Here is a 233,068-nt window from a genome sequence, read left to right on the forward strand (position 1 = left end):
AATTAAAAAAAAAAGTCACACAAGTTCAGGAAGCACAGAAAGACCCAATCAAGATCAACCTCAAAAGGTCCACACCAAGATACATCATAATTAAAAAGCCAAACATTAAAGGCAAAGAAAGAATCATAACAACTGAAAGAGAAAAGTAGTTAATTCCTACAAAGGAGCCCCCATAAGACTGTCATCTGAGTCTCAATAGAAACAATTCAAGCCAGAGGGATTGGCAGGAAATATTCAAAGTGATGAAAAATTGACCGACAACCAAGAGTTCTCTATCCAACAAAGCTATCATTTAAAATTGAAGGAGACATAGAGTTTCCCAGACAAAAAAGTAAAAAATAAAGGAAAAAAAGAAAAGATACAGGAGTTCATTACTACCAAATAAGAATTGCAAAAAAATGTTAAAGAACCTGCTATAAGAAGAGAAAGGATTCCCGGCCAGGGCACACAGGAGAAGCGCCCATTTGCTTCTCCACCCCTCCACCGCGCTTTCCTCTCTGTCTCTCTCTTCCCCTCCCGCAGCCAAGGCTCCATTGGAGCAAAGATGGCCCGGGCGCTGCGGATGGCTCTGTGGCCTCTGCCTCAGGCGCTAGAGTGGCTCTGGTCGCAACATGGCGACGCCCAGGATGGGCAGAGCATCGCCCCCTGGTGGGCAGAGCGTCGCCCCTGGTGGGCATGCCGGGTGGATCCCGGTCGGGCGCATGCGGGAGTCTGTCTGACTGTCTCTCCCTGTTTCCAGCTTCAGAAAAATGAAAGAAAAAAAAAAAAAAAAAAAGAAAAAAAAAAGAAGAGAAAGGGCCTGATCTGTGGTGGCGCAGTGAATAAAAAAGTGTCAACCTGGAAATGCTGAGGTCGCCGGTTCAAAACCCTGGGCTTGCCTGGTCAAGGCACATATGGGAGTTGATGCTTCCAGCTCCTCCCCCTTCTCTCTCTCTGTCTCTCTGTCTCTCTCTCCTCTCTCTCTCCCTCTCTTTCCCCCTCTCTCTCTCCTCTCTAAAAATGAATAAATAAAATTTAAAAAAAAAAGAAGAAGAGAAAGGGAAAAAAGAAATTGAGAGAAAGAGGGCTTTGGTTTAAAGAATAAAATGACAATTAAATGTACATATCAATAATAACCTTAAGTATAAAAAAATTAAGTGCTTCAATCAAAAGACATAGCATAGGAGAATGAATAAGAAAACATGACCCATATATATGCTGTGTACAAGAGACCCACCTCAAAACAAAAGATACACATAGACTGAAAATATTCCATGCAAATGGAAATGAAAAGAGTAGCAATGAATGGAGTAGCAAAACCTATATCTAACAAAATAGTCTTTTAAAAAGGCTATAAAGATGTCTTCAGATTATGATAGTCTCGACATATAATATTCCAAGTTCACAATATTCATTCCCATAAAAACTTTAAAAAATTGAGACAAGTGTTTTGACTGATGCCATTAGCGTTGTACTTAGGGACTACATAGGAAAACTAGTTTGGTTGCGCATGTCAGAAGAAAATGCACAGGGTATGAGTGAGGGAGTTGGTGTCCCCCAGTATGCTTACCTACGCCATTTTGGACTGTTAAAAGCTCAAGTGATCCATTTGTGCTTTGCTTTGGCAATTTTTGGCCCTTATCATGACTCCTAAAAGTCAGAGTCTTCAAATGGTAGTGCTTCAAGGAAGAGGAAAGCCACCACCATGAAAGTGAAACTAAGATACTATAAAGAGATCAGAAAAAGGAAAATTATTGACGAACATCGCCACATGCTAGGCCTTAACTACTCTACTGTAGCAACAATTATCAAGAATGAAACTGTCTATCCCCGTTTCCAGCTTCAGAAAAATGAAAAAAAAAAAAAAAAAAAAAAAAAAGAATGAAGACCTGGAGAAACAGCTGATTGAAGATGAAGAGATAGAAACCCAAGAGATTTACTACCAAGGGTTTGGCAAAAGGTTTTTCTACGGTAGAGGATAGGTTGGCAAAATTTCAAGCTGAAGACCCCAGTGATGACAGGTTCAGTAAGGTCTGCAGAGCTGTTATGGGTGCCTTGCAATGCTATAGGCAATTTTGGAAGAGAAGTCATTAACCTTCCAGACTAGCCTGGAACAATTCTTTAAGAAGGTAGAGAGGCCTGCAACAGACCCTGTACCCCCCACATCAGCTGCTTCTCGAGATGAAACACCTGTAGTCAGGTAGAATCATCTCCAGCATCTCCTGCATGTCCCTTAGGCGATCCTGATTCGCCTGACCCAGTATCTCCAGCACCTTCTGCAAGTTCTCCTGCCTCTCCAGCTTCCTCCTTCCAATAGGCCACTCTCTCCCACCTTGCAATGCCCTTTCCAGGGTGCAATCCAACCACAGGAATAAAGTTAAGGAATTTCCTGTATACTCATTTTTGTCATTTTCTCTGTTACTACAGTACAGGGTACAGTACAGTATATTTATGTCCTTTTCCTTTTTCTGTGGCTTAGTTGTGTTTTTATGTTCTAGATTATGATTTTTATGATTTTACAACTGTGTTAGGATAGGTATGCTATGGTGTGTTTTGACTTACACCAAAATTTGGGTTACGTCATAGTCGTAGAAATGGAACTGTGTCGTGACCTGATGACCCCCGGGTACTTATGAACACTAAAACTTGAATTTCATATAATTTTCATGTGTCATGAATACTCTTCCTTTGAGTTTTTCTAATCACTTTTTAAAAATGTAAAACCACTCTTAGCTCATAAACCACATAACAAAATATGTCTATCTAATATACAATTTCTGGTCATTGATGATGACCATATATCCAAATTTCAATAGAGATAGCCAATAGAGGCAATTTAGATAGAAAATTAGAGATAAGTTTTGTTGACCCAGAGAAGAATATACCTGCTGAAAAGCAGCCCACATGGTTAATTGAACTCAAATGCATAACTGGAGTCTAACACCAGACAGGCCTCTCCTGCATACTTCATATCAAAGAAAAGCTGCGGACAAAGCTATGCTCCTGGCCTATTAGAGAACTCCTAGGATGAAAATTTGAACAAATGTACTGAGATTTTCCCAATCCAATCAAGCTGCACAGCTATCTCACTTGCATCTTTTTTCTTCTTTTTCTTTAAGTATTTTTTCCTTTTAGATTTTATTTATTCATTTTTATTGAAGAGAGAGAGAGAAAGAGGGCAGGGAAAGAGAGAGAGAGAACAGAGGGAGGAGCAGGAAGCATCAACTCCCATGTGTACCTTGACCAGGCAACCTTAGCATTCCAGGTCGATGCTTTATCCACTGCGCCACCACAGGTCAGGCTTCATTTGCATCTTTACTGAACAACCAGTACAATGCTTTTTAGACCAAACTGTGAGGATTTGTATCACTCATTTGCATGAGAAAGGAACAATCAGTGACTGGGGGTAAGTACTCTTCTCTATATAAGCCAGCTTCATCTCTGCATCTATGGAGTGCACTTTTATTTCCTTTGAGGATTGTATTTCCCTGGCAGACACTGTTATGCTGGGGCTGTAGCACCACTAAGAGCTGGAGCTATAACACCTAAGGCGATTCCCCAGGGATGCTTCACCTGAGCTGTCTCACAGCCGGGTCTTCCACAATTATGCAGTTTCACAACTGAGCTGTTTTCACTGAATAAATTCTCCCCCTTCACTACACCCTACCTAAATCAGGAACTCCTATTGGGGTCGAACTGGCAGTGTCAACCTTCAGTTAACAATTTAGGATTCTTTTTTTTTTTTTTTAATGTGCCTTGACCATGGGTCTGCAGATGGAGTAACCCCTAGCTTGAGCCAGTGACGTTGGGCTCAAGCTGGTGAGCTTTGCTCAAACCAGATGAGCCCTTGCTCAAGCTGGTGACCTCAGGGTCTCGAACCTGGGTCTTCTGCATCCCAGTCCAGCGCTCTATCCACTGTGCCACCACCTGGTCAGGCTTCAGTTAACAATTTAAAGATCTTTGTTACTAACAGTAGAAGGAAGTAGTTGTATTGCCCTTCTAGAGTATTAATAGACCATCCAGATCACTCAGCCTCTTGCTATACCTGAAAATCATACAATTAGAAGGTACCGATACCTGGAAATACAAGGCTTTGGGAAAAACAATCAAGATGAACAAAACATCAGGCAGACATAACAGAGCCAGCTATCTTTAGAGCAAGGGTCTCAAACTTGCGGCCCGTGGACCGCATGCGGCCCGCCAAACAATTTTGTGCGGCCCGCAAACTAATCCACGAAGTTCAAAATATTTTGGATAAAATTAAGTAAGCCTAGGGGCCTACTTGTATTTTTCATTTCTCTAGCATCCTAGCTAGATATTAGCTTAGTTAACAGCAGTTGTGATGCGAACTACAGTTTCTGGTCGTTTTGTGACACTGAGTAAACTGCATGTACGATTGTGCTTGTTGTACTGATTTTTTTTGTTTTCAACTGCAGTAAGAAAAGTGTTGCATAACAGTTGCCTTTTGTAGACCTAGTGGGCCTGCCGAAGGGCTGTGATCTTGCTCTGCGGCCCACATGCTGAGTTGAGTTTGAGACCCCTGCTTTAGAGCCTTCAAATGAGGGCTCTAAAAAATTCAGGTTACACCTTTTTAAAATGTACTGGAAAGGAGGGCTCCAGTTCTAACATGGCTACCATAGCACAGTAGTATGAACACGGTAAGACCCAGATAGGAAGTTTCCGAGCTTGGAAAATAAAGTGTATGTGATAAGCTATAAAGTAAGATTTTTTTTTTTTTTTTTTTTTTTTCATTTTTCTGAAGCTGGAAACAGGGAAAGACAGTCAGACAGACTCCCGCATGCGCCCGACCGGGATCCACCCGGCACGCCCACCAGGGGGCGATGCTCTGCCCATCCTGGGCGTCGCCATATTGCGACCAGAGCCACTCTAGCGCCTGAGGCAGAGGCCACAGAGCCATCCCCAGCGCCCAGGCCATCTTTGCTCCAATGGAGCCTCGGCTGCGGGAGGGGAAGAGAGACAGAGAGGAAAGCGCGGCGGAGGGGTGGAGAAGCAAATGGGCGCTTCTCCTATGTGCCCTGGCCGAGAATCGAACCCGGGTCCTCCGCATGCTAGGCCAACGCTCTACCGCTGAGCCAGCTGGCCAGGGCTAAAGTAAGATTTTTAAAACACCGGCTATGCCATCTGTGGATGGAAAAGGGGCCATACACTAAACTTCACAATCTCAAGGAAGGCCTGTATAGTGGGCCATATAAACTCAGAGACCAAAATTAACCACACAGGATGGTCTATAGTGACCCCTGTGTTTCAACTGCCAGTCCACAGACCAGCCCACCAGAATTTTTTTGCCGGTCTGCGAAACAGTTAACCACCCTGATGTTGAACGAAGATTATAACCCCAATGATATTAGTCCAATCTGCTTATGCTCAGGGTGATTTCTGCCTTAGCGGTCTCTGAAATCTATTTCCACCAGTTCCCAAGTGTAAAAAGTTTGAAAACCACTGGTCTTCACAAAAATTTCTAACTAAAAGAGCATCATGGTGGGTAGTCATGTCCTTGCCATAGGGCAATCTTTACCTTAAGTGAACTTATTCACTTTTGCATCTAAGATAACATACCTTTGAAATGTCAGAATAATAATCTTCTTTTCCAGATCCCTCAAGGCACAACTTTGGCATCAGAACAGGAGACCACAGACCCCCCTCATTATCTTGTTGCTTGCATATCATCTCTACATACTGTAAATGTTCATTTAACTACCTTGTACCCACCAATGTAAAAGTAGTATATTTCTCCATTTTGCTTTTTATCCAATCCCAGAGATTCCCGTCTTGCTTTCTCCCACCCCCTTTAATCTACCACAGTGGATTTCATGTAACCATCCTTACATCTCCCCATTATTCTAATATATAAAGTGAGCTGCAAAACTGCCGTTCTCCAGAGAGAGCATTTTCTTAATCTATTGAGATTCTGCTCCCCCACAACTGTTGTCAACTTGGCTCAAATAAACATAAAAATTCTCCATAGGTTTCCATATTTCTATGCTCCTGTTGCTAACAGCGACCTTTCCCACAGCTGCAGACTTAGGAAATTAGACACAGACACACACACAAACACACTTATATCCTGACTTACGGTAAACACAGGACCAGTGACACTTCAGCGTGCCAGCAGCTCCCTGTGCAATAGCTAGCCTGCCACCGCCCCCGCCACCCTCCGCACCCTCTCCCCAGATACATCTTCCTGGCATGGACAGCAAAAGGAAAAAGATAAGCAGAAAGCAGCTACAAAGGAGGAAAACCACTTCTTATTGCTGTTCCAACAACCCCTCCGCGGTAACAAAGCCATCCACCTCTGACACACACGGAATACCACAATTCCGAGCCTGGAGTGCCCGGGGCTCTCGCTGTTGAGGGGCGGTGCACGGAAGGGTCAGGTGACCCTCACAGCTCCGCCCACGTGTCCCCTTCCCGCCGGCCTGCATCACGCATGCGCCGCTCTGGTGAGGCATTGGAGTGTCTTGCCGGCGGCTGGAATGGGGCTGAGCGTGCGGGCCGTTTTCTTTGATCTGGACAACACGCTCATCGACACGGCGGGGGCGAGTAGAAAAGGCATGTTGGAGGTAACTTCCAGGTTCCGCAACCATCCTGCGGGTGTAGTGTGCGAGTCCCACCCGGTACCGCGCGCTTTCCCTTCCGTTGGTGTCCTCCCCTCCACTTACTCCGCGTCGGGTTGGTGATCCCGCAGCCCCCCCCCCCCCCCCCGGAAGTACCGGCCTCTCGGCCTTTGAGACTCCGGTGCGGGAGGAAAGACGGGCGAGTGGGCAGGGGAGGCTACCTTCCCTCAAACCTGGCGGATTAGGTTACCTGCCTGTCTGCCCGCAGGCTCTGGGAAGCTGGGGTCTTGAAGTTCATTTCTGCGCCTTGGAACCTGGAAAGCTGCCACGATGGCAGAGTTGCCCCAAAACGTCTATTGTCACACCACACCGAGTCACCTGGCTTTTTGCCCAGTCAGGTCTGAATCAGCCAAGACGCGTGCACGCAGTAGCCTCTCTGTGATTGACCTCGGGGGAGGGTTGTCCGCCCACAGCGTGTTCCTCGGGTGGATCTTTGAGGAGACCCAGGAACTTACACAACTATCAGTGGTGAGCCGGGACATAATCGATTCTAGAGGATTTTCTCCGCAGAAACTCCCCTCCCGTCACCTTTACTAGATTTCTGAAGTGAAACTCAAAAGTCCCACCTACACAGGGCATTTCTTTCATGAAATATTGCTCAGCAGCATTTTCTCCTTCCTATACCCACAGATACTGCATCAGACCTTTCCTGGTTTCTTCAGGCAACCTAATCCAATCCTGTTTTCCTCCCTCTGCCTTCAGCTTTAAGGAGAAACAAGGATTATCAGATGTGAAAAACTCACTTGCAAAAGCTAATCCTTCTAAACCTGAGTGTCCCTTCCTCTTCGTGCTTCATTAGTTAGATTTTGTCCCCTGGATCTTCATCCTTTTTCTTGGTGCATACCACCCCTGCATATTCGGGTCCGCCCCATACCTAAAAAAAACCAAACCGCTTCTGTTGGACCGTTCTTTCTCCACTAGATGATATCTCTCTCTCTTGACAGCCCATGTTTTTTCAAGAGAGCTCTATACCTATTATCTCTGTGTTTCTATCTCTTATTTATTTGTAAATCCATTGCAATATAGCTTCCTGTTTGCCACTAGAATAAAAATTGGCTTGACAGGTCATCAGGTATCCTCCAAATTGCCAGAATCAGTAGGCATTTTAAATTTATCTTAATGACCTACCTGAGCATTCCACACTATTGACTATCCCTTCCATCTTCATACCCTTGACTTTGACCTCAGGGGCTATAGTGCCTCCAATATCTCGAAGGGGTTGATAGTACATATTTACCTGTGTGTTCTTGGTAGACCAAGCACAGTGTGTTACAATTAGGCCAAATCATGCTGTAAGCCAAAAGAGTTCAGGCTTTAAATTGGGCATTTGAGTTTAAATCACAGCTCTCCTAGTGCCTAAACATGTTACCTACTTAACCACTCTAAGCTTCAAATCCTCACTATAATATTTGAATAATGACATTAGTTCTCAAAACCCTATCAGGTAGGCTTAATATAATACAGGGGAGGTACATTAGAATCCAGGGTTCACTTAATGAATTATACCACCATCTAGCCTGTCACCCAGTTCATCATTTCCTGCACATACTCCTGGCTGTTATCTTAGTTAAAACTAGACTTGTCTCTCGTCTAGACTGTTGGTGTGGTCTTGTCCACATTCCTTTCATGGTAAAATTTCTTGGGTTTTTTGTTTTGTTTTGTTTTGTTTTTGCGAGAAAGAGAGAGGGACAGACAGACAGGAAAGAGATGAGAAGCATCAATTCTTCATTGCGGCCTCCATTATTTTAGTTGTTCATTGATTGCTTTCTCATATGTGCCTTGACCAAGCGAGTGACCCCTTGCTCAAACCAGCAACCCCACACTCAAGCTGGCGACCTCGGGTTTTCAAATCTGGTTCCTCTGCATCCCAGACTGACCACTGCAACACCACCTGTTCGGGCAAAAATTTCTGAAACAGATTTTATTCCTCCCTGGTCTTTACACCCTCCTTTATACCAGCACAGTATTTTGTTCACATATCTCTTAATGCACTTGGAAAAGGATATTACAATTAGTTTTTGCAATTCAGATGCCCACAACTAAATAGTGAGCTTCTTAAGAATGAGCAAACTGTCAGTCATCTTCACTTGACACATGGTGAATGTTAAATGAATGCTGGATAGATGGATGAAAATCCAGGCCTCCCCACACTTGGTTCTGTTGTTGCCTCCTTTGAATTATATGCTTTTGACTATACAAGTACCCTTTGTTACATTAGAATATAGCAACACCCATAAATGTTGTCTTATTTAAAAGTAACACGCCAGATTTCATAAATCATTCTGAATGAGTTATGAAAAGGGGAGGGGGGAAGGTTCTAGCCATTGCCTTGGGTTTGGGGAGAAGGAGTCATATATTAACTGTATTAGATAAGCTTTAATTTTCTTTTAATCTTCTGGGAAAGTTATTTCCACCTTCTTCAGGCCAGTCTCAGTGTCATTACTGAAGAGGAAGCCTTCTACAGAAATGTAGGGTTTCTCAGTGAACAAAGTAGAAAATATTTCTGCATGTGAGTTTACTTTCTAGTGAGGATGACAGTGAACATAATATAACAAGTGTATTTATAAGGATGTTAGGCAAAGTGGAGAGAGGAACAAATCACAATTTTAAATAGGTTGGTCAGATTAGTCCATATTGAGTGAATTATATTTGAGCAAAGACTTGAACTAAAAATAACGAGTGCTGCTTGAATTGTTAGGCTGTATACAGGCAGTCATATTTTGTAAGCATGTATTTTTTTTTTTTTTTTGTATTTTTCCAAAGTGAGAAGCGAGGGGCAGCAGACAGACAGACTCCTGCATGCGCCTGACCGGGATCCACCCAGCATGCCCACCAGGGGATGATGCTCAGCCCATCTGGGGTGTTGCTTCGCTGCAACTGGAGCCATTCTAGCACCTGAGGCAGAGGCCATGGAGCCATCCTCAGCGTCCGGTCCAACTTTGCTCCCCGTGGAGCCTTGGCTGCGGGAGGGGAAGAGAGAGACAGAGAGGAAGGAGAGGGGGAGGGGTGGAGAAGCAGATGGGCGCTTCTCCTGTGTGCCCTGGCTGGGAATCGAACCCCAGACTTCCATAAGCTGGGCGACACTCTACCACTGAGCCAACTGGCCAGGGCCTGTGAGCATGTATTTTTAACTTAGTTTTATTTGGGATTCAGCCACTTCATATCTTAACCATAGTATTATAAAGTATTATATGGTTCTAGTCCTCAAAAAGTCTTCTTATATCACAATTAATGAAACACTAGAACTGATGATATTAATTTTAATTCTGGGTCCACAAAACAGGAGGTAGAGAATAGTTTACTCTTTGTATGTTACAAGATACAGCCTTTAATAGAGTTTTCATGTTGATAAAGTTTGAATTTATATTATGTCTACAAATTGATTCCTGTACGCCCACTATTTTAAAAACTTTTTCTTTAGGCTTATTGGTACCTGGTGGGCTCATTCTACTTAGAATTTTTTTTCAAGCCTGTCTTACCCTCCAAGTTAGAGATCTTTTCCTCCACCTTCAATTCAATCAAAACTCCCATTCTCTCAATGCAAATGTTAGGAGACTTAATACTAATAATAGCATGTACTAATTCAACTTGGGAATTTTTTGTTTTACATAATATTAATGTGTGATAAACACTTGTGATAAACTGATAAACTTTTTTCCCAAAGATGTTAATATTATTAAAATGCTACTTGTTATCCCAAATGAATCTGTAATTAGTTGCTGTGTGACAAATGGGCAAGTTAATTCAGGGAATATAATGGGAAGAAATTGTGAAGCTTGTGATGGTATACTATACCTTTACAAGAATCTCCCCTTTAAGGTGAGCTAATTCTGCTTTTTAAGAGATCCAGTGAATTGCAAATTGCAGTAACTGAAAATTAGATCTTTATTGGGAGCTCTCTGTTTTTTTAACTATGAGTCAGATCAAGCACTGTGGAGTCCCTAGACGCCTATTTCTTTTTATTGTGTAGCAATGGCGTTGTTAAAATTTAGAATGAGCTTCAATCATAGATCAAGAATAATTTAGTTGACATTGTTATAAAAGATGGTGACATAACCGTGAAAGTTGAAAAGGCTTGATTTTTGATTTGTTCATTGAAATTTAACTTTATAAGGCAAAATTTATCAGTGTTTTGCCTTCACCTATAATTCTTAGGGCTGGCATATTTTTCTTGGTATAATAAAAATTTTCTTAACTATTGCATTTTTTTTCTGAAGACAGCCTGAAAAATATTTCCTTTACTATTGGTGGAAGTTATTCTTATACTCTGAAGGAAGAATGTGTCTATTCATCTCTTTTTTTTATTTGCAGTAGTGAATTGAGTGTCTGGTGAGAGTAGCATTCCACTATTCCCTGTATAGTTTGGGGCAGCAAATTTTGTTTGACCTCTTTGCTTGAACAACAAACAATTTTTAGTCCCAGCGATATGCATTGCCCTCATCCTCAAAGATCCAAAACTGTCTTGGTATGGTTGACTTTCCCCAGATGTCCCTAAGACAGGAAAAATTCAAGTGCAGGTAGTTTGCTTGGGAGGTGATCACAGGAGGCACTGTAGGTGAGTGGTAGAGTAAGAAGGAAGGTAGGCGAAGGTATCAAATACAGGTTACATAAATGAGCAAGTCACTGTGTGAACAGTTGAGGAACTCTGGGAAATAGTATACAGAACATCTTTACTTGTTCCTCCAAAGGGGCCAGAAAGCTGTGATATTTATTCACCAATTTCTGTTCCTCATTTGTTTAGGCCTGCTCTGGGCAATGGTTTGGCCCCAGCCTATGTTCATGGGTGCCCCTGTGGCCAACTAAAGCCCTCAGGCAGAGAAGCCCAACTACTTATCGTATGAAGCCATTGACAGGTATGGGAATAGTTTGTGCCAAGGTGATTTAGGTAGCATCTGCTAGAGCCTGGGACTCAAGGCCCATTATGGACTGCTTCTAAATAGCCTCTGGTCTTCTCTCTTAGCATCTTACTTCACATGACTTCCATTTTGGCAGAACTAAGCTTCTTGTCTTTCCCAATTTATAAAATTTCAAGCTCTGTGTCTTTGTTCATGCTGTTCTTTCAGTTTAGAATGATTTTCTCATTTTTCCATCCCCACCTTAGGGGCTTGGTAACTCTTTGGTTTAAATATTACTTTCTCTGACAAGCCAGCAATCTGTGGAATGACTTGCTCCATTTCATTTTCACAGTTGATGTTTATAAGGCTATCATGGCACTTAACCTGGGACTTGTGATCGCATACCTGCACATTTTCCCCACCAGATAATGTCATGAAGACAAGACAAGGGGCCCAGTCTCCAAGTGCCTAATCCAACAGTTTAAAGGCAAGCATGTGGACTTTGAAAATAGGAAAATGTGTGTTTAAGTCTCAGCTCCGTTGAGTTACTTAACAATTCTGAGATTTTATTTCTTCATCTCAAAAAGGGAATTCTTGTAGAGGTAGAAAAGTAGAAGTAATGTATGTGGGCCTTGGGCATAATGCTTGCCACACTAGTGTCTTAGTAAATGTTAGAAGTCAGGCCAAATGATTAAGAACCTTATGTAGGCCCTGGCCAGTTAGCTTGTTGCAGGAGAATGACCCTGATGGAGGAGACACTCAGACAACTTAATTAATAGAGGAAGGAGGATTTATTAGTAGCTGCTGGAGCACATGGGACTAGTAGCACCAAAATACGAGCTCCCTGAATTAGATTTTCTTACAGGTTATATACCTTTACAGTATCCAAGCAATGGGCACAGATTTCTTTAAGTTTTCCCAGGACTCAAGGAGAGGGGAGGGGGAGTTTAGGTAGGGTCAGCAAGGGGGAAGGAGTTTTCTGATCACTAGTAGTAGCTATGTACAGATCCTGCTTTTCTTGCTTTGTGTTGCAAGTGGCTCCAAGCAACCATGTAGAGAACTATGGGATGTAGTTAATTTATAACTGGCTGACTCAGTTATCCCTACTGGCTCCTTTCCCTTGTATTCTTCTGGTTTCTCCCCTCTCCAGGGAGAAGGGAGGCTTGCCATCTCCTCAAGCTCAGTAGGTTAAGAGCACCATTCTGAAACCATAGTGTTGTGGATCCCTGGTCAGGGCACACTCAGGAAGCAACCAATGAATCCACCACTGAGTGGAACACAAATGAATTCTTCCTTTTCCCCTACCCCCTCTACTTTCCATTCTCTGTCTCTAAAAGGGGGGTGGGGGGAGCCCTGGCCAGATATCCTCTCTCTCCCTGCCTCTCTCTCTCAAAAAAGCAAAACCAAAAAACCCTAATGTAATAAAAGCAAAGGTAAAGAATTGTGGGAACGTGAGAAGGTGTGCTTAATTCTGAAGAAGAAATCAGAACCAGGGTAACAAAGAGAATGGCTCAAAATTACTTGAAGTTTTTTTAATCTGCAAAGCTAGGTTTGGAAGAAGCACTGAGTCATTCAACTGCTGAAATCACAGAACATGCTTCATTCCATTAGAGCTGTATACACATTTTTAAAAGTATAGAATTGGGTCCTGGCCGGTTGGCTCAGTGGTAGAGCATCAGCCTGGCGTGCGGGAGTCCCGGGTTTGATTCCTGGCCAGGGCACACAGGAGAAGCGCCCATCTGCTTCTCCACCCCTCCCCCTCTTCTTCCTCTCTGTCTCTCTCTTCCCCTCCCGCAGCCGAGGCTCCATTGGAGCAAAGTTTGCCCGAGTGCTGAGGATGGCTCTGTGGCCTTTGCCCCAGGCGCTATAATGGCTCTGATTGTGGCAGAGCGACACCCCAGATGGGCAGAGCATCGCCTCTTGGTGGGCATGCTGGGTGGATCCCGGTCGGGCACATGCGGGAGTCTGTCTGACTGCCTCCCCGTTTCCAACCTCAGAAAAATACAAAAAAATAAAAATAAAAAAATAAATAAAATAAAAGTATAGAATTGGCCTGACCAGGCAGTGGCGCAGTGGATAGAGCGTCGGACTGTGATGCAGAAGACCCAGGTTCGAGACCCCAAGATTGCCAGCTTGAGCGCAGGCTCATTTGGCTTGAGGAAAAAGCTCACCAGCTTGGACCCAAGGTTGCCGGCTCAAGCAAGCGGTTACTCAGTCTGCTGAAAGCCTGCAGTCAAGGCACATATGAGAAAGCAATCAACGAACAACTAAGGTGTTGCAACAAAAACTGATGATTGATGCTTTTCATCTCTCTCCATTCCTGTCTGTCTGTCCCTATTTATCCCTCTCTCTGACTCTCTCTCTGTCCCTGTAAAAGTATAGAATTGGATCCCATTTTATATGGTGGTCAGTTTATGTCTTTAAAAACATAAAATGTGTATAGATAAGAAAAGGTGAGATGAACTAGTGTTATTTCCGGAAAGAGTCTAAATAATAGTTGTTAGAAATATAAAATACTTTACTAACTGTAAGCACAAGTTTCATTTTCATGTCTTCATGACCAGAAAGAAAGGTGGTGAGCTTAAACTGCTAAAAGAAGAATAAAAAAGGTTTTCTATTAGCTACATGTGAAGAATGTTTTTAGAATAAAAATTGGTTAAAAAAAATACTAATGAGTTGTCTAGACACTAGAGTAGTGGTTTTTAACCTTTTTACACTTGAGGACCAGTGAAAATAGGACAGTTATTTCAGGGACCACTAAGGCAGAAATCATCCTGAGCATAAGTGAATTTGACTAAGATCATTGGGTCTATACTCTTCATACAACATCAGAGGGGTTAACTGTTCCACAGACTGGCAAAAATTTTCCGGCAGAGCAGTCCATGGACTAACAGTTGAAACACTGGTCTAGAGTTTGGGAGATCTTTACTCTTGGGTTCTTTAAAAAATAAGACCAATTTCTGAGCCTGACCTGTGGTGGCACAGTGGATTAAGCGTCGACCTGGAATGCTGAGGTCGCCGGTTCAAAACCCTAGACTTGCCTGGTCAAGGCACATATGGGAGTTGATGCTTCCTGCTCCTCCCCCCATTCTCTCTCTATCTCTCTCTCTGTGTCTCTCTTCTCTAAAATGAATAAATAAAAATAATTATAAAATAAGACCAATTTCCAATGGAAATAGTATGATAATAGAGGTGCCTTAACATGAAGTGGAGTTAGAATCTCTGTGCTCTGGGTTTATAGGATCACGTCTTCTCACGGCATGACTATTAAAAGAATTGAAATGTGTTAATGGAGTTATTTTCCTTTATTTAGGTAATAAAACTTTTACAATCAAAATATCATTACAAAGAAGAGGCTGAAATAATTTGTGACAAAGTTCAAGTTAAACTCAGCAAAGAATGTTTTCATCCTTCCAATATATGCATTACTGATCTAAGGACTTCACACTGGGAAGAAGCAATACAGGAAACAAAGGGCGGTGCAGCCAATCGGAAATTGGCTAAAGAATGTTATTTTCTGTGGAAATCTACACGTTTACAGCATATGACATTAGCAGAAGATGTCAAAGCCATGCTCACTGAACTTCGAAAGGAGGTCTGCCTACTTTTATTAACAAATGGAGACAGACAGACCCAGAGGGAAAAGATTGAGGCTTGTGCCTGTCAGTCCTATTTTGATGCTGTTGTTATAGGTGGAGAACAGAAAGAAGAAAAACCAGCACCTTCCATATTCCATTACTGCTGTGATCTCCTTGGTGTACGGCCTGAAGACTGTGTCATGGTTGGTGACACACTAGAAACCGATATACAAGGAGGCCTCAATGCAGGGCTGAGAGCAACAGTCTGGATAAATAAACATGGAGTAGTGCCACTGAAGTCATCACCCATGCCACATTATATAATTTCTTCTGTGCTGGAGTTACCTGCTCTCTTACAGAGTATGGACTGCTAAGTCAGTATGTCAGCTTAAAGCAAATAAAATGGCATGGTTATATATTTTAGAGGATTTGAACTAAGAGAAGTTAAGGCATTCCATATACTCTGACCGAGTTGTAAGAATTAACTTTACAAGCCCTAGCTGGATAGCTCAGTTGGCTGGAGTGTCATCTGGAGATGGAGGTGGTCAGTTCAGTTCTCTGGTCAGGGCACATACAGGAGCTTCTCAGTGTTCCTGTCTCTCTCTCTCCCTGACTCTCAAGAAAAAAAAACAATTTATGATTTAATAGCCAATCAATCATTGATTGGTATTTATATCTGGAAATCTTAGAATAAATTAATACAAGTTACTCTTAGTAATGTGATTGAGAAAACTTGAAGAAATATATTGTCTGTTGATCTGTAACTTGAAGTTTTGAAAAAATTGTTTCATTAATCTTTTAGCATCCTGGATCCAAGAAGATAAGGAGGATAACTTATATGTGGTTGCACAAATATTGGTTTTATGTATTGGCTTAAAAATAGATATTTTTAAAACTAGACATTCTAAAAAAAAAAAAAAAAACCCCAAAAACTAGACATTCTATAATAAAACATATGTAATAGAGGTTTACCAGAGCAGCTGGATCTGGTTCATATGAAATAAGCACTAAGTCACATGCAAATCAAGGCATTTTATAGTGCGATTATTTTGTGTACTTTTGAAAATATACCATTATTTGCCTACTTTAAATGTATACTTTCTTTTAAAAGTCTAATTTTTTTTACATTGCTTCTTTTGGGGAGCTTCTAATTTTCCTATGATGTAACATGACAAATAAAATCTGTTAAAATCAATATGTGGTGCTCCTTTTCCATGACATCACATCTTTCCTGAGTAAGTTTGTAGTTTTCTGTCAGTCTTTACCTCTTACGTAAGTATTTTTACTATCATTTCTCAGGCACACAGTGGAATTGTGGGGAATAGACTGTCTGGCTATAAGTACAAGCCGCAAAAAAAGTCATTTTTCTTTTATGGATACAGCAGAGGGTAATTGTCTTAGTACAGCCTGACCAGGCACCCCCACCGCCCCCCATCTAGTCTCTACTGACTGGTTTTACCCATGTGATGAAAACAAGTAGAAAATTAGGTATTTCTATGAATCATCCTCAGGGTGCCATTTTAATATTTGGCTCTTGGTGTTACCATCTGCCTTAAGTCTACTGTTTTCATATTTTGGGAAATACTGATATATTACTGTTTCACAAATTTGTGTCCAAAGCAAGGTTCACTTTAAACTTACTAATTAGCCTGACCTGTGGTGGCGCAGTGGGATAAGGCGTAGACCTGGAACACTGAGGTTGCTGGTTCAAAACCCTGGGCTTGCCTGGTCAAGGCACATATGGGAGTTGATGCTTCCAGCTCCTCCCCCTTCTCTCTCTCTCTCTCTCCTCTCTAAAAATCAATAAATAAAATATTTTTTAAAAACTTACTAATTAATGACTCCGTTGCCAGGCATTTTGCAACTAGAAAAATTTCTCTAGTCTCACAATTTCACCAACTTAGTGTAAAATGGTTAATTAAAGATACAAGAAATATTGACAGGTTGTATTTTAAAAAAAACTTTTGTATACAGCCTGACCAGGCGGTTGCGCAGTGGACAGAGCGTCGGACTGGGATGCGGAGGACCCAGGTTCGAGACCCTGAGGTTGCCAGCTTGAGCGTGGGCTCATCTGGTTTGAGCAAAAGCTCACCAGCTTGGACTCAAGGTCACTGGCTTGAGCAAGGGGTTACTCGGTCTGCTGTAGCCCCCCAGTCAAGGCACATATGAGAAAGCAATCAATGAACAACTAAAGTGTCACAACAAAAAACTGATTGCGTCCCTGGCCAATTGGCTCAGTGGTAGAGCATCAGCCTGGCCTGCGGAAGTCCCGGGTTCGATTCCCGGCCAGGGCACACAGGAGAGGCGCCCATCTGCTTCTCCACCCCTCCCCCTCTCCTTCCTCTCTGTCTCTCTCTTCCCCTCCCGCAGCCAGGGCTCCATTGGAGCAAAGATGGCCTGGCGCTGGGGATGGCTCCATGGCCTCTGCCTCAGGCGCTAGACTGGCTCTGGTCGCAACAGAGCAACGTCCCAAATGGGCAGAGCATCACCCCCTGGTGGGCATGCAGGGTGGATCCTGGTCGGGGCATGTGGGAGTCTGTCTGACTGCCTCCCCGTTTCCAACTTCAGAAGAAAAAAAATACAAAAAAAGAAAAAGAAACGCTCTCAGCTTGACCTCTGGGATCTCCGAACCAGAGCCAGAAGGAATCTGTATAAAAAGCAGGAGCTAGGAGGGATCACTAAAGACGCACAGTCTGTGGCACCAGACATCCCCTTCCTCAAGGACCGGGAGGCAAAGACTGACTTGATGGCGGGAGGCGGTTCCCACCTGCCCGGCACCTCCCCTGCTGCGCCTGACCCCCAAGGCCCCAAATTTGCGGTGGACACGGGGGCTTCTCTGATCCAGGCTGATGCCGACGGCCTGGCCTGGGCCTCTGCCTCTCCGGACAGAATTCCCAGCTTGCACCAGGACACTGCTGATCAGGAGCCCAAGGACCAGAAGAGGAAGTCCTTTGAGGAGGCAGCCTCTGCGTCCTTTCCCAAAAAGAAGCCCCAGGTTGAAGATAGTCCTTTCGTAACACAATTGAAAGTGTTCACTCCGGAAAGCCACAGCCCACCAAAGAAGAGCCCAAAGTCCCGCCCATCCGGATACAACTTTCACGTTATCAAACCCCCCTGGGTGGTCAAAGGCCAGCCCACCTACCAGATATGCCCCCACATTGTCCCCATCACAGAGCCCTCCTGTCGGGGCTGGACTGGTGCCAGGACCCTCGCAGACATTAAAGCCCGTGCTCTGCAGGTCCGAGGGGCGAAAGGCCACCACTGCCATCGGAGGGGGGGCGGGGTGGCCCGGGTGGAGATGGCAGCAGGGTCACCGATGAGGGAGGTGGCAAAACCAGCGCCAGTAGTGATGGTGGTGAGGCCCGTGGCCACGCTGAGCCCAGGGGAGCCCCGAGCACCCCTGGAGACTGTGCGTCAGATCTACAGCGAGCACAACTACTGCCGCCTTGTCCTCTGAACCGGAGCGTGGCCGGCTGGAAGCACCTCGCGCCCGGAGTCGGCAGGGAGCACCAGGCATCTCGCGGAAAGGAGGAGAGTTGCCTGCTGCAGAGTGCGCCAGACACAAGTGGGCTAGAAGAAGCATCCCAGCTCCCCATTGCTCCCACTGGGGACCAGCTATGCCAGGCTCTGCCCCCGCTGTCCTCCAGAGCCCCGGCGCCTGAGAGGTTGGATTGCCAGTGACAGGTAGAGATAACAAGAATTGTTAACAGATTGGAGCAGGCTGACTCAAATGGAGGTTTTTCAGCCCCAGCAACTAGGCAAATGGCAGTGTCCCTCATGTTTTTAGGGCAGGCCTGACCAGTGGAGTTGGTATGTATGCAGGAGGCACCTCAGTTAGCAGTAGTGGTTGGAGTGGAGTGACGATGACAGGCGGACTAACGTGGGCTAAGGAGAGAGTGGGAGATGAGAAGCAGCGTGAGGGCACTTAACTGAGCAAGGAGAGAGGAAGCATCCTGGGAGTTGTGAAGGGTGTGGTGGCAACAACATAAACAGTCACATTGGGGAAAATATCTGGCAGATGGAGGATTCTTCATAAAGGTAATTGTGGGAGCAGTGTTCTGTGGAAGTAGAATGAGATTAATTTGGTGATAGATGAGTTAGCTTCAGTGAGAAGAGAAATCTCAATCCCACTGACACAGCAGGCCAAATGGTAGAAATGAATGCGTAACGGCACATACCAAGTCTGCCATAAAGACGACAGAAAGTTGAAAGAAAGCCAATGTTGTATAAGTGCCTTAATTATTTCTATAGACAGTTGAACCATATAAGGAGTTTGTTCTTAGGATACCTGAGAGCACTGTGTTTCAGGGAATGGGTGCAGAATTTCACTAAGAACATATCATGTTCAGTAATCATTTGGTTTTTTTGTTTTGTTTTGTTTTGTATCTTTCTGAAGTTGGAAACGGGGAGACAGTCAAACAGACTCCCGCATGCCCCTGACCAGGATCCACTCGGCATGCCCACCAGGGGGCGTTGCTCTGCCGTGACCAGAGCCATTCTAGCGCCTGAGGCAGAGGCCACAGGGCCATCCTCAGCGCCCGGGCCAACTTTGCTCCAATGGAGCCTCGGCTGCAGGAGGGGAAGAGAGAGACAGAGAGGAAGGAGAGGGGGAGGGGTGGAGAAGCAGATGGGTGCCTCTCCTGTGTGCCCTGGTCGGGAATCAAACCCGGGACTCCTGCACGCCAGGCTGACGCTCTACCACTGAGCCAACCGGCCAGGGCCTAATCATTTGTTTTTTTTGTTTGTTTTGTTTTTTAGAGAGGAGAGGGAGAGAGAGAGAGAGAGAGAGAGAGAAGGTGGGGAGGAGCTGGAAAGCATCAACTCCCATATGTGCCTTGACCAGGCAAGCCCAGGGTTTCGAACCGGCGACCTCAGCATTTCCAGGTCGACGCTTTATCCACTGCACCACCACAGGTCAGGCTAATCATTTGTTTTGAAATCACAGTTGAGTTTGGAGAACATTGACAAATCTGAGCTGTCAATCTGATGACCTTCAGACAGTAAACATACTCTAAAACTGAACTTTTTTCTGTTTCTCAAATGGCATATATACTCTTCTGCAAAGCACCTTTTGAGGTAACAACCAATCAAAACTTACCTCTATAATCTTTACTCAGCTGTTAACTTTGCCTAGTTCTTTGTAGAATAGACATTTAGTACATGTAAAAAAAGTCATGAAATCTCACAAGTTACCGGCAGGTGTAGAGGAGTGTCAGGGACACAGACTGGCAGTTCCGTTACCACCTGAAACCAACAGAATTGACTAACGCTGCAGATTATGTAAGACAGAGATGCATTTCATAAAATGATAATGGAGGTGTGAACATTAAGGAGTATGAGAAAGACTGTCCTTTGTATGCATGTGTGTTCCTCACAAAGGCACCCAGACAAGAACACTATCTATTGCCCAGCTGTTTGTATTGCTGTCCTGCTGTACCTCACAATAGCCACTGGGAGGCTCTGTTGACCACCAGTTTTTATCTTTAGCTTGTGCCACAAAAGGACTGATTATTATGAAAAGAAGATCTAAATGTAATGTGTTCAGGATTTACATATGCAAGTATTATGTAAAATCCGCATATAACTACCAGCCAGGTATGAAACACTGCATGTGATAGTATTTATTGAACAACTTGAATCTACACTGAGCCTGTATATGCTGCCCATTACAAGTGGAAAGGTAATAACACAATACACTTCTTCAGCATGACCTTTGCTAAGATGTACATTCATTCCTGTGTCCAAAAGTTGGGCTAACTGTGACTTAGCCTCTGGCTTTGACTGGCCAAGCAGCCTCTGTAGAAACTAGAAATAAAGGGCATGTTTAAAAAAAAAATAGATGAAATCTGCCATTCCTAACAGTTCTTATCACAGCACTTAAACTGAACTAAAATCAAAGACCGGTGCTCTACTTTTGCAGGTTTATCTAAAAAGACTTATAACTTCTGCTGAAATTGACATCTGCCCCAAGAACTGGAGGAGGCTTGTTGTGGCAGCCGCTTACCTTGCCTGCAAGGTTTCGGGTGATCATGATATGTTGGATATGGACTACGTCCAGGAAACCGTAGGCGTTGCAATTAAGGACATGTGAGTTTGTTAAGGTTTTGGTGAGATTTTTAACCATTTACCAGTACCTCATGTGCCCCCATAAAGCTTATATGTTAAGAAATATTTGTAAAGGTAACGTTGTGCAGAGAAATAGGCATAAAATTATATACTGATTTTGTGACCTAACAATTCATATTCCTCAGCATTTAATAGGTCTTGATGTATTATTGTTGTAATAATCTGTTAGATAATTGTTTCTCTGCTGGTTTTGGCAGACATTTTACAAGCTCACGACCAGAACAGCAGTACAATAAATATCTTTTTTTTTCTCTCTCTCTGCATTTTTCTGAAGCTGGAATCAGGGAGAGACAGTCAGACAGACTTCCGCATGCGCCCGACCGGGATCCACCCGGCACGCCCACCAGGGGCGACGCTTTGCCCACCAGGGGGTGATGCTCTGCCCCTCTGGGGCGTCGCTCTGCCACGACCAGAGCCACTCCAGCACCTGGGGCAGAGGCCAAGGAGCCATCCCCAGCACCCAGGCCATCCTTGCTCCAATGGAGCCTCGGTTGCGGGAGGGGAAGAGAGAGACAGAGGAAGGAGGGGGAGGGGTGGAGAAGCAAATGGGCGCTTCTCCTATGTGCCCTGGCCGGGAACCGAACCCGGGTCCCCCGCATGCCAGGCCGACGCTCCACCGCTGAGCCAACCGGCCAGGGCCGCAATAAATATCTTCATGCTTTCTTAAAGCCATCTACCAATTCCCGTCCACTTTTAAGGGGCCTACATTTGGCCCTTGAAATAACTGTTTGGTCACTGTTGCATAGGTCTTAGGGCCACAAGACTATTGAAAGGTTATAGCTTAAACCTTTGTATATTTGCTTTTACTGGTCACATATTGTATATTTGCTTTTACTGGTCTTTCCCTCCTTTCTATCTGAAGTTCTGTTGTTAAACCCACCATAATAGAAAATTAGCCATATATAAAGGTTTCATCCCTGTGCTCTCTCCTGTCCCTTTAAGAGAATTGCATGTGTTTAAAAACAGGTCTCCTGGGTTAGAAAGCTCCTCCCTGCCAGGCAGTCGGGGGAAACATCACTGGCCTTCACTAGGGCTCATCTCATTTGAGAGTTTCCGGGCTCTTGGCAACCACAGCAGTGCACTGTGGGGGCTGTAGGTCAACCCTGAGGGCACTCTGCAGAGCTGGCACACGTGAGAGAAGCACTAAACAAGGGCATTTGATCTACTGTGAGGGCTGACAGTGGCAGGCAGGATGAGCCAAAGAGGTATTTCCAGAAGACATTCAAACTGCCCACGTGACAGGGAAAATGTCTTTGTGGTGGCATTTAGGAAAGTGTGAAAGAACACATCTTGATAATACTGAACAGCATAGGAAGAGCAGGATCCTGGCAGCAGTGCCAAGAGTTTGTTTCCTTTGTTACTCTATGTCAGACTCATTCCAAAGTACCAAGGTGCATCTGTACACTTCCAAAAGTAAGTTGCAGAAGCTAACATGACTGATCATCACTGTTGTGAGTCTTCAAATGGGTCCCTGAAAGAAGGAAAATTTGTAATCATGAATACTAGCCCTGCCATGGTGGCAGCTGACATTTCCTCAAAACCTTCAGCTGATTGCCTGACTGCGCAGTGGATAGAGCATCGGACTGGGATGCAGAATGACCCAGCTTCCAGACCCGAGGGTTGCCAGCTTGAGTGCGGGCTCATCTGGCTTGAGTGCAGGCTCATCTGGCTTGAGCAAAAAGCTCACTAGCATGGACTCAAGGTCACTGGCTTGAGCGGGGGGTTACTCAGTCTGCTGAAGGCCCGCGGTCATGGCACATATGAGAAAGCAATCAATGAACAACTAAGGTGTCACAACAAAAAACTGATGATTGATGCTTCTCATCTCTCTCTTTGTTCCTGTCTGTCTGTCCCTATCTATCCCTCTCTCTGACTCTCTCTCTGTCCCTGTAAAAAAAAAAAAAAATTAAAAAACAAACAAACAAACAAAAAGCCCTGCAGCTGAGCTGGCTGGGCTCTGGCTCTAGTTATAACATCAGAGAACATGCAGGGAAATGTGTGGGTTTTCACAGGTGTGAGCTCCAGGGCAGTGGGGGCCGTGTCTAATATAGGAAGACTGGTTGTAAACAATGCCTTTTGCGTATGAACAGAAAAACACCAGGAGCGATGTTTATCATAGGCTGCTTTTGTTTATGACCTTTGGACATTGGAAGGGATTACAACGTTTAGTGTACACTGGTCTCATCTCTCTGCTGTTGACGATTTGTCATGATCTCATTTTGAGTCTAAATTGAAAAATTGGTGTTTGCTTTTTCTTAAAACTTTCCAACATTAGAATATATTTCCCTTCAAAAGAGTAAGTTAAACTGAGCAGCTGCTATTCAGAAAATTTGCTGTACCTGTAAATGGTATGCTATTCAGCCATCTAGCCATTGAAAAAAAACAAAAAAAAAGAGACCTGAAGATGGCAGCGGAGTAGGCAGACGCATAGACTCCCAGCTCACACCACCGAACTGGATTATAAACTAATTTATGAACAATCAGCGTGAAAAACCAAATCTGGACTACAAGAACAGCTTTCAAAAATCAAGGAGCAAAGAAGAAACCACAACAAACCTGGTAGGGAGCGCCTGAATCTCCCCTGCTTACAGAAACGGGGGGGGGGGGGGTGAGGCTGGGCTCTCAATTCCAAGGAGAAGAGCAGTAAGTACTGCTCACAACCACTTACCTGGTGTTGGGCAGATAGAGTATATTATGCTCACTTTGTTAAATATGACGCTGCCCATGAGGAGGCCGTTGCCCAGGTGATATTAATGTGTATTGGGGGTGGGCTAAAGGCAGGCAGAATCCTTGTAGCCTGGGGCTTGGTTTTGGGATTAAGCCTTTCCCACCCTTTTTGATGTGGGGTGGTACAATCCAATCATGCCTCAGAGAAGTGACTTTGTATTAGAGACTTCCCTATTTTGTATATTGGATTAAGAGTTTGGATTTCTACACTATAAAATGGGGACGGAGCGGGAGCTTGCTCTCTTGGTTCCTGGGATGATTAGCATGAGAGAGTAGAGGAGAGAGCAGAGCAGAGAGCAGAAGGAGGCCACGTGGAGGAGGCCAGGAGAAGCAGCCAAGATGGCAGAGTGTTGAGTGAGAGGCCACTTTGTGCAGTTTGACACTGGAGAAGGAAGGAGATGGAGAACAGAGGTGAATAAGTCTGGTGAGCTAGAAACCTTTGATTCTAGGAAACTCGGATAAGTCAGTGGCTTTGTGAGCACTGAATGTGAGTGGGTTTTGGAGCCCAGTGTGTATTTTTACTTGCCCGCCGGGTGCAAGCTAGAATTAAAGACTATGGCCCATCAGTTTTTGGCTCCATTGTTTCTTTACTGACTGTCCAAATCCAATGCGAACCTGCATGGGCCAGGAGGCTGCTTTGATAGTGGCAGCCGTGCCTACTGGCTTTACACCTGGTGACCAGGGAACGAGGTGTGTTGAGGGAAAGGGCCCGCTTGTCTTCCAAAAAGAGGAGAAAGAGAGAGACGGATGGTGAGGGGGAGAGGAATATAGGTGATGACATAAAAAGCTGACTCATTCAGTGCTGGAGGCGGCCATAACTGGAGGAGGGGCTGATCCTTCCACAAAGCAAAATACAAAAGTACTTCCAGGTCAGAGAGATACAGACATCTCTCCAGCTCCAATCAGCGCAACAAGACACAGCTGAAAACAAGAAGTGGGGAGGAGGGGCAGTAACTCAGGTCTCCTTGGAGATCTGAGATACACCTCCCCCTACTGAACCTGAGAAAGCAACCCGCCCCCAGAGAGATTAACTGGCAGAAGAGGATTTCAGAGCCTCAGGTCACACCCACAGCATTCCTGGATACAGTTTCAAATAAGCCCCCTGTTGAGATCAGCAAACAAGACAATCACCTGTTAAGAAAACAAACAAATCAAGACTTCAAAGCGGCCCAAATCCTAAAGTGGATTACAAATAATAGCTGATGCCAACCCAAGAAGACTTAGAAACAACACAAGTAAAAACTAGAGGCAGACAACACCAAGCCTAGACTCAACCAGCTCTACAAAGAAAACACCCTGGGTAGGCACAATGAGAAGACAAAGAAGTGCAATCCAAATGAAACCACAAGAGAGACCTTCAGGAGATGAACTGAGTGATATGGAAATAATCAAACTTCCGGATGCAGAGTTTAAAATAATGATTGTAAGGATGCTTAGGATCTTAGAACAACAATGGATGGTCATCACAAACACCTAAATAAAAAAATAGCAAGTATAAAAAAGGATATTGAAATAGAAAAAAACAAAAAACCCAGAAGGTGCATATTCTGCAGACATAAAGATTTTCTTCCATGATTAAACCTCTATTAATAGACATGTTAATCCCATGAAGTACTATATTTCTACACAATTAAAATGTATTAGTGGAGAAAATATAAAAGGGATAGTGAAGTGCAATTATCCCTGTAGTGAATTGAGTCCTGATTAGCTGATTATCAAAACATTATCTGATTTACATTTCTATAGACTTATGGCCATATGAATAGGAAATTAATTTTGGAAGTAGGTTCAGTTGGGATTAAAGTTTAACAAATGGAAAAGAAATTTCTTTTCCGCTCATATTCTGACTGCTATCCAGACAGGAGAACATTGAGCCTTTGTTGACCTATCCAATGGATAAAATATTAAAACTAAAAAACCAAATATGTGGCCTGACCTGTGGTGGCGCAGTGGATAAAGTGTCGACCTGGAAATGCTGAGGTTGCCGGTTCAAAACCCTGGGCTAGCCTGGTCAAGGCACATATGGGAGTTGATGCTTCCTGCTCCTCCTCCTTCTCTCTCTCTGTCTCTCTCTCTTTCTTCTCTCTCTCTTTCTCCTTTCTAAAATGAATAAATAAAATAAATTAATTAATTAAAAAATTTTAAAAAAATTAAAAACCAAATATGTTAGGAAATAAGCCTCTTCTGTTTGTTCAGGTATGTATCATTTTTATATAATTCACTCTATCAAGGGATTAATGTGAAAGTAATGTGCTTTACTCTAATTTATATGTAAATACTTGGCAGGTGACAGCAGTAGGGTCACATAGCAAAGGCCTGCTCCCAGCTTTCCTTTCCCACTTTATTGAACTCACCCCCACTGGCTATGTTCCTGTTCTGTCTGTCAAGGGGTGGTGGGTGTGAGCATCTCAGGATTGCATTCCCAGCATGAGAGAAACACTGTTGGATTTTGAGTCCAGTGCTGTATCAGAGGTTGTATCATAAAGTGGTGTTAGTCCGGCCGAGACATCTATCATTAATCTTTTTGCCTTCTGTTACATCCCAGGAGACAGGCCACAGCAAACCCAAAGTGAATTTTATAAGTTTTATTGCAAACCTGTGCAGGGACTGCAGGCAACCCATGCAAGGGAACACTGCAGCCCCGAGCTTCTAAAATGGCTCCTTTTTATAGGGTGGCTATCTAGGCTGAGCAAGCAAGCAGCGTTTACAAGGGCGGGAGGGGTGCGGTTAGCTGACCTCATTCTTGGCTAAGTCTCTAGGGTAGGGGTTTCCTTGATCTGGGTACATAGAGTTCAGTGGAAAATATTGCTACATTTCTAATGGTTGTTTATCTTTTGCCTCCTAGCCATGTACTGGATGTACTCAGTTTTCATGGCTGGTGACCTGCACTGCTTGTCCTAAGATGTCACACCTTCCAGTTTAAAAAGTATATCCTTTCCTGTCATAGTGACAGTTTCCCACCCCAATAAGATGAAGATGAACAGAAACTAGTATATGCCCTCTGCCGTGAGCCCCGTGCACTGGGGCAGGAGGTAGGGTTCCCTTTCCCATTGAATGTGGCTTGTTTATTTACTTATTTGAGCTGAATCCTTGCTGCCTCAAGAGTTTTCTCCCTCAGGGATAATAGCCATGGCTCTTGATACATCCACTTGTTGCTGTGGTGATGTGCCTACTCCTTTTGTTGGTGTGTCTCTACTTCAATAAGCCCCTTCCTGTTATTGGCCTGCTGAAAATGTCTGCAAGTTCTTCAGAGCTGATAAACAGCATACATCATTCCTTTCATCTGATCACTATAGTGGGGCCTTGCAAGCGAGTGGGGAGCGTGAATTGTACAACTGCACTAATGGAAGTCTGGAGAATGTGCCCGAGTCAGCAGCACAGTGCACAAGAAGGCCATAGCCTCTTGCCCTCATCCCAAACTCAGAGTGCTGGGATGCAGACAAGACCACGAACAGCTGTACCTTGTTTGAACATTAGCATTATTGACACAACTGAGTAGCCTTTGTTTCAGAACAAAATTTAGAGCCATCCTCGTAGCTTAGAGTGGTATTTTTGAAGATAGCCTGGTTGACTAAAATTGTCCTGTGTTGGTTTTCTCTCCTCTATCTTCCCCAGGAAGGAGATGGTAGAAGAATTAGAGGACCTTCTTCACTTTGATATTAAGATTTCTAACAAAATTTATTTTGGGTGCTACTTTGAGCTCTGTTTGAGAGTATATAAAGACCTAAAATTTGAATTTCATCCTCTCAACCAAAAAAGAGCACAGGAGCTAAAAGTAAGGCTGTGAACTCACTAAGTGGGGTTTCTGTCAGTCAGCAAAGCCAACATCTGGGGATAAGTCATACCAAGCAGTGATTATAAAAATGGAAAGTTTTTTAAAATTAACACATTGAAGAAGAGTTTATTAACCCTTCTGCATCATATATATGGGGTCTTTAATGGTTTCTACAAAGATACCACATTATTAAAAAAATTATAGATTTCTTTTGTGACCATAACTCAAAATATTCTCAAGATTTCATTTATTGATTTTAGAGAGAGGAGAGAGAGAAAGGATGGGGGAGGGGGAGGGGGGCGGGAAGCATCAACTTGCTTCCCACATGTGCCTTGACTGCTGGACAAGCCCAGGGTCTTGAACCGGTGACCTCACCATTCCAGGTCAGCACTGTATCCACTGTGCCACCACAGGTCAAGCTAACTCAGAATAGTTTAAATCAGATTTAATCTGTGAATGGTTTTCCATTTGAACCTCTTCCCTTCTTTTAACCATGCATGAATAATTTTTACAAATGTATCACTAAAGATATTATGTACATAATGTACTTGCCACTCTTAATTCAGTTTGAAAATTCATATCTTTTCTATATATCAGAGTTCAGTCCCATGAGTTTACCAGACAAAGCATTAGTGACTAACCTGAGAGACAGAAAATATGTGCTGTGTTTCAAATACTGGGTGTAGAAAGTGCAGCGGTTTTTAATGGAGATGGTAAAGGACACAGGACAAAGTAATGTTTATGGTTTTGACTTCCAGTGAGTATACAGCAAAATCTTCACAACTGAAATAGACACTTGTAAAATGGACACTGTCTCTGGTACCTTGGTAGTTCTTTAGAATCAGGTGTTTTTCTACCATAATTAATGTGCAAGTGAATAGTTCCTTATGGCGCTTCAGTCACTGGAGCTTTCGGGCCTCCCGATAAATTACAGCACGTGGATGCCTCATTAAAACATGCTTAGAACCTGACCAGGTGGTGGTGCAGTGGATAGAGCATTTGACTGGGATGTGGAGGACCCAGGTTCGAGACCCCGAGGTCGCCAGCTTGGGCGCAGGTTCATCTAGTTTGAGCAAGGCTCACCAGCTTGGACTCATGGTCGCTGGCTTGAGCTGAAGGCCCACGGTCAGGGCACATATGGGGGGGCGATCATGAACAGCTAAAGTGTCGCAACGAGGGGCTGATGATTGATGCTTCTCATCTCTCTCCATTCCTGTCTGTCTGTCCCTATCTATCCCTCTCTCTGACTCTCTATCTCTGTAAAAAACAAACAAACAACAACAACAAAAAAACATGCTTAGAGTGCATAACAACTAATGAAGGTTGGGTAGAATTTGAATAGCTGAGTAAACACTGATTTTGCCCAAGTGTATGTTCATTATGTTTAAGGAACAAGCAGCAGGTGATATTACTTTTGGGAGCCTGTCATGACCTTGACATCTTGAACCCAATTTTAAGATAGTTCTAGTTCCCTTTGGCTCTGGCAATCTAATCGTAGCCCCTAAAGGACTCACCTTAGTGAATTAGCAGAAAGTAGCATCACCATAACCTGGCAGTGTCAGCTACCGAGGGTGGGAGTAACTATCAACCATGTAAAGGAGTGTGATTGTGTGTACTATCAGAGACACTTTTTTTAAAGGTTGGAACCCTGTATTTTTTTATTGTACCTTTGTTCTGTTGATTGCCCTTCCTAGGCCTTTTCCAGATTGTGTGGCGATGAAGACTGGCACAGAAATGTTCTGAGAAGTTATGTCAGCACTGATAACTTTACTGGTATTCAGCGCTCTCGAGCTGTCCTCTCTTAAGGAAGAAATGAGGGGCTGAAACATCACGTGCCCCTCATCTCTAAGAACTGAAGAAATACCATCTCACAAACCAGCCAAATTAGCATATCAGCTATGAGTGTACACTGCATATCTGAAGAACTATAATAGGATGTTAAAAACAAACGATAATGATGCCATCTTCAAGAGAGGAAACAAAACAAAACTAAAAACAAAGTTTAATATTTAAGATTTTAAATTAGTTAACTTTAATTTAAAAATTTTTAAATTTAATTAGCTCTAAGAAAAATAATTTTAAATTTAATTAACTTTAATTTTAAATATTTAATTTAATTTTTTTTTTTTTTGTATTTTTCTGAAGTTGGAAACGGGGAGGCAGTCAGACATACTCCCGCATGCGCCCGACCAGGATCCACCCGGCACGCCCACCAGGGGGCGATGCTCTGCCCATCTGGAGCATCACTCTGTTGCAACCAGAGCCATTCTAGTGCCTGAGGCAGAGGCCACAGAGCCATCCTCAGTGCCCGGGCCATCTTTGCTCCAATGGAGCCTTGGCTGCGGGAGGGGAAGAGAGAGACAGAGAGGAAGGAGAGGGAGAGGGGTGGAGAAGCAGATGGGTGCTTCTCCTGTGTGCCCTGGCCGGGAATCGAACTCGGGACTCCTGCACACCAGGCCGACTCTCTACCACTGAGCCAACCAGCCAGCGCCGTTAAATATATCTTTTTCTTTTTGTATTTTTCCAAAGTTGGAAACGGGGAGGCAGTCAAACAGACTCCCGCATGCGCCTGACTGGGATCCACCCAGCACGCCCACCCAGGGGCGACGCTCTGCCCATCTTGGGGCATCGCTCTGCCGCAATCAGAGCCATTCTAGTGCCTGAGGCAGAGGCCACAGAGCCATCCTCAGTGCCCAGGCAAACTTTGCTCCAATGGAGCCTTGGCTGCGGGAGAGGAAGAGAGAGACAGAGAGGAAGGAGAGGGTGAGGGGTGGAGAAGCAGATGGGTGCTTCTCCTGTGTGCCCTGGTTGGGAATTGATCCTGGGACTCCTGCACGCCAGGCCGACTCTCTACCACTGAGCCAACCAGCCAGGGCCAAATATTTCATTTTAACTGTAATTAACTTTACTTTTAAATAGTAAACTACTTTTTGCTGTTTCAGCCAATCTTTTCCATCTTTAAGAGAGAAATGAGCCTGACCTGCGATGGCGCAGTGGGTAAAAGCATTGACCTGGAACACTGAGGTCGCCGGTTCAAAACCCTGGGCTTCCCTGGTCAAGGCACATATGGGAGTTGATGCTTCCTGCTCTTCCCCTCTTCTCTCTCTCTCTCTCTGTCTCCTCTCTCTAAAATGAATAAATAAAAAATCTAAAAATAAATAAATAAATAAATAAAAATAATTAAAAGAGAGAGAAATGAAACAAAACAATTAAAAGTTTAATATTTAAAATATTCAAAACTAAGTTTAAGAGAGTTTTAAACTTTCAAATGTTTTATAAGTCTGTAGTATTTACACTTCTACAAGAGCCAAAGCTTAAAATTGCACTAGGATTTTAGGGGGACAACCTGTATCTTCACAGAAATGCCCCCTTTTAAAAATAGTTCTTTGTAGGGCTGAACGGTATACCTGCTTTGATCACCAAAGCTACTTTTCCTACATTTTGGTAAAGGAAGATTATGAGGAGCAGTGTGAATTCACATGTAATAAATTGAAAGAAACTGGATCCCAAAAGTATTATGAAAGTAGGTAATATGAAAGAGCTTTTCTATTTTTCATGTTTACCTGGCTACAGGTGTCTCATTTAAGTTTTTCTATTCAAGAGGAAACATACAAATCTTAGGAATGGTAACCTCAGGCCTTAAAGGTCAGGTCAACTGTTTAGGAAATTGGTAAAGTCACCTAAACTTGAAATGTTTTTTTAAAATAAATGTTCTTGACTATGTGAAATTTTTCTCCTACCTTCTGAAATGTAGTCCTAGAAATTCTGCCTATAAACAAAGTATTTCTGGGCCAAGGGATATTTTCAATATAGCAAGGCTTCACATTATGAGTACTGCAGATTCCATCATTTTTAAAAGACAGAAAATATAACGATAAGTAAAATATTAAAATCTACCACCTCAAAAAACATTGTTTATGGAATTCAGAGCTTGGAGATTCAAGTATTGACTTCACTTTTATTTGAAATGAATGCTACAACTTATGTGGTTTTTCTTACTCATGATTATATTAAAAGCTAATAAAGTCTATTTTAATTAAAACATGGCTAGAGTGTTTTGTAATGCTTCTCTTCACATAGCATTTATGTCTCCCTAACTTTAGATGTTTTCAACCAACTCTGATAGTGGGGTCTTGAAGAATTATTAACCTGACCATTAAGCTGGTTTGACCTTTGCCTCTCAGATGCACTCGTTTGTCTTAATCTCTTTTCAACCTAAAGATAATTTATTACACTTAACATCAATGGCCACAGTACTCAGTGGCATGATGCATTAGATATCATCTTTGAATAAATAGTTCATTATTGTGACTAGAGGGGGAAAAACACATTGGAAGAAAAAAGTAGGTAAAACATATCAGAGAGAAAGGAGATACAGGAAAACTAGATCAGAATGTAAGTTATTTGAGGATTTCAAGCAATTAAACAGGTCAGAAAATGGAAGCATAGGAACTGTTTAAAGCTGACTTTAAAATGGTATTTTCAGACTCAGGTTACACTTAGAAATATACCAAATTCTGTCTACAGCCATACCACCCAGAATGTGCCCAATCTCATCTGATGTTAGAAGCTAAGCAGGGTTAGGCCTGGTTAGTACTTGGATGGGAGAAATATACCGAATTCTCTAAGATTTCTTTATAACTAAGACCCTAGCCACTCAGCTTGAGTATATTCAGTAAATCCTGAAAGTTTTACTATATTTTCATGTACCTTATTTCACTAAGGTCAAATCTTATCACTTGTTCTTGATAAATTGCTGATTAGGAAAAATGATCTGGTTTAGTTTAGAAGGACAAAAAAACTACCACGTGTCACTGTCTGCAAGATAGTTTGCACCCCATAGTAATATGCCAGCTACTAAGCAGAAATGCTGACATTTATGAGTGGTCAAAAGGATAAAAGAGTTTGGAAAAGGGACATTGGACATGAATCTGGTTTCAAGAATAAATTGGTGGAATAACTAGAATCACTAAAAATTGCTCTTTCCTGTGGACAAGTCCTGCCAAGGGTGAGGATGATGGAGATGCAGAGACCCGCCTCTGGGGACCAGGTTCAGTGATGCAGATCCATTTTATTCAGGAAGTAAACTAGTTTTTATACACAGGTTCAGCCTATAGGTTGTTACAGCATGTTCCTCAAAGCCAATGGTTGAAAAGATCAGGGAGCTGTGTGGTTGGCGCTAAGTCACTTCCTTAAAGTGGGTGAGCTCCCTTCCTGGGTATGCCCAGGAGGGTTCTGGGAGCTGGAGTATTCTCACAGCATTGCATCAGCCACAGCTGCTAGAAATGTGCTCTGCGCTCCACCCACATCTCCCCCTTCTCTTTTAATTAAGGCCAGTTGGACTTGATGAATGACAGCTTGCTGTTGTTGTAGCTTCTGAATGCTACGCATTATGCAACAGAACCCTAGTAGAACTAAAACAACTATAATACCTATTATACTATATGCTAATAGATTAGCTGGATTAAACAATGAGGCAAGCTTCTATGTTTGACTAGTTAGGAAATAGAATGAGGGTCTTAAACAGGGGATTCCTCCTAGGGGTTGGGATGTCATTTCCCTCCCATTGTGCTACAGAAACCTTCTAGGTGCCATTAAACACAGTTCCATTTTGATTGTAAAAAATGGACGTAGGTCCATGCACGCCCCTTTCCCACAAAGGTCTCAGTGTCCAAACATGGAACGGATGGCTTGCTGCAGGCTGCATACTGCATATGGTTGCATTCCGTCTCTCAGCTTCTGATGCCAAACTCCGAGATTGATGGTCTGCACATCTGGGCCAGAGGCAATGCAGCAGTCTCTCCAGGGAATTCCTTCTCTTGGGAGTGTACAGGAACGGGCAAAGAGGCGACCCTGGGAAGGCAAGGTTAGCGGGGCAGGTTCAGCTGTTGGTAGCTAGGGGGAGGAGGGCTTGTAGGCCAAGTACTGAGCCTTGGTTTGTAGTATCATTTTCAGCAAAGTCCCCTGTAGTATGATTTCAAAGAAAGACCCACTCCTCCGAGGGGACAGTGTTATTAAACTTAAGTAGCATTGGGTCACTGAGGTTACCCCATATAGTGCTGTTCCACTGTTGGGATTCCTGGCCACTACTGTCACAAGGGAGACTAAGGGAGCAGTTACTGGAACATACTGGTAGAAACTGTGGGCTATTAACTTCAACAGGCATAATTATGCCAGGGTAGGGAAAAGCAGCCCAGACGTGGGGGTCCGCCCACCTCTGGGAGTCAGTGGTCACTATAGCACACACAAGCAAGAACAGAGCACCAGGGCCTGGGTGCCCATCAGGGACCATTCTCTGGGCCCGCCCCACCAAAGCCTCCACATCCCCCCAGGTGATAGGGCATGCATGCCTGCCACAGGGTATTCTTCTGGAGAGCTGAGGACCTCCTCCCTTCAGGCATAGTCGGTGTGGAGAAGGCCAGGGCTGTGGCTTTGGATGAGTGAAGACGGAACCATTCAATGGGTGCCCAAGAAACCCTGTCAAGCAGGTTGGGGGGTTCCTGGGATCCAAATTGGCTGAAAAACACAAGCAAAACCTCTCCCTTGTGTTAGAAGAGGGTGTGATCCCCACCACTGTGCCATGGCTGGGTCCTTCCAGCGTCATTTCAGAGAGAGGAGCTGGGGAGAGAGAGAGCGAGAGATACAGAAAAATAGACAAGACAGACAGACAGAAAAAAAGACACATGGGGGTGTATAGGCTGCCCCATGGGTCTGCAGCAGGAACACATGTTGGAGTTAAAGCTGGGGTAGAAAATGGCATCTGAGAGGCTGGGTTGGGGCATTGAACCCCAGCAGGGAATGTGGAAGTAGCGACTTCTGCTTTTTCTGTTGGCAGAGCTGATGGCAGTTAGCAATTTGGTTGGTTTTGTTTCTGCGCGCTTAGCCGCGATTTTGTCAAACTCGGAGGCTAAACTACTTTCCTCCTCAGTGGAGGGGGGTGAATAGGAAGGTAGGGGCTTCTCAGAGATATCAGTGGCACTGGCAGAGGGTCCCCAGCAGGAGCACTGGTCAGGCAGACATGTATCACTAGCAAGGCCGAAATGAGGCCGAGAGGAAAGGTTTGTCCCTCATGTGCTTCGGCCGAACAGACGCTCTGGAAAGCTCAGGCCCAAGTATCAGGGTCCCAAAGAGGAGCGTCCCGGAGCCAAAGGTTGAAACCTGTCCCTTGAATGCCGCTTAGGTCCCTGCCCTACGTTGGGCGCCAGTTGTGGACAAGTCCCGCTGGGGGTGAGGACGACAGAGACGCAGAGACCCGACTCCAGGGACCAGGTTCAGTGAGGCAGATCCACTTTATTCGGGAAGTAAGCAAGCTTATATAGATGGGTTCAGCCTATAGGATATTACAGCATGTTCCTCAAAGCCAATGACTGAAAAGAACAGGGAGCTGTGTGGTTGGCACTAAGTCACTTCCTTAAAGCGAGCGAGCTCCCTTCCTGGGTATGCCCAGGAGGCTTCTGGGAGCTGGAGTATTCTCACAGCACTGCATCAGCTGCAGCTGCTAGGAATGCGCTCTGTGCTCCACCCACACTTTCCCCTTTGGCTTTTTTTTTTTTAAGATTTTTATTTATTTATTCATTCTAGAGAAGAGAGAGAGTGAGAGAGAGAAGGGGGGAGGAGCAGGAAGCATCAACTCCCATATGTGCCTTGACCAGACAAGTGCAGGATTTCGAACAGGTGACCTCAGCGTTCCAGGTCGACGCTTTATCCACTGCACCACCACAGGTCAGGCCTGGCTTTAATTCTAGAAGGTGATACGGCCATTTTGAGAAATTTAATCAACTTCGGGTAGGACCATAAACATCTCTGAAAGTCAGTAGGTTCTCTGACAGATGTTATGGAGCATGGAAACTAGTTACTAGTAGGGTGGTAACTGGCAGTTTTCTCAGGGTTTTATACTTGGGAGATGTTTGTGCCCTACAGTGATAAGACTAAAAGAATACCTATTACCTTGACTCCAATTTATTTTCTTTCAGTTCCCAACCGCCATTGGAATACTGACCTCAATGAAATTTTATTATTTTTTTTAAAGCTTAGTTTTTTTTTAATTTATTTACTTTTTTATATTTTATTTATTCATTTTTATTAGAGAGAGAGAGAGAGGGAGAGATAGAGAGAGAACAGGGGAAGGAGCAGGAAGCATCAACTCCCATATGTGCCTTGACCAGGCAAGCCCAGGGTTTTGAACTGGCGACCTCAGCATTCCAGGTCGATATTTTATCCACTGCGCCACCACAGGTCAGGCGACCTCAATGAAATTTTAACACTGGTATATTGTGACCAGAACCCTTAAGTCTTTATTACAAGGAAAAGACAAAGTGTCTAAAATGTCTGAACAAAATAAAATTGCCAGTTTTGTATGTCAAAATGGTTGCCTATCAGCAGTTTTATATAGTTCATTTTAAAACAATGAGAAAGTTCTTCCACACTGTATCAGAGTCCAGCATGGCTGTTGGTCAAATAAGTTTGTAAATAATGATATATATGTTTACTCACTGATAGTTTGCATTGGATGTAGGGGGACAGGCTGGGGGCAGGCGAGATCCTTGTAGCCCGGGGCTTGGTTTTGGACCTGAGCCTTTCCCACCCTTTTTGATGTGGGGTGGTACAATCCCATCATGCCTCAAATAAGTGACTTTGTATTAGAGACTTCCCTATTTTGTATATTGAATTAAAAGTTTAAATCTACCCTATAAAATGGGGGCCGAGGCCTGACCTGTGGTGGCGCAGTGGGATAAAGCATCAACTTGGAACACTGAGGTTGCTGGTTCGAAACCTTGGGCTTACCTGGTCAAGGCACATATGGGAGTTGATGCTTCCTGCTCCTCCCCCTTCTCTCTCTCTCTAAAAAAAAGGGGGGGGGCGACTGGGAGCTTTCTCTCTCTCTCTCTCTCTCTCTCTCTCTCTCTCTGTTCCTGAGATTAGAATTAGAGAGGAAAGCAGAGAGAGGCCACGTGGAGGAGGCCAGGAGAAGCAGCCAAGATGGCAGAGTGCTGAAGGAAAAGCCAGTTTGTGAAGAGTTTGTGCAGGGAGAAAAAAGAAGATGGGGAACAGAGGTGAATAAGTCTGGTGAGCTAGAAACCTTTAATTCTAGGAAACTCAGATAAGTCAGTAGCTTTGTGAGCACTGATGAGTGGGTTTTGGAGCCCAGTGTGTGTTTTTACTTGCCCGCCGGGAGCAAGCTAGGATTAAAAATGATGGCCCATCAGCTTTTGGCTCCATTGTTTCTTTTTTTTATTTTTATTCATTTTTAGAGAGGAGAGAGATACAGAGAGGGAGAGGAGAGAGAGACAGAGAGAGAGAAGGGGGGAGGAGCTGGAAGCATCAACTCCCATATGTGCCTTAACCAGGCAAGCCCAGGGTTTCGAACCGAGGACCTCAGCATTTCCAGGTCGACGCTTTATCCACTGTGCCACCACAGGTCAGGCCTGTTTCTTTACTGATTGTCCAAATCCAATGTGAACCTGCAGGAGTAAGGGGCTGTGATGATGGCCGTGGATACTGTCTTTACACACATATTAGGAATTTTTGTTCTACTTCTGTGAAAAATGTCTTTGTGGTTTTGATTGCATTGAACTTATAGATTCCCTTAGGCATGCAATTACTTCTTAATGGTCTCCTTACTTCTGCCTTTGCCTTCTTTCTCCTGTCAACAGATGGTGTAAATCCAGGAGCCGTGGCCACGGCTACCATCAGAGCAGCCCGGCTCATGCAGGTTCGCATAGGATTCGGACAGTAGGTAAAGAAACAACGGAGCCAAAAACTGATGGGCCATAGTCTTTAATTCTAGCTTGCACCCGGCAGGCAAGTAAAACATACACACTAGGCTCCAAAACCCAGTCACATTCAGTGCTCACAAAGCCACTGACTTATCTGAGTTTCCTAGAATCAAAGGTTTCTAGCTCACCAGCCTTATTCTCCTCAGTTCCCCATCTCCTTCCTTCTCCAGCGTCAAACTGCACAAACTGGCCTCTCACTCAACACTCTGCCATCTTGGCTGCTTCTCCTGGCCACATGGCCTCTTTCTGCTCTCTGCTCTGCTCCCTCTGCTCTCTCATGCTAATCATCCAAGGAACCAAGAGAGCAAACTCTCGTTCTGCCCCCATTTTATATTGTAGCTTCACAACCTCTAATCCAATATACAAAATAGGAAAGTCTCTAATACAAAGTCACTTCTCTGAGGCATGATTGGATTGTACCACCCCACATCAAAAAGGGTGGGAAAGGCTTAATCCCAAAACCAAGCCCCAGGCTACAAGGATTCTCAACACACATTAATATCACCTGGGCGACGGCCTCACGTGGGCAGTGCCATTTTTAACAAAGTGAGCATAATACATTTTATCTGCCCAACAGATGGTCTTAGGTGCCAATTCAATGCCAATAGGAATCCCCAGTTTGGAGTATGGCAAAGAAGGAAATTTTTTTTTCCAGTGCAAATAGCTCAATTGTGATACAGCACAGCTATTGCGGTAAGGTACCAAAGAATTGCAAAAATCAATATTAGTATTTTAAGAGAAAAAGTCAGGCTTCTTGCACCATCCTTTCTTTAGAGAATGGAGGGAGAAAGATATGGAAGTTTCCTGACTTACAAGGACGACTGGGTCATTTAGTTTAACTATAGTTCTCTGAAAGGATAAAGGTTATCTGAAGAACTTCCTTTACCTTTCAATAAGAGACAACATTTACATACCCTACACTGATTTTAACTCTCCCTTTCTTCCTGGAATCCTGAGAGTAACATATACCTCTAGGAGGGGAGATAGACACTAAAAGATTTGTGAATGTTTTTGATATGTAAAATGACATCACTATTGTGTTACCTTGAAGGTTTTAATGTCTTTTATAGATCCTCTAGACCAGTGGTAGTCAACCTGGTCCCACTAGTGGGCATTCCAGCTTTCATGGTGGGCGGTAACGGAGCAACCAAAGTATAAATAAAAAGATAGATTTAACTATAGTAAGTTGTTTTATAAAGATTTATTCTGCCAAACTTAGCGAAAATCCAACATAAAGTACTTGGTAAGTAATTATTATTATATGCTTTAACTTTCTGTAACTCTGCTTTATAAATTTTATAAAGTAAAGTTACTTCCCTACTTTATAAATCACCATTACTGTGGAACCGGTGGGTGGTTACAAAATTTTACTACTAACAGAGATACAAAAGTGGGCGGTAGGTATAAAAACGTTGACTATTCCTGCTCTAAACAAATGTTATAAGCTTGTTAATGATTGTGTCATGCTTTGCCCAACATGTATGTGGTCAAGGGTATATAACCAACCTCAGAGTTATATTCGACACTGCATGATTTGGGTCAGCTATACCCCGTGTTAGTCATATGCAGCCGGCTTAATAAATAAAACTCCTCAAAAATTCACTTGGACTTGGTTTCTCTATGTAAACCCACGGAAGTAAGGTACAGTACTTTACAACACTATGAGAATAGCACAGCTGTGGAACAGCTCAGTAGTGTTACAGCTCAATATTGAAGCACCATGGCTGTGGAATAGCACTGCTGTGAGGCAGCTTTGTCACAAGGTGGCCCTGGGGCAAGGCCCCTTTTTTGGTCAGCCAGCTCTGCTCTGCCTTCTTGGCTCTACTCCAGCCTGCTCCACTGTGTTCTGCTCTGCTCTGTGTGCTCTTCTCTGCTCTGGCTCATTAAGATTTCTCAGCTCCAGCCAGAAATAGTCTTTCATCTTTGGTAGAAAGGAAAAGTGAAGTCTCTGAGCCAGAGGGGGAGCTGAATTATATAGAGAGAAGTTGTAGGAATATGCTACTAAAATGTGCAGCATTAGGATGACAATTAGAGCCAGTGAGGCACCGTAGGGCAAAATCCCTGAGCGGACAAGAATGTGGGGGCCTCTCTGAGCCATACTGGAAACAGTGCTTGCTGGAAACAGCAAAACAGCAGGATACGATTCAGCAACAAGAAATGCTTAGGCTCTCAGAACAGAGATTAGAAGTCAGCATGTTCCGCCTGACCAGGTGGTGGCGCAGTGGATCGATCATCAGACTGGGATGCAGAGGACCCAGGTTCAAGACCCCGAGGTAGCCAGCTTGAGCAAGGGCTCATCTGGTTTGAGCAAAAGCTCACCAGCTTCAACCCAAGGTCGCTGGCTCAAGCAAGGGGTTACTCAGTCTGCTGAAGGCCCACAGTCAAGGCACATATGAGAAAGCAATCAATGAAAAACTAAGGTGTTGCAATGCATAAAGAAAAACTAATGATTGATGCTTCTCATCTCTTCATTCCTGTCTGTCTGTCCCTGTCTATCCCTCTCTCTGACTCTGTCTCTGTAAAAAAAAGAAAAGAAAAAAAAAGAAGTCAGCATGTTCCTTGTTCTTTACTTCACCCCCTGAAAACTTCTGCTGTCTGCTTCCTTGAGTTATTTGTACTTGCTAATAAATATCTGAGTAAGGCTGGGGATGAGGCTTCAGTTCTTTGGCCTGCTGACTAGGGCTGTTGGTTTCCCTCGGCCCCTTGGAGCCTTTCATCTGGTCTCCTAATAGTTCATTGTTGCGACAAGTGGTGCCCCATGTGAGGTACCAGAAGTATAATAAGGAGACAAGTGATAGATACGTGAATTCCAAACTGCCCTCTTGATGTTCTGCTTATCTGTCAGACCTCACCCTTCCTGGACTATGGCCCCTGAGACAGAGGAATTCCAAGAAGCTGGTCTACCTGCCCCAAGAAGGAGCATTCCAGAAAGCTGAAATCCTAAAACCGTAAAAGGGAACATACCAGGACTTTTGCCTCAGTATCCCCTCAGGCTCTCCCAAACGCTATATAATTCGCCCCTAGTCTGTAACTGGTGCTCTTCTTTCCAAGAGAAGTGCCTGGCAGGGTTCCTTTCTTCCTTTCAATAAAGCCTGTTACTCTGGTCTTTCGGACTCCCATGGATTCCAACACCAAGGAACTGCAAAAATTGGTAGCAATGCCATTTTAAAGAGGAAAAGTCAGGCTTCTTACCCCTCTTTTCTTTAGAGAATGCAGGAGCTTCCTGGCTTATAAGGACAATTGGGTCATCTAGTCATAGTTTAACTATAGTTCTCTGGAAGGACTGAGGCCACTACTTGCTAGACAACAAAGAAGATAAAACTTATCTGAAAACTTCCTTTTCCCCTTCCTTAAGATCCTTTAGGACAGTGGTCCCCAACCCCCGGGCCGCAGACCAGTACCGGTCGGTCCGTGGGCCATTTGATACCGGTCCGCAGAGAAAGAAGAAACAACTTACATTATTTCCATTTTATTTATATTTAAGTCTGAACGATGTTTTATTTTTTAAAAAGGACCAGATTCCCTCTGTTACATCCATCTAAGACTCACTCTTGAGGCTTGTCTCAGTCATGTGATACATTTATCCATTCCCACCCTAAAGGCCGGTTCGTGAAAATATTTTCTGACATAAAATCAGTCTGTGGGCCCTGGCCGGTTGGCTCAGCAGTAGAGCGTCGGCCTGGCGTGTAGGAGTCCTGGGTTCGATTCCCGGCCAGAGCACATAGGAGAAGTGCCCATCTGCTTCTCCACCCCCCCCCTCCTTCCTCTCTGTCTCTCTATTCCCCTCCCGCAGCCGAGGCTCCATTGGAGCAAAGATGGCCCAGGCGCTGGGGATGGCTCTGTGGCCTCTGCCCCAGGCGCTAGAATGGTTCTGGATGCAACAGAGCAACGCCCCAGAGGGGTGAAGTGTCGCCCCCTGGTGGGCATGCTGGGTGGATCTCGGTCAGGCGCATGCGGGAGTCTGTTTGACTGCCTCCCCGTTTCCAGCTTCGGGAAAATGAAAAAAAAAAAAAGAAAGAAAATCTAAAATCAGTCTGTGGCCCAAAAAAGGTTGGGGACCACTGCTTTAGGAGACAATGTTTACATATCTTACTTAAAAATTCCTATACTGATTCTAACTCTTCCTCCCCTCCTGGAGCCCTGAGAGTGACATATACCTCTAGACAGAGGGATCACAAGCCCACTCCCCTTGCTTGAAATACCTGCATATGCTTTCTAATAATCATCCCTTTTAAAATCCTTTATATGTATAAGACTTGTAAACTAAACAAGTGGGGTCTAGCTTATTAGGTTTCCTAATAAGCGAGCCCCAACTCTCTCTCTCTTTTTTTTTTTTTTTTTGTATTTTTCCGAAGCTGGAAACGGGGAGAGACAGCCAGACAGACCCCCGCATGCACCCGACCGGGATCCACCCGGCATGCCCACCAGGGGGCGACGCTCTGCCCCTCCGGGGCATCGCTCCGCTGCGAGCAGAGCCACTCCAGCGCCTGGGGCAGAGGCCAAGGAGCCATCCCCAGCGCCCGGGCCATCTCCGCTCCAATGGAGCCTCGCTGCGGGAGGGGAAGAGAGAGACAGAGAGGAAGGAGAGGGGGAGGAGTGGAGAAGCAGACGGGTGCCTCCCCTGTGTGCCCTGGCCGGAAATCGAACCCGGGACCCCTTGCACGCCAGGCTGAAGCTCCACCACTGAGCCAACCGGCCAGGACCTGAGCCCCAACTCTTTTAGCAAAGGTAATTTCATTCAGCTTCTTTCCTTATCTTAAGCTAATCATTTCGCTGTAGCGACAGGGATGGGGTGTAGACACTAGAAGATTTGGGAATGTCTTTGCCAGGTATGTAAAACAATTATCACTACCGTGTTATTTTATGGTCTTGATGTGTGGGAATGTTTTTTCCTTTTAATAGATCTTACAGATAAATGTTTTAAGCTTGTTATTAACTGACTATTGTACCTGCTTCCCCTCCTTACCCATCCCAACTGGTACTTGATTTTGTATAAAAGAAGGCTCAGAACTGTATGAGAACCTACATGATTTGGGACCATGCCCCATGTAGCTAGCTAGCCGGCTAATTAATAAACTCCTCAAATTTCTTCTGTAACCTGTCTGGTGTCTCTATGTAACCCACAGATTACAGTACTTTACAACAGAAGAAATGACCTCCCAAAGTCTGGCAAAGGAAAAGATGTCCACTTATCCTGTTTGGTAAGGGATATAAGCAGTAGGGGAGTGTAAAGCCAGTATCCAAGGCCACCATCACAGCAGCCTGGCCCATGCAGGTCCGCATTGGATTCGGACAGTTGGTAAAGAAACAATGGAGCCAAAAACTGGTGGGCCATCATCTTTAATCGTAGTTTGCACCCAGCGGGCAAGTAAAACACACAATAGGCTCCAAAACCCGCTCATTCAGTACTCACAAAGCTACTGGCTTATCCGAGTTTCCTAGAATCAAAGGTTTCTAGCTCACCAGCCTTAGTCACCTCTGTTCCCCATCTTCTTCCTTCTCCGTGCACAAACTCTGCACAAACTGGCTTCTCCCTCAGCATTCCACCATCTTGGCTGCTTCTCCTGGCCTCCTCCACGTGGCCTTTCTCTGCTCTGCTCTCTAATGCTAATCTCAGGAACTGAGAGCACAAGCTCTGGGTTTGTCCCACTTTATAGTGTAGAAATCAAAACCTTTAATTCAATATACAAACAAGGAAGTCTCTGATACAGTCACTTATCTGAGGCATGATGGGATTGTACCACCCCACATCAAAAAGGGTGGGAAAGGCTTAGTCCTAAAATCAAGCCCCAGGCTACAAGGATTCTGCCTGCCCACAGCCCGCCCCAACACACATTAATATCACCTGGGTGAAGGGCTTCCATGTGGGCAGCAGCATTTTTAACAAAGTGAGCATAATATATTTTATCTGCCCAACAGCAAGAATCCCTTGAATGCTTGCAGGAGGTCTCTTTTAGGAATCAGGCCAGGGGATTTCCCTTTCCCTTCATCTCGCCTTCATCATGGGGAATTCCCTTTCCCCTGAGCTGTGGAGTCTCATATTACAGCCATGGGTACTCCTCTGAGCTGCAGCATGTCAGTGGGAATTTAACTGCCCTCTTGCTCACAATCTGATCTGACAACAATGCCCTTGGTATCCAAAGGAGGGAAGTTCAGACTTAGAAGATTGGGAAATGGCCTTGGCCGGTTGGCTCAGTGGTAGAGCGTCGGCCTGGCGTGCAGAAGTCCCGGGTTTGATTCCCGGCCAGGGCACACAGGGGAAGCGCCCATCTGCTTCTCCACCCCTCCCCCTCTCCTTCCTCTCTGTCTCTCTCTTCCCCTCCCGCAGCCGAGGCTCCACTGGAGCAAAGATGGCCCGGGCGCTGGGGATGGCTCCTCAGCCTCTGCCCCAGGCGCTAGAGTGGCTCTGGTCGCAACAGAGCGTCGCCCCCTGGTGGGCGTGCCTGGTGGATCCCGGTCGGGTGCATGTGGGAGTCTGTCTGACTGTCTCTCCCGTTTCTGGCTTCAGAAAAATACAGAAAAAAAAAAAAAAAAGATTGGGAAAGCACTTTTACCAAGGGGATGTTTAAAGCAATCGGGATGGGATATGAAATGACCCCTTGGGATTGAAAAGGACTTATAAAACTGTTCTCACCACCTAGCCTGAACCTCAGCCCAGCCCTTCTGTCTAGATTTCACCAACCCTAACAAGCAGGAAGTAGCTACAGAAGAAGATACCTTTGCCCCTTTTACTTAAACAACAAAAGGCTGGAATGTTAGGTTTGGTTCCAGGGCTTCTTTAAATCCAGAGCCCCTTTAAAAACTCAAATTCCCCTCATCCTACCCTCCTGTAAAGCCAGTAGCCACGGCCAGGGCCAGCATCAGAGCAGCCCAGCCCTTGCAGGTTCGCATTGGATTCGGACAGTCGGTAAAGAAACAGCGGAGCCAAAAACTGATGGGCCATAGTCTTTAATTCTAGCTTGCACCCAGTGGGCAAGTAAAAATACACACTGGGCTCCAAAACCCAGTCACATTCAGTGCTCACAAAGCTACTGACTTATCCGAGTTTCCTAGAATCAAAGGTTTCTAGCTCACCAGACTTATTCACCTCTGTTCCCCATCTCCTTCCTTGTCCCAGATACAAACTCTGCAAAAACTGGCATCTCACTCAGCACTCCGCCATCTTGGCTGCTTTTCCTGGCCTCCTCCACGTGGCCTCCTTCTGCTGCTGGCTCTACTCTCTCTCCTCTCTCATGCTAACCTCAGGAACCAAGAGTGCAAGCTCCCGCTCCGTCCCTATTTTATAGTGTAGAAATCCAAACCCTTAATCCAATATACAAAATAGGGAAGTCTCCAATACAAAGTCACTTCTCCAAGGCATGATTGGATTGTACCACCCCACATCAAAAAGGGTGGGAAAGGCTTAATCCCAAAACCAAGCCCCAGGCTACAATGATCCTGCCTGCCCCCCAACACACATTAATATCATCTGGGCAACGGCCTCACGTGGGCAGCGCCGTCTTTAACAAAGTGAGCATGATATATTTTATCTGCTCAACACCTCCCCTCCCCTGAGGCAACTCCCCCAGCCTGGGAAGGTTCTGGGAGGTGTCCTTGGGACAAGGCCTTCAGGAGGGACCTGAGTATTGGGAAATGGAGACAGTGTGTGACCAAGGCCACAAGCTTGTTACAACTGTGGGAAAGAAGGACATTTTCAGAAAGATTACAGGCAGAGCCTAATAGCAACTATGTAGCTTGGGTTTTGTGTGTGCCCTGAGAGGCTAATTAAAATTCAATCTAAAAATTCCTTATAAAGTTCCAGCAAAGCAGATTATAAAAAGCCAATATGATCAATTACTGTACTATTTTTGTTGTGTTTATACAAATTACCAGATCAAGTTAAAACTAGACTTAATACTGCATCTAGGATAATCTTAATTTGACTCTTTAAAAAAATTACTAAGGGTAATTTTAGGAAGAAAAAAAAGAGAAACCAGTTCATTTAAATAATTTAATTAATGTCTTTTAAAGTTCTTAACAAAAAATATGTTTGTTTTCCCTGGGTTTACAAAAGGTTCCTGTTATCTGTATAATATCTTTGAAAATATGTTTGTTTGCCAATAAAATTGTAAGGTATTTTTCCCTGCCGAGAAGGAAGGAATGGGGCTCGGAGCCACCAAGTGTGGAATAGCAAAAGGCTTTATTGAGTACGTGCATCCCGCCTGGCAAGGTTCCCTAGCCCCGAGGTAAGATGGAGGCCAGGGAAGTTGCACGGATTAAACTGCATGGGAGATTTTTAAAGGAGTCCCTTTAGGGAAGTAGAGCTACTATGATGTGGTGAAATCCCACTGGCTGGCAGACAATCGCTTTTTTCCAAACGGTTCCTGTGAAGCCTCCTTTGGTGCGCTTGGTTGTGGGCGGTCCTAGCCAAAGTTCACAGGTCTGAGTTCCCCAAGTGACCATCCCCCATTATCCACCGACCTTACATTCTGACCTTTTGTGTTAAATAGAAAAAGGGGCGCCGTTTATTTGTCTGGCTACTTCCTGCTGAATAGGGGCGTCGTGGGGAGGGGGAGATCGGAAGGTGGTGGCTTTGAGGGGTGTCTGGAGGAACATTTGTGTGGCCTTGAGTTGAGAAACTTTGCGGATGCGGTCCTGTAAGGATTTAAAAAAAGGAGGAGTAATAGGGGGATTTGCAGGGTCCAGCCTTTTGGTGAGCTGGAGATGGATGGAGGCCAGTGGTCCTGTAAGGAGGCAAGCTTAAGGCAAAACTGCATGTCAGGAGTGGCGTAAAAAGGGGAAAGGTAGGGGGTCCCATCCATTCCCATAACCGAGACCTGTGAGGGAACTAGAGGTCCAGAGTGTGATGGCAAAACAGAGAAGGTAGTCCCCGTGTCCACAAGAAATGTGATGGACTTACCCACTCGTTGCAGCATACCCTGGGTTCTCCGAGTCCAGGCCGTGTTCTAGGAGTTCGAGCGATGCGCCCACCTGGTTGGATTGGCCTTCCCATTCGGGTGGCTTGTCCTCCATTTAGAGGCGCTGAGGAAAAACCTGTTGCCCCAAATGGGCAATCACTCTGCTAGTGACTGGGCTGCTTGCAGGCAGGACTCAGTGGGCAGCCACCAGCAGGGTCCCTGCCGGGACCAGTGGTCCTGCTTGCCACACTTAAAGCAAACTGCTGGTGGCTCTGCTGGTCTCAGGGTTGCCACAAGAGTTGGGGTTTAGAGTGTTACCTTCTGCTGCATGCGGGTCTGGCGAACAGCCTTGGCCTGTTTCTACTAATTGGGACCATTAAAAACTTTAAATGCCGTGTTCACAGGTTCCGGATAGGGGTTTGGGAATAAGAGGAGGGGGGCTCGTGGGGAGCCTGGCACCCAGATCCCACAGGAAATGCTAGAGCCAAAGGCAGGACAGGGCCAGAACTTCCTGCAAGAAAATTGGGGTTGGACGTCCTGAAAACCAGTGTAAGAGCCAATGCCAGGCTGAGAAAGGCCTGACCGAGGAGGGACTTAAGAACACAGTGAAGGGAGGGGCCCCTGGCCAGCAGGGGAGGATAAAGAGATGGTAGTGGTGAATAAGAAACAGGTTTTTGTGAAGGGAGGGGAGGGGGCTCTCAGAGGGAAGAGACCCAAGCACAAAAGAGGTCCACAGACGGACCAGAGAAAAGTCCCAAGAGAGGGGCGCCCATGGGGGTCAGACAGGAGGGAAAGAGAGTTTGGAGTCCACGGAGAAGGAAAGATCAGGAGTGGAGATTTTAGGTGAGGTTTCTCTGGCCAGAAAAAGGCCTGCACTGTGGAACAGGTGGCACAGATATTAAGGACAGGTGCGCGAATAATTAGAAGCTGTGTATGTAAGAGATCTCCAATCAGTTCCCAGCTTTTTTGGTGATAGTTAAATTGGTGAGGGTGTTAAAACCGAAAGTCCCTTCAGGATGCTAGTTCAATGGGTTCTGTGGCCTGGCCACAGTGGAGAAAAGAATAGTTTCTTCTTCTTTAGGGAGGGAGATTCCTATGCCCCCACAGCTGCCCTCAGTCCTCGGAGTGGTCAGTATTGAGTATTAGCGTCCTAAAAACTCAAGGTCTGGCCACGGACGGAAAAGGTAAAGTGGATGTGCTTGGGGACAAGCACATGCACTCGGACGAATGGAAAAGACTTCCCTGACGTAGCTACGGTTTCGGACAGGGAGTCTCGGAGGAAAGAACTGAGAGGAAGGCGGAGGCAGGGGACTTACCGCACCGTGCGCCGAAGTGGGTGGAAGGTCGGAGATCCTGGTTCTTTCTCAGAGGGGATGAGGAAGAGGAGCAGTCCTTGCGGACTTCTACTCCTCCTGGGTTTCAGCACCAAAATGTAAGGTATTTTTCCCCGCTGAGAAGGAAGGAACGGGGCTCGGAGCCACCAAGTGTGGAAGAGCAAAAGGCTTTATTGAGTACAGAGCGCGCATCCCGCCTGGCAAGGTTCCCTAGCCCCGAGGTAAGATGGAGGCCAGGGAAGTTGCATGGATTAAACTGTGTGGGAGATATTTAAAGGGGTCCCTTTAGGGAAGTAGAGCTACTATGACGTGGTGAAATCCCACTGGCTGGCAGACGATCGCTTTTTTCCAAACGGTTCCTGTGAAGCCTCCTTTGGCGCGCTTGGTTGTGGGCGGTCCTAGACAAAGTTCGCGGGTCTGAGTTCCCCAAGTGACCATCCCCCATTATCCACTGACCTTACAAAAATAATCTATTTCTTTTTAAAAAATTAATTTTAATGGGGTGACATTGATAAATCGGGGTACATATGTTCAGAGCAAACATCTCTAAGTTATTTTTTTTTCTTTTTTGCATTTTTCCGAAGCTGGAAATGGGGAGGCGGTCAGACAGACTCCTGCATGCGCCCAACCGGGAATCTACCCGGCATGCCCACCAGGGGGCGATGCTCTGCCCATCTGGGGCATCACTCTGTTGCATCCAGAGCCATTCTAGCGCCTGAAGCAGAGGCCACAGAGCCATCCCCAGCACCTGGGCCAACTTTGCTCCAATAGAGCCTCGGCTGCAGGAGGGGAAGAGAGAAACAGAGAGGAAGGAGAGGGGGAGGCGTGGAGAAGCAGATGGGCGCCTCTCCTGTGTGCCCTGGCCGGGAATTGAACCCAGGACTCCTGTACGCCAGGCCGACACTCTACCACTGAGCCAACCGGCCAGGGCCTCTCTAGGTTATTTTGACATTTGATTATGCTGCATTCCCATCACCCAAAGTCCAACTGTCTTCCGTCACCTTCTAACTGGTTTTCTTTGTGGGCCTCCCTCCCCCAACCCCCTCTCTCTCCTCCCTCCCACCCCGTAACCCCCACACTCTTGTCCATGTCTCTGAGTCTCATTTTTATGTCCCATCTATGTATGGAATCATATAGTTCTTAGTTTTTTCTGATTTACTTATTTCACTCAGTATAATGTTAACAAGGTCCATCCATGTTGTTGTAAATGATCCAATGTCATCATTTCTTACGGCTGAGTAGTATTCCATAGTATATATGTACCAAAGCTTTTTAATCCACTCGTCCACTGATGGACACTTGGGCTGTTTCCAGATCTTCGCTATTGTGAACAATGCTTCCATAAACAGGGGGGTGCATTTCTTCTTTTGAAACAGTGCTATGGTGTTCTTGGGGTATATTCCTAAAAGTGGTATAGCTGGGTCAAAAGGCAGTTCGATTTTTAATTTTTTGAGGAAACTCCATACTGTTTTCCACAGTGGCTGCACCAGTCTGCATTAAAATAATCTATTTATAAAGGTCATAAAATATGTTCATATAAGTATCAACCTAGCCTGACTGTGGTGGTACAGTGGATAAAACATTGACCTGCCTGACCTGTGGTGGCGCAGTGGATAAGGTGTCGACCTGGAAATGCTGAGGTTGCCAGTTCGAAACCCTGGGCTTGCCTGGTCAAGGCACATATGGGAGTTGATGCTTACAGCTCCTCCTCAACTTCTCTCTCTGTCTCTCTCTCCTCTCTCTTTCCCCCTCTGTCTCTCTCTCTCCCTTTCTCTCTCCTCTCTAAAATGAATAAATAAAATTAAAAAAATTAAAAAAAAAACAAACATTGACCTGGAATGCTCATGTTGCCTGTGCAAAATCCTGGGCTTGCCTGGTCAAGGCTTGTACAGGAAGCAACTACTGAGTTGATACTTCCTGCTCTTCCCCATCTTTATCTCTCCTCTCTCTAAAAATCAATAAATAAAAATAAATTTTAAAAAAGATAAAATATCAATCTAAAATTACTAATTACTAACTTAGTTCTCATTGAAAGTTAAGGTTCTTAGAAGTTAACAATTGTAAAGCCAGTGTCCGCGGCCGCCATCATAGCCACCCGGCCCATGCAGGTTCGCATTGGATTTGGACAGTTGGTAAAGAAACAATGGAGCCAAAAACTGGTGGGCCATCATCTTTAATCCTAGCTTGCACCCGGCGGGCAAGTAAAAACACACACTGGGCTCCAAAACCCACTCACATTCAGTGCTCACAAAGCTACTTACTTATCCAAGTTTCCTAGAATCAAAGTTTCCTAGCTCACCAGCCTTATCACCTCTGTTCCCCATCCCCTTACTTCTCCCTGCACAAACTCTGCACAAACTGGCTTTTCCTTCAGTACTCTGCCCTCTTGGCTGCTCCTCCTGGCCTCCTCCATGTGGCCTTTCTCTGCTCTCTCCTCTCTGCTGTCTCCTCTAATGCTAATCTCAGGAACCAAGAGAGCTAGCTCCCGTTCTGCCCCCATTTTATAGTGTAGAAATCAAAAACCCTTAATCCAATATACAAAATAGGGAAGTCTCTAATACAGGGGTCCCCAAACTGCGGCCCATGGGCCGCATGCGGCCCCCTGAGGCCATTTATCCGGCCCCCGCCGCACTTCCAGAAGGGGCACCTCTTTCATTGGTGGTCAGTGAGAGAGCGACGCAAAGCGTGGCATTGCTCACATACAGTACTACTTCTGGTGACGTGGGACACACGTGTCACGGCTCTGGAAGCGCGTCATATCACTTGTTATGGCTAGCAGTGACAAATATGGAACCGGACATTGACCATCTCATTAGCCAAAAGTAGGCCCATAGTTCCCATTGAAATACTCGTCAGTTTGTTGATTTAAATTTACTTGTTCTTTATTTTAAATATTGTATTTGTTCCCATTTTGTTTACTTTAAAATAAGATATGTGCAGTGTGCATAGGGATTTGTTCCTAGTGTTTTTTATAGTCTGGCCCTCCAACAGTCTGAGGGACAGTGAACTGGCCCCCTGTGTAAAAAGTTTGGGGACCCCTGCTCTAATACAAAGTCACTTATCTGAGGCATGATGGGATTGTACCACCCCACATCAAAAAGGGTGGGAAAGGCTTAGTCCTAAAATCAAGCCCAGGCTACAAGGATCCTGCCTGCCCACAGCCCGCCCCCAACACACATTAATATCACCTGGGTGATGGGCCTCCACGTGGGCAGCACCATCTTTAACAAAGTGAGCATAATATATTTTATCTGCCCAACAACAATTCTGATTAATTAGAAAGAAATTATATGGTATTTATTTATTTATTTATTTTTTACAGAGACTGAGAGTGAGTCAGAGAGAGGGATAGACAGGGACTGTCAGACAGGAATGGAGAGAGATGAGAAGCATCAATCATTAGTTTTTCATTGCGTATTGCAACACATTAGTTGTTCATTGATTGCTTTCTCATATGTGCCTTGATTGCGGGCCTTCAGCAGACCGAGTAACCCCTTGCTGGAGCCAGCAACCTTGGGTTTTTAAGCTGGTGGGCTTTTGCTCAAACCAGATGAGCCCGCGCTCAAGCTGGCGACCTCGGGGTCTTGAACCTGGGTCCTCTGCATCCCAGTCCGACGCTCTATTCACTGCGCCACCGCTTGGTCAGGCGAAATTATATGGTTTTAATGATAAAATTTATAAGGTAATGGAGGTACTTTTGAAGGAAAAGGAAGAAAGTAAATTGTTCTGAAAGTTGGTTATTTCTGAATAGCTTCGACAGGTCTGTGTAAATTGCAGAAAGTTTGTTCAGGTTGTAGAAGGTTTCTGCAGAGGGAAGAAACAAAAATAGAAGCAACTAAGAAAGTAGACAGCCTGACCTGTGGTGGCGCAGTGGATAAAAGCGTCGACCTGGAAATGCTGAGGTCGCCGGTTCGAAACCCTGGGCTTGCCTGGTCAAGGCACATTATGGGAGTTGATGCTTCCAGCTCCTCCCCCCCCTTCTCTCTCTCTCTCTCTCTGTCTCTCCCTCTCCTCTCTAAAATGAATAAAAAAAAAAAAAAGAAAGAAAGTAGACAAAGGTGAGAAAGAAATAAAAAAGGAAGGATTTTAGAAAAAAGATTGTCCTGAAAGGAAAATAAAAAGGAATATTATGAAATTCTCAGGTGCCTCAGGAACTTAAGAAATTTACCCAAACTTATAAGTATTGCAGAAGGAGCCATAGCCTTCTTCTTCTTCTTCTTTTTTTTTACAGGGATAGAGAGAGAGAGAGAGAGAGTCAGAGAGTGGGTTAGACAGGGACAGACAGACAGGAGCAGAAAGAGATGAGAAGCATCAATCATCAGTTTCTCCTTGCAACACCTTAGTTGTTCATTGATTGCTTTCTCATATGTGCCTTGACCATGGGCCTTCAGCAGACCGAGTGACCCCTTGCTCAAGCCAGCGACCTTGGGTCCAAGATGGTGAGCTTTTTTTTTTTTTTTTTTTTTTTTTGTATTTTTATTTAGGTGGAAACGGGAGAGACAGTCAGACAGACTCCCGCATGCGCCCGACCGGGATCCACCTGGCACGCCCACCAGGGGCGACGCTCTATCCCACCAGGGGGCGATGCTCTGCCCCTCCAGGGTGTCGCTCTGCTGAGACCAGAGCCACTCTAGCGCCTGGGGCAGAGGCCAAGGAGCCATCCCCAGCGCCCCAGCCATCTTTGCTCCAATGGAGCCTTGGCTGCGGGAGGGGAAGAGAGAGACAGAGAGGAAGGGGGGGTGGAGAAGCGAATGGGTGCTTCTCCTATGTGCCCTGGTCGGGAATCGAACCTGGGTCCCCCGCACGCCAGGCCGACGCTCTACCGCTGAGCCAACAGGCCAGGGCCGATGGTGAGCTTTTTGGTCAAGCCAGATGAGCCTGCGCTCAAGCTGGCAACCTCGGGGTCTCGAACCTGGGTTCTCCGCATCCCAGTCCGACGCTCTATCCACTGTGCCACCGCCTGGTCAGGCGCCAATAGCTTTCTCAAGCCCCAATACAGAAACAAAAAGGGGGGAGTCAGGAGGAGAGACTCACCCTACAAGAACAATTGTATATGGCTCTTTTTACTCTGACTTTTTTGAACATTTCCTCATCTAGACTTAATGCAGCTGAGAGCCATTTTATACCAGCCAAACAACAGCCTAAGCCTCTCATGTTGTACTAGGATATACAATATTACCTGGCCCTGAGTGGAAGAATCCTGTCAAATTACTAACCTGGGGGTGAGGGTTTGTTGCAATCTTTTTTTTTTTTTTTTTACAGAGACAGAGAGAGAGTCAGAGAGAGGGATAGACAGGGACAGACAGACAGGAACGGAGAGATGAGAGGCATCAATCATTAGTTTTTCGTTGTGCATTGCGACACCTTAATTGTTCATTGATTGCTCTCCCATACATGCCTTTACTGTGGGCCTTCAGTAGACCGAGTAACCCCTTGCTGGAGCCAGCAACCTTGGGCTCAAGCTGGTGACCTCAGGGTCTCGAACCTGGGTCCTCTGCATCCCAGTTCGACGCTCTATCCACTGCGCCACCTCCCTGTCAGGCCATTTGTTGCAATCTTGTCATCAACAGGTAATATATAATAAATGGAATGTCCCACCATCTTCTGGCTCCACAGTTCTTTTACCGTCTGTTCAAATTCAATGTGAACGTGCATGGCCTTGGCATCTGACCACATGTCTGGCACAGACAGCAGGATTTGGATCAGATTGGTATGGAGTCACCAACACCCTTGAGGAGTGGTGTAAAGTCAGGAGCCAGGGCCACCATCATAGCCATCTGGCCCATGCAGGTTCACATTGGATTTGGACAGTCGGTAAAGAAACAATGGAGCCAAAAGCTGGTGGGCCATCATCTTTAATCCTAGCTTGCACCTGGTGGGCAAGTAAAAACACACACTGGGCTCCAAAACCTACTTGTCAGTGCTCACAAAGCTACTTACTTATCTGAGTTTCCTAGAATCAAAGGTGTCTACCTCACCAGCCTCATTCTCCTTTGTTTTCCATCTCCTTCTCTCTCTTTGCACAAACTCTGCACAAACTGGCTTCTCATTCAACACTCCGCCATCTTGGCTGCTTCTCCTGGTCTCCTCCGCATAGCCTTTCTCTGCTCCCTCCCCTAATACTAATCTCAGGAACCAAGAGAGAGCAAGCTCCCGGTCTGCCCCACTTTATAGTGCAGAAATCAAAACTTTTAATACAATATACAAAATAAGAAAGTCTCTGATACAAACTCCACCCCACATCAAAAAGGGTGGGAAAGGCTTAGTCCTAAAACAAAACCCCAGGCTACAATCCTGCCTGCCCACAGCCCGCCCACAACACACATTAATACAATCACGCCCATCCCAAGCAATCACCTGGGTGACGGGCTTCCACCTGGGCAGTGCCATCTTTAACAAAGTGAGCATAATATATTTTATCTCCCCAACAAGAAGGGTAGAGGAGTGGTTATTGTTCTTCAGTATATAGTTCTCCATGGCTCTTCTTTGATGGGCCATGGGCTGGGTTTTTTGCAACCCTGCAAGAGGAAACCAGTTCTGTGCTAGAAGCTGCTCAAGGTCAAATGCTCCAGGGTAAGCTGCAGACCAAGCGGCAATAATGGTGTGAACTGGAATGGTCACTGGAGAAAGTGCTACATATCCAAGAACTGCAGGTCAGGCAATAAGCTGAGAACCAGTGATGGCTTGAACTGGAGTAAGTGCTGGAGAAGGAGTGTCAGGTTTGTGAGCTCCAGTTTGCCCAGGAAGTAAAATACTGGCACCGACAGTTAGTGGAGAAACAACTACAGATTCAAGAACTTGAGTCTCAGCCTCAGGCTGAGAGCTGGCAGCCTCAGGGTCTGAAATGGTCACTGAAGAAGGAGCACCTGTGCCAGGTGGAGTGGCTCTTAGTTGACAGGAGCAGAAGTTTCCAACTCCTTCTCTTCTGAAGATGAGGCTTGGGTTGCAGCTGATGTCTGCAGACTCAGAGCTCAGCCGGTGGTTGCCCAGAAGGTAAAAACCCAGCAGCCAAGCATTCCTCAGGGGCAGGTGCAACCCCCTACACAGATGGTAGCAGATTTGGGGGAGCTAGAGGCAGCTCAAGATCATAAAGCAGTGAGGGCTGCTGCCTGTGCTGTCCCCCTAACTGACAAATAAAACAGGCCTGTAAAGGCGACCCGAATACAGATGTGGGCAGATTTGATTGCAGCCAGGGCAAATAGAAATTGGATGGCAGGTCTAGAAAAGTCCTGTTAGAGCTTTGGCAGCAGCTTGAGCCAGAGCAGAGGTTCCAACTGCTGAAAACGTGGGGAAGCGAGTGACCCCGGCAGCTGCCAAGAAAATGATTGACATTCGAGTTGCATGGTTGCAAGATTACGTGGAGACAGTTGTAGGAAAGGAGGATCCTCCCCAAGACCCATTGTTCCAGTTTGAATAGGGAGAAGGCTGAGGGACCCACCTAACGGGGATGGGCCTGAAGCCTCATGTGAAATTGGCAGTCCACGGGTTCCCTTCTAATGTGCAGCAGGTGTTGGCATTAGAAGGTAATAGGTGCTTTTTGGCAGCAGCAGTAAAAAAACTATCAGAGTGGCATAGGCCTTGAACGTGTTTGACCCCGCCAAGCTGTGTAAACTTGCTGAGGGGTTTGGATGCAGCTTGTGGAAATGGACAGAGTGCTTATGGAAAGGCACTGAGGCCTGTTAATAAAGCGCTGTATACCTAGTTGCCCGTAATGGACCTTTATCTTGGTGATTTGTACAGAGAGCTGGGCTATCGTGGACTGATCATTGAGCAATGTAGTGGACTCCTGGACTGCAACCAGAGAGGGGCACCAGCTCCTTTGTTGGATGGACATGCCACTTTTGGATAGTATGAGACATCTTAATGGGGGTGGCCCAGCTCCAGTGTAGGCCCTTCTGCACTGGGAAGCTGCTTTCATCATGGACACAGCCCTGGATTATACAGGCCCTCCCACCTACCATGGGGTAGGGAGCTAGAGATAGGCCTCCAGTTAGCAGAGTGCTCATTTAAGTAAACAAAATTTTATTATGTAATTTGTTTATGAATAAATGTGAGTGAAAAAATATTTTAATATACAATATTATTTTAATAAAAATATACTTTAATAAAAATATAATTACATACCATATAAATATCCAAACTGTGTCGCAATCAATTGGAAAAATATTTATTTTTATTTTTATTTATTGATTTTTAGAGGGTGGGGAGAAAGAGAGAGAGAGAGAGATGTTAGGTTCGGGGAGATATGCTGTGGCTGCCAGAGTTTAATTCTTGAAGGAGAAGGAACAGGGAAGGGCTGATAGGGTCCCTGTGAGGCTGAGAACAAAGAGATCAGCACAAAGCTGGGAAAACATCCTGCATTCTATTGGTTAGAGACCCTTATCAGAAGTTTATGTTTGAAATTCTACACTAAGCTAAACCCTTCCTCTGTTGCTATGCTGCACACGACCTCCCTAGTGAATAGCTAACTGCCACATAATGCTTGCTCACTTAGGATATATAGGGACCTAGTTGTAAGCGCCAGGCACGACTCTCATTTGCAGCCCCTTGAGGGTACGGTGTCTCCGGACACCTTGAGAGTTCGTCCCTGCGCAGGTTAAACTTGGCCAATAAAGTAAGATCTAAACCCCTGAAAGTCTCCCACGTTTGTTCTTGCGCTTGGTGAATGCAACAAGAGAGAAAGGGGAGGAGCAGGAAGCATCAACTCTCATACGTGCCTTGACCAGGCAAGCCCAAGGTTTCCAACCGGCAACCTCAGCGTTCCAGGTAGATGCTTTATCCCACTGCGCCACCACAGGTCAGGCAATCAGAACAATATTTAATTAATAGAATGAAGGGGTTATATTAGCTTGAAGGTGTTATATCGCAACTAAAACAATTATTTCATTTTACAAACAGCCTGGACACGTTTTCAGTTATCAACTGCAGCTATTGTCTATGCTACAATGCCACTTGATTCAGCACACTTGACCACAAAAATAATGAATTGTTTGACCTTGGGTGCACACTGGCAAACTCTGCCTAAAGGACTGTGGGTTTCACATCGCCGCTAAATGTCAAACAGTTCATATCAAGTGCAGACGAGTACAAAAGTTGTAAATCTTTATAATAAAATTTTTTTAAAAAATAAAGAAGTATAGGCCCTGGCCAGTTGGCTCAGTGGTAGAGCGTCGGCCTGGCGTGCAGGGGTCCCGGGTTTGATTCCCGGCCAGGGCACACAGGAGAAGCGCCCATCTGCTTCTCCACCCCTCCCCCTCTCCTTCCTCTCTGTCTCTCTCTTCCCCTCCCGCAGCAAGGTCCACTGGAGCAAAGATGGCCCCGGCGCTGGGGATGGCTCCTTGGCCTCTGCCCCAGGCGCTAGAGTGGCTCTGGTCGTGGCAGAGCGACGCCCCAGAGGGGCAGAGCATCGCCCCCTGGTGGGCAGAGCATCGCCCCTGGTGGGCGTGCCGGGTGGATCCCGGTCGGGCGCATGCGGGAGTCTGTCTGACTGTCTCTCCCCGTTTCCAGCTTCAGAAAAATACCAATAAATAAATAAATAAATAAATAAATAAATAAATAAATAAATAAAAGAAGTATTGCGAATCCATTCGACCAATTATTGGAAGTTAACCCTAGATTAGTCACATGTGGAATTTTCTGCGTACCACTATCTTCTTTCTTAAACATCTCGTTTTCCAATAATCAAAGATGCTTCTGCTTCTGAGTAGCTGAGGTTTTAAAGTAGCGGAGAATATTAAAAATTTAATCGCGGGCCACATAAACTCATTATGCAGGCTGTAGGTTGGCCATGCCTGCTCTAGTCTCAGGGCTTTAGTCAGTTGCTACCACACATGTCTTTTCTCACTTCCTGTCTGGCCTTCACTTAAAATGTTACCTTCTCACTTACCTTCCCTGGTCAACCTCCTGCACTCCTTATCCCCATCTCCTAGTTAGTCCTCTTTAGCATTTAAAACTATCTTATATTTTTGTATATTTTATTTAAGTTTTTAAATTGTTTTCCAGATGTAAATTCTAAAGGGGCTCCCGCCTCCTTAACCCGTCCTTCTCCCGCATTGTAACTTCTGTAACCTCAGACCCTAGCAGAATTACTAGCATGAGTAGGTGATTAATAAATATTTATTGAATGTATATATTGATATGACGGAAAGATAATAATCAGTTTTACATCTCCCGGTTTCCTCAACTATGAATCTGGAGTCAGTCTCCTCTGGTTGTTTCTAGCATAGGATGCTAGACCAAGAACTAAACCCCACAGAGAACACATCGCTTACTGGGGCTATCGAGATCAGGATTCTACGCTCCAGAAATACCCCAGAGGTTGTCGGTTATTTCCCACATTCGTCCACCTGGTACAGCTCGGATCACTCCAGGTGCCCTGTCTGCCCCTGTCCCGCCCCCTCGCTCTCGCGTACTTCCGGTCCCGCCCCACGGCTGGCTCGCTCCCGGCACCGCCTCCTCCGCGTTTGGCCGGCTGCCCCAGTGTAGGGAGGTGAAGGGGCGGCACCGGTGGCCGGGATGAGCGCGGCATCTGGACATTCCGACACAAAGAGCTGAGGCTGACGCGGGGTCAGAACCACGGGCCTGCTCAGGTCCCTTGGCCCGGGTCTCTGTGATCTGCACGCGGGCGAAGAGGGTGGAACCCCCCACACTGCCCAGGTGAGCGGGGTCGGGGCTGGCCTGCGGGACGGCAGGGACGGCAGGGCCGGGCGGCGGCACGCGCCTCCGGTGGGGCCGCCTTGCTAGGAAGTCGGCTGGTAGGACAACAGTGCTCTGGGCGGAGCACGAACAGGGATGAAAACCTGTGGAACCCCACTCCCTGCCGCTCGCCTCGGCGCCCGGACCCTGGCCACTGCATGGGGTGCGCGCTTCCCCTTGGCTCCGGTTATAGGGGCTGCAGGTTAGGTAAGTGTGAGGTGATGTCCGGCTTTTCCTGTCATCCTGGAGGGCTAGGGGTGGGGTCGCTTTAAAATAAGGTTTTCTCCGGGAACCCGGCTGCTTAACCAAGCCTTTAAAAACCAGGTCTTACAATTCGGCCATTTCTCAAGTGTCGGTGCCCGTTTGAACAGTTTGCGTTGTTCCGGCCCCTTTACTGAAGTGTAAGTTCAGCTCCTGGTGTGCGATGCGGGATGGGGCGAACCAGTGGTTCCTTTGGGAAAGTGACGGTTGGGGAGAGTCGTGGTCTCGGTGGGCCGATGCAGCCTCTTTGCTTCCCAGATGCGCCGCAGCCGGTGGCCAGGCGCCTTTGCCATCCCTGGCGTCCTCTATGTCCTCTGCAAAACGCGAAGGCCCCATCCCTCTAAGTCGAATTATTCCACAGAATCATCTCATGTAAATAAGATTGCAACTTTTTAGGATGTACCCGTTTCCTTTTGTTGTATTATGAGTTTGCACGTGGAAAACTATTTGAAATAAGATGCCAGTCTCTGGAGCAGAAAAGCCTGTTGTTTCCTCTGTTGTACTAGTTTGGCAGAGTAGCCTCTTGACTCTACAAATGCCATGTAGGAGTCTTTCCGATCTCTTTGGGTGTTTCACTCTCATAAATCATGCCCTGGTGCGCTGTTAGGAGCTCTGTGTAGGTCTGTGTTTGCACGAGATGGAAGTGAGAAGGGTCACTTGGTTCCTTTTTGCTCTAGGAGACCCAGATCAAGCTTTGGAATGGGGAGATGATGGGGTGAGTGAGGGTGAGGGTGGAGGGGAGGAGAACTATACTGCTCACAAAAATTAGGGGATATTTTTTTCACTTCATATTCATATTGAAATGTCCCCTAATTTTTGTGGGCAGTATATGAAGCTTGATGTCTTGGAGAAGGTCAGACCTTAAGATCCCACCACCAACACTGTTAATAGGAGGAAGGGATTATCAGTGATGGCAGCTTTCTTCTTAGAGGCCTTTGCTGTGGTTTCCAGGTTTTTTACATTGGATTTTGAATACTTTTAAAAGAAAATGTTAAAAAATTAATGATAGTTAAAAATGGCCTATTAAAGAGAACATTATCAGCAGTCTTGCAATTTTAATAGCTTTGTGCAAGAATATGTAATATGTTAAAAAAGAAATACTAAGGCAGTTAGAGAAGCAGGCTACCACTGTGGTGCCCTTGTTGTTTGATTTTTTTTTTTTGTACTTTTCTGAAGCTGGAAACGGGGAGAGACAGTCAGACAGACTCCCGCATGCGCCCGACTGGGATCCACCCGGCACGCCCACCAGGGGGCGACGCTCTGCCCACCAGGGGGCGATGCTCTGACCCTCCAGGGTGTCGCTCTGTTGCGACCAGAGCCACTCTAGCGCCTGGGGCAGAGGCCAAGGAGCCATCCCCAGTGCCCGGGCCATCCTTGCTCCAATGGAGCCTTGGCTGCGGGAGGGGAAGAGAGAGACAGAGAGGAAGGAGAGGGGGAGGGGTGGAGCAGCAGATGGGCGCTTCTCCTATGTGCCCTGGCCGGGAATCGAACCCGGGACTTCCGCACGCCAGGCTGACGCTCTACCACTGAGCCAACCGGCCAGGGCCTTGTTTGATTTTTTTTTAAATATTTTTTTATTTATTCATTTTTAGAGAGAGAGGAGAGAGAGAAGGGGGAAGGAGCAGGAAGCATCAACTCCCATATGTGCCTTGACCAGGCAAGCCTGGAGTTTTGAACCGGTGACCTCAACGTTCCAGGTCAACATTTTATCCACTGCGCCACCACAGATCAGGCTTGTTGTTTGATTTATACATCGTCTAGTGATTTAAACTAATACAAATTTAATTGGTTTATATTGGCAAATAAAAGCTGCATTTCCACGTTTTAGTATAGTTCCTAGTCAATAAAAATTAGAGGATAATCAGCTTTGCAGAATGGGAAAATAACCTTTTCCAAAGACCTTGAACTTCAGATAACATTAACTACCATCAAATTAGAAAGAGAGCACTTTATGGAGGGAAAGTTAGGGTGTACAATGTTTTTAATTGAGGAGTTTATATAAACTTTGATGGAAAATTGTTTTTTCCTAAATTGTATTCCTTGGAAGTTGTAAACTCAGTGTTAGTGCTTCCTTTGTTTTGAATCCTTATGCATGTTTGGTGGTGGATAATAAAGTAACAAAAAAGTTGCAAAGTTCTAACTATTAAGTATTCAAGGTATTCAGATCCTGCCCTTTTATGGTGATTGACTTTATATGCCAGTTAAAGGGATGGTTCCTTTTTCTTTTTTCTTTTTAGATGAAACATGTGGCATTTGAGACTTGGGGCATGTGAGAGGAGGTCCTTCTTTCTACATTGGACACTTAGGTTTAGATTTGCCATAAATAGGTGGCTACTAGATCTCTCTCCTTCCCTGGCTCAGGAAAGGTTTAGAAAAAGGAGCCAAAACACAGTGTCCTGGCCTCACTCTTGACTAGAAGGAATGCCCTCCTCCAGCCTAAAAGGGCATTTCCAGTGCCATGGCCACTTGCCTCTCTAATTCCATGGTCTTTCTGTAAAGGTTGAGTTGGCAGCAGTCATAACAGGGCTGTAGATTTGGCTTTAGCTTAGTCCTTGGTTTCAAGTACAAATTAGGAATTCAGGCTCAAGGCCAGAAATTTTGTTAATCACAAGCAAGAGGCCACAAGTTTGGGTCAGACTACCTGGAGCTATTTGGAGGGGGTTGGTAGCAGGTTTTCCTTCCCCATCCTGGAATAATCTTGAGCCGCCTTGTGAGAGTTCTTTACCAAAGGATTCTAAATGTCTGAACCATGAGACGGAGACATCTTATGGAGGATGCTCTCTATGTTTATCCTTGTAAGGCCGGGCCGCCGCCATCATGGCCGTTCACGTGCAGGTTCTCATTGAATTGTGACACATGGTAAAGAAACAGTAGAGTCAGAGGATGGTGGGCCATTCTGTTTATCCGTGTCTCACCAAGACAGGCAAGGCACAAGAAAAGCCAAGGGGCCTGACCAGGCGGTGGCACAGTGGATAGAGCGTCGGACTGGGATGCCGAGGACCCAGGTTCGAGACCCCAAGGTCGCCAGCTAGAGCATGGGCTCATCTGGTTTGAGCAAATCTCACCAGCTTGGACCCAAGGTCGCTGGCTTGAGCAAGGGGTTACTTGGTCTGCTGAAGGCCCATGGTGGTCAAGGCACATATGAGAAAGCAATTAATGAACAACTAAGGTGTCACAATGCACAACGAAAAACTAATGATTGATGCTTCTCATCTCTCTCCGTTCCTGTCTGTCTGCCCCTGTCTATCCCTCTCTCTGACTCACTCCCTGTCTCTGTAAAAAAAAAGAAAAGAAAAAGAAAAGCCAAGGGAAAAGTGGAAAACCTGAGAATGAGAAGTGGGGAGGTAGAGTGACAGACTCCTGCAGGTGCCCCAACTGAATTCCACCCAGGAGATGTTCCACCCATCTGGGGCTGTTGCTCGGCAACTAAACTATTGCAGAGCCTGAGGCTAGGCCATTGGAGGCATCCTCAGCGTCCCAGGTCAATTTGCTCCAGCCTTGGTTGTGGGAGGGGAAGATGGTCTCTTCTCCTGTGTGCCCTGGGGAATCAAGTCCCAGACATCCATAAGCCCGCCCAGTGCTCTACCACTGAGCCAACCAGCCAGGGTGTATTTTTATCCTCTTTTGACAAAAGTTGGAGCATGCCTGTGGTGCTGCCTGGTTGCACTTTTTTTTATTTCCCTCAATCCTGGATTGTCGTTCTCTAGACTTTAAGGAATAAAATAGCTTCTAGTTTCTCAGTCTGGTTCGCAGTCTGCCCTCAACTGAAATCATTTGTCAAATGAACCAAAGCCCTCCAGGTAATTCTGTTGCACTTAAATTTGAGGATCTTTGATATATGCCAGTTTTTGTGCGTTTCACCATTTTGTATTTCATTAGATGAAACTGACAAATCTTTGTGTTATGAGAAATACCCTTTTATTTTATTTTATTTTTATTTATTTATTTTTTTTGTATTTTTTCGAAGTTGGAAACGGGGAGGCAGTCAGACTCCCGCATGCGCCCGACCGGGATCCACCCGGCACGCCCACCAGGGGGCGATGCTCTGCTGCAATCAGAGCCATTCTAGCGCTTGAGGCAGAGGCCACAGAGCCATCCTCAGCGCCCGGGCAAACGCTGCTCCAATGGAGCCTCGGCTGCGGGAGGGGAAGAGAGAGACAGAGAGGAAGGAGGGGTGGAGGGGTGGAGAAGCAGGTGGGCGCTTCTCCTGTGTGCCCTGGCTGGGAATTGAACCCAGGACTCCTGCACGCCAGGCCGACGCTCTACCTCTGAGCCAACCGGCCAGGGCCAAGAAATACCCTTTTAATCTAGTTACTTTTTTGGGGGATCTGCTTTGTCTATTAAGTAAAGATTTGGTGTGTTGGAGTTTCTCAAAATGATCCTCATTTATTGTTATTCTTAAAGATCTGAAGGGAAGTCATTCTCCACAATTTCTAGATTTTCAAGGTTCTAGGAAGGAATTTTACATCTGTAGAAATCCATCAGTATGTTTTTAGCTGCCAATGATGGAACACTCAGTCTGGGATTAAACAAATAGGAAGGACTAGGAAGGAAAATCAGGGATTCACAATGGGTTAATTTATCTTGGCTGAACCAGCCTTTGGTGGCCCTAGTTCTTCTGCGTAGTGTCACATTGGTGGTGGGCGTCTCACTCACAGGTGGAGGGAAAGTGAGGTTTGGCTTTTGTAGCTCTCTCTCTTTTTTTCTTCAAGGTTTCCTTCTTTTTGATTCTCAATCAAAGATCCCTGAGATCTCAATCAGCTTCTTCCAATGGCTAATAATTCTACCCGGAAGTTCCAGAAAAAAGTTTTTATTTTTATTGAATTTATTAGGGTGACACTATTTACCATAATTATACAGGTTTCAGGTGACAAATTCTACAACATTTTTGTACGTTTTGTGTGTTCACTCCCCCAAGTCAAGTCTTTGTCCACCTGCCTCAGCTCCCTTCCTCTCAGCAATTACCACACTGTTATCCATGTCCATGAAGTTTTCTTTTTTTTTTTGCTTTATCCCTTCACTTCCCTTGCCCAGGCCCCCCATATCCCTCCGCCACCCCTGACAGCTGTCAGCATTCTCTTGATGTATGAGTCTGTCTCTACTTTGCTTGTTAGTTCATTTTGTCTCCAGATTCTACATGTGAGTGAAATCATATTGTACTTGTCTTTTAATGACTGGCTTATTTCAGTTAACATAATGGTCTCCTTGTCCATCTATGCTGTTGTGAAGGGTAACATTTCCTTCTTTTTTTCTGGCTGCATAGGATTCTATCATTCCATATACCACAGCTTTTTTTATCTACTCATCTACCTGTGGGCACTTGGGCTGCTTCCAGATCTTGGCTATTGTAAATAATGCTGCAATGAACATATAGGTGCAGATATTCCTTTTCTTTTTTTCTCTTTTTAATTTTATTTAGAAAAGTAAATTTCAGGTAAACATTTCTACAGCATTTGAACTGTTGATTATATTGTATACCTATCACCCAAAGTCAAATTATTTTTCTTCACCTTATATTTGTCCCTCTTTATACCCTTCCTCCCACCTACTCCCCTATGTCCCCCTCCTACTGGTAACTACTTATATCTATGTCCATGAATCTCATTTTTATATCCTACCTGTGTGAAATCATATATTTCTTAGCTTTTTCTGATTTACTTATTTTATTTAGTATAATGTTCTCAAGGTCCATCCATGTTGTAAATGTCACTGTGTCATTTTTTTTTTCTTTTTTTTGGTGACAGAGACAGAGAGAGGGGACAGATAGGGACAGACAGACAGGAAAGGAGAGAGATGAGAAGCATCAATTCTTCGTTATTGCACCTTAGTTGTTTAGTGACTGCTTTCTCATATGTGTCTGGACTGGGGGAGACTACAGCAGACCGAGTGACCTCTTGTTCAAGACAGCGACCTTGGGCTCAAGCTAGTGAGCCTTGCTCAAACCAGATGAGCCTGGGCTCAACCCAGTGACCTCAGAGTTTCGAACCTGGGTCCTCTGCGTCCCAGTCTGACGCTCTATTCACTGCGCCACTGCCTGGTCAGGCTGTGTCATCATTTCTTATGTCTGAGTTGTATTCCATTGTATATATGTACCACACCTTCTTTATCTAGTCTTCTATCAAGGGACACTGGTTGTTTTCATGTCTTGGCCATGTGAATAACGCTGTGATGAATTATGGGGGTGCATGTTTCTTTATGTACCAATGTTTTTGAGCTTTTGGGGTATATACCCAGTAGAGGGATTGCTGGGTCATATGGTAGTTCTTTTTTTTTTTTTTTAATTTTGGACGGAGAGAGAGTCAGAGAGAGGGATAGACAGGGACAGACAGACAAGAACGGAGAGAGAAGCATCAATTATCAGTTTTTCTTTGCGAGACCTTAGTTGTTCATTGATTGGTTTCTCATATGTGCCTTGACCGCGGGCCTTCAGCAGACCAAGTAACCCCTTGCTCAAGCCAGCGAGCTTGGGTCCAAGCTGGTGGGTTTTTGCTCAAACCAGATGAGCCCGCACTCAAGCTGGCGACCTCGGGGTCTCGAACCTGGGTCCTCCGCATCCTAGTCCGACACTTTATCCACTGCGCTACCACCACATGGTCAGGCTCTGTTCTTAATTTTTTGAGGAACCACCATACTTTCTTCCATAATGGTTGTACTAATTGGCATTCCAAACAGCAGTGAATGAGGGTTCCGTTTTCTCCACAGCCCCTCCAACACTTGTTATAACCTGTCTTGTTGATAATAGCTAATCTAACAGGTGTGAGGTGGTATCTCATTTTAGTTTTTATTTGCATTTCTTGAATAGCTAGTGAAAATGAGCATCTTTTCATCAGATATTCCTTTTTGAATTAGCATATTGGGTTTCTTTGGATAAATTCCCAGAAGAGGAATTTCAGGGTCATTAGGCAGTTCCATTTTCAATTTTTTGTGGTAACACCATACTGCTTTCCATGGTAGCTGTACCAATCTGCATTCCCATCAACAGTGTACAAGGGTTCCCCCTTTTTTAGATGTTATTTATTGATTTTAGACAAAGAGAGAGGGAATGAGATCATAGTTGCTTCATTTTAGTTGTTCATTGATTGCTTCTTCTGTGTACCTTGACAGGGCAAGGCCGGGGTTTCAAACCAGTAACCTCAGCATTCCAGGTCAAGGCTCTATCCACTGTGCCACCACAGGTCCGTTAAGGATTCCCTTTTCTTCACTTAACTAGCCAACACTTGTTTGTTGATTTATGATAATAGCCATTCCGACAGGTGTGAGTTAATGTCTCATTGTTATTGTTTTTTACAGAGACAGAGAGAGAGTCAGAGAGAGGGATAGTCAGGGACAGACAGACAGGAATGGAGAGATGAGAAGCATCAATCATTAGTTTTTCGTTGCGCATTGCAACACCTTAATTGTTCATTGATTGCCTTCTCATACATGCCTTGACCGCTGGCCTTCAGCAGACCGAGTAACCCCTTGCTCAAGCCAGCGACCTTGGGCTCAAGCTGGTGAGCTTTTGCTCAAACCAGATGAGCCCTTGCTCAAGCTGGCAACCTTGGGGTCTCGAACCTGGGTCTTCCGCATCCCAGTCCGACGCTCTATCCACTGCACCACCTCCTGGTCAGGCTCATTGTTTTGTTAATTTGCATTTCTCTGATGATTAGTGAAGCTTAGCTCTTTTTTTTGTGACAGAGACAGTGAGAGAGACAGAGAGAGAGGTACAGTTAGGGACAGACAGACAAGAAGGGAGAGAGATGAGAAGCATCAATTCTTTGTTGTGGCTCCTTAGTTGTTCATTGATTACTTTCTCATTTGTACCTTGGGGGGGGGGGTGCTCCAGCAGAGTGAGTGACCCCTTGCTCAAGCCAGTGACCTTGGGCTTCAAGCCAGTTAGTGACCTTTGGGCTCCAGCCAGCGACCATGGGATCATGTCTATGACCCCATGTTCAAGTTAGTGAGTCCATGCTCAAGCTGGATGAGCCTGTGCTCAAGCTGATGACCTTGGGGTTTCAAACTTGGGTCCTTTGCATCCCAGTCTGTTGCTTTATCCACTGTGCCACCGCCTGGTCAGGTGAGCTCTTTTCATATGTGTATTTGCCATCTGTGTGTCTTCTTTGGAGAAGTGTCTATTCAGGTCTTTTTCCCATTCTTAATTGGACTGTTTTCTTGGTGTTCAGTTTTATAAAATCCTCGTGAATTTTGGATATTAAGCCATTATCAGATATATCGGTGAATATGTTCTCCCATTCAGAGGGTTGTCTTTCATTTGATTGATGGTTTACTTTACTGTGCAAAAAGTTTTAGTTTGATATAAGAAGATATATCAGAAAAAATACTGCAATGGAAAATGTTCAAGATTTTCTTGCCTATGTTTTCTTCTTGGATTTTTATAGTTTTATGTCTGATATTTAAGTCTTTAATCCATTTTGAGTTTACTTTTGTCTATGGTGTAGTAAGGTGATCTAGTTTCAATTTTTTTGCATTTATCTGTTCAATTTTCCCAACACCATTTATTGACTAGACTGTCTCTACTCCATTGTATATTCTTGCCTCTTTTGCCAAATATTAATTGACCATATAGGCGTGGGTTGATTTCAGTGCTTTCTAATTCAGTTCCATTGATCTATATGATTTTTATTACACCAGTACAATGCTTTTTTGATGACTGTGACCTTGTACTATAGTTTTTAGGTAGTGTGATTCCTCTAACTTTGTTCTTTATTCTCAAGATTACCATGATTTTGGGGGGGATCTTTTGTGGTTCCATATACATTTTTGAAATATTTGTTCTAGTTCTGTGAAATACACCATTGGTATCTTGATAGAAATTATATATGTTCAATATATAGATTGCTTTGGGTATTGCATTGAAGCTATAGATTGCTTTGGGTATTATCAGCCTTTTAATTATGTTAATTCTTCCTCTCCATGAGCATGGTATATATTTCCACTTATAACTTCTTCAGTTTCTTCCTTCAGTGATTAATAATTTTCTGAGTTCAGGTCTTTTACATCCTTGGCCAAATTTATTCTCAGGTGTTTTATTCTTTTTGAAGCAATTGTGAATAGTATTTTTTTTCTTTTATTTTATTTATTCATTTTAGAGAGGAGAGAGAGAGGGAGAGAGAAAGAGAGAGGAGAGAGAGACGGGGGGAGGAGCTGGAAGTATCAACTCCCATATGTGCCTTGACCAGGTAAGCCCAGGGTTTTGAACCGGTGACCTCAGCATTTCCAGGTTGACACTTTATCCACTGCGCCACCACAGGTCAGGCCGTGAATAGTATTTTTTTTTTTTTAATAAATTTTTATTAATGATAATGGGATGACATTAATAAATCAGGGTACATATATTCAAAGAAAACATGTCTAGGTTATTTTGTCATTAAATTATGTTGCATGAATAGTATTTTTTAAGATCATTTAATAGAGGGGAGTGAAAGAGAAGGGGGGAGCGGCAGGAAGCATCAACTCCTATCCAGGCAATCCGTTTTTTTTTTTATTTTTTTATTTTTCTGAAGCTAGAAATGGGGAGAGACAGTCAGACAGACTCCCGCATGCGCCCAACCGGGATCCACCCAGCACGCCCACCAGGGGGCGACGCTCTGCCCACCAGGGGGCGATGCTCTGCCCCTCTGGGGCGTTGCTCTGTTGCGACCAGAGCCACTCTAGCGCCTGGGTCAGAGGCCAAGGAGCCATCCCCAGCACCTGGGCCATCTTTGCTCCAATGGAGCCTCGGCTGCGGGAGGGGAAGAGAGAGACAGAGAGGAAGGAGAGGGGGAGGAGTGCAGAAGCAGATGGGCGCTTCTCCTGTGTGCTCTGGCGGGGAATCGAACCCGGGACTTCAGCACGCCAGGCCGACGCTCTACCACTGAGCCAACCGGCCAGGGCCAATCCGGGGTTTTGAACCTGCTAACTCAGTGTTCCAGGTCGACGCTTTATCCGCTATGCTACTATAGTTCAGGCAGTATTGTCTGAGTTTTCTTTCTGATGGATCATTATTGGTGTATAAATATGCAACTGATTTCTGGATACAAGGATTCCTCGGGTTATGACAGTCTCGATATAGGACATTTTGAGTTTACAGTACTCAAGCCCATAGAAGTTAAAAAAATAGAGATGTGAATGTTTCAGCCTACGCCATTAGCATCATAAACATGGACTATGTGGGTGAACTAGTTTGGTCACTGCGATGGAAGAATACACAATACTCTTTTTCTGTGGCATAGTTGTGTTTTTATGTTCTAGATTACGATTTTACAACTGTGTTAGGATAGCTAAGTGACTTAGGCTAGGGTGTGTTTTGGTCTAAACACCAAAATTTGGGAACGGAACTGTGTATTGGTTGTATCCTTTTTCAACCCTTTCTATTATTTATTGATTGGTTTTAGACAGACAGAGAGAGGAAGGGGGAGGGAGAAAGAATGAGAGAGAGAGAGAGAGAGAAAGAATGGATTCATTTGCTGTTTCACTTAGTTGAGTACTCATTGGTTTTTTCCTGTTTGTGCCCTGCCTGAGTTTTTTTTTTTTTTTTCTTTCTTTTTTTATAGAGACAGAGAGAGAGTCAGAGAGAGGGATAGATAGGGACAGACAGACAGGAACAGAGAGAGATGAGAAACATCAATCATTAGTTCTTTGTGTTGTGGCACTTTAGTTGTTCATTGATTGCTTTCTTATATGTGCCTTGACTGTGGGGCTACTATAGACCGAGTAACCCCTTGCTCAAGCCAGTGACCCTGGATCCAAGCTGGTGAGCTTTGCTCAAACCAGATGAACCCGCACTCAAGCTGGTGACCTCAGGGTCTCGAACCTGGGTCCTCCGCATCCCAGTTTGATGCTCTATCCACTGCGCCACTGCCTGGTCAGGCCTGACTGGGTATTGAACTTGCAACTTTCATCTTTCCAGATGAGGCTCTGACTGACTAAATTAACTGGCAAGGGCTGGTCCTTGATTTTCATCACTTTTTATCACTTTTTTTTTCAGGCCAATCTCTTCTGGTATGAAATGTTTCTTTTCAGAAATCAGCTGACAGTCTTATGGGAATCGTCTTATAGGCAAATATCTGCTTTTCTCTTTCTGCTTTTAGATTTTGTTTTTCTTTAACCTTTGCTATTTTAATTATAATTTTTTTTGTGTGTGTGTGTACCTCTTTGGGGCCATTTGGGTCTCTATGTGCCACCTGGACTTGTGTTTTTTTTTTTTCCTTTACCAGGTTATGGAAATTTTTCAGTCATTATTTCTTTAATAGGTTTTGTTTGTTTGTTTGTTTGTTTTTACAGAGACAGAGAGTCAGGGAGAGGGATAGACAGGGACAGACAGAGATGAGAAGCATCAATCATTAGTTTTTCGTTGAGCGTTGCAACACCTTAGTTGTTCATTGATTGCTTTCTCATATATGCCTTGACCGTGGGCCTTCAGCAGACCAAGTAACCCCTTGCTCGAGCCAGTGACCTTGGTCTCAAGCCAGTGAGCTTTTGCTCCAACCAGATAAGCCTGCGCTCAAGTTGGAGACCTTGGGGTCTCGAACCTGGGTCTTCCTCATCCCAGTCTGATGCTCTATCCACTGCGCCAGCGCCTGGTCAGGCCATTATTTCTTTAAATAAGTTCTCAATACCCTTGCTATCTCTCTTCTCTGGTACCACTATGATATAGATGTTGTTGTGCTTCATGTTGTTCAAAAGGTCCCTTAAACTTTTCCTCATTCTTTTAAATTCTTTTATTTTTGATGCTCTGATTGGGATTTTTCCTACCTTGTCTTCCAAATTTCTGATTTGATCCTCTGCTTCATTCCAGTGTATTCCTTTTTTTTGAGAGAGACAGTAGAGAGAGAAACAGAGAGGGACAGACGTCTAGACAGGAAGGGAGAGAGATGAGAAGCATCAATTCTTTATTGCAGCACCTTAGTTGTTCATTGATTGCTTTCTCATATATGCCTTGACTGGGAGGCTGTAGCCTGAGCCAGTGACCCCTTGCTCAAGCCAGCAACCTTGGAGTCATGTCTATGATCCAATGCTCAAGCCGGTGACTCCACACTCAAGCTAGTGAGCCCAAGCTGAAGCTGGCAACCTCGGGACTTCGAACCTGGGTTCTTTTCTTTTTTTTATTTTTTTATTTTTTTATTTTTTTATTTATTCATCTTAGAGAGGAGAGAGAGAGAGAGAGAGAGAGAGAGAGAGAGAGAGAGAGAGGAAAGACAGAGAGAGAGGAGGGGGGAGGAGCTGGAAGCATCAACTCCCATATGTGCCTTGACCAGGCAAGCCCAGGGTTTCGAACCGGCGACCTCAGCATTTCCAGGTCGACGCTTTATCCACTGCGCCACCACAGGTCAGGCCTCTATGTCCTTTTTTATGCTTGCTATCTCTGTTGAAATTCTCACTTTGTTCCTTGATCATCCATATAACCATTGCTTTGAACTCTATATCTGATAAATAAGTTATACCACTTCATTTAACTCCTTTTCTGGAGATTTCTCCTGTTCTGTCATTTGAGGCCTGTTTCATTTTCTTCCTATTTTCTCTGCCTCTTTGTTTTTGTTTCTGTGTTAGATAGATCTGCTGTGATTCCCAGTCTTTGTGAAGTAGCCTTATGTAATAAGTGTTCTGTGGAGTCCAGTGGTGCAGTCTTCTTGACTTGGGTGCTTCAGCAATGTCCATTTTGTGGGTTCTGTGGACCCTGTTGTTGAAATTGAGTCTTGCTTGTTATTAGCGCATTGTATGTAGGATCAACCCTCAGGCTGTCTGCCTGAGTGGCTCTACCTTGACCGAAGTGGGCAAGCTGCTATTCCAGTGCTGACCACAGGAAGCAGAATTCACCTCAGCCTGGTTTGGTGCTGGACAAAATCTCTCTTTGGTTATGCTGCTGGTAAAGCTAATTGGATACTGCTCTGATTTTGTCTGAAGCTGGCTACTGGGTGTTTGGTTCTGGGCCAAGTGGAGGGAATCTAGTGCAGGCCAATGTAAGATGCTGCCTGTGACTCGCCCTCAGCAACCTGTTTGGAGCTACAAGTGATCCACAGTATGTGGCTGCCTCTGCTGGGCTTAGGTGCATGCAGGAAGGACCAAGCTGCACAAGCCTAACTTCTGCCAGCACCTGGTTCAGTGCAGGTCATCAAAAGTCCCAAGACACCCTGAAATCTTTCAGGCTGCCTTCACTTGCTGTCTGCCTGTTAGACTCAGTCACTGAAAGTGCCTCTAGTGGAGTTGTGATGATGGGGTATGGACCTCCTTTGAGGGGGAGAGGGAGATGCTAGTTAGACTTTCAAGAATGAGGTCAGTGCAGCCCCTCCCCACAGCCACATGTCTTGATCTGTCCTGGATTTTGCCTCAGCCTCTACAGGGCAGAGCCACAAGGAGTCGAGTAGGTGGGCCTCTTGGGCAAGAGGGTGGATCTGCCAATAGCCAGGGGAGTGGTTCTCTTGACTCTCAGGTGCGATTCACAGGAAAATGAGGTGAATTTCACTGCTTCAGGGCCAGGCCACTGAGTCACTATCACCCCTGTTTATACCTCCACTCCTTCACCAAGGCCACTGACTCCTCAGCAGGGCCTAATCTCTGCAGGCTAGGGTGAGAGGGGGTTTTGAGGGTGGAGCAGTTGCCTTCTCCCAGGCTGATACTGTATGCAGGGGAGTATTCCACCCAAGAAAGATAGCAACTGTAGTATTGGAGAGTGATTCAGCAAAGGGATTCTGGTGGTTGTTTCCTCCCATGTCTCTCCCCAGAACCACAAATGTCCAGCTCTACTCATGCAACTCGAGTTCACTCAGCCCTCCCTCTGACAGGCTCCAGGTTAAGTGCTATAAACGAGATTTTGTGCATTGGCTCTTTCAGAGGGTGCCGGCGGCTCTGGAAACTCCCGTCTCTTTCTGGCAGACAGAAACCCTGCTGCTTTTCACAGTCTCATACTAACCTGGAACAATTAAAACACAGAAAAACCTCTGGCTCTGGTGCTCTGTGCCAGGGAGCCCAGGTTTGGGTTTCAGGCCCTGCCTTCTCAAGGGGAATCCCCCTGCAGCTGAGATATCTCCAGAACCTCAGCTTCCACTGTGGAAGCAGGGCCAGGCCTTTTCTCATCTCTGCCCTACTTTCCAGTCTTGCTTTGGTTTCTTCTGTGGATCTTTGGTTATGACTCCTCTTCATTTAGTCTTGAGTTGGTTATTCAGTATGATCATTCTTAAATTTAATGTAACTCCATTTTAGTTCTGGGAGGAGGTGAGAATAACATCCACCTACTCTGCCACCATCTTGGATCATCACATTTTAGTCTTTTATCCACTTTGAGTTTATTTTTGTACAGGAGGTCCTCCAGTTACGATACAGTTCCATTTCTATGACAGTGATGTAACCCAAATTTTGGTGTAAGTCGAAACACACCTAGCCTAAGTCACTTACCTATCCTAATACAGTTGTAAAGTCATAATCTAGAACATAAAAACACAACTAAGCCACAGAAAAGGGAAAAGGACATAAGTATACTGTACACTGTACTGTAGTAACAGAAAAAATGACAAGATATGAGTGTAAAAAAAAATTCTTACCTTTATTCCTGTGATTGGCCTACATCCTGGAAAGGGCATTGCAAGGTGGGAGAGAGTGACCTATTGGGAGGAGGAAGCTGGAGAGGCAGGAGAACCTGCAGAAGGTGCTGGAGATACTGGGTCAGGTGAATCAGGATTGCCTAAGGGACATGCAGGAGATGCTGAGGATGATTCTACCTGACTACAGGTGTTTCATCTCAAGAAGCAGCTGACGTAGAGGGTATAGGATCTGTTGCAGGCCTCTCTACCTTCTTAAAGAATTGTTCCAGGTTAGTCTAAAAGGTTGATGACTTCTTCTCTTCCAAAACCTGCCTATAGCATTGCAAGGCATCCGTAACAGCTCTGTAGATCTTACTGAATCTGTCATTGCTGGAGTCTTCAGCCTGAGTTTTGCCAACCCATCCTCTACCACAGAAAAACCTCTGTCAAACCCTTGGTAGTGAGTCTCTTGGGTTCTGGGGTTTCTATCTTCCTTACTCATATACTGCATTATTGCATATTCTTCTGCGTGCGCAACCAAAGTAGTTTGCCCACATAGTTCATAATTATGACGCTAATGGCATAAGCTGGAACACTCACGTCTCAATTTTTTAAAGTTTTTATGGATATGAGAGTTGTAAACTCAAAACATCATATGTCGAGACTGTTGTAACCTGAGGACCCCCTGTATTTACAATGGAATATTACTTGGCTATAAGAAAAAAAGATTTAATCATTTGCGACAGCATGAAAATACTTAGAGGGTATGATGCTAAGTGAAATAAGCCAGTCAGAAGTCAGAGAAAGGCCCTGGCCGGTTGGCTCAGTGGTAGAGCGTCGGCCTGGTGTGCGGAAGTCCCGGGTTCAATTCCCGGCCAGGGCATACAGGAGAAGCGCCCATCTGCTTCTCCACCCCTCCCCCTCTCCTTCCTGTCTGTCTCTCTCTTCCCCTCCCACAGCCAAGGCTCCATTGGAGCAAAGATGGCCCGGGCGCTGAGGATGGCTCTATGGCCTCTGCCTCAGGTGCTAGAGTGGCTCTGGTCGCAACAGAGCGACGCCCCGGATGAGCAGAGCATCGCCCCCTGGTGGGCATGCCAGTTGGATCCCGTTCGGGCGCATTGGGAGTCTGTCTGACTGCCTCCCCGTTTCCAGCTTCAGAAAAATACAAAAAAAAAATTAAAAAAAAAAAGTCAGAGAAAGACAAATGTTATATGATTTTACTTTTAGAGAAATCTAATGAATAAAATGAAATATCAAGCAAAATAGAGATGGACTCATAGAGTACATATGGCAGTACATAGTACTATGTCAGTACATAGGCTGACAGCTGTCAGACAGTTGGCTGAGTGAGAGGGCTGGAGGGATTGAGCAATAAAGGACAAATATACAGAGGAAATACTCATGGACATGGACAACAGGGTACTGATTGCTTGCGGGGAGGCTGTTTGGGGGTTGGTGGCAGAGGATATAGGTAGGGAAAAATGTTGATGCAGATGCTTGACTTGGGGCGGTAAACACACATTCCATTGTATAGAATATCTGTTGTAGAATTGTGTATCTGAAATCTGTATAATTTTAACCAGGGTCATCCCAATAAATTCAATTTTTAAAATTACAGCTAAATTATAGAACAACTTCTCTTGAGAACCACCTAAAGACCAGTTAGAATTCCTGTGACTAAGGATAAAAAGAAGCCATATTGAGCCTGGTTGGCAGGGCACAGATGCAAAACGGGCTGATCCCACGTGGTAGTGAGGAGGTATGTTTTGGCTGCAGAGGTTCTTCTCTGAGGAATGAAAGGGTCCTGTCCCCACACCATGCTTCCCAGTTCAGGACTCCTGTGTTAAGAGAAGGAATCCCAAAACAGCTGACTATGAAAACCAGCAGGAACTCAGTCCTGGTGAGGTGGAGAGCTACTAAAGCAGGGGTCCCCAAACTATGGCGCCGCACTTCCGGAAGGGGCACCTCTTTCATTGGTGGTCAGTGAGAGGAGCACATTGACCATCTCAATAGCCAAAGGCAGGTCTATAGTTCCTATTGAAATACTGGTCAGTTTGTTGATTTAAATTTACTTGTTCTTTATTTTAAATATTGTATTTGTTCCTGTTTTGTTTTTTTACTTTAAAATAAGATATGTGCAGTGTGCATAGGGATTTGTTCATAGTTTATTTATTTATTTATAGGTTTTTTTTTTATAATCCAGCTCTCCAATGGTCTGAGGGACAGTGAACTGGCCCCTGTGTAAAAAGTTTGGGGACCCCTGTACTAAAGACTCAGGTGTCCTCTTAAAAGGCTGGATTATGGACCCACTTGTTTATAAAAGGGACACAAGGTTCAGAAATGGGACAGGAGGTAGAAAAGCACAGGGGACACACAAGAAGGAACTGAATTGTCTGTCTTCGAGATGAGGGCTGGAGGGTCAGCTGTTTCTTGAACTAAAGTGTTGGCAGATACCACTGTTCTTTTGTTGAACTCTCCTCTCACCCAGCCTGGAAGTGCAGGTGGGCTCTAAGTTTGTAAGTTTCCATTAAACTGACTAATATTGCTCCCCGAACCCTGATGATTCCTTGAGACCCCACCCCATTCAATTTACCAGTAGCCCAAACCTCTTTAAGCAGCTGTTCCTCACATGTGACTGACCTCACTTCATGTTGCAGACTTAACTAAAATCTCTTAAATGACCACAAACCCCAAACAAGCTACAGATAGCCTCAGCATGCGCTGTACCACTTGCTAAGTCACCCTAAGTCCAACACAACTAGCTACCAACCATAGGTCACTTTGTATTTCCTGCCAGATGGCCCCAAGCCAGACGTAGGTGGTGGCTCATTTTGGCCTGCAGGGAGCCTACTCCAGAGCCCCTACCTAGAGGTTCCAGAATCAGAATCAGAACACCTAGTAGACCCCTTCAGAACACACCAGAGCACCACCCAATTAGTACCACAAATGACACACCCAAAGGGTAGACTGGGCAGGTACTAGAATCTACTAAGGCAAATCCCACATTATGGAGTCAGCCCCCAAACATCAGCTTGTCCTGCTGTAGTCATGACTGGCCCTCAGAGCCAGTCAGCCTGAGAGTCAGTTCCACTCACTGATAGCAATCGAGGCTCAACTACAACAGGAGAACATACAGCCCACACAAGGGACAGCGCTGGAGCACCTGGCTCAGGTGAACACAGACAGCAACACTAGAACCTATAGGATACCTTCTACTACATAAGGCCAGTGTGCCAAGACTGGGGAACATACTAGATCTGCCTAATACATTAGAAGCACAGGAAGGCAGCCAAAGTGAGACAAAGAAACTCCCCAAATGAAAGAATGAGACAGAACTCCAGAAAAAGAACTAAAGAAATTAGAGGCATGCAATCCACCAGGTGCAGAATTCAAAACACTGGTTATAAGGGTGATCAGTGAGAGTTTGAAGAGATAGGAAACATTAAAAAGGAGGTAGAAAACATAAAGAAACAATCAGAAATGAAAGATGCAATAACTGAAATGAAGAATACATTAGATGAGCCCTGGCCAGTTGGCTCGGTGATGGAGCGTCGGCCTGACGTGCAGGAGTCCCGGGTTCAATTCCCGGCCAGGGCACACAGGAGAAGCGCCCATCTGCTTCTCCACCCCTCCCCCTCTCCTTCCTCTTTGTCTCTCTCTTCCCCTCCTGCAGCTGGGGCTCCATTGGAGCGGGGTTGGCCTGCACGCTGAGGATGGCTCTATGGCCTCTGCCTCAGGCGCTAGAATGGCTCTGGTTGCAGCAAAGCAATGCCCCAGATGGGCAGAGCATCGCCTCCTGGTGGGCACGCCGGGTGGATCCCGGTCGGGCACATGCGGGAGTCTGTCTGGCTGCCTCCGTTTCCAACTTCAGAAAAATACCAAAAAATAAATAAATAAATAAATAAAAAATATATATATATACACACACACACACATACACACACATTAGATGAAATCAATAACAGATAAAGCAAAACTGATGTGAAGTTGACCTGTGGCCACACAGGGAAAGTGGTTGGTTCAGGGTGGGCTCCCCTCAGAGGTAAAGTCACTCATTTACTGGGTTCTTCATGTTCATGGAGCATCAGAATGGCATGGTTATAAGGTGTTCATTCCACACTTGCCATCAAAGCTGCGAGGATTGACCACATTCATTTGAATTTCTCTTCTGTGTCTCCTTTCTTTGCCTATAGCCTGCTTATTCCCTCTCTGGTTCTTTTCTCCCAGGCACAGTGTTAGAGTGTGACTTTTTCTAAGGAGACATCTTCCCCCTCATCAGAGCCTCCCAGCCTCCCTAGGTGGTATTTTTAGACATGGCTGAGTTGTCTCAATCTGAAGGCCTTGATGTCTACCATGATTCTCACAGAATAATGAGAGTAGGGTATGCTTTTATTGTGACAGCCTGGCTTGGAACAAAAGCTCTTGAATCTATTCTAGGGTTTGATTAGTAGGATAAAGTTGCAGTGGACCTTACCCAGAAATTATGTACTGTATTACATTTCTTTCAGTAGATATTTGTTTTGTTTTGTTTTTACAAGGACAGAGAGAGAGTCAGAGAGAGGGATAGATAGGGACAGACAGACAGGAATGGAGAGATGAGAAGCATCAATCATCAGTTTTTTGTTGCGACACCTTAGTTGTTCATTGATTGCTTTCTCATATGTGCCTTGACCGCGGGCCTTCAGCAGACTGAGTAACCCCTTGCTTGAGCCAGCGAAGCTGGTGAGCTTTTCTTTTTGCTCAAACCAGATGAGCCCACACTCAAGCTGGCGACCTCGGGTTCTCGAACCTGAGTCCTTCCGCATCCCAGTCCGACGCTCTACCCACTGTGCCATCGCCTGGTCAGGCTCTTTCAGTAGATATTTAACTTGAGTGGAGGAAAGGAGAAAATGAAAAAAGATCTAAGGGAAATAGCTTCTTTCTACATTCATGTTTCTACACTGCTAGGGGCAGGTTCCTTTTTTCTTTTAAGTAGAAATGATATGAGCCAAAGTGTTTGCAAAAGAGGTGAATGCCACCTGACCTGTGGTGGCACAGTGGATAAAGCATCAACCTGGAAATACTAAGGTCGCTGGTTTGAAACCCTGGGCTTGCCTGGTCAAGGCACATATGGGAGTTGATGCTTCCAGCTCCTCCCCCCTTCTCTTTCTCTGTCTCTCTCTCCTCTCTCTCCCTCTCTGTCTCTCTCCTCTCTAAAAAATGAAGAAATAAAATAAAAAATAAAAATAAAATAGAATGTTTAAAAAAAAAAAAAGTGAATGCCCTTTGTTTTATATATATATATATTTTATATATATATATAAATGTTTTATATATATAAAATGTTTATATGTTCTTTACACTGTCCTATCAGCTTTGAATTAATTTCTGATATTATTTCAATCTTTCACTCTAAAAGTTTAAGAATGTTTGCTTGACCAGGCGGTGGTGCAGTGGATAGAGCATCAGACTGGGATGCGGAGGACCCAGGTTCAAGACCCTGAGGTCGCCAGCTTGAGCGCAGGCTCATCTGGTTTGAGCAAAGCTCACCAGCTTGGACCCAAGGTCGCTGGCTCGAGCAAGGGGTTACTTGGTCGGCTGAAGGCCTGCGGTCAAGGCACATATGAGAAAGCAATCAATGAACAACTAATGTGTTGCAACGCGCAATGAAAAACTAATGATTGATGCTTCTCATCTCCCTATTCCTGTCTGTCTGTCTCTGACTCTCTCTCTGTCTCTGTAAAAAAAAAAAAAAAAGGAAGTTTAAGAATGTTTGCAGACAGACGTGTATAGCGGGCTTATCTAGAGTCTTTTTTCAAAATTTTTTTAATTTTTACAGAGACAGAGAGAGAGTCAGAGAGAGGGATAGATAGGGACAGACAGACGGGAAGGGAGAGAGATGAGAAACATCAATTCTTCATTGTGGCTCCTTAGTTGTTCATTGATTGATTTCTCATATGTGCCTTGACTGGGGGGCTACAGCAGACCGAGTGACTCCTTATTCATGTCAGCGACCTTGGGCTCAAGCTGGTGAGCCTTGCTCAAACCAGATGAGCCCATGCTGAAGCTGGCGACTTCGGGGTCTCGAACCTGGGTCCTCCGCGTCCCAATCTGACACTCTATCCACTGCACCACTGCCTAGTCAGGCTTAAGTCAAATATTAAAGAAAAAAAATATAAAGTCCAAGCGTGCTTTTATGGTAAACGAAATAAATATGACAAAACCAAATTTATCCTGACTTTAAAAACCATTTTTATGTTACATTATTTGAGTTAATGCTTTTTAGAATTTGTAAAAAAGAGGGGTTAAAAATAAAAAACCCGACAAAAATGTTATCCTTTTATAGATATAGATACATTCTTAGTAAGATTCAGTAAATTCGGCAGGTTCCAGTGCAAATGTGTTAAGCTTTTTCATTCTTGTTTTTATGAGAAACATGAGCCTATGTGTACTAGCGATTTCTTCAATGTTTGGGCATGTATTTGAAAGACAAACTCTCATTTCCTCATCAATACATTGAAGAATTCCTCTCTTTTTACTCTTAATTGTGTTGAGTGCAGAAAACCCCCACCATACATATCATTTTAACTTTACACCAAACAAAGGATAGAAGAAACTTGCCTCCAGGCTTTCCAGGGAACATGGAGGGTAGTGTAAAAAAATCCAGCACCACAGCTTAACAGCCTTTTGCAACATAATCAGGCAAGTGAAGTGGGGGATTGGGCAGACTGTCAGCTTACAGCCAATTCACACCTCTGTCCCCCAAAAATCTAAACTCCAAAAACCCTGTTGGTTTTTTGGTCCCCAACAGGCACATATTTCTCTTGAATATCATAGGGCGCACCTGGAAATCTTCTAGGGCGCACCAGTGTGCCCTGGCGCACACTTTGAGGACCACTACTCTAGGCTAATGCTTTATGGAAAAATGGCATCTATGGGTGTTGTAGGAGAGTAATTTAGCACAGATACCCTGGAGCTGTCTCTTCAGCACTCTCCCTAGACCCGTGCACCTTAGTCTTTTTTTTAATTTTTAATTTTTATTTATTTATTTTTTTTGTATTTTTCTGAAGCTGGAAACGGGGAGAGACAGTCAGACAGACTCCCACATGCACCCAACCGGGATCCACCCGGCACGCCCACCAGGGGCGAAGCTCTGCCCACCAGGGGGCGATGCTCTGCCCCTCCGGGCGTCGCTCTGCCGAGACCAGAGCCACTATAGCGCCTGGGGCAGAGGCCAAGGAGCCATCCCCAGCGCCCTGGCCATCTTTGCTCCAGTGGAGCCTTGGCTGCGGGAGGGGAAGAGAGAGACAGAGAGGAAGGGGGGGGTGGAGAAGCAAATGGGCGCTTCTCCTATGTGCCCTGGCCGGAAATCGAACCCAGGTCCCCCGCACGCCAGGCCGACGCTCTACCGCTGAGCCAACCGGCCAGGGCCCTTAGTCTTTTTTTGTATGACTCCAGTCTACTCTGATACACCCTCCCTCCTTTGGAGCCCAGGATGAGTGACTGTGAATGAATTCTTACGTGCTGGCCCTTTAAGAGGGTGCCTGTTTTTAGCAGACTTGCATCTCTCCTTGGCAGACAGTCTCTGCTGATTTTTACAACCAGGTGTTATGTGGGCTCCTTTTCTCGGATTTGGTGTTCATGATGGGGAGGTTGGCATGGGGTTGGGACCCCACAGTTTTCATGGTGGACCTTTACAGTTGAGAAATATTTGGATTCTGAACTACTGCACTTTGTTGCAGGACCAGCATTTTTCTTGTCTCTGCTCTTCCTACCAGTCTCAATATGGCTTCTTCTGTAAATCCTGATTTATAAGACTTCTGTTCAGCTAGTAATTGCTGGTTGTTTGGGTTATTTGTTCTGTAATTTAGTTGCAATTCAGGTTTGGTCCTGGGAGGAAGTGATGTAATTCTCATCTACTTTGCTGCCCTTTTGGGTTCTGTGATACTTTTCATTATTATAGGGTAGTTTCATTAATTTCTCAAAATGATTCATTTGAATTAAGTTTCTGCATCAGTTCACAAGTCATTTTTCATAATGATTGGCTATATTTTCATACTCAAACCAGGCTCTCTTAAGTGCTGTACCAACTAGACGTCTCCAGGAGACCAGAGGGTCCGGATGCTGTCCAGAGCGGGTTTTCTACCAGACATGTCTGGGTGGTCCCACCACTGGCAGTCCTGTGTCGGGTCAGATCGCATTCTTATTGTTTACTTTGTTTCCTTGCTTACTATTAGTTATATTAGTTTTAAGAGAGCAGTGTCTGGAACCAGTCATAAAGTAGGAGCTTAGGAAATGTTTGTTGCATAAATTTTACTAAAATCTTTTTATTTATGTTATACATAAAAGTGAAATACATAGTCTCAAATACTATTAAATTTGCATTATAAGGCTTGGGCTGCCATAACAAAGTACCACAGACTGGGTAGCTTAAACAAGGGAAGTTTTTCTCATTGTTTTGTAAACTGAAGTTTGAGATGAAGGTGCTGGCATGGTTGGTTGGGCTCTTCCCTTTGGTTGCAAACAGCAGCCTTCTTGCCATGGGCGCACACACTCTGGGGTCTCTTATAAGGATATTAATTTTATTGGATAAAATTTTATGACCTCATTTCACCTTAATTACTTCCTTAGAGAACACTATTTCCAAATAAAGTAGCACTGGAGATGGGGGTTTCAACATGAATTTTGGGAGAAAAAATTAGTCCAATATTTCAGCCATTTTAGTTTGTGAGAATTTTTTATAAAAATGTGTAGTTTAATTCTCATATGTTGATGGCTGAGGAAGTTAGCTCTAGGATCTTTTCTTCTTTTCCAAGTGAGAGGAGGGGAGATGGGGTGGAGAAGCAGATGGTCACTTCTCCTGTGTGCCCTGACTGAGATTCAAACCCAGGACATGCACATGCCAGGCTGACACTCCACCAACCAGGGCAGCTTTAGGATCTTTAGGAAGCTGGAGAGTTGATCCTGGAAGATACTGTTCCCAGATGTTCCTTACATGCAGGCTGTTAAGTGAGAGAAAGAGACAAAGACATAGGGACAGATAGAGACAGACAGGAAGGGAGAGAAATGAGAAGCATCAATTCTTTATTGCAGCACCGTAGTTTTTTGTCAATTGCTTTCTCATATGTGCCTTGATGGGGCAGGAATGAGGGGGGTGCTCTAGCCGAACCAATGACCCCTTGCTCAAGCCAGCGACCCTGCCCATGCTCAAGCTAGTTGAGACCACACTTTGGCCTACACTTAGGCCAGTGTTGGGCAGATAAAATGTATTATGCTCACTTTGTTAAAGAGGCCGTTGCCCAGGTGATATTAATATGTGTTGAGAATCGTTGTAGCCTGAGGCTTGGTTTTGGGATTAAGCCTTTCCCACCCTTTTTGATGTAGGGCGGTACAATCCAATCATGCCTCAGAGAAGTGACTTTGTATTAGAGACTTCCCTGTTTTGTATATTGGATTAAGGGAGTTTGGATTGCTACACTATAAAATGGGGACAAAGTGGGAGCTTGGGCTCTTGGTTCCTGAGATTATCATTAGAAGAGAGAGCAGAGGAGAGCAGAGAAAGGCCACGTGGAGGAGGCCAGGAGAAGCAGCCAAGATGGTGAAGTGCTGAGTGAGATGCCAGTTTGTGTAGAGTTTGTATTTGGGATAAGGACGGAGATGGGGAACAGAGGAGAATAAGTCTGGTGAGCTAGAAACCTTTGATTCTAGGAAACTCGGATAAGTCAGTGGCTTTGTGAGCACTGAATGTGACTGGGTTTTGGAGCCCAGTGTGTATTTTTACTTGCCCGCCGGGTGCAAGCTAGATTAAAGACTATGGCCCACCAGTTTTTGGCTCCATGGTTTCTTTACCGACTGTCCGAATCCAATGCGAACCTGCATGGGCCGGGCTGCTGTGATGGTGGCCCTGGCCGTGGCTCCTGGCTTTACATTTGGCGTAGTCGGCAGGATTCGATACAGATCGGCAAGGAGCCTTTGAGTGGTGGAGTAGAGGACTGGCTAGTGTTAGGGTTCCCCATGGCTGTACTTTTGGGGATTGTAGGCTGGCTGACTTTTACAGCCATGCGTGAGGAAACTGAGAGCTCTGTAGAGGAGGCCGACCAGGTGTTCGAGATTCGCCTGGAAATGGAGCAAACGCTGGAGGAGGATTCAGAGGTTCGTGAGTTGCAGCTTGCCCTGGATGTTGCAGAGAGCCAGCAGCGGCAGGAGGCCGGGGCTGAGGCTGGGGCTGAGGCTGAAGCTGAGGCCGGGGCCGGAGCTGCTAGGTCTGCGGAGCAGAAGGCGGCGGCAGCCCGGGGCTTGAGCCTAGCAGCGGGAGCTGGTGTTTTCAGTTCCTTTTTGGAAGATGAGGAGAATCGAGCTGGAGTTGCAATCCGCAGTCTCCATAAGATGGGAGCCCAGCTGGAAGGAGCACCTACTGCGGCCCCGGTAGGTCTGCGATTTTGGGACACAGGGCTGGACACGCTCTCCGGAGCAGAGATGGAAATGCTGACTGCCATTGCCACGTGCTCCTCTTTGGGACAGTGTAACACCTGCCAGGATGGCAGGGATGAGGGGGGTGGCTGACGCCCCATGTGTGTGGACTGATTTCCTGGACTACGACCAGAGTGGGTGTAGGGCCAGGAGCCGCCATCGTGGCCATTCACATGCAGGTTCCCATTGGATTCGGGCAGACGATAAAGAAATGGCGGAGTCAGAGGACGGGGGGCCATCCTATTTATTGGTGTCTCACCAAGACAGGCAAACCACAAAAGAAGACAAGGGAAAAGCAGAAAACCAGCTCTTCCCATGAAGGGCAAGGGATCAGGGAAGCCCCTGCAATTGTGATAGCAGGAACTGTGTGTCCAAGCTCCTGGTCTGTCCCACTTTATAGTGTAGAAAACCAAAATCCCTTAATCCAATATACAAACAAGGAAGTCTCCGATACAAAGTCACCCATCCAAGGCATAATTGGATTCCTCATGAGAGTGCACCACCCAGATAATACAATCATTCAAGGGTGTGGGGAAAAGCTTAGTCCCAAAACCAAACCCCAGGCTACAACGACCTGGCCTGCTTATAGCCTGTCCCCCACACCCAATATAAGTCACAAGCGAGCAAACATATATATCACATTTACAAACTTATTTGACCAACAGTGGGCATTGGCTCCTTTGTTGGATGGACTTACGGATTACGGATTTTGGACAATGTAAAATACCCTGATGGGGGTGGGGGGTGGCTTTGCTGGAAGCACTCCCCTGCCCCGGGAAGCTTTCCCATGGCTAGAAAAAAGGCCGAGGACATTTTGCGCTTTGGGCTAAGTGCTGAGAGACTGGTGAAATGTACCTTTGTAATTGTTGAAACTGTATGATTTTTGCTGTTGTAATCTGTGTAATGTTCTAATTTCCTTGCACAGGAATGCTGGTGATGTAAATTGTAGGTAGTAAAGTGAGCATAGGGGTGGATTGTTGGGCAGATAAAATGTATTATGCTCACTTTGTTAAAGAGGCCGTTGCCCAGGTGATATTAATATGTGTTGAGAATCGTTGTAGCCTGAGGCTTGGTTTTGGGATTAAGCCTTTCCCACCCTTTTTGATGTAGGGCGGTACAATCCAATCATGCCTCAGAGAAGTGACTTTGTATTAGAGACTTCCCTGTTTTGTATATTGGATTAAGGGAGTTTGGATTGCTACACTATAAAATGGGGACAAAGTGGGAGCTTGGGCTCTTGGTTCCTGAGATTATCATTAGAAGAGAGAGCAGAGGAGAGCTGAGAAAGGCCACGTGGAGGAGGCCAGGAGAAGCAGCCAAGATGGTGAAGTGCTGAGTGAGATGCCAGTTTGTGTAGAGTTTGTATTTGGGATAAGGACGGAGATGGGGAACAGAGGAGAATAAGTCTGGTGAGCTAGAAACCTTTGATTCTAGGAAACTCGGATAAGTCAGTGGCTTTGTGAGCACTGAATGTGACTGGGTTTTGGAGCCCAGTGTGTATTTTTACTTGCCCGCCGGGTGCAAGCTAGATTAAAGACTATGGCCCACCAGTTTTTGGCTCCATGGTTTCTTTACCGACTGTCCGAATCCAATGCGAACCTGCATGGGCCGGGCTGCTGTGATGGTGGCCCTGGCCGTGGCTCCTGGCTTTACAGCCAGCGACCTTTGGGTTTCGAACCTGGGTCCTCTGAGTCCCAGGCTGATGCTCTGTACACTGCGCCACTGCCTGGTCAGGCTCATGCAGGCTGTTTTAAAATCCTTAACTATAAGGAGAAGCCCATAACATCCTGTTGACTTTAATTAGGGTATTTCAGAGTCACTTTTTGTTGCTGTTTCTTTATGAAGATTGCAACTAAAATATGACCCATTTTTAGATGTTTTGTAAAATGTTTTGTTTCATTTCTTTTCTCTTTTAGACAGTGTCCAGTTTTGTAGTGTCTGAGAAACAGGGTAGGCCGAGTGCTTGATGTGTGATTGTGTTTATACAGCATGAACACATTCTTTGTTTGGTTGATAAAATACACTGGGCATGTACATTTTGGAGCCAAAGCTGCTGCATCTTATAGATAGTTTTACATAAAATACTTGTAATGTACAGCTTTAAAAGTATCTTGGGGAGGGGCCAAATAACTGACTTTCAGGAAAACTACATTTATTTTTTTCTAAATGTGTCCTGAGCCTTCTTGTTTCTCAATTAGGCTATTTTCTTTACTTGGAGAATGTCTTTCTTTAAACTTTGTCAGGCCAACAGCAATCCACCCCAAAACAGGTGTTTGCCATGTGATGGTTTAGTGAAAAGCAAGTGTGTCAGGTAAAAAAATCTAACGTTTTTCCTTTTAACTTTGAAGTATAACATTTTTTATTTTTATTTTTTTATTTTATTTTTTTTTAATTTCTTTTTTTTAAACCAGATCTTTTTTTTTTTTTTAATTTTATTTATTCATTTTTAGAGAGGAGAGAGAGAAACAGAGAGAGAGAAGGGGGGAGGAGCTGGAAGCATCAACTCCCATATGTGCCTTGACCAGGCAAGCCCAGGGTTTCGAACCGACAACCTCAGCATTTCCAGGTTGATGCTTTATCCACTGCGCCACCACAGGTCAGGCCAACATTTTTTAAAAAGTATGTTTTTGCCTGACCAGCTGGTGGCGCAGTGGATAGAGCATCAGACTGGGACACAGAGGACCCAGGTTCGAGACCCCAAGGTTGCCGGTTTGAACTTGGGGTCACTCGCTGTGCTGTAGCCCCCCAGTCAAGGCACATGTGAGAAAGCAATCAATGAGCAACTAAGGTGCCGCAGCAAAGCATTGATGCTGCTCATCTCTCTTCCTTTCTGTCTGTCCCTCTCTCTCTCTCTCTCTGTCGCAAAAAAATAAAAGTATCTTTTTTTGGTGCACAAGTCCATGCATTTCTGTTGAGTCTATACATAGGAGTGAATTGCCATGTCATTGGCTAGGCATATATATAACTTTAGCTGATAATATCGAACAGGTTTTTCGGTTTTTGTTGTTTTTTTACAGAGACAGAGAGTCAGAGAGAGGTATAGATAGGGACGAGACAGGAACAGAGAGAGATGAGAAGCATCAATCATTAGTTTTTCGTTGTGTCACCTTAGTTGTTCATTGATTGTTTTTTCATATGTGCTTTGACTGTGGGGCTACAGCAAACCGAGTAACCCCTTGCTCGAGCCAGCAACCTTGGGTCCAAGCTGGTGAGCTTTGCTCAAACCAGATGAGCCCGTGCTCAAGCTGGCGACCTTGGGGTCTCGAACCTGGGTCCTCCGTATCGCAGTCCAACTCTCTATCCACTGTGCCACTGCCTGGTCAGGCTTGAACAGGTTTTTAAAGTTGTATGTCCATTATACCCTCACTGTCAAGAATCTGAGCATTCCATTTGCTTCATATTGTCACCAATACGTGATATGATCAGTCTTTTATATTTTGGTCTGTGGTGCAGTATACTGATAAAGCTTTTTTTTTTTTTTTGGTGATAGCAACAAGAGAGAGAAACAGAGAGGGACAGACAGGAAGTGAGAGAGATGAGAAGCATCAATTCTTTGTTGTGACTCCTTACTTGTTCATTGATTGCTTTCCCCCGGGGGCTAGAGCAGAGTGAGTGACCTCTTGCTCAAGCTGACGACCTTTGGGCTCAAGCTGGCATCCTTAGGGTTTTGAACCTGAGTCTTCTACATTCCAGTCTGACATTTTATCCACTGTGCCAGCACCTGGTCAGATTATATCTCCTTCATTTTTAAGGATGGTTTTACTGGATATAGAATTATTAGTTGAATATGTCACTGTCTTTGGTCTCTATGATTTCCTTTTTTTGTGTGTGTGGGTGACAGAGACAGAGAGAGGGACAGATATGGACAGATAGACAGGAAAGGAGAGAGATGAATGAGTAGCATCAATTCTTTGTTGAGGCTCCTTAGAGTCATTCGCTGATTGCTTTCTCTTATGTGACTTGACGGGGGGGGGGGGGGGGGCTATAGCAGAGCGAGTGACCCCTTGCTCAAACCAGATGAGCCCGTGCTCAAGGTGGCGACCTTGATGTCTTGAAACTGCGTCCTCTGTGTCCCAGTCTGACGCTCTATCCACTGCGCCACCGCCTGGTCAGGTTTGGTCTGTATGATTTCTGATGAGGAGTCACCTGTTAATCTTGTTAAGGATCCATTGCCATTTTCAAGATACTTGTTTTCTCTTTGCTTATGTCAGTTATTATACTTTTTTTTTTTTTAATTTTTCTGAAGTTGGAAACGGGGAGGCAGTCAGACAGACTCCCGCATGCGCCCGACCGGGATCCACCTGGCATGCCCACCAGGGGGTGATGCTCTGCCCATCCAGGGCATTGCTCTGTTCCAACCAGTGCCATTCTAGCGCCCGAGGCAGAGGCCATAGAGCCATCCCCAGCGCCCAGGCCAACTTTGCTCCAGTGGAGCCTTGGCTGCAGGAGGGGAAGAGAGAGACAGAGAGGAAGGAGAGGGGGAGGGGTGGAGAAGCAGATGGGCGCTTCTCCTGTGTGCCCTGGCTGGGAATCGAACCCGGGACTCCTGCACACCAGGCCGATGCTTTACCATTGAGCCAACCGGCCAGGCCCAGTTATTATACTTTTCAACTCCAGATTTTCTGTTTAGTGCTTTATATAATTTTTATCTCTGTATTGATATTCTCTAATTGATGAGATATTACTCACACTTCCCTTTGGTTCTTTAGATGGCTTCCTTAACCCTCAACATACTTAAATAGCTGATTGAAAGGCTTTTTGTAGTAGTACAATGTCTGGGCTACCTCAGGGACAGTTTCTATTGACTACTTTTTCCCCTTGTTTTTTTGTTTATGTTTTATAATTTTTGGTTGAAGATTGGGTATTTCAAATCATATAATGTGGCAACCCTGGAAATTAGATTTTTTCTGTTCCGTTGGCTTTGTTGTTGTTATAGCAGTTTGCACAGTAGTTGTTTAGTGCTTTTTCTCATCTACAAAGTATATATATCTGTGTTGTGACTGCTGAAGGCTTTAGCTTGATGGTCAGCTGATGGACAGAGATTTCCTTGAACACCTGAAACCAGTGACTCTCACAGGCTTTGCTAAGGGGCTCTGTGTTCATGTTGGAGTATGCCTCTAACACTGAGCCAGACAGTTTACAACTCTGCCTTAGCCTTCACTTCCTGCATGTGTATAGTCTTAAGGTCATTGAGACTTGAGAGCTTGGAACCTTCCCTCGTTTTTCTGAGTATGTAAAGAGCTTTATGCATGCGTGTGGTTTTCTAGATCCAAAGAATAGACTAGAGCTTTTCAAAACCTTTATGAACATCTCATTACTCAGCTTTTCAAGTTTTTTGATTAGTGTATTGGTTGCTGTAACTGTTTAAGGCTGCTGTGATGTAAAAAACATTTGAAAATCACTCCTGGGAAGAGGCTTTTAGCACTGGACAAATTCCAGTGAGGTCAAATAAAGACAAGCTTTCAGGTAGGTTTGACCAGGGAACCACCGACAGATCAAATAGTGACTATTTTTTTGGGAATGAGACTTTGCAAGGGTTCCAGCTCTGTTCTGTATCTGGGACTAGAAATGTAAGGTACCATTTTTCAGTCTACTACTGAGCTGGAGATTGGGGGTGCAGAGGTGAAAATGCCAAAAGGTTGACTGCTTTTTACCAAGATTAAACTGTTTTCCTTGACTAAATGCCACATGGGTTGCTGCAAGCCTTTTGGTTAATTTCCACAGTTCTCAGAATGTTGATTTTGACAATTTTTGCAAGTTTTTAAAATTGCTTTTATGGAGGGGTGGACTTTTGAAGATCCTTAATCTGCTATTTGCCCTGGCATCACTCCCCTGGTTGACTTTTGAATAAAGAATAATTTTTGATGATAATAATGGTTCCCATGGGTTCTCCGGTCTGGTTGTCTCTGTCTGGCTGTACAAAGGGACAGGCTATGCAGGATCACTCAGGAAATGCTTTAATTGTTTTAGAGGAAAATTCATGTTGAAGAGTTATCTGAGGAGCTTAAATTCTGAAGCTTGGCCCCTGGAAAGCTCTTGTAGCTAATGAGACACGTATTACCAGAAATTTGGTATGTGGATGCTTTTAATGTTTGCTCACTACATTTGGCAGATACTGTATATGTGTCATTGCTGGCATGAAGTATGAAAATTGCCCGCCCTGGTAATTGTAAAGATGAGGAGTGTCAAGTGATGTGTACAGTAAAACACATCCTATGGAGCAGCTTAGAGAGCATGTAGGGGCAGGCAGGAGAGTACAGTGAGGGAGTCCACACTGACTTCAGGTAGAGGGAGGGTACTTGTAGTCTTGGGTGACTTAAACTGTCACACCTGGAAATATTTTATTCTCAGTTTTGTTTGTAGGTACATGCTGATACTGCCTGCTCTATAACATTTTAACAGCTGCTTATTTGGTTCTAATTACAGACTCACAAGTCACTGCAGAGATTATGCATGGATTCCCATTTATCCTCACCTAGCTCCTCCCAGTGGGTTGCTGCAAGCCTTTGGTTAATTTCAACAATTCTTGAATGTTGATGACCTCTTTTATAGCTGGAGGACAACTCATACCAAAAAATTGTCATTGGTACAATAATATTAGCTACACTACAGAAACGTTTTCAGTTTTCACCATTTTTCACATGCTGTCTTTGTGTGTATGCAGGTGTATGTATGTATTTAATTCTTTACAATGATGTTATGTATAGATTTATGTAATTACCATGATAGTCAAAATATAGAACTATTTGATCACCACAAAAAAACTATCTCACTTTATATTCATACACATCCCACTTGTCATTCTATAACTTTTTTTTTATTGGAACTGCTTTATTAAGACATTACTTATAGATAACATCATGCAGTGTGACAGATACCCTTGAGTCCCCTTGAAATTTCAATAAATTGAACAACTAAAATGCAGCAAAAGAACCCCAGCTGGGCTCGTGGGCTTGCCTGAAAAGATCTGTGCATGGAATTGACTAAAAGTGGAAGGGTTTAGAAGGGGGGCGGAAGACAAGACGCACACCCAGAGATGAGATTAACCTGGACTGTCTAGGCTTTTGTCTGCCAGGTCTCCAGAGTGGGGAGAAACCTGAAATAGCTGGGTCTTCTGCTGCAAGGGGCAGATAGATTGCAGTGGTCAGCAAACCGCGCTCGCGAGCCACATGCGGCTCTTTGGCTAGCTTAGGAGTACCCTAATTAAGTTAATAACAGTGTACCTACCTATATAGTTTAAGTTTTAAAAACTTGGCTCTCAAAAGAAATTTCAGTCATTGTACTGTTGATATTTGGCTCTGTTGACTAATGAGTTTGCTGACCACTGGATTAGGGGACAGAGGGGGAGATAAACCAAAGTGACAGCAGAACGAGGGTCACTACCAGTGGTCCTGTGGTCTGCTAGCAGCCCATACTCGGCACAGGGACAAAGAAAAAATAAAGGTTGGCCCCCCAAACTCCCAGTCCAACCTCTCCTCACAGACTATGGAGAATGGCAGAGCTTACCTCACAGCTATTTCAACAGGGCCATTCTTTCTCCTGAAGAACAGAGATGCTCTGGGTCTGGTCCTCTGGTCTGTTGAGACATGGGGAGGATCACCTGGAGGCCTGATATTGGAATTGCTGAACCCATAGACCTTATAGCATGCCTCAGCCATCGTCAGGATTGCACCATGGCCTCCATAATCAAGACAGCAACATCTCAGTGAAGGTCAGCCCAGGAATTGCACAGAGCTAAAATTTGTAATACAATGCCGCTTACTGGAAGAAAACAAAAAAATCCCTTGGAACTTAAAAATTTTCCCTTTTTTCTTTTTATAAGGTCTACCGGAAAGTTCTGTCCGTTTTTGGAATAAAACAAAATACAAATTCTTCTGACTTAATTCATGTGGCACCCATCTTGAATATTTCCACACCAATCCTATCTTCCGAATATGGTCCGAAATGGTTTGCTGAGCTGAATTAAGCCTTTCTGCGATCTCTGATGTTGTCAGAAAAGGATCTTGCTCCAACATGGTCTTAACAACATCGTCATCAATTAAAGATGATCGCCCAGAACATGGCTTATCAGAAAGGTCGAAATCACCTGTTTAGAATTTTTCGAACCATCTTCTGCATGTCCTGTCAGAAACTGTACCTTCACCAAACACTTTCAATAAATTTCTACATGCTTCTGTAGCATTTCTTCCTTGTTGAAATTCGTAAAAATATAGTGGCGTAAATGAACTTTATCAGTAGCCATGGGTACACTATTGCTTCACACATAAGACTAACGTGAATCAACTTTGTTTTAGTTAATTTGCTACATCAGTATGTATACATTAAGTGATACAACTAGAGAGGCACACATGCGCCAAATAAATGTGTTTACATATCGAAACTTGTTGTGATAGAAATGAAAAGAACTTTCCAGTAGACCTTATATTTTTTAATTTATATTTTTAGTGAGTGTTTTGTTTTATTAGTTTTTGATCTTGTTCTTTGTTTTTTTTGTGGTTTTTCTCTTTTATGTTTATTATTTTAAAGTTTTTATATTTTTATTGTGTTTTTTATTTCTGGGCTATTGATTCTGTTCCATTGGTCTTTTTTTCTGACAATACCATGCTGTTTTGATTATCATGGCTCTGTAGTATAATTTGAAGTCAGTTAGTGTGATATCTCTAGCTTCATTCTTTTTTCTCAGGATTGTTTTGGTTATTCAAGGTCTTTTGTGGTTCCATACAAATCTGATGATTTTTGTTCTACTTTCTTAAAAATATGACATTGGGCTTTTAATAGGGATTGCATTAAATCTGTATATTGCTTTGAGTAATATGGCCATTTTAACTATATTGATTCTTCCAATCCATGAACATGGAATATTTTTCCATCTCATTGTGTCTTTTTCAATATCTTTCAATAATGTTTTGTAGTTTTCAGTATATAGGTCCTTCACATCCTTTGTTAAGTTTATTACTAGGTGTTTTATTTATTTTTTCATTACAATTGGAAAAGAAATTGTTTTCTTCAATTCATTTTCTGAGGTTTTATTGTTGGCTTATAGGAAATCAATAAATTTTCAGATACTGATTTTGTATTCTTTGACTTGACTGTTTTGTTGATAGTTTCTAATAGTTTTTGTTGGAGTCTTTGGGATGTTCTATGTACAAAGTCATGTCATCTGCAAAAAGTGATACCTTTACTTTTTCTTTCCCAGTATGAATGCTTTTTATTTTTTTCTCTTGCCTGACTGTTCTGGGTAAAACTTACAGAACTATGTTGAATAAGAGTGGTGAAAGTGGGCATCCTTGTCTTGTTCCTGATTTTAGAGGAAAAACTTTTCAGTTTTTCAACATGGAATATGATATTGGCTGATGATTTGCCATATATGGCCTTTATTATGCTGAGGTACTTCTATACCCATTTTATTTAGTGTTTTAAACATAAATTGATATTACTGAATCAGTTGTATATTACTGAATGCCTTTTCCACATCTGTTAATAGGATCATATGATTTTTGTCCTTTGTTTTATTGATATGGCATATTACATTGATCAATTTGCATATGTTGAAGCATCCTTGTCCTCCTGGAATAAACCCCACTTGATTGTGATGTATTTTTTTGTAATATATTTTTGTATTTAATTTGCTAGAATTTTATGAGGATTTTTATATGTGTATTTATTAGAGATATTGGTCTGTAGTTTTCTTGTGTTGTCACTGCCAGGTTTTGGTATCAGGGTTACGCTGGCCTCATAAAATGTGTTAGGAGTATTGCCTCTTCTTCCATTTCTTGGAAGACTTTTAGAAGGATAGGTACCAAATCTTCTTTGAATATTTGGTAGAATTCATTAGTGAAGCCATCTGGTTTTTTGTTTTTGGGGTTTTTGAGAGTTTTTATTTTTTCACTGTTTTATCAGTCGATTTAGGTTTTCCACTTTTTGATTACTCAGTCTAGGAAGATTGTATAGTTCTAGGAACTTATCCATTTCTTCTAGATTGTTGAATTTTGTGGCATGTAGTCTTTCATAGTATTCTGGTGTGATCCTTTGTGTATCTGATATCTGTGGTAACTATCTTTTTCATTTTGGATTTTATTTCTATGAGTCATTTCTCTTTTTTCCTTAATGAGTCTAGCCAGGGATTTGTCAATTTTATTGATCTTTTCAAAGAACCAGCTCTTTGTTATATTAATTCTTATTTTATTTTATTTTTTAAAAATTTTTCCAAAGTTAGAAGTGGGGAGGCAGTCAGACAGACTTCCACATGTGCCCAACTGGGATCCACCCAGCATGCCCACCAGGGGGTGATGCTCTGCTCATCTGGGGCTCCACTCCGTTGCGGCTGGAGCCATTTTAGCGCTTGAGGCGGAGGCCATGGAGCCATCCTCAGTGCCCAGGCCAAGTTTGCTCCAGTGGAGCTTTGGCTGTGGGAGGGGAAGAGAGAGAGAAGGAGAGGGGGAAGGGTGGAGAAGCAGATGGGCGCTTCTCCTGTGTGCCCTGACCAGGAATCGAACATGGGACTTCAATGGGCCAGGCCAATGCTCCACTGCTGAGCCAACTGGCCTGGGCTTGTTATATTAATTCTTTGTAGTTTGTTGTTATTGTTCTTTTTCTTTCTTTCTTTTTTTTAATAGAGACAGAGAGAGAGAGTCAGAGAGAGGGATAGATAAGAACAGAGAGAGATGAGAAGCATCAATTATTAGTTTTTCGTTGCGACACCTTAGTTGTTCATTGATTGCTTTCTCTTATGTGCCTTGACTGTGGACCTTCAGCAGACCGAGTAACCTCTTGCTCAAGCCAGTGACCTTGGGTCCAAGCTGGGGAGCTTTTGCTCGCCTTGCTTAAACCGGATGAGCCCGCACTCAAGCTGGCGACCTCAGGGTCTCGAACCTGGATCCTCTGCATCCCAGTCCAGTGCTCTATCCAGTGCGCCGCCACATGGTCAGGCTTTTGTTATTCTTTATTTCATTTATTTCTGCTCTAATTTTTATTATTTCTTTTCTCTGCTGACTTTGAGCTATATTTGTTCTTCTTTTTTCTAATTCTTTAAGACGTAATGTTGGGTTGTTTACTGGGATCTTTCTCATTTGTTGATAAGACAACAAACAAGAAACTTCCCTCTTATTACTGCTTCCCTCTTATTACTGCTTTTGCTGCATCCCAGAAGTTTTATTATGCTGTGTTGTCATTCTTATTTGCCTGTCTATATCTCTTGATCTCTGCTTTTAGTTCTTCTTAGACCTAGTCATATTTTAGAAGTATGTTATGTAATTTCCACATTTTTGTTGGTTTCTTTACTTCCTTTTTGCAGTTAAATTCTTATTTCAGAGCATTATGGTCATAGAATATGCTTGGTATAATTTCAGTTTTCTTGAATTTGTTGAGGCTAGTTTTGTAGTCCAACATATGGCCTATCCTTGAGAATGTTCCATGGACACTAGAGAAGAATGTATAATCTAATGGTATGGGATCAAAGGTTTTGTAAATGTCAATTATGTCCATTTTGTCTAGTGTGTTGTTTAAGTTCAATATTTCTTTATTGATTCTCATTTTGTATGATCTATATAGAGCTGTCAATGAAGTATTAAGATTCCCAGCTATGATTATGTTTTTGTCTGTTTCTTCTTTTAGTTCTATTAGTAGTTGTTATATATAGTTTGGTGCTCCCTTGTTCGGTGCATATATATTAGGAAGTGTTATGTCTTCTTGATGAATTGTCCATCTTTGTCTCTGTTTATCTTTGTTGTCTTGAAGTCAGCATTGTCAGGTATTAGTATGGCTACACCTGCTTTTCTGTGGGTATTAGTATTTGCTTAGAGAATTGAGAATTATTTTTTACCTTTTCACTTTGACTCTACTTTTTTTTCCTTTTTTTGGTAAGAGAGAGAGACAGACAAGAGGGAAGGGAGATGAGAAGCATCTACTTGTAGTTGCGACACTTTTATTTCTTCATTGACTGGTTCTCATACATGCCTTGACGGGGGTGAAGGGGCTCTAGCCGAGCCATGACCCCTTGCTCAAGCAAGTGACCTTGGGATCAAGCCAGCGACCTTGGGCTTCAAACCAGCAACTGTGTATGGGTCATGTCTATGACCTGACACTCAAGCTGGTGAGCCTGAACTCAAGCCAGATGAGGCCCTGCTCTCGTCATGACCTTGGGGTTTTAAATCTGGGTCCTCAGTGCCCAAAGTCAATGCTCTATCCACCGTGCCACTGCCTGGTCAGGCACTTTGAGTCTACTTTTGTCCTTCCAGCTTAGATATGTCTCTTGAAGGCAGTATATGGTTGAGGTTTTTTTTTTTTTTATTCAATCTGCTACTCTCTGCCTCTTTATTGGTAACTTCAGTCTATTTACTTATTTAGGATAATTACTGATTCGTGAGAATTTTTAATAGTCATTTTATCTTTTATTTTCTGGTTGCTCTATGTCTCTTTTGGTTCTTTTCTTTTGTGTTTCTGTCAGTCTTTGCTGGTATTCTATACTCTTTCTGTTTCCTCTTTTTTTTTTTTTCCCCCCCTGTATTTTTTTTTCTGAAGCTGGAAACGGGGAGAGACAGTCAGACAGACTCCCGCATGCGCCCGACCGGGATCCACCCGGCACGCCCACCAGGGGGCGACACTCTGCCCACCAGGGGGCGATGCTCTGCCCCTCCAGGGCGTCGCTCTGTTGCGACCAGAGCCACTCTAGCACCTGGGATAGAGGCTGAGGAGCCATCCCCAGCGCCCGGGCCATCTTTGTTCCAGTGGAGCCTTGGCTGTGGGAGGGGAAGAGAGAGACAGAGAGGAAGGAGAGGGGGAGGTGTGGAGAAGCAGATGGGCGCTTCTCCTGTGTGCCCTGGCCGGGAATTGAATCCGGGACTTCTGCACGCCAGGCCGACGCTCTACCACTGAGCCAACCGGCCAGGGCCTGTTTTCCCTTTTTTAAGTTTTATATTTCAATTTGGGCTTTTTTTGGTGTGTGTGTGTGTATGTTGGTGGTTACCATTAAGTTATTTTAAAAAAACTTTTTGTATATAGTCTTATCTTATGAATGCTTCCACCCTCTATCCTTCTTTGCTAATTCAGACCTTTATTGCCTCCACTTTGTATTTGTTGTCAGAAATTATCCCGTTTGTCTTGTAAGCTTGTTGGTGCTTTTACTTATAGTTTTGTGTTTTGTTCTTTGTGTCAGACAGAATTACTCCCATATTTCCTGAGGTTGGGGTTTTCTGGTGATAAATTCTCTCAGCTTCTTTATTTCTAGAAAAGTTTTTATTTCTACTTTTTATTTAAAGGATAGCTTTGATAGATATATTATTCTTGGCAGGTAATTTCTCTCTTTCAGTACTTTGAATGTTTGGGCACACTTTTTCTGTCTTGTAGAGTGTCTGCTGAGATGTTTGATGATAACCTGGTAGACTTTTCCTTTATGTGTTATGTTCTTCTTTTCCCTAGCTGCCTTGAGGATTCTTTCTTTGTTATTAATTTTTGAAGTTTTTAATACAATGTGCCTTGGAGAAGGCCTCTTTTGGTTGAGATAATTAGGTGTTCTGTTTGCTTCTTGGATTTGAGTATCTAATGCTTTCCAAAGGCTTGGGAAGTTTTCATCAATCATTAGTTTGAATAGGCTCTCCACTCCCTTCTTCCTTTCTTCTTTTTCTGCTATACTTGTTGTTCTTATATTTCTCCTTCTGATGGAGTCAGGCAATTTTCATAGAATTCTATCATTTTATTTTATTTTATTTTTATACATAGACAGAGAGTCAGAGTGAGGGATAGACAGACAGGAACGGAGATATGAGAAGCATCAATCATTAGTTTTTCGTGGCGCATTGCAACACCTTAGTTGTTCACTGATTGCTTTCTCCTATGTGCCTTGACCGTGGGCCTTCAGCAGACCAAGTAACCCCTTGCTCCAGCCAGCGACCTTAGGTCCAAGCTGGTGAATTTTTGCTCAAATCAGATGAGCCCACGCTCAAGCTGGCGACCTCGGGGTCTCGAACCTGGGTCCTTCCACATCCCAGTCCGATGCTCTATCCACTGCGCCACCGCCTGGTCAGGCTATCATTTTATTTTAAGCCTTGGGTCTCTTTCTTCTTTCTTCCCTCTGCATCACCTCTAGATGCCTGTCTTTTTTTTTCCTTGAGAATTATTTTATTAAATCATAATGTACAACAGCTTCTTAACTCTACACACGCACTTAAATTTTTTAAAGGAAAAACGTTATGTCTTATTACACCATGATCCTGGCTAATAGCTTTTCAAAACTTTGAGAAAAATCTTAAAAAAGGTTTCACATGTCACCTGAAACTTACAAATTTAACATTATCAAAGAAGGAATGCTTCTACACTCTTACAAAGACCACTAGAAATAAACAACAATTAAAAAGCTAAGAAACTGTCTCAAAGGCATTTTTTTATAGTCCTTCCTCCACAGTAAGGTAATGTTATTAAATAATCCAATCCATTCACAAAATATAGATGCCTGTCTTTGATGTCATTTATTGTTTCCTCTATCTGGCCAGTTCTATTAGGTAAACTTATTAGTTCATTCTTTAATTTGCATATTGAGTTCTTCATCCCTATAATTTATGTAGATTAAATTTTCAGTCTCTGATGAAGTACTTATTGTGTTCATCTGTTTTCTGAGTGCATTAAATTGTGTTTTCATGCATCTTGTTGAGTTTTTTCAGAACCTCAATTTTAAATTCTCTTTTATTTAAATCCCAAGCTGTCACGTGATTGAGAGTGCTTTGTGGAGATTTTCCATTTTCTTTTGAACTACATCTCTTTCTTGGTTATTCATGGTATTTGAAGGCATATTTGAGTGGTTCTTTTTGAATGGTAACTTCCAAGAGGTTTTTCTATTATTCTCCAGTAGGTGGTGCTAGATTACAAGTTTTAGCTATGTGAGATTCCCTGGCTGACCCTTGCTGTGGTGTTTCGGCCAGGATGATGGGGTGGGGTGCACTGTGAGGACTTTACTGTTTTCTTTGTTTATCCTCCTGGGAACTGCAGTCTCATGTCTCCAGGTGTTCTTTCCTGTGTTCAGACATACCAGGGACCAAACAGAGAGTACCCCTATTCTTTGGAGGAAATGGTGGTCCTGCAGAGGTAGTTCTAGTGTATAGCAATGATATTATCTACACCTGTGAAGGGAGACGAATCTGGGAGTCTGAGGGGCCACGGCACTTTGTATTTCCCTGTGTGTGTGTGAGTGCAGGCTGCAGGCTGCAGGCAGACTGCAGGAGCACCAGCAGTGTCCCAGAATTTTGTGTTCTGCCCTGTTCCTGCACTAAGCCGCTGCTCTAGTTTTACATTCTGGAGATCTCTTTGCTCCTCTGGCAGGAGGAAATCCAGACACTGAGATTTCTCTTCTCTCTGGAGCTCTGCTGCAAGGGCCTGGCTCCAGGACTGTGCCTTATCTCTCCCCACCCCTCGTTTCCTGGCCACCTTTAGTTTATTAATGCACAAATCTTTCAGGTGGCCTGTGAACCCACGGAGGATTTCTCCGCTGTGGTATAAGTGTTCAAATTGTGGAAACTTCAAGGAGAGAGCAGTGGGATCTCTCATTTTGTCATTCTTCTGGCATCACTCGAAATACTTCTTTTTCTTTTATTCCTGTTGAAGTAACCATGAGGTTTGTGTCCTTTATATTATTGATACTCCATAAATTTATTTTCAGATGTTAAATCAATCTTCTATTTCTGATTTAAATCACACTTGGTTATGATGTAAACTTTTTCATATATTGCTGGGTTCGGTTTGGTATATTTGCTAAGGGTTTTTGCATCAATGTACATAGAGATAGAGGTCTGTAGTGTTCTTTTATTGTCTTTGTCTGGTTTTGGTATCAGGGTAATATTGGCTTCATAGAATTAGTTAAGTATTTCTTCCTGTTCTTTTTGGAAGAGTTTTTTTTTACAGAGACAGAGAGAGAGAGAGATCAGAGAGGGATAGACAGGGACGGAGAGATGAGAAGCATCAATCATTAGTTTTTTTGTTGCGCATTACAACACCTTAGTTGTTCATTGATTGCTTTCTCATATGTGCCTTGACTGCGGGCCTTCAGCAGACCAAGTAACCCCTTGCTTGAGCCAGTGACCTTGGGTCCAAGCTGGTGAGTTGTTTTTTTTTCTCAAACCAGGTGAACCTGCGCTCAAGCTGGCGACCTCAGGGTCTTGAACCTGGGTCCTTGGCATCCCAGTCCAACGCCCTATCCACTGCGCCACCGCCTGGTCAGGCTTTGGAAGAGTTTTTAAAGAATTTGTATTCCTTAAATCATTGGTAGAATTGAACAATGAAGCGTTCTTTTTTGTTGTTGTTGTTGTTGTTTTTTAATTTTTATTTTATTTATTCATTTTAGAGATGAGAGAGAGAGACAGAGAGAGAGAAGGGGGGGGGAGGAGCTGGAAGCATCAACTCCCATATGTGCCTTGACCAGGCAAGCCCAGGGTTTCAAACCGGCAACCTCAGCATTTCCAGGTAGACGCTTTATCCACTGAGCCACCACAGGTCAGGCTCTTTTTTTTTTTTTAATGACAGAGAGAGACAAGAGAGAGGGGCAGATAGGGACAAACAGGCAGACAGGAAGGGAGTGAGATGAGAAGCATCAGTTCTTTGTTGTGGCTCCTTAGTCTCCTTAGTTGTTCATTGATTACTTTCTCATATGTGCCTTGTCCCAGGGGCTGCAGCAGAGCGAGTTACCCTTTGCTCAAGCCAGCGACCGTGGGGTCATGTCTATGATCCTACACTCAAGCAACCAATCCCGCACTCAAGCTGGTGATCCTATGCTCAAGCCAGCGACCTCGAGGTTTCAAACCTAGGTCCTCTGCGTCCAAGTTCGATGCTCTATCCATTGTGCCACCGCCTGGTCAGAGGAAGCATTCTTTAACCCTGTAACTTTTTATTTTTAAAGATTTAAAAATTTTTATTTACTGATTTTACAGAGAAGAACAGAAGGAACGAGAAGCATCAGCTCATAGTTGGTTCACTTTAGATGTTCATTGATTGCTTGTTGTATGTGCCTTGACCAGGGAAGCCCAGGGTTTCAAACCCGTGACCCTCTCAGCGTTCCAGGTTGACACGCCATCCAGTGCGCCACCAGAGGTCAGGCTAACCCTGCAACTTTTAAACTATATGTTCACAGAGCAAGTCCCTGACAAACTGAAAGCTGTTTACATAAATTTAAGATTTTAAACAGAATAATTTGCATTTGTTGAGTCTTATGAAAGAAAGGTTATAGAAATCTTAACTGATAGTTCTGTCTTTTTCCCAGGGCTTTAAATGTGTCATCATACTGTTTTCTGGCCTCCTGGTTTTTGATGAGAAGTCACCTGTTAATATAATGAGGAGCCCTTGTATATGATAAATTACTTCCCTTTAATTGCTTTCAAAATTATCTATTTGTCTTTGGGTCTTGACAGTATGTCTATAATGTATCCAGTGTTGATCTCTTAGAGATTATCCTACTCGGAGTTCATTAGCTCCATGGGTAGTCAAATTCGGGAAGTTTGGGGGCATTATTTTCTGAAATATTTTGTTCTGTCTTTTCTTTAACTCCTATGATGTGTATGTTTGTGCCCTTGATGGTATCCCTCAAGACTGTAGACAGTCATTTTTTTCTTCATTTTTTATTTCTGCACCTTCGACTGGATCGTTTTTAATTGTTCTGTCTTCAAGTTCAATGATCTTTCTGCCTGCTTGAATATGCTGTTGAACCTTTCATTTTAGTTGTGCTTTTTAGTTCCAGAATTTTAATTTTTTTTTTTTTAGGGTTAGAGGAGGGAAGATAGTGAGGCAGACTCCCCTGCATGTGCCCTGACCAGGATACACCCGACAGCCCTGTCTGGGGCCGATGCTCAAATGCCCAGCAATTGTTCGTGCCTGAGACCAACTGAGCTGGCTTGAGCATGGGATCACAGACATGACCCCATGGTCACTGGCATGAGCCCAAAGGTTGCTGGCTTGAAGGCCAAGGTCTCTGGCTTGAGCCTAAGGTCTCTGGCTTTAGCAAAGGGTCACTTGCTCTGCTGTAGCCCTCCGGTTAAGACAATATGAGAAAGCAATCAATGAACAACTAAGATGCCGCAATGAAGAATTGATGCTTCTCAACTCCCTTCCTCCTGTCTGTCACTATTTGTCCCCTCTCTCTGATTCTCTCTCTGTCAAAAAAATAAAATGTCTAACAATAGCTCCTTTAATTCGACCATGTTCTGATGAGGTGCTCAGGAACAGAGTTTAAGTAACTTTCCAAGGTCATAGAGCTAGAAAATGTCCATATTTAATAAAATTGGAGACTGATTCTAGAATCTACCATCATCATGTACCATAATGTATTCTTTAGGAGACTCTAGAAAAGTATACTAGAATTTGATATTCTTACAGTTTTCAGTCTATATATCTGCCAATTAAATGAGGTATCACTATATGTTTATAATTTTGTTGAGACTGGAAAATCCCTTTAATAAAAAAGATAGCTTCTCAAGTCTTATTTCTGATACTTAAGGCCTACATAGGCAAGGTAAATATCAATAGATAGTATAAAATTTTGAAAAACAAGAAAAGAACATGAATATTTAATACAGAAATTAATCCCAAAGGCTCAGAATAGCTTAGGTAGGGAGGTTAATTACTAAGCATAAGGTTATTTAAAGTGGCTCCAGGGTCTGCTCTGCTGGAACCCAAGGATTGGCTTCAATATTTAATAGGATTGTAACACCAGATAAAGAATGAACTTAGTTAGAATGATTACCCTTGGTCCTATTCATTATGGGTGAGCAAGTTTGTACAGAGAGTCTTGTTTGGAACTGTTTCCCATTTCAATATTCTGGGTCTACAAGCATTAGCACATTAGCCGCTCTAAGAAACCACGGTTCTCGTCCCTGTCTTCAATACAAAATAGGTTTCTAGGGGCACAGATTAAATTCCCTCACCATTGTCAGTCAGTTAAAGCAAACCAACACTTTCCTTGGTCAGCCTCCAGAGGGCTGCACTCTTGTGCCCAGTGCTGGCTCGCAGCATCCGTCTCTAGGCCAGTGTCCAGCTTGGGGCAGGCAGGTTTTCTTTCCAGGGTGAAAACAAGGTTTTGCGTCACCTGTATGCAAAGTTTATGCTTGTATTTTAAATTAAGCTTTATAGCATTCAAATTATTGAGATTCTACTGATTACAACATCAAAAGGAGAAAGCCATGGGAAACCAAATGTTCCTTTTTTCCTATATTGTGTCCACAATTCTGCATTCAGCTACTGAATTTGTCCTGGTTTTCAGATAGTTCTGATGTGTAAACATTTCGTGCATATGTAGAATCCTGAAGAGGATTAAATAATTCAGTTTGAATGAAGAAAGAAACTGAAGAGGCCCTTGAACCCTCAGGAGTGTTTTAACTACTTTGCTGTGAGGCCTACACTCAACCCCTGACACCTCCTGATAGTTTAGGGAAGGCACTCCCTGTATTTTCTCCACCCCAGGGGCCAGTGGAAGGATTGTAGGGGCAGGGGTGTTCGGGCCTCTGCCCTCATACATAGGCCTGAGGGAGTCTAAACAAGTTTCCTACGGTTAATGCTATAGGTTCCCTGCTGGGCAGAGGGCAGGATTAAGGCAGCTTGTTTTTCTTACCATAGTTAGTATTCTGTACTTTAGGTTGATTGCCTTTCCTGAGAGGGAGAAAAAAGCCGTTTTTTAGTGAGCCATTTGTAGAAATAGGATTTGAGCAGGGAGAAGACTGGGAACCTGAGATCCTCTCTGCAGGGACAGTAATTAAGATAACAGTTTCTCTGTATCTAGTAGCTGGCATTTTCTGTAACTGTTCTCTCAGTAGCCTAGTGAAGGCGGTGTTTTAGACCCAATTTAAGAACCAAGAAGGCCTGACCAGGTGGTGGCACAGTAGATGGAGCGTCGGACTGGGATGTGGAGGACCCGGGTTCGAGACCCCAAGGTCGCCAGCTTGAGCGCGGGCTCATCTCATTTGAGCAAGGCTTACCAGCTTGAGCCCAAGGTCGCTGGTTCGAGCAAGGAGTCACTCAGTCTGCTGTAGCCCCCCGGTCAAGGCACATATGAGAGCCTGACCTGTGGTGGCACAGTGGGTAAAAAGTCAACCTGAATTGCTGAGGTCACAGGTTCGAAACCCTGGGCTTGCCTGGTCAAAGCACATATGGGAGTTGATGCTTCCTGCCCATCCTCCCTTCTCTCTCTCTCTCTCTCTTTCCTCTAAAATAAATAAAATCTTTTTAAAAAAAAAGGCACATGAGAAATTAATCAATGAACAACTAAGGAACTGCAGTGAAGAATTGATGTTTCTCATCTCTCTCCCTTCCTGTCTGTCTGTCCCTATCTGTCCTTCTCTCTGTCTCTGCCACAAAAAAAAAGAGAAAAAAGAAAAAAAGAACCAAGCAGGGCTGATGTCTGGCAGTTGGGGCATGGGGAAAGGGCACTGGGTCACTTTAGTCATGAAGGCAGCAGTCCAACCTCTTAGTTCATTGAGCGCCATCTTGGTAGGAGTCAGAAAGATTGTGATGCTTTAAAACAGTTGTACAAAATTCTTGGCCCGTTTCCTTTTACCTCAGTAATAGGAATGTGTCATTCTCTGGACACCTTACCCTGCAATGTTGTAGCTAACATCATTAATGTGCAGGGTTTCAGCGGAAATCAGATGCTTGGAGGCTCAGAGGTTCCAGTTTTGGGGCTTCAGCATTACTGTAAGGAAATTGACCCCAACCCAATTTATTTCAGTGCCCATTTTGGTACTTATGTTAAGTACCCACCAGACATCAAAAGGCAAGGCTAACATCATTTGATCAAATACTGAAATTCAGTATGAAAGTGTTGTAAAGTACCCAATCCGCAATTCCATGGGTTTTTGTAGAGACGCCAAATCCAGATAAAATTTGAAAAGTTTTATTAAAGGAGGAAACTTATTAAATATGCCAGCCGCATATAGCTTACATGGGGCAGCAGTCCCAAATTGTGTGTCTCTATAATATTCTAGGGGCTGGTTATATACCCTTAATTATACATGGGAGGGGAAAAAGCCTGACATCACAGCATAAGCTTATAACCTTTGTTTTCACCTAAAATTAAGGGTTTGGGAAAAGGATGAAGTGGGGATGGGACACAATTCATTAGCAAGTTTATAACATTTGTCCATCGGATTCACAAAAAGCGTTTCTACACATTGAAACTTACAAGGTTTCACAATAGTAAAAATGTCACTCTACATAATAAAAGATATTCCTATATTTTCTAGTGTTCACCTGCCATTCTTTTGTTCAGAGATATATATAAGGTCTACTGGAAAGTTCTGTCCGTTTCTATGACAAGTTTTGACATGTAAGCACATGTTTATTTGGTGCATATGTGCCTCTCTATTTTTATCACTTAATGTATACATACTGACGTAGCAAATTAACTAAAACAAAGTTGATTCACATTAGTCTTATGTGTGAAGCGATAGTGTACCCATGGCTACTGATAAAGTTTATTTACGCCACTGTAATTTTTACGAATTTCAACAAGGAAGAAATGCTACAGAAGCATGTCTGTCTTATCCACCATATTCCCTGGACTTAGCACCCTCCGACTATCACTTGTTTTTGTCCTTACAAAATTTTTTGAAGGGCAAAAAATTCAAAAATGAAGAAGATATCAAACAAGCACTGGTTCAATTTTTTGCATCAAAGATAAGATATTTTTCAAAAATGGGATATACAGCCTGACCTGTGGTGGCACAGTGGATAAAGCGTCGACCTGGAAATGCTGAGGTCACCGGTTCGAAACCCTGGGCTTGCCTGGTCAAGGCACATATGGGAGTTGATGCTTTCCAGCTCCTCCCCACCTTCTCTCTCTGTCTCTCCTCTCTCTCTCTCCTCTCTCTAAAAAAAAAAAAAAGCCCTGGCCGGTTGGCTCAGTGGTAGAGCTTCGGCCTGGCGTGCGGGGGACCCGGGTTCGATTCCCGCCCAGGGCACATTAGGAGAAGCACCCATTTGCTTTTCCACCCCCCCTCCTTCCTCTCTGTCTCTCCCTTCCCCTCCCGCAGCCAAGGCTCCATTGGAGCAAAGATGGCCCTGGCGCTGGGGATGGCTCCTTGGCCTCTGCCCCAGGCGCTAGGGTGGCTCTGGTCGCCGCAGAGTGATGCCCCGGAGGGGCAGAGCATCACCCCCTGGTGGGCAGAGCGTTGTCCCTGGTGGGCATGCTGGGTGGATCCCGGTCGGGCACATGCGTGAGTCTGTCTGATTGTCTCTCCCCATTTCCAGCTTCAGAAAAATACAAAAAAAAAAAAGAAAAAGGGATATACAAATTGCCCTCACGCTGGCAAGAAATCATTAATAATAATGGCAATTATATTATTTAATAAAGTTTATTGATGGTAAGAAAAATTTGTATTTTGTTTTATTCTAAAAACGGACAGAACTTTCTGATAGAACTTATACATTAACTACATGCTTTTAGGAGGGGAGGGGTAGTTTCCATGGGGACAAATGCCTGTAAATGGCCCATCAATATAAGAAAAGGTTTATTTTAATCTTTCTCTTCCTGCACCTGGCTAGCTATTCACCTATTTCCTTACAGGTGTGGGGGAAGGTCAGAGAATCCAAATCTCCTTCTCCTCTGCATTTACAATACAATGCTATACTCTGGTTTCTCTTCAGATCGCATAAATGTTTCGCCTTTTACAATACAATGCTATTAGCCACCCTGGTTTGATGTTGATCACACAAGTTCAAAGATCATTTACAAAATCTCTCTTCATGCCTAGCCTAAATTAATAAAATGTTCTTTAAGCTTCCTAAAATATTAGTATTAATTCTGTAGCTTTTGGTACCTTACAACAAAAGGATTATGCTGCAGCAAGCTGCCGTGTCCTGAGAGCCCCTACCTGGGAGTGTCTTTTGTTACCTTTGTGCGTGAGCCTGCAGCATGCTGCTTGTATCCCCTTCTCTGCCCAGCACTGTGGCCACCCTCGTTAGCCAGCCACAGGTGGACAGGCCAAGGAACCATGACTGCTCTGCTGGAGACACTCCATGCTCTTGTAGATGAAAAAAAATTTTTTTACTAGATGAAGATGTGGCCACGAACTGAACCTGACAAGCTCAGGGAAAGCCTACACAATGGCCGTGCGGATTCAGGGAACTAAGGTAAAACACAGGGTGGTCTAAATCAAACCTTTCTAACTAAAAGCAATTTATGGTTGGTAGTCATGTCCTAGGGAAGAACTTTCTCTAAACAAGGTTAATGCTTGCTTTTACTCAAGCCTGTCTGTTGTCTTTTGCATCTATGATAATGTACTTGATAACATGTAAGGGGGTCAGACATCCCATGGGAGCAGAAGCCAATAGATACCTCATTGTTATTGTTATGTGAACCATTAATTTAACTGTCCTGTTCCTGCCTATGTAAACGTTTCAACAACATAAACATTTTCAGTTTTATCCAATCCCAGAGGCTTGCTCCCTCCTTTGCCTTCTCCCAACCTCCTAATCTATTATCAATCAATTTCATGTAACCCCCTTACATCTGTCCCTTTGATCCTGATGTATAAAATAAGAGGTGAAACTGACATTTTACAGAGCACTTTCTCAATTCATTGAAACTTTGCTTCCTGGCAATTGTCAACAGTTTGGCTCAAATAAATTCATAAAATATTCTTATGGGTTTGGAAGTTATTTTACGTTGACACTGTCCACCATCTACAACTAGGTCCAAGCACAGAGAGAGCTTGGATGATCTAAGAGAACTAGCAAAGCAGATTTCAGTGTCATCTATTTTGTGGGGATGTAAAAATATACCCTGTAACATTTTCACAAGAGGTAGGTCTCTGTGATCAGAAATTCAGATAGCAGCAATAGATTCTCAAACCTGGCACAACAGACCTGCTTCCTTTGGGAGGTCACCATCTCTGTGGAGCGAGGCCTTCCCAGAATGTCATGTGAATGTGTGCTCCATAGGATTTAGCTTCTTCTCTCAGAGGAAGAAAACTAAACAAAAAGTCTCTTGATTTAATGATCATTCCACTTAGAAGAAAATGACCTGAGCTGGAAAGGCCACATTGATTCCCTTCTTGCTGTTTGCTCCCATTTCCGATGTTGACACGTTTATCTTTTTTTTTTTTTAAATTGAGGGTGGGGGCAGAGAGACAGACTCTTCCATGTGCCCAGTGTAAGGTATTTTTCCCTGCTGAGAAGGAAAGAAGGGGGCCAGGCCACGAAGTGTGGAATAATAAAAGGCTTTATTGAGTACAGAGTTCAAATCCCGCCTGAGGAGGTTCCCTGGCCCCGAGGAAAGATGGAGGCCAGGGAAGTCGCAAGGTGTGACCCACGTGAGATATTTAAAGGGTCCCTAGGGTGGTCGAGCTAATATGACGTGGTGAAATCTCACTGGCTGGCAGACGGTCATTTTTTTCCAAAGGGCTCCTGGGAAGTGTCTTTTGGTGAGCTTGGCTGTGAGCGGTCCTAGCCAAAGTTCGCAGGTCTGACCTTCCCCATTATCCACCGACCTTACATTCTGACCTTTTGTGTTAAATAGAATAGGGGCGCCGTTTATTTGTCTGGCTACTTCCTGCTGATTAGGGGCGTTGTGGCCCTGCGGGGGGCGGGGGGGGCTTGCCCCTTTAAGTGAACCTGCTTGCCACATTTAAAGCAAGCTGCTGGTAGCTCTGCTGGTCTCAGGGTTGCCATAAGAGCCTGGTTTTGGAGCATTACCTTCTGCTGCATGCGGGCCTGGTGAACAGCCTTGGCCTGTTTCTACTTGTTGGGACCATTAAAAACTTTAAATGCTGTGTTCACAGGTTCCGGATAGGGGTTTGGGGGTTGAGATAAGAGGAGGGGGACTCATGGGGAGCCTGGCACCCAGATCCAGCTAGAAATGCTGGATCCAAAGGTAGGACAGGACCAGAACTTCCTAAGAAAATTGGGGTTGGACCTTGGGGTCCTGCAAACCAGTGTAAGAGCCAATAGTAGGTGGAGAATGGCCTGACGGAGGGGGGACTTACGAACACAGTAGGGAAGGGAGGGGCCCCTGGCCAGCAGGGGAGGAGAAAGAGAGAATGGTAGTGGTGAATAAGAACAGGATTTTGTGAAGGGAGGGGGCTTTTGGAGCAAAAGAGGTCCGCAGAGGGACCAGAGAGAAGTCCCGAGAGAGGGGCACCCCCGGAAGTCAGACAGGAGGGAAAGAGAGTTGGGAGTCCGCGGAGAAGGAAAGATCAGGAGTGGAGGTTTTAGGTGAGGTTTCTCTGGCCAGAAAATGGCCTGCGTGGTGGAACAGGCAGAAGAGATTAAGGACTGGCACGCAAATAATTAGAAGCCATGAATGTAAGGGATCTCCAACCAGCTTTTTTGGTGATAGTTAAATTGGTGAGGGTGTTAAAACCGAAAGTCCCTTCAGGAGGCTAATTCAGTGGGTTCTGTGGCCTGGCCATAGCGGAGAAGAAGAACAGTTTCTTTTTCTTTAGGGAGGGAGATTTCTGTGCCCCCACAGCCACCCTCAGTCCTTGGAGTGGTCAGATTTGAGAACTGGCGTCCCAAAACTCGATCTCTGGTCATGAATGGATAAGGTAAAGTGTATGTGCTCAGGATGTCTCCACGAGCACACGCATTCAGAACAAAAAGACTTCCCTGATATAGCTGTGGTTTCAGACAGGGAGTCTCGGTGGAAAGAACTGAGGGGAGGCTAGAGGCAGGGGACTTACTGCACTGTACGCCGAAGTGGGCGGAAGGTCGGAGATCCTGGTTCTTTCTTGGAGGGGACGGGAAGAGGAGCAGTCCTTGCGGACTTCAAACTCCTCCCGGGTTTTTGGCACCAAAATGTAAAGTATTTTTCCCCTGCAGAGAAGGAAGGAAGGGGGCCGGAGCCACAAAGTGTGGAATAATAAAAGGCTTTATTGAGTACAGAGCGCAAATCCTGCTCGACGAGGTTCCCTGGCCCCAAGGAAAGATGGAGGCCAGGGAAGTCGCAAGGTGTGACCCACTTGAGAGATATTTAAAGGGTCCCTAGGATGGTTGAGCTAATATGACATGGTGAAATCTCACTGGCTGGCAGACAGTCGTTTTTTTCCAAAGGGTTCCTGGGAAGTTTCTTTTGGTGCGCTTGGTTGTGGACAGTCCTAGCCAAAGTTCACGGGTCTGACCTTTCCCCATTATCTGTTGACCTTACACACAGACTGGGATCTACCCAGGAAGCCCCCCCCCCTAAGGGTAATGCTCTGCCCATCTTTTTTTTTTTTTTTTTTTTTTTTTTTTTCATTTTTCTGAAGCTAGAAACAGGGAGAGACAGTCAGACAGACTCTCGCATGCGCCCGACCGGGATCCACCCGGCACGCCCACCAGGGGCGACGCTCTGCCCACCAGGGGGCGATGCTCTGCCCATCCTGGGCATCGCCATGTTGCGACCAGAGCCACTCTAGCGCCTGGGGCAGAGGCCACAGAGCCATCCCCAGCGCCCGGGCCATCTTTGCTCCAATGGAGCCTTGGCTGCGGGAGGGGAAGAGAGAGACAGAGAGGGAAAGCGCGGCGGAGGGGTGGAGAAGCAAATGGGCGCTTCTCCTGTGTGCCCTGGCCGGGAATCGAACCCGGGTCCTCCGCACGCTAGGCCGACGCTCTACCGCTGAGCCAACCGGCCAGGGCCTGCCCATCTTAAACCATAAGCAACCCAGCTATTTTTAGTGCCTGAGGCGGAGGATCCACAGAGCCATCCTCAGTGCCTGGGGAAAACTTGCTGGAACCAATAGAGCTGTGGCTGTGGATGATTGGAGGGAGAAGTGGTAGAGAAGCAGATGGTTGCTTCTTCTGTATGCCCTGACTAAATATTGAGGCTCATGCTCTACCACTGAGCCAAACAGCCAACACGTGTTTATCTTTCAGTTGGTATTCCAGGCTTTGGACTGGCCAGAGCTCACCTGAGTGCATAGGCCAGTCACTAGTGTCATAACTCAGGTGTCTTTCACTCAGACAACCCCAGTACTTGACCCAGGACTTCACTGTCAGTGGGGTAAAGAGAGGCCAGTTCCCAGAGAGAAGGGAGGCAGGAGGTTAAAGGTGAAAAATTAAGGGAGGGAGAGAGAAGACAGAGAGATGAGAGGGAAAAAAGGGAGAGGGAATGTACAGCAAAAATAGAACTGGTAGACTTATTTTGACTCCTTTCTGGAATCTGTGAAATACTACTCTGGGCATATATAGTGCAAAGCATGCTGTCTCCCGAATCATCCCTGTTTGCAGGTCTGCCACCCTGAATCTTCTCCCCTTGCCACAGCTCAGAGCTGTGACCTCCTCTACCTCGAGGCTTCCATGTCCCCCCAGTGGAGGTTGGTACTGTCTGACCCCCACACTGGCATGTTGTGTGGGGCATGGTTGCATTTCCATTCTTGTGCCGAGTTTGGCTTTATAGAGGTTAATGTTTTCTCAGTTTTTGCTTATTTACGTTTTAATGTACTTATTCTTTTCCATATACTCCATAGACTATGTAAAGTCCTGTGGGAAAATGGCTGGGAATTAGACTGTGGTCCTGAGACAAGTCTTTTGTGTGGACTTTGGAACGCCAGGTCCTGCAGGGGCAGAATGCTGCCCTTGCAAGCACTAGAAAGATTGTTGAAAGGAAAACAGTTGATCCCTATGGCCTTTTCCTTACATACCTGAAAGATAGTAGTTAATTACTGTTCTATGCACCTGAACCCTCTGTTAATTTATCTAATGAGTAGAGACCAATAAATATGATGAGGCTGCAGAGATCTGGGCTCTCAGTCCTAGAGGTTGGGAGTCCCCTGTACCCATCTTTTCTGTATGTTGTGTTGTGTGTGTTTTTTCTTAAGTTTTGCAGCGCCTTCCTTTCATGCACACCCACGGCTGAGCTGGTCTTGGCATTGTCAGTTTTGTGTGGGTTGCCTTCTGGCTTTGCTTAGGGCTACCCTCTGTGAATAACAACAAAAAAATGTGTTCTTTGGAAACTAACCTTACAGGGTGATCTGATCAAAAATTCTTAACTGGGCAGGTTGTGGTAGGTAGTCATGCCCCAAGCATACAACTTGTTAAGATTAAGGCTTCTCTTTGCCATAGAAGCCCTGTCCGTTGTTTTTGTGCATCTAGGTTACACACATTTGAAATGCTTACTCTCAGATTTATTAAGAGATCACATAATCTTAACTACTCTGTAATTGCTTCTTCCCATCTTCATGTAACCTTCCTTATGTTCCTTCTTTAATCAAATATATAAAAGGAAGCTGCAAAACTGTTATTCTCAGGAGCTTTGAAATCTTGCTCCCTGGCATATGTCATCAATTTGGCTCAAATAAACTCATAAAAATTCTCTACAGGTTTGAATGTTTCTTACATCGACATCACCTAGAACAGTCTCCACTGCTTGCATGTAACCCAGATCCTAGATCCTGTGTCTTCTTCTTCCTGTGTTATGAAGGAAATGTTTAACTCATGTTCTTTTCTTCAACTAATTCCCAACCTCCTTCATTTGTATTCCTCCACGCTGGGAATAGAATGAGAACTAGCTAACTTGTTTACCAATCCCCCAACCCTCTTCATCCTGTTATCTGGTTGTTTCTGACTATTCCTCAACGCCCTTACCTAGTGAATGATAGCCCCACCTCTCCCACCTTGGTGCGGCCATTTAAACTAGCCAATCAAGAAAAAATTAGATTGTACGGTCAACACTCCAGCCAATGAGCAAGGCCCAGCATCCTAGGGCTTGTGTTAGGGATAAAAACAGAATTTTTCCTCTGCCCATGCACTTGCTGTCTGGCTGTCTGGCTGGCTTTCAATAGCGGTAGCACGCCCTACTGCAGAAGTTATTAAAATTGCCTTGTCAAGGTATTTTGTCTCCACCAGTCTTGCTTAATTCCATCTCTAACAGTCCCTCAATTTGCATAAGTCCAGGTTCTGGTAGCTTCCAGGTTAGGTTGAAAGTGATCTTCCCTGAGGATATGAAAGACAGGCCTCTAACACTTTGTCTTGTTGGTAAGAGTTGGAGCTCTGCCGCTCTGGCCTCAGGCACTGTGAGTGTGCGCCTACTCCTTTCTCTTTGGACACTTTTATGACTTGTTTATTTGTTCTGAAATTTCATGAGGATGTACTTGATGTGGATGTAATTGTTCTTGTCCCACTGGTGGGACTTTGCCATCTGTCGGCTTGAAAAGTCTTATTCCAGTAATTCCCTGTAAGGCCAGTGGCCATCGCAGTGCCGGCAGATTCGCATTGAGTTCGGGAAGACGGTAAAGGAACAGCTGAGCAGGAGGATGGTGGGCCATTCCATTTATTAAAGTCTCCTAATGGTAGACCAGCAAACAGGTAGGGATGATCGCTTCCCTTTCTCCCTCCTAACTCACCCGGACCCACAGGCCTCCACCAGCCTCAGCTGTCCCCAGCCAAACAGGCCAGGTGGAAATCTCAGGGCTCCCAAGCCCCTCAGCACTGCCCCCCTCTCTCTCTCCACACTCTTCAGCAAAACAGGCTGGGGGGAAAAAACCCTCCAGCAAACAATCGCCCTTCCCCATGGAGGCAGGCCATCTGCCTCCATGAGGGCAAGCACCCATAGCCTTCCACGGACCACAGACACATGGCACTGCCCCAGTACAAGTGAGCAAACCTAAAAAACACTTGTTACAGACTTGTTTGCCCAACATTCCCCTTCCCTTCAACTGGTTTCCTACCTTTGTTTATAGAAGAATCCTGGAGCTTTGGGGTAGATTTTTTTTTTTTTAAGGAAAATTCAAATTAAAGTGTTATAAAACAGAACCAGGAAATTTCAAAAAGCAAACCATCAAATTTTGAGCTCTTTTCTTTTTCTTTTTTTTTTTTTTCTGAAGCTGGAAACGGGGAGAGACAGACAGACTCCCACATGCGCCCGACCGGGTTCCACCCAGCACGCCCACCAGGGGGCGACACTCCGCCCACCAGGAGGCAATGCTCTGCCCCTCCCGGGCATCGCTCTGTTGCGACCAGAGCCACTCTAGTGCCTGGGGTAGAGGCCAAGGAGCCATCCCCAGCGCCTGGGCCATCTTTGCTCCAATGGAGCCTCGCTGCAGGAGGGGAAGAGAGAGACAGAGAGGAAGGAGAGGGGGAGGGGTGGAGAAGCAGATGGGCGCTTCTCTTGTGTGCCCTGGCCGGGAATCGAACCCGGGACTTCTGCACGCCAGGCCGACGCTCTACCACTGAACCAACCGGCCAGGTCCTCTTTTCTTTTTAAACATTTTTTATTTCTTATTTAAGAAATTTCAGTTATGGAAAAACACATAATATAAAATTTACCCTCTTAACTTTTTAGTTCAGTAGTGTTAACTGTATGCATGTGCCACCCATTTCTAAAACTTTTTTATTTTGCAAAACTGAAAGCTACCATTTCTTCCTCTCCCAGCCTCTGGCAACCACCATTCTACTTTCTGTCTTAATGATTTTGACCACTCTGAATATTGCATATAGGTGGAATCACACAGTATTTGTTCTTTTGTGGCTAGTATATTTCACTCAACATAATGTCCTGAACTTTCTTTAGTTGTAGCATGTGTTAGAATTTCCTTCCTTTTAAAAACTAACATTCCAGTGTATGTATATATCTCATTTTCTTTATCCATTCATTTGTCATCGGACATTTGGGCTCCCTCTACCCCTTGGCTGTTGTGAACAGTGCTGCAATGAACATGGCAGTGCAAATATCTTTTAGATCCCCTTTTCACTTCTTCAGGATAAATACCCTGAAGTGTGATTTTTAGTTTGTTTCTTGAGGACCTCCATACTGTTTTCTATAGCACTTGCTCCAGTGTATAGTCCCACCAACAGCATATGAAGGATCCAGTTTCTTCACATCATTGTCAACATTTGTTGTTTTCTGTATTTTTAAAAAAAATTTATAGTGGCCAACTTAATGGACATCCCAATTGTAATTCTCTAATCATTAGAGCTGTTGAGCATCTTTTCATAAGCTTGTTGGCCCCTTGTATGTCCTCCTTGGAGAAATGTCTGTCAGGTTCTTTGCCCATTCTTTACTCAGGTTACTTCCTTTTTGTTGTTGAGTTGCAGGATTTCTCTACATACTCTGGTTACTAATCCCTTATCAAATACACGATTTGCAGTTCTTTTCTCCCGTTCATATATAGGTTGCCTTTTCACTCTGTTGTTTTCTTTTGAAGTGCAGAAGTTATTTTTTTTTAAACTCTTTATTTTATTTTATTCTTTTATTTATTTTTTTATAGAGACGGAGAATCAGAGTGAGGGACAGACAGGGACAGACAGACAGGAATGGAGAGATGAGAAGCATCAATCATTAGTTTTTCGTTGCGCATTGCGACACCTTAGTTGTTCATTGATTGCTTTCTCATATGTGCCTTGACCATGGGCCTTCAGGGGACCGAGTAACCCCTTGCTGGAGCCAGCGAGCTTGGGTCCAAGCTGGTGGAATTTTTGGTCAAACCAGATGAGCCCACGCTCAAGCTGGCGACCTCGGGGTCTCGAACTTGGGTCTTCCGCATCCCAGTCTGACGCTCTATCCACTGCGCCACCGCCTGGTCAGGCTGAAGTGCAGAAGTTATTAAGTTTGATATGGTACCATTTGTCTATTTTGTTTTTGTTGCCTGTGCTTCTGGTGTCATATCCAAGAAATTGTTGCCAAACTAATATGACGCTTTTATGTTTTCTTCTAAGAGTTTTGTAGTTTTCAGTCTTAATTTAGAGCTTGAATTCATTGTAAGTTAATTTTTGTATGGTTTAAGGTTAGGGTCAAATTTCATTCTTTTGTGTGTGGATAACCAGTTTTCCCAGCATCATTTATTGGGCATGTTGTAGTCTCCAAGGGGTGGGGATCTAAGAGTCTAAGACCCCCTGTGGGTTCTCGGCTTTTCACAGGAAAGAATTCAGAAGCCAGCATAGAATTTGAAGTGAAAGTGAGTTTATTAGTGAAGACACAGAGTGGGCTACTCCACAGACAGAGCAGCTCCCTTTGGTGGAATTTGCTTCCTGTATTGAGCTTCATTTAATTTGGGTAGGGTATTCAGTGAGGGGAAGGAATATTCAGGATCTTTCCAGGAAAGGGGTGGAGATTTCTTGGAAGAGTTCCATTGGTCATTTTGTGTTCTTATTTGGGTATTCTGCTTCCAAACAGGGTAGTGTGGGAATGTCGTTTAGCTTTCTAATGTATTACAGTGAGTGTATAATGAGGCTAGGGGTTACCATTAGGTGAAATTAGTCACCATGTTAGATCTGGTGGGGGGTGGTCTTACTATCGTCTTGACAGTTCCTGTAGCTCTTGTCAGTTCAGCTGTTTCATCACATACCCCACCTATTTTAAGGAGACTTATTGTGTGGTCTTGGCGTTCTTTCTTTTTTTTTTTTTAATCCCTTTTTCTTTTTTAAGTAAGAGAAAGGGAGACAGTGAGACAGACTCCTGCATGCACCCCTACCGGGATCCACCCGGCAACCCCATCTGGGGCTGATACCCAAATCAGCTGAGCTGTCCTCAGTGCCTGCAACCGATGCTTGAACCAGTGTAAGCCACTGGCTGTGAGAAGGGAGAAGGGAGAGAGAAGCAGATGGTCACTTCTCTTATGTGCCCTGAGTGAGAATTGAACCTGGGACATCTATAGGCCGAGCTGACACCCTGTCCACTGAGCAGACTGGCCAGGGCTGGTCTTGGCACTCTTGTTGAAAGTTATTTGACCATGTATGCAAAAATTTTTGCCTGACCTGTGGTGATGGAGTAGATAAAGCATCAACCTGAAATGCTGAGGTCACTGGTTCAAAATCCTGAACTTGCCTGGTCAAGGCGCATATGGGAGTTGATGCTTCCTGGTCCTTCCCCCTCTTTCTCTGTCTCTTTCCTCTTTAAAAAAAAACAAAAAACCAATAAATAAAAAATTAAAAAAAGAAAAGGTCTTTTCAAAGATTTATTTCTGGTCTCTTCATTGTATATAATATTTCCTTGTTTTTATCTTCCAATCTTGCCATTGAGTTTTTTGTCCTAACTATATGTCAGTGTCCAAGATACCTCTCTTGACGTCTAATCATTCCTTTTGTCCAGCAGTCTATTTTGTTTCATGGCTCTAATGATTTTCCTTTCTCTCTCTGGGAGTCGGTGCGTGTGTGTGCATTCCTGTTTGGTCAAGCCCTACTTTTACTGCCCTCTCTTCTCCCACAGACACCTTCCCCTCCCCCTCGGTTACCGCCTTCAGGTTCCAGCGATGGGATGTGTGTGTAAACGTCAGAACTCTGAGCCCCCCACTCAGGCTTCTCCATCACTTCTGAGAACTTCCATCATCTTATGGTATTTAGAGTTTTGAGTGTATTGTCACTCAAGGATTTTTCTGAATGCCGGGGAAGCCACTTGATTTAATGTGACTCCTCTGCTGTGGTGATTGGGCCTTGACTTCTAGGTGAAGGTGGCCTTGGCTTTGGATCTTTGGGGTTTTCCAAGTCTTTCTGGCTGGTGTTTTGAACTATCTCACCACTAAGGTTTGTCACGTAGTATTTGAGCAGCTACAGAGAGACACCCTCTACCCCATCCCAGGGTTGGAAGAGAGCAGCTTTCATAGTGTGTACATGAATGGAGGCAGTGCCTCCTTGTCCTCATTATTTTGAAAACATCGCTGGACAGTCTTGGAAGGGGGTTAGGAATTGTCCTAGCAAACTGTGACTGAAAGAACTTTTTTGCCTGACCTGTAGAACTGCTGGGCCTGAATCACCCGCTTGCCTGTACCTGGATGACCAGTAGATGAAGCATCCGCTGCCTGATGAGGGAAAGGAGTGTTTCTGAATGACCAAAATCTACTGTGTAGAGTTGAGCAAAGCTAGGTGTAACCGAAGTATTGTGGGCTATATGGAGCTCTCCACCTGAGCCAGCCCTTGTATGGAGGCTGTGGGTGCCGGGGAGCAAGCTCTGTCAGCACGAGGCTGGCTACTCACTGCTCCTAAGAGGGCCCCTCTAGTCCCCTTTAGCCCCTAGTTCCTCCACCTGAGTTTTTCCCAGTTCTGGAAGCTGGGACAGGAGTTCACGCAGGTATGCCATGTGTCCGGCAGGTTCTGTGTGATGTGGAAGCCCGTGAAGGTTTTTGTGGCTTTGATTTTCCATCTTTCTCCTCCGTGTTCCTCTGGGGAAAGCCCTCGCCCTCCGGGTGAGGTGTCCAGAGCACTACTCCCTCTCTTCCCCTCCTTGGCCCACTCTAGCCCAGATCTGTTCGGGGAGAGTTCTGAGAGGGACACTCCTAATATTAAAGGGGCCTGCATTGCCAGTGACCTTCCTTTGAAACACACTGCTCACAAAAATTATGGGATATTTCAAAATGAATATGAAGTGATCAAAAGAAGCACTTGATATTTTTTGTTAAACAAGAACATTAGAAAAGCAAACAAGTTAAAGGAAATTGATTGTGCAAATGAGATACAAAACCAAATTTTATTTTATTGGTGCAAATGCACTATACAAAAGGTTGAAAGTACTAGAGTATTTTTGTACATTCATATTCATTTTTAAATATCGCCTAATTTTTGTGAACAATATAGTTAAATTGTAACATCATGCATTGCTGTTGCTTAAATGGGTTTATGTCAGGCATAAAAATGTAAATCCAAAGTATTTTTGGCATTTGAGGCATTTGACACAGTGGACACAAAGCCTTCTGCCCTCAGGTCACCTCTGAGACTGGAGGAGGGCGCTGGTGGGAGCTAGCACCCTCCCTGGGTGCCTGTTCACCTGTGGCCAAGAGGGCCAAGGTGGGGTATGCAGTTTGGGAAACTGTGGCAGTTACTCTCTCCTGGCCTTGGGTCCAGGTGGCTTGAGGTTTTGGCTCATTTTCCTTTACATTTTCTCATTTTCCTTCGGACCCCCAGGGTCCTGTGTGCACTCACTGCAGGATGCCCTGTGACTGGTGAGTGTCTTCTCCCAGGAAGACATGTGCCGTCCAAGAAGAGGCTCTTGAGACTGTGTCATAGCCTTGGATGTGGGAGCCCTCTGGGGGTAGTGCTGGGTGCACTGCACCTGCCGCTCTTTGGAAAGAGGTGGCCTGTTTATTCTTCTTCTGTGACATATGCCTGCTGCACTGCATTCCTACAAGGGATGTGGTGGTGGGGAGGGAGGTGCTGATTTTGTTTGCATTTTAGCAGGGTCTAGTTTTCCTTGCAGTCTTGCCACTCAGGCTCATTTGGGTACACTGAGTGTTCTGCCGCGAGCTTAAAAGGACCAAGGCCAGAGGGGACACTACAGGAGGTCCTGTGGGAGCAGGGGCCGTCCAGACAGTGCCAATCTCCTCAAAACAAGGGCCCTGCTGGGCCACCCTTCCTGTGGCCTTTTCCTTTATAGTTATATGGGAAGCTCCTCCTGCTTTCTGGAATTTTGAGACTTGCCTCAAAAATATGACTCTGTGTCCCCAAGGAAATGAGATAGGAGTGCTGGACCTCTGAGACAGCCCTGACTTGCTGGGACTGGCAGGAGTTAGAAGGAGAGCTGTGAACACCACTGCTGGGTGATGAGAAAGGAGCCACCGAGCCCCGAGACCTCGCAGTTATTTATTTTTTTGTGCTTCTTCACCTTAACCTTTTCTGGACTCACGAAGAGGCCTCAGGCATGTTTTGTGAGAGGAAACCCTGGTCCCCCCCAGTGTCTCAAAGAGAAGTCTTAGCATTATGTTACATCCCTGCACATAAGAGCATGTAGTCAGAGATTTTTTAAAATGAGGAAGGCATGAGAAGATCTATCAGATACCATATGCTTTAAAAAAGTTGCAAAATAATTTGTCCAGACTTAACAATTATGCAAAAACATATATTTGTTTATATCATACATGTGCATATGTATGTCAGTCCATCTGCCGTGGAGACTTGGGGATAGTCTCAAAGCAGTGATTTCCTCTGGGGAGTCTGGTTGGGATAGAGGGACAGGCATTTGTTTTTTGTTTGTTTTTCCTTTTTCCCCCAACCATTTTTCCGTCCTTGCCCTCTTTGACAACTATCAGTTTGTTCTCTATATCTATGGATCTGTTTCTGTTTCATTTTATTTATTCATTTGTTTTGTTTTTGTAGAATGCACAGACAAGAGAAATCAAAAGGTATGTCTTTGTCTGATTTATATCATTTTAGTATAATGCCCTCATGGTCCATCTATCTGTACTGTTGCAAATGGCAAGATCTTTTTTTTAAAATTAATTAATTAATTTATTTTTACAGAGACAGAGAGTCAGAGAGGGATAGATAGGGACAGACAGACAGGAATGGAGAGAGATGAGAAGCATCAATCATCAGTTTTTTGTTGGGACACCTTAGTTGTTCATTGATTGCTTTCTCATATGTGCCTTGACCGTGGGCCTTCAGCAGACTGAGTAATCCCTTGCTCAAGCCAGCCACCTTGGGTCCAAGCCAGTGAGCTTTGCTCAAACCAGATGAGCCCGTGCTCAAGCTGGCGACCTCGGGGTCTCGAACCTGGGTCTTCCGCATCCCAGTCCGACGCTCCATCCACTGCGCCACCGCCTGGTCAGGCAAGATGTTTTTGTTTGTTTGTTTGTTTGTTTGTTTTTTCCTGAATTTGGAAATGGGGAGGCAGTCAGACAGACTCCCGTATGCACCTGACCGGGATCCACCCGGGATGCCCACCAGGGGGTGATGCTCTGCCCATCTGGGGCATCGCTCTGTTGCAACCAGAGCCATTCTAGTGCCTGAGGCAGGGGCCATAGAGCCATCCCCAGCGCCCGGGCCAACTTTGCTCCAATGGAGCCTTGGCTGTGGGAGGGGAAGAGAGAGACGGAGAAGGAAGGAGAGGGGGAGGGGTGGAGAAGCAGATGAGCGCTTCTCCTGTGTGCTCTGGCTGGGAATCAAACCCAGGACTCCTGCACACTAGGCCGACACTCTATCACTGAGCCAACCGGCCAGGGCCTCAAGATGTTATTTTTTAATGGCTGAATGATATTCCATTGAATATGTGTATCACATCTTTATGCATTCCTTTATCAATGAACACCTAAGTTGCTTCCATATCTTAGCTACTTGTAGATAATGCTGTAATAAACATAGGGGGTATGTATATATTTTAGAATTTATTTTTTATTTTTTTAGCAAGAGACAGAGAAAGAAAGAGAGAGAGACAGAGGGCAAGGTAGGGACAGACAGGAAGGGAGATGAAAATCATCATTTCTTCATTGTGGCACCTTAGTTGTTCATTAATTGCTTTCTCCTATGTGCCTTGACCAGGGGCTGCAGCCAGGCCAGTGACCCCTTGCCCAGGTCAGTGACCGTGGGGTCATATCTATGATCCCATGCTCAAGCCAGCAGTGCCGCACTCAAGCTGGTGAGTCCTTGCTTAAGCCAGATGAGCCCGTGCTCAAGCTGTTGACCTCAGGGTTTCGAACCTGGGTCCTTTGCATCTCAGGTTAATCCTCTATCCAATGTGCCACTGCCTGGTCAGACTAGAATAAGTGTTTTTATTTTTTTTAGATAAATGTCCAGAAGTGGAATTGCTGGATCATATGGCAGCTGTATTTTAAATTTTTTTAGGAACTTCCATACTGCTTTCCACAGTGGCTGCACCAATCTGCATTCCCCCAGCAGTGCACAAGAATTTTTCTACACGTCATTGCCAACACTTATTAGCTGTTGATTTTTGGATGACAGCCATTCTGACAGGTGTGAGATGATACCTTATTGTGTTGTTGTTTTTTTTTAAATTATTTATTTATTCATTTTTAGAGAGGACAGAGAGAGGGAGAGAAAGAGACAGAGAGAGAGAAGGGGGGAGGAGCTGGAAGCATCAACTCCCATATGTGCCTTGACCAGGCAAGCCCAGGGTTTTGAACCGGCGACCTCAGCATTTCCAGGTCGACGTTTTATCCACTGCGCCACCACAGGTCAGGCCCCTTATTGTGGTTTTAATTTGCTTTTCTCTCATGATTAGTGATGCTGAGCATCATTTCATGTCTGTTGGCCATCTGTATATCTTCTTTGGAGAAATGTCTATGCAGGTCCTCTGCCCACTTTTAGTCAGATTGTTTGTTATTTTGGTGTTAAGTCATTGTTTGTTATTTTGGTGTGAGTTCCTTATATATTTTAAATATTAACCCCTTATTTAATATATCATTTTCAAAATATGTCCTCCCAATCAGTAGGTTGGCTTTTTGTTTTGTTGATGGTTTTCTTCTCTGCAAAACCTTTATAGTTCAATGTAGTCCTGTTTGTTTATTTCCTCTTTTGTTGCCTTTGCCCATGGGGACATTCCAAAAATATACTGTTAGAAACAATATCAAAGAGTTTAATGCCTGTGTTTTCTTCTAGGAATATTATATGATATCAGTTCTTACATTTAAGTCTTTAGTTCATTTTAAGGATATCTCTTATATGCTATAAGAAAGTGATCAATCCAGCTTCATTTCTTGCATATAGCGACTTTTCCCAGCAGCACTTACTGAAGGGACTGTCTTTATCTGATTGTGTATTCTTGGCTCCTTTGTCATAGATTGATTGACTGTATAATCAAGGATTTATTTCTAACTTCTCTGTTCCATGATCTGTATATTTGTTTTTATTCCAGTACATAGTGTTTTGATCATTGTTGCTTTATAGTGTAGTTTGAAATCAGGGAGTATGATACATTTTACTTTGTTCTTTCTCATGGTTTCTTTGTCTATTTTGTGTCTTTTGTTATTGCATGTAAATTTTAAGATTAGTTCTAGTTCCAAGAAAGAATGCTGTTTGTGTTTTAATAAAAATTGTGTTGAATCTGTATATTGCTTTAGGTTACTTGATATACATCTAATTGCTTGAATTGGTTATAGTTAAAGGTAAAATAGAAAAAAGAAAGAGGAGCAGGAAGGGCAGCAAGGAGACCGCAGGTGTCAGGAGCATCCTGAAGGTGCAAGTGTGGTTAGCTCTGCAGTTGGGTTCCCTGGTCACTTCTTACCCTCTGTGCCTTAATTTCCTGCCTTTCAGATACTGAATTTTGCCACTTGTCTTCCTTACTGTTCAGTTCCTCTGTCAGGGAATTCCAGTCAAGATGGCAACATCAGTAAATGCACTCAGCACTGGCATCCTCCCACAGCCACATCAGAATGACAACTAAACAGAACAACCATCATTCAGAACCACCTGAACTCTAGCTGAACAGAAGTCCTACAACTGAGGATATAAAAAAGAAGCCACACTGAGCGTGGTAGGAGGGGTTGCGGATGCAGAACAGACTTGTCCCACACCCCCATGTGGCAGTTAAAATCAGGAGGGATATCTCAGGTGCTGAGGTCCGCCCTGAGAAGCGAGGGGTCCTGTCCCCCCCCTCCCCCCAGCCCAGGGTTTCAGCGCCAAGAAGAGAAGTCCTTATAACTTCTGATTGTGAAGTGCAGCGATGACTGTGACCAAGTGACACGGAGGCTGCTGGAGTCCTAGGCATTCCTCTTAAAGGGTCTGTTCATGGACTTGAATTCACTTGTTCTGAGCTACAGCATTAGAGCAGCAGCTTGAAAAGTGTCAGGGACATATGGGGAGGAACTGAGTTGTCTTTTTCTGGGTCAGGAGTGGGAGAGGCAGCTTTATCGCAGACAAGAGTGCCGGCAGAGGGCCAAGTTCATTCTGAGCCCTTCTCCCACAGAGCCTGCAGGCAGGTGCCACAGCTGAGTCTCCTGAGACCTGGTCCCATGCAACTTGTGGGCCCACCCAAGCCAGTTCCAGTGGCTTTTCCGCGTAACAACCTGTCTTAACTGATGATGTGGACTTCCCTAAAATCTCTGAAAGGTCCACAAACTCCAAACAAACAGGATCTGTCATTGGCATGCCCCATATATTTTAATAAAAAGTCCCAATCATAGAGTTAGCAGCAGTGATAGAGTGTCGGCCTGGCGTGCAGGAGTCCCGGGTTTGATTCCCGGCCAGGGCACACAGGAGAAGCGCCCATCTGCTTCTCCACCCCTACCCCTCTCCTTCCTCTCTGTCTCTCTCTTCCCCTCCTGCAGCCGAGGCTCCACTGGAGCAAAGATGGCCCGGGCGCTGGGGATGGCTTCTTGGCCTCTGCCCCAGGCGTTAGAGTGGCTCTGGTTGCAACAGAGCGACGCCCCGGAGGGGCAGAGCATCGCCCCCTGGTGGGCAGAGTGTCGCCCCCTGGTGGGTGTGCCGGGTGGATCCCGGTCGGGCGCATGCGGGAGTCTGTCTGACTGTCTCTCCCCGTTTCCGGCTTCAGAAAAATACAGGAAAAAAAAAAAAAAGAATCAGGTGAGGTGTTTCTCCTTCTGAGATTGCAGTGAAATATCACTATGAAGATTCTACTTAATTTAATGTTAGCCTTTCATTTCGTCTGTTTTCCTCAGTAGAATGATGATCATGCACATTTTTCATTTAGTGGTTGATGTGAACAGATTATAATCCCTCATACAATTTTTGTACTGATGCACATCTCTCTGCCACATGTGGGTAATGGTGAGTGAACACCAGCAACCATTTTTAAATTACATCTTTATGCAATGGCCCCTTGTCTATTGCGGGGGTTAGGTTCCAGAACCCCCCATGATAGGTGAAAATCTGCAAAGTAGCGAGCTGTAATTTTTTTATTATTTATATATATTTTAAGGCTTTATAAACTCTCCCTCCACACTTATAAACCTTTCCCACCCTGTTACTAACCTTTTCCACACTTTTATAAACAATTCCTATGCTCTTAAACACTTTCTACACTCTTAAATCTATGTAATTTTAACAACATATAAGATTCTATATGGTTACTCACCAGTGAATATACTACAACTTGAGTGATGAAGAGGATGATGAATTAGCTGTGCAGTACTGATGACGATGAAGGTGATAATGATGACATGAAAGTACTGCACAGCCAAGAAGAGCACTGCAGCTCTTCTGAAGGCACCACTTCATCAGGTGCTTCATCAGGTGGTGCAGTATCTTTGCCCTCGTCTGTAACTTCTGTTTTCACTAAAGGCGAAGGCGTAACTGGTGTCTGCTTCCAAGTGAGGAACATAGTTATGGGGAGTTGCTGACGCTGGTTTTTCTTCTGAGTGACAAGGTTTTTATAAACCAACATGCCATCCTCGATTGTATTTGAGAACTGCAACGAATGAAGCACCTAGGGGTCCCATTGTTGAGCCACTCGCTGAAGTTCTTTGGCTATTCTGACCATGTTTGCAAGCTGATGAAGTGTTAAGCCAACATCCTCTTCTTCTTCAACCCCTAGTTCCTCTTGTTCCTCTTTCTCTTCTTCACTTGCTGACTTCGTCATCTCCGTCAGATCTTTGTCCATCAATAGTTGTGAGTGGGTGTCAATCAGGTCATTAACATCATCAGGAGTCATATCATTGAAGCCATCTCCTCCCAGTAGTTTTGCCACCCTCTTGGCCTTATCTACTACAGAGTGATGGACTTCGTCAGGAGAGAATCCCTTACAATCAAGGACCATTTCTGGCCATAATTTTTTCCAGCTCTTCATCTCCTTTATGGCCTTCTGAATATTTAGGAGACATGATACAATGGTGTAGTCATGCCAGTATGCCTTTAGCAAGAAGTCTTCGTCCGAGTCCATAGGTTCAATGAGATTGTGCAGGGTGTTTAGCTTATAGAGAGGCTTAAAAGCGCAAATAACACCTTGATCCATGGGCTGAATCAGCGATGTCGTGTTTGGTGGCAAGAATTCTATCTGACATCATATGACAGATCAACAGTGTGGCCTCCAGCATTGTCCATTATCAGAAGCACTTTGAATTTGAGGCCTTTCTCTGCCAGGTAAAGCTTGACCTCTGGAATAAAGCACTGGTGGAATCAATCTGATGTGAGTAGTTTTGTGGTCCAGGCCTTGGGGTTGTGCATCTAGTACACAGGCAACACATTCTTACTCTTTTTTTTTAAGGGCCCTTGGGTTTTTTGACTTATAAATAGGCCCTGGCTTTATCATAAAGCCCATAGCATTCCCACACATAATAAAAGTTCCATGATCTTTTTGGCCTTAAATTCAGGGGCTTTGGCTTAGTCCTTCATAATAAAAGTGCAAGATGGCATTCACTTACAGAATAAGACCATCTCATCCATATTAAAAACTTGTTCAGGCTTATAGACCCCTTCCTCGATAATGGTTTTGAATGCGTTGTTTGTGTACTCCTCGACTCCGGCTTTATCCTCAGAGGCAGCTTCTCCATGCAGAGAAATACTCAAGTCCAAAGTGTTTCTGAAACTTGTCAAACCAGCCCCTGCTGGCATTGAATGGGGTTGGTCTGGTGGGAGGAGCACTCAAAGGTCCTACTTCTGCATCGTCATTGGCCTCATCAATGTTGCAAATGTCACTGCTTACAGCAAAAGTTTTGTCAAGTTTTTTGGCCTTTGTGTGGATGGTGTTGGTATCCAGCGAGATACTCTTCTTCTTGCAGTCACTGATCCACAGGGCCAATGCAGACTCCATCCTCACAATGGCCTTATTGTGAGAAGTTACCACTTTTTCAGTCTTGTTAAAAGACACTGCTGCCTTCATCCTTAAAATTCTTTTCGTCTTTTTTTATGTAGCAAACTGAAGATTCATTGATCTCGTAATGGTGGCCTATAGCTGCATAACTTCTCCCTTCCTTTAGCATGTTGAGGAGTTCCACCTTTTCTGCGATGGTAATCATCTTCCTCTGGCACTTGGGTTTGGTGCCAGAAGCCTTAGAAGGCACAGAACATTTGGGCGACATTGTAGGGCTGAAATAAATTCAATTTTTTACAAAAATTTCACAAAAACGCAACACCGCAGAACAACACTATGTGCAGGATCAGACGTCAATGTGAAATGGACAAGGTGTGAGATGCTGAACAAGTGCTATATTAGAGAGATGGAGGAGACTGATGCTATGGTCACTGAGCCTATCAGCGCCCAGGATACAGAACACAGTGCTCTGGTTGGTCACCTCCCATCCATCAGCCAATAGTGTGCCATGTCCAATCTCATGTGGGCAAACTAGCTCAAGATGAAGCAGCTGTAGCTGTGTTTTTTGTATGTGCGAGTCTTTGTCTACTTGTCTGCTGTATGCTACGTATTTTATTTCTATTTAATATTGTTTTAATTAATATTTTTATATTGTTTTCAAAGTTTTAGGTTAGAAAATGCTTATTTTGCCACAAAAATAATTAAAATAATAAATATATAAAAATACCTATAGGCCCTGGCCGGTTGGCTCTGTGGTAGAGTGTCGGCCTGGTGTGCAGGAGTACCGGGTTCGATTCCCGGCCAGGGCACACAGGGGAAGTGCCCATCTGCTTCTCCACCCCTCCCCTTCTCCTTCCTCTCTGTCTCTCTCTTCCCCTCCCGCAGCCAAGGCTCCATTGGAGCAAAAGTTGGCCCGGTCGCTGGGGATGGCTCTGTGGCCTCTGCCTCAGGCGCTAGAATGGCTCTGGTTGCAGCAGAGCGACGCCCCAGATGGGCAGAGCATCGCCCCCTGGTGGGCATGCCGGGTGGATCCCGGTCGGGTGCATGTGGGAGTCTGTCTGACTGCCTCCCCGTTTCCAACTTCAGAAAAACAAAACAAAACAAAACAAAACAAACAAAAAAACCTATATTATCACAAAATCCCGCGATATAGTGAAAAATCCGTAATACAAAATTAGATATATACAATTTAAAAATTCGTGATACAGTGAGACTGCAAAAAGAGAACTGTGATATAGCAAAGGATGACTGTATTTGTCATTCAAGGAATGTTTGCTGTACCCTCATAGGAAAAGATGTTACTTCATTATTTCATGTTTGTGCTTTGATTATTGAGCTTGCTTGATTTTTTATGTTTGTTTACTTTTCATATTTCTTTTTTTCAGAATTGTCCCTTAGGTCCTATGTCCATATAATAAGCTGAACAATATCCATTTGCCATTTTTGTGGGTCAAAATGGTCAAATAATGGCAGTTTTATATGGTTCGTCCTAATGTCTTTAGGAGCTTAATATTTTTCATGTTTTCTTAATATATTTTCTGGTTATAAAGTGTTCTGCTTGTTATAATAAATTTTAAGAAATATGAAAATATATAAAATAGAGGCCCTGGCTGGTCAGCTCAGTTAGTTGTGGCATCATCCTAAAACGACAAGGTTGCATGTTTAATACCCCTTCAGGGCCCATATGGGAAGCAACCAATAAGTGCACAGCTAAGCGGAACAACAAATGAATGCTTCTCTTGCTCTCTTTCTCTTTCTCTCTCGTTCTCTCTCCCTCCTCTCTCTTTTTCTTTCCCTCCCCCTCTTCCTGTCTTGCTAAAAGCAATCAATAATATATATATATATCTTTTATGTGTATAGTTATATATAGAATGTTGTATTTGTATATATATATATATACTGCTCACAAAAATTAGTGGATATTTCAGAATGAATATGAAATGATTAAGAAAAAGAAGTATTTGATTTTTTTTATTAAACAAGAACATCAGAAAAGCAAATGACGAGTCAAAGAAAGTTGTTTGATTATGCAAATGAGAAGCAAAACCAACTTTTATTTCATTGGTGAAAATGCACTACACAAAAGGCTGAAAGTAGTGGAGTATTTACATGTTCACTGATCCCCTACTTTTTAGTAGAATAATATATATTCTATATATATACTAGAAAATATGTAATAGCACAAAATCATCGCTTACCATTTTGGTATTTTTTTTTAATTCAGTTGTGAGTACATGAAACAGTTTATTCTTGTATTATTATTTATTAATTATTCCATTATTTTCCATATGAAGAACTGTAAACCTACTCTTGCCCCATCCTGTACATTTTCCTCAAAAAGTTGCAGAGTTGGTTTTTATAGGACTGTTATGAGGAATAAGTGGATTATTTTATATACATATATAGTGACCAGTAGGTATATTAGCTTTTATTATTATAAATATGTAGTAGTTATCCTGCCTTGATATTTATGAATTATATTTTGTATGCTATTAAATATTCTTTAGATGTGCCATATAAATATAATTTAGCAAACTATTCTTTTGTTGGATTTGTAAGTTATTTTCTTTCCTCTCCTTACATAAAATAGTATACTGATGAACTCATATCTTTGTCTATAGTATTGCTTCCTTAATATAAGGAATTTTTCTAAGGAATTACAAAATTTCTTTATGTGAAATAACTAGGTCAGATAATTAAAAAAAATTTTTTTGTGTGAGACAGGGAGAGGGACAGATAGGGACAGACAGAGAGGAAGGGAAAGAGATGAGAAGCATCAGTTCTTCTTTATTCATTGACTGCTTTCTCCTATGTGCCTTGACCGAGGTGTTCCAGCTGAGCCAGTGACCCCTTGCTCAAGCCAGTGACATTGGGCTTCACGCCAGACTTTTGGGCTCAAGCTAGCAGCTACGGATCATGTCTGTGATTCCATGCTCAAGCCAATGACCCTGTGCTGGTGAGCCTGGGCTCAAGCCAGATGAACCCGTGATCAAGCTGGCAACCTTAGGGTTTCAAAACTGGGTTCTCTGCATTCAGGGCCAATGCTCTATCTGCTGCACCACTGCCAGGTCAGTCAGGGTTTTATTTTTCTTTTTCAGAACAAACATTTTTGGTTCTTATGAAGGAGGTCTGGCTCTCTAGTAACATGATTTTGACTTCTGCAATTGTGGAGCTTATTCCTCCCAGTTTCATGTAAACCTGAGAGGTCTCTGGATGTCCTTTGTTTATACACCCAGCTTTTACCCTGTGCCTCCACACTGCCTGGGGTCATAACAAGAAGAGAATGTGTAAGTTACGACAATAATAGAGTACCATTGTTTTTGGCTTTTCCCCTATCATATCCAGAGTGCTATGGGATGGATGAAGGAGAAGAGAACCACTATGTTTCACAGCTCAGGGAAGTCTACAGTAGCTGTGATACCACTGGGACAGGCTTTCTGGACCGGGAGGAGCTGACCCAGCTCTGTCTTAAGCTTCATCTGGAAAAGCAGCTCCCCATCCTTCTGCAAACACTTCTCGGAAATGACCACTTTGCCAGGGTGGGTATTTGACTTCATTCTCATAAAGAAAAACACAGAGCACTTTTGTTGGTTATCACTGACATTTGATAAATATCAGTTGAATAAAGATGCATGTCAAAGAAAAGTTATTAGGAAATGAAAATGGTGTTTTTCCTTCTATGGAACTTCTACATTGCAGAAACAGATCCCTCAAGATGACTTTTTTAGTGTAGTAAATTTCCAGAGGTTTGGTTTAGTTTTGTTTTTGCAGAAAGATGTTTGAGAGATTAGTCAGCAAGGGTCGGGGGTTATGGTTTGAGTGGATGGCATGTGGTTCACAAAACACAGGGCTAGCTCTTGGGTTCACACACTGGTAAGTTGTTCAGACTGACAACTTCAGAGTACCTCAAGAGTAGACTGTATTATGAAATTGCACAACTTAAAATTCATCTTGCAGCTGGACTAAATTTTTTTTTCCTTCTGAAGTGAGAAGCAAGGGATGCAGAAAGACTCTTGCATGCACCTGACTGGGATCCACCTGGCTCTGCCCATCTGAGGCATTGCTCCATAGCAACTGGAGCCATTCTAGCACCTGAGGTGGAGGCAGGCCATGAAGCCATCTTCAGCAACCGCACCAACTTTACTCCAATGGAGCCTTGGCTATGGGAGGGGAAGAGAGAGATAGAAAGGAGAGGGGGAAGGGTGAAGAAGCAGATGGACACTTCTCCGGTGTACCTGGCCGGGAATCGAACCTGGGACTTTCAAGCTCCAGGCTGATGCTCTACCACTGAGCAAAACGGCAAGGGCTGGAGTAAATTTTAAACTATTATTAAGGAGCAAAGGATACCTGTGTTCAGAGGTGTCCTGTGATTTCATATAGGCAAGATAGAAAATGAACTTGGGAGTTCTTTACTTTAGGAAATTTAAGGTCATCTAAATGGTGATCTAGAACCTAGATAAAAACTTTCCTGGTGGAAACACTATTAAGCACCTCCTATTTTGTTCCTATTTTTTGAATATGTCCAGATATTAACATGTTGGTGGCGAAAAGTTATTTTTTTCCACAGAAAAATAAATATGCCTATTGACCATCTGTATGTCCTCTTTTGAGAAGTGTCTATTCAGGTCCTTTGTCTATTAATTTTTAGTTGGATTGTTTACCTTCCTGGTGTTGAGTTTTATAAGTTTTTTTATAAATTTTGGTTATTAACCCCTTATCAGATGTATGAGTGAATATGTTCTCCCATTGAGTAGGTTGTCTTTTAATTTTGTTTATAGTCTTTTGCTGTGTAAAATCTTTTTAGTTTGATATACAGTAGTTTCATTTGTTTATTTTGTTCTTTATTTCATTTGCCCGCAAAGATATATATTGGCAAAAATACTGCTACAAGAGAGATCAGAGTCACTGCCTATGTTTTCTTCTAGGACATTTATGGTTTTGTGATGTACATTTAAGTCCTTTATCGATTTTGAGTTTATTTTCGTGAATGACGTAATTAGGTAGTCTAGTTTCATTTATTTTCATGCACCTGTTTAATTTTTTCCAACACCATGTATTATTAAAGAGACTGTCCTTACTCCATTGTATACTCGTGCCTCCTTTGTCAAATACTTAATTGACCATAAAGTCGTGGATTTATGTCTAGGTTCTGTGTTCTGTTGCATTGATCTGTATGCCTGCTGTTGCTTTTTTTAAGTGAGAGGAGGAGCAGTAGACAGACTCCTACATGTGAATTCCCGACTGTGATCCACCTGGCAACCCCTGTCTGGGGCCAATGTTCAAATCAACGGTGCTATCCTCAGCGCTTAGGGCTGAGGCTTGAAACAATTGAGCCACTAGCTGTGACAGAGAGAAGGGCTGATGCTATTTCCACTGTGCCAGCCGGCCAGGTCCCTGTATGCCTGTTCTTGTGCCAGGACCTGTTTTTTTTTTTTTTTTTTTTTTTCTAATTTTTTTGGGTGAGAGAGAGAAAAACAGAGACAGACATGGAGTGAGATGAAAGCATCAGCTCATAGTTGTGTCACTTTAGTTGTTCATTGATTGCTTCTCATATGTGCCTTGACCAGAGGGCTCCAGCCAAGCCAGTGATCCCTTCCTCAAGGCAGCAACCTTGGGCTTCAAGCCATCGACTTCTGGGCACAAGTTGGTGAGCCCATGCTCAGGCCGGTGACCTCTGGATTTCAAACCTGAGTCTTCAGCATCCCAGCTCGATGCTCTATCTACTGTGCCACCACCTGGTCAGGCAGGACCAGGCTGTTTTGATTACAATGACCTTGTAGTATAGTTTGGTATCAGGAAGTGTGTTACCTCCCACATTGTTCTTCATTTTTAATATTGCTGAGGCTATTAATGTTCTGTTTTGGTTCCATATAAATTTTTGGAATGTTTGTTCTAGATCAGTGAAGTGTGCCATTGGTATTTTAATAGGAATTATACAGTATCTATAAATTGCTTTGCATTGTATGGACATTTAAATGATGTTAATTTTTTCTATCCATGAACATGGTATATGCTTCCACTTGTTTGTTTCTTTATTGATTTGTTATTTTAATGTTTTATAATTTTCCAAGTGCAAATTTTTTTAATTTCTTGGTTAAAGTTATTCCTAGGTAATTTTTTTGTTGTTCTTATTGAAATAGTAAAAGGGATTGTTTTCTTAATTTCTCTTTTTGACAGTTCATTATTGATGTATAAAAATGCCACTGATTTTTTAATATTAATTTTATATACTGCCACTTTGCCAAATTTATTTATCAGATCTAGTGGTTTTTTGAGGAAGCTTTAGAGTTTTCCATGTACAGTATGATATTGTCAGCAAATTACAGCAGTTTTACTTCTTCCTTTCCAATTTGTATGCATTTTATTTCTTCTTCTTGTCTGATTGCTGTGGCTAGAACTTCTAATACTATGTTGAATAAGAGTGGTAACAGGGGACACCCCTGTCTGGTTCCTGATCTTAAGGGGATTGGTTTTAATTTTTGACCATTGATTACTATGGTGGCTATAGGTTTGTCATATATGGCCTTTATCATGAGGAACTGTGTTCCCTATATTCTCACTTTGCTGGGAGTTTTGATCATAAATGGTTGCTGGATTTTATCAGATGCATTTTCTTTTTTTTTTTTTTTTCTCTTTTAATAATTTTTTTTTTTTTTTTGTATTTTTCTGAAGCTGGAAACGGGGAGAGACAGTCAGACAGACTCCCGCATGCGCCCGACCGGGATCCACCCGGCACGCCCACCAGGGGGTGACGCTCTGCCCACCAGGGGGCGTCGCTCTGCCGAGACCAGAGCCACTCCAGCACCTGGGGCAGAGGCCAAGCGCCCCCAGCGCCCGGGCCATCCTTGCGCCCAGGCCATCCTTGCTCCAGTGGAGCCTTGGCTGCGGGAGGGGAAGAGAGAGACAGAGAGGAAGGAGGGGTGGGGGTGGAGAAGCAAATGGGCGCCTCTCCTATGTGCCCCGGCCGGGAATTGAACCCGGGTCCCCCGCACGCCAGGCCGACGCTCTACCGCTGAGCCAACCGGCCAGGGCCAATAATTTTATTTTTAATGGGGCGACATCAATTAAATCAGGATACATATATTCAAAGATAACAAGTCCAGGTTATCTTGTCATTTACTTAATGTTGCATACCCATCACCCAAAGTCAGATTGTCCTCTGTCACCTTCTATCTAATTTTCTTTGTATCAGATGCATTTTCTGCATCTACTGATGTAATCATGTGATTTTTATCCTTCATTTTGTTTATGTGATGAATCACATTTATTGATTTGTGAATATTATACCAGGCTTGCCTCCCTGGAATAAATCCCACTTGATCATGGTATATGATTTTTTTAATGTGTTACTGGATCCTGTTTGCTAACATTTTGTTGAGAATTATAACATTATATTCATCAGGGATATTGGCCCACAGTTTTCTTTCTTTGTAGTGTCTTTTCCTGGTTTTGGAATTAGGATAATGCATGCCTCATAAAATGAGCTTGGAAGTTTTGTCTCTTGAATATTTTGGAATAGCTGGAGAAGGATAGGTGGTAGTCCTTTGAATGTTTGCTAAAATTTGCCTGTGAAGCCATCTAGTCCAGGACTTTTGGGTGCTGGGAGTTTTTTGCTAAGTGTTTCAATTTCATGTATTGTAATTGGTCTGCTCAAGTTTTTTGATGCCTCCAGATTAATTTTTGTAAGATTTTATGTTTCTAGAAATTTATTTATTTTGCCCTGGTAGTTCAGTTTTTTGGCATATAATTCTTCACAGTGTTTTCTTACAGTCCTTTGTATTTCTGTGGTGTCAGTTGTTACTTCTCCTCTTTCATTTTTAAATTGTATTTATTTATTTGAGTTCTCTCTCTTTTTCTTGATGACTCTTATTTAACATTTGTCAACCTTGTTTACCTTTTCAAAGAACCAGCTCTTAGTTTCATTGATATTTTGTATTTTTTGGTTTATATCATTTATTTCTTCTCTGATCTTTATTATTTCTTATTTTCTACTTCCTCTGGTCTTTTATAATTGTTCTTTTTTCTAGTTCATTTAGATGAAAGGTTAGATTGTTTATTAGATTTTTCTTGCTTCTTTTTTTTTTTTTTTTTTTTGTATTTTTCTGAAGCTGGAAACGGGGAGAGACAGACAGACTCCCGCATGCGCCCGACCGGGATCCACCCGGCACGCCCACCAGGGGCGACACTCTGCCCACCAGGGGGCGATGCTCTGCCCCTCCGGGGCGTCGCTCTGCCGAGACCAGAGCCACTCTAGCGCCTGGGGCAGAGGCCAAGGAGCCATCCCCAGCGCCCGGGCCATCTTTGCTCCAATGGAGCCTTGGCTGCGGGAGGAGAAGAGAGAGACAGAGAGGAAGGAGGGGGGGGTGGAGAAGCAAATGGGCGCTTCTCCTATGTGCCCTGGCCGGGAATTGAACCCGGGTCCCCCGCACGCCAGGCCGACACTCTACCGCTGAGCCAACCGGCCAGGGCCTTTTCTTGCTTCTTGATGTAGGCCTGTAATGCTATAAACTGCCCTGTCAGAACTGCTTTCACTGTATCCCAGAGATTTTGGATTGTTATATGTTTATTTTCATTTGTTTCAAGGAAATTTTTTATTTCGAGATCTCATTGTTAAACCATTCATTATGTTAATAACGTTCTGTTTAGCCTCAAAGTGTTTGAATGTTTTTCAGTTTTTCTATTGCAATTGATCTCTAGTTTTTAGCCATTGTAGCCAAAGATGCTTGATATGATTTCAGTCTTCTTAAATTTATTGAGATTTGTTTTGTGTCCTAATGTGTGCTCTATTCTAGAAAATGTAGCATGAGTATGTGGAAAGAATGCATATTATGCTGCTTCGGGTGAAATGTTCTGAAGATATCAGCTAAATCCAGTTTATCTACAGTGTGTCCATAAAGTCATGGTGCACTTTTGACCGGTCACAGAAAAGCAACAAAAGCTGATAGAAATGTGAAATCTGCACCAAATAAAAGGAAAACCCTCCCAATTTCTATAGGATGATGTGGCAGCATGTGTGCATGCGCAGATGATGATGTAACACTGTGTATACAGCGGAGCAGCCCACGGCCATGCCCGTTGAGATGTGGATGGTACAGAGGAAAGTTCAGTGTGTTCTTTGGCTCACTAAATTCGAATCTGTGACCAAAGTGCAATGTGAATATTGGCGCGTTTATAACGAAGCGCCACCACATAGAAATAACATTACTCGGTGGGATAAGCAGTTGAAGGAAACTGGCAGTTTGGTGGAGAAACCCCGTTCTGGTAGGCCATCAGTTAGTGATGAGTCTGTACAGGCTATTACGGGATAGCTACATAAGGAGCCCTAAAAAAATCTGTGCGTGAGCCCACATCGAACTGCACTGAATAGGTATGAAACTGGGAGAGTTTTCCTTTTATTTGGTGCAGATTTCACATTTCTATCTTTTGTTGCTTTCCTGTGACCAGTCAAAAGTGCACCATGCCTTTATGGACACACTGTATAATGTCAGATGTTGTTTGTAACCCACTGTGGGCTTGCTATTTTTTGTTTAAATTTTCACTGAGATCATTAATTCTTACTCTTAAGTTTCCTAAGCATCCTAATAACCATTATTTTAAACTCTGTTTTTGTAGTTTGGTTGCTTCCATTTCATTTAATTCTTTTTCTGGGGATTTCTTGATTCATTTGAGTCATATTTCTTAGTTTGCCCATTTTTTCTGTGTATCAGGTAGCTGTGCTCTGAGTGCCATATTTGTAGTGATATCTTTATGGGGAAGGTGGTATTAGTGGTACAAACATTTAGGCGACCTGAGTTCCTTGATCTAGAAATGTTTCTTGAGGGTTATAATTACTATTTTGTTGTGTGTGAGTCTGAATGGCATTGGTTCTTTTCTGGATGTAGTTAACCCCTCGGGCTGGCTGTCTCTGGGGGTCAACCTTGATCTTGTGTATTAGAAGCTGTGCAGTGTCTATTCTATGGGGCACAGTTATTCTTAGCGTTGTCTGATGCCTACTGAAGTCCTCCTGTGGGTGTGCCATCTGTGAGGCTAGTTGAGTCTAGCAAGCACTGATATGGTCTGCAACCCATTAGTGGTTGTGTGGGTTCTAGGTCCTCTTGGACGGGGTTCAGGTATGGGTTGATGTCAGATGTTGTTTGCAATCAGCCGTGGGCTGGCTACCTGTTTGGAGCTACCATTCTATTCACTGTTTGTGTCTGTGTTTTTTTGTGCCTGGTTGTGTATTGATGGAGCCAACCTATGTATAAGGATTGACTTTCTCCTGATTAGAGCTGAGAGCAGCTCCATAAAAGTGTCCAAGCTCCTTAAAATTTGCCTTCAGTTTTCAGCTGCTCCACCTCTTCTTGCAGCTGCCTGGTCTTCCTTCAGAGTCTTCTCTAGAAAGACTGTAGAGTCAGCTCAGACTGGCCTCATTTCACCACCCCGCCACAGGTTGCAAGTTTGGTGGGTTAGGGCAGCTGAGGTTGGAAAGACAACATTAGTGGGACCTGCTACTTGGGAGGGTCTTGGTCTGGCGCTTGGTCTGGCGGATGTTGCCCCATACTCCGCCATACCAAGAGTCTAATCCCTTCGCCACTGCTGGATACTCCAATTCTATTTTGCCCAGAAAGATGAGCCACGGGTTCTAGCTGCATGGGGCTGATGGTCCCTCTACAGAGGTGTTTTCAGCTGAGGAGCCACTGGTCTCAGGTAGGAAAATTGGGTTTTCCACTGGGGCTGATTCTGGCCCTTTCCCCAGGAGGTGACTGAACCCTAAACGAGTCCCAACAATAGGCTCCAAGGAACTCACACCTTGAATGCCTGAGCTCTAAACCTCTCACCCTTCCCCTGTGGAACTGAGCCCAGTGCGTCACAGTATCCAGAATTTGGCCTTACTCACTGTGAGGTACCTTATCCAATGTGTGTGAACTACTGTGCAGGTGCTGACCACAGGGAATGGAACTAGTCTCAGCTGTGTTTGCAGCCTGATGAGCTCTCTCCTTGGATTTGCTGCTAATAATGCTAGTTGGACTCTGCTCCGATGTTGTCTGTTGCCAGCCACTGGATATGTTGGTTTTGAGCCTCTTAGGAGGCCCAGACCAGTGTAGACCCTGCCCGTGACTGACTCTCAGCAACCTTCTTGAAACTATACGCAAACCAGATTTTGTGGCTGCCTCTGTTGGGCTTAGGTGCACATGGAAGGATTAAGCAGCACACCTAGGCTGACTTTTACTAGCAATGGGCCTGGGGGGAATTAAGCAATAGATCCAAGGTTCCCTGAGAGCTGCCTCATGCTGCCTCTGTCTGCTTGTTATGCTGGCCCCTGGTAAAACCTCTGTTAGAATATTGAGTTTAGGGCAAGTCAGGCATCAGGAAAGGTGGTGGGTGTGGCTTCCACCTGAGAGCCCAGATGTTGGTCCATCATGAATTCTTTTTCAGACCTCCATAGGGTATAACCATGAGGAGTCTGGTGGGTGTGGCCTGTGACACCCAGAGATTTTGTCTGCCAACAGCTCAGTCAGTTTCTACTGAATCTCTTGTGAGTCAGAAACAGCAGTCGTATTCTCGGGAAAGTGGAGGGAATGGTGCCAGCCTCAACACAGACAACTGAGCCACTGTTACCCCTAAGTCTTTTTATCTCCCTGCCTCCTGGTCAAGTCTGCTTTATTCTCCGCGTGGCCCAATCTTCATAGGATAGGACAAGAGTGATTCCCTAGGGTGGGCCAGTTGCTTTCCCCAGGCTGATGCCACATAGAGGGAGTGCTCCACCCAAGACAAATGGCAACTGCTGTACTGGAAAATGATTTTTCACAGGGATCTTGAAGGCTATTTCCCCACTGTGTCTCTCCAAGGAACTGCCAATCTCATACTCTCCTCTAACGACTCTACACCTTTCAGCCCTCCCTTCACCAGAGCTTAGGGAAGTGGCTGTGAACAAGATTTTTTGTGTTAGCCCTTTAAGAGGGTACCTACATCTCTGAGATCTCCTGCTTCTTTCTAGCAGACAGAAACCTTGCCTCTTTTTCAGCTAATTGCTATGTGGGCACCTCTTCTAGGCTCTGATGCTATAGGCTGGGGAACATGACCTGGATTGAGTACCCACACTTCCTAGGGAAAACCTCCCCCACAACTGAGATGTTCCTCTGGATCCCTAGTCACTGCTCGTGGGAGCAAGGGCAGCTCTCTTCACTTCTCTGCCCTTCCTTCCAGTCTCTATGTGGCTTCTTTGAATCTTGGTTATAAGACTCCTTTTCTCGTAGTCCTGACTAGTTTTTCAGGATGATAGTTCTTAAATTTAGTTATAACTCCAGTTTGGTTTTGGGAGGAGACAAATGGAACATCTGCCTACTTTGTCGCCATCTGCAATCAGCCCCAGCTTTCTTTCCATTTCCACTTGCATAGAATACCTTTTTTTATTCCTGCACTTTTAGTCTGTATGTGTCTTTCAGTTTGAAGTAAATCTCTTTTTTTTTCTTTTCCAAGTGAGAGGAGGGAAGGAGGGGAGATGACAGACTCACACTTGCACCCCCACTGGGATTCAACTGGCAACCCCCATCTGGGTCTGCACTCTGTCCATCTGGGGTCATGCTCACAACTGAGCTATTTTCAGTGCCTGAGGTGGAGCACAGAGCCATCCTCAGTGTCTGGGGCTGATGTGCTCGAACCAATCGAACCATGGCTGTGGAAACAGAGAGAGCGAAAGAGAGGAGAGAGAGAGAGAGAGAGAGAGAGAGAGAGAGAGAAGGGGGAGGGGGAGGGAGAAGCAGATGGTCACTTCTCCTGTGTGCCCTGACTGGCAATCGAACCTGGGACATCCACACACCAGGCCAATGCTCTACTACTGAGCAACTGGCCAGGGCCTGGAATGAATCTCTTAAGCAGCATATAGATAATGTTGTGTTTTTTAATCTGTGCAGTCACCTTATCTGTTTTTTATTGGAGCATTTAATCCATTTACATTTAAAACAATTATTATATACTTGTTGTCATTTAGTACATTTTTAAAATTGTTTTTGTGATTTTCCCCTGCCCCCCCCCCTTTTTAAAATGTTTTCCTGTGGTCTGGTGGGCTTTTCTTTCTGCACATGCTAGGTGCCTTTCTCTTTATTCTTTGTGTATATCCTTTGTAGTTTTCCGGTTTGGGGTTATCATAAAATTCTATATATAGCAGTCTATTTTAAGCTAATAGCCATTTTGTTTGATTATATTCTTATTTTATTTAGAAATTTTAATTTAATGGGCTGACATTGATCAATAAGTACATAGGTGTCAGGTCAACCTCTCTATGGCATTTGAACTATTGATTGTGTTGTGTGCCCATCACCAAAAGTCAATTTTTTGTCACCATATATTTGTCCCTGTTTACCCCTCCCCACACCCTCCTTCCTCTGGTAACCACTTCACTTTTATCTGTGTCCATGAGTCAGTCTCATTTTCATATCCTACCTGTGTGGAATCATATATTTCTTAGCTTTTTCTGATTTATGTTATTTAGTATAATATTCCCAAAATCCATTCATGTTGTCATAAATGTCACTATGTCATCATTTCTTATGGCTGAGTAGTATTCTATTGTATATATATATCACATCTTCTTTATCCAATCCTCTGTTGAGGGACACTTTAGTTGTATACATGTCTTGGTCACTGTGAATAGTGCTGTGATGAATATGGGGGTGCATGTGTTTTTACATACCAGTGTTTTTGAGTTTTTTGCGTTGATACCCAGTAGAGGATTGCTGGGTTACATGGTAATTCTATTCTTAGTCTCTATACCAGTTTGACTACATTCTAAAAGGACTGCATTTTTATTCCTCCTACATACTTTGTTTTTTAATTTCACTGTATTTATTAAATATTTGCTTTTAACTGTGAGATTCTTTTCTTTCTCATATTTCTTTATTTCTAGTATGGTCTTTCCATATCTATTTATGGAAGACACTCTAGCATTTCTTGAAAAGCTGGTTTAATAGTGATGGACTCCTTTATTATTTTGCTTGTCCAGTAAACTCTTTCTCTCCTTTAATTCTGAATAATAACCTTTCTTGAAAAGTTATAGGTCTCTTTCTTCCAGCACTTTAAAGATGTTCTGCCACTCCCTTCTTGCCTGTGAAGTTGCTACTTAGAAATTAACTAATATCTTGCCTGACCAGATGGTAGTGCAGTGGATAGAGCATCCGACTGGGATGCGGAGGACTCAGGTTCGAAACTGAGGTCACCAGCTTGAGTGCATGCTCACCAGCTTGAGCATGGTGTTGCTGGCTTGAGCGTGGGATCATAAACATAATCTTGTGGTCACTGGCTTGAGCCGAGAGGTCGCTGACTTGAAGCCCAAATGTCTCTGGCTTGAGCTTAAGATCGCTGGCTTAAGCAAGGGGTCACTGGGTCTATTGTAGCCTCCCCTTCCTTCCCCCCCTCGTCAAGGCACATATGAGAAAGCAATCAATGAACAACTAAGGAGATGAAGGAACCGCAACAAAGAATTGATGCTTCTCATCTCTTTCCCTTCTTGTCTGTCTGTCCTTATCTCTCTTTCTCTCTCTCTCTGCCCCTGTCACATACACAAAAAATAAATTAACTAATATCTTTATGGGTTTCTTTTGTGTATAACTAGTTGTTTTCGGCCTGACCTGTGGTGGCGCAGTGGGTAAAGGGTCGACCTGGAAAGCTGAGGTCGCCGGTTCAAAACCCTGCACTTGTCTGGTTAAGGCACATATGGGAGTTGATGCTTTATGCTCCTCTCTCTCTCTCTTTCTCTCTCTCTCTCTCTCCTCTAAAATGAATAAAAAACCCCAAGAAACTAAAACTAACTAGTTGTTTTCCTCCTGCTGCCTTTCTTCTTGATGTCTCTTCATCTTTAACTTTTGCCATTTTAATTACAATATGTCTTAGTCTCTTTGGGTTCATCTTGGTTGGAATTCTCTGTGTTTCCTGGACCTATATGTCTATAATGTGATTATTGGTGTGCTTGATATTGTCCTAGAGGCCCTTTAAAACATCCTCAATTTAAAAATTGTTTTTTCGTTTTTATGTTCTAATTTGTTGGTTTCCACTAGTCTGTCTTCAAGGTTGGTGATCCCTTCTTCTATGTTAGCTTAAGCTCTGTTGATTCCTTCTAGTTATCACTGTATTCTTAAGCTCTGTTTGATTCTTTATTATACTTTCTCTTTGTTGAAGTTCTCCCTGAATTCCTTTATTCCACTCTCAAGTTTGGTGAGCATCTTATGACCATTTCTTTTCATTTTTTTAAATCAGACAAATTACTTACCTCTGTTCCATTCGAATTTTTTATGTTGATCCTTCTTGTTCCTTCATGTGAAAGGTTTTCTTCATTTTATTTACCTTTCTTTCTTTTTTTTATATAAATGAGAGAACATCTCTCTCTGTTCTCCAATCTTGAAATAGTGACTTTGTGTAGAAGCAACCTCTGTAGGCTGTATGTGCTGGGTGCTTTTGAGAGGCCATGTGAAGCCAAACGGGTGCCTACCGCATCCAGGGCACTGGCACTCCAAACTGTAGTATGTCCAGGAGGGTGGGCCAGGTTCATGTAGGCAAGTCCTGTTGATTCTGTTTGCTTCCTTTGTTTGGAGTCAAGATGGACTCTGGGCAGGATGATTGGGAATGCACTGTGGCAGTCTTGCAGGTAGGCCAGAGTACTTGGATAGAGCCTCCACCTGACCCATGGAGGTGGCAGGGGATGGGAACAGTGGTGCTCACTGGCACCTCCACTCCTGGAGAATTCCTGCAGATCCTGGGGGGCTCCTGTGTCCCCAGCCTCTCTGCTTGCTCTCTTTCTCTCCTTTACTGTTCAGAGCTGTTCGGTCATCCCCCAGTTATATCTCAGAGTTAATTTCTTTACATAAAGGTATATATAAATATTTCAGTGTGTTCCTGGGTGGGGGTAAGTTCAATGTCTTCCTATGCCACTACTATGTTGGACTTCCTACTTTTAAAAAAAAATCTTGAGTGAATTCTTGAAAAATTGAAAAGAATGTTCTCCATGTAAAAGGCAACAATAAAGTATTTTTATTTGAGGGGGGCAAAAAGAAAAGGCTGATGGATTATATATGTGTTTTATTCAAAGTAACTTTGACCTCTTTTCTTAAATTCACCCAGGTTAACTTTGAGGACTTTAAGAAAGGTTTTGTGGCAGTGTTATCATCAAATGCTGATGTTGGCTCCTCTGATGAAGACAGTAGTTCTTTGGAATCAGGTGAGAAGACATCCTTCTCTCACCTTCAGTTTATTTTCATTATTTGTTACATTCCGCAGTATAATGTACTGATTGAAGAACCTGGTAGATCTGAGACTAAGTTCTAACCCCAGTATCTCTGCTGAGCTGTGACAACTAGGACAGAACATTTCTGATTTTTCTACTATTTCCTTATTTATAAAATAGTGTTATAAGATAAAAACCGTATTGTTTTCCTTTAAACTTCACACAATACTCTGAATACTACTGGCACTCTGGTCACCAGCCATATGGTAGTTTTTCCCACACCAGCAATTCTCTGACACCATCTGGGTGCTCTACAACAGTGTTTTCAACCTCCTACCCACCAGAAAGTTTGGGCAGGTCTGCAAAAGAGTTAACCACCCTGATGTTTATATGAAGATTATAGACCCGATGGTTGTAAACTCTGTAATATTTATACAACATTAGGATGATTATTAACTCTTTTTATTTTATTTTTTATTTATTTATTTTTTTTTCATTTTTCTGAAGCTGGAAACAGGGAGAGACAGTCAGACAGACTCCCGCATGCGCCCGACCGGGATCCACCCAGCACGCCCACCAGGGGCGACGCTCTGCCCACCAGGGGGCGATGCTCTGCCCATCCTGGGCGTCACCATGTTGCGACCAGAGCCACTCTAGCGCCTGGGGCAGAGGCCAAGGAGCCATCCCCAGCGCCCGGGCCATCTTTGCTCCAGTGGAGCCTTGGCTGCGGGAGGGGAAGAGAGAGACAGAGAGGAAAGCGCGGCGGAGGGGTGGAGAAGCAAATGAGCGCTTCTCCTGTGTGCCCTGGCCGGGAATCGAACCCGGGTCCTCCGCACTCTAGGCCGACGCTCTACCGCTGATTATTAACTCTTTCATGGAACAGCAACAGTCTTCAGACCAGAGGTTCAAAAACACTGCTCTGAAATTCAAATCACTTCCGACATGATCTACCTGGAGATAGTGTCAGATCTCACAGGTTAATGGTTCAGTCCCATTAATCCTTCACTTTAATAGTTGGTTGTTTGGGTTTTTTTAAATAATTTTTTGTTTTTGTTTTTTTGCAAGAGAGAGAGTGAGGGACAGACAATGACAGATAGAAAAGAAGAGATATGAGAAGCATCAACTCATACTTGTGGCACCTTAGTTAATTCATTGATTGCTTTCTCATATGTGCCTTGACCGGGAGGCTCTAGCCAAGCCAGTGACCCCTTGCTTAAGCAGCAACCTTGGGCTCAAGCCAGCAACCATGAGGTTATGCCTATGATTCCATGCTCAAGCCAGCAACCCCATGCACAAGCTGGTGAGCCCAAGCTCAAACCTGTGACCTCGAGGTTTTAAACCTGGATCCTCAGCATCCCAGACCAATTCTCTATCCACTGTGCTACTGTAGTTCCTTCACTTTACAATCTGTTTGCAAGTCCAGGTTGTCACCTGTGCTTCTGGCCAGTAGCTGTGAGTCAAAGGTTCCTACAACCCCCTTCTCAGGTTTGATTAATTTGCTAGGGCAGCTTATAGAACTCAGAATAACATTGTACTTACTAGATCCCTGTTTTATTATAAGAGGATATACTCAGGAATAGCCAAATGGAATAGATGGTAAGGCAAGGTGTGGAGAAAGGGCCTAGAAGTTCCAGGCGACTCTTCCCAATCTCCACATGTTCACCAGCTGAAAGCTCTTCAACCCCATCCTTTTGGATTTTTATGAAGGCTTCATTACACAGACCTGACTGATCAAAGCATTGGCCAATGGTGATTAAACTCAACCTCGAACCTCTCTCCCCTCCCCCAAGGTCACAGGGTGGGACCACAAGTTCCAACCTTCTCACCACATGGTTGGTTTTCTTGGCAACCAGCCCCCATCCTTGGATATTTCGGAAAAGTCACCTCATTAACAAAAACTTAGGAGTTGTTGCTTTTATTAGGAATTCCAAGGGTTTTCAGAGCTCTGTGCTAGGGATAGAATGAAAACCAAATATGTATTTATTATAAATCACAGTATCACAAGTGTCAAATAATACTATGTCTTTGTCCTTACAGCATAAGGTGTGTGTGTGTGTGTGTGTGTGTGTGTGTGTGTGTGTGTGTGTATGTATGACAGAGACAGAGAGAGGGACAGACAGGAAGGGAGAGAGATGAGAAACATCAATTCTTCATTGCGACTCCTTAGTTTCCTTAGTTGTTCATTGATTGCTTTCTCATGTGCCTTGACCGGGGGGGGGGGGGGGGCAGCAATTCGAGTGATGCCTTGCTCAAGCCAGCGACCTTGGGCTTCAAGCCAGGGACCTTTGGGCTCAAGTCAGTGACCATAGGGTCATGTCTATGATCCCACACTCATGCCAGTGACCCTGCACTCAAGCTGGTGAGCCCAAACTCAAGCCAGTGACCTCAGGGTTTCGAACCTGGGTCCTCCACGTCCCAGTTCAGTGCTCTATCCACTGCGCCACTGCCTGGTCAGGCCGGCATAAGGTATTGACATAATAAAATGGATAGGAGAAGTTGAAGATTTCAAGAATTTATAGTACAGTGCACCTGTAAGGTGTTTATAGATCTCTGCCATTGGCAGAGCAAGTAGGATGCCAGCAGCCCAAGACAGACCTTATTGTATCTTTTGTGTCAGACAATAATTTTGTACTATGCTAATAGAACTTGTTAGAGTCTTGTTACTGAAATGGGGCTGGTTGTACAAAGATAACATTCTAAGTGAAAGTAGTAACCTGAACGGGAAAGCCGCCTGGCTTTGGTAATGGTCAGGAGGTGGAGGGAGCATTTTAGAGGGAGGTCTGCTCCAGGGCATGTAGATTGTGGGGTGAGTTGGAAGGTGCTCCACCCGGCCTCAGGCTGTGAGTGGCAATCACTTGACCTGCCAAGACTGAGCTTGGCTCCCTGGATGTGTATCAGGGTGAGTGAAAAGGCAGTAGGTTCTTTCCCTCTGTATGGGCAGTGTGTTTCAGGATGGCGGTGGTGATGTTGATTAGCAGTCTGAGAAGGGAGCTCTGGCTGATCCATGGTGGGAGCTGGTGTGTAACTTGGATACCAGGGTTGACCGTGTGGGAGGGGCCTACAGCAACAAAGAAAAGTGGATTGGGAACATTGAGTGTCTTCTGTGTGTCAGGCTTTGAGCTTTCTGTACATTTTATAAAGGTTTGATTTAACCCTCATAGCTATCCTATGTATTATCGTACCCAGTATTCAGATGAGGAAACTGAGGCCTGAGGTAGGAAGAGATTTGACTCAGATCCCACAGTCAGTAAGTTATGGCCACTATTTAAGTCTTAGTTCTCCAACTCTAAGTTCTGGCCCTTATATATGCACTGTTGCCAGAACCTGCTTTTTCCAATGGATGCTTATGGTCAGCCCCCTTCCCGTTGCCTCCTGCTGGTTGCAAAGACACCTGAGTACAGTGTATGGAACCCTGAAGTGGGAGGGAAGGCTCGAGGAGGTTCACTGGGTGCTTTGTCTCGTACTTTCCTTCTTTACGATGTGAAGAAGGCCACTTACCTTCCCTAACCCACAGGATTTGGAATGTGGTTGTGTGACCATGGACCTACAAGGCAAGTGCCCGGCATCACTGACACTGTATGTCCCCCTTATATACTAGAGACTGTGTAATGCTTCTAAGCTTGATGTGGATCTGTGGGACATGTTCTCAGTTCCTCCAGAACGAAAAATAACTTATTTTAGATCTTATGCTTTTTCTCACCAGTTGCAGTTTGTTTTTAATTTCTTCTGGGTTTCAGAGCTTTCCTCAATTAAATGGTAGTATGCCCTGCCTCAGACACTTCCTTCCCCTCGGGCCAACAGATAGGGCTCCTCCCAGTGTCCGTCTCCAAGTGCCCATCCACAGAGGCAGACGGCAGACACCACTGGTTGAAGGGCTGGTCAGGCATTGGCTGCCCTGCAGCCACTGGGTTTCCGTAAGGGTCAGAACGAGTCTGTACCGTCCAGGACTGTGTTCATTCAGCTTCATCCTCCTTGTCTCAGGTCCCTTCTGTCACTTATGGTTTAGGTCCCTGCCCCCTCATTGCCTCATTTGTCACCTGCTCCTTCATTCATAGCATCACTCCTTGCTTTCCATTTGTGTGCTAGTCCTTCTCACCGTCTCCCACCATGATCAGAAAACATGTGCTTTTGACACTCTGGGAAGGAGAGTGTCATTGTTGAACCAAATCCCCAGGATTTTGAAAGACGTCCCTGCTCTTTTTATTAAAGGCTATTATTGAACATATAACTAAACACATTTCTTTTTTTAAAATTTTTATTAATTTTTAATTTATTGTGATTACATGGATTCAAGTGTCCCACTGAATTTAACTCCCTTTTTATACCCCATTTGCCCCCCTTCCCCTAACTCCTTCCCCCATTCCCTCTAGGATTTGCTGTCCTGTTATCTATTTCTCTGTGTTATGTATATATAGTTTCAGTAATTCCTTCACCTCCTCTGATCCTTTCCCTTCATCCCCCTTCCCTCTGACTGCTGTCCCTATGGTCCCCACCTCTGCCTCTATTCTGTCCTCAGTTCACTTTGTTCATTAGATTACACATATATGTGAGATCGTATGGTATTTTTCTTTCTCTGCCTGGCTTATTTCACTTAACATAATATTCTCCAGGTACATCCATGCTGTCGCAAAAGGTAAGATTTCCTTCTGTTTCACAGCCGTGTACTATTCCATTCTGTATATGTACCACAGCTTTTTAATCCACTTGTCCATTGACGGACACTTGGGTTGTTTTCAGATCTTGGCTATTGTAAATAATGCTGCCATAAACATGGGGGTGCATTTCTTCTTTTGAATCAGTGATTTGGTATTCTTAGGATATACTCCTAAAAGTGGGATAGCTGGATCAAAAGGCAGCTCTATTTTTAATTTTTTGAGGAAACCCCATATAGTTCTCCACAGTGGCTGCACCAGTCTGCATTCCCACCAGCATTGCAGGAGGGTTCCCTTTTCTCCATACCCTCACCAGTACTGTACTTACTGTATGTTGTTTTGTTAATGAACACCATTCTGACAGATGTGAGGTGGTATCTCATTGTGCTTTTAATTTGCATTTCTCTGATGATTAGTGATCTTGAACATTCTTTCATATGCCTATTGGCCATCTGTATGTCTTATTTGGAGAAGTGTCTATTCAGTTCTTTTGCCCATTTTTTATTTGGATTGTTTACCTTCCAGGTGTTGAGTTTTAGAAGTTCTTTATAAATTTTGGTTGTTAAGTCCTTATCAGACGTATTGATGAATGTGTTCTCCCATTGTGTGGGTTGTCTTTTTATTTTGTTCATGCTTTTTAGTTTGATATAGTCCCATTTGTTCATCCTGTCCTTTATTCCACTTGCCCGTGGAGATAAATCGCAAATATATTGGTATGAGAGATATCGGAGTTTACTGCCTAGATTTTTATGGTTTCATGACTTACATTTAAGTCTTTTATCCATTTTGAGTTTATTTTTGTGAATGGTGTAAGTTGATTGTCTAGTTTCATTTTTTTGCATGTACCTGTCCAATTTTCCCAACACTATTTATTAAAGAGACTGTCTTTACTCCATTGTATGCTCTTAACCTCCTTTGTCAAATATCAATTGACCATAAAGGTGTGGGTTTATTTCTGGGCTCTCTGTTCTGTTCCATTGATCTGTATGCCTGTTCTTATGCCAGTACCAAGCTGTTATTAGTTTACAAATGGGCTTGTAGTGTAACTTGATATCAGGAAGTGTGATACCTCCTACATTATTCTTCATTTTCAAGATTGCTGAGGCTATTCGTGTTCTTTTCTGGTTCCATGTAAATTTTTGGAATATTTGTTCTATATCTTTGAAGTATACCATTGGTATTTTGATAGGAATTGCATTGAATTTATAGATTGCTTTGGGTTATGTAGACATTTTAATGATGTTTATTCTTTTTATCCATGAACACGGTATATGCTTCCAATTGTTTGTATCTTGCTTGATTTCTTTTATCAATGTTTTATAATTTTCCGAGTACAAGTCCTTTACCTCCTTCGTTAAATTTACTCCTAGGTACTTTATTTTTTTTGTTGAAGGGGATTATTTCCTTAATTTCTCTTTCAGACAGTTTATTGGTGTATAAAAATGCCACTGATTTCTGAATATTAATTTTATATCCTGCCACTTTGCCAAATTCATTTATCAGGTCTAGTAGTTTTTTGACTGAGACTTTACGGTTTTCTATGTACAGTATCATGTCATCAGCAAATAATGATAGTTTTACTTCTTCTTTTACAATTTGGATGCCTTTTATTTCTTCTTCTTGTTTGATTTCTGTGGCTAGGATTTCCAGAACTATGTTGAATAAGAGTGGTGAAAGGGGGCACCCCTGCCTTGTTCCTGATCTTAAGGGGATTGCTTTTAATTTTTGCCCATTGAGTATGATGTTGCTGTGGGTTTGTCATAGATGGCCTTTATCATGTTGAGGTATGTTCCCTGTATTCCCACTTTGCTGAGAGTTTTGATCATAAACGGGTGCTGGATTTTATCAAATGCTTTTTCTGCATCTATTGATATTTTCATGTGATTTTCATACTTTCTTTTGTTTCTATGATGAATCACACTGATTGGTTTACAAATATTGTACCAGCCTTGCCTCCCCAGATAAATCCCACTTGATCCAAATGATGTATGATTTTTTTCATGTATTGCTGGATACAGTTTGCTAATATCGTGTTGAAAATTTTAGCATCTAAGTTCATCAGGGATATTGGCCTATAGTTTTCTTTCTTCATAGTGTCTTTACCTGATTTTGGAATGAGAAATATGCTTACCTCATAAAAGGAGCTTGGAAGTCTTCCTTCATTTTGAATTTTATGAAATAGCTTGAGAAGGATAGGTGTTAGTTCTTTTTTGAATATTTGGTTAAATTTGTCTGAGAAGCCTACTGGTCCAGGACTTGTGTTTGCTGTGAGTTTTTTGATAACTGTTTCAATTTCATTTGTTGTAATCAGTCTGTTTACTTTTTCTGATTCCTCCAGATTGAGTTTTAGAAGATTATATGTTTTTAGGAATTTATTCATTTCACCTAGATTGTCCAATTTTTTGGCATACAGACCTTCATAGTATTTTCTTACAATCCTTTGTATTTCTGTGATGTCCGTTGTTACTTCTCCACTTTCATTTCTGATTTTATTTATTTAAGTCCTCTCTCTTTTTTACTTGATGAGTCTGGTTAAAGGTTCATCAGTCTTGTTTACCTTTTCAAAAAACCAGCTTTTGGGTTCATTGATCTTCTGTATTTTTTTTTTTAGCCTCTTTGTCATTTATTTCCACTCTGATTTTTATTATTTCCTTCCTTCTACTTCCTCTGGGCTTATTTGTTGTTTTTTTTGTAGTTCTTTTAGATGCAGGGTAAGTTGTTTATTTGATTTTTTTCTTGCTTCTTAAGGAATGCCTATAGTGCTATGAACTTCCTTCTCAGGACTGCTTTTGCTGTGTTCCATAAATTTTGAGTTGTTGTATCTTCATTTTCATTTGTTTCAAGGAAATTTTTTATTTCTTCCTTGATCTCATTGATAATCCATTTGTTATTTAATAATAAGCTAGCTAGCCTCCAAGTGTTTAAATGTTTTTCAGTTTTATTGGAGTTGATTTCTAGTTTCATGCCATTGTGATGATTTTAATCTTTTTAAATTTATTGAGACTTGTTTTTTTCCTTACGTGTGGTATATCCTAGAGAATGAACCATAAGCACTTGAAAAGAATGTCTATTCTGCTGCTTTGGGGTGAAAGGTTCTGAAGGTATCTATTAAATCCAGTTGATCTAGTGTGTCATTTAAGGCTGCTGTTTCTTTGTTAATTTTCTGTATGGAGGATCTATCCATTGATATTAGTGGGGTATTAAAAACTACTATTATAGTTTTGCTGTTGATCTCACCCTTTGTATCAATTAAAGTCTGCTCTATATATTTAGGTGCTCCTATATTAGGTGCATAGATAATTACAATGGCTATATCCTCTTTTTGGATTGCTCCCTTTATCATTATGTAGTGACCTTCTTTATCCCTTACTGTAGCCTTTGTTTTTTTTTTCTTTTTTTTTTGTTTTTTTTTTCTTTTTCTCCTGAAGCTGGAAATGGGGAGAGACAGTCAGACAGACTCCCGCATGCGCCTGACCGGGATCCACCCGGCACGCCCACCAGGGGGGCGATGCTCTGCCCACCAGGGGGCGATGCTCTGCCCCTCCGGGGCATCGCTCTGTCGTGACCAGAACCACTCTAGCGCCTGGGGCAGAGGCCAAGGAGCCATCCCCAGCGCCCGGGCCATCTTTGCTCCAATGGAGCCTCGCTGCGGGAGGGGAAGAGAGAGACAGAGAGGAAGGAGAGGGGGAGGGGTGGAGAAGCAGATGGGCGCTTCTCCTGTGTGCCCTGGCTGGGAATCGAACCCGGGACTTCTGCACGCCAGGCCGACGCTCTACCACTGAGCCAACCAGCCAGGGCTGTAGCCTTTGTTTTAAAGTCGATTTTGTCAGATATAAGTATTGTAACCCCAGCTTTTCTTTTTTTTCCATTTCTATATGCGTGAAATATTTTTTTCCATCCATTCACTTTTAGTCTATGTTTATCTTTTGTTCTGAGGTGGGTCTCTTGTCAACAGCATATGTACGGGCCTGTTTTCTTATCCATGCAGCTACCCCATATCTTTTGACTGGAGCATTTAACTCCTTTACATTTAAGGTTGGTTTTTAAAGATGATTGTTCTTAAATTAAGTTGTAATCCAATTTGGTCCTGGGAGGTGGAATGTCAGCTTACTCTGTCGCCATCTTTCTTCCCTTAACTAAATTTATTTAATTTCTATATTTTGTTACTCTTTCCCTATAAATAAAAATGCACATCCACACAAAGAAGACACCACCTGAGTCTAGGGTTTGGGTCAGCAGGAGTGATGTACTGTCTAGCAGGGCCCGGAGGGGCCATGTCTTGTGCTCTGTAGACATTCCAGGCTGTGTGAGGGGAGCTAGGCTGTGCCTGCACTGAAATATGCTTGGCCTGGGTGACTTACTATATTTCCGACCCTGATAGCGTATGATTCCTATGATTTTTGTGTGTTGCCCCATTAATTTTTACCATCATTCCTCTTGTTTCTGTTCTGACTTGCCATGTGGACACTTCTAGAGGAGCACTTTTTCCTGTTGGGTTTAAGGAGGCAATAGGTTCCTGGACTGTTTTTGAGAACACTGGGAATATTATGAAAAGACATGCTTTTCTGGGTGGTTCATTACACTAAGGCAAGTGCGAACTGTCTGGCAGCTATGAGGAAGTGGGACCAGCATTAAGGACAGGGTGGGACTCCGGACATGGACTAGGGGCCAGTTAAGGAGGGGAAGCAGAAGGAAGGAAAATCAAATCTATAAAGCAGAAACATGTTGGTTGCATGATCTCCAGATGTGTCAGCGTGAGGACTGAGACCGGGAGGTGTCCACGGTTTGGGCCTGGGGGCCAGGACTCTGCTTCTCTGGGGTCTGATGACTTAAGAGGGCATGCCAGAGCTCCCCTCCAAGTTTTCTGCACCTGGTTTTCCCACATATGTTGCAGCTATCCACTTCTCACCTGACACAAAAATCCCTCTCCAATATCACCGGTGAGGAGGAGGATTCTTCCCCACCCACAGTAACCAGCCAGCAGCCTCCCTGTGGATGGAATCCTGAATCAGAAGCAAAAGCCTTTATTCATTGGTCCTTCACTCACTCCCTCTGCAGTACTCTATGGAGAGTCTTTCTCACTGTTTGTAGTTTGGTCCGTCCTTCACTCACTCCCTCTGCAGTACTCTATGGAGAGTCTTTCTCACTGTTTGTAGTTTGGTCCTTCTGAACGCGGGTGGGTTTGCTTACAGATACTCTTGCTTTCCCTCTGCTGACTTGGACACTTGGCCGTTCAGCACATCCCCTAAGCCTTCTCACATGGTGGGAGTTTGTTGGGCCATACCCTGTTGTCCCAGGGTGATTAGTAATAGGGCCTGTGATTACCGCAAAGTGCCCCAGTAGGGTCAGAAATTATATAGTCAGCCTGCATATTGTAGGCTGTCTTTTTTTTAAATTTAATTTAATTTTATTTTATTTTTTGTATTTTTTTTCTGAAGCTGGAAACGGGGAGAGACAGTCAGACAGACTCCCGCATGCGCCCGACTGGGATCCACCCGGCATGCCCACCAGGGGCGACACTCTGTCACCAGGGGGCGATGCTCTGCCCATCTGGGGCGTCGCTCTGCCGTGACCAGAGCCACTCCAGCGCCTGGGGCAGAGGCCAAGGAGCCATCCCCAGTGCCCGGGCCATCTTTGCTCCAATGGAGCCCTGGCTGCGGGAGGGGAAGAGAGAGACAGAGAGGAAGGGGGGGGTGGAGAAGCAAATGGGCGCCTCTCCTATGTGCCCTGGCCAGGAATCAAACCCAGGTCCCCCGCACGCCAGGCCGACGCTGCACCGCTGAGCCAACTGGCCAGGGCCTGTAGGCTGTCTTAAATGTCACACTCTTACTTTATATTCCGCATGTCCCATGTGGAACCAAGCATCTTTCTTCCAGAAACTCCTCCTGCGTCCCTTGTTTTTGTCTGTTACTGGCATCACCCTTCTTCTGGTTAACCAGCATGGACTCACCATCCTCCTGATTGTCCCAAGATCAGGGGCTGTGGACTGGCCATTCTGGGCATGAAAGAAAGAACTATGGTGGTACTTGGGCTTAAGGAGTCTGACTTCTTTTGCGGTGAGGCTCAAGACACATTTGCGATGAGATGCTCTTCATTTTCCTGGCCTGGCCTGGCCTGGCCTTACAGGGCCCTTTTCCTCTCCTGTTGGCCTATTCTAATTGCTTCCCTCAGAACTCATGTCCTGTCCTGGCCTTCCTGTCTCTCCTGTCTGCCCGGAATTCTTCATAGAGTCAGTGTCTTGTCTTCTCTGCCTGAGAGGTCCCAGCTGCTCTGTGCAGATGTGGATAGGTCATGTGTAAAGAGGAAAGTGCCACATTATTAAGGTTTAACCCATTTATGCCTCATGCTCCATTATTGGAACGGTCATGATGTGGGAGTTACTTATATTGTACTGCTCATAGTCACCACCAAGATCTGATATTTCACACCTGCCTGCCTCCTGCGCATACATGTTATCACGTGATGCACAGAGTTAGTCACTGCAGCAGATAATGGCATGCTGGGAGCTTGTGAAAAAGTGATATGAATTACTGCTAAATTTTTGAAGAACAGAATTTCAGAAATTTCAACCTCCAGCTTAAATGGGTTTAGGGATTCTCATGAATCCCCAAACCGAAGTTCATACCTGCCTGTGGCCCAGACGTTAGACCTGTATGGAGCCTGAGCCTACGCAGCTATATCTGAGGTCTGCACCCATCTGGTATGTTGCTAGATTATTAGAAGGGTTTTTTGGGGATTTTTTTGCATAAAAAACTGGATTTTATATTAGTTTTTAAATTACTTAACAAAAGCAAAATATGCTCAAAATAATTTAAACAGTATTTAAAGTTTAGAGTGGAAAGACCCTGTCTCCCATCCTGGCTTTCTTATTCCTTGCCCCCGGGGAATAGGATAACTGCTGTTAACTGTTCCCGAAGTTCTTACAGGTGTTTTCTGTGAGCATAAAAGTGCCTCGATCAGGGAGAGATAAACAGTGTCCAAATGTGCACCTTTTTAAAGGCATCTCAGTGACATGTGTTGGGCCTAGAGCAGGCGTCGTCCCTAAACTACGGCCCCCTGAGGCCATTTATCTGGCCCCCGCCGCACTTCCGGAAGGGGCACCTCTTTCATTGGTGGTCAGTGAGAGGAGCACTGTATGTGGTGGCCCTCCAATGGTCTAGGGACAGTGAACTGGCCCCCTGTGTAAAAAGTTTGGGGACTCCTGGTCTAAAGGTTGCTTTAGAGGCCTGTTCCTTCTCCCCTCGTCTCACGTTTTATTTTCCAGTTGCGTCCCGTGCTATCCCACCAAAGTATGTGAATGGCTCTAAGTGGTATGGCCGTAGGAGCCGGCCCGAGCCACGAGACTCTGCAACCAGAATCAAATGTTTGCCAGAACAACAAGCCAAGGCCACCGTGAGAAGCCAGGTTCGACGCTCTGCATCTCTGGAAAGTGTGGAGGTGAGTCTTGGGACCCTCTTCCCTACCCCAAGCTGCTCAGCACTGTGGAAATAACACTTCACTTAGTCGCTACTCACTACAGGAAGATGTGAAAGGGAGAGTGGCAGTCCTGGGCGCTTTGTCACCAGAAGCGTAGTGCACTTTGGAGAATGGCATTTCTTTTTGAAGTATCTCTAAGTCTACTTGTCTGCAGGGAATTCCGGCCACAGAGCATACTCCTTCAGATATTGGGGTGGTAGAATTTGTACACAAATCTCTTGTTTCTGTTCCTTGCTCACCGCAACCACTTTTCAAGAAGGCCATTTTAAAACAATTTTTCCACTGATATAAGAGGGGGGTGGGGGAGGGGAGATAGAAAAAGAGAAGCATCAACTTGCCATTTCCTTTAGTTCCATTTAGTTGTGCACTCACTGACTGCTGCTTTTACATGCCCTGACCGGAGACCACACCTGTGACCTCAGTGCTCTTGGACAGTGCTTTATTCACTGAGTCACCCAGCTAGGGCCTCAAGAAAGCTATTTTTATGATTTTACAGGAGTGTAGTAGTAATTGGGCAAGGATACAAAAAGGAAGGTGCCTTTCTGATGCAGTCACAAGATTAGGTATTTGGATGTATCAAACCCACCAGCCCACGGGCCTCAAACACTTAGAATTTCCTGAGCCACACGTTTACAGCTTGGTGAACACATGACACGGCAGGCCCTCTGGGGCTGTGAGAGTTGACTCTGCCCCCAGTTTCCTGGAGCTTTCACTGTGTCTCGGGCTGACCGCGGAGCTGGGCTCCAGGGCCACTTACTGTTCTTGAAGAGATGCTGGTTTGGGAGCGTTTTTCTCTCTTGATATGTAGGGTATGAGCTCTTGATCGTGTTTTTGTTGTGAACTACTATGTGAGTGTAAAGGCAGCCCCGCAGGGGTAGCGTTGTATTTGGAGTGTTGTATGTCACTACGCTGTTGGTCCTCTTCCTCGGACATCTGTACCCAGCCCCAAGACATACTGTCTACTTCTTCCTGGTGTTCTGCCCACTGCTACATCCTCTGGGGAATTCATGTCTTCTTTTAATTTTTCTGCAGAGTCTCAAGTCAGATGAAGAAGCTGAAAGTGCTAAAGAACCTCAGAATGAGCTGTTTGAAGCGAAAGGTAAAGCCTTGGCCTAATGCTCGGTGCTCCCTTTCACCAGAGCTCTGAGTGCTCCAGGAGCTGGGTTACAGTGAGCTAGCCAAGTGTCGTTTCCTGAGAAGTGTGTAGTGTGGGTCACGTCCCTAGTGGGCCTCTTCTCCAACGTGGGTCTAGTTATGAGTCTGTCACTCTATCTCCAGCAGTTGTTGAGGCCTGACCCACAGACAGAGGCCACTGGCGAAGGAAGCAGTGTGGTTCTGCCATATTTCATGGTCTTCAGAGACCAGCGTGATCTCAGCTGGCAGGTGTGGCCCTGGGGTCTTAAGCCCATTGCTTCCAGGGCAGGCCCTGCATCCCCTTCCTGATGTACAGGCCTAGGTGCAGTCTCCCCCCTGCTGTGGGTGAGTAGTCTCAGCCTGGGCCAGGGGCCCTGTCTGTGCCCCTTACAGAGTGCACAACATAGTCCTGGTCCTAGAGAGCCAGAAAGTAGCAACAAGAATACCTGTGATGTATCACAGAGCACAGAGTTGACCTTGAATTTCTGCTGCAGCAAAATATCAGCAGTTTGTACTGAGCACCCTTTAGATCGGTGGTTTTAAACCTTTTTACACTTGTAATCTGGTGAAAATAGAATTATTTCAGGGACCACTGAAGCAGAAATCATTCTGAGCATTAGCAAATTCGACTAAGATTATTGGGTCTGTAATCTGCATACAACCTCAGAGTGATTAACTCTCCAGTGGTTGAAAAACACTCCTCTAGATTGTGGTACTCAGGTGCAGGGCCATTGTTCGTTCAACATTTACCTCCATAGATGTCAGGGGAACTGACCTGAACATCTGCCTGTACTGCTGGATGGAGCAGATAGGCCCCTTGTGTTAGGAAGAGCAGCCGAGCCATCACATACTTACTTCCTCAGACTCTGAGTCTAAGACTGTGCTCCTGGGGAAGGTTATTCACAGAACTGTTCAGTGCTTGCTCCTTGTCTGGGAGCAGGCTGCTTTCTTCCCAACCTTGCCTTCTGGGTCAGAACCAGTGGTAGTGCACGAACACTCACACCCAACTTCAAAGGATTCAAGTACTTTCTCTGCCAGCCTCAATAAACCACAGTATCAAGATTGCTTTTATATTTTTCTGGAAATTTTCGGCATCGTAAGTTGGAAGGAATCTCAGAAATGGCCCTTTCCTGCCTGTTTCTTTCCTTTTATTTTCTTCATTCTCATCCTATGTCAACCTTTGTGACCATGCAGGCCTTGCTTTTCTTGGGAAAAGTGACTTTCTGATCATTAGTTGGTTTATCACTGTAATTAACACCAAAGTGGCTCATCTACCTGAAAGGTACGGACCTCTAACATAGAAGTAAATCTGAGTTAGGTAGAAGCAGCCCTCTTTCTATGGTGGGCTGGTTGTGGAGGTGAATGTCTGGTTTGAAGCATAGCTCATCTATGGATAGCTCCTCATGGACACCCTCAACATATGCCCTTTTCCGCAAGTCGTTTCTCTGGCAAAGCTTCAGAAACATTAGCAAGGAAAGTTATGAAAACTGGCCATCTGTTACCCAAATCCACTGCTAAGTTTTTGCATGTCGAAGGCACCTGTACCTCCTGATGTGAGGTGGTAGGTAGTACACAGTCTCATCTGGAGAGTGTTTCTGTCTTCATGTTTACAGGAAATATTAGGGATAGAGGAACAAGTTATATGATACCATGAGGAAACAGACAAATCCAAATGGGGGACATTCCATAGAACAACTACTGATCCACTCCCTTAAGTAAGGTAATGCTAGGGGTTGTGGGGCAGGAGAGGTCCTAATGATTAAAAGACTTAGGAGGAGTAATAACTAAATCACTGTTTGGGTACCAATTTAAACAAGTCAACAGGGAGACTATTTTGAGACAGTTGGGAAATTGTTGATTTTGTTAGGTGCGATAGTGGCATTGTGGTTATGTAAGAAAATGTGCATGTATTTCAGAAGTAGATACTAAATATTAAACATGTAGGGGAGAAGGATGAGATCTAAGTTTACTTTCAGGCACTTAAACAAGAGCAGAAAAAGAAACACTGAAGTCAGCGTGGCGCGGTCTTTATCGTCACAGAGCCTGAGTGAGGCTGCACTGGGCTCAGTGGAGCATGTTCTTTACTTTGTGCAGGTCTGAAAAGTTTCTAAAAATAAAATTTTATTAAACATCTTATACTCAATGCAGATAATGCAGCCCTCTTTTACGTTCCTTTGTAGGCTCCCTTCAGAAAAAGCTTCCCCCATGAGGGGCGGAGAGGTTTTGTTATGAAATTTGCAAACACAGATTGAAGTTGACGGACTTGTACTGTGAATTGTGAATGCCCATGTACCGACCACCTAGATTCCACTTTTGATGCTTGCTACTCACCTGTGTCCGTCTGGTTTCAGAGTAACTTACTGGCAGGTGTGTTCCCCTTTGCTTCAGGCCAGCTGCCAACCTGGGGTCCTGAAGTCTTTGGGAGCCCCCAGAAGTCCTGCAGCCTCTCCTTGGACACCCCTGAGAGCCAGGTCCAGAGCATCTGGGAGGAGCTGGGAGTGGGCAGCAGTGGTTACCTCAGCGAGCAGGAACTGGCTCTGGTCTGCCAGAGCATCGGTCTTCAGGGACTCAAGAAAGAGGTAAGAGGGGCCAGGACAGATCAGCCTGGACGACTGGTTCCTCACGATGGCCATGGTTGATGTTGGAGCTGGAAAATCCCCTCTCTCTGCAGACACTGGTTAAGTTATATCAATTTCTGTCTAAAATTCTTTGATGACTCCCAGTGCTTCTGCTAAGGGTCCCTCTCTGACCATGCATGACCCCAGTCTCACCAACCTCTAAGCATCTTCACTCAGGATTCTTCTTCCGCCTCTGTGCCCTTTCCCTGTACCCGCACGGCCTTGTTCTGCCACCGAGGCCAAACACAGTGCCCTCAGAGCCTCACCGCGTTCCAGACAGCTGTATTCATCCCTTTTCACCTCCTGCAGGTGCCAAAAGGAGGAGGAACAAGCAGTGGTGATAGGACACCCCTCCCCCTTGCTAACGTCCCCCTTAGTCCTGCTGCCCTTGCTAGACCCTGAACCTCTAGGGGCCCAGGCCATGCTCCATATGTATGTCTTTTCCACCCTCCATCGAGTTCCTGCCACATTAGACACTGAATGCGTATTTGGGGAATTTAGGAAGTTCAAGTAGCACCCATTTCCAGCAGGATGGAGACTGACCAGACATGTAGATTTCATAAGCCAGAGCCGGGGAGGCCAGATGTGACCCAGCAGTTTGAGTTTGGATGTTCGGGCAAACTGCCCTGCTGGGAGAGGGAGGTGGATGGGAGGGTGGATGGCCAGGCCTGGCTGAGTGTGGCGGGCATGTGGCTGCCTATGGTAGAGCGTCTGAGCAGAGGTGTGGTGGCTTCTGTTTAGGAATTAGAAGAACTGTTTAACAAACTGGATCAAGACCGAGATGGCAGAGTGAGTCTTGAGGAGTTCCAGCTTGGCCTGTTCAATCATGAGTGCCTGTCACTTCTGGAATCTTCCACTCCCAGCAAACTGAGCAGGTTCTGGTCTCATTACCAGGTAAAACGAGACAATTAAATCTTGAACTAACTGCTCTCACTCTCTGGCTCTCAGCATTTTCCACAGACCTGCCCTTCTGCCTGTGTCCTCACAGTGAGCCCCAGCAGTTAGTGGGGGCATGCACATGCATGTTCCACACTGCACTCAGTTAAGAGAATCTCTTGCCCTCCTCCCCTCGTGTTGCTGTGAGAACATGTCAATGAATGGTTTCTGAGCCTTCCCGAGAGTTACCCAGGTACTCATTACCCTGTGTTTGTTCTTCTAGAATTGTGTCTCTTATACAATGACCAGGTCTCTACAGTTGGAGAAGAGCAGATTTTAGGCAGTTGTGATTTTGTTGATGACCATTGGCCTAGTGTTTGGTTTTCTCAGGACAGTAAGGCCGGCCTCTCCCACCACAGGGCGGGTGCTCAGGGAGCCTTGCTGATGCTACTTCGTTGACATGGCTGATCCCATGGTCTGTGGGTGATGGTGCAAGACCAGTAACATTGTTCACTGCCAGGCCAGGTAATCTGAGAATCAGGTTTCTGAATTTGAAGTTGGCAAGAACGGACAAAGAAGAAACTAGGAGTGCTGAGGGAAGGTGTCAGGCCACAAACAGTCAGAGACCACAGTGAGGTCCCACAAGTCATGCTCAGAGCTAGTTAGAGGGAGGTTCTTTCTTCTGAGGTGGAGCTCCCTGTTTTCTCCTGTCCTGATATGGAGGCACAGCTGGAGAGGAGCCTGAGCTACGGGAGCAGGAGCCAGGCCAGGCGGCATCCCCCCACGCTGGTCAGAGGCCAGGGGCCCAAGTCTGCAAAGACTGTCCAAGCTGACACGGCTGTAGGGTGGGAGGTGTCGCATCCCGTACATGTGGACTGTGGCATTGCATGGCAGAGCTTGGCGCTCAGGTGTGTGCCACAGAGGGAGGTTAACCTCAGCCCGTCTAGGCTGCACATGGTGACACAGCCCTCAGAGAGGAAGCAGGTGGGAGGGAGCCTAGGGTGGTCTGGGTGCATTTGGGTTCCTGAGTTTCTCCATGTAGCCATGCATTCTTGAGCTCCCTCTCTCCCTCTGTAAACCGTGAAATGGCTACTTTGTAGGGCTGTAAAGTGCCCAGCCCAGGCTAGTGAACACCCAGTCCTTCAGTAACTGTCTGTAGAGAGGGAGGAACACAGCTGAGAGCAGAGGAGGCAGGTGGCTGCTGCACCCACAGGAGAAGCAGAGGGCAGGCAGGTCAGTGAGCCCCTGCTGCAGAAGAGGGCGCTGTTATGGGAGGTGGTGGGCTGGCAGGGGCTTGGCTGGTCCAAGGGAACATTACTCTAGCAGAGCCCTGAGCAAGGGACCAGCCCTGAAAGCATTGGGGTCACATGTATTAGGCATCAGTATTGGCTTGGAATATCCAGAAAGAACAAGGAGGCACTAGAGCCTGTGAGGAGGGCATGAGGGAAGGCTGGTGAGGATGCTGTCCCTACAGGTGTGGTGGGACCCTGGGGGCCTGCAGGAAGGGGCTCCTGCTGTTCACTCCTGTGGCCCCAGACAGCGAATACTTGTTCTAAAGGACCCTGGCTAGAGCAGAAAACAGAAAGGAAAATAACCTTGCCCTGTGGGTTCTTGCAGCACCTAAGCCTAACAATCAGCTTTCTGGCCAAGATCCTTTTTTGCCTTCATTTAAAAACTCCCTGAGACTTTGTTTCTGAGTGTTGAGGAAATGCTCAGGCTGTCCCCCTTTCCCCCTTAAGCTCATTTTGGGCTTCTTTCTGCAGACTGCACTTCCTCATGCTGGCACGTGCCTTCTCGGGCTCTTCTTTTGTGAGGCCAGGCATGCACCATTACTGATTCAGGGGAGAGATGTTAAATTTCTCTGTGTCTCCCACTGAGTGGTACTTGCTGACCAGTCTGGCCACTAAGGTGCTGGGATGCGTTCCTTGCACAAGGCCTCAGGTGGATGGTCGGAGAGAAGATACGCAGGGTCCTCAAGAGAGGGTTGAACTGGGTGAGGAGCCCTGGGTTCAAATCCCCACTCTGTAACCTGCAATGCTGTGCGATCTTGGGCAACTCGTGCGCTGGTGCCATGCCTTTGTTCCCTTCTCTGTGAGCTCTTAGCAGGTCTCCATGGGACAGCAAGAGCTGAGCGCAGGCGGTGAGGTCACAAAACGTTAAAGATGAACAGGTGTGCTTCAGAGACCTGTGTGCTCACAGGCTACCCCCCTTGTTTCCCACGCGCAGGTCCTGGAGGAGGGTGACTGCCTCCCCGCCACGCCATCGTCCCTCGTGTCCGTGTGCTCAGGCCCGCGCCTCTTCTACAGCATCGACGATGGCACCGGGTTTGCCTTTCCGGAGCAGCTCATTGCCTTGTGGGCCCAGGACGGGCTTCAGAATGGCAGGAAGGTCTTGCAGGTTTGGAACTGGTCACTCACAGCTTGCCCCAGTGGGAGGTGTCCAGGCCATGTCGTCGGGCCAGGCAGGGGACCTGAGGGACCATCTGCCCACAGGGGTTGGGCAGAGCACCCTGCAAACACGGGGTATAGAGAATCCCATGTAAGGAAGGCTAGTTGGAACCACTTTTTTCTTTATATTTTGCTTTTTTTTTTAAGATTTTATTTATTAATTTTAGGGAAGAGAGAGAGAGAAGGAGGGAGGAACAGGAAGCATCAACTCCCATATTTGCCTTGACCAGTCATCAACAGTATTTTAGCTCGATACTTTATCCACTGTGCCACCACAGATCAGGCTTATGTTTTGCTATTAAAATATAGGAAAATCTCACTTAAAAGATAATAAATTAAAAGTAGAGGAAACAACCTGAAAATCCATTTGTAGATAGGTTTGAAGGTTTCAGGCATTTATTTACCTCAGTGCATTTCAGCCTAGGGGACATTCTGTTTTTCTGGATGGGGGAAGTCAGTCCCATGGACAAAAGTGTGCAGAAGGCCTCTTCCTTGTGGATGGCGATGTCTTGGTGGACATCACAGATTTCTGTCACAGAAATCAGCGTTTTCCACCCAGAGCTGGCTGCCCAGCTCAATGAGCGCTTCTCCCTGCATAGCCCCTACTCACCCAGACCCTCCCTCACTGGGTCACACCTGGGGAGGCTCGCTGCCCTGCTGCTCCACCCAAGCTCCTCCACACTCTTGGGGGCTGATCCAGGAGGCTGTCCTCAGATGGGCTGGGCTTCTTCCAGCATCAGACCCCAGGAAGAATGCTGAGGGGAAGTATCGTGAGCCAGACTGATTATTTTCATTTCCAAATTTTACTTCCTGTTGAAAAAAAGTGACAGCTATGTGGAAATCTATAAGATAATAAAGCCTGCCCCCCACTCCCCGCTCCCATTCTCCAGGAGTGGCAACAACAAATGGCTTTGTGGGCATTGATTCTATAGAGCTTTTCCCTCGCATAAAAAAATTATATATTTAGACATTGCAGTTTTAAAAAAACTGTTTGTAAAATTGGTCTTATACTGTGTATCTTGCTAATTTGTGTTACCTTTTGTTTATTGTGGGACACGTAGGTTTTCCCTTTTATAAATCTGGGCATTTAAAATGCTATTTCTGTAGGCTAGATTTCTGATTACACATTTTAACTCTGACAGGTTCTGCCATATTGCCTCCAAAAATGTCCTTATGAGCACAAACGACAGTACGTGAAGGCTCCCCTTCTCCCACCCTCTCTCGTCCTCCTCCTCCTTTCCTTCTTCCTTCTTCCTTCTTCTTCTTTCTCTGTTTCTTCTTTACTTCAGTGCAATACATAAAATTGTTCTTTTATTTTTAAAATTCTCAGGGAGAAAGAATGCTCTGTTCTCTGGAATGCCTAGCCATGGTTCATCTCTCTCTGATAGATCAATATGCCACCAACAGAACCACCTTATCCATACATATAGTTCATAGAGATGTACCAGTGTCACAAACCAGCGTGACACGTAATTTTGCAGGTCTCGTGTTGGAATGGCAGAGGATTAGAAAATAAACACGGAAAGAAAAAGGATGGGATCGGAGGTCTTCTGGAGGCTGATCACCTACCAAAAGTGCCTACACTCCTAAAAGCTTTATATTTATAGTGTAAAGCAAAGTCATTTGCAAAACAAAGAGAGCTCAGATGCAAAGTGACATTTCTGAAGCAAACCAAGCATTCTCCCAAGTGCAGAAAACCCCCCCCCCATACATAACATTATAACTTCATAAAACAAAGGGTAAGAGAAGAACTGCCTCCAGTCTCATCGAGGGTCATGTGGGATGGGACGAGTAGAAGCCATCAGCATCACAGCTAACATGGAGGTGTGGGCAAGGGCGTGTAAACTGCCTTTACCAACTTAAGCAAGCAAGTGAGGTAGGGGGTGGGCAGCAAGGACCCTGTCAGCTTACTGCCAGTCCCCCACATCTCTGTCCCCCACAAATCTAAACTGCAAGGACTGTCAGCTTGCACTCTCCCACATACCAGTCAGGATTCTATTTGTTTGAAATGACAAAAGCCCAACTCATAATGACTTAAGCAGAGAGGAAGCTGTTAGGGGTTCCCCTGAGTGGGCACTTGGGGGTGAAGGATGTCAGGCGTTGGGACTCTTGGTCATCCAGGCTGTTGCCAGGATCTTCTTCCATCTTTCTGCCTGCTTGTCGGTGGTGGCGGCCTCAGGTCAGGTCTCCTCACACAGCTCCCCAACACCCACAGCTTCTCACAGCTACTCATTTCACAGTTGGAGTGGAAAAGCCACTCAGCCTGTTCTGCCTGACGAGCCTTGCTATTTCCAGAGCCTTGACTTCAGCTTGGAGGAGAAGGTGAACCTTTTGGAGCTGACCTGGGCCCTTGAGAACGAGCTCATGATGATCCCCAGTGCCACTCAGCAGGCGGCCCTGTCCTGCTACCGCCAGGAGCTGAGGTTCTGCCAGTAAGAGCCCCGCTGTGGTCGGGGTGGGTGTGGGGCATCAGCTGGCCCAGCGGGCCCGAGGGGTTGTCCACACCAAATGGCCAGTCCCAGGGGCGGGGGCTCTGCACCCTCTGCTTTCCTTCAGCTGCACTCCTAGTGGGACAGGGAGAAAGGTGAGCAGTGAGAGCAGGCTGAGGGCTCCCTGTCCTGCAAGGTTTGTGCATGTGTGTGATCTGAGTAGGGCCTAAGGGCCCAGTGAACTGTTCAATGGCTGCTGCTTGGGCTTTTGTGGCCATAGAATTTAGGGGTCACTGGCCTTCTCTCCGACTTGATGAGAATCTTATAAATCTATGCCAGAATTGTCCCTTAGCCTTTTTTAGCAAGGTTCCAAAAAGAAGAATTTGAACTTGACACTCCGCTTATGCTGGAGCTCTCGTAGCACAGAGGGAGAAACCCTCCACAGCCAGTGGGAGGTGTGCTGCTAAGAGCAGCCAGAGGGGGCTCAGTCCTGGGTGGCTGGTTAGAAAGGGAAAAGAATTCCTCAGGCGTGGTCACCGTGTGCTAAATCAGTGGTCCCCGACCCCCCGGCTGCGGACCAGTACTGGTCCGTGGGCCATTTGGTAACGGTCCACAGAGAAAGAATAAATAACTTACATTATTTCTGTTTTATTTATATTTAAATCTGAACGATGTTTTATTTTTTAAAAATGACCAGATTCCCTCTGTTACGTCCGTCTAAGACCCACTCTTGACGCTTGTCTCGGTCACGTGATACATTTATCCGTCCCACCCTAAAGGCCAGTCCCTGAAAATATTTTCTGACATTAAACCGGTCCGTGGCCCAAAAAAGGTTGGGGACCACTGTGCTAAATGACAGGCCAAGAATACATTCCACTTGAATTGGGTTCAGCTTTGGTTTAGCTGATTATTCAGGCAGTGGGAGGTGGGAGGGGGGGAAGCTCTGTGCTCCTTCAGCGGAAGAAATGGTCACTGGAATAGTGATTGCCAGGAGTGAATCCAGTGCATCCAGGTATTGGGGGGAGGTGTGACTGGACAGATGCAGGACCACTCCCACAGATGGCTTCTGCTCTGGGTGACTCGCCTTGCACTCACTCAGATACCAAGTTGTAGGTGTCTGGGCTGTGGCCACACGGGGGATTAGATGGCTAGCCCTGTGCCCTTATGCTTCCAATCCTAGATTAAGTGCTGGGGACTCCTGGGACCTAAGTCTCAGCTGGAGACCTGAGGGTGCACTGATAAATTCTCACCTGTTCGCGGACACCTGGAGGTGTGGCACACTAGCCCTTTAGGCTCAACTTCTTTGATTCAGAAACCTTCTAGAAACTTTCCTTAAGTCATTTATTTCTTTCAGAATGTACATCTGTAAAATGGGCATAGTAATTGTACAAACCTCTTTGGGAGGTGGGTGACGGTGGCACGAGGTTAGAGGTTAGCACAGCACTGGGCCATGCCGTGCACCCAGCGAGCGCCATCCTTTTCATCATTCATGCAGACACAGCTCGCTGGGCCCAGGACGTGTGTTCCATTAACCCTGTCTTTTTCTTGCGGCAGGGGACAAGTGGAGCAGATGGTGAGGGAGCGGGACAAGGCCAAGCAGGATCTAGAGAAAGCTGAGAAGAGGAACCTGGAGTTTGTGAAAGAGATGGATGACTGCCACTCTGCCCTGGAGCAGCTTACAGAGAAGAAGATCAAGTAGGTCCTGCTGGTGGTGCCCGGGCCCAGAGCTGCAGCTTCTTGGCACCAGGGCAGCAATGCCCCAGCCTCGGCTGAGGGCAGGTAGTAGACATAGGGCTGCCACCAGCCAAGGCTGTGGTCATGAACGTGGCAGAACTGAGACGCTCCCATTTCACCGGAGCCAGTAGAAATCTAGAAGACACACCTCTGGGGAAGCCCTGTTTTGAAAGAAGAGGAACAGATGCATTTAAAAAGTGGTCTTGCTCTTTACACTGTGGTGCGTGGCATAGTGGCATCTAGCTGTGCATGCGTATGAGCTGCAGGAAAAGTGCCTCCCACTCAAGCCCGCTGTTCTGTGTGTGTCTGTGAGCAGTGAGATAGAGGGACGTTTTGGGGGAGGACTGAGAGAATGGCTCTGGAGCCTGTTGGCTCAGCAGAAAGCGGACTGGCAGGGGGAGAGCTCAGGACAGGACCTGAGTGCAGGGATTGCACTGGACAGGGGGATGGGCAGACCCTGGTGAGTACTCTACATGCCCTGAGAGGCTGGTGGCCGGGCAGACTAGAAGGATTTCTGGCCACTTTTTAAGAACACATCACCTTTCTGGTTTATTCACTAAAACAGGTGAGGAAATGCAGCTCCTGAGTATTTCCCAGGCTGGGCCAGGGAAAGGGTCTCACCCCGTGTGGGGAACAGTCTGTGTTAGGCTCCCCTGACAGAGTGCAGTGGTGGGTCAGCATCTAAAAGTTTTGTCACTCAAAAGTGTCCCCTCATGGATAGTGAAGGTAACAAGCTGTGGAAAAACGGGTATCTCACACTCGGCCCTTGGCCATGTTTCAGGTTGGGTGCAGAGGGGCTGCAGGCCTCCCACTTCCTCTCTGACCTGTGGGGCTAGTCCAGCCTGAGCTGGGCCCTGAGGAGCTGCAAGTCGAATGTTAGAGTTCTAGGTCTGTTGTACCCTGGGTGGCCAGAGCCCCTCTCCTATAAAGTGGGAGTGATGGGACACCCACCAGTGCATTAGAGCACTCTGCAGGGAACTGGGCATCTCTGTGGTGCTTTTCCCTCAGTGACCTGAGGAATGAGAGAAGTGACAGCTCAGGTGGAATCGGTGGTGTCAGCTAGCAGCTGTCGGACAGAGCTTGTGGTAAGCCTTGGGACATGGCCTTTCCCTCTGTGTGTGGTTGTGACACTTGAAGGGTAACACATTTCTTATAGCCGCACTCTTGGAAAGGTGTCATAAGGCCCCCACTTTGACCTGCCCCCTCTGCCTTACATGTGTCTTTCAAGCACGATGCTGAGAAAGGCTTGCGTCAGCAATGCATCATGACTCCCAAGCCCTTACCCTACTGTCTCGTGTTTCACAGGACAGAGACACAGGGAGGAATTGGAGGAACCTATGGGTACACCTGACTCTCCTGGGGCTCTGAGGGTCTGCAGGGCAGCTACAGCAGGGTGGACGGGGTTAGCACCCACATGGTGCCAATTTATTGAATGGGGTTTAAACTAAAGAGCCCATTTCTGCGTTAGATGTTTGTGCCTTTGCTGTGCAGCCAGAGGTCTGGAGGTTGAGCAGATGGGTCTTAGCCCTATAAGAAGGAGCTTCCAGCCCTGGCCAGATAGCTTGAGCATCATCCCAAAGCACAGGTTGCTGGTTCCATCCCTGCTTGGGGCACATACAAGAACAGATCAGTGTACCTCTCTCTCTCTCTCTCTCTAGCTCTCTTCCTTTCAGTCTCTCTAAAATCAATAAAATAAACACTAAAAAAGAAGGCGCTCTAGCCTGTGTCACAGAGAACCTGTTGTATGCCAGGTGTTCCCAAGTTACTGTGCAGTTAACTTGCCCACAGTCATACAACCAGTGTTGTCTGAAGTTCAACCCTAGGACTCCTCTCTGTTTTATGCTATTTCTGAGAGAGTATAAGGCCCACACCTGCTTTATCTTGAGAGTGGAAGAAATGGACCCTTAAGCAAGAGGAGCCCTGAGGGGTAGAGGACTCATCACTATCCAGGATGTGGTTGTCCAGAGTTGCTTGAGCATTGTCCTAGGTCAGCTCATAGCGGCCCCAATTGGCTCCATCTCCACAATCCGTATACTCAGGGTTCATGGATGTCCCTCCTAGAACTGCCCCCTTTCCCCATGAATCCTGGGGAGTGGCCTCCAGTCTAAGTCCACGTGCTTCCCAGTTCCAGAGGCTGTGTCTGCTTTTCCTTCCTGGGGCTGGCTAGAGAAGGCGATGCAGTGGGTGGAGGTACTGGTCCGCTCACCAGTTGGAATCCTCACCTACCTCTCTCCATGGTGTTGAGAAGGAGTGTGTGACAGTCTGTGTAGGTATGAGTGTGCAAGTGTAGGTGTGAGTATACACACATACATTCTCACCTCCACCTCGCTCTTGCACTCTTTTTCTTTTTTAATTTTTTTTAATTTTTATTTATTCATTTTAGAGAGGAGAGGGAGAGAGAGAGAGAGAGAGAGAGAAGGGGGGGGGGCTGGAAGCATCAACTCCCATATGTGCCTTGACCAGGCAAGCCCAGGGTTTCGAACCGGCGACCTCAGCATTTCCAGGTCGACGCTTTATCCACTGCGCCACCACAGGTCAGGCCGCTCTTGCACTCTTAACCAGGATAATGGTAATTTTCAGGAAAGCTGGAAATTAAGTATCCTTTCACCAGACCTTTAAAACTTTCCAATCAAAGCTGAGAAACTAAATGAGCATGGTCTCACTGTGAGGTGGTGTCTACAAGGCCGGCAAGTCCCAGTGTAGGGAGATGGGCCATGGGCACCTTGACTTCCACCTAGACACTGGCCGTGGCCTCGCTGAGCCTCCTCATTGTGGAGCTTATGCAGCGTTCATCACAAGGGAGCATCTGGTTGAGAAATAATTGGGTTTCGTTTCTGCTCTTTTTAACAATTAGCCTTTGTTCTGCTGGTTCCCTGGCAACCTCCAGCCATAAGCTTCCCCATTTACATTTCTTGCTGAGCAAGTTCCTGTGGGTGAAACTAAAAAATTCAAACTGTTGACTCTTGTAGCTATAGACGTTTAACTTTGCTCATCTGAGATATTCTCCTTAGTTCCCCGACTTCACAAAATAGGATGTTAGGTCACCATGGGTTTCCACAGAGTGAAACTATTGTTAAAAATCTGGAGCTGAAAGAAGCTTCCACGAGGCCAGTTTGCTAGCACAGGTTCCCTCTTTCTTCATGCCTCTCCAGTCTCCTAATGGCCCTTATAACAAGATGCTGTCGTCAGCCCTGTCACATTTGGAAACCTTGGGATCCCACCTGAGAATGTGCAGCACTGATTCTAGCTGTGCCAGTTGGTTCCACTGAAGTGTTAGGTTGCTGCCTCTTTGGGACCCAGGGGAGGCGAGGGGTCCACGGGGACGCCTTTAAACTCTGCAGTGGCCTGGCTTCCACACAGCCTTGCCCTGTTGCAGCAGTGCTAGCGCCCAGCCCCCATGCTAGCGCCCCAGCCCCCATGCTAGCGCCCCAGCCCCCAGTGCCGTTCAAGAAGAAAACCCCTTTTTAACAATTGCGTTCCAGCCCTGAGGAGGGACATCTGTCAGGCCCCTGGGGTAGGATTTAAAGGAGGGCCCTGACCTTAAAGAGCATGCAGTTTAGCCGAGGAACAGAGACCCCATCGGTCAAGCAAAAACTATTGAGTCCAAGATGGTGCAGTGTGCGGGGGGATTCCAGGGAAGGAAGAGGTCTTATTGGCCAGAAAGTTGTCCCTGTAGAGGCAGGGCCAGGTGGGCCTGGGCAGCACCCTTAGAATCCCAATGTCTTGTGCTGATGTGTGCCTCACAGACACCTGGAGCAGGAGTACAGAGAAAGGCTGGCTCTTCTGCGGTCCGAGGTGGAGGTGGAGCGGGAGCTGTTCTGGGAGCAGGCCTGCCGGCAGAGGGCCGTGCTGGAGAAGGACCTGGAGTGCCTGCGGGCGGAGGAGGCCGGGCTCCGAGGGAGGCTGACCCTGGCCCTGAAGGTACGTGGGGAAGGGTGAGGAATGAAGGTGGGGTGCCTCCCCAGGGCACCCAACCCTAAAAGGAAGACAAAAACAATGTTGCCTGAAGGTGCCTCCCCCCACACCTCACATTTTTCAAGTGGAGGATTCAGCACCTCCCAGGGGTATTAAGAGTTTGCCTTTGTGGTAGGGAAGTCCCTAGGATTTCCGACTGAGGAGCATTGACAGTGGCGGTGGAGATAGCCTGCTTCTCGGTCAGAGCAGAAAGGGTCCTGGCCTCTCCGGGGTTGGCGTTGCCCCTGCACGCTCTCCAGGCGTGAGCACAGCCAGGCAGGTGGGTCCTGCAGGCCTCTTGCTCGGTTTCCTGAGTCTGTGGACCAAGGTTAGAGAGGTCAGCAGCTAGCTCTGCTGCACCCCTGGAGACCAGAGCACCTGTGGGTTGGCAAACCTAGAGCCTTCCTGCTTCACCTGGTGCCACGTGGGACGACATGGTGTCTGGGTTTTGGTGAGCATCCCTCAGCCCACGCCAGTCTTGCATTTGGGTTCAGTGAGGTGTCCCTGGCTCCTGTTCTGCTTTCTCCTCTTCCTCTCCTAACAACCTATACATTCTTTCCACATCTGCCTGCCTCCCTCAGTCTGTCTCACAGGGGGAAGCCTGGCACCCAGAAGCCTCCGACAGCAGCGCGCACAGAGCCTTCCTGCTCTGCCTGCCGGGACTCTCCACAGCACTGTGTCCTCCCTCTCTTCTTACTGGTGTCCCGTGTCTGACAGTGCCGCCTGACTCCCCTGTGGATGCCTGGGCTGTAGTGGGGCAGTTTCAAATTCCTCATTTAGAGAAAAGCTCAGAAATGCTTTCCACTAGCCTTTTTTTTTTTCCTTAAATGATCCTTGTGAACTTCTGAGCAGTTGGAATGGGAGAAAAAGACAGTGGGGCAAGCAGTGAACATCGGTGACGGCTCCATGGAGTCTGTGCCTGGGCGGCTCTGCACTGGGCCTGAGACAGCCCCCTCTGCATGGTGTGAAGCCAGTGAGCACCAGACACCACGCAGTTCCTCCTTGATGATGAGTGCCGCTGGTAATGTGCCTGTCATTCAGGGAGCAGACAGTCCTGCCGACAGCTCGTTCCTCTGCTCTCAAAGCCTGGCGAACCACTGGCTTGTGTCTTGTAGGAAAACAGTCGATTACAGAAGGAGATTATTGAAGTTGTGGAAAAACTTTCGGAATCAGAGAAGCTGGTCCAGAAACTGCAGAATGATCTGGAGTTTGTGTTGAAAGACCAGGCAAGTCCTTCTGCTGATCCTTAGTGTTTGGAGAGGAGCCTGTGGTTCTGGGTACAGGGATCAGGGTCTTGAACAAGAATACCAAGGTGATGAATTTAGTTTCTTTCTGTTAAACTTCTAAAATGGAGAGAAAATTAGCAAGGTGACTTTCCCGGTTTCCGTCCCCTTCAGGCCAAAGCAGGAGTATTGATATACCCCAGTGACAACTTGAATGTTAGGCCTTTAATGACAAGACCAGGGCTGGCTGGCACCATCTACTCTAGTGACAAGGGGCATGGAGGAGAGTTTAGAGTTTGGTGCCCACCATGAGGTCCTCCAGTCTGCCTGGCCCTGCCCATCACCTGGGGAGGAGGTGGGAGAGGAGTTGCTGCACTGGGTCCAGGCAGAGGGTGTCTCAGGAGTCCAAGGCAGGGACATCCTGCTGCCCTGAGACCTTTTAAACAAGTGGAGGGGAGGAGGAAGAAGGGATTAGAGGCTTCTATCTGGAGATGCTGAGCCTGTGTAGGGAGCATAAGGGGCTGACAGCATGTACTCTGCCTGGCCTGAGATCTTGTCTGTAATTCTCCTTTGTCGGTATGACCTTCAGCTGGAGCCACAGAGCACAGAACTGTTGGCCCAGGAGGAGCGGTTCGAGGAGGTCCTGAAGGAGTACGAGCTCAAGTGCAGGGTATGTGGCCACCCAGCCCCTTCACCATCCTGAGCGCTAATATTTTCTTTGTCTTGAACCAGGCCTTCACTTTTGTCTCTGGTGCATGGGGCCCTCACACACTTCTGTCATGCATCCCCCAGCCTATCCAACAGCAGGGGTGGTTCTTTCTAAGAGCTTGGCTCTCCAGCCTTACCAGGCGGTCGCACAGTGAGTAGAGCATCTGAATGGGATGCAGAGGACCCATATTTGAGACTCCAATGTCACCAGCTTTGAGCAGGCTCATTCAACTTGAGCACAGGTTCACCAGCTTGAGCGGAGGGTCACTGGCTTGATTGAGCATGGGATCATAGATATGACCCTATGGTCTCTGACTTGAGCCCAAAGGTCATTGGCTTGAAGCCCAGGGTTGCTGGCTTGAGCAAGGGTCACTTTCTCTGCTATAGCCCTCTGGGCAAGGCACATTATGAGAAAGCAATCAGTGAAAAAGCAATCAACAAACAACTAAGATGCCGCAACGAAGAATTAATGCTTCTCATCTCTCTCCCTTCCTGTCTGTCTGTCCCCATCTGTTCCTCTCTCTGACTCTCTCTGTCTCTTGTCAAAAAAAACAACAACACATCTCTCTCTCTCTCTCTCTCTCAGACTTGGCTCTCCAGAGGCATGCTGTGCCATAAGGCTGTGGTACCATCTCCAGGCCACTTCTGCAAAGAATGGGGTGCTAGAGTCCATGAGACAGGCTGGCCCTGCTAGTCATCCGGGTTTGTCTGGCTCAGATCTGGACAGTAGTATACAAGCTTCACCCTCTTCTTCCTGCCGAGGAGTGGCTTGGCATTCTTGGCAGTCTGCACCCCGGCGTCCACATGAAGGGTGGCCTAGCATGGGGTGGCTGGAGCACACTTCTCTGAGCAGAGCAAACAGAGCCTCTGTTTTGGGCCTGCATTTGGCCAACAAGGTTCTTTGAACCTTATGTTCTGCTAGAAGGTGGAACAGGCCTTGCCTGCTCAGTACCTGTGCTTATTAACCCACCTGGGCTGGCCACAGTCATTAGACTGGCACCAATTCTGAAGGCCCCTGTGTTTCCAGGCACCGTGTAAGACTTCATTGTGTTTTCTGTTAGTGACTGTTTAGATTTCCTGGGCCAAACCTCCCAGTGTCAGTCCCTTTAATTGGAGACACCATAGTGCAGAGCAGGGCAGAGATGGTGAACAATGTCAGTGGTGCTGACCCCATTACACTCTTAAAAAATGATCAAGGACCCCAACAGATAAAACACTATTGTTAGATGTTAAGCATTTATCAATTTACTTCTTATGGGTTCTCTCCAAATTAAAGTAAGAACTGACTTGTTTCTGCCGCACGTTGCTTTGGCAATACCAGGGGATAACGGTGAGCCCAACGCTGTTCTGAGTGTGATGTGAGCCTCTGATTCCTGCCCCATGTTTTCTCCACTCCAAACCCTGAATCCTGTGTGTGGTCAGCTGTTCCCCTTCTCCTGAGCCAGACTGCTGTGTGTGGGTCAGGGCTGGGGGGTGTTGTGCAGGTGGGATGTAGTTCCATGCTATGCTTTCTTCCTTTGAGCTTGTTGCAAAGACTTAGAACCTATACCTAACCATTGAGTCATGTTACTTGAGTACAGCAATTTTCAACCCTTTTCATCTCATAGCACACATAAACTAATTACTAAAATTCTGCAGCACACCAAAAATATATTTTTTGCCAACCTGACAAAAAAATTGGTATAATTTTGATTCATTCACACTGGACTGCTGTTGTGTTGGCTGTTGTCATTATTTTATTTGGCTCTAAGGGAAAAGAGGTCAGTGCCCCTGATTAAAGAGTCAGGTATTGCATATTTAAAAAATTCGTGTGACACGCTAGTTGAAAATTGCTACTTTAGTGTGTTATATTTTTCAAACAAGGATAAACCCCATCATTCTTTAACATGACTCTGTTACTTAAATAACTGCTATTCACTTCACTTTTGGTTTTTGAAACATCAGCAGAAATATTTTACATTTTAGTGCTAATCTTTTTATCTAGAAAATTTCCCTTTAATTTTTTTTGGGTATTTTTGACTATTTCATACTAACACTTAGAGCATTAAAAAAACTTTTTATTTGAAAATAATTTCTAATACATAAAGTTACAAAACTAAAAGTAGTTCAGGGATCCCTGGGTCCCCTTTGCCCAGATTCACCTTTCGTTTCCATTTCACGCTGTTGACTCTGTCACTGCGTGCTTGCTCACTGTGTGTGTGTGTGTCTGCAGAGTGATTTTACGAATGTCTGCAGGTAAGTTACATGCATCATGGCCCTCTGCCCCTAAACAGATCAGTGTGCATTTCCCAAAAACAGACTTACCCATACAACCTCGCAGTGGTGTGCAGGTACACCATTGTTAAAAGTTCAGGAATTCTGCTAGCTTCTTGTTAAACCTTGGACAGCTAGACATCGGCTATGGTGGGAGATACTTACACCATAGAAATGTGCAAAAGCTACAAATCTGGGCTTTGCTTACTGGAGAGCCTGCTTTCCAACACCCTGCTGAATGAGAATATTCCACGTCACTGTGGCACATTTCCTAACTTCATGATTCCCATCAGCACAGTGTGTTTCAGTTCCGTTAGTTTAGGTTAGCAAGTCCTTTGGAGCATTTCCCCTCCAGTACCCGGTCCAGTTTGGGTCAGCCATGGCCTTTAGTTGTCATGTCTGTTTAACATCCTTTAATCTAAATGTTCTGTTAGTTCATTCAGGCTGCTACAACGAAAATACCATAGAATGGGGGGGAGGGGCTTACAAATAACAGAAATTTAGCTCCCATAGTTCTGGGGGCTGAGAAGTCCCAAGTTCAGTTTGCCAACAGATTCAGTGTCTGGTGAGAGCTGTCTTCCTGGCTGCAGATGGCTGGCCGTCTTCTCAATGTCCGCACATAGCAGAAGGGGCGAAGGACATCTCTGGTGTCTTTTATAAGAGCACTGATGTCCTTCATGAGGCTTCTGTCCTCCTGACCCAATCACCTCCCGAAGGTTCCACCTCCATTTACCATCACATCGGACATTAGGATTTAACAAACGAGTTTGGTGATGACACATGGTCTATTACACATTCTCACAGCCTTTCTTTGTCTTTACATGGATATTTTTGAACACTACAGTCCCCCCTCCCCCATTTTAATAGAAGCTTTCCCATTTTGTGTTTTTCTGATGTTTCCTTTAGGTTAAATTGAGGTTATTCATTCTCATCTGGATAGCATGGGTGATACTAATTTTGGCTCCCTGGTCAAGTCATTACCTGGTTTTCCCACTGTATTGGTAGTTAACTGGTAAGAAGTCAGGGGACACTTTAAGACCATGAAGACATCCTGTTATTGATCTAAATTTTCTTTGGATTTAGTATCCACTAGCTGTACCCAGCCACACATTGCTGTGGCCCAGTCTGGTTAAATGGAAAAGAAAGAAAAGAGAAAGCGCCCGTTTGTAATATGTTTAATTTCACAATGCTTGTGGGTATACAATATTTTTTGTTGTTCCATCGTCTGTGCAGATATAGAGATTATCTGGTTTGCGGACTCTAGAACACACAACATATATTGATAATTGTCCATGTGAGAGTGTGTGTTGCTTTTATGTCCAACAGATGGCGCTGTTTTTTTAAAAAAGCATGTTTTTACCTGTCACAGGTGTCAGGTGTGACATTTATATAATAGTAGGTATATAAAAACGCGCATATTTGTATGCAATGTTATTTCAAAATTTCAAAGCAATCGGTAAAGAACTTTCAGAGATTTAAGATTTTGAACAAATGAACATTTACATTTTTATTTATATACATTGATAATTCTTGCCCACTCCAGTCTTTATCATGATGGTTGCAAAATGATGATCTCCAACTCTAGCACCCACTCTCCACATCTGTCAGTAGGCCCTTGGTATTCTACTGTAAGCCAGAGAAGCCTGATTTATCTATATATCACCTACCTACCTATCTATTATTGGCATGGACTCATGAATTCCCACTTTTCCCCCAGTAGTTTGCAGTTTATTACCATGTCTAATTATTTTGGTGTTCAAATTACGTAAGATTTGGCCAGTGTGAGTGTCTTCCAGCTGGCAGTCATTTCCTCGAGACATGTCATCATCACCTTTTGTTTTATTGATTAGTTTCATACTTTCTGGTATCATAAGATAGATGCTCAAGACTCATCTTGCACTTGACCTGCATTTGCCCTGGAATCATCCTTTCTCCAAGGAGTCCTGGTTCCTTATATGAGAGAATGGTCTTAGGTACCAAGACCTGGGTACTTGGTGTGCTGAGATAGGGGTGTCTCTGCCTCTTGGCTCAGGGCATTTTTTTATAGTCAATCTTCATAGGTAAAGATAACCTTGAACCTTTCCCATGTGCATCACTCAGTCTTTCCAAAGTCACTGCTTGGTGTTTTCCTTTATTTTGTAACCAGGATATTTGTTAGCAAAGAAAGCATGCCTTTCCTTATTGCCAAATTCCTTTTCTATTTAATTATCATCTTAGCTTTTTGTCTTCAACTCAGCCTCAGTTCTCTTGACAAGGCTGCCTTTGGTAAAAGGGAGGGTAAAATGTTAACCAGATCGGCCTTAGAGAGTATTTGCAGTTTAACGTTTTCACTGTTGCCATGGGTGCGTTAGCATACAGTAATGGGGCAGCATGTCCTTGGTCAGAAACCACACATGCAGATTTTTTTTCCACACTGTTACATATGAAATGTTTGTGTTCCCCCAAATTCATATGGTGAAGCCTATCCCCCCAGTGTGATGATCTTAGGAGGTGGAGTCTGGGAAGACATGAGGGTAAGCCCAATGAAGGGGATTAGTGTTTTATAAAAGGGACTCCAGGAACTCTCCATCCCTTTCATCGCGTGAGGACATGGGGAAAGACGGCTGCCTATGTTCCAGATACTCTAGATACTGAGACTGCTAGCTTTGATCATGGACTAGCCTCCAAAATCCTGAGAGTTAAATTTCTGTTGTTTATAAGTCGCTGGTCTATGGTATTTTTGTTACAGCATCCCAAATGGACTGAAATGCACACCAATCCCTGAGGGATGCCCCCACCACTGCCTGTCTGTGGCTAGGTCTTCAGTCCCCCTTATGTGTGGCTTACTTAGGCCCAGCCGGTTGCCCCGGGCACTGGCTTAGCTGCTCCCTGAATGGCCCAGTCTCCACACCAGTGGCCCCTTGGACTGGGTGGCCACAGCAGCTGGAGGAGGTGTCTGGCTCTGCCCCACAGGATCTGCAGGACCACAATGACGAGCTGCAGGCTGCAGTGGAGGGTCTGCGGGCACAGTTGCCCCAGAGATGGCACGGCCAACCCCGTGCACAGCGAAATGGACAGCTGCTCCCTAGACATGGACAAGCAGGTAGGAGCCTGGTCCCTGGAGGTTGGGGCTGGTGGCAATGGGCATTGACCTACCCCCGCTTCACAGGCTGCCTTCAGGTTCAGGGAGGACACTGGTAGGTGGGCTTGCTTCACAGCATATCTGGGCTTTACCCAGCCTCCAGGTGATCACGAGCTCCTCAAACTGCCACATGTGGCAGAAGGGCCTGTAACCCAAGGCCAGAGTTTGACACAACACCTAGAGCCCAGAGAGAAGTAGAGGAGGATGAAGGTTTTACCAGTTGGGTAAAAATGGTAAAAGTTAGGGCGACCTCCTGTGACCATAAGGTAGGTGCATCCAAGTGACTCTCCAGTGTGTGAAAGGTGCCAGGGGATCTGGGTGAGTGTTTACCATGTGCCAGACACATAGAGATGGTCGGAAGCTGGGGGCATTGGTGGTGTGGGGGGGCCTGTCCCGGGTCTGTGACAGCTCTTACAAAGGGAAGGCACTAAATCGTGTAAATGGGCCAGGGACTTCCCAGTATTCACAGAGGCACCATGTGTGCTGAGGTGGACCAGACTTGGTGTTTACTACCTGACTTATGTGGAGGGCATCACCCTTGAGTTCTGAAGTGGGTTGTGGCACCAGGAAGTGCCCCACCCTCTTGAGGCAGAGCTGCATGCTTGCAAGTATATATAATGAGAAGAACCAGGGCTTCCTGCTTCCTAACTCGGCCCATAGATTTGGGATGAGCACCAGGCTCCGAGAGGCTCTGAGAGGCTCCAAGGCCCTGTGTTTAAGGGTTCTTCTAGAGACCAGAGTGGGACCAGTTTCAGATTCCAGAGCTATTCTTGAGTTTTGGTGGTCCTTTTGGAGGACAGGGTGGTTTTGGCTGGTTGTATCCTTCCTGGCAATGGTACAGGGCAGGCACCATGCGGGGTCACGCGATGTGCATGGCTTCATGACTGCTGCAGCCAGTGGGGCCTTGAGGACTGTAGGGACTGCCGCAGCAGCCTGGCTGCTTTCATCGATCGCACATCGATCACGCAGCCCCTCAGAACATCTTGCTCATCAATGTCCTCCAGAGCACTCGTGTTTCCCATATTGCTTGGGAAGAGCTTACTTAATAAAACAGAAATAGTGCGTGCCCACGGGAGCCAAGGTGAGACCCTCCATCGGAACCGGTGGGTTCTCTGTGCTTGTGGTCCCAGTGTCCTTGGCCCCTGAGGAAACACCCACACCTGCAGCTTTTTCAGTGGAATCTGATGGCTCCCGAGACCCCCAGGCGTGATTGCCCTCCGCTGGGAGGTGTGGGGATGTGGCCAGGGCATCAGATGTTACCAGATCCCGTGTGAATTGTGATGTGCGGCCAGGCGGGCAGCCCAGCCGCAGGGAAGGGAGCTCTTGCGGCCTCCTTTGTCCCTGGAGGCGCTCGAGGGCACAGCAGAGCTGCGATCCTGCACCAGGTTGTCCTTGCTCCGAAGCAGCCCCACACTTCATGTGTCACTGGCAAACTGAAAGCATTCTCTCAGCTGCGGGCTTTTTTCTTCCCGTTCACCCCTACAGCTGACTGTGGAGGGGCCTCTGTCTGTTGTGGTAGGGGACAGCTCTGACAGCAGAGTTACGATGGAGCTGGCCGTGTGGATTATGGTGCCTGAGCCATTGGTGTGTCCAGCTGGAGCCATTCGTGATGGATGCCCATTTATCTGTGCCCACTGACCAGACCCAGATGCAGCTTGTGGCTATCAGGGCATTAGGGTGCCTTCTTCCCTGAAGTGCTTATGCTGAGTTCACCTAGCCCCAGTGTCTCTGAGTCTGTCGCTTTCTTTCATGGAACATAATTTGGGAAATGGAAGATGGTAAGATTAGGGAATGTGTCTTTTCCTCTCATTTTTCTGGCCACTGGGCCAACACAAAACCCTTTGGTATACCACCTCACCCCAACATGCATAATGTTGGGAATGCCTGGCACCCCAGGAGACCTGGTAGAACTTATGGGCCCATGGGTGTGTCATCAAAATGAGCTGCCCAGATGTCTGATGTTGTTGGTGAGAAGAATCTCCCCTCTGATCTCTCAGAATCTTAGTTCCACAAGGGCTTCACTTTTTGCCTGACTTGTCGCAACTCCCCTTGATTTGAATGAGGCACATGCCTCATCTCTAAGCACTGACTGCCACAGATGTTTATGCTGCACATCACATTATTTTTCTGCCTTTAGAGGTTTTCTGTGTACCTGGGTCAGGGAACACAATTTAGGGTGCAGTAACTGTATCATTTGTGGCATTTTTTAGGGAATTAAAGAGCCTGACAAATCTTGCAGGAGTCTCCTAGTTATATCTTGGAGTAATCTGTGTCAAAAACTCAAAATGTTGGCCCTGGCCAGTTGGCTCAGCGGTAGAGTGTCGGCCTGGCGTGCGGGGGACCCGGGTTCGATTCCCGGCCAGGGCACATTAGGAGAAGCGCCCATTTGCTTCTCCACCCCCTCCCCCTCCTTCCTCTCTGTCTCTCTCTTCCCCTCCCACAGCCAAGGCTCCATTGGAGCAAAGATGGCCCGGGCGCTGGGGATGGCTCCTTGGCCTCTGCCCCAGGCGCTAGAGTGGCTGTGGTCGCGGCAGAGTGACGCCCCGGAGGGGCAGAGCATCACCCCCTGGTGGGCAGAGCGTCGCCCCTGGTGGGCAGAGCGTCACCCCCTGGTGGGCGTGCCGGGTGGATCCCAGTCGGTCGCATGCAGGAGTCTGTCTGTCTCTCCCCGTTTCCAGCTTCAGAAAAATACAAAACAAACAAAAAAAACCCCCTCAAAATGTTGAGTCAGAATGGGGCGTAACAGACAGTGGAAAGCTTCAAGGGCCCCCCTCACTGCCAGCACTGAGTTCCTCCTGCAGAAGGTGCCTGTGGAAGGCTGGGCATTGTCCTGGGCGGTGTGGAAGGCTGGGCGTTGTCCTGGGCGGTGTGGAAGGCTGGGCGTTGTCCTGGACGGTGTGGAAGGCTGGGCGTTGTCCTGGGCGGTGTGGAAGGCTGGGCGTTGTCCTGGGCGGTGTGGAAGGCTGGGCGTTGTCCTGGGCGGGTGGGAATTGTCCTGGACGGTGTGGAAGGCTGGGAGTTGTCCTGGATGGTGTGGAAGGCTGGGCGTTGTCCTGGGCGGGTGGGAATTGTCCTGGACGGTGTGGAAGGCTGGGAGTTGTCCTGGGTGGTGGGGAAGGCTGGGCGTCATCCTGGGCAGTAGAGGGAATCTGGGATGAGTATGCAGTGCCATCCAGATGTCACATGCCGACTCCCTTGGCAGGATATAAACAGAATGTCCTTGTTTGCAGGCATCATCTCTTTCCTGGGTGATTCTGCTCCACTGAGTATAGAAACGGAGATAATGATGGAGCAGGTGAAGGAACATTACCAAGACCTCAAGATCCAGCTGGAGACGAAGGTCCGGGGGCATGGGGGAGGCCACAGGGACATTTGGGCGCTTCCTGCTGCATGCCCGAGAGCTTCACTCGCTGTGCTGACGGTTCTGCATGCACGTGTCTGTCCGTGGAGCCCCTGCTCCATTGTCAGCCCACTCAGGAAGAACGTCTATAGGGAACAGGAAATAAACTTGACATTTAACCTCAAGCCCTTTTTGGAGGGAGGTGGACCATAAGGAATAACTAATAGTGGGAGGGAATGGGCTTATGCATGTCACAAGGATACTGTTGAGGCCAGACATCTCTGCTTGCTCTGACACTGGGGAGTCACAGCTCCTGGTCTTGTTCTAAGCTAAAATGACCTTGGGACTTACCCTTGGTGTTATACTTCATGGATTCATGCCAGGACCACCCTGGCCAAGTCTGTCTTCCCATTCGATTGTGTCTCTTGCTCTGTTATTGGATTGTGGTGGGTTTTATTAGAGGATTATGTCCATGACGCGTTATCAGGTCAGGTGTCTCAGACTGAGTAGCAGCAATGCAGGGCCACCTCTGTCTTGCGGTTATGTTTGTGGGTTCCCTGGCTGTGTTAGTTCATAGCTGCTGTATCAGCTGTATTTGTGGCTGGATAATAGTCCTTTCCACTGGAGCCTCCAGGGAGTTTAGAGCCGCCCCACTGACCTCAAGAAGGCTCCCTGTTCTCTCACTGTTGTCACAGCCTCAGCCATCATCCTCATGCTTCCAGGCTAGGTTCCTGGCTCAGCTGGCCTCCAGCCTCCCTTCTCTACCTGCTGGATCTGCCTCATGGGGATGATGGGAGGTTATGGGGAAAAATAAAGCCTGTGGCCACCTGGGCCCTTGGGGAGCCTTAGACATTGTTGGCATGGCTGTTTCCTGCGCCTCCTCAGATCTGGGCCACCCGCTCTTTGAGTGTGCCACCAGGCAGCCTCATACTTCTGTGGTCTCTTGTCAGTCAGTCCTGGTTGACATTGCTCATATTTCTCTGCTCAGGTAAATTACTATGAAAGAGAAATTGAAGTGATGAAAAAGGACTTTGCAAAGAAGAGAAAGGAAATGGAGCAGGCTTTCAGGCTTGAGGTCAGTGTGCTGGAGGATCAGAAAGCCAACCTCGAAATGCTCCACGTGAAATCTCAGGAGGTCATCCAAGGCCTGCAAGACCAGCTGCAGAGTGCAACCCGTGGCCATGAGCTGGAGAGGGGGCGGCTGGAGCAGACCCAGCAGCCAGCCCGGGAGCCGGCCCCGGGGGACGAGGAGCTGCCCCAGACGCATCAGCACGAGCTGCAGCGGTTCAGGTCCAGCGCTGTGTCCTTTCGGGGTTTCACGTCTAGGGTTTCTTGTCAGGGACCAAAATTTAAAATTGGTTTATGCAAACTGCTCAGAATAGTAATAGCTATTAACTAGGTGGTTTTTCTCGGGGGCAGGTGGCTGAGCACTGAAAGAGCAGGTCATTGTATAAGAATTTTTACCTTAAATTTGAAATAGGTATTAACCAGAGCTTGGGCTATGAAATGATGTACTTGGTAGAGTTTTAATTCAGTGTTGTTCACCTTCAGTTTCAGACTTGATTGGTGTAGTAAAGTGCAATATATTCTCCATCATTTAATATCATATCTCATTGTAATTTTCTAGAACATTGCTGTAGCTCATGGGGAGATGGATAAAGGATCTGAAAGCCCTAAAACAATGGAAAGAGCCATTAATTTGGGTTAGTGAGGTTCTTGAAAAGGCTAAAATGTATGAGCAAAGGAGAAAAAAGGTTTCTTGGGAAAACCAGAATGTAGTCTCACAGTGTCATCAACTTAGATTGAGTAACTAGTTACTGTGGGCTCAGTGGTGGTCAGCCAGCCGCTCCCTGTCCTGTGTGGAGTCTTGGATCCTCCCTAGCTCAGGAGAACATGGCCACACCACATACCTGTTGACCTAAAGCTGAGCAGACAGCTCACAGCTAAGGTGCCCTCCACACACCTGCTCTCTTCATGAACGGGCTCCCTGTCGGCACGGTTGGGTTCCTTATTGTTGCCAAATGGACATGGCTCCAGTCACCTCGCTGATAGCAGGAGGTCACGTGCTCCAACCTGGGAGAGGTGGGCCCGTCTTTCTTTGTCTTGAGGTCTGGGAGCAGCCTGAGAAGTCCGTGCCTGTGCTCTTTCCCCCGTCCGCTGCAGATGACACCCTCTGAGGCTTGCAGGAACTGACTGATGCTCTGGGTGGAGATGATAAGTCATTTTTAAATCACATGCTTCCCGTGAACTCTGTTATTTTCTCTGAAACTCAGAGCTGTGTGATAAGTGACCAAAGATCTCTGCAAACCCCCACGAGGCAGCAAAGGAGCTGGGCAGGTGGCCTTCTCCCTGGCATTGCCAGCCCTAGAGGCCTTGACCTTCTTTGGGAGGAGCTGTTCCTGCTGTTCACGGTCCCCCTGCAGCCTGGAGGCAGAGCCCTGTCTGGCTCGGGCGACACTGGGTGGGGCAGGGAACACGCCTGTCGCAGGCTGAGTGCTGTCATGCAGCCCTCACCACAGCCGTGACTCCGTTCTTCCAGGGCTGCCAAGGCCTCTGCCCCAGCAACTGAGAGAGGTTTTCAGGGCAGTTTTGACTATGGATAGGTTTTACCCATCTGATTAAAACTCAAGGCCAATGCTGTCCTTTGAACTTTCTGCAGTGAAGGACATCCCTGTGTCTGCTGTGTCCGTTAAGACAGCCACCAGCCACATGTAGCTGGTGAGCATGAACATGTGGTCTGGGTGACTGAGGGCCTGGATTTTAAGTTTGTTCATTTTTAATAACTTACATTTAATGACATCTTTGTTGACTTCTGTATATGGAACCCAAGCCTGTGAGGGACAGTCCTCCAGCAGCCTCTCTGATGCGGGTTCTAGGATGTGTGTGCAAGTCCAGGAGCATGAAAGTGAGGGAGGATAAAGCCAGCCAAGCCCCAGCAAGTCAGCTCAGGTGGTTAGCACATTGTCCTGAGACTCCAGGGGTATGGGTTTGATCCCTGGTTGGGACACATGCAGGAGTCAACCGATGAAGGCAAAAACAAGGGGAATAGCAAGTCAGTGTTTCTCTCTCCCCCTCTCTCTCCCCCTGTTTCTCTTCCTCCCCTCTTGCTAAAATCAATAAATAGAAAAATTCTTAAAAAGCCAGCCAAGCAGAGAGGAGGTCTGAGGCTTAGAATAAGAAAACACTGTGTGGCTGGATAGCTCGGTTGGTTAGGCATCATCCCAGAGCACAGAGATTGCCAGTTCGAACCCCAGTCAGGGCACAAACGTGAACAGATCAATGTTCCTGTCTCTCACTCTGCCCCTTCCTCTCGCTAAAATTAATAAATAAATGTAAAATAAAATAAAATAAAAGACTGTGTAGCCTTGGCTGGCTGGCCCAGTGTACAGAGCATTGTCCCAGAACTCTAGGGTGATGGGTTTGACATGCAGGAAGCAACCGGTGAGTGCACAACTACTATAACTGGAACAGTTAAGTGGAACTACAGTCTCTCTCTCTCTCTTTCTCTCTCTCTCTCTCAATCAATGGAAAATAGAAAGAAAAAGAAAAGTTTGTGTGACTTTTCTAACCAGAGTGGAAGGTCTGGGACTTCGAGCTGCAGCTTGCAGTGCCTGTGACTCATTCTGTGTCTGTAAGAAAGAGGTTAAAGTTGAGCTGAACCAGCAGGCCACTCACTGTAGGGATTTATCACTACAGCATCAGCAGAAGGAGGAAGAGGTGCTGCAAGTGAGAGAGACAGAGCAGCTCGACCTGGAGAAGGAGCCAAGGGAAGAGAGGGAGAGACTCACACACTGTAAACAGCGGCAGCTGAAGCTCAGGAGTTGACAAGCAAAGAGCAAGTGCAGCTCTGCAAGTCCTTTGCCCTTAAGGAGAAGCAAGAGGGTGCTGGTGGGCCCGCGATCCTCAGTGCAGGCAGGAGGCCCCGGGCAGAGCCCAGTCCCAGTCCCTTCCATGGCATCCAGAATGCCCTTAAAGAACTTCAGCCTCGGAGAGCACAGTTGGGGTGTGCTTGACCTCAAGAAGGTGGTTTCTGCTTCCACAGAGAAGTGGTCACAGGTACAGCCAAGGTGGGTGGACAGGGGAGTGGTCCTGGAGGACCAAGTGCCTTGTGCTGATGGCCCAGTCAGCCTGAGCCAGCCTGAAGTCTGGGCACTGCCCTTGGAACAGAGGGAGATGCCTCATCCCCTGAGCCCCAGAGGGTGGGCTGGCTATGGGGAGACTGGGAGGCAGCAGGCAGTTCTCAAGGAGCAATCTAGGAGCCCAGGCAGTGCGTCAGCCCCTGCAGGGAGCCTGGGGCAGCCCTCAGAGGAGCAGGCCTGGGGCAGTGAGAGCACCCTGGCGTTGCGGCTGCAGTCCAGGGGGGAAAGGCCAGGAGGGGCACCTCGAGCCCCAACCCAGGCTCGCTGGCCCCTGGGTGGCCAGGTAGGTTCCGTTCAAAGCCTTGAAGGAGGCAGAAGCTGAAATTTCCCTGGAGAGAGAGAAAAATGACATGAAAACCAAACTTCTGCAGCTGGAAGTGATCATTTGGGCTCTTGAGAAAGGAGCAGACTCAAGAGAGAACAATAGGTTTGTTCTCTCTCCATTATCAGAATGCCAGGTTATACCCTCTGACCTCTCTTACTTTGTGCATGTGCCTTTCTGGCTGACCTGCTCGCAGCTGATCTAACAGGTGGTTATAGAACCCTGATGCTTGTCCAGTGGTCATGAGCCTGACCATGGCCTCAGGCATCCCGAAGGTCACCAGACACCCAGTGAGTGGATAGAGGGGCAGAGATGAGCGTTGGCATCTCATCTGACTCTGATGTATCTTGCCCTTGTCCTTCGGAAGTTTCTGCTGGTGTCACAAGGACAAAGATTGGGCTTGGAGCCTCGTTTCAGTCCTTGGACATCTGAGCCCTCTTCCTGCTGACTTTGAGCAGGATCCACTATAGCATCCCACCCATGTGCGTGCCAGGTATCGTCCTTGAGCTGGAAGTCCCTGTGCTATTGGAGCAGCAATAGAGGAGGCCATCGTCCACCTAAAGGGCCCTTCTGCTGCTGTGTTTTGGGGTGCTTGGCACCACCTGGCAGTATTGGGGCTGGGCCTGGTGCCCCAACGGCTCTAGGAGCTGCAGCTGATGCCTTCAGTGGCGGCCTCAAGGTGGGGAGATGACCTGGAGATGTTGGTCTGTTGGCAGAGTACAGAGAGAGCCCAGGTATGTGGCTAGGCCCTCCTCCCCATATTCCCCTGGGGGACTCAGACTGGCACATGCTTTCTCAGAAGCCTGGAATTCTAGAAGGGCTTTCACAAATATTGCAGGGCACGGCTTCAGGTGTTCTAGTTCCTCTGGAGACAGAAGGCTGCCATGGAGATGTCATCGGCGCTTGCACGCCACAGTGACTGTGACGTGGTCATTGTAGGCAGTGTCATTTGGTCCCATTAACTCCACACAGTACATCTGTGAGGTGCGTGCTTCATGTGTAGACGGAGGCTCCATAGGGCTTTGTGTCACTTGTCGAAGCTGGTGACACTGTTACAGCAGACTCGAGTTTGTCCTGGAGCATGACTACAGGGTGTGGTGAGACCTCCACTGCAGCTCACGTGCCAACTCCTGCTGGCATGGAACAACGGGCAGGCTGCTTCCTTAAAAAAAAATAAAGATTATATAAGATTTATGATAAACCAAAAGGAGTAAGTGTCAGTGTGCCACCCAGCTTAAGAAAGAAAATAGCATAGCTGAAAGCCATTGCGTTTGGGAGCAAAACGGATGTTCGTAGCTCTCATCATGTGGGGAAGCACTACGCCTCCTGCACGTCTCAGTGTTAGAAAGAAATGCATTCCCAACATTTTAAGGGTGAGGAGACAAAGGCTATGCCACTCAAACCATGTACATTTTTCAGGGACACATACATGTGTGGTGAAATCCTTGAGATTATATAGAAATAATGATCCCAAATTCAAGCTGCTGGTTTTCTGCGAGGCTGGGGTTCCGGTCGGGGAAGGCTACATGGCACAGTCCTAGCCCCCTAGGTAGAGGAGACCTGATGCCGGTCGGGGAAGGCTACATGGCACAGTCCTAGCCCCCTAGGTAGAGGAGACCTGATGGGGGGGTTGTCTCAGGTCAGAGGGATCTGGAGAGTGAGCCTGTTTAGAGGGGACGGTGGTAGTTGCTGGTGCTACTGGGACTGGGGAGGGCTTCTCAGCACACTGCCAGGGTCCCTGAACAGGGCTCTGAGGTGACAGGGCAAAGGAAGTGGTTGCTGCAGCTGTCCATGCAAGAGGTGATGGTGGCTGGGGTCATAGTTATAGTGACAGCCTCAGAAGTGCAGGAAACTGACTGGCAGAAGGCTGGAGGTTGGAAGTGTGTCGCAGAGCAATTAGAGGACTCCTGGGAAATGCAACCAGAGAGGGAGAAGACAGGAGGGTGGAATTCAATTACTTCTGAGGAGCCTGTGGTACTGCTGTCCCCTGTAGAGGGTGAAGTGGGTGAAGAAACGGGAAAGGTTCCCAAAACTGAGAGACTTGTGTCCTTTGAGGAAGATTGCTGTAAGGAGGAAGGGACATCTGTGTCAGGAGCCACTGAGAGACCAGTTCACAAAAGACCCGCAGCTGGAAGGAGGCACACCCTGAGACCACCGGGGTCCCTTACCCCAAGGCTGGCCCACAGTCCTGGTTCCCACTCTGGGGGCAGAGCTGTCCCCAGCCAGTGGGCCGTTGGCCATAACTCCAGTGTGTGTCTTATAGTGACTTCTAGATAAACCACCTCCCAAACCACAGCAGCTGCAAGACCCCAGCTGGGCGAAGGTCAGACCTGCAGGATTTTGAAGATCATGGTGATGATTTTGTCCTTTATGTAGAGTGGCAAAACCAGATTTGTGTTGTGAAGAACTTCTGTCAGCAGTTTAGAGAACAGCAGGGACGGTCTGGGTGCCCACATGACCTGAGCCATCCAAGGTCACCCTGCTCTCTTTTTTGTTCTACATACCCCCCTGTGCACCCTTATTTTTTCTGAAATTCAAGTGATTGCAGACACTTGACTGCTAAACACTATATAGCATGTTATTTTTTTTAATATATATATTTTTAAATATTATTTATTCATTTTTAGAGAGGAGAGAGAGAGAGGGAGAGAGAGAAACAGAGAGAGAGAGAAGGGGGAGGAGCTGGAAGCATCAACTTTCATATGTGCCTTGACCAGGCAAGCCCAGGATTTCGAACCGGCGACCTCAGCATTTCCAGGTTGGCGCTTTATCCACTGCGCCACCACAGGTCAGGCTAGCATGTTATTTTGTAAGAACAAGGACATTCTTCTGCACATTCACAGTATCATGATCAGATATGAGAAATTTAACATGAATTCAATGCTTTTTTTTTTTTTTTTTTTTTGTATTTTTCTGAAGCTGGAAACGGGGAGAGATAGTCAGACAGACTCCCGCATGCGCCCAACCGGGATCCACCCGGCATGCCCACCAGGGGCGACGCTCTGCCCACCAGGGGGCGATGCTCTGCCCCTCCGGGGCGTCGCTCTGCCGCAACCAGAGCCACTCTAGCGCCTGGGGCAGAGGCCAAGGAGCCATCCACAGCGCCCGGGCCATCTTTGCTCCAATGGAGCCTTGGCTGTGGGAGGGGAAGAGAGAGACAGAGAGGAAGGAGGGGGGGGGGGGTGGAGAAGCAAATGGGCGCTTCTCCTATGTGCCCTGGCCGGTAATTGAACCCGGGTCCCCCACACGCCAGGCCGACGCTCAACCGGCCAGGGCCTCAATGCTATTTTTAATTTGCGCTCCATGTTCCAATTTCCCCAATTGTTTCTTCCTTATTGTTCATTCTAGATCAATCAAGGATCGTGCTCTGCATTTAGTTATCATATTTCTTTAATATCTTTTTATCTAAGAGAGTGTATCAGTTTTTAAATTAATTTTTGTCAGTGGACATTTACCTTTCTATCATGATAAAAAATATATATAACATAAAATCAATCATTTTAACTATTTTAAGTGTATAAATCAGGGGCATTCAACACTCATAGTGTTGCACAATCATTATCACTATGCACTTCCAAAACTTTCATCATCTCAAACAGAAACTCTGTACCTGTTAAACAATAATTTTGGCTAGTATTTTATTGAGAATTTAACATTAATATTGGTAAAGGATGTTGGTCTATAGTTTTCCTGGGGTATCTTTGCTTGGCTTTGGTTATTGGAGTAATGTTGGCCTCATAGAATGAATTAGGAAGTATTCTCTCTTCAGTATTTGGGAAGACTTTTAGATGGACTGTTGTATTGTGCCTATTAAATGTGTAGATTTGAGTCTTACAAAAAATTCTTAGCGCCCTGGCCGGTTGGCTCAGCGGTAGAGCGTCGGCCTAGCGTGCGGAGGACCCGGGTTCGATTCCCGGCCAGGGCACACAGGAGAAGCGCCCATCTGCTTCTCCACCCCTCCGCCGCACTTTCCTCTCTGTCTTTCTCTTCCTCTCCCGCAGCCAAGGCTCCATTGGAGCAAAGATGGCCCGGGCACTGGGGATGGCTCTGTGGCCTCTGCCCCAGGCGCTAGAGTGGCTCTGGTCGCAACATGGCGACGCCCAGGATGGGCAGAGCGTCGCCCCCTGGTGGGCAGAGCGTCGCCCCCTGGTGGGCGTGCCGGGTGGATCCCGGTCGGGCGCATGCGGGAGTCTGTCTGACTGTCTCTCCCTGTTTCCAGCTTCAGAAAAATGAAAAAAAAAAAAAAAAAAGAATGGCAAAAAAAAAAAAAAAAGAATGGCCAAAAAAAAAAAAAAAGAATGGCAAAAAAAAAAAAAAAAAAGAATGGCAAAAAAAAAAAAAAAAGAATGGCTGAAGCTGGAAACAGGGAGAGACAGTCAGACAGACTCCTGCATGCGCCCGACCGGGATCCACCCGGCACGCCCACCAGGGGGCGACGCTCTGCCCATCCTGGGCGTCGCCATGTTGCGACCAGAGCCACTCTAGCGCCTGGGGCAGAGGCCACAGAGCCATCCCCAGTGCCCGGGCCATCTTTGCTCCAATGGAGCCTTGGCTGCGGGAGGGGAAGAGAGAGACAGAGAGGAAAGTGCGGCGGAGGGGTGGAGAAGCAGATGGGCGCTTCTCCTGTGTGCCCTGGCCGGGAATCGAACCCGGGTCCTCCGCACGCTAGGCCGACGCTCTACCGCTGAGCCAACCGGCCAGGGCTCTTAGCCATTCTTAAACTATTGAGTCTCGTTTATCTTGAAGTAAATGATGGTGTTAGATCTTTTCACTTTTATTCTATTTCTTAACCTTTTTTTCATATCTTCTATCCTGTTTTCTCTGTCACATTCTGGGTACTTTTCTCATATCTCTGTGCTTCAAGTCAGTAAATTCTCCAATTGTGTCTAATCTTTCATTTAATCGATTTGGTATTCATTTTAACATTGACTTTTTTCATTTCCAGAAATTCTGTGACATTGACTTTCTTTTTTGTTGTTTGTATTTTTCTGAAATGAGAAGCGAGGAGGATGAGAGACAGACTCTCGCATGTGCCTGACCAGGATCCACCTGGAATGCCCACTAAGGGCCAATGCTCTGCCCATCTGGGGCATTGCAACCAGAGCCATTTTAGTGCCTGAGGCAGTGGCCATGGAACCATTCTCAGTGCCTGGCTCAACTTTGGTCCAGTGGAGCCTTGGCTGCGGAAGGGGAAGAGAGAGATAGAGTAAGGGAGAAGGGGAGGTGTGGAGAAGCAGATGGGCGCTTCTCGTGTGTGCTCTGGCCGGGAATTGAACCCAGGACATCCACATGCTGGACTGATGCTCTTACCACTGAACCAACCAGCCATGGCCACATTTTTATAATTACTTGTTGCATGTTCATTTTAAATTTTTTATCTTTTATTTATATTGGTATTTCATAATATTTATCTTCAGTGTCTAATGATTCCAATGTCTGAGGTTTCTATGGGATCTAATTCTGGGGTTTTGTTTTTGTTTTTGTTTTTTTGCTTCTGTTGACTCTCAGAGGTGGCTTTTTTTTTTCTTTTTTGTTTTGTGACAGAGAAAGAGAGAGGAAAAGATAGGGACAGACGGACAGGAAGGGAGAGATGAGAAGCATCAATTCTTTGTTACGGCTCCTTAGTTGTTCATTGATTGCTCTCTCATATGTGCCTTGACTAGGGGGCTACAGCAGACTGAGTGACCCCTTGCTTAAGCCAGCGACCTTGGGGTTGTGTCTGTGATCCCACGTTCAAGCCAATGACCCTGCGCTCAAGGTGGTGAGCCCGCACTCAAGCTGGCGACCTCAGGGTTTTGAACCTGGGTCCTCTGAGTCCCAGTCCGACGCTCTATCTACTGCGCCATGACCTGGTCAGGCGAGGTGACTTTTTTCTATGTATGTTGTAATCTTTGATTGTGAGCTCATTTTTGTGTGATGTTCATCTCTGTGAATGGGGGAGCTGTAGTATAGGCTGCTTCCTGAAGGAAGGATGTATAGTGCTTTTGCCAACAATAGGGGGCCAATTAATCTGGGACCATGTTAACCTGCTTGCAGGGTACTACCTTAATGCAGGTGTCTATGAAAGTGTCTTAACATTGCTGGCATAGACATTGGCTTTAAGGTATTCCCTATCTTTGTGTTGCTTAATGCTCACAGCTTGGTTTCAGCTTCCAGGTTTTTGTTTTGTTTGGAGCTCTTGGAGGTATCCATCACCTTCAGTGAGAGTGGTCATACACTGTATGATCAACTTCACACAGGTGCTAGTTGTTCGGTGAGGTCCAGGCAACTCGAAGTAGACTGCTGCCCCCCCACACACACACATATAAATTGAATAAATTGAATCAATTTATTTCCATCCTGGAGCCAGTGACAGTTTCAAAACACAGATCTCATTTGTTTTACTCCACTGCTTGAAAACTTTAGCTACTTTTAAAATTCCAATGACTTTTATTTATATTTCTCTTTAGTTCCTCATGAGATAAAATGAAATCATACTCATGCTTATAAAAGAAGTACTTGATATTATAAAAATACATAAAATAAACACAATGAGGTCATATAGCTTTGATTATTTTTAGATTGAAAAAGTTTCAATGCCAGATAGAGATTTATTGGGGGTGATAAATGTCAGCCAAACCAACATGTATTAAGAATAAATTCTCGGCCCTGGCTGGTTGGCTCAGTGGTAGAGCATCGGCCTGGTGTGCAGAAGTCCCGGGTTCGATTCCCGGCCAGGGCACATAGGAGAAGCGCCCATCTGCTTCTCCACCCCTCCCCCTCTCCTTCCTCTCTGTCTCTCTCTTCCCCTCCTGCAGCCGAGGCTCCACTGGAGCAAAGATGGCCCGGGCGCTGGGGATGGCTCCTCGGCCTCTGCCCCAGGCGCTAGAGTGGCTCTGGTCACAACAGAGCAATGCCCTGGAGGGGCAGACCATCGCCCCCTGGTGGGCAGAGCGTCGCCCCCTGGTGGGCGTGCCGGGTGGATCCCGGTCAGGCGCATGCGGGAGTCTGACTGTCTCTCCCCATTTCCGGCTTCAGAAAAATATAGAAGCAGAAAAAAAAAAAATTAAAAAAAAAAAAAGAATAAATTCTAGGCAGCAGGTATGGGTTTTAGCTGCCTCATTTGTGCTATTTATTGGTAATTTGCTCATCTGTCGCACATTGAAGGCGTTACGTAAGCAAAGACTCTAAGAGTCATCAGAAAGTAAAGGTGGCTGCAGATACAGGTCATTCATGTAGTAACTGGTCATACATCCTTTTTCCCAGGAAGAATCCCCCTGATAATCAGGATTCTCTCCATATTGATGTGAGCATCATCTTAGGTTTCTCCTCCCAGAGCTGTGACTTCAGATTATAGGCTATGGGGTGGGGCCTCTCCTTAAAGAGAAAAATGTGCCCAAGTGTTTCAGTCTTCTGAACCCTGTGTTTCTTAGCTCCATGCTGGAGGTAATGGGTAGAAGGATGACTATCTTTTGTAATAAGCTGAGGACTCACACCAACATTGTGCATTGGTACCAACCACGGACACATTTCAGTTAGAAAGTATAAGATGCAGAAACAGGTCAGCTATAAACACAAAGTAAATGGAACCAAGGTACCAAATACATTAGTAAGTTGTTAATTGTGTGATCATTTTGGAAGCTTAGAAAGCTCTGTTTTCTGTGGCTTATTTCTAGGGAGATGCAAACCGTATCGTGTTAACACTGGATAGAGAAAAAGGAAGAGGAAGCTCTAGGGAAGGGGAAATGAAATGTAGACTGCAGGATTGCCGTGACTTCCAACTTCTAGACCAGACTTGTGCGGACTGCATATGGTCCTAGTGGCTGGAGTTTCCACTCTTCTTTCTCTTTTTATTTTTCATGCAGAATTGAGTTGAATAGGCTTTCTGAAGAAAACACGGTATTGAAAAATGAGCTGGGGAGGATTCAGCAAGAGCTCGAATCTACAGAAAGGACAAATGATACACAGAGGTACGGGCCCTGTCTCAGTGGTTCCACGCAGAACTGACAGCCTATCACACATTTCACTCTTTGTAGAAGGAGCTTAGAAGGTATTATTGCTGTAGAAAATGGGATGTGTTCACAGATCAACCCCACATTCCAGAATACCCTAAGTTGGTGAGCCGTGCTGACCTCTGACCAGCCTGGACATGCTGAAAGGGCTCAGACCTCCTTGCAAATGTTGGCAACCACCTTCATTCCTGAGTGCCTGGTCTCAGAAGTTTGAGGTAGAAAGTGCGTGCGTGATAGGAAGTCACCACCACAGCGCGCAGCTCCAGCAGAGACCCGCATCTCTCTGAAGTCCATGTGCACACACTTTTCACCCCTACAAAACACTCCACATTATGCTAAGGGCTGGGGGAGGCAGCAAGTACTTTTGTAGGGGTGAGTGGTGCCCATGATGCCTTTCTGGGCATGTAAATCCTGTTCATTCATGTCTTGATAATGGTTTCAGCTGTACTTTTCCTCCAAGATTTGTTTCTGGCCTATTGACTTGAGTGAGTCAGAGTCAGGGTGGGGAGGTGGGGAGGGGAAGAGGGGCGAAGACCTGAGCACTGAGGCTGGAGAGAGTGTTGGGGGTGAGGGGAACACAGAAAACCTGTCAGTGGAGTTCTGCTCTCACAATTGCTCTATTTTATCCAAGGACAGGTGGTTGCCTTCTTTTCAACTCTGAAGTTAAAGATTAGCTCAGTTCTAAAATGCTGAGAATGCGGTGCTGATTTGATACAATTGCTGTGATGATTAATTAAAATGTGAACTCCTGAGCAGGTGGTCAGTAAGTGATTGCTATTACATTATAGCAGTTCTGAAATCTAAAAATTTTTTCAATCTAGAAACCATTTTTTTCCGTTTGCTGCCAGCACCCCTTGGACAAGAACTTCTTGAATGTCAGGCCACTTTGGCCTTTATGCTGCTGGTAGTGAGTAGTCTCAGGCTGTGCTGAAGAGGAATTAATGGGTGAATTGAGGAATGTCGTGAAGGACGTTCTGTAACCGTGGCAGTGTCCTCTGGTTCTGAGGACTGGGATCTGCATTGGGTCAGCAGCCGCAGCTGGAATAGTGTAGAACAGGCAGAGTGGTTGCAGGGTACCAGGAGCAGGTGTGATAGTGTTGTGTGGCTACACATCCAAGGCTGCAGTTACACAGGGTGATGACTGGGAAAAAAGAAACTGGCTGCCCAAAGTGATGTTAATTTTGCTTCTTCAACAGAAAGGAAATGGAGGCTTTAAAGAGAGACAAGGAGAAGGCCTGCTCTGAAATGGACGAGCTCAGCAAACAGGTCAAGTATCCACACCTGGCATGATGCTGCTGCCACAGCCTCCTTTTTTCCTTTTTATTTTGAAGTCATTTCAAATGTACCAGAAGGAAATAGAGAACTTTTTTCTGAAAGATTTGAGTGTGAGTTGTGACCCGTCAACCCCTCATCCCTCAAAATCAGGAAATGAATGTGGTGCGGGTCCCTGCGTTACTCCTGCCTGGTCAGCTCTGCCAGCCCTCCCACCCGGGCAGAATCGTGCTTGGCCTTCAGGCTCTTTCAGTCTGCCCTGGGGCTTTAGGACCTTGGCACTTTTTAAACAGACTTTATTCATTTTAGAGAGAAAGAGAGGGAGGCAGGGAGAGAGAGAGAGAAGGGGGAGGAGCAGGAACCTCAGCATTCCAGGTTGATGCTTCACCCACCGTGGGCCTTGGCACTTCCAAAGATAACAAGCAGTTATTTTGTAGGAAGTTCCTCAGTTTTGTTTGATGTTTCCTTGTAATTAGATTGAGATAATGCATCTTGTAATTAGATTGAGATAATGCATCTTTGGCAGAAATATAAAAAACTGGTATTGTGTTCTCATTTCATGCAGTTGGACACAGTGATTGGCCCCATTACTAGTGATTCTTGGTTAGCGGTGTTGGCCAGGCTACTCCACAGTCAAGTTATTCTTCTCATCTTATGGGTGGATACTTTGATATTATGTAAATGTTCTGTTCTTCATCAAACTCCCACTTACTTCAGCATCTTTTGTTTTTTGGTGCAGTCAATTATTACTATGATTTCTTTTTCTTTCTGAAGCTGGAAACCGGGGAGACAGTCAGACAGACCGGGATCCACCCGGCACGCCCACCAGGGGCGACGCTCTGCCCACCAGGGGGCGATGCTCTGCCCCTCCGGGGCGTCGCCCTGCCGCGACCAGAGCCACTCTAGCGCCTGGGGCAGAGGACAAGGAGCCATCCCCAGCGCCCGGGCCATCTTTGCTCCAATGGAGCCTTGGCTGCGGGAGGGGAAGAGAGAGACAGAGAGGAAGGGGGTGGGTGGAGAAGCAAATGGGCGCTTCTCCTGTGTGCCCTGGCCGGGAATCGAACCCGGGTCCCCCGCACGCCAGGCCGACGCTCTACCGCTGAGCCAACCGGCCAGGGCCTTAATCACGTCTTTTAAAGACCCTGTCTCTCAATACTGTTATATTCTGAGGTATTGGGGGTTTGGGCTTCAATATGTGAATTTTGGGAGGACACAAATTAGCCTGTTACAAATAACACAACCAAGCTATTAAATACAATGCATGGATCTTATTCAGATTTCACCAGTTATACTTGTGTAATCGTGTGTGTGTTTGTGTGTAAGTTCCACACAATTTTATTCCCTATGTAGGTTCATATATTCACCTCCACAGTCAAGATACTGAAGGGTCCTTGACACCACAAGGACCTTTCATGTTGTTCTTTTATAACCACACCCACCTCCTTCCTGCGCCCTACTCCCACCCCAACCCCTGACAACCAATAATATTTCCTTCACTTCTAAAACTGTGTGATTTCAAAGTGTTATATAAAAGGAATAATACAGAATATAACCTTTGGGACTGGCTGTGCACACATATAACCCTGGAGAGTCATCCAAGTGGCATAGCTTCTTTCTATTGCTGAATAGCATTCGAAGGTATTGATGTCCCACAGTTTGTTTTAACACTCACCTTTTAATGGATAGCTGGGCTGATTTCAGTTTTGAGCCATCACAAATAATGCCGCTATGAATATAACTGTGCAGGATTTTGTAAAATGGTAAGTTTCTATTTCAGTGGGATAAGTGCCCAACAGTGAAGTTGCTGAGCTATGTATGTGTGGTAGTTCCATGTTAAGTTCTATGAGAAACTGCCAAACTGTTATCCAGAGTGGCTGTAACAACTTACATTCCACCAGCAATGTGGAAATTGCTGGTGATACAGTTTCTCCATATCCTTGTCAGCAGTTGCTGGTGTTGCTCTTTTATTCTGGCCACTGTGTATCCCTTTCTCCTATGTTGGTTCCACTCTGGGAAAGTGGTTTCCTCTGAGAGCCAGAGAAGAACAGAGTGCTGTGAATGTACTTCAAAATGGTCACTGTAGCAGTCTGCTAGGATATAAAACACCACAGGCTGGGGGCTTAAGCAACAGAGATTTATTGCCTCACAGTTCTGGAGGCCAGAAGTCCCAGATGAGCGTGCTGGCTGATTTGGCTCCTGGTGAGAACTCTCCCCTTGGCTTGCAGACGTCTGTCCTCACTGTCTGCACATGACCGTCCCTCAGTGCGTGCACACAGAGGGAGAGGCTGTCTCTTCTTTTCCTTCTTATCAGGTCATAGCACTATCAGATTAGAACCCCATCCTTTGAGCTCATTTAACTTTAATTACCTCCTAAAAGTCCTATCTCCAAATATAATAACATTGGGGGTTAGGTCTTCAATATGAATTTTGGGGGGACATAATAAAGTCAGTAGCAGTCACTTTATTATACTTGTTAGAAGCGAGAGGGCGTTTTTCTCTGATCTTAATTGTAAGGGTTTCTGAGGTTTGGGAAAGTGGGGGGCTCCCCTGAGCCTGGCCTCCTATGACTTGTTGACTCAAGCCAGTTCAGGCACAGCCCCCAGCACTCACTCTTCCAGCACCAGCATCCCGTCCTGTTTCAGGCTCCAGCCATCTGCTCCCGGTAAACAGCAGTTCTCTTTGCCTACGCCTCTAGTTTTCAGGGTGCTGGTTTGCCCTGTGACCTCAATTCTCTGATGGAGCGAAGAAGCATTGTTGGTTTTCAGTTTATTCCGCTTTCTTTCTTGTTAGGAGATGGGAATAATGATTTTAAAGCTCTTTACGTGCCAGACCAGAAACCCCAAATAGTACTGTTTTGAATTTTGGTTTCTGCATGTTCACTGTTGGGACGTGGACATACAATGCATTTTTATCTCTTGGTCTTGTATCCTGCCCATTGCTGAGCTTACTAATTAGTTCCAGGAGTGTTTTTGTTACCTTCAGCTTCTTAAATCCCTGCTCCATCCCCGAGATAAGTCCCCCAGCTTTTCTCTCCTGGCCCCCCTCTTCCCATGCACTGATGAGGTTCTGCCACAGAGACTGCCTCAGACTGCTTGTGGTGAGTGGCTTGTCTTGGCTCCCAGATGTGGGTGTTTGCTTCCACGCATGTGTGGTAGCCTTGCTTGGGCCTCCTCCATTGGGAGAATAATTCAGGGATTGATTTAAAATGAATCTTCAGACTCTACGTTTGCCTGAGGACCAGCATTTTTAATAAATGACCTATTTGAAGATTTCCTGGGCTCAGATAGCTGCCTGACCCCTACCCTATTCCAGCTTATCTCCAGGACACATTTGTAAATGGATTAGAGGCATCCACTTGCTTTCTTTCCCTCAGCTTTTGGTTAATGTAAACTGTAAAGACACAGAAAAGTTGAAATGATAATAAACTGACCAGCCACACACAACAACCTTAATTTTACAGTTGTTCACTGTAATATGTGCTTCAGTTATTTGTTTATATCTGCTTTTGTACTTCTGTCCATATATGTGTTTTCTGAACCATTTGAGAGTAACCGATATAATAATACTCTGCTCCAAAATATCTCAGCAAGTGTCTCTTAAAAATGAGTGCTTGGGCCCTGGCCGGTTGGCTCAGTGGTAGAGCGTTGGCCTGGCGTGCAGGAGTCCCAGGTTTGATTCCCGGCCAGGGCACACAGGAGAAGCGCCTATCTACTTCTCCACCCCTCCCCCTCTCCTTCCTCTCTGTCTCTCTCTTCCTTTCCCGCAGCCAAGGCTCCAGTGGAGCAAAGTTGGCCTGGGTGCTGAGGATGGCTTTATGGCCTCTGCCTCAGGCACTAGAATGGCTGTGGATGCAACAGAGCAACGCCCCAGATGGACAGAGCATCGCCCCCTGGTGGGCATGCCTGGTGGATCCCGATTGGGCGCATGCGGTAATCTGACTGCCTCCCTGTTTCCAACTTCAGAAAAATACAAAAAAAAAAGTGCATGTTCTACCTAGCCACAGTATTGCTATCACACTAAAGGAACTTAATCATGACCAGTATTCATACCAATCCACATTACTCTGATTGTTCAGAAATTCCTCTGCCTGTCTGTGTGTGTGTGAGGGACAGACAAGAAGAGAGCTGAGAAGCATCAGCTCACAGTTGTGGCACCTTAGTTGTTCATTGATTGCTTTCTCAAATGTGCCTTGACCGAGGGCTCCAGCTGAGTCAGTTACCCCTTGCTCAAGCCAGCGACCATGGGTTTCAAGCAAGAGACCTTTGGGCTTAAGCCAACAATTATGGGGTCACGTCTATGGTCCCATGCTCAAGCCAGCGACCTCGGGGTTTTTAATCTGGGTCTTTAGTGCCCCAGTCTGACACTCTATCCATTGCATCATCACCTGTTCGGACTGTTCAGAAATTTCTTATATAGTAAACTTTTTAGAACTAGGGTCCAGTTGAGGTTGACACACCACATTGAACTATCAATGCTATTTGGGGTTTACTGGCATAAAAACCTCTTTACCGTGCTATGTATTATGTGAGTCCGGGATTCAGACAGCACAGAGCAGACAGTCTATCTCTGCTTTGTGAGAATGACACCTTGGCTGGGAAGACTGAACAGGTGAGGTGACCAAGATGGCTGGGGCTAGAATAATCTTGAGGCTATATCCTTGGGGCCGTGCTTCTCGAGGGAGTGTCATGAAGGGAGGTATCAGAGAACGAGTGTTTCAGAAGGACCAGGTGGAAGGTTCAAGGCTTCTGAACCCACCTTGGAAATTACTCCATATCACTACCGTAGACCCCACAGAGCCACATGGAGGGACATAGGCTCATTTTTGTGAGTATTTACGTCACACTGCAGAGGAGATGTGGGATAAGAGAAGCTGTTAAGGATGTCTTTTTGAAAATATGGTCAGCCATGATGTGTCTTTAGTCTTTTTAATCTAGAACACCTGTTCCTCCCCAATGATGCTGACATTTTGGAGAGACCTGGCAGTCATCTTGTAGGCCATCCTATACTGTGGATCTATCCAGCAGTTTTCTGATAGTATTGATGTATCTAGTCCTCTGTCTCTTGTTTTTCTTATAAATTGCAAAATACCCATGTGCTCAGAAGACAGCTGTTAACATATAATTTTTCCTTCTGCAATTAAAACCCAGATGAATGCAAATTAGAATTAAAGAGGTGATGCCTTGGTCAGTTGGCTCTGCAGTAGTGTGGCAACCTGGTGTGTGGATGTCCCAGGTTTGATTCCCAGTTCGGGCACACAAGAGAAGCAACCATCTGCTTCTACACCCCTCCTCCCCTCTCTTTCTCTCTTTCTCTCTCTCTCTCTCGTTCTCCCCATTGCAGCCATGGCTCGATTGGTTCGAGCAAATTGTCCTGAAGTGCTGAGGATGACTCCATGGCCTCTGCCTCAGGTGTTAAAAATAGCCCCATATGGGCAGAGTATTGCCCCCTAGTGGGCTTGCCAGGTAGATCCTGGCAAGGTGCATGTAGGAGTCTTTCTCTCTGCCTCCCCTCCTCTCACTAAAAAAAAAAAAAAGAATTAAAGAGGTGATCAACATAGCCTGACCAGGCGGTGGCGCAATGGATATAGAGTCAGACTGGGATGCGGAGGACCCAGGTTCGAGACCCCAAGGTCACCAGCTTGAGCGCGGCTCATCTGGCTTGAGCAAAAAGCTCACCAGCTTGGACCCAAGGTCGGTGGCTTGAGCAAGGGGTTACTCCATCTGCTCTAGCCCCCCGGTCAGGGCACATATGAGAAAGCAATCAATGAACAACTAAGGTGTCACAACGAAAAAATGATGATTGATGCTTCTCATCTCTCTCTGTTCCTGTCTGTCTGTTCCTATTTATCCCTCTCTCTGACTCTCTCTCTATCCCTGTTAAAAAAAAAAAAGCGGTGATCAACAGAAATACCAAGAGACATTTGACCTCTCACACTTCCCAATGTGGTGCCCTGAGGAGGATACAACAGCACTTGAGCAGTGTTTTGGCCAGAATATATTACCTGACAGTAATCACAGGAGAGCAACAGACAAACCCCAAATGAGGAACTGTTAAAGGGGGGAGAAGAGAAGAGACTATGTTTGTCAAAAATGTCAGTGTTGCTTGACTTGTGGTGGCCCACTGGATAATAGCATCAACCTGGAATGCCAAGGTTGCCAGTTTGAAACCCCAGGCTTGCCCTGGCAAGGTGCGTACGGGAAGCAACTATGAGTTGATTCTTCCCCCCCATACACACACACGGTCTTTCTCTCTCTCTCCCCCTTATCTCCTCTCTTTAAAATCAATAGACTCTTTTTTGTGTGTGTGTGACAGAGACAGAGAGAGACAAAGAAAGGGACAACAGGAGCAGCAGACAGGAAAGGAGAGACAAAAAGTATCAGTTCTTCGTGGAGGCACCTTAGTTCATTGATTGCTTTCTCATATGTGCCTTGACCGTGGGGCTACAGCAGACCGAGTGACCCCTTTGTCAAGTCAGTTACCTTGGGCTCAAGCTGTTGAGCCTTACTCAAACTAGATGAGCCTGCACTCAAGCTGGTGACCTCGGGGTCTTGAACCTGGGTCTTCTGCTTCCCAGTCCGATGCTCTATCCACTGCGCCACTGCTTGGTCAAGTTAAATTTTTTTTTAATGTCAGTGTCATACAAGGCAAAGGTTATGGAAACATTCCAAACTCAAGGAGGCTAAGACAACCTGACAGATGAAGGAACTACCTGATTCTGGGTGCTCCAAAGATCATATTTGGGCCTGTTGACAAAACTGGAATGTGTATGGCACAACAAAGTGTATGTCGAAGAGCCCGACTTGCATGCATGGCAGCCTTGTAAGAGCAATGTAGTACAGGGCTGTGGCTCTACAAACCACGCTGTGTGTGTGCATAGAGAACACCAGTTGCAAAGCAGATAAGTAAAGGCCAGTGAGCCTTTGTAAAGGATACATGGATGTTCTCTGTAAACTTGCAACTATTCTGTGGGTTTGATCCAAAGAAAGACTTCGTAAAGTAAAGATGAATAAAAGAAAATCAACTAGCATGTTTACACCAGGACATGAAGGAAGGTTCCCTATCTGGCTATTAATAGAATCAAGGTTTTCCTGAGAGGAAAAGGTGAATGCGTATGACGATAGAAAAATAATTTTGGGGATCCAAGATGGCGGCAGAATAGGTGGAAACCACACTCATGTCCTTCCAGGATCAAACTGAAATTTCAGCTAAATTCTAGAGCAATCAACCTGATTAACCAACTGAAGATTAGCTGAAGAGAAGTCTTATAACCAAGGATTCACAGAAGCCATATTGAGACTGGTATGAAAAGCAAAAACATGAAAAGGGTTGATCCTGCACCCATTGTGGTAGTTAAGAATTTGGAGGAATATCTCAGCTGTAAGGTCTCCCTTGAGAAATGTGGGGTCTCAACTCCATGCCAGGATCCCCAGTCCTGAGTACTGAAGCCAGGAAGAGGAGCCCACAAAACATCTGGCTGTGAAAATCAGCCGGGATTCTGTCCACCCAGGAGAGGTGGAGCCCGCTAGAAATCCAGGTGCCCTCTTAAAGGGCAAGTGCACAAAATTTCATTTGCAGCCATTCATCTCAAACTCTGATGAAGGGAGGGCAGCTCACAGTGGACTTGAGTCATATGAAGAGAGACCAGATTGTATGGCTCTAGTGAGAGAGCTGAAGGAATAACCTTCAGGGACCCTGTGCTGAGCCCCTGTCATATATAGCCTACAGATGCCATCTTCCCTGAGTTGATCACTCTCCTTCATATGGCACCAGCCTGGGGGAATGCAGTAACCCCACCCTATGGACTCCTTATCACCCTGCCCTGCTAACTCATGCCCTGCATAGGAGTCAGCTGCCTGGCTCTATGGTGTAGACTTTATTGGAGAGCTCTTGAGGAGGCCCAGGCAGACTTGGGGTATCAGAGGCTGAGTTGTATAGTTCTGGAGCAGTTCTCTTCACCCCTACAAGCCTGACTAGAGCCTCCTCCTCACTACAGATTCACTAACCCTACCCTCTGAACTCATGATGGCCATACCTTGCCTGCACAGAAGTCAGCTGGCTGTGGCCAGCTTAGGCCCCTGTTGTAGACTTTCTAAGGCGCCTTTTGAGGAGATCTAGGTGGAATTGGGGACAGACAGTTGTGTGACTCCAGGGATAGGCCGTTTTTCCCTCCCAAGCCTGACCACCTCATTCCTGTTTAGAGCCCTTTTTCACATGGCAGATCTTGGTCTGTTTGGGGCTGATGAACTCTGCTACCTCAGCCTGATGATTCCCTGAGATCCCAGCACACCAAGTAGGTCTGTGAGCATCCAGCAGGTGACAGGTGGCCTTCATGTATGCTGGTACTTTTGGTGTGTGACTTCAGACCCAAAACTGGCACTTGGTTTGAGTCAGTAGCAATCTGGTAAACACCACTTGCCTCTTCCTGGTGACTCACTGAGAACCTACCTCATACAACTCGTGTAACATCACCGGTTTATTCAGTGACTGAGAGCTGGCAGGTGGGGGTGGATCTGGGGTGCCTTGGGCCTTTTGCTGATTTACCGGTGCTGGTGGAAGGTGGTGGCCGCTTCCATGCACACCCAGACCCAGCAGAGGCAGTCACAAACTGAATCACTTTGTAGCTTCTAAAAGGTAGTCCAGGGCCAGTTACCGGTAGTGCCTGACATTGACCTGCACTGGAATTTCTCCCAAGATGCCCCAGAGAAAATGTATCTGGTGGCAGATTTCAGATCATGTCAGAGCATTACTCAATTAGCTTCATAAGCAGCATGCTGAAAGAGAGATCTCAGCAGGCACCACACCCTGCTGGTATGATCTTGTTTGTGAGGTCAGCCCTTGAACAGCAGCTTATACGCTGTGGTCAGGGTCAATCCTTATAGTCAGCAATCTTGAGAGTCAGACCCACCCACGGATAGGCCAACAGCAGTTAAGACTCAACTAAACTGGAGGCTCACATAACCCACACAAGGGGTATTCCTGTAGCACCCAGCTCAAATGGTAGGGAGACTGTGCCACTGGGTCCTACAAGACACCTACACACAAGGCCACCACACCAAGACTGGGAGATATAGCAGATTTGCCTAATATACAAATACAGGAAGACTGCCAAAAATGGGGAGACAAACATGCCCGAAAACAAAGAACAAGAGAAATCTCCAGATAAAGAATTAAATGAAATGAAAGCAAGCAATATATAAGATAAGTTAAAAACAATGGATGCTCAAGGAACTTGGTAAGAAGTTCAAAAAACAGATAGCAAGCATTAAAAAGCACAAAGAGCCTGACCAGGCGGTGGCGCATTGGATGGAGCAGAGGACCCAGGTTTGAGATCCCGAGGTCGCCAGCTTGAGCTCAGCTGGTTTGAGCAAAGCTCACCAGCTTGGACCCAAGGTCGCTGGCTCGAGCAAGGGGTTATTCAGTCTGCTGAAGGCCTGCGGTCAAGGCACATATGAGAAAGCAATCAGTGAACAACTAAGGTGTCGCAACGAAAAACTGATGATTGATGCTTCTCATCTCTCTCCGTTCCTGTCTGTCTGTCCCTGTCTATCCCTCCTTCTGACTCTCTCTCTGTCTCTGTAAAAGAAAAACAAAGAAACCATTAGAAAGACCAGTCAGAAATGAAGAATACGCTACAAGGTATCAACAACAGATTAGATGAAGCGGAGTATCAAATAAATCTAGAACAGTGGTTTTCAATATTTTTACACTTAGGAACTGGTGAAAATAGAATTATTTTTGGAACTGCTAGGGACTATAAGGTAGAAATCACTCCTTTTTTTTTTTCTTTCTGAAGTTGGAAACGGGGAGGCAGACAGACTTCCGCATGCGCCCGACCAGGATCCACCCAGCATGCCCACCAGGGGGCGATGCTCTGCCCATCTGGGGCGTTGCTCTGTCGCCAGTATGCCCACCAGAGGGCGATGCTCTGTCGCAACCAGAGCCATTCTAGCACCTGAGGCAGAGGTCATGGAGCTATCCTCAGCGCCCAGGCCAACTTTGTTCCACTGGAGCCTTGGCTGCAGGAGGGGAAGAGAGAGACAGAGAGGAAGGAGAGGGGAGAGGTGGAGAAGCAGATGGGCGTTTCTCCTGTGTGCCCTGGCTGAGAATCAAAGCCGGGACTTCCGCACGCTAGGCCGACTACCACTGTGCCAACCAGCCAGGGCTCAGAAATCACTCTTGAGCATAAGGGAATTCAGCTAAGAACGTTGGGTCTAGAATATTCATTCTACATCAGGGTATTTAACTCATTCATGGACTGGCACAAAATTTCTGTCAGACCAGTCTGTGGACCGATCCTTGAAAAACACTGACCTAGAAGACAGGTTAGCAGAAAATACCCAATCAAAAAAGCAAAAAGAAAATTGAATTAAAGTGATAAGGATACCTTAAGGGACTACTGGGTCAACATCAAGGATTACAACATGCATATCATAGGGGTACCAGAAAGAGAAGAGAGAGAGCAAGAAATTGAGACCCTATTTGAAAAATTAATAACTGAAGACTTTCCTAATCTGATGAAAGAAAAAGACACACAAGTCCAGGAAGCACAGAGTCCCAGAGAAGATGGACCCAAAGAGGCCCGCACCAAGACACATCATAATTAAAATGCCAAAGATTAAAAACAGAATCTTAAAAGCAGCAAGACAAAGACAGTTGCCTACCAGAGAGCTCCCATAAAATTGTCAACTTATTTCTCAACACAAATGTTTTAGGCCAGAATGGATTGGTATAAAATATTCAAAAGTACTGAAAAGCAAAGACCTATAACCAAGATTACTCTGCTCAACAAAGCTATCATTTAAAATTGAATGAGAACCAGAGCTTCCCTGAAAAGAAGAAACTAAAGGAGTTCAATACCACTAATCTACTATAACAAGAAATGTTAAAAGGATTTCTTTAAGAAGAATAAAGAAGGCCATGCCTGGGTGGCTCAGTGGATAGAATGTCGGCCTGGCATATAGATGTCCTGACGTTGATTCCTGGTCAGGGAATATAGAAGAAGCGACCATCTGCTTCTCTCTCCCACTTTCTCCCCCTTCTCTCTTTTCTCCTCCTGCAGCCAGTGGCTTGATTGGTTTGAGCTTCAGCCTCAGGTACTAAAAATAGCTCAGTTGAGTGAAGGATCGGCCCCAGACGGGTTGCCAGGTGGATCGCATCAGGGTGTATGTGAGAGTTTGTCTCACTATCTCCACTTCTTTCACTTAAAAACAAAACAAAACACATAGTTATAAAGAATAAAGTTGCAATAAATATATTCCTATCAATAATTACTTTAAATGTAAATGGATTAATGGTGCAATCAAAAGACATAAATAAAAAAATCAAGACCCATACATATGCTGTCTGCAAAAGACCCACCTCAGAATGAAAGGCACATAAAGAATAAAAGTAAAGGAATGAAAAAAGATAGTCCATGCAAATGGAAACCAAAAAAGAGCTGGGTAGCCAATACATATATCAGAAAAAGTCAACTTTAAAAAAGGCAATCATTGAGACAAAGAATGACATTACATAATGATGAAAGGATCAGTGCAAACAGGATATAACCCTTGTAAATATTTATACAGCCAAGCCTGACCTGTGGTGGTACACTGCATAGCATGTTCACCCAGAATGTTAAGGTCTTTGTTTGGAAACCGCAAGGTCACCAACTTGAGCACGGACTCATCAGCTTGAGCGTGGAGTTGCCAGCTTGAGCACAGGATCATCAACATGAGCCCAAGGTTACTGGCTTGAGCAAGGGGCACTGGTTTGGCTTGAGTCCCTGGTCAAGGCACGTGGAAGAAACAATAAACAACTAAAATGAAGCAACTACAGGTTGATGCTTCTCCTCTCTTTCGTCCCTGTCTCACTCTCTTAGGATGATAGACATAAAAGGAGAGATTGACAGTAATAAAATCGGGAACAAAAGAGAAATAACAACTGACACCACATAAATACAAGGAATTATAAGAAAATATTCTGAACAGCTATATACCAACAGATTGGGCAGTCTGAAATAAATCGATAAATTCCTAGTAACATACAATCTTGAAAAGCTGAATCAAGAAGAAACAAAATCTGAACACACTAGTTACAGCTAATAAAATCAAAGCAGTAATAAAAAAACTCTCAACAGTTGAAACAAAAGTTCCGGACCTAATGGTTTCACAGGTGAATTGTCAAAGAAGTAACACCTATCCTTCTCAAACTATTCCAAATAATTCAAGAGGAGGGAAGACTCCCAAACTAATTTTACAAGGCAAGCATTAGTCTAATTCCAAAATCGGATAAGAAACTACCAAAAAAATTATAAGACACTGAAGAAAGTGAAAAAGATACAAATAAATGGAAACATGTACCATGCTCATGGATAGAAAGAATTAACATCATTAAAGTGTCCACACTACCCAAAGCAATCTAGGTTCAATACAATTCCTATCAAAAATACTAACAATGGGGAATGTCACAGAACTAGAAGAAATAATCCAAAAATGTATATGGAACCACACAAGACCCCAAATAGCCACAGCAATCTAGAGAAAGAAGAACAAAGTTGGAGCTACTACACTATGTGATAACAAACTATACCACAGGGTATAGTAATCAAAACAGAGTGCTGGCATAAAAACAGACATATATGTATATTAATAGAACAGAAGAGAGAGCCCAGAAAGCATCCCATACCTATATGGGCAATAAATATTTAATAAAGGAAGCAAGAACATACAATGGGATCAAGACAGTCTATTCAATTAATAGTGTTCTGAAAATTAGATACATACAAAAAGTGAAAGTAGACCAGGTTTTAACACTACATACAGAAATGATGTCAAAATAGATCAGATGTTTAAATGTAATGCTTGAAACCAAGAAAATCTGGAAGAAAATATGGCCAAGAAAATCTCTGACATGTTTATTAATTTTTGTGCGTGATTTTATCTCCTTGGGTAAGGAAAGCAAAAACCAATGGGCCTAAGGGTTGGACTGGGATGCAGAGGATCCAGGTTTGAAATCCCGAGGTCTCCAGCTTGAGCCCAAGGTCGCTGGCTTGAGGAAGAGGTCACTCGGTCTGCTGTAGCTCCCCCACCCCCACCCCATCAAGGCACATTTGAGAAAGCAGTCAATGAACAACTAAGATGCCACAACAAAGAATTGATGCTTCTCATCTCCCTTCCTGTCTGTCTGTTCCTATCTGTCCCTCTCTATGTCTCTATCACACAAAAAAAGGAAAACAAATTGGACTACATCAAACTAAAAGTTTTCTGCATAGCAAAGGAAACCATCTACAAAACAACATATTGAATGGGAGAACAGATTTGCCAATGATACATCCCATAAGGTATTAATATCCAAAATTTATAAAGAACTTATGCAGTGAACACCAAGAAATTAAACAGTTAATCCAAAAATAAGCATAGAGGGTAGAGGGAGAGGAGGGACACAAAGAAAACCAGATAGAAGGTGACGGAAGACTATATGACTTTGGGTGATGGGTATGCAACATAATCAAATGTCAAAATAACCTGGAGATGTTTTCTCTGAACCTATGTACCCTGATTGATCAATGTCACCCCATTAAAATTAATAAAAATAAATAAATAAAACTAAGCATAGAACCTGAATATACTCTTCTTCCAAGAGAATAAGCAGATGAAAAGATGCTCAAGTTCACTAATCATCAGAGAAATGCAAATTAAAACCATAATGAGATATTACCTCATACCTGTAAGAGTAATATAAGAAAACCAAAAAAGTGTTGGTGAGGATGTGGAGAAAAGGGACCCTTGTACATTGTTGGTGCAAATGTAGATTGGTTTCAGCCAGTATGGAAAACAGTGTGATGAATCCTCAAAATATTAGAAATGGTACTGCCTTATTACCCAGTGATTCCAGTTATGGCTATACATCTAAAAAAAAAATTTTTTTTTTTCTGTATTTTTCTGAAGCCGGAAACGGGGAGAGACAGTCAGACAGACTCCCGCATGCGCCCAACCGGGATCCACCCGGCACGCCCACCAGGGGGCGACGCTCTGCCCACCAGGGGGCGATGCTCTGCCCCTCCGGGGCGTCACTCTGCTACGACCAGAGTCACTCCAGCGCCTGGGGCAGAGGCCGAGGAGCCATCCCCAGCGCCCGGGCCATCTTTGCTCCAGTGGAGCCTCGGCTGCGGGAGGGGAAGAGAGAGACAGAGAGGAAGGAGAGGGGGTGGGGTGGAGAAGCAGATGGGCGCTTCTCCTGTGTGCCCTGGCCGGGAATCGAACCCGGGACTTCTGCACGCCAGGCCACGCTCTACCACTGAGCCAACCGGCCAGGGCCCCATCTAAAGAAATTTAAAACACTAAATTGAAAGAATATATGAACCTTTATGTTCATTGCAGCATTTTTTTATGATAAATAAGGAAGCAACCCATACGCTCATCAGTAGATGGGTGGATAAAAAAATCAACACATATATAATGAAATATTAGCCATAATAAAAAGATGAAGTCTTATCATTTGCAACAGGATGGATGGACTTAAAAGGTATTATACTACGTGAAATAAATCAGAGTAGGCAAATACTTTAAGATTTCACTAATATGTGGAATCTAACAATATAAAATAAATAATGAACAAATACAGAGTCATAGAGAACAGATGAGTTATCAGAAGGGAGGGGAACTGGGAGACTGGGTAAAAAAGGTGAAGGGATTTTTTTTTAAATCAAGTGAGAAGCAAGGAGGCAGAGATTCCCGCATGTGCCCTAACTGTGATCCACCTGGTAACCCCCATCTGAGGTCAGCCTCAGAGCCACACTAGCACCTGAGGCGAGGTCATAGAGCCATCCTCAGCACGCTGGCTAACCCCGTTCCAGTGGAACCTTGGCTGTGGGAGGGAAAGAGAGAGATAGAGAGGCAAGAGAGGGGGAAGGGCGGAGAAGCAGATGGGAGCTTCTCCGCTTCTCCTGTGTGGCCTGGCCGGTCATCGAACCCAGGACATCCACACACTGGGCTGATGCTTTACCACTGAGCAAACTAGCCAGGGTGTTTCCTTTAGTTTTTTGAAAAGATTTTATTTATTGATTTTACAGAGAGGAGAGAAGGGGTTGAGGTGTGAGAAGTATCAGCTCATAGTTGCTTCACATTAGTTGTTCATTATTGCCTGTATGTGCCATGACTGGGCAAGCTGGCAACCTCAGCATTCTAAGTTGAAGCTCTTATCCACTGTACCACCACAGTCCAGGCAGGGTTTTGTTTTGTTTTCTTTTAAATTGCTAAAAATAATGTTAGAAATATTGAAAGAAATGAGAAAATTATGAAAGGTTTTCAGAACAGTGATTTGGATCTTTATGTCATATAACCACCTCTGGTTGTCTAGGTGCATATTATTTTTTCTAGGGATAGAGCATGGTTTCCTATTTTCCTTATTGCCATTTGGACCAGATCATTCTATATATTGGAGGGTGCTGAGTAGCACTCATTCTCCCTTTCCTTATTGTTATTTTTTTATTATTTTTATTTATTTTTTTTTTGTATTTTTCTGAAGCTAGAAACGGGGAGAGACAGACAGACTTCTGCATGTGCCCTACCGGGATCCACCCGGCACGCCCACCAGGGGGCGATGCTCTGCCCCTCCGGGGCGTCGCTCTGCCGCGACCAGAGCCACTCTAGCGCCTGGGGCAGAGGCCAAGGAGCCATCCCCAGCGCCCGGGCCATCTTTGCTCCAATGGAGCCTCGGCTGCGGGAGGGGAAGAGAGAGACAGAGAGGAAGGAGGGGGTGGGGGGTGGAGAAGCAAATGGGCGCTTCTCCTATGTGCCCTGGCCGGGAATCGAACCCGGGTCCCCCGCACGCCAGGCTAACCCTCTACTGCTGAGCCAACTGGCCAGGGCCCCCTTTCCTTATTGTAACCAAAAATGTCTCAAGACATTGGAAATGTCCCCTGGGAAACAATCCCTGGTTGAGAATTATTGAAATGATCCGAATTGAGCTGCTGCTTTTTTTTTAAATTACTTTCACCTGACCAGGCAGTGGCACAGTGGATTGAGCATCAGCCTGGGATGCTGAGGACCCAGTTTTGAAAACCCAAGGTCGCTGGCTTGCGCATGGGAACATAGACATGACCCCATGGTTGCTGGCTTGAGCCCGAAGGTCACTGGTTTGAAGCCCAAGGTCGCTGGCTTGAGCAAGGTGTCACTGGCTGGGCTGGAGCCCCTACCCCAACCTGCAGTCAAGGCACATATGAGAAAGCAATCAATGAACATCTAAGGTGTCACAACTATGAGTTGGTGTTTCTCATCTCTCTCCCTTCCTGTTTGTCCCCTTTCCCTTGCTAAAAAAACAAAAACAAAAAACCAAAAACTTATTTGTTTTAACCCATTTGCTCTAGAGTCAGAAATGCAAGGATGAATTCTTTCAGCTCAATCTCAGGGTCCTTCAGCTGGGAGAAGAGGCCTCTACGCAGCAGTCCCAAATCGAGAAAAACTGCATCACCATTCAGCTGTTAACACAGAGACTGGAGGAGGCTGGCCACCGGGAGGAGCTGCAGGTGAGCAGAGGCCAGGGAGGGTAGTGGGGCAGAGAGGGGCGGGCACATAGAGGAGCGGCCGAAAACACCTCAGGAGCAGCCCTGACGTGGCAAAAGGTAGGCACTGCTCTACAGTTGAAGTGAGGGGCTTAACAGCAAACACCTGGAAAATACATGGACTTCAGCAGCTTTTGTAAATCCCAAGTATCTGGAAAGACAACAGAAAGGAATTCTGATGGTAAGAGCAGATTGGTAAACCTTTCTGGAGGACAGTTTGGCAAAATATGTATCAGAGCCTCCAGAGTGTCAGTACCCTTTGACTTCATGATTCTATGTATGGGACTTTTACCTGAGCACTGTGGACTTCGTTGGAAGGTTTTTTTTTGTTTGTTTTGTTTTGTTTTTAAGATTCCATTCACTGATTTTAGAGAGGCGAGAGAGAGAAATGGGGTAGGTGGAAGCACCAGCTCATAGTAGTTGCTCCTCACTTGTGCCCTGACCAGGCAAGCCTGGGACCTCGAACCGGCAACCTCTGCATTCCAAGTCGATGCATCATCCACTGCGCCACCCCAGGTCAGGCTCAGCTGGAAATGTTCTCACTTCTGTGGTATTTGGAATGGCAGAAACAGAATTGGAATCTGCTTGAATCAACCATCAACAGTTTACTGTATGATAAAATAAATTTTAACAGGTGTTAAAAACCATTTTTTCAAATATTTCATGTCATGGGGAGATAGGACACAATAAGAAGAAAAGCACAGTACTTGACATTGTACCTGTCTGATTGGTAGAAAGTATTTATGAGGAAGGGCTGAAGGATGACAGCACAACTCAAGTGTGGTCACTGCGCTGCAGGGCTCATGGGGATTTACATTTTGCAAATTTTACTTTTCTGTTATTTTCTGAACTTTCTGCATCAGACTGCTAAGATATTTCTTATAAGACTGATTTTTTTTAAACAGGGTGACCAAATTAAGAAACTCGAACTTGAACTTGAACACATGAATCAGGAATGTCAGAGCCTGAGACTGTCATGGTCACAACTCAGAGAGACCCTTGAAAAACGTCGAAACCAGGTGGGTGGGTGTGATGGCCTGAGATGTGGGTCCCACCTAGGAAGGGGAGTCTGTGCAGATCAGTGCTGACAGAACCTTGCTAAGACTAGTCCGTGCCTCAGAAGTTTTGGGCCAACCTGAGTTTGCACAGCTAGAGGTGCACTTACCAGGCCCAGGACTGAAGTCAAACCTAATCCAGGTTTGGGTTGACCTTCAGCAGGCAATGTGAAGAGCTGTGCCTCGGTTTACCCCAGAGGGAAGGTGGCCAGGAACACGACTTTGGGCATGCCATTACAGAACTGAGGAGCCGGAGGAAAGCTTCAGGGTCGCCTCTGAGGAGGGGAAGTGGTGTCATATACAAAGTAGCCAATCAAGAGCATAAAGTAGACCCCATCGATAAGGTACCCCATGCCCCATCCCACACATATTTACATGTGCACAGTGAAGCCCTGAAATTGCATGTCTGTGTGTCACGCCTGCTGGCTCTCACGTGCGCGCCTGCCCCAGCATTTATCCAGCACTTGTGAGGCTCACGAGGTGCAAAGATGAGTGGGCAGAGAGCTCGCAGCTGTGGACAAACAGGAAGGTCAGGTGCTCCTGACAGTGTGAGGTGTTCGGACACTGGGGGTAGCCTGTTCTTCCTGGGAGAGAATAGTAGGTGTGTGACAGCAAGTGTCTTGAGTACTAACAGCTCAGAATCATGTGGGGTGCACTTGGAGGAACAGGGAGCTGTAGGGAGAGAAGAGATGGCATGGGAGAGGCTACCCACCCCCAGCACAGCATCGAAGGGGTCTTTAACCCATGTGACATCAATCCCAGCACCAACTGCACTTGAGTGTGGCAATTGCCTCCCTCTGCTGAAACTCTTTGCAGGGCCCCCTACTGGCTTTTGGCCCCAGAGATGGACTTGGCCATGGTCACCTGGTTGAGGGCAAGATGCTTGATGTTGCAGAGGGGTCAGCCTGGCTGTGACACCCCCCCAAGGATTGTGGGGGCTCCTGTAGGCTGTTAGCTTTTCTACTGCAAACAAGTGTTTTCCCAGAGGTGACTGTATTTGGAGGTTCTCATTTTTATTTTCTTTTCCAAGTGAAGGGAGAGGAGATACTGGGACAGATTCCTACATGTGCCCTGACTGGGATCTACCCTGCAATCCCCATACAGGCCTGATGCTCTGCCCACCTAAGGCGATGCTCACAACTGAGCTATTTTTAGCACCTGAGGCAGATGTGCTCAAACCAATTGAGACATGGCTGTGGGTAGGGAAGAGAGAGAGAGAGAGAGAGAGAGAGAGAGAGAGAAGCGGGAGGGGTGGCGAAGCAGATGGGTGCTTCTTCTGTGTGCCCTCACTGGGAATCCAACCCAGGACATGCCGGGCCAATGCTCTACCACTGAGCCACCTGGCCAGATTGAACTCTTTGAGGCTAAGGAGTCAACCAGTGTCACACGCAGAAGATACCTCACATAAGTAATCCTGCTGCAACATGAGCTGGTTTTTGCTTCTTTGTGATTTAGGACCCCCCCCCCCCCCAAGCCACACTGATGAAAGTCCAGAGGAGGGAAGTAGAGGCATCTTTTTTTTTTTAATAAATTTTTATTAATGTTAATGGGATGACATTAATAAATCAGGGTACATATATTCAAAGAAAACATGTCTAGGTTATCTTGTCATTAAATTATGTTGCATACCCCTCGCCCAGAGTCAGATTGTCCTATGTCACCCTCTATCTAGTTTTCTTTGTGCCCCTCCCCCTCCCCCTAACCCTCTCCCTCCTTCCCTCCCGCGTCCTCCCTCCCCCCACCCTGGTAACCACCACACTCTTGTCCATGTCTCTTAGTCTCGTTTTTATGTTCCACCAATGTATGGAATCATGTAGTTCTTGGTTTTTTCTGATTTACTTATTTCACTCCGTATAATGTTATCAAGATCCCACCATTTTGCTTTAAATGATCTGATGTCATCATTTCTTATGGCTGAGTAGTATTCCATAGTGTATATGTGCCACATCTTCTTTATCCAGTCTTCTATTGAAGGGCTTTTTGGTTGTTTCCATGTCTTGGCCACTGTGAACAGTGCTGCAATGAATATGGGGCTACATGTGTCTTTACGTATCAATGTTTCTGAGGTTTTGGGGTATATACCCAGTAGAGGGATTGCTGGGTCATAAGGTAGTTCTATTTTCAGTTTTTTGAGGAACCACCATATTTTCCTCCATAATGGTTGTACTATTTTTTTTTTTTTTTTTTTTTTTGTATTTTTCTGAAGCTGGAAACAGGGAGAGACAGTCAGACAGACTCCCGCATGCGCCCGACCGGGATCCACCCGGCACGCCCACCAGGGGCGACGCTCTGCCCACCAGGGGGCGATGCTCTGCCCCTCCAGGGCGTCGCTCTGCCACGACCAGAGCCACTCTAGCACCTGGGGCAGAGGCCAAGGAGCCATCCCCAGCACCCGGGCCATCTTTGCTCCAATGGAGCCTTGGCTGCGGGAGGGGAAGAGAGACAGAGAGGAAGGAGGGGGGGTGGAGAAGCAAATGGGCGCTTCTCCTATGTGCCCTGGCCGGGAATTGAACCCGGGTCCCCCGCACGCCAGGCCGACGCTCTACTGCTGAGCCAACCGGTCAGGGCCATGGTTGTACTACTTTACAGTCCCACCAACAGTGAATGAGGGTTCCTTTTTCTCCGCAGCCTCTCCAACATTTGCTATTGCCCGTCTTGTTGATAATAGCTAATCTAACAGGGTGAGGTGGTATCTCATTGTAGTTTTGATTTGCATTTCTCTAATAACTAATGAAGATGAGCATCTTTTCATATATCTGTTGGCCATTTGTATTTCTTCCTGGGAGAAGTGTCTCTTCATGTCCTCTTCCCATTTTTTTATTGGATTGTTTGTTTGTTTGTTGTTGAGTTTTATGAGTTCTTTGTAAATTTTGGATATTAGGCCCTTATCTGAGCTGTTGTTTGAAAATAACATTTCCCATTTAGTTGGCTGTCTGTTTATTTTGATGTCAGTTTCTCTTGCTGAGCAAAAACTTTTTATTCTGATGTAGTCCCATTCATTTATCTTTGCCTTCACTTTTCTTGCCATTGGAGTCAAGTTCATAAAATGTTCTTTAAAACCCAGGTCCATGAGTTTAGTACCTATGTCTTCTTCTATGTACTTTATTGTTTCAGGTCGTATATTTAGGTCTTTGATCCATTTTGAATTAATTTTAGTACACGGGGACAAGCTGTAGTTGAGTTTCATTCTTTTGCATGTGGCTTTCCAGTTTTCCCAACACCATTTGTTGAAGAGGCTTTCTTTTCTCCATTGTGTGTTGTTGGCCCCTTTATCAAAGATTATTTGACCATATATATGTGGTTTTATTTCTGGGCTTTCTATTCTGTTCCATTGGTCTGAGTGTCTATTTTTCTGCCAATACTATGCTGTTTTGATTATCGTGGCCCTATAATATAGTTTAAAGTCAGGTATTGTAATGCCCCCAGCTTCATTCTTTTTCCTTAGGATTGCTTTGGCTATTCGGGGTTTTTTATAGTTCCATATAAATCTGATGATTTTTTGTTCCATTTCTTTAAAAAATGTCATAGGAATTTTGATGGGAATTGCATTAAATTTATATATTGCTTTGGGCAATATGGCCATTTTAATTATATTTATTCTTCCTATCCAAGAACAAGGAATATTTTTCCATCTCATTATGTCTTTTTCTATTTCTCTTAACAATGCTTTGTAGTTTTCGTTATATAGTTCCTTTACATTCTTTGTTATGTTTATTCCTAGGTATTTTATTTTTTTTGTTGCAATCGTGAAGGGGATTATTTTTTTGAGTTTGTTTTCTAATATTTCATTGTTGGCATATAGAAAGGCTATGGACTTTTGTATGTTAATTTTGTATCCTGCAACCTTACTGTATTGGTTTATTGTTTCTAGTAATCTTTTTGTGGAGTCCTTCGGGTTTTCGATGTATAGGATCATATCATCGGCAAAAAGTGATACCTTTACTTCTTCTTTTCCGATATGGATGCCTTTTATTTCTTTGTCTTGTCTGATTGCTCTGGCCAGAACTTCTAGCACCACGTTAAATAAGAGTGGAGAGAGTGGACAACCCTGTTTTGTTCCTGATTTAAGGTGGAAAGTCCTCAGTTTTATGCCATTTAATATGATGTTGGCTGATGGTTTATCATATATGGCCTTTATCATGTTGAGATATTTTCCTTCTATACCCATTTTGTTGAGAGTCTTAAACATAAAATTGTGTTGTATTTTATCCAAAGCCTTTTCTGCATCTATTGATAAGATCATGTGGTTTTTGTTCTTTGTTTTGTTGGTATGGTGTATTACGTTAACCATTTTACGTATGTTGAACCATCCTTGAGATTCTGGGATGAATCCCACTTGATCATGATGTATTATTTTTTTAATATGTTGTTGTATTCGATTTGCCAGTATTTTGTTTAGTATTTTAGCATCTGTATTCATTAGAGATATTGGTCTGTAGTTTTCTTTCTTTGTGCCATCCTTGCCAGGTTTTGGTATGAGGGTTATGTTGACCTCATAAAATGTGTTTGGAAGTATTCCTTCTTCTTCAATTTTTTAGAAGACTTTGAGTAGAATAGGAACCAATTCTTCTTTGAATGTTTGATAGAATTCACTAGTATAACCGTCTGGGCCTGGACTTTTATTTTTGGGGAGGTTTTTAATAGTTTTTTCTATTTCCTCCCTGCTGATTGATCTGTTTAGGCTTTCTGCTTCTTCATGACTCTGTCTAGGAAGGTTGTATTGTTCTAGGAATTTATCCATTTCTTCTAGATTGTTGAATTTGGTGGCATATAGTTTTTCATAGTATTCTACAATAATTCTTTGTATATCTATGATGTCTGTGGTGGTTTCTCCTCTTTCATTTTGGATTTTATTTATTTGAGTCCTGTGCCTTTTTTCCTTGGTGAGTCTTGCCAAGGGTTTGTCAATTTTGTTGATCTATTCAAAGAACCAGCTCCTTGTTTTATTGATTTTTTCTATAGTTTTTCTGTTCTTCGTTAACTTCTGCTCTGTTTTTTATTATCTCCTTTCGTCGGCTGGTTTTGGGTTGTGTTTGTTCTTCTTTTTCTAGTTCCTTAAGGTGTGAAGTTGAGTGGTTTACTTGGGCTCTCTCTTGTTTGTTCATATAGGCCTGAAGAGATAAGAACTTTCCTCTTATTACTGCTTTTGCCGCATCCCAGAGATTCTGATATGTCGTATTGTCATTTTCATTTGTCTGTATATATCTTTTGAACTCTGCGCTTATTTCTTATTTGACCCATTCATTTTTTAGAAGTATGTTGTTTAGTTTCCACATTTTTGTGGGTTTTTCTCCCTCTTTTTTGCAGTTGAATTCTAGTTTCAAGACCAGTTAAGGCTCCTTTGAGTGAGCTGTGGTGAGGGTGGGTGCGGATACATGGGAGGGAGCCAGTGTTGTCACTGGTGCCTCTGTGGGTGCTGCTGAAGAAGCTCAGGGGTCACAGAGCCAAGTAGGTTGCACACGCACTAGCAGGAGAGCAGCTCGGGTGATGCCATGGGAGGTGCCAGCACTGTTTTCTGTTTTTATTTTATAAGCCTGGTGACCAAATCCAACATTGTGTTAGTCTAGCCTGGATTCACGAACAGGGCTCAGAGCCTACCTCTCAGAGGGGGATAGCACAGCCCCACCTGGCAGTGGGAAGGCTCAGAGGAGCACGAAGGGCGGCCTGTGGCCTCTGGAGCTGGGCCAGCTCCATCTGCATCTCTCTTCTATGAAGAGGGAGATGGAACGGACTGGTGAGAATTCAGTTTATGGATGCTTATGGGCTCCTTGCCCATAGATGGTTGCAAAGCAGGATGTAGGGACGCCCGTGCTGAGCCCGCGGCAGCTTCCCTGCAGAAAAGGTTGCTGTCAGGCACCAGGGTTCAGAGCACGGTGTCTGTAGAAGGTGACAGAGTAGAAGTGCCATTGGGATGTGTGGGCACTCTGACACTTGGAGTCATGGGGCCTGGGACAGGGCTCGGGCTCTGGATGGGGTGACTGGAGAATGACTGGCTGAAGCAGGAGACTCAAGAGAGGAAGCAATTTTTGACAGAGGTGCCTGAGCGCTGGTTCTTCCTGCTCTTTCTCTCCCAAAAGAGCACGGCAGGTGTCTTCCTGGAAGCTGTCCATGTGCAGGTGCATCTCAGGATGACCCCTGTCCTAGAGAGCAGCTGTGTTAGTGATGACGTGGCCCCTGAGATGTGAGTTGACACAGTGACTGTTGAAAGGAATCTGGGCTGGAGGTTCACAGCCTCGTTCCAGGCCTTGTGGGCTAAAGCGGGCACCTTCCTTTTCTCTGTGACAGAAAATTTTTTTTATAAGTTTGAGACAAACTGATGACATATGCCAGGGAGCAAGATCTGAAATGTCCTTCTAAGAATGACATTTGATGGAGCCTCAGAGCTGTGTGAGGGCTGATTGGCCAGTTCTTCCAGGGGCCAAGGAAATGCTCTGTATTCTAGATGAAGCCCCCAGAGTCAGAGTGAAATAAATGGTGTTTGGATCTGACCTCCCGATTGCCTAGAAAAATACTGGCCTTGTGATGTGCAGTTCAATCATAATCAGTGTGACTCCCAAGAGTTCTGTGCTGTCCTCGGTGGCTGGGGGCTTCATTCCACACCTGCTGTCATGTTCCCTTCTGCATTCACTGTGTTAATTGCCCTTTGTGACCCTGGCTTCACTGAGGTTTCAAGACTGTGAACTCCACTTAAAGGAAAATGCCCACATCCAGCAATAATCAGACTCCAGTGAGGTATGCCGGAGGGTAAAACTGGACAGAATGTACCGTGATCCTCCCACAGATCCAAAGTGACATCTCACCCTCGTCATTCTGACACTCACTGTGCAGAAGCTCTGGCTACATGGGAGTTTTGCTGTCAGAATTCCAACGAATAGGTTCTTTGTAAGTCCTGCGTTTTGCTGCAGGTGCAGGGACCACAGAGAAGATGTGTAACTTGCCCTGGTAGTTGTAGGAAGTCCTTAAACACAGTGTTCCACGATTGTCGGTGACCGTGTAGCTCTCAGCAGTCACACCAAAGCTGCCGTGGCATTTTCCTGGTACAGCTGCGTGGAGCCAGCGTGAGGCTGAGAGTTGACAGTCCTGGCCAGCACCTGCAGGTCCACCAGCTGCAGAGGCAGGTGGAACAGAGTCTGCCTCTGGGCCGCATGGCTGAGCTGCAGCAGCTGCTGGAATGGGAACAGTGGGCAGCTCAGTAGCTCTGCCTGGAGTGCAGCCTCCAGGAGGAGGAAGGGGGACTGGAAGCACAGCCATGGTGCATGGAGACAAGGGCCTGAGGTTCCAGCTGATGGTGATGGGAGGGCGAGGATGGGTTGCTGATCTCTCAGCCAAAGCTGCCCCATTGCCAAGGGAAAGATAGCTCAACAGCTGCTCTAACTCCCTAAGGACTGCTTGTACAGGGCCTCATGCTAACAGGGCCTGAAAGAGGGTGATGTGGGACCCTGATTCTCACTGTGAATAATGAGGGCCTCTTAACAGATGCTCAGGAAGGGTCAGGGAGGGGTGGTAAGCCTCTTGGGGAGGGTGTCCCACCTCATCAAAGAGCAGAGTGAGCTAATCCTGAGGGTCTCTTCAGCCTGGGGCCCATAGTTCCTCCCAGATGCAGTGTGTCCTTGGGGGCTTTATGTATCTGCAGAAGGCCCCATAGCTAAACATTAGGGGCCACATACTAAATGCTAAAGGGCCTGAAAGGTGGTGATGGACAGTCTGTGAGTGAGATGATGGGTGCTGGTCCCGCCTGTACAGCCTCTGCAGGAACATAAGCCTCAGCATTCCAATTCTCCGGATTTCAAAGAAAAACCAGAAACAGTTTTTCATGAAAACTCCCATTTCCAAATGATGTGCCCAATCCAAGACTTTTCAAACCATTATGCAGACTGGAAAAAAAAACCCACCCAAAGGTACAGAGGACTGCAGAAGTTACTCACTAGGGACACATTGATCTAGGTATTGGAGATACAGAAATGACACACAAGGCAACAATCTGTGCCCTTCTGGAGCCTCTATTTTAGAGAGGGTAAGGAGCCAAGAAATGAAAATAGAAAATAAATAATGTGGATAATATGTCAGATTGTGATAAGTGCTCTGGAATGGGGTATTTGCAATTTTAAATAGGATAGCCAGTGAAGGTGGTTCTTGAGCCAGTGCCTGAAGTTGTTGAGGCAACAAGCCATACCCCCTGGGAAAGAGGAATCTAGGCAGCAGGAACAGCATGTGCAAGGACCCTGAGGTGGGTATGTACTAGGCATGTTTAAGAATATTTATCAGAGGGAGCGAGGAGGAGGGCAGTGGAACAAGAAGTCAGCAAGGGAACGGCATAGACTTGGGAGGCTGCTGTGTGCCAGGTGCTGCACTAGGCATCTAGAGGCGGAAGGAGGGGCACTGCCTTAAAGGGCAGCAGGACACAATGGCTCAGAGCACGGACTGCAGGGATTGGGATCCTGGCTCCCCACCTCCCAGCTGAGTGACCGTGGGCCAGTTCCTTCAACTCTGCTCCGTTTCCTCATCTGTAAAATTCAGACACCCGTGGAACCCACCTCAGCATGATTGTAAGGCCTCAAGGAGGAAGCTCTTTTAAAGTGTTTGAACTGTATGGGTGAACCCTGTGTAAGTGTTTAAGCTGAAAGCTTGAGAAAACAATTCAGTCCTGAAATGTCACAATGCAGTTCATGGGGAAAAGTCCAGGGCAGGCGGCTGTGGAGATCCAGAGCCAGAGGGCACTGGGTGCCTTCATGAGGAAAAGTTAGAGAAAGACTTGCAAGATGGGCAAAATTTAGTGTCTGTAAAGCGTATGTTCTTACAAAGAATAATCTTTCAGTATTATGCAAAAATGTTAAGCTAAAAATAATTTATGACAGGTTATTGACAAAAACAAAGAAAATCGAAAATCTTTGGAACTACTTAGTAATGCATTTGGGGAAACTCACTTTGGAGTAATGTATGATTACATTTTTAGGACAAAGCAGCCTGGTAATTCTTTTTTTGTTGTTGTTATTTATTGATTTGAGAGGAAGGAGACAGACAGGAACATCAACCTGTTCTAGTATGTGCCCTGAGCAGAGACTGAACCAGCAACCTCTATGCTTCTGGATGATGCTCCACCAAGCAATCTGGCCAGGGCTTCTTTTTAAATTTTTTAAAATTGATTTTATATAGAGAGGAGAGACAGAAACATTGATCTGTGTCTGTATGTGCCCCAAGAAAGAGACTGGCAGCCTTTGTGTATCCAGACAATGCTCTGACCAACTGAGCTATCTGGCCATGGCTTCTTCAACTACAAAGAAATGAGTTTTGTGGCATGTGACATTTTAAAATTTATATAGATGAAGTGTTATCTATACTTACTATTTAATTTGCAAATTTTAGCTAATTTCCACTTTAATTAAGCCTGAAATGACTCTTTTCAAAATGTAAAATACAGCCCTGGCCAGTGGCTGAGTGGTAGAGCTTTGGCTGGGCATATGGATATCCCAGGTTCGATTCCCAGTCAGTGCACACAGGAGAAGCGACAGTCTTCTTCTCTCCCCCTCCCTCTCCTCCTTCTCTTCTTGTCCTCCCGAAGTCAGTGGCTCAATTGGCAAGAGGGTAGCCCCAGGCACTGATGATGATGGCTCAGTTGGTCCAAGTGTGTCAGCTCAGGTACTAAACTAAGCTCAGTACTCGAGCATCGGCCTCAGACAGGGTTGCCAGGTGGACCCTGGTTGGGGCGCATGCAGGAGTCTGCCTCACTATCTCTCCTCCTCCCACACACACCCCCAAAAGAAAGTAAAATACTGTCTGTAACCTTCTTTTGTGACAGGAAGAACATAAAAAACAGCTTAAAGACACAGAAGAGCGAATTGAAGAGGTGGAAATGATTTTGAAGAACATGGAAATGCTTCTACAAGAAAAAGTGGGTGAGCTGGGAGAGCAGGTGAGCGAGGGGCTTCAGTCAGTGCACGCTAATATCCTCTTTCAGACGTTTTTCCTTTTATGGACGCTTAAGTAGCTGATCTGTGTCTTGTCACAGAATTCAAAAGAACCACATGTTCATTTGGAATCACTGAATGTGGGGCTCTGTAAACATTTTGACTCTGGATATAAAATTTTTTCCAGATTAACAATTAAAAGCTGTTAGTAGAAAATATATATTCTACATTACATTTGTACATTGTTTTTGTTTGGGAATTAAGGCATATTATAACCTAAGAAAAAATGTTTATTCATGCATTTAGTCAGTCACTGCAAGCTGATTATACCTTAAGGCATTGTTGTAGATAGACACTGGGATAGCCCTCAAGGACCTGACATTGTGGGGCGGAGATAGATAATGACAAGATAAATGACTTCAGGTTGTAAGAAGTACTCTCAAGAAAAGAAAAAATGGTGACAACTGGAATCTGGTGAGGACAGTCAGGGTATGGCATGGGAGCAGATGCCTAATGACCCAGCCATGGGAAGGTCTAGCTGTGTCCCCCAGCAGGGGCCAGGTTGGCATTTTAGAAGAGAGAATGCTGTGGGATTGTCCTGTGCACTGTAGTGCTAAATGCCAACAGCACCCCATCACTGGGACAGCTGTAAAAGGGCACCCACATACCTCCACGTGTGCTGGGGGACACGCCAGAACCCCGAGGAGGTGCATTCCACACACAGCAGTGCAGGCAAATGTCCTCACGTGAGACGAAGCATGGCACGTGGAAGGCCACTGAGGAGTCATTGTGGCTGGTGTGAACTCAGGGGCAGGTAGGTAGGTCCCATCAAGGTCATTAGTTTGGATTTAATTCTAATTTAAAGCCATTCGAAGTAGGTAAGAGTATGATATGATCTGTGTTTTTAAAGAAATCACCATGTGGGAAAAATAACTTGGGCTGCTATAGACAGAAAGGAACAACAGAAAGGCCATAGCTGCCCCGATGAACAGCGCTCACCAGTCCCGTCAGCCAGCAGCTCAGGCAGTAAGAACGGGCCGTGGAGCAGCCAGCACCGGGAGTGCTGGGAGAGGAAGCGAGGTCAGAGGCAAAGACAAGACACAAAGGCAAATACTAGCTACTCCAGTTCTACCGCAGTGCTAGAAATGAAGAGAAATATGAGAATCTGTATAAATACTTTATTACATGGTAATCAAGTGTGGTTTATCGGTTTATCTGCAGGACCCTGAGCCAAGCCCAAAGGGGATGAGCCATTTGTTGCCGCTTGTTCCTGAATCATGGTGGAAGGTTCCCCTGCTTGTCCACGTTTGCTCTGCTGTCCCACTGACATTCTTACAGCCTCCCAAGTCCTCACTTTCCCTCCCAACTGTCAGATTCTGACTCCTCCTTATAGTCACTCCTTTGCACACCCTGTTTGCCTTCTTCCACCTGGAAAAACCAGTTCCAGCTCAATGTGGTGGCTGTCGCCCACCAGGTCCACCCAGACACCCGGCTCCCTAGCACTCTGAAGCCTCTCCCTGCTCTCTGAACAGTCCTTTTTTAGGCCTTCATGTCTTTATTTCATGCTAGTCTCAAAAAGTTGACTTGAAGTGTCTCTGCCACATAGTTCTTCAGGTTTTCAACTTCCTCTCTGATGCCAGAATAACCAAAATTGTTATGACATCCAATGTTTGTATCAGATTTCTAAAAACCTCCAAATTATGGTTTGAATAAAGATGGAAGAATAAAAGGGGGCAGGGTAATTACGTAGCATTTCTGCACTAGATTCACAGTAAAGTAGAGCTTTCTCCTCTCTCTAGTTTGAGAAGAACACAAAATCTGATTTGCTACTCAAGGAGCTCTATGTGGAAAATGCTCATCTGATGAAAACACTTCAGGTCACTGAACAGAAGCAACGAGGGGCTGAGAAGAAAAACCGAATCTTGGAAGAAAAAGTTAGAGCTCTCAACAAACTAATCAGTAAGATGACTTCAGCATCCTTCTCTGTATAGATTGCTTGTTTTCCTGGAATTCAATTTGAAAGAGCATCTTTTAAAATTAATCCGCTATGATGCCCTAATTTTATCAGGCTCATTGGTCATGAACCCCTGGACATATGAACCAGATGCTGGGGAAATAGACATGTCAGAAAGAGTACATTTTTATTAGCAGTCCAGGGTGATTTCCTGGTAAAATTCCCAATTGTGCTACTCACTGGTGAAATCAGATTATGGGGCTCTCAGCAAAGAATGACTAAAACAAAATGACAACAGTTTCAGGGTTGTGCTCTTGACTTTGGCTGCAGAGATTAAAATGCAAAAGTAGAGCTCTGTATAGTTTTACCATTCCACTGTTACTGTTTTGGGTTTAACTCATTAGTATTCTCAATGGTAGGTCTAAACAAGCACTCCCTGTGACTATCTCCCATAAGGGACAGAGGAGAAGCCCCTTTCTCAGGGACTGCTGCACCATGTGGAGATGTTTGGACAGTGCTTATTTTAGGTCTGTGGACTCAGGGAAAATGATATTTATTGCAAATGCAATCTTTTCCTTATTGAAATGTCATCACACTGGAAATTGTATATGTTTAAAAAAGAATAGTTTATATCCAAATTACAGTTATTCAATTTATCAGCACTACTATAATTTGAAGTCACTATTTGTATTACTTTTCTATTAAATTGATTTAACTTCTGGGTTTGTTTTTAATTTTTTAATTATAAAATGAAATATATAGAAAACTAGTTTTGTAAGAAACATTCCTATGTCCATTACCTAGATATACTAAAAACATTGTGCTACATTTTATTCTCCTTCCCCTTCCTGCAACAGGCACCCACCACCCAGCAGCCCTGCATCCCATTCCATTCCAGCTGTGTTTTTATTACACATACCTGTATGAAAAACACCTTAAAGTGCTAATGGGAAGACCCAAAGACTGGAATAGGTGAAAAGCTCAATTCCTTGACAGGAAGATTCAACATTACCTGATTAATGTTATACTATATTTCCCCATGTATAAAACACACCTTAATTTTGGGGCCCGAATTTTTGAGGGCAAATGTATTACATATATTTATTGAACTCAAGTTTTATTCATCATAAAATTCATATAACTCCTCATCTGCATGAAAAGTAAAAAATTCTACAACCACTGTATAAGACGCACCCAGTTGTTAGACTGCAAATTTTGGGGGGAAGGGTGTGTCTTATACATGGGGAAATAGTGTATTCCCAATAAAAATATAAACTGGCCCAATCAACCCCTTGACCAAGAACTGGGCAGTTCTAAAGTTTATAGACACAATTAGATAAAACAGAAAACTCTGGAAAGAAAGAGCAATGAATGGAATTAGTTCTACCAGTTGTTAAAATAGCAATTCTCAATATAGTTTGGGTTACATGGGTATATACATTTGCCAAAACTCATCAAAGGATACACATCTTGCCTGGCCTGTGGTGGTGCAGTGGATAAAGCGCTGACCTGGACAACACTGAGGTTGCTAGTTCGAAGCCCTGGGTTTGCCTGGTCAAGGGACATACAGGAAGCAACTACTGTACTACGAGTAGATGTTTCCTGCTTCTTGCCTCTCATTCTCTCTCTCTCCCTCTCTCCAAAAGTCAATAAATAAAATCTAAAAAAAGGATACACATCTTCATTCATCTTGGGCTTCTAACTGGGATAAGGAGTAACAAGGAGATTGAATCTAATAGATGTGAACACACTATCAACCAATTGACGTTTATAGAACCTGGAACATTTCCAACCATAGCAGAAGTGCACCTGGAACATTTACCAAACTAGACCATATTCTGGGCCTTGAAACAATGCTCAAAAATTTATAGAGTCATGTATGTTCTCTTGCCTGATCAGGCAGTGGCACAGTGGGTAGAGCATCGGCCTGGGACACTGAGGACCCAGGTTTGAAAACCCAAGGTTGCCAGCTTGAGCGTGGGTTTATCTGGCTTCCGCACCAGCTCACCAGCTTGAGCATGGGGTTGCAGGCTTGAGTGCAGGGTCACTGACTTGAGCATGGGAACACAGACATGACCCCATGGTCACTGGCTTGAGCAAGGAGCCTCCTCGTCACGGCACGTATGAGAAGCAACCAGTGAACAATTAAGGTGCCGCAACTATGAGTTTATGCTTCTCATCACTCTTCCTTCCTGTCTGTCCCTATCTATCCCTCTCTCTCTCTTGCTCTCTCTCTCAAAGTATGTTCTCAGACCAATTAAATTAGAATTAAATTAGAAATCAAGACCAGTATGATATCTGAAAAATCCCCAAATATTTGGAAAATGAGTAACACAAACACTGCTAAACAAGCCACAAAGCAAAGAAGAAAGGGGGAAATCAAAATATTTCAAACTGAATGAAAATGAAAATACAACGTATCAAAATTAGTGGGGTAAAACTAATGTATTAAGAGAAAACTCACTGTACTAACTATCTGTATTGGAAAAGAATTAAGGATCTTACAACCAAAGATTCACAGAAGCCACGAGACTGGTGGGAAGGGCTGAAATGCAGCCAGCTTGAGGATCAATTACACACAATGGGCCAATAACAATCAAAACTCAATTATACTGAGACAGAGAAGGGATGGAAGGGACCAGAGGAAAAGAGAACAGAGGGAAAGGGGATGATGGGATGGGTTAATCCTGAAGGGAAGGGGGAGGGCGCTATGGGGAAGGATGCAAGGGAGATGTTGGGAATACAGGGGAGGAGATGCATTGGGGGGCGACACTAGAATCTATGTAAACAATAAATTAAAATCAATAAAAAAAATACCCTATTATAATAAGAAGGCCTAAATAACACACATAGTGGACATTCCTGGAGCACCTAGTTCAGGTGATCAAAGAAACTGCACCACTGGACACAACAACAACTATGACTTAAGGCCAGCCCACAGAGACTAGGAAGAAAAAGAGACAGTGAAAATGGGGAGAAAATGAAACAGACCCAAAATGACAGAAGAAATCTCCACCTAAGTATGTAAAGCAAATCTGTATGGACATAGCTTAACCAGGTGGTGGCGCAGTGGGTAGAGCCTCGGACTGGGATGTGGAAGGACCCAGGTTTGAGATCCCGAGGTTGCCAGAACCCAAGGTCGCTGGCTGGAGCAAGGGGTTACTCCAGGGGTCTCCAAACTTTTTACACAGGGGGCCAGTTCACTGCCCCTCAGACCGTTGGAGGGCCAGACTATAAAAAAAACTGGACCTGTGGTGGTGCAGTGGATAAAGCGTCAACCTGGAAACGCTGAGGTTGCTGGTTCAAAACCCTGGGCTTGCCTGGTCAAGGCACATATGGGAGTTGATGCTTCCTGCTCCTCCCCCCCTTCTCTCTCTCTCTCTCTCTCTCTCCTCTCTATAATGAATAAATAAAATCTTAAAAAAAAAAACTGAACAAATCCCTATGCACACTGCACATATTTTAAAGTAAAAAAACAAAGCGGTAACAATACAATATTTAAAATAAAGAACAAGTAAATTTAAATCAACAAACTGACCAGTATTTCAATGGGAACTATGGACCTGCTTTTGGCTAATGAGATGGTCAATGTCCGGTTCCATATTTGTCACTGCTAGCCGTAACATGTGGTATGACGTGCTTCCGGAGCCATGACGTGTGCATCCTGTGTCACCGGAAGTAGTACTGTAAGTGAGCAACGCCGTGCTTTGCGGCACCGCCACATACAGTACTCCATACAGCATTCGCATCCTGTGCTCCTCTCACTGACTACCAATGAAAGAGGTGCCCCTTCCGGAAGTGTGGCGGGGGCCGTAGTTTGGGGACCTCTGGGTTACTCAGTCTGCTGAAGGCCCACGGTCAAGACACATATGAGAAAGCAATCAATGAACAACTAAGGTGTCACAACGAAAAACTGATGATTGATGCTTCTCATCTCTCTTTGTTCCTGTCTGTCTGTTCCTATCTATCCCTCTCTCTGACTCTCTGTCTCCGTAAAAAAAGAAAAACAAACAAACCCCAAAACCCATTCTTCCTCCTGAACTGCAGTATTGTTTACTGAGCTACCTGAGAAAAAAGCCTCCGAGGTCCCAATTCCTTCCCCTCATTTGTTACCCATCCTTTCTCCACCCCACTCCACCCCTTCTAATGGTCACAAGTCTTATTTGTCTCAAGTCACTGAAACCCAAACACTGATTTCAGGGCCTACTGACTGGACAGTTTGGACCATATAAATCTAACCTAGTCCATTATAACCACCCATAATCATCTCTCTGCTTTCATTCTTTCTTTTCTCCAATCCATTCCCCCACTGCTGCCATAGACATCCTCAAAACTCAAAAAATTACCCAATCACTCCCCTAAGATCCTTTACCAGCTTCCATATGCTCTGTGTGAATACTAAAACTCTCTTACACCTAGAACCACACACACCAAACTCTTACCTAGAACCTGCACACACTGTCAGTCACCCCTCCTAGGGGATCAGCTGTCAGCCATATCCTTAGGCTGAGGCACTCCCTACTCAGAGTGGTGACCTCAGCCTTCCAGACCTACCTCCAAAGCCCCCTCCTGCGCTCCAGCTCACAATGGAGATTTTTCTTTGTGCTGCTCTTCCAAGCCTCTTTGGTGTAACTTTATATGTTGCTTTATATTAGCTGTTTGACATCCCTCTGCTAGCAGAATGTATCCTGGCATCCACACAGTGGCTGTCCTATAATAGCAAAACGTAGTCAAGTACAGAATTTCAAGTGCAGGTCTGAAGCCAGACTGCCAGGATTTAAATCCTTAGCGTTCGTTCTTACTGGCTGTCACCATGGGCAAGATAATCTCCCTTTGTCACCACATACATAGCTGGAAAAAATGAAAAACAAGTTTAAACCACATAGGATTATTGTGAGGACAAGAGACAGTGTAGGTCAAGTGCTTAGTTAGCACCCTGACCGGGACAGTAGCAATAAAAAATAATAGAAAATTCATAACAGTGATTAGTAGCAGCAGCAGCAAAGACTTAGTCATTAATGTGTCAAGCTTTCTTCAGAGACCCGATGTACACCACCTCACTGAGCCCTCACTACACCAAGAATTGGGTACTGTTATTACCACGGTCTCCGTTTTTGCAGAAGAGAAAACAGCACACAGAAAGTTTGAGTAACTGGCTCAAACCCACACGACAGTGTCAGAATCCCAGCCAGACTCCAGAGGCCTAGCGTTCGCCTGCATGCACAAATGCCAGGTTTAGCAAAGAACAGCAGTCAAGTCATAGATGGAAAAAAAACCCCACCCACTATAAGCACTATACCCATATATAGAAATGCACCAAATTTCTGCGTGATACAAGCACGAAGACTTTCGTTTTCCACCTATACTTTGGCCAGGTTCCAAAATTTCTGTGCTGGACTTTGGCGTTGACTCTGTGAGAATGACACCCTCCTGGGCGGCGCAAGAAAACCGGGAGGGTGCTGTCGCGTCCTGCCCTCAAGTCCGGCTCCAACTCGCCCATCCTGCCCGCCGGGCCCCTCACATCGAAGGTCGGCAGCTCACAGAGCAGCTCCACGGCCCTGTTGCAGAACAGGGCGGTGCCGTCCCTGTCCCGGGGCCTTGTCAACCACCCGCTCGCACGCCGACCAGTCGCCGGGTTCACAGCCGCAACTCTCCGCTCCCGCGGTCCCGAGTCTCCCAGCTGCAGGTCCTTACCTGCGCCTCCGCTTTGCGCTTTGGCGCCACACACGCCCAGCCAATAGGAACGCGCTGCTGGGCTTCGCGGTCTACGGCAGCGCTAAAAGGACAGTTACTTCCACTGCGCAGCCGCACTACAAGAAGTGGGATTGGGGTCCTTCTCTGTGGAAGGTCGCCGCAGCTAAGGCAGAGTGGGCGGACCTTTGTCGTTGTCTGTCAACTGAGCAGGTTCCGTTGTCAAATTCCCAGGCGACTAAGCAATCAACTTTGTGCGCTGCACAATTCCACAAAAATGCACATTTGTCAACTTTCTTCTTTCATTTGAGTCATTCATTTTCGTTTAGTTGTAGAGGTTCGCGCTTTGAGGTGAATAAGGCAGACCTAGAAATTTGCTGTGCATTAACGTTATGACGCAGCATTTCATTTGTTTCGTTTTGCAGTGTGGGTGTTTTAATAGAAAAGGAAAACCAACTTTGATTTGGCATCTCCTGTGTTTTAGGGACTATGACATATTTAATTCTCAGGATTAACCAACCCTAAGGTGGCTTTGAAGACCCTTGGTACTGATTAGGAAACAACAAATTAGATAACTTGTCTAAGTTCACCCAGACGCTGTACTTAAGCTTTCAACTCCAAGGTACCACCTTTGATGTTAGAGCAGATATTTAAAAATGTGTAAAATAGCTTTAGTCACAAGGTGTACAGAGAGGGAAAAATGCCCGATTAACACCAATTCACATGGCCATATTCTTGCTTAACACAATTATGGAAATTTTCATAATCCACATAGACTCAAAGGTAGAAATTACCGCTATAAAAATTCATTTGGCAATTTTAGAAAAAGCAGTATTACTTGGATTAATTCTAGCTAACCTGTTCCTCTTTTGCAAATATACAGTGGATGTGTGATCCAAGAGATGAGGATGTTGAGTAACATTTCCTTTTCAGCTTTGCAATAAGGGAAAATTTAGGCTGTTTTTATTAAATACACAGTTCTGTACTGGACCATGCTACAAGATTATGATCCAAAGATCAACAGCATCTACAGCTTTCCTTTGCCATAAACTTTTTAAATTTCAAAACCCTAGGCCTGAAATTCACTTTCTTTTCTGTACAGTGGGGACAAAAGTATCCACTTCTGAGGAGCAGTGATGATTTTTTATTCCTTCAATAAATATTTATGAAGTGTCTACTATGTACTAGACATTATTCTAGACATTGAATAATCTATGTTCTATTGTGGGAAAACAGCAACAAACAAATACAAATACATTGATAAATATATTAGTGAAAAGCATTAAAAGTAAGCCAAGGAATGTGAACAGAGTGATGGTATATAGAAGGCCTGAGGGTACCAAGTCAGTAATTCACTAGACCTGAAGTTGGCAGGGAGTAAGCCAAGTATATGGCACCATTGGGAGGGCAGAAAATTCTAGGCAGCAAGAATGCAGTGCAAAGGCCCCATGGAGAGTTGTGTGGTGGCTGGCACACATGCCACCACAATTCCCTCCTGGCACCTCTGTATCAGAAAGAAGGCAGGGATGTTGGAGCAGGGTGAGTGAAGGAGACGCTGCTGGCTGAAACCGGATGGAAGGCTAGAGGCCCTTTCACAAGCTTTAGTAAGGTTTATTTTCAGTGAGATTGGGAACCATTGAAGTGTTCTGAGCAAACAAGGACTAGAGCTAGGTTTTCAAAAAGACTTGTGGCAGCTGAGTTCTGTAGACAGAATTGAGGTAAAGGTGGAGGAAGGAGACCACTTAAGGCTATTAAAATAATCCAAATGAGAGATGCTGGCTGCTTGGCCTAGGTGGTAAGGGAGTAGACGCTGAAAGATCTGACAAGGCTTGGTAATAGACCTGTTGTGGCAAAAGAAGGGAGGAATCAAGGATGACCCCAGAGTTTAATCTGAGGAACTGCAATGATGGCCTTGTCATCCTCATCATCCTCACCTGTGGTGGGGAAGGTTATTGATGGAGCTGTGAGTGGAAGAAGAGTTGGGAGCTCAGCTTTGAACATTATTTTAGGTTCCTCCAGGATATGAACTAGAGATACAAATGTGTCACCAGTGTGGAATGGCATTTATAGCCTGGATAAGACCACTCAGAACGTTGAGTGTGGACCAAAAGTTGAGGACTGCATGAGCAAGGCCTAGTACTAGTAAGAACACAATTTCCTTTACTCTCTTCTCTCCAGTTTTCTCTCCCTAGCTTTTTTTGTTCTTCTATTAAAGAGGATTCAATGAGCATTAGGGTAAAAAATTATTTACTATTTAGTTGCTGGATTCCCAATCTCTAGTACATATTGCTACATCACTTTATTTTTATTTATTTAATGGAGAGAGAAAGAGACAGAGAAGGACAGATAGAGAGGAAAGGAGAGAGATGAGAAGCATCAATTCTTCATTGGGGCACCTTAGTTGTTCACTGATTGCTTTCTCAGATGTGCCTTGACCAGGGGGCTACAGCAAAGTTAGTAACCCCTTGCTGAAGCCAGGGACCTTGACGTTGTGGACCCGCCGTGACCAGTATATTCAGTTCCCAAGCGAGAATGGTGCAGAATTAAATAAAATGACTTAAAGAATTAAAAATATATAAAGATAGGTTCGGGAGGGCTTTGCAATTACTGCTGGCAGAAACACTGCCCTAGCAGAGAAAACATAGCTGCCATCAGAAACTGCATCTTCCTTTATTTTTAGGGCAAAGTGGACCATTAGCAAATCAATGAATTTTCTGATTATAGTTTCCAAGGCAACCCAAGAATTCCACCAAGTGCAAAAAACCTCCACCAATACTTAACATCCTGACTTTACATAAAGAGGAAACTTGCTTCCAGTCTTTTCAGGAGAACGTGGGAGGCAGGACAAGCATCACAGCTAACATGGAGGTGTGAGGAAGGCTTAGTTTTTTGCAAGTGAGGTGGAGGGTTGGGCAGACTGTCAGCTTAGGCCAGTTCCCCACACCTCTGTCCTCCAGAAATCCAAACTCTAAAAACCCTGTTGATTTTTTGGTCCCCAACACTTTGGACTCGCCAGTGACGTTTGGGCTCAAGCCAGCAACCATGGGGTCTTATCTATGATCCCACATTCAAGCTGGCAAGCCAGTGCTCAAGCCTGTGACTTCGGGGTTTTGAACCTGGATCCTTTGCATCCCAGGCCAATGCTCTATCCACTGCACCACCACCTGGTCAGGCTGCTACATCACTTTAAAGATTTCACCATTTAAATTCCAAAAGTGTAACTGCTGATTGTGGTATTTAATAATATGGTCAATGAAATGTTTTGCAATATTTTAAAGATTTTATTTATTGACTTTATTGGGGGCGGGGCAGCGCAAGAATTATCAACTCACAATTCCTTCAGTTTAGTTCTTCATTGCTTGCTTGTTTGTCATATGTTCCTTAACCCAGCAAGCCCAAGGTTTTGAACCAGTGACCTCAGCATTCTATAATAGGTAGGTGCTCAATACACTGCGCCACCACAGGCCAGGCTTGCAATTTCTAAGTATCCCTACAAAGCTAATATATGGAGCTATTGAATTTCTTAAGGCATTTCTAAGTAATTTTAAATTAGCAGTTGCCAATAGTTTTCTCTGACACAGATGTTGAAATCCCAAATTACTTTGGAATAAGTAAGCAAACCTCTGGTTGCACATCGCTTATAAAATAATTTTAAGGCCATATTAAAGAAAACCAAAGCTAACCTATAAAACTAAATTTGTGAAACTGCTCTCATTTTTTTCATTTTAGAATGGGTTTAATTAGTATTTAGTTTCCCTAGAGAGACTTTTTCTTTGAAATCTTTTTCCTCCATCAGCTAATTCTAATTGCCTTATAAAAATATAAAATCTAATACAGGTTTTAAAAATTAAATTGTTGAAGCAGTTCAGTTTTCATGTTTGGCCCCAAAGCAAAAGTTAAATACATGTTTCAAATTAAAAAAAAAAATAAAAACCACCTAAAAGCGTGTATTTTTAAGTAAAGTCCTGGTGGGAGGACTGTTATAAATTATTAGAAAAAAACTGTGGTTTTTTACCTTTTTACTTTTTGCTTTTACAAATCTTAGGACATTTCCAGGGGATGATCCAGTTTGGGTTTTTAGTGTTAGGGGAAAGTAAGAAAGCCTGTGATGGGAGCTGAGGGAATTAACTAATGGGCCCGGCTCAGTGAGTGGTCCTTATCCCGCCAGAG

At 45.1% G+C, this 233,068-nt stretch overlaps 2 protein-coding genes and 1 non-coding gene across 8 annotated transcripts; all 3 read left to right on the forward strand.

The window, feature by feature from the left end:
- The first annotated feature begins 6,442 nt into the window (after nucleotides 1–6,442).
- NINL (ninein like) lies at nucleotides 6,443–223,917 on the forward strand. Of its 6 annotated transcripts, XM_066386922.1 has the most exons (23): nucleotides 6,443–6,560; nucleotides 20,948–21,114; nucleotides 129,212–129,405; nucleotides 141,959–142,055; nucleotides 153,978–154,150; nucleotides 155,222–155,288; nucleotides 157,712–157,902; nucleotides 158,683–158,835; nucleotides 161,044–161,214; nucleotides 163,560–163,696; nucleotides 165,248–165,388; nucleotides 169,174–169,348; nucleotides 170,497–170,607; nucleotides 171,194–171,274; nucleotides 176,518–176,647; nucleotides 179,917–180,026; nucleotides 181,015–181,316; nucleotides 192,332–192,436; nucleotides 193,675–193,744; nucleotides 210,099–210,257; nucleotides 211,199–211,312; nucleotides 221,145–221,258; nucleotides 223,053–223,917. In XM_066386922.1, exons 3-23 carry the CDS (start codon nucleotides 129,223–129,225, stop codon nucleotides 223,242–223,244), a joined length of 2,976 nt encoding a protein of 991 aa, XP_066243019.1. In that variant the 5' UTR covers nucleotides 6,443–6,560; nucleotides 20,948–21,114; nucleotides 129,212–129,222; the 3' UTR covers nucleotides 223,245–223,917. The 6 variants fall into 6 exon arrangements, with proteins under 6 accessions (XP_066243019.1, XP_066243020.1, XP_066243018.1 ...); XM_066386923.1 differs by lacking the exons at nucleotides 6,443–6,560; nucleotides 20,948–21,114 and adding an exon at nucleotides 58,119–58,318; XM_066386921.1 differs by lacking the exons at nucleotides 6,443–6,560; nucleotides 20,948–21,114 and adding an exon at nucleotides 58,451–58,564.
- NANP (N-acetylneuraminic acid phosphatase) lies at nucleotides 6,446–16,222 on the forward strand. Its single transcript, XM_066386928.1, has 2 exons — nucleotides 6,446–6,560; nucleotides 14,763–16,222. The coding sequence occupies exons 1-2, from the start codon at nucleotides 6,474–6,476 to the stop codon at nucleotides 15,399–15,401; spliced, it is 726 nt and encodes a 241-aa protein (XP_066243025.1). The 5' UTR covers nucleotides 6,446–6,473; the 3' UTR covers nucleotides 15,402–16,222.
- Nucleotides 73,921–73,996, forward strand: TRNAT-GGU (transfer RNA threonine (anticodon GGU)). Its single transcript has one exon. It is a non-coding gene; the product is annotated as a tRNA-Thr (tRNA).
- Nucleotides 223,918–233,068: the final 9,151 nt, after the last annotated feature.

This window comes from Saccopteryx leptura, chromosome 5, assembly GCF_036850995.1.
Source record: "Saccopteryx leptura isolate mSacLep1 chromosome 5, mSacLep1_pri_phased_curated, whole genome shotgun sequence".
NCBI lineage: Eukaryota > Metazoa > Chordata > Mammalia > Chiroptera > Emballonuridae > Saccopteryx > Saccopteryx leptura.

Coding starts and splice junctions, on each gene's coding strand:
- NANP (XM_066386928.1), top strand. CDS start 6,474: ATGGGGCTGAGCGTGCGGGCCGTTTTCTTTGATCTGGACAACACGCTC. Junction 6,561..14,762: donor GTAGAAAAGGCATGTTGGAG/GTAACTTCCAGG, acceptor TCCTTTATTTAG/GTAATAAAACTTTTACAATC.
- NINL (XM_066386921.1), top strand. CDS start 58,516: ATGGGGTGCGCGCTTCCCCTTGGCTCCGGTTATAGGGGCTGCAGGTTA. Junction 142,056..153,977: donor CAGTAGTTCTTTGGAATCAG/GTGAGAAGACAT, acceptor TTTATTTTCCAG/TTGCGTCCCGTGCTATCCCA. Junction 165,389..169,173: donor CTTACAGAGAAGAAGATCAA/GTAGGTCCTGCT, acceptor TGTGCCTCACAG/ACACCTGGAGCAGGAGTACA.